Source organism: Xenopus laevis, chromosome 2S (genome assembly GCF_017654675.1).
Source record: "Xenopus laevis strain J_2021 chromosome 2S, Xenopus_laevis_v10.1, whole genome shotgun sequence".
Lineage (NCBI taxonomy): Eukaryota > Metazoa > Chordata > Amphibia > Anura > Pipidae > Xenopus > Xenopus laevis.
In genome coordinates, this window is record NC_054374.1 from 149,000,725 (window position 1) to 149,289,082 (window position 288,358).

The window sequence follows — 288,358 nt, forward strand, 5'->3', positions numbered from 1 at the left end:
ATTTACAAAATTATTGTATCTTCTGCGCATCCCCAGTGTTTTTGAACCAATGTGGTTGTGGTTGGCAGCAGGTACAGGGGCCCTTCCCAAAACTTTTAGGGACTTTCTCATGGAGGGAGGTCTTTTGTCTTCTACTTTTTATCATGGAACAATGGTCAGTAGCTGCAATATACACAATTACCAGAAAGTGATCAGCAAGCTGAAAATAACATTCTAATTTTTAATTCTACGACCACAAGTACTTTACTGTCTTCTTGGAAGAAAACTGAAATCTTAACATTATAGAAACCAGTAGAAACCCAAGGGGTTAAAGCTCAAGCCCAGACAATTTTTAAATTCAGAAAATAACACATCAAAGTATATGCACGGAGCAACACCAACTGCCTGTAATCTGAGTAATGATCACTTGCTCAACATCAAACAATGTAATCTGAGCACAAAATGATGTTTCTTCTAACTACTACAGTAGCATTTCAGGTTGCTTGCGGCTATTTATTTATGCACGGATCCTATGTACTAAACAATTTCCATCTCCCTTTTTTTTAATGAGAAAATATTTCAAATGACAAAAGTGCCCTTTCCCAACCAGTGGTATCTGAGGTCCTTAAGCCGCACTGGGGATTATGTTCTGGAAACCTGCCTAATGCCAGCGGGTTCCTCTTAATCCTTTTCATCTCATGGAGAGACAGATCCCATGACATCATTTAATGCTACAGGACTGGTGAGAGATATTCCTGCAGCTTGTGGGCCCATTTCCCATAGCTCATTCTGTCTCTGTGCAACCTGCAGGCCCCTGACAAATGAACCCCTCGGGATGCGGGATCCTCCTGCAATGCTTTGGTAATCTCTGAGGAATGTAAAAGGGCGAACAAGAAAAAAAAAAAAAGAATTTCAATTTGTTCTAAGAAAACTCGTTTCGTGGAACTTAGCTCGCATTCTCCACAGTCGCATGGAAACTTAGCTGCACCCAGAAAAAAATATTCAGTATTCTGTTTCCCTGAATAAAACTAAGTATGCTCACAGTTTGCCTCTGTAATTTAGCCCTTTACCTAATCAGAGAATGTCTGCACAGTAGGAATGGTTATTTTATCTGCCAGTCACCTCAGTGCACGACAGAACTAGAATTACTGCTTAAAGGGATACTGTCAAAACATAATCAACCCTTTACTTATAATCCTATTTTATTTTATAAACAAGCTTTAATAGCACGGTGCTATTTTCTGTCACATTAGATGCGATTATAGGTACAAATATGATATCTTTATATTTCTATTTACTCTGCCTAGGATAAGCCTTTTTTATCTCCAACCAGAATCGTTGCCATAAAGCAAGACAGGGAGGCTGCTTTTTGCCAGGAAGGAAATAGAAATTGTCACATACCAGGAAATGGACTCTCCCAAGTAAACAGAAAAAAGGGAAATTATTTTCCCACATTTTCCCAAGAAGGTAAGCCTATATACATATTGCACATTGTTTTGAAGCACTTTTTAGTTTGAAAAACACAGTATCAGTTTGAAATAATATGGTATACTGTTTTTCCGGCCTTTCCTGTCTAAGGGAGCCCTGTATTAACACTAGGTCAAATAGGGAGTTGTACACAGGGATTTTCTGCACCCAAGCATTTTCTGAAATTAAACTTTCATTAAGGGTAAGTCCACATAGGGTGTCACAGGACGCCTTCCCTGAATCTGCGGCAGCTAAGATGAAAAAATGACACGCAGCGATTCGTTTTTCGAAATCGCCCGAAGTTTCCTTGTGAGGCAACTTCAGGCGATTTCAGAAAACGAACCGCCGCATGTGATTAGCGCCGGCGTTTTTTTACGCAGAGTCAGGGAAGGCATTTGGGGAGATTGGTCGCAGCAAAAACGTGCCGATTAGTCGCCAGGCGACCAAATCTCCCCAAAACGCCCTGTGTGGCCTGACCCTAAGAAATGTGTGCATCTGGGTGGTATATGGCCTGTATGGATAAGCAGCATGAAAACAAGCGATGCTCTCCTTACTGCTTAGCTGTATCACATAACCCCTCTGGCACACAATCCAAAGGACCCTCCACTCCCATTTCTCAACTTTTATGAATACAGAATTTAAAAAAAAGGATTAGATACCATAAAATGGCAAAAACTTCTGATGTGCATCACCTGATGCATTTCATGCCTCTCTTTGACACTTCATCAGAGGTGGTGTCCAGTACCGTAACTAGAGGGGGGCGGGCCCTGGTGCATGACGCACAGCCGGGCCCCCGCCCCCCTCCGTACTGCCCACATTTTAGTGGCGCATGGGCTGCCAGGTGGCCCTGAGGGGGTGCACAGCATATGTTTTCAACATAACATCACTCAAAAGAAACAAGAGGCTTCCTAATCACTATTGGACCATTTGGAATGTGTGTATTCAAACTATAAATCTAAAAATAAATCTAAAATACCTCCCGTGGGGCCAGAAGTCTATGAAAGTCCCAACCTCACAAACTCTATACTCTGAAGTTTCCCCTATTTGTAAAAGGGTAACCCTGTTGAATGTTGTTACTATCTGCAGACCATGGAGATAAGTACTTTTTAGCAGAGCACACCTTGCACTGACCATCAGATACAGTAGGTGTAAGTGATATGTGAATAGTGCTTGAAGAGGCCCCTTAACGCTCCATCACTTGTGTCTATCCATCTATCGCAGCCCTTTCTCTGGAACATTGCACTTCACAGGCTATGCTACAGTGGGCATGCAAAAAATGAATTTTCCATTATGAAGGACATGCGTGTTGAGCTCTCACCCACCTTCACTGGTAGGGCACTTATGTTAGCTAGCTACAGAGAGAGCTTTACATGCCTATAATAACGTTATCTAAAAAATGCATACTTTTAGCTCTGTACCCAGTTTGAGACATTCAGATCCCATCTGTGCACCATTCCGCCATTCCGCAAACGTCTTGTTTTTGATTTCAGCCACTGATAAATGTGTTGCACAGAAGAAATCTCTGACTGTGGTGGAAGGGTTGTGTTATTGCAGCGATTATACATCTTTATTATTTGGAATAAACTATGAATGTTCCCTGATTGATTTAACTCAGCTAATGCGTGTTTCTTTTGTCATTGTGCATGGCAATATCCAGGAATGATTTACCGGTAACATGATTTAAAGGCAACCAAAAGCCTGTTATAATACCTTGCCCCACTTTAAAGGTGTCCCAATTCAGGACCCTCTAAACTGGCCCTTTAGGGCTAGTCCACACGGGGAGATAGCGACGCGTTTGCGGTCGCGGCGACAAAGCGCCGCGACAGTCGCCGCGACCGGCGCAGGCGACAGTTTTGTATGGGCGCCTATGTAAAAACGCCTGTGCTAACCACACGAGGCGATGCGCTTTTCAACAGTCGCCTGAAAAAGCCTGGCGAGGCATTTTCAGGCGACTGTTGAAAAGCGCATCGCCTCGTGTGGTTAGCACAGGCGTTTTTACATAGGCGCCCATACAAAACTGTCGCCTGCGCCGGTCGCGGCGCTTTGTCGCCGTGACCGCAAACGCATCGCTATCTCCCCGTGTGGAATAGCCCTTAGATGGAGCCCACCAAGTCTAATCTGCCATGCACATCAAATAAGGCAGTTTAAGGGGGGCAGTTTAGTTTGGGGGGGAGTCCTTTGGACAGGTCCACAGTATAACAGGCTTTATTCTCCTTCAGTATCTTTTTTTAAGCAGGCCATACGTGGCCTTATTCTGGAACAATTCAAAAGTCAAACAATTTACCCAAAGGCCTCCGAGGAAGTCGGGTCTCCGACAAAACGCGCCAGGCAGAACGAGGAGTGAGCATCCAACGTCATTACCAGGCACCTGGAAGAGAAACACGCGGCACGCTGGTTGGGGCACTGCAATTGCAGGTGGATATTGGACCTAATTTGATGGGCACAGATTATTAATAAACGCTTGTGAGTACCCACCAAAACCATAGTTGGTGATTTAATACTACCACATATGCGAGCCACATGAACGTGCTGTGTATGTGAACTCTGTGTAACTGAGAGTTTGGAAAGCGGGCTGAATAAGACCAAAAAAGAAATACAAATATACTACACTATATACTACTATTTGCTGTACTGCTTATTCTCCTTAAAGGGATACTGTCATGGGAAAAAAACATTTTTTCAAAATGAATCAGTTAATAGTTCTGCTCCAGCAGAATTCTGCATTGAAATCCATTTCTCAAAAGAGCAAACAGATTTTTTTATATTCAATTTTGAAATCTGACATGGGGCTAGACATTTTGTCAATTTCCCAGCTGCCCCATGTCATGTGACTTGTGCCTGCACTTCAGGAGAGAAATGGTTTTTGGCAGGCTGCTGTTTTTCCTTCTCAATGTAACTGAATGTGTCCCAGTGGGACATGGGTTTTTACTATTGAATGTTGTTCTTAGATCTACCAGGGAGCTGTTATCTTGTGTTAGAGAGCTGTTATCTGGTTACCTTCCCATTGTTCTGTTATTAAGCTGCTGGGGGGGAAAAGGGAGGGGATGATATCACTCCAACTTGCAGTACAGCAGTAAAGAGTGATTGAAGTTTATCAGAGCACAAGTCACATGACATGGGGCAGCTGGGAAATTGACAAAATGTCTAGCCCCATGTCAGATTTCAAAATTGAATATAAAAAAATCTGTTTGCTCTTTTGAGAAATGGATTTCAGTGCAGAATTCTGCTGGAGCAGCACTATTAACTGATTCATTTTGAAAAAAATTTTTTTTCCCATGACAGTATCCCTTTAAGCTATTTTTAGCACTGACTCAGCTTTAATTGAAGGAAGCTTATTGTGGAACAGACAGTTTGACTGATTAGCCAACTCTCACCTTTCATTTCTGATACCAATTGTGTAGAACTCAGGACTGGTTTCATACCATAATACTTCTACATAATAGTGATGGTGAAGGAGGAACAGAAATCTGCATCTTATAGTATATTTATATCATCTGTAAAAACCATAAAATGTTCGACATCAGATATTGGTGGGCTTGATGACCCAAGCTAGTGAAACCTCGATTTTAAGTACCCTGATTTTAAGTTTTCCCGCATTTTACATTTTTTATTTGTGGTCCCACCAATTTATAATGTATTTGAATGGGTGCATTTTCCTTGATTTTACATCAAAAATTTATCCCGATGTTCCTAAAAACAGCTTTTTTCCCTCTATCAATGTTATTATTTGTGAAATAAAGAGGTTTCAAATACTAACCAGATGTATATTTTGCCATGGTTCTGCCTGTAAATGATCAATTCCAATGAGTCTGCCCCTTATACAGTCCTGCACCAATCACTTATTGCTTTAGGTTGTGTATGTGACTGACAGAGAGACTTGCACATACCCCCCCATAGTGTAACATTAACACTGCAATGTTTAACCCTTGTTAGTAAATATTGTATCTCAAAGTAAAACAGACTCCTGTGCTTATCCATCTATGTAAATATATATATATATATATATATATATATATATATATATATATCAAATACTGTACAAAAACCGCACTCACAGGGCTTCTTAAAGGTGCAAAAAAGAATTCTGTTTATTTCGACGTTTCGGCTTCTGTACTGAGGCTCCAGTACAGAAGCCGAAACGTCGAAATAAACAGAATTCTTTTTTGCACCTTTAAGAAGCCCTGTGAGTGCGGTTTTTGTACAGTATTTGGTTTACTTAAGTTTGGAATACTGCACCCAGGCAGCTGCTCTTTGAATACATGAGTGCTCCAGTCTCGTAGAAAAAAAAAAAAAAAAAAAAAAAAAAATATATATATATATATATATATATATATACACATACAGGTATGGGATTTTTGATCCAGAAAGGTTGTCTCCCATAGACTCCATTATAATTAAATAATCCAAATTTTAAAAAATAATTTACTTTTTCTCTGTAATAATAAAAACAGTAGCTTGTACTTGATCAAAACTAACATATAATCAATCCTTATTGGAAGCAGAACCAACCTATTGGGTTTATTTAATGTTTACATGATTTTCTAGTAGACTTTCGGTATGAAGATCTGTTATCCAGGAAACCCAAGTTTGGAGCATCAGTGTGTACAAGGTGCTAAGTAGCTCTGTACCTACTGCCTGTCCCTCTAGCAACCAGGAGCACTTTGCTCTTCACCATTCCAATGCAGAATGCACCACTGATACCAGTGCTCTGGGAAAGGATATGTCAAAGAGTTAGTAGAACACAACAAATCCAGTATTACAGCTACAGCAACGTATACACTGATATTGCTTGCAATTATGACTCCATGGTGTGGAGACCCCTTTTTGTCATTTAATAAATAGGTACATATAAATAGAAAATATATTCACCTGGCAAATTTTTTTGGTAAACTTAATATGTACTGGTTGCCTGCTAGTTATTAATTCAAGCAACCTCAATGCCAAAGATAATCTTAAACAAAAACCTAAGATGTTATTACGCTCACAGGTGAAGTGCTGTTCCTAAAGCTGCTTAAGCTGTACACACATACATCATTGTGAGTTGGCTCTTCAAACAATTCTCGTACATATAAAGTCTGAACGACGTGTAAATGTAAATACACATATTTATTCACAGGAGTGCAGACAATGCTCTGTTCCACACACAACATTCTTTTAGCTGAAAGCATTTTAGTATGATGTAGAGAGTGATATTCTGAGACAATTTGCAATTGGTTTTATTTTTTATTATTTGTGGTTTTTGAGTTATTTAGCTTTTTATTCAGCAGCTCTCCAGTTTGCAATTTCAGCCATCTGGTTGCTAGGGTCCAAATTACCCCAGTTACCCTGCACTGATTTGAATAAGAGACTGTAAAATGAATAGGAGAGGCCTGAATAGAAAGAACAGTAAAAAAATGTGGCAATAGCAATAAATATGTAGCCTTACAGAATCTTTATTTTTAGGTGGGGTCAGTGACCCCCAATTGAAAGCTACAAAGAGTCAGAAGAAGAAAGGAACTAAGTGAGAGACACTCCATGTTGAAGGCAAGGAGAAATCTCAAGTTAGAATTACAATTAGTAAAAAAAGGGGAAGTTCCATAACAAGAACACAATGATACTACTTCCTTTTCTCTGTAATAACAAAACAGTACTTTGTACTTGATCCCACCTGAGATATAATTATTACTCATAGGTTGGGAAACAGCCCCGTACTCGTACTGTTATCATTGTTAATGAATAGGCAAGAATAAAGGTATTATGCACAAAAAAAACCTGTTGTGCCTTTAAATTGTATGGGGCAGATTCACTAACGGGTAAATTTGCACCAGCGTCAGCTTCACACCCGTCGCACCACTTTGCATTAGAATACGCTAATTCACTAAAATGCAAAGTTTCGTCCCGGGCGTTGCACGCTGGTGACTTTCTTCTAGCGTTAGTTCAGCTGTGTGAGCATTTCATGCTTAGGTAAATTTGCATATGGCGAGTCATTTAAAGTTGTATGAAGGTCTTTATTATAAATGTTGGTGTAAATGCTTGAAGTTACCACTTTTTCTTATACATGTCCAGAGAACCTTAATAAAGACAAGAGAGTTAATATAATGCCCTACACATGAGCCCACTGTAAAATTAATGTTCCATATGTTATGTAATGTCTGGAGAAAACTAGGGATGCACCGAATCCAGGATTCGGTTCGGGATTTTGGTCTGTAAACCACTAATTCTTCGGATTATTACACGAAACCCAGAGCAGATCATGATATCTTCCAATTGTAAACAGGACATCTGCCATCGACTTCTTCATGACCTCGGCAGGTTTGAGATGGAGTTCTTTTTTATTCAGACTTTTAGCAGCCTCAGGGTTTAATAAATCTTGAAAAATTTGAGATTTTTTTTCTTAAAAAATGGTGTTTTCCCCTTTAAAACTCCAACCAGAAAAAACTGGACTTTAATAAATAACCCCCTATGTGTACAACATAGAAAAAGCAAAACTTCTTTTATGTGAAGGATTAACTGAAAGCACATCAAGGGCCCACAACAGTTTTTGCAATATTTTTATATGTGAGGGGTTTTCAGACAATCATTAATAATCCCACGTTCCTGAAAATATTCCATTTAACACATAAGAGATTTATGTTATTTGTGTGGTTTTCCACATTAAAGGACACTCACGCTTCAATGCAACTTAAATGTGAGGAGAGAATTTTGCACAATTGCCAGGCCACACAGAGCAATGTCACCACAAGCCACAGGGCAACATGATATTCAGGAAATTAAATCCAAGATTACTTGGCCACGTAAATGCCAGTTCTCAGAGATTCCAAATTTAAGACAATATAGCTATTTTAAGAATGTAACTGCTGTAGTCTCCATTAAGGCCTCGAAGGATTTGATAATTATTAATATAACACTGCAAGCCTATTCCATGGCATCCTTCAGATACTTAAAGGGTTTGTTTACCTTTAAATTAACTTTTAGGGGCAGATTTACGTAAGGGCGAAGTGACTAACGCTGGCTAAGATTCGCCAGTGTTACCGTTTTCAGGGGCTTCCCTGATTTACTAACGGGTGCAGGCATCAATTCACTAACGAAAAAGATTGACGCTAGCGGTGATTCGCACTCTAATGTCAGGTGAATTTTCACTCTTTCGAATGGACGTTACTCCGCAAATTCACTAGGATGCGGATTTTACTGAACGTAACCTCTTTTGCCAGACTTGCCTTTGCCACCTCAGACCAGGCGAAGTGCATTGATCTTCCTCAATCTTCTGTTACTTACATCATATTTTTTAGTGGAAAAAATGTCCTTTTTTCAGAGTGATAGGCTGCAAAAGTCCTTAAATTTTTTTTTGGGTAACCGGGTTCCCCCATACATTTCCTAACATATGGAACATAAACTATACACTGGGCTCATGTGTAGGGCATTATAACAACTCTATTTTCTTTACTAAGGTTCCCTGGACTTGTGTAATGTAATGTATTTGCTGCCGTATGCAAATTAGCCTGAGCGAAGACCTCTAACGAAGTTGCGCTAGGCAGAATTGAACGGTAGCGCATCTTCACTTTGATTTGCTCGCATTGCCGATGTAACGCTAGCTAAAATTTGCCAGTGTTCGGCGCCTAGTAAATTAACGTTATCTGATCGAATTTTCACCTGGCGAAGTGTTGCGATGGGTGCGAAGCCATCACTGGCAAATTTTCGCCGCTTAGTAAATTTACCCCTTAGTATGATGTAGAGAGTGATATCCTGAGACAATTTGCAATTAGTTTTCATTATTTATTATATATGGTTTTGAGTTATTTAGCTTTTATTCAGCAGCTCTCCAGTTTGCAATTTCTGTAATCTGGTTGCTAGGGTCCGAATTACCATAGCAATAGAAAGATGACTATTAAAAAAATACATGTTCCTATAAAAATCATAGGAACTTGTCAGTATCAAGTAGTTGCTGCACCTTGAATAGTTCCCCTCATAGCCGCCCCCATCTCTGCGAACTAGTGATGTGCAGGCCGTCCCGACATCCGCGGGTCGGGCGGGTTCAGGCCGACCTCTTACTTCACTTTGCCACGTTGCAGTACTGGCTTCCTACTTCTGGGTTCTTCTTTTATAGATGCTGTGCCTGCTTGCCCCGCCCCTTTTGTGATGTCATCGGCAGGGTGGGTCGACATGGGTCTATAAAAGGAAGCCGGTAGGCGGGTAAAGGGAGGGTGGCTTCAGGAGAGTGCGGTTCGGTAAAAACCTGACCCGCACATCACTACCGCGGACCTATGTGCAGCCGACCTGCTGACAGTATTAACGGATCTTCTTTATTGCTTCAGTGACGCTGGGGGCGGAGTGATCCTTCCATAGAAGTTCTGTTTTCGTTCGTAATCAGCCTATGGAAGGATCACGCCTTACATTTGTAGCCTTACAGAGCATTTGTTTCTTAGATGGGGCTCAGTGCCCCCATTGGAAAGCTGGAAAGAGTCTGAAGAAGAAGAAAAATAATTAAAAGAAAAAATTAAGGCCAATCAAAAAGTTGCTTAGAATTTGTCATTCTATAACATACTAAAATTTAACTTAAAGGTGAACAATCCTTTAAATTGGTGGTCTAAGCAACTTTTTAATTGGTCTTCATTATTGTTTATTTATATGCCTTCCTCTGACTGTTCCTAGCAAAAAAACAAATGCTCTGTAAAGTTACAAATGTAACGGTATTGCTACTTTCTATTATTCATCTTTCTATTCATATTCCAGTCACTTATTCAAATCAATGCATGGTTGCTAGGGTAATTTGGACCCTAGCAACCAAAAGCACAGTTTACACATTCTGTGCGGCTTTAGAAAATCTGTGCGAGTTCCAATCAGATCTTACTGCAGTGATGCCAAGCTCAGACTTACTTTGCTTAATGCTCTTATATTCCTTTACTCCCAGAGCATCAAAATAATGTTTATTAGTTGGGATGGGTTGGTATATGTGTATCTAATCAGAACAGATCTTTTTCTGCTTTCTGCAGGGAAACAATCAGATATTTCGGGACGGGTTCCATTTCTTGGTCACATGGTCTGGGTGACCTATTATTCCGGTGAGAATAAACACCAGTTGGCCTTGGCTGAGTAAACATACTAGTAGAGCGTGAGATGAGGTGATAATCTCTCTTTCTATCTAAAAGGAAGTTTCAAGGCATGAATGATTCCACTGATCCTGGTTGGGTTCACATTGTTCATTCCTCTTTATACTTCACAGCTTAGGTTTATCAGGCAGTGAGACAGAAATAACTCTTTCATTCTTACGGGTTAGCTGTACAAATCTGACAAAGAGTTTGCAGAGGGGCAGCTTTTGTTGTTTTTACCCCACCATCCAACACCCATAAGATCCCAAAAGTGTCTATTTTAACAACTCCAATATCACTGTGTCTCCCCCTATGCCGAGTGCTTTGGACTTATCCTCAGGGTCGAACTGGGCCGACGGGACACTGGAAAAAAACCCGGTGGGCCCTGGCCCTTATGGCCCTCATCTGCCTGGACCTGGCCCCCTGTTGCTGGCCTGCTTTTGCGCTTTTATGTGCATGGGCATCTTTTGGCATTTTCTGTGCATGCGGTTTTCGTGTTTGTGTATTGGCGTGTTTATTTGCACATGCCGGTAATTTAGCGTTCAGAGGGGACCCCCAGGAATTTCCACAAAGACCCTTAGCTGTGCAGCCCCGGTGGGCCCTGAAGGCACCAGTCCGACCTTGCTTATCCTTCATTCTGCCCTGTCCTTCACTCCTCATATCCAACCAATAAATAAATTATGTCACTTTCACCTATATCCTTATGTGGTCTCTTATCATTACACTTATTGAACTCTCTATTCATTGGCCTTCCCCTTCAGAGACTGTGACCTCTCTTAAAGGGGTTGTTAACCTTTCAGTGCCGGAACTACCGGGGGAGCAGGGGGTGCGATTGGGTCAGGGCCCGCACCCCCTCAGGGCCCCCCCCCGGCAGCTCGCGCGCCAACGATTTCCGGGTGCGCACCGCCGATCCGGGTGTGCACTGCCGCATTTCCGGGCGGAAACTCACGTACGGAGGGGGTGGGGGCCCCGGCTGCACTTCCCGCACCAGGGCCCGGGTGCGTTACTGTAACCTTTGACTTAACGTTTGATATAATGCAGAGAGGGATATTCTGAGACCATTTGCAATTGGTTTTATTTATTTTTTTTATATTTGTGGTTTTTGACGTGTTTAGCTTTTTATTCAACAGCTCTCCAGTTTGAAATTTCAGCAATCTGGTCGCTAGGGTCCGAATTAACCTAGCAACCATGCATTAATTTGAAAAGAAGACTGGAGTATGAGCAGGAGAGGGCCTGAATAGAAAGAGGAGTAATAAAAAGTAGCAATAACAATAAGGGGCAAATTTATCAAGGGTCAAATTGAAAATTTGAATTTGAAATTTGAAGTTTTTTTACGGTCAAAACTGTCAAATTCGACTAGGGAGTTTTTCAAATTAGATTCGAGTTTTTTTTAAAAAATTTGAATTAGATTTTTGAGATTTATTATACTCTTTAAGAACTCAAATTCGACTGTTCGCCACCTAAAACCTGCCGAATTGCTGTTTAAGTCAATGGGAGACGCAGCCTTCCTAACGAGTTTTTAAGATTCAAATAGATTCGATTTAAATTTTCGGGTCAATTCTATTCATCCGAGTTTAAAAAATTTCATTTTTAAATACATTTCGATTGGTCGAATTTCGAATTTATGGGAGTTTAGGGGAGTTTTTAAAAACTCACATGAATTTTGAAATTCGACATTTGACAAATGTGCCTCTAGATGTGTAGCCTTACAGAAAATTTGTTTTTTAGATGGGGTCAGTGACCCTCATTTGAAAGCTGGAAAGAGTCAGAAGAAGAAGGCAAATTATTCAAAAACTGTAAAAATAAAAAATATAGGCCAATTGAAAAGTTGCTTAATTCTAAAACATACTAAAAGTTAATGTAAAGGTGAAATACCCCTTTGAGCCCACAATAAATGCTGCCAGCCTTATTGTGGCACACTCTTAGCAGCTGTCCCTACATTGGCATTGCCACTTTGCCAGTTCCTCGCTGACTTCTTCTACTCTTCAGGAAAAGTTCAAATGTATAACCCTGACATTCAAAGGACTGCCCAACTCTGCCCCACCTTTCATATCTGAATTTATCTCTAAGAAGTCAACAAAACATGTTAGGCTATGGGCACACAGGCTGAAGGCTCGGGTTTTTGTCAGCCTGAGTATTTTTGCAGACTGAGAGAAGCAGATCTGCTCAGTGTGTTCTAGGGATGCACCAAATTTGGATTTGGCCAAACCCCAGAATAATTCGCGAAAGATTCGGCCGAATACCGAACCGAAGCCTAATTTACATATACAAATTAGTGGTGGGAAGGAAAAAAATGTTTTACTTCTTTGTTTTGTGACAAAAAGTCACACGATTTACCTCCCCGCCCCTAATTTGCATATGCAATCAACCTGTGCCCCTTTCGCAGTTATAGATCTGCACCTGCGCCGTCACCATTCAACGGGAGAACAGGGAATCATCTTTAACCCCAGAATCCAGGGGAACAGTTGGTAAAATTGGGTAACTTGGGAGAGTTGACAGCTCTGATATGATTATACAAATATATACATATTAAAGAACAAAGACAAGAGTTCCTCATGGTAGAGTCCTGCGTGGAACCAGTTTGTTAAACCCAAACCCGACCTGCAACCTGGACCCGCAACCTGCATACTTATACGATTGGACCCGCTACCCGACCCGCAAGTACTTTATTTGCAACCTGATCTGCGACCCGCTGACCATCAAGAAACAGGAAGTGCTGTCATTGTAACCAGAAGTGACATCATTAGAAGTAGGCGTGATCAGAAAAAAGGCAGTAAAACTCGCTATTGAGAAGACCGCGACCCGACCCAAGACCTGCAAACCAGGAGAACCGCCGACCCACGTCTATACCCACTCCCGAAACGTCATCCTGCAACCCGCAGGGTACCGCAGGTTTTTGCGGGTAACCCATGAGTACCTGACCCGCTGCAGGACTCTAACTCAGGGGATTTAAATGGGAGAGAATTTTTAGTAGCTTAAAGGGGTTGTTCACCTATAGATTAACTTTTAGTATGATGTAGAGGGTGATATTCTGAAACAATTTGCAATTACTTTTCATTTTTTATAAATCGTGCATTTTAAGTTATTTAGCTTTTTATTCAGCAGCTCTCCGGTTTGCCATTTCTGCAATCTGGTTTCTAGGGTCCAAATTACCCAAACAACCATGCATGGATTTGAATAAGAAACTGCAATATGAATATGAAAGAGGCTTAATAGAAAGTCAAGTAATAACAAGTAGCAATAACAACAAAAAATAATAATTTGTAGCATTTCAGAGCATCTGGTTTTTAGATGAGGTCAGTGACCCCCATTCAAAAGTTGTAGAATAAGAGTCTGAATAAAAAAGCAAATAATTCAAAAACTGTAAAAAATAAATAATGAAGACCTACTGAAAAGTTGCTTAGAACTAGCCATTCAATAACATACCAACATTAAGGGGCAGATTTACTAAGGGTCAAATATCGAGGGTTAATTAACCCTCGATATTCGACTAGGAACTAAAATCGTTCGACTTCGAATATCGAAGTCGAACGATTTAGCGCTAATCCTACGATCGTACGATCGAAGGATTATTCGTTCGATCGAACGATTAAATTCTTCGAATCGAACGATTCGAAGGATTTTAATACAATGATCGAAGGAATATCCTTCGATCAAAAAAACGCAGGCAAGCCTATGGGGACCTTCCCCATAGGCTAAAAACTGACTTCGGTAGCTTTTAGCTGCCGAAGTAGGGGGTCGAAGTTTTTCTTAAAGAGACAGTACTTCGATTATCGAATGGTCGAATAGTCGAACGATTTTTAGTTCGAAACGTTCGATTCGAAGTCGAAGTAGTAGCCGACGGTCGAAGTAGCCCATTCGATGGTCGAAGTAGCCAAAAAAACACTTCGAAATTCAAAGTTTTTTTAATTCAAATCCTTCACTCGAGCTTTGTAAATGTGCCCCCTAATTTAAAGGCTTTTATGCTTAGGGGTTATTGCCAAAAATACCAAAAATTCAAGTTTTTTCTTACTATGAATCCCGAATTTTTAGTGGGAAAAAAAAAACTAGAATTTTTGAAAATGTATTAAACCCAAGGTTGTTAAAAATCAGAATAAAAAAGTCCTCCAACTCAGACCTGCAATGTTCATGCAGAAGTCAATAGGAAAAGTCCCAAAGATATTCTGATCTGCACTGGGTTTCATGCAATAATCCGAAGATTTTATGGTTTTCAGGCAAAAATCTGAAAAAATTGTATGATTCGAATTTTTTACAATTTTATTGATTTTTTTTCTCGCACAGGAATTTTTTTTTTGCGCACAAGAAAAATGTATTGATAAATTAGGGGTAAAAAATCGGTGCGGATTTGTTCAGACTATTTAACCGAAAATTATTTTAAATTTTGATAAATAATCCCCTTTATGTCCAATATATATTAATAATGGGTGAGTGCAGAGGACCCTTTGTCTGTATGAATTTTGTGGTCACCGCCTCATTGCGCCACACCTGAAATTTAAAATTTTGGTTTAAAACTTAAAAGCGAGCACAACCATACCTTTTTTTATGTATTAAAGAATATATTCTGGTTATATTTCTATATATTATGAGAAATAACTTCTTTATTCCATTTTACGACTCAGGGCAATATATCGGGGCCGATTCACTAACTTCGAGTGTAGGATTTGAAGTAAAAAAACTTTGAATTTCAAAGTATTTTTTGGGCTACTTCGACCATCGAATGGGCTACTACGACCTTCGACTACGACTTCGAATCAAAGGATTCGAACTTAAAATCGTTCGACTATTCGACCATTCGAAGTACTGTCTCTTTGAGAAAAAACTTCGACCCCCTAGTTCACCATCTAAAAGCTACCGAACTCAATTTTAGCCTATGGGGAAGAAAAGAATAATTAAAAATAAATGACGACCAATTGAAAAGTTGCTTAGAATGGGCCATTCAATAACATACTAAGGGGCAGATTTACAAGGGTTGAATTCGAATATCGAATTCAAAGTTTTTTCAACAAATTTTGCAATCCTGCGGACGAATAAAAATCATTCGATTGAACGATTAAATCGTTCGAATCGAGCAATTCGAACGATTTTAGCGATTGATCTAAGGATTTTCTGTCGACCTCTAAAGACTTAGAAAATGGTTGTAGAAGGTCCCCATAGGTTAACATAGCACTTCGGCAGGTTTAATTTGGCGAAGTATTGAAGGCAAAGTTTTTTTAAAGAGACAGTACTTCGATTATCGAATGGTCGAACATTCGAACGATTTTTACTTCGAATCGAAGTCGAAGTAAATTTTTACTTCGAAAATTCCCTCGAATTCACTTCGACCATTGGTAAATCTGCTCCTAAATGTTAACTGGAAGGCGAACCACCCCGTTAAGAATATATGGAACTGTAGTGCCGCCTAGTGGCAGAATAATATGCATCACTAACATTCTAACTTTCTCCCAACAATATTTCTGACCTATAGCAAAGTCTAAGCTCATCAATTAAGTGAAATTAGTAGTAGAAATGTACTTAGTGGTGCATGTACTCATTGAATATTGGAACAAATTATTACCCATTATTTTGGCCAGTGCAATAAGGCCAAGAAAAATGAATTCAGCTGAGCTAAAATGTCTTTCCAGCAGAGTTTTTTTGTTTATATTATTGTGGATGTAAGTGGAGTATTTTTAAGGCATAATTTGTAGTATTTTTATGACTTAGTGTGATTTCAATGAATTGTTATTTTTAAAAAAGATGATATCTGCTAATGAATTGCTTTTTTTAATAAAAGCAATAAAATATTACAGAATGTGTTAGCCAAAATGACTGTGAGTTTTTAAGGCACAATTTTTAAATTCCCATGAATAGTGATAGGCGAATTTGGCGCACTTCGGGAATTTCGCGAAACGCCGCCGGCGTCTAGTTTTTGACACCAGCGTCCATTTTTTTTAAGTCTGTGAATTTTTACTGCGGTTTCGCAAATTTATTAGCCTGCGGCATATTCGCCGCAAATTTGCGCCTGGCGAATAAATTCGCCCATCACTTCCCATGAAATGAGAAATGTATTCCCATGAATATATGGTGATGGTGCAAGGGGTACAGATACATAAAATACAGATAGCAGTGCCCATGCATTAGATACACTCACTGCATAAAAGTGTGATATACTCTAACACCATAAAAACATGAATATTAGGAGTAGGAAAGCTACCAACAAATCAAACAGACATGGGATGCATTATCAGAAAACCCATTATCCAGAAAGCTCCAAATTACATGAAGGCCATTTCCCATAGACTCCATTTTATCCAAAAAAATCCAAATTTTTAAAAGTGATTTCCTTTTTCTCTGTAATAATAAAACAGTAACTTGTACTTGATCCAGACTAAGATATAATTAATCCTTATTGTATGTGATTCAATACTAGAGGGCCCCCTAACCTAGTCAGGGTAAATGTAAAAAAAAATAAATGATATAATCGTATACATCTTAAATACAGTGATACATTTCACCGAGGCATCATTGCCCATTGGGTTTGTAGATTCTAATATTTTCTGCAACTTATGTCACTGCTGATATCAGTGTGTTGGTAAATTCTTTCCTCTTTGGTACAATCAAAGAACTTCTCTAACCAGGAGCCAACACTAGTGATGGGCGAATTTGTCCCATTTCGCCGAAAAATTTGTGAATTTGACGGTGAAAGATTTGCAAAACGCATTGAAGTCAATGGGTGTCAAAAGAATTTTGACGTGCGTCAATTTAGACGCCCGCGACAATTTTTATACGCGCGCCTATTTTGTCCAAATGCTTTAAAGTCAATGGGCATCCGAATAATTTTGATGCCCGACTATTCTGAAGCACGCACAAATGTTTTCTACAGTTTTGCAAATTTATTCGCTGGTGGTGAAATGGAGATATCCGTCGTGAATTCGCGCCTGCCAAATTTATTTGTCCATCACTAGCCAACACGAAAGAAATGAAAAGCGCTGAATAATTAAAATGAAATGAAAATTGCAGAAAAAAAGCTAAATAACTCAAAAACCACAAAGAATAAAAAATGAAAACCAATTGCAAATTATCTCAGAATATCACTCTCTATGTTATACTAAAAGTTAACTTGGTGAACAACCCCTTTAACCCATTGGGATTGTTTTTCCAGCCTAGCTGCCATCAAGTACTCCGATGCCCTGAATCTGCACCGAGGGGTTAGCTTAGGGGTCGTTGCAAATTATCAAGCAGAAAATTAGTTTGGTCTGTGATATAAACTAATGCTACAAAGCTGATTATTAAATGCTGATGCTAATTGCACTGGTTTCATGTAGTAATTATCTGTATTACTTACTTGTAATATCAGCGTTAAATTGTGACATTTCTATTCTATGTGTACTGTATATTGTGAGTGGGTCCCTAAGCTCAGTAAGTGACAGCAGCACAGAGCATGTGCAGTGAATCAGCAGAAAAGAAGATGGGGAGCTACTGGGGCATCTTTGGAGACACAGATCTTTACTGCTGAAGGGTTGTGGTTGCCTTGGGCTGGTACAGAGGCACAAAAATACATTTCTAACCTACTTCTTTAGTTAAGCGTTAGTTCTCCTTTAAGTTATAGTATATTTGTGTATGGGATGAAAGGAGTGTAACTATCCCAACTGTAAGGAAGTGTAAGCCTGAATCTATAAAAGGGGAGGAAGCAAATGGTTGTGTCTCTTTGGACTCCACCTTGTGTTAGGAATGGATGCTGCTGAAAAGACTGAGACCTCAGTAAGATGATTATGCCCTAAGGTAACTTATAATAAAGTGGGCGATAAGAGACCCCACAAATGAGGTGGTGCTAATAATTGCAGCTTTGTGCTATGGGAGACTCCCAGTAGCTCCATTATAATCAAATAATCCAATTTTTAAAAAATGATTTCCTTTTTCTCTGTAATAATAAAACAGTAGCTTGTACTTAATCCCAACTAAGATATAATTAATCCTTATTGGAAGCAAAATTAGCCTATTAGGTTTATTTAATGTTTACATGATTTTCTAGTAGACTCCAGGTATGAAGATCCAAATTACAGAAAAATCTGTTATCTGGAAAAATCTGTTATCTGGAAAAATCTGGGCATTCCGACTTTAATAAGTAATCTCCAAAACGTCACTATTGGTATTGACAATACACCTAACTGGTGGAGTAAATTCTTCTTTCACCAGGTGTCCCCTGTACTGGGAACATCTCAACAAGACAATGTTTGTGTAAAGTGCAGCTCCCATTACCTTAGTTACGACATCGACATGGACTAGATATGGTGATGCCGACGGATGAGACACAGGCTTCCCACCATAATAAGTGCCCTGTGTTTGCATTTCCTTTATAGTAAGTGAGGTTTAGTTGAATGGTAGTGAAGCTGTCAATTGGGTGTTTATGTTTTTCTGGAGTGGAACGAATGTGTGACCTGGCTGTGGTACAGCTTATGAGGTCCTGAAGGAAAATAATCAGGGATATTTCTGTAAAACATACTGTAGGCCGTGTAGTCATTAGCAGCAGTCCACAAGCTGAGTCTTGCCAGACTGCAGATTGCTTTGTTCTCTTTAGGTTTCTTAATGACTAATACATGAAATAACTGTAGCAAGTACAGAGGCATAAGATATGGAGAAACCACAGTTAATTCTGATAGTATTTTTGCCATCTGCTATCTAACTTCTGTGGTACAGAGAGCCAGAGTTGTTCTGGCCTACATGGTGGAGGGCCAATAATGGAATCCAGAGTTGACCACTCCCCCTTTTAAACTACACCCATTTAAACCACACCCATGTTATCTCAAGAACTTTTAAGACCATGTCCAGATTAATGGTGGTAATACACCAAAAAAAACCACTAAATGTTTTGTGCTCACTGCAGGGATATTACTCATCACGCATATGTGAAAAATGTAAGTCATACCCTTAAATATACCATAAACATACCCTTTAAATCATTTGCCACCTCCTCTCCTGAGGCTAACACTACACACCCCCAGCACATAATTAAGCACCTTAGGGCCCCCCTAACAACTATTTCCAAAAGCTGACAAACCCCAGAACAAACCCTGTCAGGCTCACGTCCCGCAGGGTACAGAGTATGGCAGGCAGAGTATGGCACACACAGGGAGCATAGGAAAGGCAGAGTATGGCACACACAGGGAGCATAGGAAAGGCAGAGTATGGCACACACAGGGAGCATATCACAGGCAGAGTATGGCACACAGGGAGCATAGGGCAGGCAGAGTATGGCACACACAGGGAGCATAGGAAAGGCAGAGCATGGCACACACAGGGAGCATATCACAGGCAGAGTATGGCACACAGGGAGCATAGGGCAGGCAGAGTATGGCACACACAGAGCATAGGGATGGCAGAGTATGGCACACACGGAGAGCATAGCACAGGCAGCGTATGGCACACACAGGGAGCATAGGGCAGGCAGAGTATGGCACACACAGGGAGCATAGGACAGGCAGAGTATGGCACACACACAGGGAGCATAAGACAGGCAGAATATGGCACACACAGGGAGCATAGGGCAGGCAGAGTATGGCACACACAGGGAGCATAGGGCAGGCAGAGTATGGCACACACAGAGAGCATAGGACAGGCAGAGTAGGCACACACAGGGAGCATAGGACAGGCAGAGTATGGCACACACAGGGAGCATAGGGCAGGCAGAGTATGGCACACACAGGGAGCATAGGGCAGGCAGAGTATGGCACACACATTCTTTCCTGTGGGAAATCCTTTACAGGACATTAGTCACCTGCAGAAACAGAGATTTATCACTGGCGATTAATCTCTTGGTGTGCCATTGCCCTAAGTACAGTGACTAAATGCAAGCACGGCTCTTACAGTCTGTCTGAGACATGAACAGTGCAGAGGTTTACAGTCTGGGGCTGAGGTGTGAACAATGCAGGGGTTTACAACTTGAATCTCAGGTGTTGTAAGTACTAGCTATATTGGGTATGCCATTTATTTACTGTAAGTTATATAATGAATGAATTCTGTAACCAGTGAATGTTACCGAAACCTACTGAAAAAAACCACATATTTTTAGTTCTTGATAAACTGGAACCTCCACTGTGACTCCAATACAGACCTGCAGTATTTTGGAAATATTAAGTTGTGTTTATATTGTAATGAGCAGAGCTGGGTTGGTTTACAGAAGCACCTGCAGTGGGCACAGGGAAAGAGAGAGGGGAAAGGCACGTCATTTCATCTTTATTTAGATTTATTACAATTGTTTTGCCCAGACCTTCATAAAACATCTACTACTGCACACATGGTCTTGAAATGTTTACCAAAGAAACAAACTGGTTTCACAACTGAAATGAAGATGCCGTTAACTGACATTTGATTGAATGATCTGTAGGTGGCAGCAAACGCATAGCAATCCTCAGACTGCACCTTGTGAAAGGCTACAGAATATTAAGATATTTGTGTAGAGTTATAATTACCACTGCACAGTATATTAAACCTATAAGATAACTCATTTAAGAATGGTGTCTATTTATCTGTCTATATGAGGTTTTTCTAGTGAGATCTGATCTCTCAGTTCAGCCATTTTGTTTAATAAAGTCCGAATGCTAAAACTCAAGTTTTTTTACTATGAAAAATTAATTTGATAAAAAACGCAATTTTTTTATGATTTATTATACCCTGGGGCTGCAAAAAGTCAGAATCCAAAAAAAATCCCTCCAACTCAGACCTGCGGAAGTTGTACATAAGTAAATGGGAGAGGTCCCTATCCTATTTGTAATTTTCTGTGGTCTGCGCAGGAATTAGCCTGAAAATTTGACTTTTTTGGGCAAAAATTTGTGCTTTTCGGAAAAAAAACCCATAAAAAAATCAAGCTATTTGGAAAAAAGCTATCTGGAAAAATCGTGCGATTCCGGTTTTCGAACGATTTTATCTAGTTTTTCCCCGATGGGATTAAATCGTGTTTTTTAATAATAAATAAGGTCAAATCGTGGATGGACTTTTTTAAATTAAATAATCAGAAAAATTTGGATTTTTATAAATAACCCCCTCAATATACAGTTGTGGCCAGTATTTGATACAAAGTATTGTAACACTACTGAGTGGGTACCAAGATTAGAGGTGGGGAAGGCATCTCTATGATCTTTTATTTTCTATAATGTATGCTTTTTGAAGTCCATTTTCTTTAAAAAGAATCCTATCAAGCTACCCAGAACAGAATTGTGGGCTGATACTGCCACACTCAGGTTTTAGGTGCTTGCACTTCAGGATCAGTCACTAATTGTAGCACCTAGTGCAGTCCAGTGACAGGCATGTGTTGCTTAAAATCACCCTTTGTGCCATTCATAAATGAGAAACCATGGACAGAGTAGAACAGAAAAACTGGGGTACAAGGGAAAATCCTGTGGACCCTGGGATTGTCTGTCCACCCGACATCATGGAGTAGAGCAAGGACAACCTTCTGGTTAAGATGGTCTATTAGAACCTACAATAGTAGATGAATTCTGTAATGAGTGAAAGTTTTTTAAACCTACATAAAAAAACACAAAACATGGAAATATGCTACCAAAAGCCCCTAATAAACTGCTTCAGGTGCACCCCCAGACTGAGAGCATTGGAGTGAAAGGCAGTGGAGATGGCTTATGGTGGCCTTGGGAGGAGAAGGCTCAGCATTATATCTGATGTATGTCAGATAAGGAGCAACAAAAGGACTCCTGCATATAGAGGTGCAGTTGTGCAACAGGGCGAATCCTCCTTCTCTACCTGGATTCTCAAATCTACCTTCATGCAACGCTGGGGAAAAGCCCCAATTTAAGTGAGGAGCCTGTATGAAGCTGATAATTCTTTCCTATTCTGCTCCCTCTGCCTATTCAACCTTTCTAGCATTCAGAGGATGCTGGGGGTTGCTGCTGAACTTTATCTATAGATCTACTGGTGGGCCTATAATGCTGGGTTCTGATGTGGATCCTGATAGGAGCTCTGCTGCCTGTTTAGCTTGCTCCTTACATGTTCCCTCTAATTCCTTTTCAGCTATGTGTGTGAATAAATTCTATTAAGCGCACATTTTAAACTTATGCGTGCTCAGGTCAAAATGTATAAAAAATGTTATGTTTTCACACAAAATTCTTTGTTTGCACCACAATTTGTTGTGTGTACTGACCTCAAAATTTGTGTGCGTGTGCATGAGAGCACACCTTAGAGGTTATATTGGTCCCATGCCCCAGTGGGCCCTTTCTCATTTCCACCATAAGCTTATGTAGGGACCCTGAGGCATAAGTTCCCCTTTTCATTTGGAGCCTCGTGGTGTATACAGTTTCCTGATTGGTGCAGCATGGCTGATCCCAAAAGCAGCCACAAGGTGTCACTGCTGTGCTATATAAAAGGAGATTGCCATGTGCTTGCAGCCATTACTGCTGGAGGATTCCTACTTTCACTTTCATGTAGGAAGGTGAACAGAACTCATGAAAAGATGTAAGGGGCTAAAAGGGAGTTCGATAGCCCTGATGCAGAGTATTCAAAAAGCCTGGAAAGCTCAACTATGCCGGTTTGGTGTTTGCTGGACATCTTTTGTGCTCGCGCTATGGATAGTGCTGGGAGCTGTAGTTCTGCAGAGAAAGATATTTGAGGGCTCGCGCTATAGACAGTACTGAGAGCTGTGTTACGAGAAATAAAGAGGGTTATCGTGCTCGCGCTATAGACAGTGCTAGGAGCTAAACCCTGAAGATAAAGCAAGCTGCTGTCCTTGGATAAAAGGATTTATCACTGTGGATGCCTGTTCCAGCTCTAGGTGACCCTGCCAGCTCTGTGTGTGAGTTGTGCCTTAGGGAGGGTAGAAGAGAATAAGGATCCAGCATATCTTCTGTTTGTGAAACAGGCTGTTTGTGTGCCTGCCACGTGGGAGCCAATATCTTGTCCAGTGGGAAAGGTATTTGGGGCAGGTAGCGCTAACTGGGGACAAATGTGCTCTTTGGGGAAAAGGGACTGAGACTATTTGTCTGCCAAAGGAGTTGCGGGACTTTGCCTGGCATGGAGGGTCAGGAAATGGGCTGCCACAGGTTCCCAGGGGAGTGAGTTATATTTTGATAGAGTCTTTCCTCATAGCTAAGATTTTCCATACCTTTTACCAGCTTAGTTGCCCTTCTCTGGACCCTCTCTAATACAATAATGTCCCATTTGAGCACTGGAGACCAAAACTGTATGGCATATTCTAGATGAGAAATTTTCAGCTTTCTGTAAAATGGAAGAATGTCCTCTCCAACCAGATAATCTATGCCCCTTTTAATACAGCTCAAAACCTTGTTTGCCCAGCTTGCTACACTGATTGGTCTTGTTTTCCATTTTATGAAATAATAACCTGATTCATCTATGGAATGATTGTTCGGTGTCAATGCTACTGGTGGCAAAAGATCAGACTTCCTTTAGGAATAATGCAATTCAAGGATCTGCTGCCTACTTGATTCATATCATAGCTGGTATCTGTTGTCTTATTGGATTTTGTAATATGACACTTAATAACCCCCATATGTAATAAAAGTCACTGAGGCTTATTTATCAACACTAGGCAAATTTGCCCATGGGCAGTTACCTATAGCAACCAATCAGTGATTAGCTTTTTAAAGCCAACTGCAAGAAGAACAATGTATGCAACAATCTGGTTGGTTGCCATGGGTTACTGCCCATGGGCAAATTTTTCCAGTGTTGATAAATGACCCAGACTAAGTTTGCCCAGGAGCAGTAACCCATAGCAACCAATAAGATGATTGCTTTTAAACAGGAAGACCAGGAAATGCTTTTTGCTTATTGGTTGGCTATGGGTTACTGCTCCTGAGCACACTTTGTGCCTTTTATTACATAACCCCCAAGGGGTCATATACTTACGGCAAAGTGCAATTCCAGATAGAACTGCAGTCTAAAGGGGAGGTGCCTTGGGCTATTACTTGGTTCAGAGGTTGCAGTAGCCCCAGGGCTCTGTCTCATCACTTTTTGTAATAGTGCTAAATTCAGGACAGAAAGAAGGCAACGACAAGAATGTAACATTATGGAAGTGGAAGGAGCGTTTATTAACAATAACATTACCTAACGAGCAAATGGGAATTTTTGTGCAGTTGACTATGGGCAAGGTAAGCACTTGCAGTATTGATTGACCCCCTCTAAATTTTCCCAGGTGCTGTAACCCAGAAAAACCAATTGCCTGGTAGCATTCACTGGTCAACTCTAATTGGTTGCTATGGGTTACTGCACCTAGTCAAACGTATTGCCTTTTATTACATAAGAGTAAGTCCTAGATCCATGTTAAGATTAGCAAGAAACCTAACACTAGTAGTTAAGGTGAAATCTGCTTTTGTTCAGCCTGGTCTAAAAGCATTTTCAAAATCATATAATAAATCAACAGTAATGAGCAAATCTGACCTGTTTCTCATTGCCGAAAATTTGCCAAAAAGCATTAAAGTCTATAGGCGACAAAGTTTTTTTTGATTTTTTTTTCACCCATTGAAGTCATTTTTGCGGCAAAACTTTGCAAAAAAATTCGTTCATCGCTATAAATCAATAAACAAAACTAATATGACTCTGTCCTATAACTGAAAGTAAAGGAAAAAATATAGGGTTCAGCCTGAGGATACTTTAGTACGACATTCTGGGTGAAATCACCCTGCGGATATGTTAGTACTAAATTGGGGGTGAATATAGCCTGCGGATATGTTAGTATGATATTTGGGGGGGAATTCAGCCTGAGGATTTGTTAGTACTAAATTGGGGGTGAATTCAGCCTGATGATATGTTCGTATGATATTTGGGGTGACTTCAGCCTGAGGGTATGTTAGTACGATATTCGGAGGGAAAAAAGCCTGAGACTATGCGAGTACGATATTTAGGGTGAATTCAGCCTGAGGATATGTTAGTACATTATTCAGGGTGAATTCAGCCTGAGGATATGTTAGTACGATATTCGGAGTGAATTCAGCCTGAGGATATGTTAGTCATGAGATAAGACACAGGCTTGAACCCAATACATCTGCAAACTCCAGGCCCGGATTTCTGGAAAGGCCACCAAGGCTTGGGCCTAGGGCGGCAGGATTTTAAGGGGGAGGCATGCTACTCAACCACACCCTCATTGATTCAGAAACACTGGGAATGCGCAGGAAATTGTTTTATACTTTTCTTGTGTGCCAATCCCCATTGGCAACCTCTGGTCTAGAGTGAGGAGATTGGATGTGGTAAATACAAAGTAAAAGAGAGAGAGAAGTTGTGGATAATATTTTATTATTGCACAAAAAGCACATTTTAAAAATACATTGTAATTGTGAAACAGGATTCATATGGTGGGAAGAATCTATAAACACAACTTGTATACATGACTGTCCTAGTGCACTTTCCCTCTGTCCTGTATTCTCCATCTGTGTCATACATTCTTCCCTCCTGTGAAATGATCAGTCTATACACTGTATACCCTGCAGGCCTATATGCTTTAAACTGTTATACACTGAGGAACAGACACCCAACACACGACAGGGTATAGCCTGGGGAGTTGCATAGAGTAGGGTCGGTAAAAACCAAGCAGGCTGGTCCCCAACCAGTGGCTCGTGAGCAACATGTTACTCACCAACCCCTTGGATGTTGCTCCCAGTAGAAATAAAGCAGGTGATTATTTTTGAATTTCTGACTTGGATGCAAGTTTTAGTTGCATTAAAACAATACTGCCAAACTGAGCCTCCTGTAGGCTGCCTGTGCACATAAGGACAACCAATAAGCCAATCACAGCCCATATTTGGCACCCCCAATGTCATGCTTGTGTTGCTCCCCAACTCTTTTTACATTTGAATGGGGCTCACAAGTATAAAAGGTTGGGGACGCCTGCATTAGAATAATGGGACCATTGGATGAAATTACAAGAATTGTAGAATCAAAATTAGGAAACCATGTTAAAGGCTCAGTAACACCAGGACAGCTAAATGTTTTAAATGCATTCATACGAGTTAATTCTGATCAGTTTGCCAATAGCAAAAGGATAGCCCCATAATGTTCATGGAGAAGCCGACTGATCAGTTTTCAAGTACATTTTATTTTCCAAAACTGATTATAGAAAAAACCCCACACAATTAAGCATGAATTTTTTGTTCACGTTTTTTTTAATTTTTTTTTTACATCCCTAGCATATTTCAGGGGGAAAAAAACCTCAGATTGGAAAAAACTTGGAGTAAATCAGTGGAACGTAGCGCAATCGCAGATTTACTAAAGAGAGAAGTGGCCATCGCTAACGAAAATTCGCCAGAAATCCCATCCGCAGGGAGATGGCCAATTTCCTAACAGACGTAGAGGACAATTCGCTAGTGAAAAAGGCTATCGCTGGCGAATTTTCGCTCAGGCGAACAATCGTTACTCCGCAAATTCACTAAAGTGTGACTTTTACAGAACGTTACCTCTTTCGACCAGTGTTTCCTTCTCCAGCTTAGACCAGGCAAACATGTTTTAGGATGGGCTCATGTCTAGAGCATCAGAGGATCTCTTTTGTCTTTATTTTGCTTCCTTGGACATGTGTAATAATAAGTGGCCACTTCAAGCATTTGCACCAACATCTCTAATAAAGACATATATATGACCTTTACGTACCCGCCCTATTCAATGTACTAATGAAGTTTCTCTAGCCAGAAACGAATACGAAAGTTTGCTATGAAATTCTCGCACAGATGAACTAACGCTAGCGAAACGTCACCAGTGTTTGGCTGCCAAGATGCAACTTCACATTTTAGTGAATTAGCTTAGTGGTAGCGAATTTGCACCTAGAGAAGTTGACGAGAAGTGTGTGTGCAAAAATTCACCCTTTAGTGAACTTGCCCCAATGAGTCTGGGAAAATAAAATAGCTTAAATGTTGAAAATATACTGTACCTCCCACTGACAGTTTTTTCTTCAAGATTTTTTTTGGATTGATAAATCCATATCTTAAAATCCATAAATATTCAAAGTAATATTGAGTTAGAGCTTACGGGAGGCCAGTGCTATGTATGATTTAAGGTCTTGTTGGACACAGTGAACTGGTGGAACTTGGAATAAAATCTGGATGAACACAGCAGAGCAAACACTAGGCAATAATATACATGACTTCCACTTCAAACAAAATATTTGAACATGCTCACAAATGAAATAACTGGTATGACTTGTCCAACGAATAAGTTTCATTTGGTGTTACTGGTTCTTTAAGACTGTTGTTTCCACTGTGTAGGGTTATCAATAGCGTTGAGCCAACTGGCTTCTATCTTCTTTTGGAGCTGAGTCTTCAATCAGAGAAACTGACCTGAATTCTGAACTAATTATCAAATCATTTGACCTACATTATTTTTCATTGTTACTATTCTTGAATGAAGTCATGGAAATAACAGCTGGTGGTGGTCACCATATCAATTATGTTGCTTGTCTGCACCCTATTCATTTCGGCACACATTCTGCAAAGGTGCCTGGAATTTCAAACCCAGATTGTTGGTTACCAATACCTATTGCTATTAATCAGGCACAGTGGGCTTTTTACATATACACAAGATAGTGGAGTGCTTTCCTATGGGCACATGGTGACTATAATTAAGCAGCCTTCGTATGAAATGCACTTCTATAAGATAAATATTCTACACTCAACCTGATTCGTTGGCTTTATTTTTTATTTATTTATTTTTATATTTACTGCTGGACTTCAGGCTAAAGTTCTTTCCATTTGCTTCAGCAGAGACAATATCAGTGGTAACACATTTTCAAGTCAGGATTAGCTTGTGCTATATTACATAGGCTACAAAAATATTAAGATTGCTGTTTCTCTTGAAAAGTCAGCGGTTTTAAAAATACAAATATACAACCCATGTGTTGCCTCTTGCGTCTGAAAATCCTCAGCTGGTGGCGGGACTTCTTCAGACTCTATAAAATGTATAGCGGGGTCGGCATCCTGGCAGGGTCAGTTCTTATTGGCAGTGGCGACTGTACTCTTGGCATGTCGATCCATAACCGGCTACTGACAAGTAGAGTTTCCCGTCCGGGCAAACGCAAATCTCATAAAGTTCCTGAGAGCTGCCGGAATTACGACGCGAGTCAGAAGGAGGAGTCGGCAGGCTTAGCTTGGGCAGTCGCACCGTTTCGGCATCAAGTACCAGCTGGAACACAACAACGACAGAAACGAAGGAGAACAGTTATATGTAGTAAAAAAGTCACCAATAAAATATATCCTGGGCGAAAATGAAAATTTAATATAAGCTTCAGCATACGGAAATAAGAATACAATCAATTAAATATTCTCCATAGTTTCTGAAATAATCAAGTTTATCTTCACTAATCCTCTCTCAGCATCTGTTGAGATCCAATAGAACTTATAGAGGGGCACTTTTCCTAGCAGTATTAGAGTATGTATTAGAGATCACTCATATAACTGATTCCAGTAAAAACAAAATCTAACAAAATAACTGCCTTTGGCACAAATCCTACATGTAGAGAGACATGGGGGCACATTCACCAAGCTTGGGTGAATGAATAGAGGGAAAAAAGCTCGAATTTCGAGTAGTTTTTTGTGCTCCTCGACTATCGAATTGGCGTAAATTCGCCTGAGTAGAATGATTCGAATAGATTGAGCGCAAAAACGATGTGACTATTCGCCCATTCGATAGTCGAAGTACTGTCTCTTTTAAAAATACTTCGACTGCCTCCTTCGCCACCCATAGGCTTGTTTTCTAAGTTTTTGATCGAATAAAAAGGCATTCAAGCGAATGAAAATCCTTCGATCGAATATTCGATCATGCGCCTATTCGCCGGGCGAATATTCGCCCATTCGACTATTCACCAGCACGTAAATCCGCCCGAATTGCCTATTCGATTCTATTCCACAGTCGGATTTCGAGGGATTTAACCCCTCGAAATTCGACCCTTGATACATCTGCCCCATGATGTCTGGTGATTTTAATAGAGTGAGCTCTAATACATCTTCTAGGCAAAAGGAGCCCCCCTATAAGATATATTGGATCTAACTGTCAATGAATATCTGACACCCAATTCTTGCCTGAAGACAGAATGAAGAGAAACAGATGCTGAGAGAGGGAATAGAAGATAAACTTGATTATTTCAGAAACGGTACAGAATTTCTAATTGATTGTATTTAGAAAACTCTTATCTCAGTATGGTGAAGCTTACATTTTAATTTTCATTTCTGCGATAGTTCCCCTTTAATGCTACTTTCATCATATTCCCTAATAGACCAAGCCCCATTATACAAAATAGAAAGTGCATAGAATGGATACATTTCATTCTGCTGGCATAACATTTTGTAAAACAAAAAAAGGTTTTCAAAAAGTACAAACCATTCCATCGCTGCTTTGTAACTTGATGTCCTGTTGAGAAAGAACCTCAATGTTTCCGGCTTGAGCCTTTATGTGAACTCCTTTTGGTGCATCGATGCTCAGAGAGCGAGTAGGTGATTCTAGTCTGGACGGAATAGAAAACATGTTAATATTAAAATTCACATTTAAGACCTTCATTGAACACCTGCTGTAAAACATAAATAGACTTGTGAGGGCACCAAAAGAGCCATAAATAGGCACTCTGATGCATTGAGAAACTCTAGCGGAGCTGTATATGCACAAAAGGGAAGCACATAGCGTATTGCTGTGATTAATTAAAAGTACATGCTCCTCGCACTTCTGTATAGTTGAGCTCAGCACTGCTGGTGAATCAAGGGAACCTATTGATGCTGTGGGTGCCTGGAGCTCTCACCTCCATGAGAAGGCCTTAATAAAAAGACGAGTAATAAAAAGTAGTAATAACAATAAATGTTTAGTCTTACGAAGCATTTGTTTTTTTAGAAGGGGTCAGTGACCCCCATTTCAAAGCTGGAGAGAGTCAGCAGACAAATAATTCAAAAACTATAAAGAAGAAGCAATGGAGGCCAATCAAAAAGTTGCTTAGAATTGGTCATTCTATAACATACTAAAATAAAGGTTAACTCAAAGCTGAACCACCCCTTTAAATGTCAATACAGGTATAGGAAAGTTCAGAGTTCCCATAGGCTACATTTTTATTACAAATAATCCAAATTTTTAACAAATGATTTCTTTTTTCTTTGTAATAATAAAACAGGACCTTGTACTTGATCTCAACTAAGATATAATTAATCCTTATTGGAAGCAAAACCAGCCTACTGGGTTTATTTAATGTTAACACGTTTTTTTAGTAGACTTAAGGTATGAAGATCCATATCACGGATTATGCAGTTATCTGGAAAACCCGTTATCCAGAAAGTTTTGAATTACAGAACAACTGTCTCCCATAGGCTCCATTTTATCCAAATGTTTAAAAAATATTTCCTTTTTCTCTGTAATAATAAAACAGTACCTTGTACTTGATCCCAACTAAGATATAAATTAATCCATATTGGAAGCAAAACCAGCCTATTGAGTTTATTTAATGTTTGCATGATATTTTAAGGTATGAAGATCCAAATTAAGGAAAGATCTGTTATCCAGAAAGCCCCAGGTCCTGAGCATTCTGGATAACAGGTCCCATACCTGTATATTTACCCTTCTGCAAATTTGGCTATTTTGTTTTTAACTTTGGTTTAGTTGAAAAGAATTTCTTTTGTACTGACCTTAAGATATTTACTCACAGGTCTCCCATGCATTTAAAACATTCCTTTTCCCATCAGAACAAATTACATTTTGACTCAATTTTTTTTTTTTTAAAAAAAAAAAAAAGAGGTTCAGTTGCCTGTCCAACACTTTTTCCCTTCAATATATAAATAAATAAATTTTTTTGAAATGTTGCCCAAAGACAGCTCTGCATAATGAATAGGATGCCTGACCAAAGATTTATATGAAAGAATAGGAGGCCTTCTTCAAGTCAAGGCTAAATCCCAAACCACTAAAATATGGACCTGGCATCAATATCTCTCTCATGTATTTCTGCTTGGAAATAAAACAACATTTCAATGAATTATCGTAGCCCTAAATATCCATCTTATCCAAAAGAGGTTACCCAATTCTTCTCCAGAGGAGTTAAAGCAAGCTGCCAATACAGTGTTCTCTGGCAGAGACTCCCATCAGTTTACTGCTCTATAAACCCCTTTCTTGCCGATAGTTAACAGCATTTCTCTCACCACAAAATTATTATTAAACATAAAAATCACCAGCTCCGTTCAGCATCATAATACCCAAAAGTCATGCTATTGGTTATACTCCGTATACAGTGATGTCATTCAGTGATGTCATTCATGTCTCACATGAAGGTCCTTTTTTAATGGCCAAACTGTAAATGATCTCCTTATAAACAGTGTTACATGATTCACTGAAACGTGTGTAAAATAATAGTGTACCCCACTACTGTAAAATTTGAGGATATTAGAAGTCATCTTAAAGTTCCACGATTTGTATAAATACCATGGAATGTCTCGGTGGCTACTATTGTCCTTATATTTTACAATAGACGATAGATTATTCACTATATACAGTAAATGGTGGATTCTGATGTCAGAACGTGTCTTTTATAACTTAAAGACACAGACACAGTGATCAGGGCTGCTCACATTTTCAAGGTCACAGTGTTACAGTCACTGTTACATTTTCTGCATGTCACTTACTTGCTCACTCACTCCCACCCTGTTGCCCCTTTCCCTCTCTATATTCCCTACTCCTCTGCGCTCTCTCACCTTCCACTGCACCAAATACGATGGCACTACTGATGGTAGGCAGGATCGCAGGGAGGGAATGAGAGCAAAACAAATAAACATGAACTGAAGGTACTCGGCAGAAATGGGGAAGGGCAAATGGAGAGACACCAAATGAAAAAAAAGAGGCATAGAGCAGAGGTGAATGGACACCAGGGAAATATCAAAGCAGAACATAATGCAAGGAGATAGTAGTGGAAAAGAGGAAAGGAGACTGTGGGGAACAGAGTGGAGGGTGGAAAAGAGCTTCCTACATATATACATATATATAGTGAATAAACCCCCTATAGTAAAATATAAGGATATTATAAGACACCGAGGAGTTCCATGACCAAATAAAAGTACGTGGCCAAAGGGGTACTTTATTTAGTATAATACACAAGTTTTAGAAGTTTTAGTGAGTCATGTGACAAAAATGACATCACTAAGCTCTGTTTATCACAGATCACATCAATAAGAACCATTTATATAGTAGAGTACCCACCATTTTAAATTATAATGATATTATCAGGCACAGAGGAGTCCCATGACCATATAAAAGCACTAGGCCGAATGTAGGGGATAGTATGCCCTGCCTACATTTAAAAGTGAGAATATCTTTGAGTCTGATGCTACAAACTAATTCAGTCCCTATTATAAGTCCTCTATACCAGGGGTCCCCAACCTTTTTTTACCCAACAGCCACATTCATAATTAAACAGAGTTGTGGAGCAACACAAGCATGAAAAACATTCCAGGGTGGTACCAAATAGGGCTGTTTGGACTGGCAGCCTACCGGAGGGTCTGTTTGGCAGTACACCTGGTTTTTATACAACCAAAACTTGCCTCCAAGCCTGGAATTCAAACATAAGGACCTGCTTTGAGACCACTGGGAGCAACATCCAAGGGGTTGGAGAGCAACATGTTACTCACGAGCCACTGGTCTATACAATCACATTGAGTGGGGTATTTAGTAGCCCAGTAAGAGAGCTAAATACTGTCCTAGAGGGGCATAAAATGAATGTGCGTGAAACCTCTATCCCCACATAACAAGATCCCTCTAAACTACAACCAGTGACTCACAAGCAACAACCCTCTTTGATGTTGCGCAAAGCTCGTTTTTACGTGTAGACATAAAGACACAAGGGTTTTGGAGGTTTCACAAGCAGTATATACATTGTATATTTTTGAAGAAGTGACCCCGGTAGGGTTTTATTTTCCATGGAGCTACCATATCAGCAACCATAGTCTTTATTTGGCAATTTGCATGGTTGTGTGGATCTTCAACACTCTTTACATTTGCATATTATTCAAGGGTCAAGGGGACGCATTTTCTAGGGGATAGGGTATTAAGGGTTGCCTAATTAAGGAACTGGATTAGATACTATACTCTTACCTGCCCCTGCTGCAGATGTTTAGTTCAGGAAAATAAATACAGAATATTGGCATAAGCAAACATTGTTAGTTTGTTCACATTAATGCTATTCCTACAGAAACCCAGGGAGATGAATGCAAAGGAAAACAACTGCCCTAAGTTAGTGAATGGAGGAAAGTATAAATATAATTCTTCTATATAGGGTGATCATAATCTTTCATAATATAGATGTAGAATCCTAATTTGCATATTCAAATTAGGGACGGGAAAGGAACAAGTGGAATTTTTTTTACTTCCTTGTTTTGTGACGAAAAGTCACGTGATTTCCCTTTCCACTCCTACTAAACTGACAATATGTCTAGCCCCATGTCAGATTTCAAAATTGAATATAAAAAAATCTGTTTGCTCTTTTGAAAAATGGATTTCAGTTCAGAATTCTGCTAAAGCAGCACTATTAACTGATGCGTTTTGAAAAAAAACATGTTTTCCCATGACAGTATCCCTTTAAAGGGGTGGTCCACCTTTAAGTTACATTTTAGTATGTTAAAGAATAGCCAAGAATGCTACCTTTTATTACTCTTCTTTCTATTCAGGCCTCTCCTATTCATATTCCAGTCTCTTATTCAAATCAATGCATGGTTGCTAGGGTACTTTGGACCCTAGCAACAAGATGGCTGAATGAAAAGCTAAATAACTTAAAATCACAAATAATAAAAAATGAAAAGAGCAAATTGTATCAGAATATCCCTCTCTGCATCATACTAATAGTTCATTGAAAGGTGAACAACCCATTTAACATAAAGTGGCTCCATGCCTTGTATCCACAAGACTGAATCATATAGCAATTTTGTTTGTTACAGTGAATTAGAACCCTGCGGGGACCTCGGTACACGAGAAAAAGTGAACCTGTCCATTTGCTGAACTTCAGTGTGTTCTTTAGGTTTAAAGCTGGTGCAAATTCATGTAGAGATATCAACAATCAATGCTCTTAGGTTCCACATTTGAGCACTCTGCTCCTGACCCTTTAAAGTTAAAAGGCTGGATATTTCATTGCTCTATAAAAAGCAGCAAGGCATAATGGAAACAAAAGATTGATCCGTAATGTACATCACCGAAAGAACCTCTTGATGTACTTACTTTATATTTCATTTATGCTGCGCTGCTGCTTCAAATAACATGGTATCCTGCCTATAAACTATAACTATATATAATAGAAGATCTATCTAATATCTATCTATCTATCTATCTATCTTAATATCTATCTTAATATTTATCTATCTTAATATCTATCTATCTTAATATCTATCTTAATATCTATCTTAATATCTATCTATCTATCTAATATCTATCGAGCCTACTATCTATCTATCTATCTATCTATCTAATATCTATCGATCCTAATATCTATCTATCTATCTATCTAATATTTATCGATCCTAATATCTATCTATCTAATATCTATCTATCCTAATATCTATCTATCTATCTATCTATCTATCTATCTATCTATCTATCTATCTATCTATCTAATATCTATCTATCTTATATCTATCTATGTAATATCTATCTATCTAATATCTATCTATCTATCTATCTAATATCTATCTAATATCTATCTAATATCTATCTATCCTAATGTCTATCTATCTATCTATCTATCTATCTATCTTTCTATCTAATATCTATCTAATATCTATGTAATATCTATGTAATATCTATCTATCTAATATCTATCTATCTAATATCTATCTATCTAATATCTATCTATCTATCTATCTATCTATCTATCTATCTATCTATCTATCTATCTATCTATCTATCTATTATCTATCTATCAATCATCTATCTATCTATCATCTATCTATCTATCATCTATCTATATATCATGGTGTTGCTGCAGAATAGGTAAACAGTCTGTTTGCTTCTTTTAAAAGTTAGCATTGCCTCCTGTCTCAGGTAAGTGTAGTAGGATAAATTCTAAAATAATGTAAAATAATATATTTAATTCTAAAATAGTTTTAGGGACCCCACAGGCTGTAGCATGTGACTCACTCAGGAGTATTGTAACCAAGTAATTGAATAAGGCCTGTGCTGTTATCGATATCTTGCAGGAGCTTGAGATGGAGAGGATAGTGAGCTGTTTGTAGACCCACTGGCTCACTGCTTGCCACTAGTGATGGGCGAATAAAATGTGCCAGGCATAGATTTGCGAAAAATATGCCTTGTCAAAAAAAAATTGTTGCGCATACCAATTGACGGACGTCAAAATTATTCGGATGCCCTTTGACTTTAATGCATTTGGACAAAATAGTTGCGCATATAAAAATTGCCACTCGCATCAAGTAATTTTGACGTCCATTGACGGGAATTTTTTTGCCGTTTCACTAATTTTTCAGGCAAAAATTCGGGCCAGATTTGCACATCACTACTTTCCACACGGAAGGGCCCCATTGTGACACTTCCTTCCCTCCTGATAGGCTGAACATTACAGAATAGCTAGTTTCAATTATCTTAAATTATTGTAAATTGCAAAAGTGCTCAGAAGAGTTTGTTTGTTTAAAGGGCTTTTACCAAAGCTGGCCATACACCCGAAGATCCACCAAACAAGGGGCAATCTTTGTCTTATATAGCCACCTATTGCAGAGCCAATTCAGTATTGATGTGTGGCTTGTGTAAAGCCAACCCACACCTGACCCACTGCATACCTCCCAATTTCCCGTTTTCTGTGGACAATCCCGATTTTGACAGCTCAGTCCTCAGTCTCGGGTTTGTTACTGAAATATCCCGAGTTTCTCTTTGATCTGCTGCACTGATGCCAGAAAAGATACAAAGTTTCTGAAATGTAATTAAAATAAGAGGCTATTTGAGCAGCCGCACTTCGATACATTTGTAACAATTTCGAGGCCCGTTTAAGGTGAAGTTTCAAGTTCATGTGAATTGTTTTTAATTCGAACATACTCACAATTTCGACTGGGAGGTTAAGAAAAAATTTTTGAATGGCTAATTTTCAAGCGAATGGTTCTGACCCGAAAATTCTAATCGTATTCAATTCATATGAATCGAGTTTTTCTCCCAAAAAAAGCCTTGAATGTCAGGAAGGCTATTAACATCTCAAAATGAATCGAGTTTTTCTCCCAAAAAAAACCTTGAATGTCAGGAAGGCTATTAACATCTCAAAAGGGCTCAACGGACCTCTGTCATTGACTTCTACGTGAACCCAGCAGGTTTTAGGTGTAGAATATTCGAATTAGGACTTTTTCCATGGTCTCGCATTCAAATTTACAAGTAAATATGGGGGATTAACATTTGAATGTGTGAATTTTGACACCGAAAAAAAATTGCCCCTTAAAATAAGCCAAGAAACAATTGTAACAATTTAAGATAAGCAGGTCTCTTGGGGAAACTGCATCTCACAGCTTAAAAGGGCAATTTCAGCTTCATTAACAAAACTGTTAACACATAAAACATGGCCCTAAAACGCCCAAAAATGTGTTCAAACTTTTATAACCTGCCAAATGTAAAATGAGGAGAAAGATTCACATGGAGTCGACTGGATAAATTGTGACACTTTGATATACGTGACTGATCGGAGCACTCATGGGCCAATAAAGCTTTCCATTTAACAGATTAGATACCCCATAAAAGTGTCCCTACTATATTTTCTCATTAAACCTATAAAGAGGAAACCAAGGGAAAAAAAACAAAATAGAATAAGATAAACGGCAATGATGCCTGAAGTCACTAATAAATATTAGGGATGCACCGAATCCACTATTTTGGATTCGGCTGAATCCCTGAATCCATCTTGGAAGATTCGGCCGAATATCGAACCAAATCTGAATCCTAATTTGCATATGCAAATTAGGGGTGGTAAGGGAATAAGTCGAAAAAATTTATTTTGCTTCCTTGTTTTGAAACAAAAAGTCACGTGAAATCCTGCCCTCCCCACAATTTGCATATGCAAATTAGGATTCGGTTCAGCCAGGCACAAGGATTTGACCGAATCTAAATCCTGCTGAAAAAGGCCGAAACTTGGCTGAATCCCGAACCGAATCCTGGATTTGGTGCATCCCTATTAAATATCCATTTAGACAGACTGTACAAGCTGGCAGCGCCACAGAAGAGAGTGAATATAACCTTTATTATTATTATTTTCCTTTAGATAATAGTCAGGATGATCTTTAGCGAGGCAACAAGGTCAGTCTGAGAGAATTGGGGAAATGCTGTTGGACACGCAGCGAGCTGTAAATGAAACAGAATGAAGATGGGAAGGATCTACGTAAGGATACAACAATGCCGTGTTAAGTAAAGAGAGCAAGTGACATGGGTTGTTTTCATTGATATTCTTACTCTGCACTTATGGAATCAGCAGGAACATATATTTCTTTGCTGTGTACGTTTTCTTTATGAATTTATAGTTAAACTGCAGCTGGCAAGTGCTATAACCATGATTACATACATGCCACTGAGCTCTCCCCCCCCCCCAAAAAAAACATATTTAATCTCTGGGGTCTGGAACAAGGGGTATAATGGAACGTATCCAAGGTCATTATAGGCTGATGATACAAGCATGGTCGTATCTACCATAAAATAACCTGTGGGCCTGTGCCTGGGGCGGCAGTTTTAGGGGATACCTATATGTAGGTAATATATAATGTATGTATGTATAATGTATATATTATATTCAGGAAGCTAAGACCATAACCATGGCACAGATTCCGCATAGAAATGGAGCCTGACACCACTACCAACAAAAAATGTAAACCCTTCTAGAGCATTTGTTTTTAGATGGGGTCAGTGACCCCCTATTAGAAAGCTGGAAACAGCCAGAAGAAGAAGGCAAATAACTTATAGTAAAAAAAAACTGTAGTAAATAAATAATGAATACCAATTAAAAAGTTGCTTTGAAATAGTCATTCTACAACATACTAAAAGTTAACTTAAAGGTGAACCACCCCTTTAACATAGTATTTATTTTTACCCTTCTGTGCTCCGCAGTAGACAACACACACCAGAGGGGATAGGGGCAGGTGGTTTATTAAAGTGGACCTGTCACCCAGACACAAAAATCTGTATAGTAAAAGTCCTTTTCAAATTAAACATGAAATCCAATTTCTATTTTTTATTAAAGCATTCATAGCTGTTGTAAGCACATTTAAATATCTCAGCTGTCAATCAAATATTGTCTGCCCCTCCTCTATGCCCTGGGCATAGAGGCGGGGCAGACAATTACTTTCACTTTCCATTCAGCACTTCCTAGATGTCACTGCTCTCCACATATTCCCTTGTTCTCTTCACCATTTAATTGTGTAGCCAGGACATGGGGATGGACATCGGGTCCCCCATTCTGGTGCACAAACAAGATTCTGAGATGATACAAGGCTTTTTTTTAATAACAGTGTCCACAAAATGGCTCCTGCCTGCTTGCTATAATTATGAATTCCCAGACTGAAGGAAACAAGATTCAAATAATTTTTATAGTATAATTAAAGTTCATTTTGCTTGACTAATGTGATAAAATAGGATTTTGAATATTTTTTTTGGGTGACAGGTCCCCTTTAAAGCTAAATGCTAATAAAAGTCAAGCAAACCATATTTGTTACTGTTATTGCCTCTGTATGTAAGTGTGAGTATTAAGTATGGGTGTATGTAACTCCAGGACTCCCTGTACCTAATAATATTAGTTATAAAACAATAATAATTTGCATGTAATTTATTTTTAGCAAATATTTCTCCTGGCCGAGCAGTTCCCTAGAAGGCTAGGAGTCCAGATCAAAGCCAAGCCAAAAACCTTCTCTATTCATTTAATAGAGAATATGAGAGCGTTCTGCATTACTTAAGGCCCATCCAGGTAATATTAGGAATACTTTCTCCTACCAGTTCTCCTCCTCCTACGTCTAAGTTTGGACTAAGTATGAATTATGTGCATAACAATAGCCGCCAGCACTACCAGCACAATAACAACCTGTAACAGTTATTAAGACCTTATAAAAACCATACAGAATGCATTAGCATAGAACAGCAAGTACAGACAGAAGGCAGACGTGAGTAAAATAGAAGCTCCATTTATACAGTACATGATGGGCAGCTTGGAGAGAGAATGATAAGCCGTTTTGAAAGCAGAGAGAGCACATTGACCTCAATTTTGTGATGTGCTGACTCTTTGGGTAATTAAACAAATGATAAAGGTTCTACTGAGAGTAATTGAATTTGTCAGGTCACAGATGCTGTTATTATAAACCATGATGGCATCAATCTTATGTTTGTGTAACACAAGACAGGGACCTTTTTTTCATTTTTGGAAATAGTTTCTTTAAACAAGTTAAAGGCACACTTTGTTTTATTCCATATACCACCATCATATGATAATGCCATTTGTGCCATACTTAAAGGAAAACTACACCCCCAAAATGAACACTTACGCAACAGATAGTTCATATCATATTAAGTGGCATATTAAAGAATCTTACCAAACTGGAATATATATTTAAGTAAATATTGCCCTTTTACATCTCTTGCCTTGAACCACCATTTCGTGATGGTCTGTGTGTTGCCTCAGAGATCACCTGACCAGAAATACTTCAACTCTAACTGTAACAGGAAGAAGTGTGGAAGCAAAAGACAGAACTCTGTCTGTTAATTGGCTCATGTGACCTAACATGTATGATTTGTTGGTATGTTTGTGAGTACAGGGAATCGTATGATCCCAGGGGGCGGTCCTTATTTTTTAAAATGGCAATTTTCTATTTATGATTACCCAATGGCACATACTACTAGAAAAGTATATTATTATGAAAATGGTTTATTTACATGAAGCAGGATTTTACATATGAGCTGTTTTATGCAACATCTTTTTATAGAGACCAACATTGTTTGGGGGGTATAGTTTTTTCTTTAAGTAAACTTTCACTGGTGAAGGTATATTAAATGGACAAATATACTCTGCATGTATTCTGCCTTGTTTGTTAAACTTTTGGAAAGTCAGGACATCTAAGGCAGAGGCGCCCAAAAGTTAGATCAGGATCTACCAGTAGACCTTTACACAGGCAGGGTAGGACAGGCAGAGTATGGCACACACAGGGAGCATAGGGCAGGCAGAGTATGGCACACACAGAGAACATAGGGCAGGCAGAGTATGGCACACACAGAGAACATAGGGCAGGCAGAGTATGGCACACACAGGGAGCATGGGGCAGGCAGAGTATGGCACACACAGAGAGCATGGGGCAGGCAGAGTATGGCACACACAGGGAGCATAGGGCAGGCAGAGTATGGCACACACAGGGAGCATAGGGCAGGCAGAGTATGGCACACACAGAGAGCATAGGGCAAGCAGAGTATGGCACACACAGGGAGCATAGGGCAGGCAGAGTATGGCACACACAGGGAGCATAGGGCAGGCAGAGTATGGCACACACAGAGAGCATAGGGCAGGCAGAGTATGGCACACACAGGGAGCATAGGGCAGGCAGAGTATGGCACACACAGGGAGCATAGGGCAGGCAGAGTATGGCACACACAGGGAGCATAGGGCAGGCAGAGTATGGCAAACACAGGGAGCATAGGGCAGGCAGAGTATGGCACACACAGAGAGCATAGGGCAGGCAGAGTATGGCACACAAAGGCTGCATAGGACAGGAACACAGGCAGAGTAATCTCAGTACTTACAAATATTTAATGCAGACAGACTTTCATGTGGGGGCCACACAAGGGAAGCCACTGGCCTGATGCGGCACACAGGCTGCAGTTGGGCAGCACTACTATAAATCTATTGGTTACATATTCTTTCTGAGGATATAGTTTTGCTTTAACAATGGCCCATTTGCTCCATCTGCATTAAGAAAAAGGTAGGGCAATGCTGTAAGTAGGTCTCTAGTCATTACCTCAGTTGCTTAGAAGAATCAGCTCTGACCAACGGTGTTTCCACTGAGTGTTCAAATAAAGCCCCTTGAGGTCCTGTAAAAAGGAAGAAGAAAACAATGAATTATATTTCCTGGAAGACTGTAAATAAACATGTAACACGATTTTGGGCTATATTAGACCAATAAAGGTTAATGACCATATCGAAATTGAGCAGGCACTCAAGTGCAAATCATCCACACAGACCTAGTAAAAATATTTTTGATTTATTCAGTTCTTATGGCACAGCCTTACGCGTTTCAAATCTCTAAGGACCCTTAGTCAAAGGTTAATGACCAGCTAATCGGTAGAGGAAGGGTTACTCTTGACTCTTAACACACAAGGCAGGGCCTTTGCTATGTGGAAGGTAGGAAGGAAAGGTGTAATTGAACTACAACTCACATAGGCTACTGTGCAAAAAATAAAAACAAAGGACGCCAGAACGTTCTTTCAGAAAACAAACAAAAAAACTTTTATTGTCCAAGAAAATAGACCCACAGCATTTATACCCACAGAGGCAATGGCAGACAAGGTGTTAAAATGCCAGGAAAGAGAGAGCAAAATGTGGCACCATGTGGAAGCAGTTTGGATAATTGAAGGTGCACCTGTAGGATCGAATGCCCAGGCGTGGTCTGGATCCCATACAGTGGAATAATCAGGGAGAATAAATCTAAGCCTAAATCAATATCCAGCTGCAGTCCCTTCACTTTAGGCAAACTCAGAGCCTAGGGGAGAGCTACTCCCTACTACTATCCTGGTTTGAGCACAGGCTGCTCATGCTAATTAATTTCTCTACTTTACTGTCCTAGACAGTGCTATTAAAGCTTTGACTTGTCCCTGGCTTAGCCTCCTTCATGGGGTCCCTGCTCCCCAACTTTCACTAGAGGTGCAGGTCCCTCTAGGGCAGAACAGCTTTACCGGGGCCTTGTTGAACCCAGGCTGCCTGGAATGGATCCAGTTGGATCAGCAACCAGAAGCCAAAGAGAAAGAGCCGCCCCTAACCAGACACTGTGTTACAGTGTAGCAGAAAGTGGCCATAGGCCAGTAACCCAATAACAGAACTATGTAAATGAAGTAACTAGCTACATGGGCATCTGCCCAGCAACTAGGGAGATTAGGAAGTGTAGGGATTTAAAGCCATAGGGACTTAATAAACCTCTTTGTCCCTACAAACATATACAGGTATGGGGTTATCTAGAATGCACAGGACCTGGGTTTTTTTTGTGGATCTCTCTGCCTTGAGACAACAAAAAATAAATTTAAAAATAGAAAACAAATGACCCCCATCTGCAGAAATGCACTCACCTTGGGTAACAGTGGGTTCAGATGAACACGCCCCAGACCTTCAGCTAAGAGGAGTAATCACACCACCATGTAGAGTAAAGGCTGGCACAATCCAGACCTCAGTTTGCAATACAAAGTATTACGTCTTATTTGTGTAAAAAGTTTAACGTGTTTTGTGCTCCTCCTGGTTCCTTAATTATAGGTTAATTATAGGTTAAAAAAAACAAAAGTCCATAACACACACTATTTAAGGGAAACATGGCCAATCACAATGAGTCTAACAAAACATCCAATCACATTACACAAAACTAAGGGGGTTATTTATTAAAGTCTGAATTTAAAAAACTCTAGTTTTTTTTAACTAGAAAGCTAAGCTTGAATTTTTCGAGATTTATTATACCCCGAGGCTACAAAAAGTCTGAATCTGAAAAAACTCCATCTTCAACCTGTCGAGGTCCTGTAGAATTCCGTGGCAGAGGTCCTATTTGAAATTTGAAGATATTATTGACTGCGCTGGGTTTCGAACGATAATCGACCATTTCAGGCTTTTCTACCTATTTCAGGGAAAATTCTGACTTTTCGGGTGTCAAAGCAGCATTTTTTGGATTGAGGCCCAGTTTGTGCCAGTCTTTACTTTACATGGCTGTGTATTTAATCATTTAAACATTAAATAAACCCAATAGGCTTGTTATGCCTCCAATTAATAGCTGGGATCAAGTACAAGGTTCTGTTTTATTATTAAAAAAAGAAAAAAGAAATCATTTTTAAAAAATGTGATTAAAATAGGGTAGATACACTATGGGAGATGAGCCTTCTGGATATCATGTTTCTGGATAACGAATCCCATACTTGTAATAATTTCTAAGTGTTAGTTAACACATACAAATAAAACGTATATAATAAACTTCTGAAGAATAACAACACTTACTTTAGACTCTTTATACAATAAATAGAAAATGAAATAAAAAATGGGTAATGTTGCTTTGTGCCCATCATAGTTTACATTTGACTGTTTTTATAACTATATTTTCCTCTAGAAGCTTGGCATTATTTTCATGTCTTGATTTGCATGGCATTTACTGTAATGCATATTTAATGTTCCTAAAAATGCTTAATCTGTCAATATTAAAAGCCATTTACAAACGGTGAGCGTTCGACTACAGGAAATTTAGCTCGGCCACCAATAACACTACACTGGGGTGGCTTTAATCACAGGAAATACTCTTTGTGAAGCAAATATACGATTATTATGGTAATAGCCCAATAATTAAATTTTAAATGCAGATCAGATCAGCAGAGGGAGGAAATCTTAGAGGCTAATTACATTTCACTCCCATTGAGCTGCTCTACATCAGTGGAAAATCCAACTGATTTGGAATTGATATGTAATTATCAAAAGAATAAAGAAGCAGAGACCATATGTGATCTAAGAGGAATAAGGTTAATAAAAGATACATCTATTAATGAGAACTTACGCAGAATTGGCAATAGGGAAAAGGGGCCTGAAGGCAGTGACGTAAGGCTGGGGATTTTCTGGGTGACCATTGACAAGGCCATTGTGCAACAGCAGCTATAGAATGGAGACATACTGATTGGAAAACTCTTCATATAAGTGTTAGCACATTTTAGAGACTTGCAGCCTTTGTCTAGGTGCTGGCAGAATTTTTGTTTTTGCTGCCCATGGCAAGTGGGATGTCAAAGTGACTTAGTGACCATCATAAGGCCGTATTTATTGACAGGCACTCGAGGGTCTGTGCCTAGAGCGGCAGACGCGGGAGACTTTCCCCATAAATAGTGATGAGCAAAATATTTCAACGAGTTTCACCGCAAAAATGACGGCCATAGACTCCAATTGGTGAAATAAATTGTTGTGCGATAAAAAAAATTTGGTTTGCCACATCGTGCGATGCCCATAGACTTCAATGCATTTTTGTGATTTTTTGCAGAAATTTTGGCGAAGCGAAACAGGTCAGATTTGCCCATTACTACCCATAAATCCAGCAGCAGAGGGGCATAGGGACTGCTGTGCACCGAATGTGACATATGCCAGGAGTGATGTGTGGCCCAACACTGGGGAGGTGCTGCTAGGTCTGAAGCCTAAGGAGCACCAGACCTAAATACATCACTGATCCTCATAGCAACATATTGGCTGAAACCAGCAACTCAACCTGCAATTGGAATCATACTGACACACTCTACAAATTTGCCAAGTAGGTAGGGTAGCCAAGTTTTCTGCAAAAAAAGAAATGAATGGTTTTTCTATCTCCTTAATTTGCGTTCTTTGCATATAACATTGGCATGAAGGATCTTCTAAACAAGTTGGAAACCTTACATCTGGCCATTTGCTACTGGTGACTTCCTTGTACTCAAATGGTACCAGTGTGACATAGTATCTACTATAGGCAGAGAGTTCAAATCTGAATAGGCAGCAGCTGTGGGCAAAGACAGGTGAATAGGTCTCAGCAGTTCTCATTCAGAGGACCTCTGATATCACAAACACCTTTGAGCCATGGATTTCAGTCCACTCAAGTGATACAATCCTGCACTTTTCTCATATGCTGTGTATATGTTTTTATTATAAAATAAGAGCGGCCTAACCTCAATCCTGGAAAATGATTTATCACCATTTTCCATTACCTATAGATTGTTTTTTTAATAGAAATATGACTGATTTGTTACTCCGTACTAGTGAATCTAAAAGTTAAGATGAGTTATATGAGGCTCATTTAAAATTGACAAATGTTCTTGAGTTCCTCAAGTTTCATGTTTTAAGAAACCCTATGCATCAATGCCTTTCAAATCTGTAGCCAACCGGCCTTGTCCTAGAGACTCCCCAATCCCTACTCTGACCCAGTGCCAAAGTTTGGGAATCTATACTCTAGGGCTAGAGTTTGATTTGTTGACAATTCTTATGTGGACCCAAGATGGGAGTCTAGCTAGTCCCTATAACCTGTCTCTGGTTCCCTGACTAGGCCAAGATGCCCCTGGGAACCTAATCCCTTCTATTCTACTCAGTGGAGCCCAGAGCTGCTCAATATAGGTAGCCCTATATATAGCTGACGCTCTCAGAGAGACTATAACAGGATCAAGCTACCCTTAATTATTCCTATGCTCACATGGGGTTCCTCTCCTTCCTCTTTTCCCTTCGGGAGCTGCTGGCAAAAAGTCCCTATAGCCGCATGACTTCCCCTTTTATATTAAAGCCTATTGGCTAAATCAGGGATATCTGGGGGTCATGCTGTGACCCAGGAAGAGGGGGATTACTCCCTTCCATAGGCTACGGGTCCCCTTTGTGACCAATATTAGGGGATTGCAATATAAGTGGAGGATGCATATATCAGTCCCCTACAAACATATCACAGAATATTTAAAATAAGCCTGTATTTATAAGATATGAATATCTTTCAGGATAATAAGGCAGGACTCCCTCTACAAAGAGGAGGGCAGAATAACCCATTAAATAGATCCTTATAATTCACAAGAAACATGATTAAATTATAAAATGTACTTCTACTTGGTGTTTAGTGATGTCATCTGTTTTATCCACTGCTTAGTGATGTCACTTGTGTCACAACTCACTGTAATGCTAGTATTAGAACAAATGTACACCCTACATTAAATATGAGGATATGAAAAGTCAACTAATGAGTTCCAGGCAAGAGAAGTATCAAGGGAGGCCAGGAAGGACCAGGGGTTGGACAACAGAGAAAGGGGGTGTGTTTGGTTCAGAAGGAGCAGGGTTTTATGATGCAAGTGCAAACATTGAGGGGTCCATAAATCAGGTAAAGTATATAGAAGAATATCTATTATAAGCAAGAAACAAACCTGTCACTCTTAGTTTATCTGTTCCCACCAACACCTCATGTTCATCAACAGAAAACAGCATCTTGCCGTTGGCCGAGTTGATCTGAAACTGCTGTCCATGGGTCTCTATTGCGTTAGGACCTAGAAAGAGAAGCGACAGACAGTGGATATTAATTTGGGTTCAGGCATGAGCCCCGAGAGGACAAGTAAAGGATTTCATAATAAGAGATTCCCAGTTCCAATGTATTAAATATCAATTTAAAATAGATAACAACCCTGTCGGATACTCATAAACATTGAAATAACTATTAACACCAAAACTCCACATGAATATTAATGTCTTAATAAAGTGAAGCACATGTGCAGCTTCTACTCTCTGCTTCATACTATTTCTGCCATATGAATCCCCCCTTTCTCCGCAATGCTGCCATCATAAGGTTATAACCTGATATATTACCTGAGGGCTATGTCATTAAGAAATCCATTTTAAAGCAGTGGAATAAAATATTTTACATTTCATACACATAGGTATTGTGTATTGCTTTGATATTAATATTCACTCCAAATTCCTTATGGTGCAGTATGATTTGTCTCCATTTAAACATACGGCTCACTCTTCCACCAGGGTGCGATTGTATGTGTATAATATAAATGTCTTTCAGTTTCAGAATATATTAAAATGGCTGTAGGTTCAGCTATACCATCTTGTTCTTTTACATATGCTCCTCCCATACAGTATATCCCCAATCCACACTCCCTTCCCAGAGACTATTCCCACTGTTACTATAGGCACCATCTCTCCCTACTATACCTGCTATCCCACAGTCACACTCCCTTCCCAGAGACTATTATCCCACTGTTACTATAGGCACCATCTCTCCCTACTATACCTGCTATCCCACAGTCACACTCCCTTCCCAGAGACTATTATCCCACTGTTACTATAGGCACCATCTCTCCCTACTAAACCTGCTATCTCACAGTCACACTCCCTTCCCAGAGACTATTATCCACTGTTACTATAGGCACCATCTCTCCCTACTATACCTGCTATCCCACAGTCACACTCCTTTCCCAGAGACTTTTATCCCACTGTTACTATAGGCACCATCTCTCCCTACTATACCTGCTATCCCACAGTCACACTCCCTTCCCAGAGACTTTTATCCCACTGTTACTATAGACACCATCTCTCCCTATTATACCTGCTATCCCACAGTCACACTCCCTTCCCAGAGACTATTATCCCACTGTTACTATAGGCACCATCTCTCCCTACTATACCTGCTATCCCACAGTCACACTCCCTTCCCAGAGACTATTATCCACTGTTACTATAGACACAATCTCTCCCTACTATACCTGCTATCCCACAGTCACACTCCCTTCCCAGAGACTATTATCCCACTGTTACTATAGGCGCCATCTCTCCCTACTATACCTGCTATCCCACAGCCACAGTCCCTTCCCAGAGACTATTATCCCACTGTTACTATAGACACCATCTCTCCCTACTATACCTGCTATCCCACAGTCACACTCCCTTCCCAGAGACTATTATCCCACTGTTACTATAGGCACCATCTCTCCCTACTATACCTGCTATCCCACAGTCACACTCCCTTCCCAGAAACTATTATCCCACTGTTACTATAGGCACCATCTCTCCCTACTAAACCTGCTATCCCACAGTCACACTCCCTTCCCAGAGACTATTATCCCACTGTTACTATAGACACCATCTCTCCCTACTATACCTGCTATCCCACAGTCACACTCCCTTCCCAGAGACTATTATCCACTGTTACTATAGGCACCATCTCTCCCTACTATACCTGCTATCCCACAGTCACACTCCTTTCCCAGAGACTTTTATCCCACTGTTACTATAGGCACCATCTCTCCCTACATTACCTGCTATCCCACAGTCACACTCCCTTCCCAGAGACTTTTATCCCACTGTTACTATAGGCACCATCTCTCCCTACTATACCTGCTATCCCACAGTCACACTCCCTTCCCAGAGACTATTATCCCACTGTTACTATAGGCACCATCTCTCCCTACTATACCTGCTATCCCACAGTCACACTCCCTTCCCAGAAACTATTATCCCACTGTTACTATAGGCACCATCTCTCCCTACTAAACCTGCTATCTCACAGTCACACTCCCTTCCCAGAGACTATTATCCACTGTTACTATAGGCACCATCTCTCCCTACTATACCTGCTATCCCACAGTCACACTCCTTTCCCAGAGACTTTTATCCCACTGTTACTATAGGCACCATCTCTCCCTACTATACCTGCTATCCCACAGTCACACTCCCTTCCCAGAGACTTTTATCCCACTGTTACTATAGACACCATCTCTCCCTATTATACCTGCTATCCCACAGTCACACTCCCTTCCCAGAGACTATTATCCCACTGTTACTATAGGCACCATCTCTCCCTACTATACCTGCTATCCCACAGTCACACTCCCTTCCCAGAGACTATTATCCACTGTTACTATAGACACAATCTCTCCCTACTATACCTGCTATCCCACAGTCACACTCCCTTCCCAGAGACTATTATCCCACTGTTACTATAGGCGCCATCTCTCCCTACTATACCTGCTATCCCACAGCCACAGTCCCTTCCCAGAGACTATTATCCCACTGTTACTATAGACACCATCTCTCCCTACTATACCTGCTATCCCACAGTCACACTCCCTTCCCAGAGACTATTATCCCACTGTTACTATAGGCACCATCTCTCCCTACTATACCTGCTATCCCACAGTCACACTCCCTTCCCAGAAACTATTATCCCACTGTTACTATAGGCACCATCTCTCCCTACTAAACCTGCTATCCACAGTCACACTCCCTTCCCAGAGACTATTATCCCACTGTTACTATAGACACCATCTCTCCCTACTATACCTGCTATCCCACAGTCACACTCCCTTCCCAGAGACTATTATCCACTGTTACTATAGGCACCATCTCTCCCTACTATACCTGCTATCCCACAGTCACACTCCTTTCCCAGAGACTTTTATCCCACTGTTACTATAGGCACCATCTCTCCCTACTATACCTGCTATCCCACAGTCACACTCCCTTCCCAGAGACTTTTATCCCACTGTTACTATAGACACCATCTCTCCCTACTATACCTGCTATCCCACAGTCACACTCCCTTCCCAGAGACTATTATCCCACTGTTACTATAGGCACCATCTCTCCCTACTATACCTGCTATCCCACAGTCACACTCCCTTCCCAGAGACTATTATCCACTGTTACTATAGACACAATCTCTCCCTACTATACCTGCTATCCCACAGTCACACTCCCTTCCCAGAGACTATTATCCACTGTTACTATAGGCGCCATCTCTCCCTACTATACCTGCTATCCCACAGCCACAGTCCCTTCCCAGAGACTATTATCCCACTGTTACTATAGACACCATCTCTCCCTACTATACCTGCTATCCCACAGTCACACTCCCTTCCCAGAGACTATTATCCACTGTTACTATAGGCACCATCTCTCCCTACTATACCTGCTATCCCACAGTCACACTCCCTTCCCAGAGACTATTATCCCACTGTTACTATAGGCACCATCTCTCCCTACTATACTGCTATCCACAGTCACACTCCCTTCCCAGAGACTTTTATCCCACTGTTACTATAGGCACCATCTCTCCCTACTATACCTGCTATCCTACAGTCACACTCCCTTCCCAGAGACTATTATCCCACTGTTACTATAGGCACCATCTCTCCCTACTATACCTGCTATCCCACAGTCACACTCCCTTCCCAGAGACTATTATGCCACTGTTACTATAGGCACCATCTCTCCCTACTATACCTGCTATCCCACAGTCACACTCCCTTCCCAGAGACTATTATCCACTGTTACTATAGGCACCATCTCTCCCTACTATACCTGCTATCCCACAGTCACACTCCCTTCCCAGAGACTATTATCCCACTGTTACTATAGGCACCATCTCTCCCTACTATACCTGCTATCCCACAGTCACACTCCCTTCCCAGAGACTATTATCCCACTGTTACTATAGGCACCATCTCTCCCTACTATACCTGCTATCCCACAGCCACCATCTCACCCTGCCAGGGCCAGAACTAGGGGCAGGCAGAAGAGGCACATGTCTAAGGCACAATGGTAAAGGGGTGTCGGTGCCTCTTCTCACTGTCTTCCCCTAGTTCCTGAATACAGCCGTACGACACTCCTGCCCCCTCTCCTGGCACATGTTATTGTGAGAGGAAGCATGCACTGACTTGGATACACAAGGGAAAGGCGGTTAATGAAATTGCTCTGTCTTGGGCGTGCCAGTGACATGACCCATCCCTTCTCCATAATATTCCTGCTATTCCACAGGCACTCCGCATGAATAACTCACGCTATACACATTTGGTCACTTCCAACCCTACTGGGCAGTTCTGCCTTAGAAAGACCCAGAGCCCAGAACAATTTTGGGGAGGAAGAAGTGTAATACAGTTTGCAGAGGAGATGACAAGACATATACACAGACACACATCATATCTTATCAGGCAACATGTACTGCATCTTCTTTCTGACATTAAAAAGCAAAATATTTCCAGGCACATCCAATGGTTACATGAAATCTGCATCCTTTTCACTTTCATTAAATGCTCATTAGGAACTTTTCATAACTCAAGCTCTTAATAACTTTTTTTTTTTTAATAATTCAATAAACTTTGTGATGTATCTTTTCTAATCACCCCTTTATTAAATCACCACCTTAATGGCCCAGCCACGTATTAATTAAACAGCACAGAAGTCCTTATTCTGTCTTGTAGATGATCTCAAACTAAGCCATTTGTTCCCTCACGATAAATAAAAAGGAGCTGCTTCTCAAGATGAATTCCAAACGATGTTCATTTGGGATTCATAAAGGGAAGAAACCTAATGAGATTATGATGTTCATCATTAAGTCAACTTTTCAAACCTCACTTAAGGGCATTGTGTTAAAAATACTCGCTCTATGCTTCATTAACGCCCCTTAATATATTGCTCTGCTGTTATAAAGAACAAACACACACTTACAATATATGTTTAGTGAAAGGCAAATATCCATACTTGCACATTGCTGATCTGCTCCCTGTATTCTCTGCATATGTTTAAAGAATACTTTCATCTTTCATTTCTTGTGATATGTCCCCCTAGTTAGTGCTGGGCACTTTTCTGGTGCCAATATATCCAATTTTCATAAAGTTGGATATATTAAAACTGCTATTTCCTTTGTCTCGTTAGGCTTTCATATGTCCATTCCAATAATTAATCCTGGATCACCTTTAAATTATCCCTTAGTATGTGGCTTTTGAAAGATTTAGCTTTTTGGTTCAGCAGCTCTCCAGTTTGGAATTTCAGCAACCCTAGAAACCATTCAGTGGTTTGAATTTAAAACGAAAAGTATAGAGCTGACATAGGAAATAATATTAAGTAACAATAACCGATTTGTAGCCTCACAGAGCGAGGGTTTTTTTTTTGGCTGCTGGGTCGAAACTTTAAAGCTGGACCTTCCCAAAGTCAACCTGCTGTTTAAAGGTTCCATAGATAGCAACTGGATAGTTGGAGCCACTCTAGAAAAGAAGTTGCCTCCTCCTCCACTCCCTCTAGCCACGGGAGCTTTCCTCAACCACAAGAAAAACAAATTCCAGTGTGGCTTCGGCCTGACTATAGGTTAACATCTTCCTCATCTAAGCTAGTGGCCTCCCCTGCACACCCTGACTAGTGAGCCTCTCTTTGCTTACTAACTTCTCTTACTTGTTCTTCCTCCCCTACTCCTGCCAGGCTTCATTTTAATGTTTATTTTAATCTAAGGGGTAGGAAGGCAGTGATAGATGAAGAAAAGAAATATTTAAACTATGCCTTTAGTGTCAAGGGGGGGGGGCATCATCCTCTAGTCTCTGATTAGTGGGCGTAGTCTTTTCTCTACAGCGTTTTGTCCTGTTCATTAGGGGGCTGTCTCATCTTGTGTCTCTGTTTATTAGGGGCTGCTCCGTGTTTAACCCTCCCACCCCTGCTCTCTCTCTCTCGGGTCCTTGCCGGATTCAGGGCTTTATTTTCCTTCTTTAATTTGAAGGTTTTCCTATGCTTCTCCGGCCCTCCGGTCTTGTATCTGCTAGGTGAGGATGGAGGTGAGACAGCTGGTCTATCAAACTGGCTGCTTCCTCTCTGACTGGTGGATCTCTGCCATTAGATGATTATGATATACACAAGAGCAGGTTTTATATGGGGTCTGTGCAAACACAATACTTATGCTGCTGTCTGGGGGTGAGGGGGGCTTGGTGGTAGAGGGTAAAGTCCTGCTGCTGCCTGTGCCCCCTCAATAGTAGTGTGAATGTAAATCATGTTTATAAGTTATACAAACACAGATCTTTTATACAAAGTCCAAAGCGGAGTCATTGCTGGGCATGTTTGGCACAAATAAAGTGACTTCTGCATAGGGAAAAAAAACTAAAAAAAACTTTAAAGCAGAAAGGAAAGCTAAAATTGCTGGTGGGTGTGGCACCAAATTGTTTTGCTTCCCCTAAACTGGGGGCAACTAAACTCGTAAATGGGATAAAGGATTTAAATTAGGAGGGTTAAACTGTCACGGCAGAGGTTGTGGAGGAGCCTCAGTTGGCAGCAGCCCAGATGCCGCCCATTTAAAACTTTAGCGACAGAGCGGGTTAAAGGGGGGGGTGCATCACTAGTGTAATGAGTGCTATAGTGCTCTCATGCACTAGCCGAGCTGGTCGGAAAGGGGTCGGGAGGGGGTTAATTGATCGCTAGGCTCTGCGGCCCAGTTCAGGGCTGTCCGTGGGCCGGTTCTGGGCCGCAGCCCGGTGCTGGGGACCCCTGGATTAGAGGAGCGCTAGTACCAGAAGCCACTCTTTCTCAATTGTGGATCAGAAATTTCATTTGAAGCAACGTAGGGGGTTCTTCACAGTCAGGACAGTGAGGTTGTGGAATGCACTGCCGGGTGATGTTGTGATGCTGATTCAGTTAATGACTATAAGAATGGCTTGGATGATTTCTTGGACAGACATAATATCAAAGGCTATTGTGATACTAAAATCCACAATTAATACAGATGTTGGTATATATAGTTTATATACAGTATGTGAGTGTACAGATAGATTAGTATAAGTTTGTGTCTATAAGTGCATTGGGTTTCATTTGGAGGGGTTGAACTTGATGGACTTTTGTATTTTTTTCAACGAAACGTAACTATGTAAGAGATACGCTACTAGAATCACTAGGGAATGCTTAGGCACAACTAGTCTCTTCTCCTTTAAAGAGCATCATCGAAAAGAAATTCCCCCCACTGGAGGTGGGGGCTAATAAAGCTTGCATTCCAGTTGGGGGAAACAATAGTTTAAATAAACAAAATGCCCCCTGCTATTGTTAAGTCATCTGCTCCAGTAGGGGATCAGCCATGTTCACTTTGCTACATGACTGAATGTATTGGGAGCTCTCCTCTGGTGCAGAAAGCTCTAATAACTTGCACCTCCGGTGGGGGAAACATTCCTGTTGATGATAAGTGCCCTTTCCTGCGGTAGCCCCATGAATGGGTTAAAAAAATGATTTATCTAATAGTGATTCAATGCAAGGGAAGCAGTAGACCAGTCAGACCAGCGCTTTTTATGATTTTGGGCAGAAATGCTTTGTATATTTTTATGAATGTCACAAATAAATGATGCCTTCTTAGAGCACTTATGCTAAATATTACCTTTATACACACGGTGTCCAAATGGAATGTCACACAAGGTAAAAAAACTACTTTAAAAAGTCTTTGATGTCAGTAAGAATGCACTTCCCCCCCTCAATGCTTTTGATATTTAACAGGGAAATGCTAGAAATCCAGGAATAACTCTGCTGCAAATACTCTCTACAAATACTCATTAAAATTACTTTAAGGCAGGTTCCTTCCTTTATTAGGAGATGAAGAGTCAGCAATGGAAAGTGTAGCTTCCAGTTAAAGAATAGAAAGTTCCTTTTTACGGTTTAGAAAAGGATATTTTTATATTTCAGCCTACGTGTCATGACACACAACTTGGCACAACATTCATTGTAATGCAAAGAAAAAGTCTGTTCATCTAGTGAGTGTGACATGCACAGTAAGTTGTGGCTATCGACATAAACCCACTAAAGGAAACCCTGGAATTATCACCAGATCCAGGCTAACACTTATTTAAAGAGGTGGTTCACCTTTAAGGTTACTTTTAGTATGTCATAGAATGGCCAATTCTAAGCAAGATTTCAAATGGGTATTGCTGACCCCTGGGCAAGCTCTTTGCAGCTCTCAAATGGGTGCCCCCTTCTAAAAAACAAATGTTCTGTAAGGCTAGTGATGGGCGAATTTGTGCCGTCTCCCTTTGCCATGAAGTTTGCGAATTTCCTGCGAAATTCGTGAAACTGGCGAAAAATGTGATGTGATTTTGACACCGGAGCCATAATGGGCACCGGCATCAAAGTTCGACGGCACCCATTACAGTCAATTACAGCGGCAAAATTGGCGCCAGCGGCAAAAAAACTTTCAACACCGCCAAATTATCGCCAGAGAATTTTCACGGCAAATTTGCGAAATGCACAAATTCGCTGTGAATTTGCGCCTGCCGAATAAATTCGCTCATCACTACACATTAAGGGGCTGATTCACTAACTTCGAGTGAAGGATTCGAAGTAAAAAACTTCGAATTCCGAAGTTTTTTTTGGGCTACTTCGACCATCGAAAGGGCTACTTCGACCATCGAAAGGGCTTCTTCGACCTTCGACTACAACTACGAATCGAAGGATTCGTAGTAAAAATCGTTCGACTATTCGACCATTCGATAGTCGAAGTACTGTCTCTTTAAAAAAACCTTCGACCCCCTAGTTCGCCATCTAAAAGCTACCGAAGTCAATGTTAGCCTATGGGGAAGGTCCCCATAGGCTTGCCTAACTTTTTTTGATCGAAGGATATTCCTTCGATCGTTGGGTTAAAATCCTTCGAATCGTTCGATTCGAAGGATTTAATCGTTCGATCGAAGGAATTATCCTTTGATCATTCGATCGAACTATCTGCGCTAAATGCTTCGACTTCGATATTCGAAGTCAAAGGATTTTAATTCCTAGTCGAATATAGAGGGTTAATTAACCCTCGATATTCGACCTTTAGTGAATCGGCCCCTAATTGTTATTGCCACTTTTTATTGCTCATCTGTCAGTCTATTCAAGCCTCTCCTATACATATTCCAGTCTCTGCTGAATAAAAAGCCAAATAACTCAAAAACCTTAAATAATAAAAAATGAAAACCAACTGCAAATTGTCACTAAATACCACTCTCTACATCATACTAAAAGTTACCTGAAAGCTGAACCACCCCCTTTTAGGAGGTTTTTCACTTTTACTTGATTTAATCCTTGGTGGGTCGAATTATTGCTTTGGCTAATGAGGATGGTGACAGACTTGCTTTTTAATTAATCCGTCTTCAGTGCTAGTCACTGCATTGCTTCAGAATTTTTTTTTAAAAAAAATAAAGAATAAAAAAATGTCCATATAACAAAGCCTTTTCTACATTTGTAGATTTAGAATCGTGTAACTCTTGTATATACCCTCCCTCTTGGATAAACCTATTTTGTAGAGGCACATAAAAGCATCGATCAACCCTTGTTGTTGTACAGGTATAGATCTGTTATCCAGAAACCCGTTATACAGAAAGCTCTGAATTACAGAAAGGCCATCTCCCATAGACTCCATTATAATCAAATAATCCACATTTTTAAAAATGATTTCCTTTTTTTCTGCAATAATAAAACAGTAGATTGTACTTGATCCCAACTAAGATATAATTAATCCTTATTGGAAGCAAAACCAGCCTATTGGGTGTAACTATGAGTTTAAGATTTAAATTATTTTTTAATGGACTTATAGTATGGAGATCCAAATTATGGAAAGATCCCTTATCCCAGGTCCCGAGTATTCTGGATAACAGGTCCCACACCTGTATTATTGATTGAGAAAACACTGGTATATCAGTAGTAAAGAAGGGGAATGTTGGGACTTACCCACTGTGAGCCTGCCCGTTATATGACCGTCTGAGTTGCGAGCATTTACAGTGATATTCTGGGATGAATGTAAAAGCAGGGAATCGTCCTGAACAAGAAAGCAGAGTCATTATTACAAGGAATTTATTATACCATTACAAACAAGCAGATTGTAATTAGCCATAAACTGACCATGTTGCAAGTTCAAACAAGAAAGACTAGTAAATTACAAAATATTTTTAACTTTAATATATACAAATATATGAGCCCCTGAATCAGGACTCCCTGAGGCCAATTCCCGCCCCCTTAGGCTCACAGTGTAATGCAACCGACCCCTCATCTTGTTCCATTGTAAAGTGATGGATTCTGGGATTTGAAGTCTCTGCTTTGCATAGTGGCAGGTGCTCAGATTCTCTGGAAAGCAGAAGGACTTCAAGTCCCATAATCAGTTACTTGTTAGGACCTAGAAGCTCACAATAAAAAAAAAACTGTAAATTAGATAAAATGTTGACAAGTAGTCAACAGAATTTTCAAGGGGTGGTTCACCTTTAGGGTTAGTTCACACAAGGAGATTCGGGGAGATTTTGTCGACTGGCGACTAATCGCCTTGTCTTCTTAGGCAACTTTGGATGATTAAGGAAAACGCATCGCCGTGTTTGCTTTAGCGCAGGCGACTTTTTATTATAGCCTACGGGAAAATACCCTGAGGCAGTTCGGGGAGATTGTCGCTCGGAAGACGAGGCGATTAGTCGCCAGGAGACAAAATCTCCCCGAATCTCCTCGTGTGAACTAACCCTTATGGCTAATCCTAAACAATTTATCATATGGCCTCATGTTTTCTTTTTCATTGTTTTTGAATTATTTGACATCTTCTTCAAGCTCTTTTCAGCATTGAAATGGGGGTCACTGACCCTATGAAAAAACAAATACTCTGTAAGGCTACAAATGTATTATTATTATTATTATTGACACTTTTTATTACTCAACTTTCTATTCAGACCTCACCTATTCCAGTCTCTTATTCAAATCAGTGCATGGTTGCTAGGGGAATTGGGACCCTAACAATTGCAAATTGTCTCAGAATATCACTCTGTACATCATACTAAAAGTGAATTTAAAGGATAACAACCCCTTTAATTATGTTGTTTGGATCTTCTTGATCTAAAAAGGAACATTTCATAGTTCATCTCCATTAAAGGGGTGGTTCGCCTTTAGGTTAACTTTTAGTATGTTGAATGGCTAATTCTTGGCAACTTTTCAATTGGCCTTCATTTTTTATTTTGTAGAGCTTTTTGAATTATTTCCCTTTTTCTTTTAGCTTTCAAGTGGGGCTTTCAAGTTTTTTTTAAATTTTTTAAAAAACAATTGCTCTGTAAGACTACATACGTATTGTTATTGGTACTTTTATTACTCATTCTTTTATTTAGATCACCCCCTATTCATATTCCAGTCTCTTATTTAAATCAATGCATGATTGCTAGGGTAATCTGGACCCTAGCAACCAGATTGCTGAAATTGCAAACTGGTGAGCTAAATAACTCAAAATCCACAAATAATAAAAAATGAAAACCAATTGCTCTTTGTCTCAGAATATCACTCTCTTCATCATACTAAAAGTTAATTCAAAGGTGAACAACCCCTTGAATACCAATGGAATATTCATGAGATGAACCACAAGATTAGTCAAATTAAACTAAGATTAAACCAAAAGTCCCAAATGATTTATAATGAATAGAAATCTGCATTGGTCTGAGATGCCATTATATATACACCTGTATAATACACAAAAGCCATGAATATCTTGTAAATTATATCCTGATAAACAGTGAGTTCTGATGTCATCAGTTATAAACGGTGAGTTCTGATATAATTTCTGTCACATGACTCACTGGAATTTGTGTATTATAATAAATAAAGTACCCCCAGTTGTAAAATATGAGGATATTAGAAGTTACCTCGGAGCTCGGCCTTGTGTTTTTATATGGTCATGAAACTCCTCTGTAATTTATAATATCCTTATAATTTACAAGAGGGGGTACTTTATATACTATATATTGGACATAGATTTTTAGAATCCCCTCTCCTCTCTCATTATGTACAATATGACTTTATATTGGACCTATATATGGTAGAATCCTCTATCCTCTCTCTTTATGTATACCTTTAAATTGGCCATAGATTCCATAGAATCCCCTACCCCTCTCAATACATTTACCCCTACATTCTGTAGTATCCACTATCCCCTCTCATTATAAACACCTTTATATCGACCCAGGATTCTGTGAAATCCCATATCTCCTCTTATTATATAGGTATGGGATCTCTTATCCAGAACGCTCAGGACCTGGGCTTTTCTGAATATGAAGTCTTTTTGTCATTTGGGTCTCCATTATTAATAAGTATGGAGTATTTTTATACCATATTATAAAAAATTATTTAAACATTAATTAAACCCAATAGTAGGATTGATCTATTAAAAGATAATATAACCCTTAAACCCATAGTTACACCCAATAGGCTGGGTTTGCTTCCAATAAGGATTAATTATATTTTAATTGGGATTAAGTACAAGCTACTCTTTTATTACAGATAAAAAGGAAATCATTTTTTAAAATTTGGATTATTTGGATAAAATGGAGTCTATGGGAGATGACCTTTCTGTAATTTGGAGCTTTCTGTATAACGGGTTTCCAGATACCTGCATATACATTTATATTACCCCATGATTTTGTAGAATCCCCTGTGCATATGTTTGAATTGACCATAGATTCTATTCACTATCATTTCTCACTATGTATGACTTTGCATTGGACCTACACTATCCCCTCTTACTATGCATGCCTGCACATACCAGTCTTTTAACAGATGGGTTTACAAACCCTTTGCTCAACTTCCGTTAGTGAGAATTGTTTCCCTTCATATTAATCCTAACCTTTTTTTTTTTTGCTGTTGGTGTGATGTCTGTAAACATAAAGAAGAAATACTCATTGTCAAGTCAACCTGCGTTCACTCAACACCTTCTTGCTCCCCTTTCCAAAATGAATATCAGTACATTATTTGCTACAATGGATTAAATGTCAAAGAGAAGTATAGAAAATAAAAATCAGATTGGATTTACTTAGCAGCTAGTGGTCTATTAAAACTGCAGGTCTTTAATGCTGACATTTAATCTATTCGCAGAAATGACTTTGAAACCTTTTATTCCCCAATTAGAGAAGATAAAACTGTTATCTAACAAGTACCAGAAGCCGGCAAACTTTTAAAAGCATGTTCAGAATAGATAATTCCTATAGGAGGTAAAAGATTGGTCTGGATGTTCCATGCAAGACCCGAGGAATCCGCATATCACGGGTGCTCTTCTTCTTTCACATACTGTCTCTGTTGCCCGTGTATATGAATCATATGATACATGTGCTTTTTAGTCTGCAAATGCTCTAGTGAGTATATTTGGGGTAAAAATGCTGTTGACCGTTTTCCTTTCAAGTAAATGAGGCAAATTCACCAAAGTGCGAATTTTTGCCTGCGAAGGATTCAACACACTTAACGCTACTTCGCCAAATTCCCTAAAATGCAAAGTGGCGTCTCAGCAGCCGAACACTGGCGAAGCTTCGCTAGCATTAATTCGTCAGCGTGAGAATTTCATAGCAAACTTTGGCTAGCGTTAATTTCTGCCTATCGAAACTTCGTTAGTACTATTGACTATTAGGTCAATTTGAATAGGGCAGGTACATATAGGTCATATATATATACATGTCTTTATTAGAGATGTTGGTGCAAATGCTTGAAGTGGCCATTTATTATTGCAAATCTAATCCACTGATCCATGCCCTTATCTTATCCCATTTAGACTATTGCAATCTCCTCCTAACAGGTCTCCCTGACTACCATCTCTCTCCCCTCCAATCAATTTTAAACTCTGCTACAGGATCCTTCTGCTCTCTCCTAAAAGGGAACCTGCTCAACCCCAACTAAAATCCTTAGCATGGCTGCCTGTTAAGCAAAGGATAGCATATAAAACCCTTCTACTAACATTCAAAGCCCTTCACTGCTCTGCTCCCAGTGGCGGAACTACCGGGGGAGCAGGGGGTGCGAGCAGGCCAGGGCCCGCACCCCCTCAGGGCCCCCCGGCAGCTCGCGCACCACTCAGTTTCTGCGGCCGTTTCCGGCTGTTCGGAGGGGGGCGGGGCCCGGCTGCACGTCCCGCACCAGGGCCCGCCCCCACTAGTTACGCCGCTGTCTGCTCCTCACTACATTACTTCTCTTGTCTCATTGTACATTCCTTGTCATCTTCTTTGCTCATCTCAGAGTCACCTTCTCTTCATACCATCCACATCCACTGCCACCTCTCGTCTCAAACCCTTCTATCTTGCTGCTCCTTACCTCTGGAATTCCATCTCTGAATTCCTCTGTAAGGAATCCTCTCTCAATCTCTTCAAGAAAAAACTAAGGGGCACATTTACTATTGGTCGAATATCGAGGGTTAATTAACCCTCGATATTCGACTATCGAAGTTAAGTCCTTCGACTTCGAATATCGAAGTCGAAGGATTTAGCGCTATTCGTTCGATCAAATCCATCGATCAAACGATTTTCCTTCGATCAGAAATTGGCTAGAAAGCCTATGGGGACCTTCCCCATAGGCTAACATTGATGCTCGGTAGGTTTTAGGTGGCGAAGTAGGAGGCTGAAGTTTTTTTTAAAGAGACAGTACTTTGATATATTGAATGGTCGAATGGTCGAATAGTCGAACGATTTTTAGTTTGAATAGTTCGATTCGAAGTCGAAGTCGAAGGTCGAAGTAGCCAATTCGATGGTCGAAGTAGCCAAAAAAATACTTCGAAATTTAGAATTTTTTTTTCTATTCCTTCACTTGAGCTAAGTAAATGTGCCCCTAAGAGTCTACCTTGTGGACCCATAGAACATTAGCCTAGTCATGTGCCTACTAACTATGCCTTACCTTGTTCACTTTTTCATCTCCAATTTGTACCTGTATGTTAGCCTCCTATCTACTTAGACTGTAAGCCCTACGGGGCAGGAACCTCCTTCCCACTGTGTCTCTTACCACATAGCTCCTGATATGATTCTGTATATATTTATTATGTGATTTGTCCTCCCTGTGTATACTTTTATATATATATATATATGTTGTACTTTTATGCACTGTACAGCGCTGTGGCTCTTTAACAGCGCTTTACAAATAAATTTATACATACATACATACAAATGTCCAAGGAAGCAAAATAAAGACGAAAGAGATCCTCTAATGTCCTAGACATGAGCCTACCCTAAAACAAATGTTGCATGCCTTTCAAATTGGTCAAAAAAAAATGTTAAAACAAAAATGTTTAATAGTTGGAACTTTTGAAGGAAATCCCTCTTTAAAATATGAAAACGCCAGCGTTTTTTAATAATTTTTATGACTTTTCGGCATACAGGATATGATGTGACTGATGTAAGATTGAGGAGGATGTAGCTTCATCTTATCAGATAGCCAGGTCTAAGGTGGAGAAGGAAACTCTAGCGAAAGAAGTAACATTCTCTAAAACTCACACACAAGTGAATTTGTGTAGTAATGATTGTTGGCCTGAGCGAAAATTCGTCTGGCGATAGGGGGCATGCGGATGGGATTTCGGCAAATTTTCGCTAGTGACAGTCATGTCACCCTTTAGTAAATCTGCCCCAATTTGTGGCACCAGCATACAACATACTGCCATAGTGAGATGGTTAAACATATTTTCTACTAGTGAACTGAAATAGGTCTATACAAATCTACATAATGCATTTCTAAGCACATATAAAGACCATGCTGTATGCTGAGTTGGATTAAATATCAAATACTTACCACTCTGGAGTGAATTTCTTTGGCATACAAGGGGTAAAGGAACTCTGATTCCCCCTCAAGGCGCAGCCCTTCACTCGTAACACGTAAGTGTCCCATTCCGCTCTGTGGACATATTAACACATAAATTATTCTGCTCCAAAGGATAAACAGTTCTCAAATAAATCACGTGATCAAAAAGCACTTTTTCAATATATTAGCCCATTCCAAATTACTCTATGATCCCCACAAGGGTTCAGCCAAGAAAGCTTGTCACGTGAATGTGTCTTTTTAGCTGGAAAATTCTATTTGATTTTGCAGCATAAATCGTTTACTTTTTTGCTCATAGTCTTGTTGTGAATGTGAACAATGTTTTTTTGGTAGGAATTTTTTGGGTAGGATCTTGTTGTTTGAAAGCTCTGAAATAAAGACTGATAAAATCAAGCCCAGAAAGAGTAGTTTAGGGGAAAAATAGACTGACTTGAGTTTCCAGAAAGATAGGTTTATGGCACATGGGGCAGTTTCTCAGTTTGTGTAGCTCAGAAGAATAAGTAGTGCCTGAAACTGCCACTGAACTGCAGTGAACTTCAATTGGAACCAAATGATATGATATTAGTACAGGTGTTTCGTTTGAAAATAATTTGTTTAGGCCAAGAACGGACTATATTATCATTGTCAAGTTGTTCCCATTATATACAACAGGATGTGGCAAATGTGGTTTTCCGCATTTTTATGCCAACTAAGATCCTATGTGCCATAACCCTTATAGTTCATTTTTGCTTGTACATTAAGTCGATTGCTGACCCATTACACATCTCTAGAAAGAATATGATTTTTTTATCACATTAAATCAGTTTTTTTACCCAAGTCTGCCACAAAGAAAAATTTAAATTGGGTTGTAATTTCAGCAACAATAATCATTTTGAAAAAAAACATGATATGGTTCATTTGACTTATTCAATTGCCCAAAATTTACACCAATAGACAAACTTCTATACAATTTTGAACAGGAAGCATTAGGGGAGCAGGGGCGCTGGAATGCACGGAGTGGTTTAGACACAAGTACAGGTATGGGGTCCATTATCCAGAAACCCGTTATCCAGAAAGCTCCAAATTACAGAAAGTTTGTCTCCCATAGACTCCAAATTATCCAAATAATTCAAATTTTTTAAAAATTATTTATTTTTTCTCTGAATAATAAAACAGTACCTTGTACTTGATCCAAACTAAGATATAATGAATCATTAGAATCAGAACCCACCTATTGGGTTTATTTCATATTTACATGATTTTCTAGTAGACTTAAGGTATAAAAAGCCAATTTAAGGAAAGATCTGTTGTCTGAAGAGCACCAGGTCCTAGATACCAGGTCATACCTGTATCTTTAATGAATGGGGCAGATTGCAACTGTCTTATAGGGTAACATTAGCTAGCAAATGGCATCTAATTCTTCAGTAAAAAGTGTATTCTTAGTGGGTCAAGAGCTGTTCAAGATAAGCACATTTTTCACAGCTTGTTCTTTGGAACCCAAGTCTTCACCATGGCAGTAAAAAGGTATAAACAATTCATAGTATCATATCGCTCACCACATGTTGAAAGAGAATCAATAATGCTCATATATCCCATGACAATCGTATTTTCCAAACATCAAGCCTTTTCATGTGCATAGCCAGGTAAACAATACACATCCTCCTTCAAAAACATTGATTCCCAAAAGAATGTGCTGTAACATATATAAATGTTTCCTTCCTTACAAATCTGAGATGCCCGCTTTGTTCAGTTTGGTAAACCATTGCTAAACTTTTATTCCTTGATTTCTCTTTTTTGTTATTTGGAGATGCCTGTATCTAAGGTTCCATAAGCAAATTGTGGCCAGCCAAGGACTTCTGAAAGGATCAAAAGATCCTCTGTTTCAGCCCATCAATAGTTCTCGTTCCGCAAGCTTAAAAGGTGGTCAATCTCTGCAGCAATACCTTGATGTTTATAACTTCTGCTTAGTTTGTTAGTGTCAATGACATGTCCCTTTCAACTAAGGATTACTTTTATCTTGATGTATTTTTGAAGGACTTTGTGCCGGTTCCCGTTCAATGTACTTATTTTTATGCTCAGAATAATATGCAGAAAATGTGATGGTCATATTTCTGCACTGACGTTTCTCCAATCTCCCTTTCCTATATCACACAGTGCAGAATACAATAAATCACAATTTTAATTGTCATTACGCTACTCCAGTAAAAAAAATTTCAAGCGTTTAAAGGACACAACGGTATACATTCTAAATCAGTAATTTCCCACTTTACCCTTGCTGGTATTGTGGACAAAGAGGAGGAAACCGACAGTGCAGACAGCCCACTCCTCGGAAATTCTAAAGGCTTTTGCTTTTACGTTCACAGTTAGAGATACTTTGTTCTCTATGGGGGTCTTACTAAATACCTTAAAGTAGGAATGAAATGGGATTTTACCTACAGATCAATACAGTGGTATTGATACAAATGGAAGATTTTTCCGTGAAGATTTAGGACTTCAGGACTCTTAGAATGTATTTTGGAAACATTTATATTAATAAGCTTTATTTATACATGGTTGGTATATAGGTATAGAGTAAGTGGCATGAATGATTCAATTATTTCATTATAAGACTTGTGGGTATAAGCAATTTTGTGTAGGGGGGGGGGTAAAGGTTTTGCCAACTATTATTTCATGTAGTCCCCTAGGAGGGTTTTGATTTACAGCTGGGAGGAATGTCAGGGTTCTTTAGTCTATAAAAATGGAAGCCACCACATATTCTTTTTCTTTAGTCTCCATTTGCTGAAGAGCTTGAGGTGAAGGTAGGGCTCAGTAGGAGTAGTAATGTTAGGAAAGTGTTGTAATAGCTTGCTCAAGGAGTGAGAGGGAAGGTGTGGTTAGTAGAGCAGCCAGGGGCTCCAAAGAGGAGACCAAGAAGAGTTTCTACCAGAACTCTGTGATGTCACCCGCAAGTGTAGGGACTGAAATGGCCAGGTTTAAGAATAGGAGATTCCTGAAGTAATACACTGTGATCACCTTGCGATGGAGACTCGTTCAATGATTACTGCCTCTGTGATATTATAAACACTATTGTTTTTTCAGTTGGAGTGAGAGGGAAGGGGGTAGTTAGTAGAGCAGGCAGGGGCTCCAACGAGGAGACCAAGAAGATTTTCTACCAGAAATCTGTGATGTCAAGTGTAGGGACTGAAACGGAAAGGTTTAAGAACAGGAGATTCCTGGAGTAATACACTCTGATCACCTAGCGCTGGAGCCTAGTTCAATGATCTATGATTACTGCCTCTGGGATGTTATAACCCCTATGGTTTTTTCAGTTGTAAGCTCTTTAGGGTCATCATGAATACTCATGATCATAATTACACATTCCCAGAAACAACCACTTGATCACTTAATCTGGCTGATCCAAGCATTCAGCTGGCGTCCTAGGTATTGAGGTCAGCTTTCAGAGGGTTTCCAGCCAACCCCAAATATGCCAAAAGTACAGATGAAGCCATCAGGATTTTACATTTTGTTGCACACATTTTTTTAGTGCTAAATCCTGCCTCTAGATGGTACTACAGTGCAATTGGCCTTAGTCCATCAGAAGCAATGTACTGAAAAGATAGCACTCTAGCATCCTCTAGAGGCAGAATTTAGCACTAAAAAATGGTGTCTGAACACAGTGCGACAAAATGTGAAATACCGATGGCTTTCATCTGTACATATGCTGTATGCTCTTCCATCGAGCTGGTGTATAAGATTAACCCTGTATAACTGTAACCTAGGGTTGCCACCCTTTGTCACATGCAAGTCCAGACATATGAAATCCAGGTGGTGAGGCATAGGATGATGTTTGGGGTGGGAATGGTGACCTTTGAAAGCTGAATTATGACATCAAAGGCAGGACAATGACACAGCTAGCAAAGATTAGCCAAAATGGCAAGTGCCACAGGAAGACCTAAAAAATAAATTAAAAATTATAAAATAAATTATTCTGAAACCCCAGCAGGTTGAACCGTGCGGCCTGTGTAAAAACCAGACAGGTGACAACCCAACATTAACCATTCACTCAAACCTCCGCTCTAAAGCCTATGAACCCTTACCCAAAAGGCAGCCAATACAAATGCTTCAATTGAGATCAAACGGAGAGTTGGTACTGAAACAAAATGCACATTTCTGTTCACATCACAATTAAGACTCTCAAAGATCTATACAGGGCCTCTATATTTATATCTTGTTTCTTTACTGGCACTGCTTTTTGTTTAGAAGATACAAGAAAGGAAAATGGTCAGTTTGTTTTGTGCTGCGTTTTTTCACCCATTTTAAAAAGCATGTTATACATTATAAATATTTCATCATTTTTATTGCTGGTGCCCACTGCAAATCAGGATATTGAACTATGTGAGACGTAACCAGCTTCATATATACAACAACATTTGAGTGAAGCAGAGAAACTCTGGCGCGCCAGTTCATAGCAGCAGCTTTGCTCTTGGAACGATTGTAGGGTAACTGAATGGAGCTCATTTATGAGCTTTGTCTTCTCTAAGGTATAAACCTAAATATTAAAGCACTGTGCGCAAATTCTGACAATTCAATTGACTCAGCCTCTGAGCTGAGCAAGACTAATGGCTTTCTGAATTTCTGCAATGTACTCAAATCGTTTTATTTATTAGACTGTCAGTTGGATAAATGTTATTATATAGACTTTTGGCTTCCATGATGCAGTTTTCTTTATGCATTTAAACATTTTAGACAGTTTGTTTCTGAACTCAAGAAATACAAGTCATTTGCTTATAATAATGCGCCTGGGAAGATTTCATTTGTATCTGTCTAAAGAAAAAAAACAGGGGTTCTGGTACCCTTAGATGCAAAGCTACCCCAGGATACCAACGACGGCTTAACTAAAAGTTTGTAACATAGTAAGTTAGGTTGAAAAAAGACACACGTCCAGAGTTTTTTGACGCATGCGCGGTTGGGACCATTCTGGTATTCAACCCTACTGCGCATGTGTGGAGATCTCCGAAGATTGCAGAAGGAAAAGAAGAGTGTCTTAATTATGCCAAGGTACATGACAGGGATACTTTTTCCACTGAGTTACTAAGGAGAGAGAAAGCATTGAGGGGGGCCAATGGACTGAAGGGGATGGGGATTTTTGATTAACGGGGGGTTAGTTCTCCTTTAAGCACCTCACCTATATACAGTCTTGTATGCTGCACCACTAGGACCTGCAGGTACTGCCTGCTCTACATAGATCGGGGACAATCTGTGTGCTTCATTCTTAGAGTCGAGCCAATGAGTGAAAGGCACAATTTGGAAGCAGAAAGGTGCAATGAGGACAAAAACACCCCTCTATCCATCAATGTCCTTTCCACTTGCATGTGAACTACATCTTTTTCTCCTTCTTTAGTAAAACTTCGAAACAGTGCCTTTGAAACCACCTTACGCCCCATGTCCTGGGCCTTTCAACTCCTCACTATGACCCCCAAATGTTTGCTTTGCTCTGAAAACCTCTATTAGAACTGGCTAAATCAAGCACCCTACTCTACTAGCAGCAGAACCTACAAACCTTGTATTAACCTTATGCACATGGATCATATAACTGGAGAATGCAATGGTACAAGCTATGGGCTTTTAGTTTTAGTCCAGTTTTGTCTATTATTACATAGATTATAGAACATAGATTAGAGCAGCAGTTCAAGATAAAATAACAGTACTTTATTTGGTTCAAGCAATGCCTAAAGATTTTGGCTGCTGTGCCCTTAATGATAGGTGGAGTCTATGATGAAGGACATGGTGCCTGAAATGAGTTAGGCCCTCTCTTTTGAGCTTGATAGCAGAAATAAGTACAATTCTTTTATCTTGAAGTGTTTCTCTAATCTACGTTTTGATTAGGAAGGGAATGTCATGAGAGGTGCACCCAAGAAGGCATGGGTTTCTGCAGAATGGAAAGGAGAGACTACATGGCCAAGATTGAGTACTTCCCAACAGAGTCCATATGATGTTCACAGAGGTGTGTGAGGCATTTGCTATATGGAGGAGAAGGAAGGTGAGTCTACAGAGGCTAACTTTTCTGTTCTTTCCATTAATAGCAAGGCTGTATTGCTTAACGATGCCAACGCACATCCTTTCAATTGAGTTAATATGGCTGAACATTGAACAACTGGAGACACAGCATAGGGCCTGGGCAGGAGAAGCATTATCTCTTAACTCTCTGTCTTACTCTTCTATAGAGTCTATAACAATTATATTCCTGCCACTCACTAGCCTTGTTCACGGGGTCCCTGTTCCCTTACTTCCACACTAGAGGTTCAGGTCCCTCTACGGCAAACTGGCTTTACTGGGCCTTGTTGTACCCAGGCTCCCTGGAAACATCCAGCTGGGTCAGCAACCAGAAGCCAAAGAGGAAGATCCACCCCTTCTCACTCACTATACCAGAGTGTGACAGGAAGTGGTCCCAAAACATCTTGGCCAATAACTGGGATATACAAATTACAACTAGCTACATCGGCATCTGCACAGCAACTAGGGCGATCAGGAAGTGTAGGGATTTAAAGCCATAGGGGCACATTAACCTATGGGTCCCTACAGTATGGATATATAAACTTCCATTATCCAGAAAACCCCAGGTCCTGAGCATTCTGGATAACAGGTCACATACCTGTAATATATTTTTTTGTACTGAGATAAACCAGCACCTGCAAAAATGCCATTCAGAGAGAGCACAGGTTGGAATCAAACTCAAGACCCCCAGCTCTGTGAGGCACCAATGCTAAGAATGGTGTAGCCTGCAAACCTGGAATGGCATTATTTAGGCACCGGATTCATTTTAACCCATTTCAACTTCACAGCCTTTAGCTTACACACAATTATCCAGTGTCAGACTGTAGACCTTTGGGCCAACTAGAGGGTGTTCCTGCCTAATGTCCAACCACCACTAATCACCCCTTTCCCTCACCACTAACCCCCACTAGGGCCGGGGCCCACTGAGACTTCTCATGGCACTCTGGTGGGCTAGTCTGACGCTGCACTGATCCGGAGTGTTTATCAATAATTAATTTGCCATTAAGCAAGACAGTACATGATGTTTACAGGTAAATAAGTTATCATTTTAGAACTGATGGCTCTTCCGTGCTTTTCATCGTAGTGTGATTGGACTTTTCTCACTGGATCATTAAGGTAAAATAACCCCAAGAACACAAAGCGCTTAATTCTGACTTTACTTACCGGAGCATTCAGCCAGGCTTTGTAATTACTAATTTACTAGTAAACAATAAACAATCATACATTGTTGTGCTGAGATAATGAGGTTGAGCAAAGATTGTTTATAAGCAATTAGCAGAAGCAAAGCTGGTAATGAATTAGATGGAACGATACTGTTATTTCACCATCCATTTCAAGCTCTGTACGTGCGCAGACTGTCAGCTAAAATCCCTAACAGCCTGGTGGGTCTTGGCACCATCCGGGCTTTCTGTCCGACGGCACTAAAGGCATTCTGCCCAATAACACTAACAAATCTGCTAAAGGGATTCTGTCTTATACTTTAAAGGAGGCACATAGGATAAATGAAAAAAAACCCTAATGTTGTAGGCAATTACAAGTAATATATGGTGTTGCTTTTACATGGTGCTAAAAATTAACATTATCTTAAAAAATAGCCACTTTATTGGCGCTCCCTATAGATGTTCTCTGGTCCCTGTCTGTGTTTCAAATGAGGGGTGGGCGTGTCCTAACGGTCCCTGCCAGAAGCACAGTGGGGGGGGGGGGCAGCCAATCACAGCCCTGCAGTTTCACCAGCACAGACAGGCTTCAGTTCCCTGTCAGGTCCGGCCTGATAGGGAACTGCAGCTGATTGGTTCCTGTCCTACAGAGCAGTGAGCTGAGAGGCTCACTGCCAGTGGCTCCTCTGCACAGCCTGGGAATTCAGGGAGCAGGAAGTGGAAGGGAAGGGAGGGATTATTAGGGTTTTTGCAGAAATATTCAATAAACCAGCCTGAAACACTACTTTTTAAATCACAATTCTTTTATATCTAAATGAGTATAATGCACTGGTACATTCTTATTTTTTACTCAAAATGTCTCTTTTAAAAGAAAGAGAAATATTGAGTAAAGTTGTTTTGGATGGGGGATTCTATTTCTTCCCACTCACCTGACTATTTCCATTGCATTTCTGGCAGATAACAGAAGCCTATCTTGCTTTACGGAAGGGACATACAGTACTCCCAGGATCAGAGCCCATATCCCAATGGCAAAGCAGGATCAAAAGTTTTTCATATGGATGGCGCTATGAAAAACACGGCCATCTTTAATTTTTAGGCTAGACCCTAGATCATCCTTGCATCTTTGAGGTTAATGTGTTTATTGGCCTTTTTCTGCAGTGCTCTTACAAACATGTTTGGGGATAATAAGCCTATGATCCATTTCTTACATGTCTACCGTTAAATATTCATTGTCCATTTCTGCAGCAATCTAACTGGTATGGCGTGGGGCTAATATGTTAGTTATCCATTTTCTGCAGTCCTCTAACTGGCATATCTAGAATTAAAGTGCTCATAATTCATTGTTGCAGTGATCATATTGGCATGGCTGGGGATAATGTGCTTATAATCAATATCTGCAGCAATATAACTGGAATGTCTGCGGTTAATATGCTCGCTGTCCATTTCTCCAATTATCTTACTGGCATTTCTAGGATAAATGTGTTCATAGTTCATTTTCTGCTGTAATCTTGTATGTAAATTACTGGTTAATTATGGCTAAAGGATGTGGCATAGGACCTAAAAAGGATGGGGAAAACTCAGTGCATTTTTGGGGCCCTTAAATCTCACCTTCACCTAATCTTGAGGGAGCCATGCTTTTCTGTATACGTAGTGGAGGTGGTTACAATGGCAGGTATGTTTGGTGGGCCCCAGTTACCCCAGTCCTACACTGGTCCTTTCTATCCTACACCAGAAGGTTCTTCTTCTTTTTTTTTTTAAAGCCAAGTATCTTTTTTCCTTAACTGACAAATTTTCTGTCTTTTAGAAGTTCTTTGCCCATTAAACAAACAAAATTAACAATTATAAGACACACCCAAGCAGAAATTCCAATGAATGTAAATGGCATCACGGCACATTTACAGGCTGATATCTGAAATAATTAACATCAATTGGAAAATGATTAATTACAATATTTCTTCTGTATAACTTGCTAGAAGGCCTTCATAAACAGAGAGAAGAACCTCGCGCAACGTGATTAATTGCGTAGCCGTAGGAGAATAAAGAGGATTAACAAAACAATAAAGGAACTTGCACGGCAAATACGAGAAATTTCATTTCCGAAACAGAAGTAAATGAAGTAGTAATACGGGAAATTAACACTCGCACTTAGCAGCCCTATAGCAATTGAGGAATTGAATTAAATGTGTATAGAGGCATCAAATTACTTTTTTATTGCGGTTTTAGAGTGCCTTAAATGATCATAAAGCCAAAAATTGCGAATAATACATGAAAAATATTTTGTGTTAAAACCTTACGCTTACTCTAACAATATAAACTACACGTTTTAAAGTACCTTGAATGGATACCAACACAATACTCAAAGTAAACACAGTACTACTAATGTCCTGGAAAGGGCACTTTTTTGTTTAGAGCTACAACAGCCCAAACCTCTAGGCCCTTGCCACTAATAAGCACTGGAAGCCAGCCTGTCCACTTTTACAGAAGCATGTAGTAGCTGGCCTCCTAAAGCTCTCCTATAAATTGGACATACACTGGCCAACCATCTGGGATCCGATATCTGGAAAGCTGTTATCCAGGAAGCTCCGGATTACGAAAGGTTGTCTAACATCAACTAAATTTTATCCAAATAATACAAGTTTTTAAAAAAGATTCGCTTTTTCTCTGTAATAATAAAACAGTAGCTTGTACTTGATCCCAACTAAGATATAATTAATCCTTATTGGAAGCAAAACCAGCCTATTGGGTTTATTTCATGTTTACATGATTTTTTAGTAGACGTAAGGTATGAAGATCCAAATTATGGAAAGATTAGTTTTCTGCAAAACCCTAGGTCCCGAGCATTCTGGATAATAGGTCCAATAACTGTACTGTGAATGAAAAGTATTGCAGATTGGTATACCGAAACCAACCTCCTAGAACAAATACATGCCCATATGTCCAGTAAGTTTAGCTGAAGTAGTCAAACTACCCAGCCAAACCTGAGCACGTAGGGAACTGAATCCAGCAAAAAGTGCTAGAAAATACAGCAGCCGAAACCTGAGCTGAATCCTGGATTTGATGCATCCGTAATGTAAATGTTGGGGGTGAGAACAGTAGGTCGCAAGATGTATGTGAGGTGGAGAGCAGATTGTTACTGGCCCTCCTTAGCTGTAGTGTCTATAGTTACAACACTAGAATGATGCCTAAAACATTATAGGCACTTCATTATGCATTATGCTTCACTGTGCCAAGAACAAAACCACTTTAACAACGGTTGTAAGACTTATTTCCCTATAGAACAACCTTATATAATATGTATGCCACAATTTACACTTAAGTACTACCAACTATTAGCTCTATTCTGCCTACTGCAGATAAGGTAAAGCAAATCAGATCTCGGATTAGTTTCTATGGCAAATTTGCCTAGTTCAAGTAAACAAGCCAAGGTAAGGTAAAATATATACATAATAACGTGCAAGTAACATACATAGTAAGTTAGGTTGACAAAAGACACACGTCCATCACGTTCAATGTCTATCAAGTTCAAACTATGAAGTCTATATATAACCTGCCCAACTGCTAGTTGATCCAGAGGAAGGTAAAAAAAAACCCCAATTTGAAACCTCTCCTATTTGCCTCCGAGGGGGAAAAAATTCCTTCCTGACTGCAAGATGGTAGTCGGACCAGTCCCTGGATCAACTTGTACTATGAGCTATCTCCCATAACCCTGTATTCCCTCACTTGCTAAAAAGTCATCCAACCCCTTCTTATATCTATCCAATGTATCAGCCAGTACGGTTACTACAGACCTACAGAAAATAAAACAAATAGTAACATACATAGTATGTTAGGTTGACAAAAGACACACGTCCATCAAGTTCAATGTCCATCAAGTTCAACCTATGAAGTCTATATATAACCTGCACAACTGCCAGTTGACCCAGAGGAAGGTAAAAAAAAACCCCCAATTTGGAGCCTCTCCTATTTGCCTCAGAGGGGGAAAAAAATCCTTCCTGACTCCAAGATGGTAGTCGGACCAGTCCCTGGATCAACTTGTACTATGAGCTATCTCCCATAACCCTGTATTCCCTCACTTGCTAAAAAGCCATCCAACCCCTTCTTATATCTATCTAATGTATCAGCCAGTACGGTTAATACAGAACTAAAACAAACTCTTAAGCCACATGGCATTTTCATTACATGGTAATTGAGTAAAGGGGAAAATCACTTACTGGTGAGAACCACATTACTTTGAGAATCCATATGGTCAGAGCAAAGTTCACAACTAAGATGATGAGGAGAAGGAGGACGAATAGGTAGAGGCAACGTTTTCTCCATCCGTAAATGCCAATATTGTAGACATATTGTTTCTCCGGCCTCTCGATGTTTGTTCCTTGTGTTGCTTTTGTATATTGTTCTCGGACCATCTGCTGTAAGACATAGAAACAATGCATGACAAAACATTTCATAATCCATCGTTTAGCAGCCACCTGTGCCTTTCGTATGAACACTTATTCTCCGGGACAGCCTAGAGCCTCCACCTTATAGCACTGCTGGCTTTTATTAATTCAGAAAGCTCATTCACAATGCAGCAATATTCCCATTTATTCTCTTTTCTTTTACTTAGCCTGCTCCCCCAGCACCACTCCAATCTATATGAATGTTGCAGCCAGGAACTATCTATCTAACACCACCTTCAGGCATAGCAAATCAAGTTTTAATTTTGTTGTGAATCATAGATAAGCCCATGCCTTTTACACTTCCTCAGCAGACATCAGTATAAGCAGAAGACCCCTTAGAAAAAGTTTCCTCGTGTTCCAGTGTTCAACAAAACTTGTCGGGATGGTCTGTTTTGCAAACGTACTGAAATTACAGAACTGTAAGGACTACTAATGGAGCATCTATGCTCCTTGGCCTTCTAGCAGTCTTTAGGTGCAGTGTCTCTATCCTTAGACCAATGCAGAGTCGGCGTGTCTCTACTATACACTGACTCCAGTGTAAAATAATGTAGAAAAAAGTGTTAAGAGTGTAGAAATTTTAACAAACCAGTATTTACATGATTGTGTTCTTTAATAATGGGTTAATACTGTGTTGCGTTCACACATTGGGCAATTAGACTTATGAGATACATTTTCCTTATTAAATTGAATCTGGCCCATTGTGTTTTTGTTTGATTTGTTACCTTTTTTAACTTTTTGAAGTTCTGACTGGCAACTCTATGTTCTTATGTTTTGAAAATTCCATTGGTAGGTTACTTTGCAAAAACATGGCAAAACAATCTTATAGCCCAAGAAATCACTGACAATGAGTGTGCATAATCCCATCTACCTCCAGTGATATTTGGATCATTGATAATCCCCCGGGTCTTCTTTACAATCCCTGACAATGCATGTGTTTAGTTGCGTTCCTGTTAGACAATGCAAAGACGTTTCGATTCAGTGCTATCTGAAGGTGGCCACACATGCACTAATATGGTTGGGTGGTGTAGGGACCCGAAGGGTTAATTTCCCCTTCGGCCAGAGCTGAGAGTGGGGTTTCCTAGAATTTCCAGGGGCAAAACTCTTGGATTGGTGCAGCATGGCTGATCCCAAAGGAAGCCAACAGGTGTCGCTGTGCACCAATATAAAAGGAGATTGCCATGTGCTCACACATCCATCTTGTTTTGGATGCAGGATGGAGTGATCGTCGGCTGGGGTGCTACAGTGGCAGACCTCAGGCTACGGAGACACACCATATGGCTGATATGCCCTGTGTGGGCTCAGGGATAACTGGACCCTGATGTTCCGGAAGATTGATGCCAGACACTGGACTTTAAAGGCTTGTGCTATAGACAGTACTGGGAGCTACAGTTCAGCAAATGGATCAAGCAAGTGATGTGCTTGACTGGGAGAGTCTGGAGCCTATAAAGAATCTTCATCGCTGTGGATGCCTGTCAGCTCTGTGTGAGACTACCCGTCTGTGTGACTCCCTTGGGGTGAGTGTTACCTGAGGGAAGGGGTAGGAAAGAATGATGATCCAGTGATCTCCTGTTTGGAGAAACAGGCTGTAAGTGTGCCTGCCATGTGGGAGCAAGTACTTTCCAGCAGGAAAGGTATTTGGGCAGGTAGCGCTACCTAGGACTGGTACTCTTTTGGGGACAAGGGATTGAGACTCTTGGGCAGCCAAAATGGAGTAGTGCGGGACTTTTCCTGGCAGGGAATTACCAGGACTGAACTGCTACAGGTTCCTAGGGTAGTGGGCATTTGTATTAATATCTATGTAAAGTTTTACTTCCCCTTTAAATTTGCGTAAAAGTTATATTTGTTATATAATAAAGTGCGTGATTGATTTGTTGTCCTAATGGGGCCACCGCAGGTGTATTCCCGGATCCCATTAGGTGGAGGCTCTGCCAGAGAAGCATTCCCAGTACCCTTTCATCTTGCAAAGGACACTCAGGACTCGAGTTGGTAAGAAGGTACGACCTTGGTACCAGGGGGGTTAACCAAGTGGGCGTTACAGTGGTTTGATCTGGCCATTTTATTTCACCATCAATGCATGTATTTTTTTTGCAGTTAGATGGCCAAACAAATCATCCAGCCCATCAGTGCCCATTCTTGGTATATGTACTAGATATTGGCAGATCTGGACGTGAAATTGGCTGCAGTTTACACCCACTAAGTTCTATTTGATATTTATATATCATAATTTTCAAGAAAATGTTGGTTTTTGGATGTCTTTCTCTACAAGTAAACTGTTTCTGGTAAGAAGATTCTGTCCTCATTTGCATGCAGAGCAGAAGGAATTCTGGGAAGGTAAAACAGTTTCTTTTTTCAAAGAATACCCTTGGGGCAGATTTATCAAGGGTCTAATTTTGAAGTAACGGGAGTTTTTTTGGAACTCCCATAACTTTGAAATTCGAATAAAAAAAGACCAACTGAAATTTATTTAAAAAAAAAATTTAAGTTTTTTGCTGCGCGTGAATAGGCTGTATTTAAATCGTTCGAATAGATTTGAAGTATTTAAAAAAAAAAAAACAAGAAGGTTCTAGGAGGTCCCCCATAGTCTAAAACAGCAATTCGGCAGGTTTTAGATGGTGACTATTCCCTAGTCAAGGTATACAAAAATAGATCGAAATTCCATTAAGCAATGTAGTTGCTGATCAGATATCAGTATCCATCAGTATAGTGCAGGATTTATTTAATTACCAACTACAGAAAAACATTTTGGGAATTAAAATTATTCTTTTTGGGCCATGTTCTCTCCTACCTTTTCTAGTTGTACAAAAAAAATGAAACATAAACAACAAAAGCGATTTTAAATCACACTAAATAAACCCTATCCTCGCAGGATTTCTTAATCTGCGCAAATGGCTTTGGTAATCAATGTAGATGAGCCTGACTAAAAAGAGTATAAATGGTGGAAGAGCATGAAGCTTCTCTGTGAAACTATGGAACAGTAATGTGACTTAATTGCACATTACACTAATGTTTAGGAACATGACCGTGTAGAAAAAAATTGAATTACTTTAGGGTGCACCTCCGAAGAGTACTTAATATTATAGTTCTTGTTAAAAATAGAAATAAGTGGCGGAATGCAATTGTAAAAACTGCGGCTGAATTGCTCCACTGAGAAATAATTGCATGCCTAAAACGTCCTCATTTACTGCTAGATTAAGTGGCATTTTTGCATGCAAATCAAGTCAGGCCTATAATCACTGTTCATTTTCTCAATGTACCATAAGCAATTATTCCAGTACTTAAGACAATTTAAGGTGTTTTTAGTAGTTTGCACATAAATGGACTTTATTCAGGGATAATAACCTACCACTGTGCGCTGGCATTTGCCACAACTGTCAGCCATGTTGGACTTGGAGTATATGGGACACACAGAAGCATGAATCATTCATAACTGCCGTCAGTTTGGGAAGACAGACCCCACTAAGAAACTGGAAAACAGGGGTAACTCACTAATATTCAATATGTCCCCTGCTCCTCAGCTTCTCTCTTCCCTTTTATCAAGGATGGGACATGAGACTTTTAGCAATAGTGAAAGCAAGTCATTTTGGAGAGCTTCAATGCAATTAGTTTAATGGAATCTGCAGGCCTGGATTTGTGGAAAGGCCACGGATTATTAAAACGTAAAAGCAGAGAGTTGCACTGGGAACAAAGTGGGTTATTCAAACAGCTGTCAAATCTTCTTCCCACCTGGTCCCCATTGCTGTTCCCATCTTTCCACTGAGTGGGCAGTGAAGTACGAGCAGGGTCGGTGGGGTAGGGGAGAGGGAGAAGAATAGAAATCTGCCACTGACAATCTATTTTCATTGTATATGATATTTTCCAAAATAAGAAACCTATATCACCATTAGTTTTGTCTTGAAACATGTCTGGACACAGGGACAGTGGAACACGGACATCGGAACACGCCTGCAGTTCATAAGGCAAGGGGAGCAGATTCTCTGCATTGTCTGGCCCTAGACTTATTCCTTTGCTGAAAAAAATCCCTGTGTGTGTTAATTGAAGTATTTCTCCAGCCAGCAGTCCATATAAAGATAAAGGTCTTCCTATGTGTTGTTCCTAGTAGGAACAAAACTGGACTTGCTGCCTAAGACCTGCCCTACATTAACTTCTTTTATTTCATGTCATCTTAGTACTGGACATTGACAGCCAGCTGCCTCAATGTCTGCATTTAATACCAAAACGTTACTTGATCCTAAATCAGACTTGTGTCGGATGCCAAAGGGCTGAACACTCACCGAGTTTGTTGCGTTGAATTGGAAATTTGGAAGTGAGCCTGCAGACCCACATTTAGCATGTGCCCATATAACCTACAATCAATTTCTATTCTCGCAGCTGCTGAATTTTTTATATATGTTCTTCCCTGAGTCCTGACCGCCCCCAACCTCTCCCTCTTGCCTACTGCCCTTTGCTTTCCAATTTCACTCAAACTCTACACACTTCTCCATTCATCTGGAAAAGTGCTCAGCCCGGTGGTACCCAAAAGGCTTTAACTAGAAATGATATTTCATTTCAGTTTAATCATTTCAAAGCAGCAATTCTAATGACTGGTACATGAAGCCAGGAGCATCAACAGTGTTTTACGGTTCTACATTACTAGCGTATGGTGGGAGAGCAGGGAGTTCGTTGGCCGTGAGACATTTTATGCCCTCCGCTTCCCAAGAAAATATGTTAACCATTGATAGATCGCATGTTGTAACGACTTTGACCATGCACTTTTGTTATATCCCCACTAATGAAACGATTGTGTCTCCTACTATCACTGATTAGTAACTTGCATTACTCCTCACTTTCACTGAACCTCTAGAGATGACGGAATTGCTGCACTTTGTTTTGTTCCAATTGTTAGAAGTCGCCAATGATAAACAATGATGTTGTTTCCATACTTAAGGTGCAATTTACCGACACTCAACAAACTGCATTTTAGGTTCTGGTTTATGGTTAAAGTCTTTGCTGCATTATGAACGTTCAATTCTACAAATCATTCTTTTTAGTGCCATAAACAAATTTTTCATATAGTTACTTCATCCACAATTTTTTCGGAATTTATCGTACAGGTGGAAACACTAAAATCTACGAATGCAAAATAACGGCAAGTAAAACCTGACAAGGTCATGTCGAAATCAATGGACAGTCCCTTTCTTTTCTTGCAAAGATCCACCTTTCGTTCGTGGTTTTAAAGCTTTTCAGATCTCAAAAGCTTCATAGTTGTACAAATTTTTTGTTCGTTCACAAAATATTTTCGTATTTTTTCTTTTGGATTTTTTGTATTCGGATCTTTTAATAACTTTCAGGACATTTGGGGGGTTATTTATTAAGCACTAAATACACAAAATTTGAAAAATTCTGATTTTTCAGACCATAAAAAAAAATCTGAATTTCTCGAGAAAAGTCCGATGGTATGAAAACTCAGAATCCAAAAACCCGACATCTCAAAGCTCTTGGGGTCCTGTATTAGTCAATGGGGAAGGTGCCAGTGTCTGTGCTGTTGTCAGTAACGATATCCGATGATTTCAGGGATTTTGGCCCAAAAAGTCCAAATACTCAGAGAAATTTGTGTTTTCTGACTTTTGGGGCAAAGGTCCAAAGTTTGCCCGAACCTTTTTTTTTGAATGATAAATAAGGTCCATTCAGGAATTTGGAGTTTCTCTGATTTTTATCTTAGAAATACTGAGATTAACTCAGAGCTTAATAAATAGAGTTTAATCGTGGTTTCAAAAAGCTCTAAAACAACTAAAATTTGACCTTTAATATAGGGTCCTCTTAATGTCTGTGTTAGGCTTCGAAGAGTCAAATGCCAAACTCTGAAATACACACCATAATATTATATATTACTGAAAGTCTGAAAGCACCAGAACAAGAGTCAACATTTGCCAATAAAAATGGTGGACAACCTCATTCTACAAAGAGTGCCATATTTAAATGAGTGGTCACTACACGTTGTCACTGGAGCTTCCCATCTTAGAATCTGTTAGCAGTGTCTGTGACACTCACATGCTCAGTGGGCTCTGAGCAGCTGTTGAGAAGCTAAACTTAGGGGTTGTCACTAATTATCCAGCAGAAAATGAGGTTGGTCTGTAATATAAGCTGATGCTACAGGGCTGATTATTAAATTCTAATGTTAATTATGCTGGTTTCAGGAGCTGCCATTTACCAATAATTATTTGCTAATCAGCCTCAGCCTTATATTGTGACATTTATATTCTGTATTTTGTGAGTCGGTCCCTAAACTCAGTAAGTGACAGCAGCACAGAGCATGTGCAGTGAATCAGCAGAAAAGAAGATGGGGAGCTACTGGGGCATCTTTGGAGACACAGATCTTTAATGCTAAAGGGCTGTGTTGCCTTGGGCTTGTACAGAAGCACAAAACATAATGTACAACATTTCTAGCTACTTTAGTTAAGCTTTAGTTTTTAGCCTTTGTGGAGAGGCCACCAAGGCCCGGGCCTAGAGTGGCAGGATTTTAGCGGGCGGCATGCTGCCCAACCACATCCACATTGGTTCAGAATCACTGGGGATGTGCAGGAGATAAAATCGTTTTTACATTTCCCTTGCGGCAATCCTCATTGCTCCAGTCCCGATGATGAAAATTTGCACAAATAAAATGGAGGGGATGGGGTAACTTCAGCAGGCCTAGGGGTGCCGCTATGTAAATCCAGCCCTGTTCTCAGCGCATGGCAACCATAGCCCTTTAGCAGTAAAGATCTGTGTCTCGAAAGATGCCCCAGTAGCTCCCCATCTCCTTTTCTGATGATTCACTGCACATGCTCTGTGCTGCCCAAACTGTAAGTAGAGCTGCCTAAATCATAATATGACTTCCTTGAAGAATGGCAGTTGCTCCGTTGTAGTGACACTTTTGGGGTATAAATCTATATTCACATCAGTTCTTCAGTAATAGTTGCTCCTTAAAGGGGTTGTTCTTTTTTATATTAGCATGTAGTATGATGTGGAGACAATGGTCTTATTTTTTTATTTTTTGTGTTTTTTAACTTAGCTGTACCTTTTATTCTGTAGTTCTCCAGTTTGTAGTTTTGTAGCAATCTTGTTGCTGGGGTCCAAATTACCAGAAAAGAAAGCAAATAATAATACAACTATAAAAAATAAATAACAAATACCCAGGGCCGGAACTAGGGGTAGGCAGAGTAGGCACGTGCCTAGGGCGCAAAGCTGGGGGGGGCGCCAGGCACACGCCTCCTCTGTTGCCTACCCCCAGTCCAGTGCCCGACTCTTTGCGATTTTTACGGATACTTGCGCTCCTGCGCATGCGCACGATTACATTTCTCTCCACATGCGCACATTCGTACTAATTCGCGCATGCGCAGAAGAGCAAAAAAAGAAAAACCACCGCTTCTTGCGCATGCAATCGCCACCTTGCGCATGCGCACTTGTGCTAAACCGGCGCCGCGTCCGCCGGCTTGCCTTGGGCGCCTGTTCGGCGCGGCACGGCTCTGCAAATACCAATTGATAAGTTGCTTAGAATGGATAATTCTATGACATACTAAAAGTTAACTTAGAGGTGAACCACCCCTTTAATTTCATTAGGAATCTGAGGCAGATATAATTGATTCATATGAACTCTGTTAACCAGTTAATGTTAATTAAGGGTTAGCTGGTTAACTATTAGTACAGGTATAAGACCTGTTATCCAGAATGCTCAGGACTTGGGGTTTTCTGGATAACGGATCTGGAAATCATTTTCGAAAATTTGGACTGCTTGGATAAAACGGAGTCTATGGGAGCCATTCCTGGATATCGGGTTTCTGGATAAGAGATCCTATGCCTGTACTAACAAAGTTGGAAAATCTGGGAAAAACAAGAGATAAAGGAAGGAAATCACAAATCTAATGTCACGGTTTCCTGGAGCTTTAACCTATACTATTCAATTAGTGGTTACGATATGTCAATTACAGTAAGAAATATTAAAGCAAAAATATCATTGGTCACGGTGGGGGCTCATTTATAAAAACTGGGCAAATTTGCACTTAGGCATTAACCCACTGCAACCAATCAGTAATTAGATTTTTTTTTTCAGCCGGCTGCAAGGAGAACAATGGAAGCAATCATATGATTGGTTGCTATGGGTAACATAATTATTTTATATTTGACTCAGTATATTATCTGCAGAGATGTGGGACAGCGATGGGGGCAAAATTTGCCCCCTCCTACGCCAACCTGTATATGGGCTGGTGGGAGGAGACCCTCATCTCTGCAGATATAAGGAAGTCCCTAAAACTATACACACGTTATATAGATGATCTACTATGTATTTGGAGGGGAGACAAAGTGAGCTTTTGTGCAGGAGTTAAATCAGAATAAACTAAACTTAAGATTTACAAGTGAATTTATGTAAAAAATAATTGAATTTCTGGAGGTGAAATTGATGGTGGCAGATAAAGAAATACACACAACTATCTATAGGAAGTCTTGCAGTGGTAACACACTTCTGCATGCTTCCTCTTGCCACCCAAAGAATCTGTTGGCTGGGATACCTGGGGGGCAGTTCCTCAGGCTCCGGAGGAACTGCTCCACAGATATGGCATTCCAGGAGTAAGCAGAGGATATGAAGGAGAGATTTTTGGACCGAGGCTATGGACATAAAACTGTAGACAGGACCTATCAGAGAGCGAAAAAAACAGAAAGAAGGAATCTACTAGATGTGAATTCACATGGTGATAAAAAGAAAAAACAGGGGATATCAGAAAAGGTTCCATTTGTAACTAGATATAGTAAGCAATTTTATACAATATTGGATATAGTTGAAAAATATATTCCTATCCTATATGCAGATGATGACTTTCACAAACTATTGAAAAAAGGAGTTAATAGCATACCGAGGCGATCTCACACACTGAGGGACCATTTATCACCAAGTATGTACAGGGATATGAATAGGGGAGATAGAACAGGAAATATGGGCTTTCTGAAAATAGAAAGTAGCCTTAAGTGTGGTAGTCGTAGATGTAGAACTTGCCAACAACTAAAAATCTCAAAAGAATTTAAGTCTACGGTGACCAATACCAGCTTCAAAATAAGAGATTATATTAATTGTAATACAACTACAGTGGTTTATTTAATAACATGTTTAAAGTGTCAATATGTGGGCTGTACAGGCAGAACATTAAAAGAGCGAATACGTGAACACCTGAGTCAAATAAAAAATCCAAAAGCAGTTGAAAAAAGCAATATAACAAGACATTTTTCACAATGTAATGGACTGATTTGTCATATTTCTCTGTACAGGGAATAGAAAAAGTAAGATTGGGGAGTAGAGGAGGTGATTTGGTAGGGCTTTTTAGCAAAAAGAGAACTATTTTGGATTTTTTATTTACGCACTCGGTTGCCACTTGGTTTAAACTACGAATTTGATGTAACATGCTTTACCTAATTTATAATGTGAACTGATATACTTACGATGAGGTGGAACCAGGGTGATACGGGGCAAGTAAGACTGAAACAATGTGAGATATACAAATTATAGTATTATGAAATAAAACCTGACGTAGACCACATGGTAGTGACTGCTAGGTAAAATTTGTCTGAATTGGGTATCCTGATATATTTACTGTAAAAATGTTGAGTTGTAATAGAGTATAGGCAGAAAAACAATGCTAATATGACCAAATTGAGGAAAATGTGTATGTTGCTTTAAAAGTAGATGTGGGGTGGCAACATGTGATTGGTTTTAATGTTTGAGGAGGGATCTCCTGGGGTATAAATTTTGTGACCAAATGGAACAACAGTAATGCCTATGAATAAGTGCCTGTGGGCACGAAACGCGTAAGGCGGAGCATCAATTGGTCTGTATGCCTACTTTTTAAATATTTATGCTGAATAAAAAGAGTAAAATTTTTAACTTTGAGAGAATGTTTTGGAATATATTTTTATGGATTTGACTTATGTGCCCTTTTGAGCTGGGGGCTAAATTCCCGTTTATATGGCCCTTTTTTGAAAGGCCAGTTGACTAATAATTTTGGGTTGCTATGGGTAACTATCCAGGTGCAAATTTGCCCAGCGTTTATAAATGACTCCTCACTATTGTATTTCATACTCCGGTTTTGTACATTTTTCCAGAAGGGAAGAAGAATACCTGCAGCAGCTCAAACCTCTGATAAATACAAAAAAAATCTCAGTAATTAATTGTTTGCACCATCCAGAGAAATAAAACCATTCTTAGAAAGCAACAGAATGACAATGATTATTTTCTCTTTACATAATAAGTGTTCCATTGCACACTGACACATGAGATCTCTGTCTCTGACTGCAGTTTTATTGTTTATTGCCCACCATAAAATAGGCAAGCTGTTAATAAAATGTCCCCGAGTTCGTTAGTCACTGCCTATAATTAGAAGGAGCAGCTGTTTCCAAAGCTAATGTATTAAGGGCTTGTTGTGTTTGTCCATTTGCTTCTACTCCTTGGAGGCTCGGGGCAACTCCTTTCTCTTCTGAGCAAAAGTTCCTCAATCCCAGAGTCATTCTATTGAGCCTCTGGCATCTGGGGCTGAAAGCAAAGCAATACTGTATATAAAGTGTGATCACTTAAAGGGAAAATAAACCCCCTTTTTAACCTAAACTAATTGAGCTGGACTTTTATAAAACAATCATAATAGTAATGTGTTTTTAATGCTAGCAGTAATAATGTCCATATAATACATATATTATACACAAACAATAGAACAGAAATAAATAGTTATATATTGATTGTATATCCTTCTATTTGCCACTATAACCAAGGACTATAACTGACGCGTTTCACCGTTGCATAGTGACAGAAATACTACATACTGAGTACTATATACAGTGTACCTCACCAGTCTTAAAATCTACAAACGTTCTGTAAAATGTCAACAGAGCTGACATTCTTAGTATTGCATTACCTAGTCCCCTTTCTCATTACCCATGGGTGGTTAGTAGTGATTAGCTCAGCCATGTCAGGAATGAGTTGTTTAAAGCGCTCATAAACTAGAGCTTTTCAGATAGATTTAAGCACACTCCTGTTTTGTAGAATTCCAAGCAGGATGGTCAGGCGGAGGACAAATAACCTATGCAGCATCATCCTATAAGATCTGATAGTCCATAGCGGAGCTGCCATGCTATACAAATTGGCTGTCATGTGACAGGAACTGGTTTAACATTCACATGCCTTGACTGCAGAGGTTCTGTAGAAAAGTAGAGGGACCTTCCAAAATCCATAAATTCTACATGGAACTATTTGAGGGTGGGGTTAAGTGATCATGCCAGCCTAAGGGGAGGGGCAAAGTAGACCATCATGTTTTCCTCTCAATCTTAAGTATCATGCTTGTCTAAGGCAGTCTGGTTGAAAACCATGTGTCAACCCTATGTTTTTCTTTGTAAATAATGCTAAATGACTAAACGCCTAGGGGGTTATTTATCAAAATCTGATTTTTTCAGATTTTTTAAATAAAAAAAAGTCTGACCGAACTAGAATCCACGATTTACCATTATTCATCAATAAAAAAACCTCAACAAAAAACGCAACTTTTTCGGATTGTCGAAGAAAAAAAATCTAAAATTTTCATATTTGGCATCCAAAAAGTCTGAATTTTTCGTGAAAAGCCTGAAATGTTCGGATTATCATACAAAACCCAGCACAGACAATGGGGTAAATTTACTTAGCGGCGGAAATTCGCCAGTGACAGCTTCGCACCCATTGTTACACTTCGCCAGGCGAAAATTCGCTCAGACAACCCTAATTTACTAAAATGCGAAGTTGCGCCCAGGTTGCCAAACGCTGGTGAATTTTCGCTAGCGTTTCTTCGGCAATCAAAGTGAGCGTTCAATTCTGCCTAGCCCAACTTCATTAGAGGTCTTCGTACAGACTAATTTGCATACGATGGGAAAATATAAAGTTGAATTGACGTTTTTGTTGCCACAAATACATTACACAAGTCCAGGGAAACTGAATAAAGACAATAGAGTTGTTATATTGCCTTACACATGAGCTCACTGTATAGTTTATGTTCCATATGTTATAATGTATGGGGGAACCCCGGTTACCCCAAGAAAATTTTAATAACTTTTGCAGGCTATCACTCTGAAAAAAAGGAAAAGACAAAAAAAAGCATTTTTTGGGACTTTTTCCAATAAAAATATGATGCAGTGTCAGACTGGGACACCAGGGGCCCACCCAAGAACTTTAGACCAGAGGCCCACTCTCAGTACTGTTATTTTTCCTCTCCCACTAAACCTGGTCTGAGCTGGCGAAGGCAAGTCTGGCGAAAGAGGTAACTTTCAGTAAAATCCGCATCTTACTGAATTTGCGGACTAACGTCCATTCGCCAGAGCGAAAATTTCATCTGCCGATAGAGTGCGAATAAGCGCTAGCATCTGTCTCTTTCACTAGCGAAGTTACGCCTGCACCCATTAGTAAATCGGAAAAGTACCTGAAAGTGGTAAAGCTGGCGATTCGTCTTTAGTAAATCTGCCCCAATATCTTCAAATTGCAAATAGGACCTCTGCCATTGACTTCTACAGGACCTCGACAGGTTGAAGATGGAGTATTTTCAGATTCTGACATTTTGCAGCCTTGGGGTATAATAAATCTCAAAATTTTTTTGTTTTTTTCCCACAAAAAAATCTGTACTTTATAGTAAAAAAACTAAATTTTTTAGATTTTTAGCATTCGGACTTTAAAAAAATAACCCCCTTAATATCTACAGTTTTAATGACCCATAGCAATAAAAATTACAGCTTTCAAGCAGGCGACCAGCTGATTGGCTGCTTTGGGTTACATGACCTGTTCAACCTTTGAGACTTTCATGATGAATTACCAAGAAAATAACTGAGGTTTGGGGTCAGCCTAGAAAGAGCCTGCAGGGAATGCCACTTCTAAAAACAGAGACAAATGCGTGACCTCTGCAAAGATAAAAAATAAATAAAAAAAAGACTCTCTATTAAACAGTATATAAGAAAGATTGATCTATAACAGTCTTGCCAATTACTATTGAAAAGTGCTAGTGCCAATATCACATGCAACCAGAGTTTCAAATAATCCAACTGATGCTGTATCAGCAGGTGAATAAACCAATTATTGTTCAAATTCATGGAGGCATTTCATCAAATTCACGGACTAATGTATCACACAATTGTCTACATGACAATAAGGAGGTTTCAGAGAGAGCAACATAATGGTTACCCAGAATGCCTTTCTTCAAGCATCAAGGAGACTGGATATGTAGAAAAAACACCTGTGCCCCCAGTAGTGCCAATACTCAGAGTTCCTTTGTTCCCGGCAGTGCCAATGTTTAGAGTTCCTTTGTTCCTGACATCACCAATACCCAGAGTACCATCACACAAGAACAGATGGCTCCGTGCCTAAGCCTAATACCTGTTAGTAATTATTTTTATGCTAATTTCTTTGAGCACTTTGCACAAATAATTTCTGATTTGAAGACATACAAAAGAAAACACAGCTTACAGTATTTGTTGATCTAGATCTGCAATGGATTTATGTCATCAAGGAATCTTTTGGTGACTTCCATTATCCTTATATTATACAAAAGGAGTTACCTTAATCTGTACATTAGTCTTCAAATAGCAATATCATATTACTCTACTCACTGCTTAAAGAGTATGTAAACTCTAAAATAGAATAAGGCTAGAAATGCTGTATTTTGTATACTAAACATAAACATGAACTTACTGCACCACAAGCCTAATCAAACAAATAATTTATGCTTTCAAAGTTGGCTACAGGGGGTCACCATCTTGTAACTTTGTTAAACATCTTTGCAAGACTAAGACTGTGCACATGCTCAGTGTGGTCTGGGCTGCTTAGGGATCGTCATAAACAAAGCTGCTCGAGTTCTGCATGGCTGGAAAGTAAGGTGGGGGCTCCCCCTGCTGTTCATAAGTATGATTGTTTCCCTGCTCAGCAGTTAGGGACCGTCTGACAATTCCTATCCACAGCAGTAAATGAAGGGAGAATTTCACTGCATACAGTCGGGTTTCTTATAAGAACGGTACAAATTTTTTAATTAAAGTATATCAGAGATAGGTTTCTTTTTCATTACAGAAAGTAAAAATGGGATTTTATTTTTTTGCCTTTACATGCCCTTTAACAGAACATGTTTACTCACTATCATAATTCCTTCTCTAGTGGAAGCTACAAACTAATATCTTATCTCATTCCCATAACATAAACACTAGGGTCAAAGTCAATAACAAGCCAGTTACTCAACCAGTAGATTTTTGGGTTTGTAAAAGGACAATGGAGCACCCAGAAACCCAAACAAACAGCAGCAGAATATACAATATCTATTTTCGAGGCTAGAATTATGTTTTAAGGTGCCTTTATTTACATTATGTTTGAAATGCCTTTTGTGCAACCGTTGGGATCATCAAGGCATTTTTTATTGTATTAGTCTACAAAACTGGCTGCCCGGTTTTCTGAATTAGGAAAACTGGGCAGGATTTCCTGAGATTGACTCGGTGATCGGCCAATTGCGGATGACCATGTCATAGCCACGCTCCCAATGTCACAGTCCCGCCCCCACCACGTCACGGCCCCACCCTATTTCATGGCTCCACCCCCTGCTATGTCACAGCCCCGCCTCCCCCCTGCATCAACAGGAAAGGTGGCAACCCTAATACACAAACATAATAAAATAAGTGGGGGGGAAATTAGAACCTTCTCTGCCAGCAATTTAACACCAGTAGAGAAAATATGTGACAATAGCTTTTCACGACTTTCACGATTTTTTCGTATTTTTCATCCAATTTTCATGATTTTTTTGGATTTTTCACCCGAAAACTTCAGGGTATTGCATGAAACTCAGCGCAAAAAATAATTGTGACTTTTCCCATTGACTTATATGCAACCTCGACAGGTCTGAGATGCCGGATTTTCTGATTCTGACTTTTCCATCCTCAGGGTTTAATAAACTCTGAAAAATTTGTGATTTTTTAAAAGACCGATTTTATATAAAATAAAAATCACACATTTTTCGTGATTTTTGAATTCAGAGTTTAGTAAATAACCCCCTAAGTATATCTATTCCAAAGAATCCTAGAGGAACCTCGATCATCAGTAGAAGGCATTGCTGTATCTCTAAGAGGCAAGTAATACCTTGGACAGAAGTGTTTTTCGGGCGGGCGCAGAACTAGGGGTAGGCAGAAGAAACATATGCCTAGGGAAAAGTGTTGGTTGGGGAGCTAGGACTCTAGGCATGTACCTTTGTTGCCTCTAACCCTGCCCTGAGTTGCTGAGCGGGGATCACGGTGGCTTAGGGAAGGTTGCAGAGGGAGGTTGAAAAGTTGATAGTTATCGTGCTGAGGATGGAGGGAAGAGATGGAGATGCAGAGCAGGAGTAGTTGGCTAATTAGGGGAGGACGATGCTGTGTGGGCTTTGGGCGACCCTTCCTCATTGACATGGCTCTGATTTTGTTTGGTGCTATCCTAGACCAACAGCTGCCCCAACTTGCCAAACAGTAGGGATGTAGCGAACAGTTCGCCTGCGAACTTGTTCGCGCGAACTTCGACCGTTCGCGTCCGCCTAATGTTCGCGAACGTTTGGGAACGTTCGCAATTTGAGTTCGCGACCATTCGACCGCTAAAATCGAACGATTTCCATTCGTTCGAACGATTAAAATCCCTCGACCGTTCGATTCGAATGAAAATCCTTCGATCGAACGATGAAAATCCTTCAAACGTTCGAATCGAACGAAAAATCCTTCGAACGTTCGAATCGAACGATTTTGCGGGTGTTCGAAGCTCGCGAACAGTTCACGAACCGTTCACATTTTTTGCCGGTGTTCGCGAACGGCGTTCGCGAACACCAAAACGGCGGTTCGCTACATCCCTACCAAACAGTACATGTGCTAATAATATAATGATACCCCCTCTGTCACTGTATTTAACTGCAAGTATCCAACTGCAGGCTGGGAGGCTGCCCCCCTACACAAAGCTGCTGCCCTAGGCATTGGCTCTTGAGTGCCTAAAATAAATTTGGCTGTGAGCACCTTAGCATGTGAACTGCTTCTCAAAAGAAAGTCCTGGAACATGTTGCAAAGTATAGGGTAGGCCAAACCACTCAACCCACATAATTCAATTCATGTTTAAAGGCATTCTAGAGGTAATTCATTAAAGAGATCACTTGAGGACTCCAGTAGCAGCCTTGTATTTATGTTATGCAGCATCGTATGAAATAAAATTAGGATTCCAACTTTCAAAGTCATTTTCCGATTGATGATGTTTCAGGTATTAAAAGCGTCATTTTCATAGCCTTATGCAGTCAATAAGTGTTCTCTGCAAATGAAAAGCTAAACATTGCTTGGAAATAGCATAATATTATTCATTATTAAAAAAAAAGGGACAAGAAAAACACATCGAACCGATGTTCTGCTTTGACCTCAAATATAATAAAAAAGCATCCAAAAGCTGTTTCCCATTCCTGACAAGTGTGCACGATGCATAATTACATTACAAAGCCTATCAGCTTAATATTTTAGAGGAACGCAAGGTCACAGCTGCATCTGAAAACTATCATTCTACAATAACTTTCTAATGTCATCTTGGCATGTTTATTAATCAATTTATTTTTCTGTTTCACAGCCAATAACTGAAGAAATCCACCTAACAGTGGCCTGTGAATTCAGCAGTTTGCTTTTAATTAGACTGCCCTCTATAAACCTCATGAGCTTGCCCACCCCCACCAGCAACGAGGAAGGGGACGTCAGCTTGGGGTGACTGTGCAAAACATATTTCCTGCCAGGGCCGGATTTAAGTAGTGGGCACCCCTAGGCCCACCGCTGTTCGTCGCCCCTGTCCCCTTCCCTTTATTCATGGAAATTTTCATCATCTGGACCGGAGCAATGGGGATTGGTGCATGGAAATTTAAAGAATAATTGTATCTCCAGCGTATCCCCAGTTTTTTTGAACCAATGTGGGTGTGGTTGGGCAGCATACCGACCCCCTAAAATCCTGCCGCCCTAGGCCCGGGCCTAGGTGGCCTTTCCACAAATCTGGGCCTGTTTCCTGCAAGACAGGCTGCTGCTTTCTCTTAGTAATCCATTGAATGTGTGATTTAGTGATGAGCAAATCTGTTCCGTTTCGCTTTGCTGAAAAATCTGCGAAATTTCATGAAATGCATTGAAGTCAATGATCGTTTTTACCCGTGACCATTTTTTTCGCTCTAAATGCATTAAAGTCAATGGGATTTTTTTCTTATGGTGACTTTTTTCTCTAAATGCATTAAAGTCAATGGGCGTTTTTTCTTACAGGTGTTTTTTTGTAGCCGATTTTCCATGAAAAAGTTGACAATTGGCCATTCTGTAGGTACATTATAAATTGCCAAGACAAGTGTTGTCCTGTACATGATTGGGGACCAGATTATAATATTATATATTGGACCTGTTATCCTGAATGCTCGGGATCTGGTATTTTCCGGATAATGGATCTTTCAGTAATTTTCATCTTCATACCATAGCCTACTAGAAACCTTATATAAACCCAATAGGTGGGTTCTGCTTCCAATAGGGATTAATTTTATCTTAGTTTAGATAATGTACAAGGTACTGTTTTATTACTACAGAGAAAAAGGACCAAATTTTTGGTTAAAATGGAAGGCAGCCTTTCCGTCTCAGAGCTTTCTGGCTATCGGGTTTCAGGATGACGGATTCCATACCTGTAGAAAAAATTCCAAAATAGTAGAAAGTTCCTGTTGTAGTTAGGTGCAGAAAAAAAAGAAACGTGTTTTACATGAACTATTCCTTCATTGTCTGTCACCTCTCCTCTATTTTAGAAGCACCACAAATGCAATAGATTAAAATTTATATTTTGTCGTCATTATTTTCTAACATACACTCAAACACAAACTGGGCCATCAAGACAAAGTGATGCAGTAAAAATAGTGTATATTTATTTTAGTAGAAAAACAAGCAAAAATAGCCTTACGCATTTCGTGCCAAAGAAGAGGCATTAATCATAGGTTCATATCATACACTCATATCTGGCATTCTCAGCATCACAATGACTTCTTTATACTGACCCAGAGGGATGAGGGGAAACCTCTGTGGGACAATATCCAAGTTCATAAGATTCCCAGGAGATCATTATATTTTATAGTTTCACATCAAAGAAATTGAGGGAGATGAAAAACTTGAATTTTGATTACAAAACTGCATCAAAGTCCTATGTTTCTCTTTTTTCGATTTTTGTTTTGCTTCGGTGTAAAGGAGATAATGAGAAATGAATAATAATGATAATAATTCTGTCACAGGGCTTCCCTAGCGTCTATAAAAGTGTTAGACTGTTTGCATATTGTGCCTTGTTGAAAAATAGAGTTGTTAGCAACTATTAACTATACTCAAATGCACGAGGAGGACTGGTGTTTAAACACCTCTGTCTGGTGTAGTATTCAGAGCCTATCTAACATTATTTAAATATGTACATTTTAGAGGTTTTATTAATTCGAATAAACAATCTTTTTATTTTTTTCAAACTTGAATGTTTGCTTATTTATTTAAAAATTAGAATGTAAAAAACTTGATTGAATGAAACCATGATAAAAACACTTGGGTGAATTGAATTTGTATTCTACTCTACAATGTTAATGGGTCTACAAGCTCTCTAAAAAAAATTGTCAATTTTGAAAAATCACTACATTTTGCATAGGTTTTTTATTAACCTGCAAGCTTTTTAATGCCAAAGTTTTTTTTTAAATCTTTTGGACTAAGGAGACATAAGATAAGATAAATGAGAAAACCCTAATTTTGTAGGCAATTATAATTAATATATGGTGTTGCTTTTAAATGGTGCTAAAAAGTAATATCTTTAAAAATAGCCCCTTTATCGGAGCTCCCCATAGATGTTCAATGGTCCCTGTTTCAGATGAGGAGTGGGCGCGTCCTAACGGTCCCTGCCAGAAGCAAAGTAGGAGGGGGACAGCCAATCACAGCCCTGCAGTCACACAAGCACAGACAGGCTTCAGTTCCCTATCAGGTCCTGCTAGCTGCTGATTGGTTCCTGTCCTACAGTGCAGTGAGCTGAGAGCCACCGGCTCCCCTGCACAGCCTGGGAATTCAGGGAGCAGGAAGTGGAAGAGAAGGGAGGGATTATTAGGGTTTTAGCAAAAATTTACAATAAACCAGCCTGAAACACTACTTTTTTGCACAATTTATCTATATCTAAATGAGTATAACACACTGGTACATTTTTTTTTTTTTTTTACACAAAATGTCTCCTCTAATAAATATTAAACAATTTTTGAAACCATAATTCAAGAAACCGTAATTCAAACTTGATCATTTATTTGCAAAAGTTTTGAATTGCGGCAAATATTTCAATCTGAGCATTGATAAATCACCCCCTTAGTATAGACATACTCTATGTAAAATATGAGAGCATTATAAGTCACTTTATGCCTTGCATCTTTATATGGTCATGGAACGTCTCTGTGACTTATAATATATTTATAAATTGCAGTAGGGGCTACATTATTGACTATATAATATCCACCTGTGTTAACATGAGCCCAATAAACTTGGAAATGTATACTGATAGCTGTTTCTATTAAAAATCTTTAGTTTTTGTTCTAGTAGTATATTGTAAAGAGCACTACAATTGCTTTAGTTCTTCAGCACAATTCAGGAAGGACACTATATTTATCTTTGCCATTTAATAAAGAGTTTCTCCTTTAAGGGATCCTGCCATCAGAAAACATGTTTTTTTCAAAACGCATCAGTTAATAGTGCTACTCCAGCAGAATTCTGCACTGAAATCCATTTCTCAAAGGAGCAAACAGATTTTTTTTATATTCAATTTTGAAATCTGACATGAGGCTAGACATTTTGTCAATTTCCCAGCTGCCCCAAGTCATGTGACTTGTGCCTGCATTTTAGGAGAGAAATGCTTTCTGGCAGGCTGCTGTTTTTCCTTCCCAATGTAACTGAATGCGTCTCAGTGGGACATGGGTTTTTACTATTGAGTGCTGTTTTTCTATCTACCAGGCAGCTGTTATCTTGAGCTGCTATCTGGTTACATTCCCATTGTTCTTTTGTTTGGCTGCTGGGGGGGAAAGGGAGGGGGTGATATCACTTCAACTTGGAGTACAGCAGTAAAGAGTGATTGAAGTTTATCAGAGCACAAGTCACATGACTTGGGGCAGCTGGGAAATTGACAATATGTCTAGCCCCATGTCAGATTTCAAAATTGAATATAAAAAAATCTGTTTGCTCTTTTGAGAAATGGATTTCAGTGCCAAATTCTGCTGGAGCAGCACTATTAACTGATGCATTTTGAAATTTTTTATTAAAATATTAGCTTGAAGACAAAGTTAACACTAAAATAAAAGTATGAACCAACACTGAAGCTATTAACTGAGACCATACACAGACAGACCAGAAGATTACAGATGCCCTTTTTGATAAAACCCATCATCATTGCTTTATTAAATAGATTCCTACGAGAGGACATTGTGCTCATCATCTGAATTACAGCTAATGATATGATTATGACAAATAACTTTAATGGCCAGTTACCATGGAAAATGTTACCTTTGACAGTGGTTTCCGGAAACGCATGTCTTGGAAACTGTACTAACTCGTATATCAGTTGACATATCAGTCCGTAATTAATTATTCCATCAGGCAAGATTAACGGAAAAGCCATTTTTAATAATCAAATGCTTTGCCAACGTTCTGCTTTTTATTTTTTTGAAATCATATTGGAACAAAATCGCACCTCCTTTCAGCGACATCCCTGACCTATTCCAGACCACTGGAGACACAACAGAAATTAAACCAGGAATGTAGGATAAAGAACCAGATTGTAATTTAGTTCTCAATAAAAGTAGATACCGTATTAAGAAATAAAATACCAGGAAATAGCAGAGTGACATCCAGGACACAGAACAATGATCCGTTGACCATAAACGATTGTCTTTATAAGCTCATGCTGAAGCCTTCGAAAAATAATTTTAGAAAGGTATATAAATGTCTATATAAATCTGCCATCAAAATTAAAATTTGTGAATCTGCCTAGTGTTTTTATTTAAAAAAACCTCAAAAACAACTCAAATGTGCGCATATTTATTACATCTCGAAGACTCAACCAATTAAAAACATGAAAAAAATGGAATGTAATGGAAAGTCGCAAAGAGCAAAACAATTTGCATTTCACAGTGTAATTGTTCTTTAAACTGTTGCACTTCGAGTTTGCTTGAGAAATCATAAATAGTCCTCTATATGTGTCCCTGTATTACATCTCCCACCATACAGTACATGCATTCAGTTAATGCAATTTGTACAAGAAAAGGCACTAAGTTTAACTCACGGCAACAAATAAGACATTTTGCTTTTAAGCAGGTGACCAGTAAATGCCCAATGGCTTGCTTTGTTTTTCATTGTCAGTATTCTTGTTTAAAATATAGAAAGGTGCTCAGAGGCTCCACTCTGTTTCTTCTAATGTTGTTGGGATTGGATCTTCCATAATTGATGGGGCCCCACACAACCAATGAGTTGCTACCTTAACTGGTCATAGACGCAAAGATAAAGTCGTACAAATCAAAGTTTCAAATGATTTTTGGACCATGTGTGAATTGTCCTGACATTTTTCGTGCCATTAAGTCGCTTAGAAAGATTAGAAAATTTATGTTGGTTAATGATAATTTCTCTGCATGTATTGCCATCTGATGATATCAATGTGTGACTGTCACTACTATTTGCCAGGCATTACTTTTATATGATTGCAGTCACAGCCAGAACATCGTCTGATTTGTTCTTTTACTACTTTATTTAATCTGAATGGTTAGTGGCAGGTCTGAAGTTGGGACGTCCGATCATTCGTCTGCACATCTATGGCCAGCTTTAGGGAGGTACAAGGTTGCAACAATATATTTTGTCCATATTCATTCTTCTCTCCTGGTCTCCACCTTGTAATTCCATCTATCTTCTTCTCACTTTTTGTCCATCTTTATCATCTATTCCCACAGTCACTCCTAATTTCTGTTCTTCTCTTGCCTTCTCTTTGTCCTCAGCCTACAGAGACCTCCACCAACGCTTCCCCCTGCACAGGTTCCTCAAGATAAGATCTTGCTGACACCGTGATTGTTAGGAGCGTCCGATGGCACTCCTGTCTCCAGCGGCGTCACATCCAAGATGGCGGCGCCCATAACCCACATGGGATAATGCTGGAGCTTTGACGCAAAAATTTTAAATAAGAGGACGCCGAGGTCATGGGTTCAATGCCCGATTATAGGAATTGCTAACTTGTGTTCCTGGGTGTGCCTACATTGCTGATCCCTGGATTCCTAAACCTCTGCTAAGACCCTGACTCTGATCCTTGCTTCCTGCCTATTGAACTCTTGCCAGAACTTGACTAGACTTACGCCTGACCCCGTGGATACCGCGAGCATGGAATTAAACCCTAAGCTTCCTCATTGGTCCAGACTTCTCTAGGAGCCGATAGGCCCCTGACAGTGATGGAGGGACAGCTTTGACATTTGCACCAGGTCCAAATTCACAATTTTTGTGGAATTAAATTCACATTTAAATGTGGAAAGGTGACTAACTGGAGCACAAACAGACAATCAAAACTAACCCTGACCATACTGGAGATTTAACTGATATTGTCCCGCCAGGAGACATTCTTGTGTACACAATGGAACTCTTAGTATGTCAATAAAAATGTAAAAAGACATATGAATTTATGATTCTCTATGCGATTTGAGGAAAGTTTATTTTTCAATGGGTAACTGCAAAGTCTCATTTATTTCAGTTTAATTTATAAAAAGACACAGTGCATTTCATTTTATTTAATAAGCAATGTAATACCATCAACAGCATTTTAGGGATCCAGATAGACCTACCATATATTCCATGAGATCTCAGCATGACTTTTTTTTATACTTTAGCAATAAAAAATGCTAAAAATCAGCATAATGTTCCATTTTTTAGACAAAAAAGTGAACTGCAACCATCTATAAAATTGAATTAATTTTTGAAAAGGGTAAGCAATACAGATATTGCAGAGAAGTGTAATTATGTTAAATCATCAGGGAGCCTTGATGACTTTTTTAACTTTCTTCTCAAAGAATAGTGTCTCATCTACGCTATCTGCTTGGCAATATATGGCTGAAGATGAAAACCTGCTATTTTTTGTTTCTTTAAAGGAGGGGAAAAACCATTAGCCTACATACAGTTTAATTACACGGAGTTTACCTATAATCAGGTTTACATCTTAGAAATAGAAGTTTGAGTTTGTTGGTTCCTGTTTGATGGAGCATAAAGATGTTTCTCTGTAACACGCTCCGTATTTAGAAATCCCATGTTAAGCAGAAAAAATTAGGTGGCTTCCATAATATCTCCTCCAACTAGAAATCTCTGCAGAAGAACAATGAGAGATGGTGGCTAATGGCACACATAGGGCCTTTTGATAGATAATGTCCTCTCAGAGATTAGAAAGGTATTAAAAAAACACCCTTCCCCAAAGTCTGCTGCTTTCCACTCATTCCATAACTAGGGATGTAGCGAACTGTTCGCCGGCGAACTAGTTCGCGCGAACTTCGACTGTTCGCGTCCGCCGCAAGTTCGCGAACGTCGCGCGACGTTCGCCAATAGGCGTTCGCGTCAAAATCGGTCGCCCATTCGACCATTCGATCGCTAAAATCGAACGATTTTCGTTCGATTCGAACGAAAATCGTTCGATCGAACGATTAAAATCCTTCGATCGTTCGAATCGAACGATTTTCGGATGATCGAAGTTCGCGAACAGTTCGCGAACAGTTCGCAAATTTTGCCGGTGTTCGCGAACGGCGTTCGCGAACACATCGGCGGCGGTTCGCTACATCCCTATCCATAACTGGCACAAACTCAATTAAGCAGGTGGGTATTGCTTGGAACCACGGAATTCAACAAACAGTGTTTGCTATTCTAATGATAACTGAAGAAAAGGACATTTTAATTGTAGCAGACCTTACTTAAAAGGAAACTAAAGTCTAAAATAGAATAAGGCTAGAAATGCTGTATTTTGTATACTTTTGTATACTTACTGCACCAGAAGCCTAATTAAACAAATGATTTATGCTTTCAAAGTTGACCGCAGGGGGCTGTCACCTTGTAACTTTGTTAAATATCTCTGCAAGACCAAGACTGTGCACATGCTCAGTGTGGTCTGGGCTTTAGTTGGGAGGTTGTCAAATAATTTCTGCCATAGAATCCTCTACAGCAAGACTCATTAATAATCAGAATATGCAGACTGCACTGGGTCTGTGGATATGAATCTGTGCACAGTCGACGGCTGCTCTACAGGGAAACAAACAAAATTGCTTGAGTTCTGGGAAATAAGGTGGGGGGCTCTCCCCTGTCGTTTGAAAATAGGATAGTTTCCCTGCAGAGCAGTTAGGGAATGTCTGAAGTTTCTATTTGCTGTTGTCAGAGCAAGTAAAACGAAGGGGGAATTTCACTGCATACAGTCAGGTTTCCTATAAAAACGGCAGACATTTTTTAATTAAAGTATATTGGAGATAGATTTATTTTTCATTAAAGAAAGTAAAAATGGGATTTTATTTTTTTGCCTTTACATCTTCCCAAAGGCTGATTAAATAGAAGAGTGTATAAGAGTGCTAGGTGAAGGGTTTCTACCCAGCTAGGATTTGACTGGCCTAGGTACAGTAGCTCATGTTAACCAACCAAACATGCACTGATTTGAATAGGAGAGGCCTCAATAGAAAGATGAGTAATACAAATTTGCAATAACAATACATTTGTAGCCACAGTGCTACTCAATATGTTGGCGCTATATAAATACATGTTAATAATAATAATAATAGCCTTACAGAGCGTTTGCTTTTTAGAAGGGGTCAGTGACGCCTTAAGCAGAGAAACATCAGAAGAATTTCCTCTTCACTTTTTCTGATATTTTTCCCTGACTGTCAGGCTGGTCGGAAGAACTGACCAACAGATGGCGCTGGTGTTTCCATGTAAAGGAAAACTATGAATACTTGAGCAACAGATAATTTATATCAAATTAAGTGGTATATTAAAGAATCTTATCAAACTGGAATATATATTTAAGTAAATATTGCCCTTTTACATCCCTTTCCTTGAGTCACCATTTGGCATACCTCCCAACTGTCCCTTTTTCGGAGGGACAGTCCCTCTTTTGACAGCTCAACCTGCAGTCCCTCATTTGTACTGGAAAGTCCCTATTTTCTCTGCACTGAACAGCCAGAAAAAGAAACAAAGTTTCTCACTTAATTGGCTTTTAGTAGAGAGCACAGAACAGTTAACAGGTGCAAATAAGATACGTTGTAACAATTTTGAGACACAAAAAACTGTTTAGATAAGGAGAAATATTTTGAAACTTTCATAACCTGCCAAATTTTGTAAAATGAACATGTTAATTAGGGGGTGTGACCACAGAAACGGCGTGGTCAAAAAATTTCACTGCGCTACGTGCGAATAAAAAATTCTCCCTCTTTTTACTTACAAAATGCTGGGAGGTATGCATTTGGTGATGGTCTGTGTGCTGCCTCAGAGATCACCTGACAGAAATACTACAACTCTAACTGTAACAGGAAGAAGTGTCTTTTAATTGGCTCATGTGACCTAACATGTATGATTTGTTTGTTATGTTTGTGTGCACCGTGAATCCTACGATCCCTGGGGGCGGTCCTTATTTTTTAAAATGGAAGTTTTCTATTTATGGTTACCCAATGGCACATACTGCAGGAAAAGTATATTATTATGAAAATGGTTTATTTACATGATGCAGGTTTTACATATGGGCTGCTTTATGTAATATCTTTTTATAGAGACCTACATTGTTTGAGGGGTATAGTGTTCCTTTATTTATACCAGCAACGTGCCCTGACAAGCAATTTTGCCATTCATTTGCTATAAGGGTTCACATTTCTTTGGAAGTACAAATAATCATTCTCCAGCTGCTTTTAACCACTACCGTATATACTCGAGTATAAGCTGAGTTTTTCAGCATCCAAAATGTGCTGAAAAAGTCTACCTCAGCTTATACTCGAGTCAGCGGGCAGTAGCTGAGATTGCAGTCACTTTTAATCATTCCTATACCAACAGTTCACTTGGGGAGAGACTGCAATATCACACAGCGCCCTCTGTTGGTTATATGAAAGAAAAACAGTGCGTCCTCTGTTGGTTATATGAAAGAATAACAGTGACTGCAATATCACACAGCGCCCTTTGTTGGTTATATGAAAGAATAACAGTGCCCTCTGTTGGTTATATGAAAGAATAACAGTGACTGCAATATCACACAGCGCCCTCTGTTGGTTATATGAAAGAAAAACAGTGCGTCCTCTGTTGGTTATATGAAAGAATAACAGTGACTGCAATATCACACAGCGCCCTCTGTTGGTTATATGAAAGAATAACAGTGACAGCAATATCACACAGCGCCCTCTGTTGTTTATATGAAAGAATAACAGTGACTGCAATATCACACAGTGCCCTCTGTTGGTTATATGAAGGATTAACAGTGATGGCAATATCACACAGCGCCCTCTGTTGGTTATATGAAAGAATAACAGTGACTGCAATATCACACAGCGCCCTCTGTTGGTTATATGAAAGAAGAACAGTGCGCCCTCTGTTGGTTATATGAAAGATTAACAGTGACTGCAATATCACACAGCGCCCTCTGTTGGTTATATGAAAGAATAACAGTGACAGCAATATCACACAGCGCCCTCTGTTGGTTATATGAAAGAATAACAGTGACTGCAATATCACACAGTGCCCTCTGTTGGTTATATGAAGGATTAACAGTGATGGCAATATCACACAGCGCCCTCTGTTGGTTATTTGAAAGATTAACAGTGACTGCAATATCACACAGCGCCCTCTGTTGGTTATATGAAAGAATAACAGTGACTGCAATATCACACAGCGCCCTCTGTTGGTTGTATGAAGGATTAACAGTGATGGCAATATCACACAGCGCCCTCTGTTGGTTATACGAAAGATTAACAGTGATGGCAATATCACACAGCACCCTCTGCCCATGGTAGTGGGACAGTGGGACAATGCACACAGTAATCCGTTTAGCAATTCTCTGTCACCATCAACTTTGCAAAGAAGTCTGGTTGATCGCTGGGGGGGTTGCTTTGAATGTGCGCTGCTGGGAGACAGGGCTGTAGTTGTGGCTAGGCTTATACTCGAGTCAATAAGTTTTCCCAGTTTTCGTTGGTAAAATTAGGTGCCTCGGCTTATACTCGGGTCGGCTTATACTCGAGTATATACGGTACTAATCTCAGCTGTTTAAGGAAAACAAAGTAGTAGTGTCTATAAAGATATATTGCATATGTAAAAGCATGCTTCATGTAAATAACCTATTTTCAAAATAATATGCTTTTTTTAGTAGTATGTGCCATTGGGTAATCCTAAATCCAAAATTTCCATTTTAAGAAAAAAGGGCACACAACGGCACACACAAACAAACCAATCAACCCCTACATGTTAGGTTCCCAATGAATGGACAAAGTTGTTTCTTTTCATTCCACACTTGTTCCTGTTCCAGTTAGAGTTGTAGTATCCAAAAATTCTGCATTTCAGACCTGCCAAGGTTGTATATAAGTCAATGGGAGAGGTCCCTATCCTATTTGGAAGTTTCGGTGATCTCCGCTGGAATTGGCCTGACTATCTGATTATCTAATTAATCTGACTATTTTTGGGCGAAACTGAAAAAAATCAAAAAAAATCATATGATTTATCAAGTTTCTCCCCGATCCGATGAAACCATGCTTTTTTAATAATAAATAAGGTCACATTGTGGATTCTAGTTTGCTCTAGCTTTTTTATTTAAACAAATCAGAAAAAAAATCAGATTCTGATAAATAACCCCCTAAATATGAAAAAACTTAAAATGTAGGTATTGTCACATTCTCTCTTTTCCATAGGAGTTTTTGACAGTAAAAAAAAAAAAAAAAGGACAATGCGAATGTAAAAATATACACAGGAAAGTTATTTGCAATTCATCAACAGCATTGGGCTTTACTAGTGACAAGAGTCTCAGAAAATGCTCATAAACAATAAAAGGTTTTAGGCTCCCGTGTGTAAGGCCAAAGGCCTCAGGAGTAGTGAGGACCAAGGGAGGAAAATAACAATGTCCAAGTTCGCAGTACAGTTGAGGATGAGACAGAAGAATGGTCGGAAACAGGCAACAAGATCAGTCCAGGCAGAAGAGGTTCAAAGGTCGAGAATTCCAGGCAAGGGTCGGTACACAATAGACGAGAAGTTAGCAATGAATCACACCCAGGAGTAGTAAACTAAACCTATAATCGGGCATTGAGGAAATCCCGGAGTTGCCTTAAATAGGCCAGTTTTGGCGCCAAATTTGGACGCGCTGACGTCATGACGCCGACGCTGACGCACTGACGCCAGCGTCTTGACGTTGACGCACGTTCTGACGCCGGCGTCCGTTCCGACGCCGGCGACCAATCCGGGGCCTGGAAGACGCTGACGTCATCGTGCTGCGACCAGCAGGATCCAGGGGGCTGCCATCTTGGACGCCATTTTGGGAAGGAACTACGGTTTTCCTTACAGTACCCCCCTCCTCAGGGGGGGCCTCAGGACCACCTGGGCTGGACGGGAATCTCCGATGGAATCTCTGGACCAAGAGAGGAGCATGGACATCGGAGCTTTTTACCCAGGAGCACTCTTCCGGACCGAATCCCTTCCATTCAATAAGGTACTGCAGGGTGCCTCTAGAAATTCGAGAATCCAAAATCTCCTTAACCTCGAACTCTTGATGTCCATCCACAACGACAGGAGCTGGGGAAGAAGGAGAAGAAGAAGACGAAACTGCAGGTTTAAGTAAAGAAACATGGAAGGCATTGGGGATCCGCATCTCAGGAGGGAGTTGTAGGCGTACAGCCACTGGGTTGATGATCTCGGTGATAGGAAAGGGACCAATAAACTTGGGACCAAGTTTAGGTGAGGGAACTTTGAGGCGGATATTGCGGGTAGACAACCAGACCTTGTCACCAGGAACATACAGAGGGGAAGAAACTCTTCTCTTGTCAGCGAACTTCTTCTGTGCAAGTGAGCTCTTCTCCAGGTTGACAGTGGTAGCCTGCCAGATGGCCAGCATGTGGGCAGCCTGATCGTTGGCGGCAGGGACATTCGTGAGCAGTAGATCTTGAGGAAAGGCCAGGGGGTTAAGACCATAAACACAAAAAAAAGGAGACTTTTCAGAGGAAGAGTGTATGGCATTATTATGTGCAAATTCGGCCCAAGGGAGGAGGTCAGCCCAATCATCCTGACACAGGGACACATGACACCGAAGGAATTGTTCAAGAGCCTGGTTAACTCTTTCTGCCGCTCCATTAGACTGGGGATGATAAGAAGAAGAAAATTGGAGAGAAATGTCCAGGGCCTTACAAAGGGACCTCCAAAACTTTGAAACAAATTGGGACCCCCGGTCAGAGACAATCTCAGCAGGAAAACCATGAAGACGGAAAATATGTTTAATAAATAATGAAGAAAGTTCTGGAGCTGAAGGGAGTTTCCGGAGAGGGATAAAGTGTGCCATCTTACTAAACCTGTCAATCACCACCCAGATAACGGTGTAGCCAGAGGAAGCAGGAAGATCCACGATGAAATCCATTGCCAAATGGGTCCAAGGGCGGGATGGAACAGGCAAAGGTAAAAGTAGGCCTTTAGGGGGAGAATGTCCTGATTTGGATACAGCACAAGTGGAGCAGGAAGAAACAAATCTTTAACATCCTTTCTTAAGGAAGGCCACCAGACGAGACGAGATAACAGTTCAGTCGTCTTTTTAATTCCCGGATGACCGGCCTGCTTTGAGCTGTGAGACTGGATCAAAATGGACTGACGAAGCTCAGGAGGAACAAAGGCTACGCCTACAGGAGTTTCCACAGGAGCAGAGGATTGAATGGACAGAAGATGCGAGGCAAGGGAAGGGGAACAGGGCAGCAATGATCTTTGTAGGAGGCACAATGGATTCTGGGTCTTCGGAGATGGGATCTTCAGGGATAAAACTTCTGGAAAGAGCATCTGCTTTCTTGTTTCTTGAACCAGGACGAAAAGTTAAGATGAAGTTAAAACGTGAGAAGAACAATGCCCATCTGGCCTGTCGGGGATTGAGGCGCTTAAGGGTCTGGATATATTCTAGGTTTTTGTGGTCGGTGAAGATGGTCACAGGGACCAATGACCCTTCAAGAAAGTGTCTCCATTCGTCTAGAGCAAGCTTGACGGCCAGTAACTCACGGTTCCCAACGTCATAATTCCTTTCGGAGGAGGAAAACTTTTTGGAAAAGAAGGCACACGGATGTAGTTTACCGTCAGAAGAGGATCTTTGGGATAATATTGCTCCTGCTCCGATGTCCGAGGCATCTACTTCGATGAAGAAAGGTTGGAGAGGTTCAGGGTGTCTGAGGATTGGGGCAGATGAAAAGGATTCTTTAAGAGTCTTGAAGGCTTCCAAGGCTAGAGGAGGCCAATGCTGTGGTTTACCCCCTTTTTGTATAAGAGCAAGAATTGGAGCAATTTTAGATGAAAAACCTTTAATAAACTGTCTATAATAGTTAGCAAAGCCGATGAATCTTTGAACAGCCTTGACACTGGTGGGGAGAGGCCAATCTTGAATTGCGGAAACCTTGGCTGGATCCATCCTGAAGCCTTGTTGGGAAATGATGTATCCTAGGAAAGAGATGGATGATACTTCAAAGGAACATTTCTCCAATTTGGCAAACAGGTTGTTCTTTCGAAGACGAGAAAGTACTTCTTTAACTTGAAGACGATGCTCTACAAGATTTTTGGAAAAAATAAGGATATCGTCCAGGTACACCACCACATACTGGCCCAGTAAATCCCTGAAAATGTCATTCACAAACTCTTGGAAGACCGCGGGGGCGTTACAGAGACCAAAAGGCATGACAAGGTACTCATAATGCCCATCCCGGGTGTTGAAAGCGGTCTTCCATTCATCTCCTTCTCTGACCCGGATTAAATTATAAGCCCCACGAAGATCCAACTTGGTGAAAAGACAAGCCCCTTTGAGTTGGTCGAATAGTTCGGAGATGAGAGGAAGGGGATAACGGTTTTTAATTGTGATTTTATTTAAACCTCTATAATCAATGCAGGGCCGCAAACCTCCATCTTTCTTCTCAACAAAGAAGAAGCCAGCTCCAGCCGGTGAAGAGGAAGGACGAATAAACCCTCTTTGCAGGTTTTCTTGAATGTACTCCTTCATGGCACAGGTTTCAGAAGGAGAAAGTGGATAGGTGCGACCCCTGGGAGGCATGGTTCCAGGAAGAAGTTCGATGGGGCAATCATAGGGACGATGGGGAGGCAGGATTTCAGCAGACTTTTTATTGAAGACGTCAGAGAAAGCTTGATAAACAAGGGGCAAAGAAGAATTGGAAGACACAGATGAAACTTTAATGATGGATTTGGTGGGTAAACAGTTCTGTTGGCAGAAGGAACTCCAGCGGGAGATCTGAGAAGAAGCCCAATCGATTACTGGGTTATGGATATTCAACCAGGGCAGACCAAGTACAATGGGAGTAGAGGGACAATCAATTAGAAGGAAGGACAATCTTTCTAGGTGCATGGATCCCACAATAACGGATAGTTCATCGGTGGAGTGGGAAATTGTAGCGGAGGATAGTGGACGATCGTCAATCGCCAGTGCACGAAGAGGAACAGCCAGGGAACGTAGGGGAATGGAATGGCTTTCAGCGAAGACTTTATCGATGAAGTTCCCAGCTGCACCGGAGTCAAGGAAAGCCTCAGAGGAAATCGTCTGGGTTCCAAAACGAATCTGCACAGGAAGGAGGAAGCGTTGAGCAGAAGAATGGGGAGAGGGACCAATTCCACCCAGGTAAGTCTCCCCAGTCTTACCTAGGTGTTGGCGTTTCCCGGCTTCACTGGACACTCGTAGGCAAAGTGGGATTTTCCACCACAATAAAGGCAAAGTCCAGCAGCCCTTCTCCGAAGCTTTTCCTGTTCGGTCAGACGAGCCCGTCCGATCTGCATTGGTTCTTCCGAAGGCAGGGAAGAAGAAGCAGGAACCGCAGGATTAGGAGAAGACAGGGTAGAAGCCGGATTGGGAAGGAAGGGTCTTTGAAAACGAGGAGCCAGAGTAGGTTGGAACCTGTGGAATCTTTTGGTTGGGGAGCGCTCTCTGTCGAGTTCAGCTTGAAACTCCCTCTGCCGAGTATCCACCTTTACGGCCAGGGCGACTAGATCTTCCCAACGGGATGGAATTTCCCTGGACACCAGATCAGTCTTTATACGTATCGCCAGGCCGTTGTAAAAGGCTGCGTGATACCCGTCGTTGTTCCACGAGGTCTCTGCAACCAGGGTGCGGAACTCAATGGCGTACTCCGAGACTGAGCGAGTTCCCTGTTGAAGATGGAACAGGCGTGCGGAGGCAGCAGTGGCACGACCCGGAGCATCAAAGACCACTCGAAGTTCCCGGACGAAGGCTCTGGCATTATCAATAATGGGATCCTCCTTCTCCCAGAGAGGCGAAGCCCACTCCAATGCCTTCCCTTGCAGACGGGAAAATATGAAGCCCACCTTGGCTCGTTCAGAAATGAACTGGCTGGGTGCGAGTGCAAAGTGGACCTCGCACTGGTTGATAAACCCACGGCAGGCTGTAGGATCACCACTATAGAGTGGGGGAGCCGGAATGCGGGGTTCGGAGACGTGAAGCGGAGCCACAGGTACAGGTGCAGGAATAGGGTCAGCGGGTGTTAGCTCCGATAGCTTTGCAAGAATTGTTTCTAAGGCCTGGCCAAAGTGAGATTGCTGTACCTCATAGGACTGCATCCGGGATGCCAGACCACGAAGCGCTCCACCGACATCAGGCGGCGCAGGATTCTCCTCCGACGGGTCCATGGCCCGATTATAATGTAAGGCCAAAGGCCTCAGGAGTAGTGAGGACCAAGGGAGGAAAATAACAATGTCCAAGTTCGCAGTACAGTTGAGGATGAGACAGAAGAATGGTCGGAAACAGGCAACAAGATCAGTCCAGGCAGAAGAGGTTCAAAGGTCGAGAATTCCAGGCAAGGGTCGGTACACAATAGACGAGAAGTTAGCAATGAATCACACCCAGGAGTAGTAAACTAAACCTATAATCGGGCATTGAGGAAATCCCGGAGTTGCCTTAAATAGGCCAGTTTTGGCGCCAAATTTGGACGCGCTGACGTCATGACGCTGACGCACTGACGCCAGCGTCTTGACGTTGACGCACGTTCTGACGCCGGCGTCCGTTCCGACGCCGGCGACCTATCCGGGGCCTGGAAGACGCTGACGTCATCGTGCTGCGACCAGCAGGATCCAGGGGGCTGCCATCTTGGACGCCATTTTGGGAAGGAACTACGGTTTTCCTTACACCGTGGTAAATACAATTACTGGGTCTTATCAAATATGGCTTATATGCAATATCCCCTCTGCTGTGACAACGCATTAATAACAATCTCCCACTGTTCCACCAACACAGGGGATGCAATTCTCTTTATCAGCACTTTTTCCCCTTGGCTACAGTTTGATTACACAATGCCGGCAAGAACATTTTATTTTAGGTTTTTTTTTTAATAAATAAATAGATGCATGTAATTTGAACGCTAAGGAAAACACGGCAGGTAATTGGCTTGTCTTTTAAAACGAACGGGCATTTTTTAAGAGAAGATCAGAGCAGTTCCATTAAATACAGTGAAACTGAGCAAGGTAACGTGGGAACCATTCATTTGTAAAATAGAGATATATGCAGAGAATCTCCGGTACATTGGGTGAATTCCATCTCAGAGTAAAAAGAAATCATGAAATTTGTGTTGCTCCCACAGAGCGTGAGTAAAAAGATTTATTGAGGCGGCAGGTTACCTGCTGAGCCCCGGCACTCGGTGAACTCTCAGGATAGAACAGACGTCTTTTAAGAACAAACTTTTCTCTGGCGCTCTCTCCGGAATATTAAAATTATAGATTAGGGGCTGGCTATTGTGTGCCAATGACATATGGTTATGTACGAAGCAAAACGTGTTCCTTATACTTTCCAAAGGTTTTTTTGGTCCTCCAGCCGCCTGAGAAAACAGACCGGATTCGGCATATTCACCAACCCTTCTGCGCTTAAAGGGAATGTCATCCCAAAAAAATTGATAGTTTAAGCAAATTTGAAATATGCAATCATTACAATTGTTCTATGGCTTTTAAAGAGGAAGTAAAGTCTAAAATAGAATAAGGATAGAAATGCTGTATAGTGTATAATAAACATGAACTTACTGCACCACAAGCCTAATCAAACAAATGATTTATGCTTTCAAAGTTGGCTACAGGGGGTCACCATCTTGTAACTTTGTTAAACATCTTTGCAAGACCAAGACTGTGCACATGCTCAGTGTGGTCTGGGCTGATTAGGGATCGTCATAAATTATCAAAACAGCACAAGTCAAATAATATCTGCCGACGCAACAAGACTGAATAATACTCAGAATATGCAGACTGCACTGGGTCCTGTGTTGTCATGCAATCTAATGTGGATTTTATAGTTTTTGTATTGTTTAATACAAACTGCAGAACCAGTGACTGCAGCAAAATAATCCTCTAAATAAAATCCCAGTTTATCTGTTTAAATCTGACTCCATGATCTTTGCCCCTGCAGCTGGAGTTGGAAACAGTAAAGGGGATTTAAAGGCAAAAATAAAATCCAATACAAATCTCTACACAGTCGCCGACTGCTCTACAGGGAAACAAACAAAGCTGCTTGAGTTCTGCATGGCTGGGAAGAAAGGCGGGGGCTCCCTCTGTTCATAAGTATGATTGTTTCCCTGCAGAGCAGTTAGGGACTGTCTGACAATTCCTATCCACAGCAGTAAATGAAGGGAGAATGTCACTGCATACAGTCAGGTTTCTTATAAAAACAGAACACATTTTTTAATTAAAGTATATTGGAGACCGGTTTCTTTTTCATTAAAGAAAGTAAAAAATTGATTAATTTTTTTGCCTTTACACGCCCTTTCAGTTACTGTATTTGTATATGTATTGCTATTGAAAGCAGTGTCTGTCTGTCCTGTCTATTCTCTGCCCTGGTGGCTCAGACTGTTGAAACAATGTAAGACAAGGCAGCAGATTAACAGACCTGTCTTTGCTGGGGAACCAAGGCTTTTACAACATTGTTTAAAAAGTAACAACTGGGAGTTAAGCAAATGCTGCTTTCAATAGCAATTGTTTTTACAAATAACTTTACAAGCACTGAACATTTGTAATAAATGTATATTGTCAGATTGCTTAGAATTATATTTTCTTTTATTAGGCACATTTTTATTTTGGGACTGACTTGCCCTTTGAACTAGGAAAAAGGGGTGGGATCCTTAAGATTATTCTGGAACATGAGCTTTCTTTGGTTTATACAATATCACTACAAGTAGCTTCATCCTTTTTTACAGGTAGCAACAGCTGACTGCAGGGCGAGTTACCTGCACTATATGTTTTTGGAGTGTGGGAGGAAAACCACACATTATTTACTAGTCGGGAGTCCACCTGGCTGATTTCTGTCAATCACTATCCAAGCCAGAGAGACATGCCCCAGTTCCAAAGGCAGTCACAATGCATAAGTTATATCAACTACGTATTTATATGTCCCAAGGCTTTTTTGTAGTAAAAATTAGGGATGCACCGAATCCAGGATTCAGTTCGGGATTCGGCCAGGATTCAGCCTTTTTCAGCAGGATTCGGATTCAGCCGAATCCTTCTGCCCAGCCGAAACGAAATCATAATTTGCATATGCAAATTAGGGGTGGGGAGGGAAATCGTGTGACTTTTTGTCAGAAAACAAGGAAGTAAAAAATGTTTTCCCCTTCAGATTCAGTTCGGTATTAGGCCGAATCTTTCAGGATTCGGGGGTTCGGCCAAATCCAAAATAGTGGATTCGGTGCATCCCTAGTAAAAATAAATTATTTATTAATAATCACTTTAAAAAGTTTTTGGTACATACTGACCCCACATGGCCCACCTTACGCGTTCCGTACCCTCGGCACTTAGTCATAAGTCTCTATGGTACGAAACGCGTCAGATGGGCCATGTGGGGTCAGTATGTACCAAAAACTTTTTAATGTGATTATTAATACATAATTTATTTGTACTACAAAAAAGCCTTGGGACATATATCTTTTTGCTATAACTTATGCATAAGGAAAATTACACAGATATGGGGGGGGGGCACAATGATAGCAGATAATGCCAAAGTTGGAATTAAGAAATGCTACCGACTGAACCACAGTGCTGCCCTATCAGTAGTGGACTGGGGTGTCCAAGGCCCACCACCTAAAAGGCCCTTTACCCCAGCCATGAGGGCCTCCTACACAGGAGACTCCCTCTACTGCACCCACCTCCAAGCAGCACCACTCCCTCCTCCCTAACTCATAACTCCAAGTGACCTCTGTAATAAATTCTATCTGGGTTGGCAGGGCCCACCAGGTTTTCTCCCGGTGCCCTGGCAGCCAGTCTGACTCCCCAATTTCTACTTTTCCAACGTGCACCTACCACAAGCATGTATCAACCTGCCCATGACCAACTCCTTAAGTGGTTTGTTGGCTGCCCCAAACACTTCCACCAGTGAGTAACCCAAATTCCTGCAGGTTTCTGACAGTTACACCACTAAAGTGTAGCACTCTATATTAGCAAACCCATATCCATGGGAGAAGAAGAGGAGGTAAGCAATGAAGCAGGGGTTGAAGACCAATTTCAGAAGGCAGATAGAACATAGAAAACATAGAAAATAAAATTGCAAACATGAGTAGGTGCTAATAACTCAAAAACAAAAAATGCACATTGACTTACTTCAGGCATTTACTGTATTTGTGCAAATTCACCAAAGTCTTCTGATGAAGCACCCAATAGTGCGAAATGCATCAGGATGGTGTGGCTTGCAGGAGGTATGGAGACAAAGATGAGATGCTGCCATGTGGTATGTAACAAATGAATTTATTTAACACAATTTTGTAATGACTTTGGCAAATTTGCACAAATAAATGAGTTAACGTACATTTTTTGTTCTTGAATTATTGCTTAGTGCCAGGCCCGGACTGGCAATCTGTGGGTTCTGGCAAATGCCAGAGGGGCTGCCATAATATGCCATAGAAAGTCACTATTTAGTGGGCTGGTGGGCAGGGCCGGGCCAAGGTAGTTTGGCACCCTAGGCAAGAGCTTCAATTAGCCCCCCCCCCCCCTCAAGCATTACCATTTCCCACCTTACCATGACAATGTTTAAATAAAGAAAGCAAGAAAGTGTACAACACATTAATGAATGAAACTTTTCATTTACATAAATATGTAATGTTAACAAAATTAAGGTAAATGTCAGAAAGCCAAAACAGTAGGATAATTTGATCCTGTTAAACAAAGTGCAAATGAAGGGTTCACTTAACACCAATACTGGAATGTCCACAACATTTTACTTTTAACACAAATCCTATGAAATAAAAACCTTCTCAGTGATGCCCTCCTATTTTTGAGGTAGCGTAATATGTAGCTGCAGAGTTTTCAACCAATCCCTCTGCCACACCCATCATACTGCCCCCCCTGTACCTGTGCTAGCAGCCATCCATCATACTGTCCCCCTGTACTTGTACCTGCAGCCATCCATCATACTGTCCCCCTGTACTTGTACCTGCAGCCATCCATCATACTGTCCCCCTGTACCTGTTCCAGCAGCCATCCATCATACTGCCCCCTGTGCCAGCAGCCAACCATCATACTGCCCCCCCTGTACCTGTGCCAGCAGCCAACCACAAGCCCTAAAAAAACACTGAATGATATAAGGAAAACATGGTAGATTAGAACCATAGTATCAGTGGAGTAAATCTGAATTTGACACTGAATTTGACACTGTTGCAGCACTTCCAACCATTCCAAGGAATAAAGTAGATCAGTACCTGTACTGGGAGAAGCAGGACATATTCTCCCCATGTATATTCTCCCCATGTTTTACCGAGAAAACTATCTGCTGCATGATCGCATCGGCGTCAGTGACGTCATTGACATGCGCACACCACGCAAGACGCGCTGCGCCACCGGAATCCGGACAGCTCTTAAGCTGTAGTGCCAAGTTGCTGGCAAGAGGGAGAGGGTGGGCGGAAGTGAGGGGGCGGCTATGCCCGTGGCCAGAGTGCCGTGAATACCATAAATAAAATAAATAATTAAATAATGAAAAGAATAATGGAAAAAAAACCAAACAAATCTTTTTTAAAGTGCGCCCCTCACTGAAGGCGCCCTAGGCAGTCGCCTACTCTGCCTACCCCTAGTTCCGGCCCTGCTGGTGGGGAGCTGATTGGACCTCTGTTTACTTGGAATGCCAGGGCCTATTTTGAATCCCAGTCCAGACCTGCTTAGTGCTTATGGACCTAAGCACGATGCTCACTCTAAGATATCATATAACCATATCATTTATATTGTAGGTGCTAATAACAGAGTAATCACAGTACAAAGATACAGCTATAATTCAAGCAAATATCACAGGTGTAACAGCAAATATTCCATCCAAATCATATCCCACATTTAATCACTTGAGGATCACTCTAGATCCAGACTAACATTAATGCCAACTTTCAAAATGGTAAAAAGTGCAAAGGCCATCAAAGTGTTAATCGCGGCAAGTCCATCCTGCATAATCAGTGGTATTCCTGTTTCTATATTAAGATCAGAGACTGACAATGCCCATGAAATACCAAGAGCATCAATGTTCCGCAGAAGCCAGTTCAAAAAGATTTCTAAATCGACTTGGATATTAAGAGTATAATTATTGGTTCTCACAGGCTTGAACATTTGGAAAAACTCATACTGCTAGTTCTTCATACTTTACACATGAGGAGTTGTGTATTTCCATTCAGAAGGACATTTTGCTAAATCTAAATAATGTAATTAACTATGTTATTATACTATTAATATAGTGACCTGTTAGACCCAACACAATTTAACCTCTATAAAGGGAAAGCTAACATGAATAATTGTTATTCTCAAATACCTTCTCCCTCCATTAGCAAGTGACTGGCAGCACAATCACACTGCTTTCTGTGTCTATAAAACTGATCGTACAGTACATGTGCCCCACATAACAGAAAAAAATAAAATTTTTGCACAAGTTTCATAGGTATATGCCAAAAAGCCACGCCCTGACTCTGACCGTGGTTAGTGTATGGTACCAGACATCAGGGTCATACTGGGCTGGTGGGACACAGGGGGAAGAACCCAGTGGGCCCAGATCCGATCCTGCCCTCCCCTGTCATTCCCCTGCTGCCCTCCCCTAATCCAGACTTGGTACTGCCCTCCCCAATCTCATTAAAAGTAAGTATAAGGATGGTGCACGAGGGGGAAGGGGCTGGCGGTGGTTGATAAGATGGCCAACAGGAGCCCTAGAAGGGGTTATATATAAATATATAAGGGGATCATATAATAATCTCTCTAATGCTTTATTTACCAGTAGGTCTTTCCAGTTGACACAAGGTCACCCATTGCGATTAGAAGAAAAGAGGTTCTGCCTAAATATTCTGAAGATGTGGAATTGTCTCCCTGAATCAGTGGTACAGGCTGATACATTAGATAGCTTTAAGAAGGGGTTGGATGGTGTTTAGCAAGTGAGGGAATACAGGGTTATGGGAGATAGCTCATAGTACAAGTTGATCCAGGGACTAGTTCGATTGCCATTTTGGAGTCAGGAAGTAATTTTTTCCTCCTCTGAGGCAAATTGGAGAGGCTTCAGATGGGTTTTTTTGCCTTCCTCTGGCTCAACTGGCAGTTAGGCAGGTTAAAAAAAGTGAAATGGTTGAACTTGATGGACGTGTGTCTTTTTTCAGCCTAACTTACTATGTTACAGCCATGTGGGCCTCACACAACCCAGTCCAACACTGGACAGGCCTGCACAACTGACCAAATATCATCCAGATATTGTTTGGACAGGTTTGATTTTTCCCTTTAGATTGAGGGCCACATCTGCACATTGATGCGATACTCGTCCCAACTAGTGATGGGCGAATTTGTCCCATTTTGTTTACTGCGAAATTCGCAAAATGGTGAAAAATTCAAGAATTTTGATGCCTGCATCAATTTTGACGCTGGCATTAAAGTCAACCAGCGTCCAAATAATGTTGACACATGCCACTTTTAACGCAATCGACTTTTCCGACGCGCGTCCAAAATTTTTTGACCGCGGTGAATTTTCGCTGCAGTTTTGTGAATTTATTCGCCGGCGGCAAAACGCCGAGATTTGCGCCTGGCGAATTTATTCGCCTATCACTAGTCCCAACGACCTACATGAGCATATTAGTGAACGTTCCGCTCATTCAGTGACCAGGGCCGCTCCTGCCATGAGCAAGGTGAGAACTTTGCCTAAGGTGCCAGTTATCGGCCAGTTACAAGAGGTGGCAAACAGCAGCCTCTAGTTACTTTCAGAGTCGAATTTCCGGGTTTTTTGTAAAATGAACATGGTAATTAGGGGGTGTGGCCACAAAAATGGGATTGGTCAAAAAAAAATTTGCTGCGGTACACGCGCAAATTTTTTGTCCCTCTTTTTATTTCCAAAACATTGAGAGGTATTTCATTATTATGTTATTGTCTACTGGGAAAGAAGGATTTTTTTTGCAGGGGATGGGGAGAAGAGAGTTTCTAACAAGACTGACTAATTCCTACCATATACATCTTGGGGGGAAGGGTTCAGGAAAAGACCAACAGTCGAAAGAAAGGGTTGTATCGTTATGGGTGCCAGAATGCTCGGGATCTGACATTTTTTCTGGCTAACAGATCTTTCCGTAATTTGGATCTTCATACCATAAGGATTAATTATATTTCATTATGGATTAAGTACAAGGTACTGTTTTATTATTAGAGAGAAAAAGGAAATCATTTTTAATCATTTGAATTATTTGGATAAAGTGGAGTCTATAGGTGACATCCTTCCAATAATTCAGAGCTTTCTAGATAACGGGTTTCCATATAATGGATCTCATACCTCATTTACTTAAAAGTCAACATTTTCACGAGCTACATTTTTGGAGGAAAAATGATTTTACTATAGGTATTGGGATCTATTATTTGCCAAACATCAGGTCTGAGAACAATAGGACTGTGCTGCTCTCCACATGGATTTAAGGTGAAGAATAAGGCTGCGGCTGGAGTAAAACTCTCTATACATGTGCCAATGTCAATCCCAACTAATCTCCATGTGCTATGGACATGGAATGGTTTAAGATTGTGTAGATCTGATAATTTCGTCTGCCAATACACCATGTCGGGCAGTACATCAGAATATAATGATGTGAAGACTAGGGGTCCATAGTATGTACGGAACCTCATACACAATAACTGCCTAAGATTAAAAATAGGTCCTGGTAGTTTTATTGTATTGTATTTCTGGATAGTTGCACGGCTGCTTTATTTCTGCTTCTCTATGCACTGACTGTACGGATCTGCTCGGGATCTTTCATGATGATACGTTACAATTGCCCAAAAATCAAAGAGGACGGCAGTCATTTCAGTTGAAGTACACATTTATTACAGTTTTGTATTTCACCAAATCTTATTTAACTATGTGCTGAGAAATAACTAAAGAAACAATCATAAAGTACTTCAAAGCCATATCTAAGAGGCAAAGCGATTATTTGCATAGACAGCGGGTGCATGGGGAATACAGCATGAATACAGAATGATGCAACACATACAGCTCCTAGGAATAAACACTCTGGGCAACGTTTATTTTGTGAAATGTCTCTTATATGGATCGTAAGGGTAATGGTGCACAAGATACTGAGAGTGTATTAAAGTAAAAATGTGGTGCCAAAGTGACCCCCATTGACTTACACTGTAATTGTCTGAAAGGCCTTCTGCAAACCTTTGTCAAGTGATAATATTTGGAGTTCCCATGTTACTATGACCAGAAAACTGCTTGCAGAAGGGCTGTCACTGTGCCATAGCCCTAAATGTTCATAGCCTTTGTTAAAAACAACGTAGCATTGGTTGTTTTGATGAGATCGTTTGGTGCATGCTCCAAGCCCAAACTGGGAGCAATGAGGAAGATGGCAGCTGTATGACCTGACCTAAACTACCCTAAAGAAGAAAACATTTGGTTTGTCCTTTTCTTCAATAAAGCACAGATTTTGGCCTTCTGATGCCACATTTCAGGAGGTGCCATAGCTCTAAATGTTCATAGTCTTTGTTCAAAACAAAGTAGCCTTGGTTGTTTACGAAATTAAAGGACAAGGAAAGGTAAAGTCAATTTGTTAGATTCTTTAAAAATTGTAATGGCCTAGGTAGTTTTAGCAGGGTGACCGCCGTCTTCTTTGCTTTCAACAATCCTCCGAGGCAGGTCAGGATTAACACAGGCTCAGTCATGTGCTGTATTTCTGATGAGATTGTTTGATGCATGCTCCAAGCCCAAACTGGGAGCAATGAGGAAGATGGCAGCTGCATGCCCTGCCCTAAACTACGCAAATGGTGTGATTTCTAAAGAAGTGGACCTTTGGCTTGTCCTTTTCTTAAATAAACAGTCTCAGATTTGTGGGAATGCCACAAAGGCCCAGGCCTCGAGGCAGCATGCTACCAAGCCACTTCTACATTTTGTACAATATAGGAGATTTCTCTTTAAGGGGTGGATGCACGATTCAAGGGGGACTTGTCCTTGGGGTGCCCAGCTGGCAAATCCGGGCTTGTTGATAAATAGACAAGGCCACTTATACTTCTAGAAGATTGAATAGAAGGTATTCTTTCATAATAAATGGGAAATATATTGTTATGTTTTGGTAGCCGAGAAGGAGTATAGTTTAGCAGTGCTTTATTAGCAGGTTCATGCAGCCATTAGACTTCAACAGGAACTTCAAATCTAACACTTTAAGCACAGGGATAAAAAGTACTATGCACAGTCATAGGCCATTCGTATAAACACCACATATTCCCCCTACAGTAGAAAAGCATTTGGGCAGTTGAAATAAACAGCAATAATGAAACCGTATGCATCTTAAAGCAATATTATAGAGGATGGGATGGTATAACAGTGCTTTATTAGCAGGTTCATGCAGACATTACGCTTCAATAGGAACTTCAACTCTAACACTTTAAGCAGTATAGAAAGTGCTGTATATGCACAGTGTAAAGGTGGCCATACACGGATAGATCCGCTCGTTTGGCGATGTCGCCAAACGAGCGGATCTCCCTCCGATATGCCCACCTTGAGGTGGGCAATATCGGGCTGATCCGATCGTGGGTCCTAGGGCCCAACGATCGGATCCTAGCGTTCGCCAAACGGGCGGTCGGATCGCGGGACCGCATCAACGAACAGATGCGGCCGCGATCCGACGGGATTTTTAACCCCATCCGATCGAGATCTGGCCGACTTTCGGCCAGATCTCGATCGGGGAAGCCCGTCGGGGGCCCCCATACACGGGCCAATAAGCTGCCGACTTGGTCTGTCGGCAGCTTTTATCGGCCCGTGTATGGCCACCTTAACTCTTGTGCGCAGTGACACCTACTGGCCATTTGTATAAACACCACATACGTATAGATCAATTAGACATCTATGTCTTCAGATCGCTCACCTTGTCACTCCACTAAATAAAGGCTGTCACCAAGGGGCACATTTACCTAGGGTCGAATATCGAGGGTTAATTAACCCTCGATATTGGACCGTCTAAGTAAAATCCTTCGACTTCGAATATCGAAGTCAAAGCATTTACAGATATTCCTACGATCGAAGGAATAATTGTTCTATGGAACGATTAAATCTTGCGAATCTAAGATTCGAAGGATTTTAATCCATCGATCAAAGGATATTCCTTCGATCAGGAAATTGTTAGGAAGCCTATGGGGACCTTCCCCATAGGCTAACATTGGCCTCGGTAGGTTTTAGGTGGCGAACTAGGGGGTCGAAGAATTTTTGAAAGAGACAGTACTTCGACTATCGAATGGTCGAATAGTCGAACGATTTTTAGTTCGAATCGTTCGATTTGAAGGTCGTAGTCGAATATAAGCACAATGTGGAGACAATCTGCTTGATACTCAAACATGGAAACCTCAAGAGCTTGCATAGTCCTGGGACCCAACAGCTCATATGGGGGATCCCCAGAAAATGAATTAGAGAACCAGAAGGTCACAAACTAGAGCAACAATTAATTGTACCTTTAGCCATAATTCAACTCATGCACCCATGTGTAAAATATAGAACTAGGTTTGAACACATTTAAAGCTTTACACAATACATGAAACATAATTGCCCCCCTCCCTAAAGTACCCATGGGCAGTTTTGACACTAACGTAAGACTATGCTTTATTTAACAGTCGACAAAATGACATTATTTAACCCCACTTATATCACTTATTGAAGCTTGTAGTAAAAAATCCCTGTGCAACAATTCACTGCCAGAAACTCCACCAGGTCAAAGAATTCGAAATGAAACGACAACTGAAAAGATTTCATTCCCCCGAGGAAAAGACAGACTTTAAACAAAAAAAAAAAAAAAAAGGGCATGACAAAGTTTTCTGAAAGTCTCAATGACAACCAACACAAAGAAAATCTTACCTCTGTTTCCCAGCAGGGATGATTTTGCTTTTCGTGTAGTAAAAAAAAAGAAAAGAAAAAATTCTGATGGTTACGGACACACGGGTTTGTCAGCCCTGCACTTCAGCGCAACTCCTCGGATGGGTAGTGAGAGATATTTTAGGCCCAGGCAAATATCACAGAAGGAAAATGCACTCATATGTTTGGCTGCCTCTTGCATTCCATCCCTCTGAAACCACACACCCAGCTAATTTTACTCTCTGGCATTGTAGCCTGCTCCTGAATTTAAGGAGGGAGGAAATATTCTCTGTATGCTGAGCAGAAAAGGAGGAGAGAGAAAACAAACTGTTTAAAAATTTGTTTGAAAACTTCTGGGCACATTTTCTGCTGGAATAAAAAAATGATGGCTCATGAAGAGTTAACACATACCTCCCGACATTTTGGAAGTAAAAAGAGGGACAAACGTAGCGCTGCAATTTTTTTGACCACACCCCTTTCTGTGGCCACACCCCTAATTACCATGTTCATTTTACAAAATTTGGCAGGTTATGAAAGTTTGAAAATAATTCTCCTTTGTTCTCCATTGTTACAAAGTATGTTATTTGCACCCGTTAGCTGTTCTGTTGTCTCTGCTAAAAGCCAATTAAGTGAGAAACTTTGTTTCTTTTTCTGGCTGTTCAGTGCAGAGAAAAGAGGGACTTTCCAGTACAAATGAGGGACTGCAGGTTGAGCTGTCAAAAGAGGGACTGTCCCTCCGAAAAAGGGACAGTTGGGAGGTATGTTAACAGAGGCAACAGAACGAGAGGCATCACATCAAGATGATAATGAGATGTTGTGAGTGGAGTCTGCAGCCTGTTAATCACCATGAAAAATAATGATGATTAGTAGCTCACTGGTGGCGCTCCCCAATATAATCTGTCTTCAATCTGCTTTACCTCTGCCAGGACTGAGGGTCTCAAAGGCTAATTTCAGGTGCCATCTGTCTATTGAACTTGTATTTTAGAGCATTTAGAATTTGGAGAGCCCATTTATCATAGGGCCACAGTCAATACAGCAGGTAGTAATCACATGATTCCATGCACACTGCAGCTGCCATAGCTCTTCTATAGACCAAGCAGGCTAGCTATATATGATCCACAAACAAAATACCCCTATAAGCCGCCTCTTGTAATTTAAGAGCACTATTGCTCTAGTTGCACTAGCAATGCGGCCCCCCTTTGACCTGCTCCGACGCTGATGTTTTAAGCACGGAGCAAGAGGGGGGGCGGCGTAAGGCAGCAGCCCTGGGATTGCACCTGTGAATATGATTTAAATTTCTTGTGTGATGTGCAGTGATACAGTCAGCAGCTACAGGGACACAAATGCTACACTTCTGTTATATACAAGGTAAATTAAAGGGGTTGTTCACCTTAAAGGCAATGACATGAGATTATTTGCCTGCAACATGCATGCACACTTGTCAAGGGTTACCTACATTGTACAATTGCCACAGAGTTATTACTAAAGATGCCCCAATTCAGTTAAATACTGAATCTTCCATATAGGATTCAGCAGAATTCTGAACCAAAAATGAATCCTGCTTTGCATACTGTATGTGCATTGGAATAATTCAGGGGCAAAAAAATCTGCACACACACAAAAATCAGCAATTTTTGTAAACTGCGATTTTAAGTCACATGATTTAAGGGTTTGGATTAAGTTCAGTCACTTGAAATGCCAAGCTGAATCCAAGATTTGACGTATCCCTAGTTGTTATCATGGACCACTAAAGGAAAGCACTGTCTAGTTTAGTTCTGGTGAAAAAGGGGTACAAGCAGGGTCGAACTGGGCTGGCAGGACACAGGGAAAAAACCCGTTGGGACCCCGGCTCTTGTTGGCCCCGCCGGCCCAGATCCGCACATTTTGTTTCTTCTTCCTGCCACGACCACGTGGTGCAGCAGGGGGCCCCTGAGAAAGCAGCCCCAGTCCGACCCTGGGTACATATAAAATGGGGTTGAACCAAATTCTTATAAATGTAATTATTATAAATGTAACAAATATGTGAACTATACCTGGACAATGGAAAGAAAGAAAGAAAGAAAGAAAGAAAGAAAGAAAGAAAGAAAGAAAGAAAGAAAGAAAGAAAGAAAGAAAGAAAGAAAGAAAGAAAGAAAGAAAGAAAGAAAGAAAGAAAGAAAGAAAGAAAGAAAGAAAGAAAGAAAGAAAGAAAGAGGTTAAATCCAGGTTGTGACCATAGGAGGTCTGATTATAGGAGCCCTGATACAGCTGGTTGCCTGTTCTGAGGTCTGACCCGAAGGAGGATTACAAAAACAGCTGACCTGGCCTATCTGAAGAAGAAGTTGAGAGCGAATCTCTCAACTGCTACAGTTCCCCTGCCCTAATACTGTTGTCCACCCCGCTGGCCTATGGGAAGGAGGAATTCAGGAGACTACACTGCATCACAGCGCTGCCCTGACTATTTGCTGATCAGGAGTAATTAATTGGCATCCAAGGAGCCAAGAAAGGAGCATCCTGAGAATACAGAGTTGAGTCAATGTTCCCTCTAAGGTGAGCGGTTGTTCATGCACACAACTTTTAAGGCCAGTGCACACACAACAAATTCTGGTGTGCACAAAGAATTTTGTGTGAAAACACAATTTTGACCTGAGTGCAGAGTTTTAAAAAATTACGCACACAAGTTTAAAATGTGCACACAAAAAATGTTTTTGCACAAATAGCTCAGAAGGAATTACAGGGAACATTGAGTGGAGTTCTTGCAAAACCCTAATGCTGAACAAGCTACATTAGTTACAGATTAGCCCATAAGAGAACTATAACTACAGTACATCCCCAAAAACCTTTCCTTTTTTCCTGCATTGTTTCAAACATAATCTCAAAGGAAGGTCAATAGATTTTCCAGCAACTCTTGCCCCCCTAATTTGCCATTATCTGAGGGTGGATTTGGACAAGTCTACCTTACTGGATACCTTCTGCTCCTTAATTATTGGTTCTTACAACTTAATAACCAGATTTCTTCTTCAGCCTCAACTGCCCTGTTTATCTACAACCAGAGTAAACTGAGCAACATATCTGAACCACAGTTTCTATTTGTTGGTGCATTGTCTTTCTTATCATCCATTTCCATGTGGTTACTTTTATGGTAATTGTAACATTGAATACAAGGTGTAACAGTGTATGATGAAAAGGCATTAGTCAGTGGCAAGGTTGGTCAAATGACGTACTTTAAGTAACATCATGTATAATCCATGTTGTTTATAAATTCAAAGAGTGTCGGAATAAACAACATATTCAAGAGTTTCACTTGAAGAATCCTCCAGTCTACACACAGACTATGGAGGGGACAGTAGTCTAAAGTGTTTCTGTCTATGTGCAGGTAAGGTTGTTGTACTGTGTTAGCCAGTATACAGGGCAACCCTTTTGAAATCAAAAATATATGTTTGACACTTGTACAAAAACACTTTTGTTATTTTTTATTTCAAAAGGGTTGTCCTGTAACATCTATGTACGTATATGATATATTGATGTAAAGAGAACCAAAAGCAGCATAAATACATGGTATTCCAATAGGGTGGGTGAAAAAAATAGACTAGAAAATAAGCAAAGTCCCAGCCCTGAAGAGTTTCCAGTGTAAAGGACTGGGATGGCTGAACTCATTTTATTCCCTTTGCCAACGGGCCTTTCTGTGCACACAAAATTTGACCCTATTTCAAACCATGGAAACTCCTCTACGAGAAAGAACACAAGACAACTGAAGGAGTGAAAGGAGATAAAACAAAAATTGGAGAAGAAACAGTTGTAGAGTAGAGGAGAATAAAGTCAAGAGGAAAAAGAAAAAATGTGATGATAGGAGTTTAGAAAGAAGATGGGGTTGAAAACGGAGAAAATATTTTGGTAAGTGGGTCTAGGTTCCCAAGCTGTGGGAAGTGTCTCTAATAGGGATATTCAGACCCTGTGGAAATCCTGCCTGAAGGCCAATAAAAATAAAGTTTGAGGAGAGTGCTTCTATACTTAAATATTACTTGAACTAAACAAGAGTTTGAGCAAATATTTGACCACAAAAGGGGTGTCTGAACGAAAAGAAGTGAAGATCATCTATGGTCTCCTGGTGTGACCCCTGAGCAGCTAGATGGACTTCGTTTGGAATACCAACTATTTTCAGGCCATGGTAGCATTAGTGAACATGTTAAAGTGGACCTGTCACCTACACATAAAAACCTGTATAATCAAAGCCCATTGCAAATTAAACATGAAACACAAATCATTTTTCTCATTAAAACATCCATACATGTTATAATGTTGTTTAAATATCTGAGCTGTCAATCATATATCGTCTGCCCCGCCTCTATGAGGTGAGGTATAGAGGTGGGGCAGTCAATTACTTTCACTTTCCATTCAGCAATTCCTACATGTCACTGTTCTTACTTTGCCCATTTCCTCCTCAGGCTCTAGAATTGTGTAGGGCAATTAGGTCCCCCATTCTGGTGCAAACACAAGATTTTGGGGTGCTACACAATTTATCTTAATAACAGTGTGTGTGATATGATTGTGTAATTCAAAGACTGAAGGAAACAAAATGTAAATAATAAATATAGTGTAAGTAGAGTTTATTTTTCTCAACTAACATGATAGAAAAGAATTTGGAATTATTTCTTAGGTTGACAGGTTCCTTTTAAGGTAATAAATTTGTGTCCTTTTCATTAAAGGAGAAGGAAACCCTTTTGTTAAAAAAAAAAAACAAAAAAAACCCATACCCAACTGCGCATGCGGAGAAATACCGATCTCCCAGTCAGCATACACAGGACGCAGAAGATGGATGCGTGGAACTCCGCTGGAAGAATCTGCGACGCGGGGTATGTATTTAGAATCGGGCATTTCCCCGGGGGGGGGATAGTTAGTCTGGGGGGGAGGAGGGAGAGTGGTCTACGCAATTTTCTGCTTCACGACAACTGCACAAGTGCCAAAGCGCCGGTCTCATTCGGAAGATTACTGAAGCGGTTGAAGATGTCGTCTGAAGATGCCGATGCCTGAATCTGCACTGAGGGGTAAGTAAAAAGTTTGTAAAAAGTTAGGGGAGGAGGGAGGGGGGTCTATGTAGGGGTAGGAGTTTTTTAACTTTAGGGCTTGCTTCACCTTTAAGGAAAAAGGGATAGGATGAAGGTAACACAAGGATATTTGTTGACACTGAAGGTTTTATCATCATCATCATCTCAGAAAGGGAATTTTACTATCAAGACAGTTTGGTAACTACAACAGTGCCTTAGATAGCCCAATACAAAACAAAGTTGTATGCATAGATCTACTGCCAACCATAAATGCTGGTTTATGATATCAGACAAGCAAATAATGAACGAACAGAGAGCAAAAGCCCAGTAAAAATGAGCAACAATCAGATCAGCCGAAACTAATCTACTACATGGGTGGAAAAATCCACCTTGATTTGTCCAAACAAGTAAATCTTGATGTGTATAGCCAGCTTAAGACCAACAAATGTATGAAACGTGTATAAAATCAGTTTCCCTTTACATTTCAATCTCTGGTGTTTTGAGGTGCATAACATAGCTTTTCCCCCACCATCTACATCTGCAATACTCATGAATAACTCCGTTTTTTTATGCTTTGATAGTCTGCTTCTGTGCCAGCTATCATCATTTTCAGCGTATAGTTGCTGGGTGACAGGCTAAGGTTTGTGCAAGTCTTGCAGAGAATTAAGCGGCAGGGGGTCTAGAATCTAGATTCTGGAGAAGCAGGTACACTTCCTCACTAAAGTATAGGCTTATGCTGAAGACCTGTCAGACATGACACAACTGATTATAAAAACCAGTCATGGAGTAACACTAATGCCTCTTAGTTATAAAAAAATTATTTTTGTTCCTTTATTTATTTAACTAATTGGCCAAACCATAAAAAAAATACACGTACACTGATTTCCGGTAGTGATGGGCGAATTTATTCGCCAGGCACAAATTTGTGGCGAATTCCCACAATTCACTGTCGGCGAATAAATTAACGAAAATTCGCCGGCTTCAATAAAAATGGACGCCGGCGTCCGTCCAAAAAACAGACGCCGTCGTCAAAAACGAGATTCGCCCATCACTAATTTCTGGGGAATATTTATATACATTGGCAATAAAGTTACTTGAAGCTGGACACATACATAGTTATAGTTTTTCAACAGACTCAGATTCCAATGCATTTGCATCTTGAGAAATGTTAGCTCCTGCCAAGCTGCTGCGCCTGTCTTAATTGAAAAAGTTATCAAACAATCCACAAGCAATTAAGAATAAGCCTAAATATGGAATGTAAAAATGTAAATGTGGGCTTCTAAAAATAATAAAAAAGGAACATTCTTCATGTAAATGTAGTAAATCGTAGTTTATCACTAGGGTTCTTTGAGAATGTCACCCTATTTTAAAACAGAGTGACCCTGAACTGGCCACCCTTCCTGACGCATAAAAGTGCCCCTGATCCCCCTTGTCAAGGATTAGGTAGGGGGCGCTGTAGAGACTGAAGGGAAAGGGCGAGTCCTTGAGGCAGGAGCTGTATGTGCCTAGGGAACACTTGAAGGGAAAGCAGGAACAGGTTGATGAGGGCGAAGAGTCAGTCTGGATCAGGTGCAGAACAGGACGGAGAGGGCGAAGATCAGGAGTGGACTAGGCAGGAAGAAGAGGGCGACGACTCAACAGGAACAGACTGGACGGGGCAGGAGTGGAACAGCTTGGATGGGACAGGACGGTGCGGGCGTAGATCAAACTGGGGAATAGAGTGCAGAGGGAGACAGGAGCGGATAGCAAGACAGTATCAGAAGGAGACTGGAGCGGATAGCAAGAGAGGACTGGAGCAAGAGAGGACTGGAGCAAGATAGCAAGAGAGGACTGGAGCAAGATAGCAAGAGAGGACTGGAGCAAGAGAGGGCTGGAGCAAGATAGCAAGAGAGGGAGACTGGAGCAAGATAGCAAGAGAGGACTGGAGCAAGAGAGGGCTGGAGCAAGATAGCAAGAGAGGGAGACTGGAGCAGGATAGCAAGAGAGGGAGACTGGAGCAGGATAGCAAGAGAGGGAGACTGGAGCAGGATAGCAAGAGAGGGAGACTGGAGCAGAATAGCAAGGGAGGGACTGGAGCAAGATAGGTACAAGGTACAAGGCAGGGTCGGATCAAGGTCAAGGCTGGGAAGGTACAAGATGAGATAAAGCAAGACAAGGACAGGCAGAAAGACAAGGCAAGGCGGAATAACAAGGGAAAAGGGGCAAGAGCTAGAACTACCTAGTTAGGGGCGCTGCCGCAGTACTAGGAAACCAAACAATGCTCTGGCAAGGAGTGGTCTAAGAGCTACCCTTAAATAGGGAAGAGTCAGCCCTGATTGGCTGATTAACTAGGTAGCAGCTGGGTTGAGGCTGTAGATGTCAAACAGGCTGCAGCTGAGCTGGGGCTGGAGAGGCCAATCAGGCGGAAGCTGGGCTGGGACTGCAGAGGCCAGGTTATACCTAGCAAGCAACCCTACAGGCTGCTCACCTGGCCAAATGGTCAAGGCATCGAGCCAGAAACCCAAAGGTCCCCGGCTCGAACCCCAGCAATACCTGACACCCCTATACCTCAATCTGAAATGCAGAATTGCACCCAAAAACCGTAACCACAAAAGTGTAGAATTAGGGTTAGGGTAGATGATGCTGATCAGAGGATGAAGAAGACCTGAACATGAATGTAGGACGCATGAGCCTATACTAGGAAGTAGAATATGCCTGTGGTTCAAATAATGTAGTTAACTGTAGTTTATTTCTAGGGTTCTTTGAGAACTTTGCCCTATTTTACAACAGAGTGACCCCACAGAAGCCACCCTTCCTGACACATAAAAGTGTCCCTGTTCCCCTGTACCTCAACCTTAAATGCAGAGTTTCACCCACACATCCTAAACCCGAATGTCTAACTTTAGGCTTAGAATTAGGGTATAGGATGTTAGATGATGCTGGATGCTTGGGTTCTTAGAGAACTTCACCCTATTTTACAAAATAATTGTAAGGGCCCGAAGGCTCAAACTGGAGTAGCGGACCAAAGAGGAAGCTGAAGTTCAGCACAGTTTGTGGTACAATAGGATTAGGCAAAAGAATGGTCAAAGTCCAGGCAAATAGATCAGTTCAGGCGGCAAGAGTTCAATAACAATAAACAGGCAATGGGTCAAGATCAGGAAGAGGAATCAATATACACTAGCACACCCAGGAACACACGAAGTAGAACCTATAATTGGGCAATGTTTGCAGACCTCTAGGCTCCTTAAATAGGCCTCCATTGGCGCCAAAAGATAAACGTGATGACGTCACTGCGCTGGCGTAATTGCGCAGGCATTCTGACGCTGGCGTCCATCCAGGCGCCGGCATCCGTTCTGACGCCGGCGTCCATCCAGGTGCCGGCGTCCATTCTGATGCTGGCGAAAACGCGCTGGCGTCACAGTGCCGCGCCTGCGAAGAACCTCGTGGAAGGACTGGGCGCCGCCATCTTGGACAACAGAGCAGCGTCGGTGTGGAGGCAGGAGGTAATTCTCCCTTACAATAATGACCTTGCACTGACCACCCTTCCTGATGTTTAAAAGTGACCCTGCTCCCCTGAACTTCAACCTGAAATGCAGAATAGCACCCAAACCACAAAAGTGTTCAATTATGGTTAGGGTGGATGATAAATCATGGAGAAGACCTAAGCAGTGTTGTAGGACTCATGAGCCCCTTGTCAGGACCAGCCTGGACTCAAACTCTTGTGTGTGCGGTTCTGGGACACTTGCACTTTACCTTGTGAGCCACTGGAGGCACTTGGGGCTGGTTCTGAACTCTTCATCTATGTTCCTGACTCTGCCTATTACCAGTATGTCTCCTCCCATCTCGTTACCCTCATGTGTTTTCCATTTCCTAGCCCTGACCCTTGCCCGGCGCTTGGTCATTGCGTTTTCCTGCAAGACTTGCCGTCCTCGTTCAAGGTTCCTGTATTCCAAGCTCCCGTGTTCCTAGTTCCTTGTTCCTGATTCCTGTGTTCTGATCCTGTGTCCTGATCCTGTGTCCTGATCCCTACCTTCGCTGATTTCCTGGTATTAACCTTTGCCTGTGCAATGACTATTCTTTGGATCCTGCTTTTGTACTGCATTCTGGTGAGTTTGAACTCGGCCTGTGACCTCAATTCTATCGCCTCTTGATTTTGTACTGCTGCAGATTCCCCAGTTCTGACCTTGGCCTGTTTCTGACTTCAATTCCTGTTACTGTTTCCCTCATCACTGCCTGTATTCTTGTGCACTATTCTGTAAGTTTAATCTTTATTAAACTGTGTTTATCATGGCTTCAAACTACGGATGTACCCCAGGCTTCCCACCATACCTAAAACCTTGAGTACCTCTCTGCAGTGTCAGAGCATTACACCCCTACTAGGATGCAGAATATGTGAATATCATTCAAATAAAGTGATACATTGTAGTTTATCTCTAGGGTTCTTTGAGAACTTCACCCCTATTTTACAACAACGTGACCCCACACTGAATACCCTTCCTGACACATAAAAGTGCCCCTACTCCCAAGTACCTCAACCTGAAATGCAGAGTTGCACCCACACATCCTAATCCAAAAAGTGTAACCTTAGATTTAGAATTAGGGTTAGGGTGGAGGATGCTGGATGCTAGGGTTCATTAAGAACTTCACTCTATTTTACGAGAGTGACCCTGCACTGACCACCCTTCCTGGTGCATAAAAATGCCCCTGCTCCCCTGTGCTTTAACCTGAAATAAAGAATTGCACCAAAACACCTTAACCCCAAAAGTGTAGAATTAAGGTTAGGGCGGATGGTGCTGGACAGAAGACAGTAGAGCATGAAGAAGAACTGAGCATCAATGTAGGACTCATAGACCCAGACTACTGCTCCAGATTACAGATAGAAAGCATAATATATGCATATGATTCAAATAAAGATATTCTGATAATTGACCTAAAAAAACTGCAAGTGGGACAGCATATTTACCCAACATTATACTAATATGCTGTACAAGTCTATTTGTCTGGCTGTACAATAACAGCACACAGAAAAACTTTTTAGCAATTCATTTCTGGAACTGCATAGGCACAAACAATGAAACATCTAATGATAATGGAACCAGATATAATCTATTTTATAAAGCTCCTGACTTAACTATAGGTAAAAATAAGTATTTTTCCCAATTATAAGGATCACCAGAACATTGTGCAGTCCCTGGGAATGTATAACAACACTGCACTACATACCAGACAACTATATTAAGATAGCCACATGCAGATTTCCCAGCCAACACAGCCTGGAATCTCTTGATTAATCATACCGGTAACACAAAAGGCAAAGGGAGATCGTATAGAGAACATTTTAATGATTCTAAAATAATATACCACAATAAATAGATACAATGAAATGCAGTATATTTGGAGAAAGGACAACAGGTGCATAAATAAAATAAATATAAATGCAGAGAGCTTGGGATGAGCGGAATGCATAAAGGAAGTACATTAACCTGATGTTTCCCACTTTTCCTCTTTATAAAAACAGCAATGGAGAAATTCCCAGTGACTCCCCTAGATGCAGACTGGTACAGGTATGGGACCTGTTATCCAGAATGAACGGAACCTGGGGCTTTCTGGATAACTAATCTTTCTGTAATTTGGATCTTCATACTTTCTACTCCACCAGTTAGGTGGATTGTCAATACCAATAGTAACGATTTGGGGATTATTTATTAAAGTCGGAATGCCCAGATTTTTCCATATAACAGATTTTTCCGTAATTTGGATCTTCATACCTTGAGTCTACTAGAAAATCTTGTAAACATTAAATAAACCCAATAGGCTTTGCTTCCAATAAGGATTAATTATATCTTAGTTGGGACCAAGTACAAGGTACGGTTTTATTATTACAGATAAAAAGGAAATAATTTCGAAAAATTTGGATTATTTTGATAAAATAGAGTCTATGGATCTTTCTGGATAACAGATTTACGGATAAAGGATCCCATACCTGTATAAAGAATTGAGAACTACCAAGTCTACAGGCCTGGATTAAATGGATACTCTCTCCAAATAAGATTCCCCAACAACCCCCTACTGGCCAAACTCTCACTCTTCATAGAGGAATTGATAAATATACCTTAAACGGATTCTGTCATGATTCGATGGTATCGTTTTTATTACTAAATTATACTCTGTACATTGCAAATAATTAATTCTATCATTTAAATTTTTATTCTTGAACCAATAGATGTATTTTTTTGTAACTTTGTGCCTAATCCTGTGCTTTCAAAAAGAGCTATAATTTCACAATCCAACTGCTTTTAGATAAGCTATCATTTCTCCTACTCAATCTTATTGGAGGAGTCATGGCCAGACTTGGGTGCTATTCTTGTTGTTCTGTTGATAGGATTATGGAGGGCAAGCGAGGGGGTGATATCACTTCAACTTGCAGCTCAGCAGTAAAGAGTGAGTGAAGTTTATCAGAGCACATGGCTGAGGGCACCTGAAAAACTAAGAACATGTCTTGCCCCATGTGAAACTGCAAAATTAAATATAAATAACTCTGATTGTTCTTTCGCTCAGGATTTTGCTGGATGATGTATTTTGCAAAAAAAAATGTTTTCCCATGAAAGAATACTATTAATATTGTGGAAATAATTAGATTTCTGTCATCTGATCCATAAACGGTTCCATTGCTAAATGGCATCAACATCTACAGATTTTTTATGACCATGTTTTCTGTTACTCTGTATTCTCCCCACTGGAACATTGGAATGTTCCCTCTATAAATCCTGAGACTGCCCCAGCTGATATAAACTTGTACCGTATTACCATAGAAAGTCCCATTTGTTACTCAAAGATGCTCAGTAAGGGATTTATACAATTTTTTCAACTCTAAGAATATTTAATTTTAATGAATTATTACTCCATTGTTTCACACAGAATGTGAGCACTGGCTGCATTTATATATGCGCCACACTACAATAATTCCATTTCTCCGCAATGTCACGGCAAATATAATTCATCAATTCAACATGCCAGCAATTATACAAGCCATCATTTGTCATGAACATTTTAATCAAGAGCTGAGCTAGGATTCCATTTTTATTAGCCACGAATTAATGTCACGGAAAGATGCACAATTGCCCTTATTCCAAATCATTTGCATCAGAGTCAGACGGACTTTCCTGAACCGCTCACATGTGTTCCTCACTGTATCTCTGAATCCCATGAATTCCATATTAAAGCAGGCCATTCATCATGGAGAAAAAACAAGTGAAACAGTAACGGTATCTTCAAGCTTAGTTTTGAGTTACACATAGTGATGGGCGAATTTGCGCAGTTTCGCTTCGAGAAAAATGAGCGAATTTCCTGCAAAAAAATTGCATCTTGTTTTTGGATGCCGGCATCCGTTTTTTGAACGCTGGCGTCCGTATTTTTCTTAACACCGGCGAATTTTCGCCAGTGAATTTAATTACATATTAAAAAGGGGTCTTACTCCATAAAGAAAGGGTCCAATCTAGCAAAATTCGAGTTTGCATTTTTTGACAATTTAAGAAAATTTTGGAACCTTGAATATTCTACGTTTATTAAAGAAAGAAAAAACCATAGGTAGGTATTTGTGAATAAGAGAGGGGACTGGCCCATAAATCCAAAGAATATCTAATAATGGGCATTAATAATAGAATCATGAATTCTGTCATTGATGGCACTCAGTTAAGCTCCTGTCTATTATTGATTAATAGTCTCATTTATGTAGTCTTTATGACATAACTACTAAAGAAGGCTGTGCCATATGAATATGTAAAAGCCTTCCCGTCGGCTAGAATTGAAATCGCCGGCAGGATGGCACTCAGAGCGCCTCGTTTTCCGAAGTAGCCTGAAGTTTCCTCGTGAGGCTCTAGAATGTAAATCATTGGTGGGAAGGGGGTTTGAGGAGATTAGTTGCTCGAAGAAGAGGGGATTTGTCACCAAGCGACTAATCTCCCTGAATCTTCGCGTGTGTCTCTGCCCTTAAAGGGCATGTAAACCCCCCACCAAGAAATGTAATCTTTAAACAGCCTCTTTAAAATCTTCAAATACCTCCAACTCCAGTGGTTTACGGGTTGGGGCAGATGGGCAAATTCTAGGAGATTTAGTCGCCTGGCAACTAATCGCCTCTTCTGTGGGGCGACAATCTCCCGGAACTGCCTTCCGCCTGCTTGAATGAAGAATCGCCTTCGCTAATGCACTCACGGCGCTTCAATTTCCAAAGTCGCCTGAAGTTGCCTCACGGGGATAGTAAGGTTAGTAAGGCTGCAGGAGACCCTTAATCACCGTGATTCCCTCTCTGTTGCTCAGGAACTCAACCCTCTCTCCCTTCGGATTTGCTTTTACTTTTGCGAGGAGTACACGTGCACTTCAAAGCTTTACCTTGCTAAACACACTTGCTCAAGTTTAGCCACCGATGATAAGATAGCATTAGGGTTAGCATAGAAACTCGCTGTGCGGAAGCTGTTTGCTCGCTAAAATAACATATTCTCCTGACTTCTGTGAGAGAGTGAGCAGCATAACAATTACTGCTCGGATAAACCTTCATTTAATACTGCGACAAATCAACACTGAATAACATATATTCCAACAAACTCATAGGTCAGACAGGAGGGGCAATGCGCACATGCTTATTCTGCAGAGAAGTCACTGCGGACGTTGTAGCGGCAAAATGCCCTGCCGAAGGGATGAGATTTACATAGTAACATATTAAATTAGATTCAAAAAAGACACATGTATATAAAGTTATTTTTTAAATATATATATAACCTGCCTAACTGCTAGTTGATCCAGAGGAAGACAAACAACCCTATTTGAAGTCTCTTCAATTTGCCTCAGAGCAGGAAAAATTCCTTTCTGACTCCAAGATGGTAGTCGAACTAGTCCCTGGCTCAACTTCTACTATGAGCTATCTTCCATAACCCTTTATTCCCTCACTTGCTAAACACCATCCAACCCCTTCTTAAAGCTATCTAATGTAACAGCCTGTACCACTGATTCAGGGAGAGAATTCCACAACTTCACAGCTCTCACTGTAAAAAACCCCTTCCGAATATTTAGGCGGAACCTCCTTTCTTCTATTTGGAATGGGTGACCTTGATCATACTATATGATCCCTATATATATATATATATATATATATATATATATATATATATATATATATATATATATATATATATATATATATATATATATATATGTATGTATAGTTATCATAACACCCCTTAAGCGCCTCTGCTCCAGCATCAACAACCCCAATTTAGCCAGTCTTTCCTCATAGATTTATGAGCTGAAAATGATGCAGTTCAGGAGGAACTCTGCCCATATGAAGTGGAATTTAATTTATACTTTACATGTCCTTTAAAAGAGAACTAAACCCTAAAGTTAAAAAACCCCTACCCCTCTACCCTACATAGACCCGACTCCCTCCTTTTTGGAGGTGACCCTCATGCAGAACAGTTGTCTGGGTTATGACTATGAAGATTTTCATTCATCCAGGTCATGGTATATCTAGTATAGGTAAATCTAAAAAATAACTGGACTTGCTGAGTAATCAATGAAGACGTTTCACTACTCATCCGAGCAGCTTCTTCAGTTCAACTGACTGGCAACACACTGAGACAAAAACTGGTACACCCAAAGGATCAAACACCAAAAGAAAAACAAAGCAATGTGGTATATGGAGTCCAGTGTAGCGAGAAGTGCACAGATCTATACATCGGGGAGACAAAACAACTGCTCTCCAAGCGAATGGCTCAGCACAGGAGGGAGAACTCTACAGGGCAAAACTCAGCTGTCTTTCTACACTTAAAAGACAAGGGACACTCCTTTGAAGACAGCAAGGTCCAAATCTTGGATAAAGAAGACCGCTGGTTTGAACGAGGCGTGAAAGAGGCGATTCATGTCAAGGTGGAGAGACCATCTCTGAACAGAGGTGGGGGCCTTCGACACCACCTGTCTGCTACATACAATGCTGTTCTAACATCTGTACCCCGGCGGATTCAGAACACTTCACACATCCATTCATGCAACTCTCACAACTAACACCTGTATCTAGGAGTTGCATGACACATTGGATAATCCTATCACAACTACACAGAATCAGCACCTCTGTGAGTTTCTTCAGATGTCACCTCTTTGAAGAGTTACAATGTGCCATTGTAAATGGATTAGTGGAAGAGTTTATATGCCAAGAACTTCCCACACCAGTCAGTTGAACTGAAGAAGCTGCTCGGATGAGTAGTGAAACGTCTTCATTGATTACTCAGCAAGTCCAGTTGTTTTTAGATTGACCTATACTAGATAGTTGTCTGGGTTGTGGAATGGTTTGTTGCTTTTGAACATGGCAGCACGTTGTTTGCTGTGAGCAGTTGGTTTTGTTTGACAGAAATGCATACAAGCTGGGCAGATCTACCGAGTTATTATCAGGCTTCCAGACTTTGTGCTTGCAACAAGAAATGTCCAATATTAAAAAAATGTTGTAGTTGCTAGCTAAAAGTCTATCGAGGGCTTTAATATTGGCTTTCCTTTAGCAAGGTTGAATTATATTAACTTTCAGATAACCCAAGCGCTGTATAAACAGGACATGGTTGTTAAAAAGAGACAGAAAGTCTGTCTTCAACCCCAGACATGAGTAACTTTTGGCATGGGTCTTGGATCCTGGAACTACTCATCACTAGGCAATGTACAGTTGCCAAAGAACAAAGACACTCCCAGAAATGTACAATCTATGGTTTTGGTCAATCAAGAATTTGACAGCCAGTGCAGCAGCTTCTATGAATTATAGATGGCAAGTAGTTGGGAATGACCAGATATCATCTGGGAGGTACAATTATTCTGCATTAGTCAGTTGATGTGGTCCTCTCCTGACATGTCAACATGTGACCCTGTTATAATCTGACTTTTGCCACGAAGTCAGCTCAACTGGCCCAAAGTGGTCAAACTAACCTTCCTCCAAAAATGTTTTACCTTGCAACATGTCCAAAGGCTGTGTATACATTTCTGTTGAGCCAGGAGGAGCAAGACCCTAAAACTAGGCGGGCCCTAGGCAACTGCCTAGGGTGCCTAGTGGCTAATCCGGGATTGCTTATAGACATAGAAATTATTTTATTAGACTGACTGTCCATGCAAATATGGGTTTGGAGCAGGCTAATTTCCCTGAACACCATTTATTGAACATGGCATCTTCATACCAACATAAAATGTGGCTGCGAATGTAGTAGTTGTAGCTGGTTCTGTAGGATCTGCTAAAAATAACCTGAAAAGTCCCTTTATTGGCTGGATTATTTTAAATGTGTAGCCAAAATGAGCAGTGTCCAGAAGAGATAACTCAGACTCATCTCCATGTTCTATTAAAGGGCATGTAAAATCTAAAATAGAATAAGGCTAGAAATGTTGTATTTTGTATACTAAATATAAACATGAACTTACTGCACCACAAGCCCAATCAAACAAATAATTTATGCTTTCAAAGTTGGCTACAGGGGTTCACCATCTTGTAACTTTGTTAAACATCTTTGCAAGACTAAGACTGTGCACATGCTCAGTGTGGTCTGGGCTGCTTAGGAAATTGTCATAAACAAAGCTGCTTGAGTTCTGCAGGGCTAGAAAGTAAGGCGGGGTCTCCCCCTGCTGTTCATAAGTATGATTGTTTCCCTGCTCAGCAGTTAGGGACCATCTGACAATTCCTATCCACAGCAGTAAATGAAGGGAGAATTTCACCGCATACAGTCAGGTTTTTATAAAAACGGTACACATTTTTTAATTAAAGTATATTGGAGATAGGTTTCTTTTTCATTAAAGAAAGTAAAACTGGGATTTTATTTTTTTACCTTTACATGCCCTTTAATACTGCCATACGCAAGTATTAAATATGGTGGGAGCAGTGGTTAAACAGGTGTGCAAAGCAACTAGTGTACATAATATGCCAAAAAAAAAACCAACAATCAGCAAGATAGTGTGTGTTGGGCTATAAAGGGACAGCCATATGTTCAATTTAGCCTGGGGCCAGTCAGTCAGGTGACCCAAACACTAGCTCATGTATGATCTTATTAAAATAACAGAACTGATACCTTCTGTTTCACTGAAACATTTAAAGGATAAACGTGCAAATCCCTCAGTACAATCAGAGCAAAACATTTCAAATAAAAGCTAATTATAATGGGTTTCTCTCCATACATACGAATAAAAATGTATTTCAAGGTGAACAGCCCCTTTACATTTTTAGACAGATTTCTAATTACTAAAAGGTACCCCTTTCCGGCATTCTCATTGTCAAAGTGTATATGAACTGGAAGAGCTGTTAGATGACCCCCCCCCCCCAAACGTATAAAGACTGGATGGCTGATCTATAGGCTCATGACACGCAGCTTTGCTCTCCCTCCTGCTGCAACTCACCTGGAACCTGCAGAGCTGTACAATCTCCTTAAAATGATGGCTGATCAATTGGCGCTCATGCCACAGGCTGTCAGTCAACTGCTATGGCTGAATGCCACCCCATCCATTAATGCCAGGGAATTACAAACCTAAATCATAAAAGATTATGGATGCAGCTCAGATGAAATGAAACTGGACTGAGGTTGATTCAGGAATCCATGAAGCTCTAATACCCTTTTGGAGCCCATAAATAATTTTGGAGTCCATAAATAATTTCAACATAAAACATTAAACACATTGTTATGTCACTCCATTCCACCTTTCCTGGTGGTAACATTCGTTACCACCAGGCATAAAGATATATGATTAACTGAAGGGCGAACGCTTTGGAAACTGTGGTCCTAGATATCAGAATATAATAAACAATCATCTCCTCCTAAAATAAGATCAAAGTCATCTAACGTTACAAATAACAGAATATACTTTCTCACTTATAGTAAAACAGCATTGGGAAGAAGACAAACATGAAGAATAAACCACTTCCATATTAATTAGAAAGGTAATTAACGCCAGGTGCTGGTAATCAGGTGAGTGCTATTATCTAATTATCAGGAAGTTCTAACCCATCTACTCAAGACTGAACAAATATTGTTGCAATATTCCAAGGAAATACCCACAAAACTCTGGGAATAATGCCCAAAAGATGCTTGGTTGGCCCTAAAGCACAATGGAATATCTGGCAAAACACACTGAAACATCACATTACTACAAAAAACAAAACATTCATAATCAAGTGTGGTGTCAGGGTGTTGTTTAGGGGTTGTTTGCAGCCACAGGACCTGAAAGCTTCACAGCTTAACCTGTATTGAGTATTCTAGAGAAAAGTAAGAGGCTATCTGTATGAAAACAATGACCAAAAATTGATTATGTGATAAGAAAATAAGCAGTAGCAGATCTATTAGTAACATTTCCATTTTGAATGTACAAGAATCCAGACCTCAACCCCACGCAGATACAGTGGTTGAACCTTAAAGGGGAAGGAAACCTAGTCGGCGCAAACCCCCCACCCGTTTGTTGCCCACCCTCCCTCCTCCCCCCTGGCCTACCTGTCCCGCTGGGCAAATGCCCCTAACTTGTTACTTACCCTTCTGCGCAGGTCCAGTCCAGGGAGTTCACAGACGACATCTTCTTCCACGCGATCTTCTTCCTGCTTTGAACGGCGCATGCGCAGTAGGATCATTTCGCCGGTACGATCTACTGCGCATGCGCGTGACTTTTGGTGCATGCGCAGTAGATCCGTACCGGCGAAATGATCCTACTGCGCATGTGCCAAAACGCCGTTCACAGCAGGAAGAAGATCGCCCAGCGGGACAGGTAGGCCAGGGGGGAGGAGGGAGGGTGGGCAACAAACGGGAGGGGGGGTGGGGGTTTGCGCCGACTAGGTTTCCTTCCCCTTTAAAGAGGACCTAGGGATTTTTTCTGGTCAGACTTTTAAAGGGGAAACCACCATTTTTTTTGTAGAAAAAAGAAAAACTAGAATTTATCGAGATTTATTAAACACCGATGGTGTTAAAAGTCAGAATAAAAAAGTACTCCATCTCAGGCCTGCTGAGTTCATATAGAAGTCAACGGCAGATGGCCTGTTGATATCCTGATCTGCGCTGGGTTTTGTTTAATAATACTGAAGATTTCATGGTTTCGGGCATCAAATCCAAAAATGTCGGAGGTTTCGGGCATCAAATTCGAAAAAGTTGCAGTGTTCGGCAACAAATCCAAAAAAATTTGTAGGATTCTGATTTTTTTTTCACAATTTTATGGAGTTTTATCCTGCACAAGAAATTTTCGGAAAAATCTCTTGATAAATGGGAGGGGGGGGGGAGTCTGTGCGGATTTGGTCAGAGTAGTTTTCAGAAAATAGTGAGAATTTTTCCGATTTTGATAAATAACCCCCTTGGTATAATCAATAAAAAATCCGTACCATTTATAAAATAATTAATTTACTCTTCAATATCTCACTGCCAACAAACTCTCAGTGCTCTCTTCATGCTAGGTCTGGGTCAGATTTTGATCAACAGGTAGGTCCAATACGTGTTTTAGGGGGGCTGATGTTTTAGAGCTCACTCAAATAACCAACTCCAGCACAAACAAACATTAACAAAATAACTGCATGCAGCAAAACAGGGATTTCCATTAGAGCCAATTCTTTTAAAATAATGAGTTATAATACATCTTCTAGGCAAAGAGTGCAACCCCCTCAATGTTGTGTTAGACCTAATTGTCAATCAAAATCTGACTCCATCTACTGCATGGAGAGAAAAGAAAGAGAAACAGGTTCCTGAGTGTGGGACAGTGAAGAGTAACTTGGTTATTTCATAACAGTACAGAATGTTGAATTGATTATATTTAGTAAGTTTCTTATTGTCAGGAGCCCTCCGCTCTACAGCCAAGATGGCAGCCACCAGCGCGGACTTCCAGGTCATGGGTTTAATGCCCGATGATAGAAATTGCTTATAGTATTCCTGGGTGTTCCTAAATTCATATTAACCTTATTCCTGGACTTTTGACCTTGCCTGAACCTGTGACTTTACTCCTATTCTGCTTGCCTATTGAACTATTGCCTGAAAATTGACTACGATTACTCCTGATCCCTTTTGGTTACCGCAAACTTGGACTTTATCCTGAAGCTTCCTCCTTGGTCTGGACTTTTCCTCGAGGAGCCTATAAGCCCCTGACACTGATTTTGGTTAGATGAACGTATATAAAATTTTCATGATAGATCCCCTTTAATACAACTGCAGATAATTAAAGGATAACCAGTGGTCCCCAACTGGTGGCTAAGGAGCAACCACTTGGATGTTCCCAGTGGCCTCAAAGCACATGCCTATTTTTTCATTTCTGGTTTGAGGCAAGTTGCATAAAAACCTGATGCACTGCCAAAAAAGATCATTCTGAAGACTGACAGTTTGCATAGGGGCTAATATATAGCCAATCCCATGTTTTATATACTGTTGGTGGTGCATAAAGCTTTCCAATATCTACCTCTTATCTGGAGAACAGGGTCACCTGTTAAGGTCAAGGCACACAGGCAGATTCAGGGAGATTAGTTGCCTGGAGACAAATCTCCTCTTCTTTGGGGCAACTACCTCCCCTGCCTTCTCGCCGGCTAAAATGTAAATAGCCGGCGGGATGGCACTCAGCGCAATTTGTTTTCCAGAGTCGCTTGAAGTTTCTTTGTCAGGCAACTTCAGCCGACTTCCGAAATCGAATTGCGCAAAGTGCCATCCTGCAGGCGATTTACATTTAAGCTGGCGGGAAGGTAGGAGAGGCAGTTTGGGGAGATTAGTTGCCCCGAAGAAGAGGAGATTTGTCTACATGCGACTAAACTCCCTGAATCTGCCCGTGTCCCCTGACCCTTACAGTGGGGGTGGTCCCTTTTTACATCTAGACTGCCCTATTTCCTTCTCCATTTTAAATCATGGATCTCAAATTGATTTACAAAATGGCCTTAGAACTATAGGATGGGATGGAGCAGGTGGACTCCCTATTATTGGCAGCTTTCAAATCTGTGAATCTTGCAACTGCGCCTACTTTTCTTTGAAGGAAAAAACTTAGGAGAGGTGCCGTCAATCTCCCCAGCCCAGACGGTTACAAACTTTTATTACTGCTTCAGGGGAGCTTACCCGACTTATTTTCACCAATGCACAATCAATGTTTCAATGGGTTTTGGCATTACCTACATGGGGTAGGTTCCGCTTTAGCAGGTAGAAAGTGTGTGATTCCTATTTCATCTTCCACACAGCTTTTAAATCCAGCCACAATGAAGTCTCATTTTTATACACATTGGTTGTCCAACAATAGTTACATAGTTACATAGTTAAATCGGGTTGAAAAAAGACAAAGTCCTTCAAGTCCAACCCCTCCAAATGAAAACCCAGCATCCACACACACACCCCTCCACACAAACCATATACACCCATATCTATACTAACTATAGAGTTTAGTATCACAATAGCCTTTGATATTATGTCTGTCCAAAAAATCATCCAAGCCATTCTTATAGTCATTAACTGAATCAGCATCACAACATCACCCGGCAGTGCATTCCACAACCTCACTGTCCTGACTGTGAAGATGGTGTGCAATTATAATTGCTTTTGTTCCATATTCACTGCTGTCAGTGTAACCTTTATGCCACATGTAAACAATTTCTCCCTGCAATTTAGTGATCTCACACAGCGCAGGAAAAAAAACACTTCTTGTGATAAACAAGTGCAAAGTATCTGCTTCGCACAACAAACCAAACAATGTTATAATGGACTGTATGATGCTCATTCTTGCCTCAATGTTTAGTTTTCCCCTAGATAAAAAGGAAGTTCCACCTTTAGTCCCAAAAAAAATCTATTTTTTACTGTAAATTACTTTCCATTAGCATAATTGCCATTTTAAGCATCTGTGGGATGACAGTTGAGTGAAAAGATTTCAGCATCATTTTTGTAAAGAGTTTTAATTAAAAATTACGAGCTATTCTCTTCCCAATCATATATTCTCAGCAGCTCCCCACGAGTCCTTGACTTTCCAAGCTCTGCCTTTCCTTTACACTGCAGGATATTGATAAGCAGCACGGGCACGTTAAATCCAGCAGACATAATCACTCTGAAGTGCCAGATTTTGGAGACCATGATGCAAACGTATTAAAAAATTGTTTCTCCAGATCTCCAGAAATATCCAGCATAAAGTCAGAAAATAATAGAATTATAGTCTTTTACTCTCCCTGATTGCCCTTGTATTAAAAAATACATTCCCCTCTACTCAATTCAAAACACAAAAAGTTCTTGATTATTCCCTGGAAGCTCTGTTTATTTGCCTGGACTGACTTCAAGCATTTATTAGCAAACTATCTGGCCAAAAGTATGCACCTGCCTGTCCAACATCTCCAAATCCAGGGGATTGATATTATTATCTCTTGTGATGTCACACAGCGGACAGATTTAACCAATGAATTGCTAATGAACTTGCATGATTTTTTTTACTAATTTAACCCTACATGAATTCAACATAAATTTGCACTACAGATGAATTAATACACTGTGATGAGAATGCGACAATTTGCACTTTATAACTTATTATCTATTTATTGATCAGCTGATTAAGGATGTTAAGTTGATTGATACATTTTTGGTACAGATGTATTCATTCATGTTTAAGTAATTGACTGATGAACTGGATGATCTCAAATGAAATGAATTAAATTATTCATATGAAGTAACATTACCGTGTGCAGATTGAGAGATACTTTTTGTTAATTGTTTTAATTCAAATCTTGTTGATCTCCTGCACCACCCAATATTGAGTGTAGTGTAAATCTTCGGAAAATACATTCGTTGAGTGCTCCGCCAATAAACCAAATTTGAATCTCAGATTTACAAATCCATTTTCTATGGACCGAACTTTGTGCATGGGATTATTATCCTGCTGATACAGGTAAAGCCTTCCACAAACTGTGACTACAAAGTAGCATACTTGTCAACTCGCTGATTTTCCTGAACAATACCTGCTTTTGGACTCGCTCCCCAAGGGGCAAATTCACTAAGCGCCGAACGCTAGCGTTACTTCGCTAGCGTTTGTCATTTTCGTTACTGCGCAAATTCACTAACGAACGCTGGCGTAGTTTCGCTAGTGTTACTTCGCACCCTTACGCCTGGCGAAGTTTCGCTAGCGACGTAACTACGCAAATTCACTAACGCGCGCAGTGTACTGAACGCTACCTTTTACGCTAGACTTCCTTCGCCGCCTCAGACCTGGCGAAGCGCAATAGAGTAGATAGGGATTGTTTAAAAAAAAGTCAAAAATTTTAGTCCCAAAAAACGCTGGCGTGTTTTCTACATTATGGGTGATAGGCTGAAAAAGATCGAAAACATTTTTGGGGCTCCCCTCCTTCCCCCCTACATTTCCTAACTCATGGCAACTTACCTATACAGTGGGCACATGTGTAGGGCAAAATAAAAATTTTATTTGATGATTTGAAGGTTTTCTTGGCATTTGTAGTGCTGATACGTATTCCTCCATTGAAATTTGGATTTTGCACCGTATGCAAATTAGCCTTCGCTAGCGTAACTTCGCTTTACTTAGCAAATCAACGCTAGCGCAACTTCGCAACCTTACGCTACCCCTGAGCGCAACTTCGGATTTTAGTGAATTTGCGAAGCGCTGGCGAAACTACGCCTGGCGAAGTGTGGCGAAGTGCGGCAAAGTTACGCCTGGCGCAACTACAAATCTTAGTGAATTTGCCCCCTAGTCTCCCATGACCATATGTTATTTAGTGCTTGTGTGAACGTGAGTAATGTCAATTCTCGTGCAAGTATATGCTGGGTGGGCAAGAAAAAGCAGCTATGAATGTTGTGTTGAAATGTACAAGTGTCTCTCACCCATTTATCGGGATGCTGTAAGAAACTTCTGAGGAGTCAACCATATTTATACCCAGGTGGTGGTGGAGCAAGAGGCATTGTCAAAGAATAATGGGGTATGGTATTGGTATGGCATTGGTGTGGCATCTTTTGGCAGATGCTGTGCAAAACACCAAATACTCAGGGGAACAGATAACACCCCAAATATGGTGCCCCTTTAGGACACCAAACTAGATTCAACTAGCAGCTGAGAATCTAAGAGATACAACGTATATTTGAAGCAACCACACAGTAGGGGGAATCATTTTTCTATAAGGCTTTTCTCCCATGGGACTTTTTACAGCAAGCAAGGCAGCCATTATAGGTGTACTAAGTAGCTGGAACACCAAGAGATTAAGGGGGTTATTTATCAAAATCCGAAAATCTCTCATTTATTTCTGAAATATACTCCGACCAAATTCGCACAGGTTATTTCCCCTTATTTATCAATAAATTTTCCCGAAAATTTACAGTGTGGAGAAAAACTCTAAAAAAGTCGTAAAATTTTTTCAGATTTTTGCCCGAGATTATTGCACGAAACCCAGCGCAGATCAGGATATTTTTGGAACTTCTCCTATTGACTTTTATACAACCTTGGCAGGTCTGATGATGTCGGATTTTTGGATTCAGACTTTTTCATCCTTGGTGTATAATATATCATGAAAAAATCTAGGTTTTTTTCACTAAAAAATTTGATTTTATAGTAAAAAAACCCAGAATTTTACGCATTCAGACTTTAATTAATAGCCCCCTAAGTGACTTGTCATGGGTCACATGGAGTTGAACCAGGATCTCTAGAATGAGATCCCATATCAAAGGCTGATCACTTCACCTCTAGGCCAGCTCCTCCTCCTAATGTAACTCATAGCAGCTGTGCCCAACACTATAATCCTTTTTATAAAAGAAACATTTAGAAAAAACATATACTAACCCCTCCAGAATCTTAAGTTTCCCTGCACCCACAGACTTAACTTTCGCTTGATTTATGAGGTTTCTGAGAAAGTCAGAAATGAAAAGAGGAGCCGTAGCACAATATTTCTTCCACAATGGCTGGTGTTGGTTGTCATTTGGTAGGAACAGCGATAGAGCGACAAACACTTCTTAAAGGGATACTGTCATGGGAAAAAAAAAAAAATTCAAAATGAATTAGTGCTGCTCCAGCAGAATTCTGCACTGAATCCATTTCTCAAAAGAGCAAACAGATTTTTTTTATATTCAATTTTGAAATCTGACATGGGGCTAGACATATTGTCAATTTCCCAGCTGCCCCAAGTCATGTGACTTGTGCTCTGATAAACTTCAATCACTCTTTACTGCTGTACTGCAAGTTGGAATGATATCACCCCCTCCCTTTTCCCCCCAGCAGCCAAACAAAAGAACAATGGGAAGGTAACCAGATAGCAGCTCCCTAACACAAGATAACAGCTGCCTGGTAGATCTAAGAACAACACTCAATAGTAAAAACCCATGTCCCACTGAGACACATTCAGTTACATTGAGAAGGAAAAACAGCAGCCTGCCAGAAAGCATTTCTCTCCTAAAGTGCAGGCACAAGTCACATGACCAGGGGCAGCTGGGAAATTGACAAAATGTCTAGCCCCATGTCAGATTTCAAAATTGAATATAAAAAAATCTGTTTGCTCTTTTGAGAAATGGATTTCAGTGCAGAATTCTGCTGGAGTAGCACTATTAACTGATGCGTTTTGAAAAAAAACATGTTTCCCGATGACAGGATCCCTTTAACTTGTTTTTGTTCACAGATGAACATGATGATGCTGGCACGGATAGCTAACGAAAGGACACCATTCTGCTATAGTGCCTATGAGTAAGGCACAAAACGCGTTAGGCCGCTGTCTACTATGTCCTAATAAATAATTTGTACTTTTTAATACCTTTGACTGATTTTTGAAGGGACTCACAATTGATGTGGTTTTTCTGGCTATGCACCTGTGGATTGGGGTGAACTGTGAGTATATCCTCCCCTTTTACTTATTTTTGCTTTATTGCAACTCTATTTATTGTTGAAGTGCCCATATTGGCTTTTAGTACCTGCTTTTTTTTTTTCATTTTTACTACACTGCTACAGCCAACAATTAACATTCACAATGGCTCAGTTGTTCCAACATGGAAGGCAAAACTGAGGAACAGCTCTGAAATACTTGCCTGCAAATATCTGTCTAATAGTGATTCTTATGTTTGGCTCTTTAACTGTTCCTGACCTACATCAGTCAGCATGTTTTATTATATTGCTACAAGATGCTGGAAATTGTAACATTGAACAGCCAGGGGCCCAGAGTTAATAAGCAGAGATTTATGACAGAAGCAGATAGTGTTGTTGCTATATCTCTGTTATACCAACCAACAAGTCCATGAACCAAATCCTATTAAATTATGTCATTAAAGAAATAAAACAAAAACTCTCAGGTTTCATATCTTGCCCCCAGGCCTCAATCTGGACTGCCCCTGGTTTAAGAAACAGTAGAAGTTCATCTTTGCAGATAATGTCAGTAAGAGAATATACAGTACATTGCAATGGATCATTACAGCCTTTCTTGTCCTGAGCTGCTCCCCAGTGCTGGAAGTGATAACTACAGCAGAAAATTTGTACAAAATATTTATCAGAATAAACTACAAAACCTTGGCTTACATGACTCATGATTGATACACCGTATATATGTTGTACTATATCCTAGCACATTCTAGCTACCATTATACAGACAGCTCGGTTTAAGGCAGCAGTTTGATTTCACTTTTCTTGAGGTACAGTATATAATACAGGATTCTGTATCAATCATTAAATCTGGCAAAAGCAATGATCCATCTGAATTGTGCTCAGTTGTTGCTGCAGAACCTTCAGTTATATGGACACAGGTCGTTCGGAACACACATCAGATGATAAAGGCATTGGGTTCAGACACACAACTTTGTCCTGAACCCAAGAACTCATCTGTATAGAGGGGTTAGAGTTTCCTAATACTTGGTCATTACAGGGGCCCCCAAAAGGTAGATTGGGATCTACCAGTAGACCTTTAGCTGTTGATCAGTAGATTTCAAGACTGCCAACAAACAGCTTGTCTAAATCACCCACCTGTTTCATTCTTACCTTTCAAATATTTATTATGTTAAGGTTACACAAGAAATAGTTGTTTGCTAAATATAGAAATATAAATTCTCTACTAAAGCAATGTAATATTTTCCATGGATATAGATCATAATGGGACAACATCAATAAAAGTAGACCCTGCATTAATAAAGTATGGACACTCTTGTTCTACAACCTACTCCAGGGCATCTTCAGAAACGTATGCCATGGTCGTTAAGAATACATCCCCAGACTTATTCATGCAGACTTACTTCTTACAGATATTAAAGGATTTGATGGAGGTAGTGTCACTAGAACAGGGGCCGTGAGACAAGCTGAAGGGAGAAGACCAGGAAGGTAAGTGGGAAGATCAAGGCAAATGTTCTACAAATCAAACCTTAGGAGAGCTGCTGCTGCCAGAAACTCAGTGCAGTGGCCACCTTTCTGAGGCTCAGGATCCGGGGAAGGGGTGGGGCTGTGATGTCACAGGGGCGGGTCAGTCATGTAACGGGGCGGGTCAGTGATGTAACGCGATGGGTCAGGGAAATCACAGGGTGGGTCTAGATACTTTATGGTGCATTGCTATGACATGGTGATCAGTCACTGTCTTGACCCGGGCAGCCATTCTGAAACCCGGGCTGTCCATGTCAAAACCGGACAGATGGCAACCCTAAGCCCTAGAGCAAATACAAAAACAGCACCCAGATAGTCCCACTATCCCCAAAACAACCTTATGACTTAAAGGAGGTGTTCACCTTTAAATTAACGTTTAGTATGATGTGGGATTTGCAATTGGTTTTAATTTTTTATTATTTGTGGTTTTTGAGTTATTTAGCTTTTTATTCAGTAGCTGCCCAGTTTGCAATTTCTGCAATCTGGTCGCTGAATAGGAGAGAGGCTGAATAAAAGGATGAGTAATAAACATTAGCAACAGCAATAAATGTGTATCCTTACAGAGATGGGGTCAGTGACCCTCCTTTGAAAGATGGAAAGAGTCATAAGAAGAAGGCAAATCATTAAAAAAAAATTACAGAAAATACAGCAAATAACAAAGACCAGTTAAGAAGTTGCTGTAGAATTGGCCATTCCATAACATACTAAAAGTTTTGTCCCCACAATGCAGCATGTTTTCCCAGAATACTGACATAATTGTGCTTGCAAAGGGGTGCTGAGGAAACCCCTGAATGAACTGCCTAGTATGGCGATGGTGGTATCTTCTGGTTCCCCTGTGTCAGTGGGTGCAGCAGCGCTCATACATTTCCTAAAATATGGCACAGAAACTATACACTGGGCTCACGTGTAGGGCATTATAACAACTTTATTTTCTTTTATTAAGGTTCCCTGGGCTTGTGTAGTGTAATGTATTTGCTGCAACATATACTTCCATTGAAGTTTAACTTCCTGCCGTATGCAAATTAGCCAACGCTATCGCAACCTCGCTTCGCTTAGCGCAGTAACGCTAGCGCAACTTCGCCAGGATTCGGTGCCCTGGACGCAACTTCGGATTTTAGTGAATTAGCATTGTCCTGGCAAATCTACACCTGGCTGTGAGCAAAGCAGTCACTGGTGAATTTTCGGCGGTTAGTGAATTTGCCCCTTTCATGGTTATGTAAGTTTACTTCTTAAGTTTATAAAACCAATAAATTATTTGATTGTTAAAAAAAAAAAAAAAAAAAAAAAAGGGAGAAGGAAAGGCATATTTACTTGGGGGTGCCAAAAGTTAGACCCCCCAAGTGATTGTATATACTTACCTGTTCAAAACAATCCCTGTAATGGTAAGGCATTTTTAGTAGTTTAAGGCACTAATCTGTGTGCTCTCATACAGATCCCAAAGTAATATGGTACTGACACAGTGTCATGTAAGATGATCTTTGTCTGCTAATGCAGAAATGTTAATAACGTTTTTTGTCTTCTTGAAGCAAGAGAAAGATGGTGTCTGTGTGCAGTTTCTCCTCTGTCTAAAAGAAATCTGCAGGCTCACGCGAGATTGAGCTACCAGTTAACCCATCTCTTGAGCAGAACGACAATGTCCTTAATATATTGATAATGGGTTGAGCGCAGGCCCGGATTTGTGGAAAGGCCACCTGCCTAGGGCAGCAGGATTTTAGGAGGCGGCATGCTACCCAACCACACCCACATTGGTTCAATAACACTGGGGATGCGCTGGAGATACAATAATTTTTTACATTTCCTGTGCACCAATCCCCATTGCGCCAGTCGAGATGATGAAAATTTGCACGAATAAAGAGCAGGCGACAGGGGCAACGAACGGCAGTGGGCCTAGGGGAGCCCACTATGTAAATCCGGCCCTGGTTGAGTGCAGAGGATCTCTTGTATTTGTCTGTATTTTGCTACCAGGCACGGGCACAATATGTGCACCCGGGTTCCCCTCCCCCTCTAGATGCGTGTTTTTATTACCTCCGGTGCTGCAATTCGATCTCCGGCGGTCATCGAGGGGGAGAAGGGGGGAGCAGGCCCTGGTGCAATTTTACCCCCTGCTCCCCCAGTAGTTACGCCACTGTTTATACAGGAGCAGTGGCCAGCTCCGTGTTGTAGCCCCCACCCTTCCCAGCTATAGTCAGGTGATCCCACTGGTGGCTAATAAAAGGGCAACCAAGCTTGGGAGTTTAACTTTAAAAGCAGCAATTAAGTTGTAGGTAAAACTTAGTCCCTTTATAAAATGTATAAAAAGCAATAGAATCCTTAATTAATCTGATGAAAATTGAGCATAGGACTGGCCAGATAATATATTGCAATATATGGACAAACAATTCCTGTTTTGTTTAAAGGGTGAGGTATTTTTAGTAGCTTAAAGCACAAAATGTTTTAATGCCCTAAATATATTGATAATGGGTTGAGTGCCTCATTGCACCCCCACTTAATGTTTTTAAAAATTAGTGGTGAGCACGACTTTCTCTTGTTTGTTTATATATACTTACAGGACACCCTGGGCCAGTGCTGATATCAGAAGAAAACTGTACCGGACCCAGGGTCGGACTGGGGGGCCCGGGGCCCACCGGGACTACTGTCCAGGGCCCCTTCCGACCCGCCCCCCAACCCCTACTGCGACGCGCTGAGCGCGCGCACACATAGGCGCCGCTTGGCGCACCAGCGTGAAGGCACCTGGCGCATGCGCAGAAGGCGCTGCGCTGATCGGCGCTGCGGGAGGGAAACTTTTTTAAAGATATCTGGAGAGGTGTCTGGCCCGGGCCCATTAAGGGTCGGGGCCCACCGGGTATTTTCCCGGTGTCCCGCCGGGCCAGTCCGACACTGACCGGACCAGTATTCTTCCAGTGATCACCACAGAGCGATCCACTTTCTGGCTTTACATGATACATGAAGAAGAAGGTAGCCAATCACTCTGCGGTGCTCGCTGGAAGAACCCCCGGACTGGTGCAGGTTTCTGCTGATAGGAGCACTGGACCAGGGTGTGTCACGTAAGTAAATACAATCACTTGGAGGTGCCTAACTTTTGGCACCCCCAAGTAAATACCTACTTTCCTTCTCCTTTAATGACTGACATGGCCCTGCACAGCAGTACAGTAACTGAAGCCTGCGAGATCCCAGTCTCTTGTCTCCAACGAGGGTTACTATGATTAACCAGCATGCTTGACTTCATATACTTCATTAAAAAATGTAATTTTCAGAAATGTTAAAGGCACATTCAAGAGATACCTTTCAGGGCCAATTTTAAAGAGTGCAGCTGAATTTTGTTGAATGCACAGCCACACATGAAGAAGTCTAGATAAGTGGGGTTTCACATGAAGGTGTCTTCACACATTTTGGTGATGTTCCTCATTGACAACCGACTCTGTTACCATCTTAGTGGGGTTTAACTACACAGGCTGGCCTAGCCCTACTCCCTGCATTACGAGCAAAAGCAATAAAGTACAATTAGACTGGGTACTCACATCCCAATGGAAGCACCTTGAGTCCCACTGAAATATTTTTACTATAATATGCTGATGTATATGACATACATTGTATCCTTACATACATTATCTATAATTGAGGTGGTACTGAAGGGTACTGGCTAGCGATGATCGAATTTGTCGCCGAACATAGTCACAAAACGGTGAAAGATTAGCTTAATCCATTAAAGTCAATGAGTGTCAAAAAAAAAATCCACACAACAATTTGTTTCACTCCAAGTGCATTAAAGTCAATGGGTTTTTTTTTTTACTTAAGGCGACTTTTTTGTCCAAATGCATTAAAGTCAATAGGTGTTTTTTTTTGTCGAGTGGCTTTTTTTGTCGCAGATAATTTTACGCTGCAAATTTCTGCCGCAGTTTCACTGAAAGGTTTGCAGAGGGCAAAATGCAGAATTTCGCTGAGAAACGATGGCTGGCAAAAAAAATTGTCCATCACTAGTTCTGGCCACAATAAGTGCAAATGAAAGTAATTTTGAACCGTATTCTACTATAAACCATCTTCTTCCCTAACTCCCATTGTCATTTAGGAGTATAAACAGTATATACAGCACTCCATACTATCTGCAGTGCTGCCATCAGAAATGTCTGGGCCTCGAACAACAATTTTTTGGGCCCCCTGGGCTCCACCCACTCCAGGCCAGCCACTTGGCTCCACCCACCCCAGGTCAGCCCAAGGCTCCACCCCAGAACCCTCCCACCCCACAGTAAAAAGGCCACACAAGAGCTAAAACAGTAAAAACACTTTTGGCAAAAGGATTATAAAGCCAGCCACCATATCAAGGTAGACTCGTTAAGCAGGTACCTACTCCAACCTAAATTGCATTTCATTTTAGAATTTGCCCGCATTTCTAATGTACAAATAAGAGTCATTTGGTTTAATCAATTGGTCAAAAAAAATCCACTAGTGGCCAGGGCACCCAACACTAAGTAAAATAATAATTGGTGGCCAGCTCTCCTTCCTAAGTTACAAATAAATCATTGGTGGTCAGGCCCCAACCCTACAAGCTACAAAAAAAATTGGTGGCCAGTGATCCCCGTCTTAAATATTAAAAACAAAAAAATAATGGTTGCCAGGGTTCCCCCATACTTTACTTACTTGATTAACATTAACAGGCGTAGTGATGTGTTGGTCAGGCTTTTCCCAACCCACAGGGCCCGGGACAACTGTACCTCCCTGATGGCGGCCATGACTATATGTAGAGGTATAGGGTCTGTTATCCAGAATGCTCAGAAACCTGGGGTTTTCCAGATAAGGGGTCTTTCTTTATTTGGATCTGCATAGCTCAAGTCTACTAAAAGAAAATCACTCAAACATTAATTCAACCCAATATGATTGTTTTGGCTCCAATAAGGATTCATTATATTGGGATAAAGTACAAGATACTGTTTTATTATTACACAGAAAAAAGCTAATTATTTTTAAAATGTTGAATTATTTGATAAAAATGGATTCGATGGTAGATGGCTTTCCTGTAACCCAGAGCTTTCTGGAGAATGGGTTGGATCCCATACCTGTATGTGAACATGAAACAATCTCATGCTCTGATTGGTTGGATTATATTATTCAATGGATGGTTTCTAGTATGTATCTGTAATCTGCCAGTGAACTCCTTGAAGTAATTAAAGAGAAACAGTTCCTTGACTGCTGGCTGCCAATAAGAAACAGTTGTGTAGCTGTAAATCCTATAGAATGATAAAAGCTCTGTTCTCCACGGTGGCTCCGAGTGCCTGGGAACATCTCCTGCATACATATCAGAGTAAATAATCAGAGAAATGGACGAGGGGTACTTAACAAAACATTAAAATAAAATGACTGCATCTTGCTAATGTCACCTTCCAAGCCACGTATGATGCAGTTGGCAATAGTTGCTGGCCAAGGGAAGGAAAGCCGCAATAATATACATTCGCTGCCGTCTGCATAACAAGTCAGATCTCTGTGTGCAGCCTCGTGCGCTTGGCTCTGCCTTGAACTGCTCAGTGTCAGTCACAGCTTTTCAGCCAAGAATAGAAGCTCCACCTGTGTGACCGCAGCAAACACCAAGCGATAAATATTAATCACTTTATATACCATATCTAACAAGGTTTGGTGAAAATTGTATATACTTATTATGCAATAAATAGTTGTTTCTAGAGGAGAAGGAAAGGTTAAAACTAAGTAAGCTGTATCAGAAAGGTCTATATAAATACACCAGTAAACCCTCAAAGCAATGATGCTTCCTTCTATTATGTACACGGGCTTCTGTATCAGACTCCCTTATTTCAGCTTTAACCTCCAATGCACAGGTTTGAGCATGCTCAGTTTGCTCCCTTCTCCCTCCTCCCCTCCCTGCTGTAATCTGAGCCCAGAGCTATGAGTGAACAGGAAGAGACTCAGGCAGGAAACAATGTCATACCAAGCTAATATGGAAGCTGCTATCCTAAACAAAGAGAACTTCTAGAGCTTTTTACTCAGGTACGGTAAAGCATTTTGCAGAACATTCTAGCTTGCGCTATTGTGGCTAATCCATTGGCAATAAACTGTCTCAGTAGCTTTCCTTCTCCTTTAAGGATATTTAAAGAGTAAGAAAAGCTTACTCATCATATTATAGTCTATGATGGGGCACCACCCCATTCCCCAAAATCCCTTCCAAAATTTTGCGCTGACTTATTAATTTTCTTTCCTCCGAATCTCTGCCACCACCTTGCATAAGAAACTTCGCATGCAGCAGGTCTGGACTGGGAGTGAAAACAGGCCCTGGTATCTCAAGTACACAGAGGCCCAACCAGTCCCCCACCAGCCCAATCCACAGTGACTTTCTATGGCATCTAACAGCAGCCCCTCTGGCATTTGCCAGAACTCACAGATTGCCAGTCTGGGCCTGCGTACAGACCACTCGCATCATTACTGAAGCTGGACAGCTGTTTTTTCTGTTTTCAGTGAAGCAAAATGGGACCGATTCAGATATATTTCCGAAATACAACGGAGCTTCCTGGTATAACTAAGCATAACTAAGGCAGCCATTCATACAGAGATCCTCTCATTTGTCTCGCCAAACGAGCGTATCTCTCCTCGATATACCCACCTTGAGGTGGGCGTTATCAGCTGATCCGTAGGGTCCAATGATCGGATCACAACGAGGAGAATACGGTAGTCAGATCGAGGACCGCATCAACAAACAGATGAGGTACTGTATCCAAAAGGACTTTTAAACCTGCAGGATACCAGTGTCTACTGATGCAATCCACTGTGGGAACTCTGAAATTTTCAGGAATGGGATCCATTATCCGGAAACCCATTATCCAGAAAGCTCTGAATTACAGGAAGGCTGTCTCCCATAGACTTCATTTTAACCAAATAATTCAAAATGTTAAAAATGGTTTCTTTTTTTCTCTGTAATTTATAAAACAGTACCTTGTACTTGATCCCAGCTAAGATATAATTAATTCTTGCTTGAGGCAAAACAAACCAATTGGGTTTAATTCATGTTATAATTATTCTTAAGGTATAGAGATCCAGTTTCAAACATCCTGTATTCTGATAACCTCTCCCACCATTGACAAACCCCCTCCTTGTCACACGGGTCAATTAGAGGGGAGGGGGATTTGAACACTACAGACGACGCTGGCCCCCTTGTTACTTGGGTCCCCCCATGGTGTCTGCTTCCTTGATAGTTAAACCACTGATCTAATAAACCAGCATCTTACACTCGATGGCAACAATGTTGCATGAATCTATTTTCTTTTGGGATTTCTTTTTAATGTACAAAAGTTTTTTTAGTATATGTTAGGAACAGGCATCCACATTACAGAAAGACCCATTATCTGGATGTACAGTAGCACTATTTTTTTTTTGCAGACATCTTTGTTTGTTTTTAAACGGTTAAAGGACCAGTAACATTAATTTTATTTTTAAATTTATTTTTAAATACCATAAAACTATGTCAGAGCATTCTCCAACTCCTAACAAGCCAGGGATGCTGGGAGATGTAGTTCAATTACAGGCTGGGGCACCATACGTTAGATAACCCTGCTTATAGAGTCACATTGTGCTCTGCTATTAAATGCAGTTCTTTGAAGTAAGATCATTGCTGAATTGAGTTGTGTGCAGGAACAATCTAGCTCCATCTTCCCTATAATTAAATAATACAGGTATTGGACCTTTTATCCAGAATGCTCAGGATCTGGGGTTTTCCGGATAATGGATCTGTCTGTAATTTAGATCTTTATACCTAAATTCTACTAGAAAAATCATTAAAGGAGACATATTGTGTAAAAAATAAGAATCTACCAGTGCATTATATATTAAATATAGAAAATTGTGCTTTAAAACGTAGTGTTTCAGGCTGATTTATTGAATATTTCTCAAAAACCCTAATAATCCCTCCCTTCCCTTCCACTTCCTGCTCCCTGAATTCCCAGGCTGTGCAGGGGTGCCGGCAGCTCTCAGCTCACTGCACTGTAGGACAGGAACCAATCAGCAGCCAGCAGGACCTGATAGGGAACTGAAGCCTGTCTTTGCTTGTGTGACTGCAGGGCTGTGATTGGCTGTCCCCCTCCTAATGTGCTTCTGGCAGGGACCGTTAGGACACGCCCATCCTCATTTCAAACACAGACAGGGACCAAAGAACATCTATAGGGAGCTCCAATATAGGGGCGATTTTTAAAGATATTAATTTTAATGTAAAAGCAACACCATATATTACTTATAATTGCCTACAAAATTAGGGTTTTTTCATTTATCCTATATATCTCCTTTAAAACATTAACAACCCCCAATAGGATTCTTTTGCCTCCAATAAGGATTAATTAAATCTTAGTTGGGTTCAAGTTCAAGCTACTGATTTATTACTACAGAGAAAAAGGGAAATGATTTTTAAAAATTTGGATTATTTGCATAAAACGTAGTTTATAGGAGACAGCCATTCCAAAGTTCAGAGCTTTCTGGATAAGGGGTTTTCGGATAACGAATCCCATACCTGTACTCCTCATAAGGAGAGTATCAGTCACTCAGGGGTTATTACTGGTGGAGCAGCAGAAAGCTGGGGAGAAAAGTCATAGGGAACCCCCAAGAGCACAGTACTGGATATGGAATGTTCAGGGAAGGGAATACTGAGAGCCAATGAGCAAACATTAAAGCTTTAATTGCCGTAGACTGTTGAGTCTGTGGTTATAACACTCCAGTGCCAAATTGTGCAGGTTTTAGGTCTTGTTTTTTTAATAGGGAAAAAGACGCTGGCTAGAAATGCTTGAGGCTCCGCTCATGGCTGACACTTAAAGGGAAAGTTTGCCTCATTATTAATTATTCTGAGACAGGTTCTAATTGTGGGGACCCTAGGGACTAGATAAAGAGACAGAATTCCAAATAGTAGCACAACCAGCTAAAGAACTAAAAAGATAATTGACAAAATCTCAGTTTTTTTTTTTTTTTTTTAGTATCGTCTGGAAGAAGAGTCTCTATCCGAGAGCAGTGATTTCAGCAGGAGACAGAGAACGGCAGTAGGAAACGTTCCCTATGAGAGAAACACCGATTTGTGTTCTGTTACCTGTGGCTGAACTGCAACGCCCAGGAACAACAGCAGACAAATATTGGCAGAAGATGCAGAGGGTTGTAGTTCACACTGGTGGGAAGGGGAGAGTGACAGCTTGGCACATGCACTATATAAATGTGGGGGTGACAGGTTGGCATTTCTGACTGTATGAATGAGGGGGCTCAGATCTATGGGTCTATCTCTATAGCAGTGATCCCCAACCAGTAGCTCGTGAGTAACATGTTACTCACCAACCCCTTGGATGTTGCTCCCAGTGGCCTCAAAGCAGGAGCTTATTTTGAATTCCAGGCTTGGAGGCAAGTTTTGGTTGTATAAAAACCAGGTGTACTGCCAAACAGAGACTCCTGGAGGCTGCCAGTCTATATAGGGGCTACCAAATAGCCAATCACAGCCCTTATTTGGCACATCCAGGAACATTTTTAAAGCTTGTGTTGCTCCCCAACTTTTTATACAATCTGCATGTTGCTCGTGGGTGAAAAGGGTTGGAGACCTCTGCTCTATAGTGAAGTTACTTTCTGATGAAATCAGTACAGGATTCATTATAACAGCTCTACATACAAAGTTGGGGCAGCAATGATCCCCTCTCAATATAACCTCACTCCATGTGGCCCCCAATATAATCTCACTCCCAGGGGGCCAGTATAACCTCACTCCATTTGGCCCCCAGTATAACTTCAATCCATTTGGCCCCCAGTATAACCTCACTCCCAGGGGCCCCCAGTATAACCTCACTCCCAGGGGCCCCCAGTATAACCTCACTCCATGTGGCCCCCAATATAACCTCAGTCCCAGGGGCCCCAGTATAACTCCACTCCCAGGGCCCCCCCAATATAACCTCACTCCCAGGGGCCCCCAATATAACCTCACTCCCAGGGGCACCCAATATAACCTCAGTCCCATGGGCCCCCAGTATAACCGCACTCCGTGTGGCCCCCAGTATAACCTCATTCCCAGGGGCCCCCAGTATAACCTCACTCCCAGGGGCCCCAGTATAACCTCACTCCATGTGGCCCCCAATATAAACTCAGTCCCATGGGCCCCAGAATAACCTCAGTCCCAGGGGCCCCCCAGTATAACCTCAGTCCCAGGGGTCCCCCAGTATAACCTCACTCCCAGGGCAGGGGGCCCCCAGTATAACCTCACTCCCAGGGGCCCCCAGTATAACCTCAGTCCCAGGGGTCCCCAGTAAACCCTCACTCCCAGGGCCCCCCAGTATAACCTCACTCCCAGGGGCCCCCAGTATAACCTCACTCCCAGGGGCCCCGAGTATAACCTCAGTCCCAGGGGCCCCCAGTATAACCTCAGTCCATGTGTCTGTGGACTCACCCAGTGTCCGGATCCGGCTACAGCAATAGAGTCGGGCTGTAAATTCATTCCCAGCGGAACGCAGATCCCGGGATCGAATCGCCCTCATTCAGGCAACTTTTCCCTCTCCGGGTCAGGCTGTCGCTCCATGTGTCAGACACAGTCTCAGCGCTGCGACCAGATGCATCAAAGCCCGAGAGGGACAGGGGCTAAAAGCAGCTGAGAGGAGAGTCCGGTGCGCACTGACCAGGCTTCATTGACACACGGCGCACGCACAGGCGACTGCCTCTCTCTCACCTCCCCAGCGCAGCCCCGACCTGTCCTCCCGCAGCTCAAGCGCCGCTCACCTGTGTCTCCCCCGCCCCGGGATCTGCCCCTCTGCTCACGTGACTCCCTCCTGCCCGGGGTATTGGCCGCTCCCGGGAATCGCGCTTCTTTATATTGGCAGAAGCCCCGCAAGGAACGACTGAGTCTGAGACCCCTGCGGCACCGGGTTACAACAGTCTGTCTCAGGACTCCGGAACAGCTCCCTTAGCAGCTCTTGTGTTTAATTGGCTATTTCTTTAATTGGGGGTCTCCTCTACACCACAAATACAGTGTTTTCCCCATAATGAAATATTGTCGAAATTCTACACATTCATTACATATTTCCAAAGGTTTTAGAAGCTTCTTATATTGGCATTGAAAGCAGTAGCTGCCTGGCTGGTTAGTCCCTGCACTGCTGGTTCTGACTCCTGCTGATCCTGAAAACTTTTTGGCTAAAGCCAGCGGATTAACGGACATAGAGGAGAACTGACTTCTGATACATGGATTCAATTCAACAGCAGGAGGTAGTGATGGGCGAAATTTTGTATGAGCAAGAGTTTGCCAAACTAGAGCCATGTAGATCTCTTAGACTAATATGGCAATTACCTGTACAAATAACTATAAAACCATTGACAGTACAACCAGTGACGTAACTAGAGGGGGGCGGGCCCGAGGGGGGCGGGCCCTGGCGCTGCTCACCCGGTAGTTACACCGCTAAGTACAACCTTGATTTTATGTCCCCCAAATGCACAGTTACTCTGATTATTTGAGGTGGTAAAAAAAATTAGCCAGTGAAAAACTTTCACGAGTCAACGTTGGCGCGCGCATAAAAATTGGCGAACATCAAAATGATTCGGACGCCCCTTGACTTTAATGCATTTGGCCAAAATAGTCACGTGTATAAAAATTGTCACTCGTGTAAAAATTGTCACGCGTCGAAATAGTTTTGACGCCCATTGACTTTAATGTGCTTCGCAAATTTTTTTGTCGTTTTGCGAATTTTTCTGTGAAATGGGACAGATTCGCCCATCACAAGGTGTGAGCCTTAAATTCAGGGCCAGCATTTTCCATATGATTGAAATGCCCACATCTCTATTGCCAGTACCTGCCTCTGAAAACCAGAAATTCGGCTCTTAGAGTTACCAGTAGCGTTATTTTTGCCACCCCTGATAACTAGTAGGATGCTGCTGCGTAAGGCGAGGTTCTCAACTCCCTCATTGGCACAGCGCCCCTGGGTGTAAGACAACAGGCAATGTTTGATTGTAGGAGGGTCAACGACCCCAAGTCTGCTGGCAGAGAACAATTAAACAGCATCAGGTAACCCAGTTACAGATCCAATGTAAATAGCCCAGTCACTCCCAGACTACCGCACGAGCCTACGGATGGAGCAAACTTTATGTAGCTCTGTGGCTCAGTTTACTCATTTTCACGTCTTTTTCATTGAAATGAACGTTGTGCCATAGATTTATGTGTGTGCCCTATAAATTATGGGATGTAAATGTTCCATCTGTGTAGGAAGTTGCTCTAATATTTTCTGGTTAATGGGGTGGTTCACCTTTAAGATAACTTTTTATTATGTTATAGAATGGACAATTCTAAGCAACTTTGCAATTGGTTTTCATTTTTTTTATAGTTATTTGCATTTTTCTTCTGGCACTTTGCAGCTTTCAAATGGGCGTCGCTGACTCCCTTCTAAAAAAAACAATTTCAATGTAAGACTTCAAATGTATTGTTACTTTTTATTACTGATCCTTCTATTCAGGCCTCTCCTATTCATATTCGAGTCTCTTATTCAAATCAATGCATGGCTTTTAGGGGAATTTGGACCCTCGTTACAGCTTGAGAGGCAAACTGGAGATCAGATGAATAAAAAGCTAAATCAAAAACCATAAATTATAAATAATGGAAACAAATTGCAAATTGTCTCAGAATATCTCTACTTCATAGTTAAAGTTATCTCAACGGTGAACAGCCCCTTTAGTTTACTTTTAGTATGTTATAGAATGGCTTATTCTAAGCAACTTTTCAATTGGTCTTCATTTTTTTTCTGGCTCTTCTCAGCTTTCAATGGGGGTCACTGATCCCATCTAAAAAACAAATGCTCTAAAGGTGGCCATGCACGAAAGAGATCAGCTTGTTTGGCGATGTCGGGCTTATCCGATCGTGGGCGCTAGGGCACAATGATCGGATCCTAACGAATGGAACCGCATCAACGAACAGATGCGGCCGCGATCCGACGGGATTTTTAGTCCCATCCGATCGAGATCTGGCCGACTTTCGGCCAGATCTCGATCGGGGAAGCCCATCGGGGGGCCCCATACAGGGGCCAATAAGATGCCGACTCGGTCATCAGCTTTTATCGGCCCGTGAATGGCCACCTTTAGGCTACAAACATATTGTTATTGATACTTTTTATTACTCATCTTTCTATTCAGGCCCTCTCCTATTCATATTTTATTCCCTTATTCAAATCAATGCACGGTTGCTAGGGTAATTTGGACCCTAGCAACCAGATTTCTGAATTTGCAAACGGGAGAGCTGCTGAATAAAAAGCTAAATAACTCAAAAACTACAAATAATAAAAACTGGCTGGACAAGAATACCAGAACTATCTTGGTAACTGTGGATTAGAAGTGGGTGTTGTGCCAAGCCATGCATCGACAATGTTGCAGGAATCACAGGAGAAAGGATCAGATACTGGTTGTCGTCATTCGAATGGAAGAAGACCATTAAATATTAACCAAATTATTTTTGATTGGATCCTATGGATTACTTCCTATATTGTAACCTACCTCCAGTGGAGTATTAAGTCAATCGCTTCATTTTATCCAGATCTGCAGGTGCGGTTGTACCAGTTTAAGATTTGGGCAAAGATGTAGAGTTTACTAATACTATTTTTCTTGCAATGAAATATTCATATGTTAAAAGAAAAAAGCTAAAGCCTATATTAAAGTAAATGGCTCAGAAAAGATAACTCTGCACAAACTTCATCTACAAATAACACAGATGTAAAGAAAAGTATAAAATACTTAAATATATATACTATAAATAATATATAAATACCTTGTCTTGTGAGACACCAACTGTATTCCTGAATATACATTTATATAGAATCCCTTCTATAATGCATGATGCTACTGTATTTCATTTTTTTTTGGTTTCAAGAAACAATAGGGCTCACGTATGAGGGGGGTGACTGCTCAAAGAGTAAAAACTGGTTTAAATCACCATGTTTTAATTTCCCCCCATAATGCACCTTGCCTCCACTTTTGCATCACCGGTTATTTAATCATTTAAAGGGACATTTCACCATTCGATGAACTTATAGTATGTTGTAGACAGAGATATTCTGAGACAATTGATCTTCACTCTCTATTTTTTATGGGTTTCTTTTCCGGTTATTTAGATTTTTGTTTAGCAGCTCTCCAAATTGGTATTTTTAGCAGCAGTTGAGTTGCTAGGCTTTGATTTTTCCTAGCAATCAGGCAGTGATTTGCGAGAGAGACTGGAATAGGTATAGGACAGGGACAGAATAGGAAGATAAGAAATAAAAATAGTATAATAATAATAGTAACTACTAAATTATAGCATCTCAGAACAAAAGTTTTATTTGTCTGCTCGGGTCAGTGACCCCCCCCCCATTTAAAAGGTTGAAAGAGGTAGAGGAGGAAGGCAAATAAGTTAAAGACTACAAAGAATAAATAATGAAGACCTATTACAAAGTTGCTTGGAATAGGATATTCTATAACATACTAAAAGTTAACTTAAAAGAGAAACACCTCCTTAAGGGGAGTGCATGTGGGTGAATGTTATGTGTTAAATTAGTGGTGCCACCTGCCTAAACAAGGCTGGGACCGGTATTGCAAATGTAATACCAATGAACTTGCTGGTAAATTTGTTATCCCTAAGGGCAGGACTCGATGATGCGTTTTGACCAGAAACATTGCATGCGTTTAGTCGCATTGCGACGTGCCGGGTCAAGACGCATCATCGAGTCCTGCCCTAAATCTCCATCCTAGGCATGCCTCTGATCTGCCTCAAATACCCACTCAATCTACCCCAATACCTTCTCCAAGCTCCTCACTCAACTCATGGACCCGCCCTCTTCTATAATGTTTTGGCCAAATGTTGGCAGCCCTAGTGCCCATTAGCTCATAATATTTTATTGCCCTGTGCTCATAATCTCATATTTTAAAACTTTAAATATTATGACTTTTCTGACCTAAGCACAAGTAAGTACTTCTTTACAGCGTCCCTTTAATATTAACTTGGCCAGCGCTGCATCCTTTATTTGCTTACAACTGTACTTCAGCATTATAAAAAGAACAATAAATGTTGGGCACCTGATGGGAAACATCTGATTTATCCCAACAACGAGACAGCCAGGCAGGCAGAAAAACTTGCAAGAAGTGGAAGGGTATTTCAGCTAGAAGCATGTTAAAATGGCTGAAAATTCTATTTCTTTTCCATTTTCATCTTTTCATTATTTGTATCAACTGGGGTGGGTAATAGAGTGTTCAAACTCCTAAAGAGTGCAGTGGGTCTAGTAACCCATAGTAACCAACCAGATCATTGTTTGTGTCCCAGGAAATCCTGTGTTCTGCTCCTCTAGCTGGAATAAAAATACATTCTTTAGTTAAACCTTCCTTGCTGCTCCCACTTAAAGGAGAACTAAAGAATATGGTTAAATACAGTATGTTGTATTTTACATACTGAACTTAAAGTTTCAGCTTGTCAATAGCAGCAATGATCCAGGACTTCAAACTTGTCACAGGGGGTCACCATCTTGGAAAGTGTCTGTGACACTCACATGCTCAGTGGGCTCTGAGCAGCTGTTGAGAAGCTAATGTAGGGACCCATAGTTTTAATGTGCCCCTATGGCTTTAAATCCCTGCCCTTCCTCATATGTTGCAGCAAATACATTACACTACACAAGCCCAGGAAACCTTAATAAAAGAGTTGTTATATTGCCCTACACATGAGCCCAGTGTATAGTTTAGGTGCCATATGTTAGGAAATGTAGGGGGGAAGGTGGGTACCCAAAAAATAATTTATGATATTTTTCGGCCAATCACCCTGTTAAAATTAAAAGTTGCCAGCGTTTTTTGGGACTAAGAAAAAATTTCAACTTTTTTTGGACCAAGTCCTATCTACTCTATTGCACTTCGCCTGGTCTGAGGTGGCGAAGGCAAGTCTGGCGATAGAGGTAACGGTCAGTACAATGAAAAACGTAGTGAATTTGCATAGTAACGCTCTTTTGCCAGAGCGAAAAATTCATCTGGCGAGTGCGAAGTTGCGAGTCTATCTCCTTCGCTATCGAAGTGCCAAAATGATTCGAATTTTCGCCAGCGTTAGCCACTTCGCCCTTTAGTAAGTTTGTCCCTGACCACTCCACTGGGTGGGATCTGAACCATTTCAAGGTACATCTGGAGGTCTGCCCTATTACTTGACTTCATCCTCAGTGGAGCCACATTCTCAGCTGTCTCATCCACCTGCCCTAGTCTGCTGATATTATATTCTGCATATGCCTCATTATTGTAAGTAACCCAGTGGGTCATTTATCTTGGACAAATAAACTGTTACTCTTTTGTTTTCACTGCAAGAACCTCTTGGTGTCCATTCTTTTCTATTTTTATTGCACAGTAACCAGTGGGAGTTGTAGTTACACTACACCACGCCTTTATTCTTCCACTTAGCGAAGGCCTTGCCTTAAGTGTTAAAGTCACATGTAACCCATGCTCTAAGCACTAGCTGGACATTAAACCTGTTTGGCCTGTATAGTCCAAAATAGTGTTACACTAAGCTTAGGGGTCGTCACTAATTATCCAGCAGAAAATGAGGTTGGTCTGTAATATAAACTGATGCTGCAGGGCTGATTATTAAATTCTGATGCTAATTGCACTGGTTTCTGTGCTGCCATGTAGTAATTATCTGTATTAATTACTAATCAGCCTTATACTGTGACATTTCTATTCTATGTGTACTGTATATTGTGAGTGGGTCCCTAAGCTCAGTAAGTGACAGCAGCACAGAGCATGTGCGGTGAATGAGCAGAAAAGAAGATGGGGAGCTACTGGGGCATCTTTGGAGACACAGATATTCCCTGCTAAAGGGCTGCGGTTGCCTTGGGCTGGTACAGAAGTCCAAAACATAATGTACAACATTTCTAGCTACTTCTTTAGTTAAGCTTTAGTTCTCCTTTAAAAGTGGGGCATTGCCTACATGCCTGTCCCTGCCTGGCTAAAAAACACTGGCAGTGCTGTACTCACGGGGCAAGTTGCAGGTCTCTTTGTTCCAAAACAGAGAACAGTGACCTACCTCCATTCTTCAAGAGTACGAGGCAGTGTGTAGATATGCTACACAATTATAAGTCCATGTGAAAAAGACAAAGTCCAATATCTTCATTCCATATGTGCAATGATGTAGTGATTCATTATCCCAAGATCCCTGGGTTCCAAATGTCTGAGCTATACAAGTCAGTAACACGTCCATTAAACACTTTAACCCCTGCACTGCCCTCCTTGGGCCTGCTTGAGCCAAATTTAGCTGAAACTGTTATACCATATTTATCAAATAGGCAAAAAAGCAACACTTAATTCATTATGTTGCATTAAAGGCAAAATAGTTACAGAGACTATCGCTTTCCTGCCAACAATATATATAACAAATTATGTTGCTAAATGTATCTTACCCTACTGACGGTTTCAAAGTTCAATGGCAGCGCTATCATGTTAAAGAAAGAAACAACATTAGTATCTGATTCTACAGAAAACTAGCCGCACTCCATTGGTCAATTAAACCTAGTGGTTCCAAAGCACATAACTTTTTTATCCATAGGGCCTCTTTTTGTAAAAGTATTCTCTTTTTATCACCACCTCTTTGTTTATTCATTTCCTCCCTACGTATCCAGACAGCTTGTGTCCCATATGGCTATCCGCTGCCTTCCACCCTCAGAACCACAGAATCCGAATCCTTTTCATTTGAGACATGAACATTGGAAAGTCCTTTTTTCTTTCTTGGCGCAGCACTCTAGTGCCTTTCAGAAAAAGTAAAAGAACTATATTCTTTTTTACCTTTTTTTTTTATCCGTTTTTACCTTTTAGCCCCAAGTAGGGCGCCAAAATGTGACCATTTTCCTGTACCAGAACTAGCTTTCAACTTAACTGGTAATCAATATGCGGAGGAAGGGTGCCATTGTTGAACTACATCCCTCTTCTGCACAAACAGGATTTTTGACATCCAAGTTTCCAACTATGAACTTAGGGGCAAATTTACTAAAGGGCGAAGTGGCTAACGGTAACAAAAATTCGCCAGCGTGACGTCATTTCATTACTTTGCCAATTTGCTAACGGGCGCTGGCGTAAATTCTCTAGCGAAGTGGACCTACTCTAGCGCTACTTAGCACCCTTACGTCAGGTGAATTTGTGCTATGGCGAAGAGACGTAATTACGCTAATTCACTAACTTGCGCATTTTACTGAACGTTACCTCTTGCACCAGACTTGCCTTCGTCACCTCAGACCAGGTGAAGTGTAATAGAGTAGATAGGGATTGCTTCAAAAAAAGTTGAAATTTTTTCTAAGTCCCAGAAAACGCTAGCGTCTTTTACTTTTTTAAGGGTGACTTTTTTTGGGGTACCCTCCTTCCCCCCTACATTTCCTAACATATGGCACATAAACTATACAGTGGGCACATGTATAGGGCAATATAACAACTCTATTTTATTTTATGAAGCTTTCCCAGGCTTGTGTAGTGTAATGTATTTGCTGCTACATATATGCCCATTGTACTTTAACTTGGCGACGTATGCAAATTAGGCATCGCTAGTGTAACTTCACTTTGCTTGACAAATTAACGCTAGCGCAACTTCACTACCTTTCGTCTCCCTGAGCGCAACTCTGGATTTTATTGAATTAGTGGCGCCCTGGCAAAACTTTGCCTGGCGAAGTGCGGCGAGGGCGTCGCTAGCGCATTTTCGTTGCTTAGTGAAGTGGCACTTCCTTGGTCCTACATCTTATTCATAGTTTACGGATACCTGTTAATGGACTGAATTTATTAGAAGTGGAAAATTAAGAAGTGGGATGATGTGCGGTAGTCTCCAGTAACAACTACTTTTAGTTCCGCAAACAGAAAAACCCAGTCTTTTGTTGTGTTTTTAATCATTGAAGGACAGGCATTGAGAGAGATGTCTGAAAAGCTTTTCGCTTTGTCATTTTTACAATAAAGGATTCATGTTGCTCCATTAAATGTAATCACAGCCTAATGCAAATCAAATAACCTGTAAAACCATCAATCGCTGGTTCTAAAACGGAGCTCCAATAATTTGTTTTCTTTACAAACATCCCTTCAGCTCTGATAGCAGAACCTTTGTTATTCATAATCTGATCCGGCTAGAAGTGCCGGCACTGCGCAGAGCAAGAACATTTATATTTTGGGTGCGCTATTATTCTCACCAAGGGAACATTCACTTTATTCACAAAACGCTTTTTGTATTATCTTGTTTACAAGAGATTTGAAGTCATTTTCCCTTTTCACCTTTCAAAATGTTATATAATTTGATTTATCCTGTTTTTATTCTTTTAAATGCATTCATTTTGTTACTAATCTAGCCTTTTCTGTTTAGCAAAGGGGTTCAATATACTGTATGTCTTTTCCTCCATCACTCAATCACTAAAAAAGATTTCCTGTGGGTTTTTTTGTAAAGATCTGTTGATTCTTATGTGAAAAACCAAGGATTTAAGTGCTGCTGCTTGCTGACAAGATAATTTTTCTGGAGGAAGGTGGGTGGTGGTTCTCGCCATACTGAAAACTTTACTTGCGTCCATCCCATATAAATATTAAGAAGGGGGGGGGAACATTCTGAACCCCGGCCCTTGGGGAAAACCTATGTTACAGTTTTATATTTGTTGAGATCAGGGTCGGCCTGGAGCCTCTATAAGGGGGCTGCCATATTTGTGCAGCAGTAGTTTGTTAGCATTAGAAACTCTAACAGGTTAAGGTTGGCAAAACAGTCAGGTTTAGGAACTTCATATAATAATTACTTACAAAAGCAGAACTGTCAGCGAAAAACGATCAACATGACCTATAGGTAACTTTTAGGGGGGTTGTTTACTAAACTTCGAAAGCAAAAATCATGAATTTTTTTTTCTACAATTGGAAAAGTCCGAATCTGAAAATCCGGCATCTCAGACCTGTCGAGGTTGCATGTAAGTCAATGGGAGAAGTCCCAATTATTTTTTGATGTGCGCTGGGTTTCCTGCAATACCCTGAAGTTTTTGGGTGAAAATTTCCGAAAAATCTTGAAAATCGGATGGATATATCCGCAAAAATTGTGAAAATCTGATTTTTTTCCCGCAATGGAAATTTTCGGGAAAATGTAATAATAAATAAGCATAAAAAACCCGAGCGGATTTGATCGGAGTTTGTAGCTGAAAATATTGACAACTGTAGATCAACATTTTCAAAAGAAATTTTTTTGTGTCAGTATCACTTTAATGGCACACTCAGGGCAGAGGGAGCAGGTCTGGGCCAGAGGGGGGGGGCCATGAGGGCCGGGGCCCACCGGGTATTTTCCCGGTTTCTCTTAGACAAATATGGCAATTACCTGTACAAATAACAATAAAACCATTGACAGTACAACCCTTATTTTATGTCCCCCCAAATGTACAGTTTCCCAAGTTATTTGAGGTTGTATGCAATGTTCATGTTTTTCCTGGATTTTACAATTTCACAAATTTTACGTTCATTTCACCCCATCCCTTACCTTTGAGATAACTTTTAGTATGATGTAGAGCAGGGGTCTGCAACCTTTTTCACCCGTGAGCAACATTCAGATGTAAAAAGAGTTGTGGAGCAACACAAGCAGGAAAAATATTCCTGGGGTGCCTAATAAAGGCTGTGTTTGGCTATGTGGTAGCCCCTATGTGGAGTGGCAGCCTACAGGAGGCTCTGTTTGGCAGTACATCTGGTTTTTATGAAACCAAAACTTGCCTCCAAGCCTGGAATTCAAAAATAATCACCTGCTTTGAGGCCACTGGGAGCAACATCCAAGGGGTTGGAGAGTAACATGTTGCTCACAAGCTACTTGTTGGGGGTCACGCACGTAGAGAGTGATATTCTGAGATAATTTGCGATTGGTTTTCATTTTATGGAAATTTAAGGTTTTTGAGTTATTTAGCTTTTTATTCAGCAGATCTTCGATTTGAATTTTAAGCAATCTGGTAGCTAGGGTCCCAATTAGCCTAGCAACCATGCACTGATTTGAATAAGAGACTGGAATATGAATAGGAGAGGATTAAGAATTGTGATAGCCCTGAATAAAGACTGTTGCTATTTGTTTTGTTCAAGAACCTTCTTGCAGTGCCGGGCCAGACTGGTCGGGCGCCCTAGGCAACCTGACCGGTCACGAAGGAACTCAATTATGACAGAAGTCATTCCCATTGGATAAATGTAACATCAGTCAAGTGGGAATCGGAGGAAATGACATCATACAAGGAGAGATTAGGAGTTTGTTTTACTTTACCCATAAATCCCAAATGCTGGATTCCACACAATACACATGTAGGGATGTGAAAACCTTAGACATCCTTACACATTACAGACAGGCACACCCCTAGTAATATGGACACCTCAGTGGGTCCTTATGGGGACCTTGTGCTCATGTCATCCCTGCAGTTCTCACAGTGGATGCTAGATGGCACTGTGGTATAATATAAAAGGGCTTGAAAGCCATGCGGTAGGGGCCATTGCTGCTTGAACCTTTCCTCTGTTAGGCCACAGAGGTTAGGGGTGGTGGAACTCAGCCTGAGTATAGTGAAGTGATAGTTATACCCTTTAATAGATCACTCTAGGAGTGATAGGGTATGTAGTTGAGCAGCTCAAAGCTCCAACGAGGATATTAGAGGGATTAAGATCCCGGGTATTACTGACCCCATAGTAGGGCCTAAGTGTTAAGCTCAGGGAAGTATGAGTTTCTGAGTTCCACTTAAGGTATTCCTGAAGATAGGGGAAATACCTACCAACAAGCTGCATTGTTTTCTACATGTACTCTTTACTCTTCAGAGAATTGTTCTATATTAATACAGTGAGTATGCCTTGTTACCTTGATTATTCTCTATGTTACTCTATGTTCCATGCTCCATGGTGAACTCTAGTTTTGGTTAATAAACTCCGTTCATTGTTTAAGCAAATAAAACTACTGGTGCCCAATCTCTTGTGCATCGCACACAGTTACAGTTAAACTACACCCTGCCTCCACCCCACTGCAAGGGCTTACCCCTGAGAAAGCGAGCTCATCTGTGGTCTCAGCCCACAAAGGAAAGTAGCATAAACTGCCCTCTCATAAAGCAGTTTACTATAGCGCTACACACACAATAATACAAATGAGTTCTGTAACGTATTCCATATAATCTTTGGTGGAGGATGCACACATATAACTTTCATATTGCAGCACAACTCTACCATGAGCATTATTTCTAATATTATCTTTGCTTATTATATGCAGCCAGAAAGTTCTTGGTGAATACCAAGAGTCTCTAGCCCAGAGAGCTTGCAATCTTAGTTTGGTTCATGATTCAGTTAGTTGCCCTGACCCAGGAATCATCACATGATGGATCTCAGTCCAGTGATTTAACTGACTGCTATGTAAAAATTAGGGAAGCAACAAACCCTTCTTTTCAGGGAAATCAGCTATATATGATTCAGATTCGGTTCCTTCAGGCTCTTGGATTCGGCCAAACCCTGCTAAAAAAGAACTCTGATTCGGCCGAATCCTAAACAAATCGGAACCCTTCTTCTGCACCAGAAAATCAGTTGTATAGGGTTCACATTTGGTTCCTCCAGGCTCTTGGATTCGGCCAAACCCTGCTAAAAAATTGCTCTGATTCGGCTGAATCCTATACAAATCTGAACACTTCTTCTGCACCGAAAAATTAGTTGTGTAGGGTTCACATTCGTTTCTACCAGACTCTTGGATTTGGCTGAATCCTGCTAAAAATAGCTCTTTTTTGGCCGATTCCCTTTTCTGAAAATTGTTGGCTTAGGAAAATGAAACATAAATGTGTTTATTCCATCAAGCACCGTTGTTATGCCTTCACTGCAGTTTAATCTTATTGTTTCCTAGTGAGCTTGGAACTGGTCTCTATCTACTATATCTGTTTAACACTTATTCATGCATGAATACATCACATAGGCACAATAATTATGGCACAAAGGAAAGATGATTGCCTTTGCCAGCCCAGTAAAGGCATTAGCCTTGTTAGAGCAAAACACATGTTCCATGCATTATTCCAAAATTATTACCCAATCAATTTTTAAATACTGTGTTATTGCTGCAAATATTGCTAAATTGGAATTATATCTGCCAGCATAAAACAAAAAAAGACACACAATTCCCTGAACTTGGCTCTGCTTCAGTAACCCTATTCTTATCAGTATACAGAGTGTATTCTTATCAGTATACAGAGTAGAATAATGAACCAGTACAAATTGCTCCATATGCTGTGCCCTTAATTATCAATCTGGCCTGTCAATGGTGTATGGCAGATGTCAGTGGTAAATATATCTTATGGCTTACTGCTTCATCAACTTTCAATCTGTTGGAGCATATTCTCTGTTTCAAGCTGGTGAAAACACTGAAAGTGAAGACTTGCGTATGAACGAACACAAATTTTCTTTGAACTGCAAGAAAGCCCTGCCTCGACAGTAAAAATAAAATAGACTTTAATCCACATTACAGAAGATTTGGCACATATTGGAAGAGATTAGTGCACAAAACTGCCTCGACCTGGGATGCTACTGTAGGAGCTACACGCACAGTGTTGGATTGTCCCATAGCGATGCCAAGAAAACTCCCAGTGGGCACAGATATCAGTGAGCCCTCCTGCTTCTAATCGTTTGTATCTATTTCATGGTCATTCCCTATTTCAGACTCAATAATCATGGTCACTGCAGCACAATGGAGAAGTTGTAAAAGTGCTCAAAAAGTGATTTATTGGCTGCAAATAGACAATACAAAAATTGGCAAAGTACACCACCCCTTGTGAGTGCCTAAAATGTGTTCCCATTAAGGGAGGGAGATGAAAGGAAGGTAAGATTGAGGGGAAGGGGAGGGGAAATCTACAGAATATCAGTTCATTAGTGGAGAAAAAAATATATTCTTATTGTATAGCGTTATCATTTTGGCTTCTGTTTAATGTCCATCAAAATATTGCAGTCCCATAAATCTCAAGTGTGCTTAGTACGGATTAGTTAGGTTAGATAGAAGTAGGGGAGATATGTTGGAGCTCACAGTAGGTGGTGAGAGTCAGCAGAAGGCAAGATAGTTGAGCATTTGAGGCTCCAACTTGAACCAGTGCCCTGGCGATACCTTACCCCAGTTTGGGACCCAGTGGAAGAGGGACTGGGTGAAATAGGCCTAGTGCAAGGCTAACGCCCAGTTAATTTACATCTAAAGTGAGTATCACAAGTTCTCTAAACTGTGATTGTGGTGTCCTACTTGGCCTAGTATCCCAAAAGATCAGGGGCTACCACATTACACAGTGGTTGGGTGAGTAGCATATCTGCCTCGCAGCACTGGGGTCCTGCATTTGATTCTGGTATGTGCACTGTCTGCAATGAGTGTGCATGAGCTCCCAGTGTCTGAGTTGGTTTCAACCAGGCTGTCTGTCAGTAGTGCCCTGCTGCATTGCTCATGTTGGAATCAGTCAGTTAAAGCAGCTACAATGTATCAGAGACTCTCAGCAGCAGGGGGTTGTGTGCAGATGCAAAAAATGTTAGATTGACTATACATGCAACAAGTGAAAGTAATATATTTAATTTATTAGTTAATTATAATAAATAATATACATTATATAAGCAATTTATTAAACACTGACTACTGTTTAATGCATGTCTCTTTGATAGCAGTGAAAGTTTCCCTTTAAAAAGGGTATCCCACACTTTTACTGTATGTGGTACTGTAAGTTCATTATTAGTCAATCAAAAGCAAACCCTATGCATCTCCAGCACTTCAGTGTACATGTCCATTAGCTTTTTCCTGGCAAGGCCTAGTACCCGGGGAAATAACGTCTGGTTCTGGTCCTTCATTTACCTTCAGATTATCTGTACTGTGTTCATGTTCTCGAATCAGACAGACATATATTATAGTCGCTATAGATGGCCTACTGAATCCTTGTTTTATATACCTTACATGGTTTGTCCACTTTATATGTTTGGGGTGAACTTTACCTTTAACATTTCTTTATACTTGTAAATCTTAAGACTTGTATATTATGTAACCACTGTATATTAAAAATGTAAGCTTCTGGAATTCAGATTGTTGCTATTCCTATGACTAAATATGAGTGGGCACAGCCAGGGGGGTATATTGAACTGAAGGAAATGTTGTATTTAAGGGGAGCCAACCCTTTTTTTACCCCCAGTAACTAATTGTAATATTAGATAGATAGATAGATAGCATCATCAAATCAACAATATATATATATATATATATATATATATATATATATATATATATATATATATATATATATATATATATATATATATATATATATATATATATATATATATATATATAATAGACAGACAGGCAGCTAGCAAGAGAGATATATATATATATAATAGATAGATAGATAGATAGATAGATAGATAGATGATAGATAGATAGGTAGATGATAGATAGATAGATGATAGATAGATAGATAGATAGATGATAGATAGATAGATAGATAGATAGATAGATAGATAGATAGATAGATAGATAGACCGTAATATCTTCATTGATAGATGAAGACAGACTCTAATATCTTGATTTATCGATAGATGATAGGTAGATAGATAAATGATAGATGATAGATAGATAGATAGATAGATGATAAATCGATGATGGATAGATAATAGATAGATGAATAGATAAATGGATGGATAGATTAATAAATCAAAATACCTGTATCTCTATTAACTCATTTTTGAGATCTACATTAATTATTTTTCCAGTAGAGAAGAGAGGAAAGTTTATTTATATGATCTTTTCCAGACTGGGGTGGTATTTAACACTTTGGGAATTTAAGCAATTTGTTCACTCTGGGCATTTTCATTCACCTGCTAGCACATCTCCTCGATCCCTTTCAGATAGAAAAAGCTCAGCTAAATGCCACTAATATTAGTAATAAGTACACACACCAATCGTTGTGGCAGCGCACTCCGGGACCCTTTCAGAAGAATCGATTGCTCTCAAATTGTATGTAAAAAAAATTCTTTATTAACACATCTTGATACTCTGATAAAACAGCGTCTGAGGTCTATGAGTGTATCAAGATGTGTTAATAAAGAATTTTTTTTACATACAATTTGAGAGCAAGCGATTTTTCCGAAAGGGTCCCGGAGTGTGCCGCCACAACGATTGGTGTGTGTGGTGAATACGTTCCTCTTAGTGACGGACTCAGGGTGGCAGCACCTGGGTCACAACGTCGACTGGGTAAGATCTTTACAGTATATACTGAGGGGAGATTTAACCGCTCCAAAGTGGAAGTGTTAGGTCCGGGGCGTGATGCACCCGGGCCACAGAATATGAATGGTGAGTGGGATTACAAAGGCAATGATAAGATACCGGGAGCAGGCGTTACGGATATGGGATTAGCAAGGGAACCCATAGTCTAGTGCTGGATACATGTATGTGTATATCTCCAGTGTGTTATTAGTAATAAGCACAGTCTCCTGTTTCCTTAAAGTGGAACTAATAATGGCTTATGATATAAGACAGACTTCCCTGTTGCACATGAATCAGATGCTAGTGGTGCAGTATAACTCACTCAGTTCGATATGTAGAACTCCATGGAAAAGGGAGTCACATTGAGCCTTACTGAGCTGGATATGCCAATAAAACTTGGTCTGTCTGTATAATAAACTGGAGCCCAGGCTGGCATAGTAACTAGCCCTTTAATCAGTAATTTTCTATATAAGAAACTCTGTACAAGATTATTTCAGTATAACAGAAAATAGACACCAGCATGAATCTATCTGCTGCCTTCACTTATAAAATAAAGGATAACAATAGTATTCAGCAAACACCCATATGTAAGTTAGTATAGAAGTAATAATTTGTATTTTGGCTCATTTTCTTTTATATAGCAACGGCAATAATGACCAAAACTGCACAGTTATTAGCAAGAATATGAACTAAAAGCTAAACTTATGTTTGTATCATCAAGAAATTGAGTTGCATTATGTGCCATATGGGGAAGATAATAACATCTGTTAGAATATTTAAAGAACTGCAGGAAGAAGGAATCCAAGCTTGTCTTCTGAGTTTTCCATCTTCATGGAATACCCTTTAGGGTGAAGCTCTTGCATCGGGTTTTAAAGCACAGCCAGGATCGCCACTAGGGTTGTCACTAGTAATGGGCAAATTTGCGTTGAATTGCGTTGAATAAAAAACGAGATGCCGTTTTGCGAATTTTTCGCGGGAAATTCACAAATTTTCCCATCACTAGTTGTCACTGGTCTGTTTTTCCCCCTTCAGCTCGATTTTTGGAAGGACTCAGCATCATAATCCCATCCCCTGACATCATAGTCACACCCCTGAAACATCACACACCCCACCCCTGACATCATCTTCTCCCCAGGTCATCTGCCCCCCACCACCCACCTGCACAACCACAAAAGTAAGATCGTAAGTTCATACTGGTTGCAAAATGATTGGGACTCTTCAGTCCAGTGCAAGTTTAATATATGTGAGGCTGGGGAATTGGTTCCACGTGCATCATATTGGTAATAGTACTGCCATTGTTCTGCTTTTGGATCGTATTAAAAGGATACTGATAGTATTTCAAAAAGTGTAACTTTATTATCCTAGGGACTCAATATCCTGGGGATGACACTTTTTTAACTAAATGTTTTAATAAAAATTCTTGGTTGACAAGGTGACCAAACTTCCAGGCCTTCCAGGAAGTACGATTCCTGCTTTCCTTCCTAAACAAAGTTGCAGCAACTAATTATTCAGGCCTTGAATTTTAGGTGGCTGTGATAAGTGTCATCCCCAGGATATTAGATTCTGGAGATGTCATGGGTGTAAGCATTACTTATAATAATTACTGTGCATGTTACGTTAAAGACCTGCATGGCTCACCAGCAAGAAGAACAATGTTTTTCTGCCGCCATTGTACTCACTTGCAAGCTTTGTAACAGGGCTGTTTAGGGTTTCTGAAATCTCTAACCTCTTTAAATTGGATTCGAAAGGAATCCAGGGTCGAGGTAGGATCAATCTCAAATTCAAATTTACCACTCAAACCTTAATAAATCTGCCCCTTAATATCAGTATTTCCCAACTGTCTACAGATGGAGCACTCTTTTTGTTTTTTTAACTTGAAAGGCACAAACACATCAGCATAAGCTGTCAAAACCTTTATTTCAATACAGAAAGCTGTGATCATGTTCTATATAAATGGAGTGACATAGTTGGAATTTGATGAGCCCTCTGATTATTGTTTGCTCCATCCGTATTATACTCAGGGTATAGTCTCAGGTTATACCGGCACTTACCATATACCAAGTTAAGTCCCGGGTGCTCCTCTTAGTTGTGAATAATAGGGAGTATTTTTATATATATATATATATATATATATATATATATATATATATATATATATATATATATATATATATATATATATATATATATACAGGGATGGGACCATTATCCAGAATACCTTAAGTCTACTAGAATATCATGTAAACATTAAATAAACCCAATAGGCTGGTTTTGCTTACAATAAGGATTCATTATATCCTAGGTTGGTTCAAGAACAAGGTCCTGTTTTATTATTACAGAGAAAAAGGAAATAATTTTTAAAAATGTGGATTATTTGATTATAATGGAGTCTATGGGAGACGGCCTTTCCGTAATTCGTAACTTTCTGGATAATGGGTTTCCAGATAACGGATCCCATAATTTAATGTTTGTTTTTTTGTAGAAAGCACTGGTTCTAAGTATACCTTATTTGCACCTAAGGCTCTGCTTTTGTCCATAAAGGGCTGAAGCATCAAAGTAGAAAGTAGTAGAGCCAGGCACTAGCATTGGATTAACTGCAAAACATTTAGGGTAGGACTACATCGACGTTTTCGTCGCAATCCAACGCGCTGTGACAAAACGCATGCGACAGAAATAAGGTAAGAGACAGAAATGTCGGATGAAGTCGCAGCGTTGATCCAACGTGACACGAGTGTCGGATGCAGACGCAGCGTGCAGACACAGCATTTTGTCGCAGCATGTAGGATCTCGCCGAAAACTTCCATGTAGTCCTACCCTTATTGACACAATATTTTTCGGACAAAGCCCTTTTTCAAGTCAGTGGCGTAACGACCGGGGGAGCAGGGGGTGCGAATGGTCAGGGCCCGTACCCCATCAGGGCCCCCCGGCAGCTCGCGCGCCACTGCACACTCACAGAAAATAGCGTACGGAGTTATGTTATGTTACTGTTTCAAGTGTTATCCACAGAGACAGAGTATCCCACCTTACAATTAAATAGACATAGTCACACCCACCATGTGCAATGATTGGAATGAGCCACTGCTGTAGGGAGTATACTTAATTAGCCTCGCCCATGGTTAAACACATAACATACCAAATTATGTGAAGGTCAAATAGTAATCACAGTAAAAAGTTCATAGGTTCCAAATTCATAAGTTCCAGTTCATAATTCCATTAGTCCGTTTGTCCCAGGTACTGCTAAAAAAGCCTACCAAAAAAAGCCAATTGCAGGATAATCCATCAACAAGCACAATTTATGCATCAGTGTATAAAATCAATTTATAACTGCCCATAATTGATTTTAATTTTAACTTTAATCTCACCACTCATAGTACAAAAGGACAGCGGATTTGTTCTGTTTCACTTTATCTGTAAAGAAGGGGATCAATATCCGTCACAAAATTCAAAAAAGGTTCACAAAAAAGGTACAAAGCTCCAGTACTCATTTAACCCCATTGGAACCAAGCTGCTCAGCTTCTTTATCCGCATTCCCTCCCTTTGCAGAAGCAATTTCTTAAAGTCCCCACCTCTCTGGGGTTTACACAGAACTTCAAGGATGAACCATGTCAGTTTGGACTGATTATGTTTGTTACTCCAAAAATGCCTTGACACTGAAGTGTCAACGTATCACGTTTTGCTTGTCCCAACATTGCAGCTCTTAAAAAAGCCAGCCGAAAGATGATCAAAATAATGACAATTATTTTGCTTTATTTTCCCTCCTCCTGATTATTTTCATTTCTGTTCTCTTTCCCAAAGTTATTTATCTGCTGCCATCTGTTCACTGGGGCTAAAAGTGAGGTTAGAGGAAAAATAATTGAAGGTCTTGTTTACACTGAGGGTTTCCTTGGTCTCCTGTTGCTAGTTGGCAAAACAGGAAGGTTTGACCTCCATTATGTCCTGCCTAGAAGCTATGGCAGGAAAAAAATGTATCAGATCATTTTATAACAAATTCCACCCATTCCAACAAATTTGAGACATCTTAGTAGATTCCGCAGGACCCCATGGTTCAGTGGAACTGATATTTCGTAAGGCACCAGTGAAAACTTCCATTTTTGAGTACACCTATAGAAAACGAAATCCTATAGGAAAACAGATTCAAGGAAAACAGAATTTTGATTTGAAATCGGTCTCTTTTGTCTTTATATTGCGCAGATTTGGACCCAAGAGGAATATTGATGTAAACAAGATCTAAATATCTAGCTCATAATACACCTTGATATATTCTACAGAAACAATGATTTATTATACATATAAATTTAAAATACATGTATAAGGCATTTTTTTAAAATGAAAAAGCCTGCAATTATTTTGCTCTTGAATTAAGTGCTGTATGACATTTTGTGCTGTGTATTCCATAGGTACAAATGAATATTCTTAGAGCCATTTCATGAAGCCCAAACTTGAATTTCAGCTTAGATGGTTTATAAGTGATAGCCCCCATTATTGTGCATATTAATATGCACTTTGGAAAATCTGCCACAGATAATGAGTATCACATGACTTGGGTCAGCTGGGAAATTGACAATATGTCTAGCCCCATGTCAGATTTCAAAATTGAATATAAAAAAATCTGTTTGCTCTTTTGAGAAATGGATTTCAGTGCAGAATTCTGCTGGAGCAGCACTATTAACTGATTCATTTTGAAAAAAAAAATTTCCCATGACACGTATCCCTTTAAACTAAATTAATTCTTTTTTTTCCGTGATCGCTGAAATATTTATGATGTGGATTGAATCAGAAATGACTGATTGCGTTAAGTCATGGAAAAAACTTAATCACTAATGATAATCTTTCAGTGAGTCAGTAGGTAAGATAAATGTAAGGTAAATGTTTTAAAAATCTCAAAAATGTAACTAGTTGGAAGGTTAAAAAATACACGGTATTGATTTCTGTAGAATCTCAACAGGAGTTAGTGGCAATTAATTATTTTTTCATAGAAATTAAAATTTCAAGATGTTTTTCCTTTGATAAATTTCAGAAATTCGAGTTTGAAAACCATTCATTTAAATACATTTTATATAATTTGAGATGGCTTTTTATCTCTTTAATTTAATAAATATGTCCCCGTAGTGACATCGTTCTTGCAGTTTTACGGGCATATTTATCAATGGTCGAATTTTGAATTGAAAAAACTTCAAAATTCAAATTAAAAAAGACCAACCCAAATTAAGTTGAAGTTTTTTTTGGTCGAAAAGGTCAGTTTTCGATGGAATAGGTCCGTATTCGGCCGAATTAGAATCGAAGGAATAGCTCATTCGATCGAATTTGATTCAAAGTTTTTCCCAAAAAAACCTTTGATTTTTCAAAGTCCACCAATTGACTCCAAATAGGTTCTAGGAGGTCCCCCATAGGCTAAAACAGCAATTTGGCAGGTTTCAGATGGCGAATGGTCAATGTCGGAATTTTAAAGAGACAGTACAAGATAAATTTCAATATTCGAATTTTCATATTTTTTTCAAATTCTAATCAAATTTGGACTATTCCCTAGTCAAATACACAATAAATAGCTTGAAATTCGAAAATTCTCCTCGACCTTTGATAAATCTGCCCCTTATAGTTAAAAAACATAATAGTCAAAAAAGCTGATTTATAATTCAGTTTGATTATCTGATAGTGAGTAAAAAGCACATTTATCTTTATTTATCTTTTTGGTTACATTTATTCCAGGAAAAATAATGCTTAGCTATTAATAAACATCATCTTTATAAAAACATCTCTCAGGTTATAGAGTATTTTTTTTCCTGAAAACTGGAGGGACCAACATTTCAGAATCTTACATTATGGTCAAATTTAAGAGAAATTTCTACAAGCGAAAACAGTAACAATTTGTCCTAAATGCTCTCAACATAATATTGATATCTTTCATTACTCATGGTCTTGTCCAAAAGTATAAGCTGTGCAGGTGAATCTTGAATTATTTTATTAAAAAAAAAGTAACATTAAACCCCATGGGGCAGATTTACTAAGGTTTGAATGCTAAATTCGAATTCAAATTTTTTTTTGGACAAAACTCAAAACTCACAGATTTGAATTTAAAACCACCAACTCGAACTTGAATTCGAATGTGAGATTTATCACACCTCGACCCTGGATACAGTTCTGATAAAAATATTCTCCACCTAAAACCTGCCGAGTTCATGTACAAATAAATGGCAGAGCTTGAACTATTTGAAGATGTTAGTAGCGATGAGCCAAGTTTTTGGCAAGTTTCGCTTTGAAAATGATGCCCCATAGACTCCAATATATAAAAAAAATGTTGCGCGTCAAAAAAAATTTGACATAAAACTTGAGGTTTTTTTCAGAGGAAAACTCAATTCTAATTCAATTCAAATTTTCGAGTCGAGACTATTTGATCGAATTTTAGTCGTTGAAAGTTTTTCATGAAAAACATACCAGTCAAATTGTGAATAAGATCGAATTTATTAAAAAAATTCACACACATTACCGTTGATAAATAACCCTCAAAATGTGCAATTTTAAGATTTTTCTCCAAAATAGGAAATAAGGAATTTATTAAAAAAAAGTTCCCAGAGCTTATGGATATTCTCTTCATTTAGTAATGGCTGCCACCCATAAAACTCTTTATTTACAATGGATTAAAGATAAAGTTCCCTCATTAGATGGCATGTTGTCACAACTGAGATATCTTTGTTTATAAGAGTCAATCAAATACAGATATGGAAGTAAAAATATCAGACATTTTTGTAAAATTGGTTTTATTATTTAGATTCTGTTTCTGATTAGTGATGGGCAAATAAATTCGCCTAGCATGAATTTGCGGTAAATTCCCACGTTTCGCCGGCGGAAAAAAATTTTGCGAATATTCGCCAGTGAAAATTCGTTTTTTCTTGGAAACGTTCAATTTGCTCGATTTTTTTGTGAAAAGGTTCGGATTGCTCGATTTTTTCCGTGAAAACGTTTGAAGTGCTCAATTTTTTGTGAAAACATTCGAATTGCTCTATTTTTTTGTGAAAACGGTAGAATTTCATGTTTTTTTCGGGAACTTTCTGATTTCACAAATTTTCGCTAATTTTTCGCCGATTCACGAATTTCGCAGGAAATTCGCAAATTTTTTGAAGAAGCGAAATGGGAGAGATTCGCCCATCACTATTTCTGATTTGTAAAAAGCAACAATTCGCAAATTTATGGGCAAAGCAAATGGTCATTAGAGAAATACATTTATATTTAGTTTATTCACATTCCATTTCATTTATCTTCTTGTTTGATCTCACGAGCAAAGAGAATGAAAATGAACAAACTGATTTACTGGTTTTAGTTGTTTGTTTGTTTTTTTAATTACAAATGGCTTTTCTACCACTGATATTTTTCCTTCATGTTTTTAATAATACATTTGTTATTCCGGCATACAATATGCAATTTAATGTTATAGTAATAATTTAATATTATTCCAACATATTTATAATCCTTTGTTCACTCAGATAAATTGTTGTTTATTATGAAAATGAACCAAAAACAATAGGAAAAAAAAATAAAGATAATTCAGTTTGACCAGGCACTCAGATTCGTCTGAAGTTATACCCTGCAAATGGCTCAGATTCATCTGTATTCTAAACGTAATGTAGGATTCAACGCATCCCTAGGGGCAGATTTATCAAGGGTCGAATTTCGAAGTATTTACACTTCGAAATTCGACCCTTGATAAATCTGCCCCTAGGGATGCGATGAATGGAATTGAATACTACGAAAATCGAAGTCGAATTCGTAGGATTTTTTGCATCGTACGATTGTATTCTGATCGTAGTACGATCGTACTCTGAGCGTACTTCGAATCGTACGATTCAAACGATTTTATTGTACGGTCGTATGATTTTCCTTTGGATACAAAAAACTTGCTCTGGAAGGTCCCCATAGCACTTATATAGCACTTCGGCGGGTTTAAGTTGGCGAAGTATTGAAGTCGAAGTTTTTTTAAAGAGACAGTACTTAGATTATCAAATGGTCAAATAGTCGAACGATTTTACTTCGAACCGAAGGTCGAAGTCGAAGTCGTAGTAGCCTATTCGATGGTCGAAGTATCAAAAACTTACTTCGAATTTTTTTAACTTAGAAAATTCCCTTGATTTCACTTCGACCCTTGATAAATCTGCCCCCTAGTGTTTTAACTAGAGTTGAGGTCGACACCTTTATTAATAAAACTTACTGGCCTGTAGTGGATGGTGATGGCCTGTGACATCACAGAGAAAGGGCAGTGACATCACTGAGGCATCATAACAGCCATGTGGCAACTCTGTCTAAAGTCTAATGGGATAGCAAGTTCAAAATATACTGTATATACTGTATATATATAAATATATGAGTGAAAAATATATTTTAATAGTGAACATATTTTGGTCATTTGTATTTGAGTAATACAGAATATTTGAGTGTGTCTGCCGTGGTATATCAGTTCTACAAACAAATGTGTTCCCTTTCTGCATCTCATCGGATACAAATTTCAATGAAGAAGAAAAATTACAAAAGCTCAGAGTTGCAATTAAGAGCTGTTAGGCTCACCCATAATCAAACACTGGAATATATAATGTACTCTGTCACTTCTCTTTACTCAAACTCTCCGTATCTGCTCTTTGTATGAACAGGGCCCGAATAATTGACGTATGGAAATCTTCTAATTGCCTTTAGAAGGGGAAGCTCTATAGAGTTGAAAACTTTTGAAAACTGCGCATGAATATTTAGCATTACTGTTTAGCATGTGCATAAATACCCAGAGGATCTGTTGCCTAGAAATAAACATATTCTAATGAAAGTGTGACTTACTGTTTCTCAAAACATATATTCAAAAATATGCGGGCCCGAAATAGAATAAATTGGAGTATGCAGATCTTGTATTGTGACTGTGAGATGTATTTTGTAATCCCAATTCTATTAATATGATGTTGGGAAAAGGTTTTGTGTAATCATTCCTTTAATTTAACTGACACCTTTAATTTAACTGACTCATGTAAAACAGGGGTAGGTGCACCTAAAGTGCAGAAATCTGATTATCTTTCATATTGTTCATTCAGCTAAGGAAAAACTGAGTTTGCCAACAAGTTGTCAATAACTGGGCATTTTGGAGGGTCTAAGGTTCGAAAAATTCGAAATGTCGCTGATGCCCATTAAAGTCTATGGGCATCAAATAATTTTTTTTTTAACGCACGACGCCATATATTCGCCCATCCCTACACTGTACTGTACACACATTTGAATTATTGCAGAGAGAGTAGGGACCTGACATAAAAGGGCTCATAATGAATGCACATGCAATTGTAACGCACTAAAGTGTGCCATAAAAGGTACTCACACCCAGGGTCAGATTTACAAAGCAGGCACCCCTAGGCCCGCTGTTGTTCATCGCCCCCCGTCCCCTCCCTTTTATTTGCTCAATCATCATTCATTTTTTTCATCAGAGCAATGGTGATTGGTGCACAGGAAATTTAAAAAACTATCTCATGAGCATCCTCAGTGTTTCTGAACCAATGTGGGTGTGGTTGGGCAGCATGCCGCCCCTTAAAATCCTGCTGCCCTAGGCCCGGACCTTGGTGGCCTCTCCACAAATCCGGGCCCGCTCATACCCTAACGTGCTCCTTGCTCTTGCAGGTATTTGCAGGGAAAGCCACAATACTTACCTTGCTTGCCAGTGTTGGACTGACCCACCGGGATACCGTGAAAACTCCAAGTAGGCCAAGGTGTCGGTGGGCCCTCCTGCTCCTAACTATTTGGTTTATTCCTGGATATTCCAGGTTCCGTATCAAAATAAAGAGGCAAAATAGATAGAAAGATACATTAAAGTATGTAAAGAAAAGAGACCAGGAGCATAAAGAAGGCAAGTGCCAAAAGAAAAAAAAAAAGAAGGCAAGTGAGAAGAGGATTAAAAGTAGGTTGGAAAGTGGTAGGTTGGAGAGTGGGCCTCTGGTCTAAGGTTTTCTGGGAATCACCAGGCATCCCAGTCAACCCGCCCAGACGAAACCCATAAATGACTATAAAATCTGACCAGCCATGCTGTCATCACCATCATACCTGTGCTTAGCCTGTCCATCACTAAAGGCATGGGTTCATGGAGGATAACTGCATTTCTCCATCTGCAATTTTTTTTTTTTGCAAAACTGCGGCAAAAATCCGCTGCAAAAATGTTCACACCTACAAGAAAGTTGCCAAGACATAATTGTCACAGAGCCAAAAAAGTTGCCATAAGAATAACACCTATTGACTTTAATGCATTTGGACAAAAAAGTCCCTGAAACAAAAAAAATCAATACAAGAAAAATGCCCATTGACTTTAATGCATTTGGAGTAGGATAAAATTGTTGCTTGTGTAAAAATTTGTTGCGCCAGGACAGATTCACTCATCACTACCCATCACTTATGTCATTGGATGGGACAGGGCAAGGTGAAACGAATAGAGTACAAGCACAAGGGTTTTCATCAGCATAAAGTAACCCTGGAATTACCACCAGCCTGGAGCCTCTGTACCTTTGACACAATGTGTTAATAACTGGAATTAACTTGTGCTCAATTAATTAGACATTGCTGTTTAAATCAAGTGATGTAGCTTGGGGTGGAAAGGGTACCTAGCCTGTTGTAGTGCATTGGGGGTAGAAGTGAAATGCACATGTCCTGTTCGTGAGCTGGGGAGGCCTCCCTTAGTTCCGGTGCTGGGGGGGCCTCTCTTAGTTCCGGTGCCTAGGATATTTGACCTAAATGCAGTACTGACGGTAGGGTATGGTGAGACTTCTGAACTCTGGCTGAAGTTTTTTCCACCTGTGGTAGAACTTTTAGTTGTTAGGAAACTTTAGCAGTTAAAATGTATATAAATAATTTTTTAACGTTAACGGTTGTAATTTTAAATGGCTGAATTAACTCTTTTCCCACCCGAGATTGCTCAGTTTTTATAGTCAAGACCAAAATATTTCTCTTTGCTCTATAGATAACTCCATATTTTTCAACATATCCCAAAGGTTAAAGGGGTACAGGAATGCCATGGCCAACGAATACATTCATTTTGGATACACTTTTGGGATGAGACATGTTTCATAAAGGCCCCTTCAAACTTTTCCTAAAATGTCCTTTTTCCCCTGATTAATAATCGACTGCCTACCTTTTCTTTCCTCTTCATTTCATCTGCAGATTTTCAACTTTTTTGGTTTTTGGCTTTGCTTTTCTATTAGTATTCCCAATGTCATTTTTTTGAATAATTCCACTAAACCCTTTGGAAACAGCAGCTACTTAGTTTTGATTAATGATTTCAGGGACATTACACAGCCTGCATGAGGGTGTAGTTGTCAGTGATAAGGACTTTTTGTACTGAGGATCACAGAACACAAGCCGGGAATGTTCTCTGCCGCTGTGTAATGTTTATAGACTCAAAGACGATGTATGAGATAGATGACTTTGCACAGAAGCTGCATTCTATGACTGCTGAACTTTGTATACCTGGGGGAGTAAAATATATACGTGAATGTTGTGCACTGGAAGGTCTGAATTGGTCTGGAACTGGAATGCTTTGCAAAACCAGCAAATATATTTGGCAGTACCATTGATTCAATTTATTTCCATCCAGTAATATAAACTGAAGATTAAAAGCCTTGTTTTACAACATCGCTTCTAATCATGATTCCACCATGTATGAACATTTTGGATGAAGAAGATTAAACATTAATCTTTTCAGTGTATTGTCTAGAACCTATAGGCAATATTGGGTTTAGGCTATTGAAAAGATGACAGGAGTAGTGATGGGCGTATCTGTGCAGTTTCGCAGAAAAATTTACAAATTTATCACGGAATTCGCAAAACGGCGAAAAATTATTTTGATGTAAGTAACAATTTTGATACACTCGACTATTTGGTCCAAATGCATTAAAGTCAATGGGCGTCCGAATGATTTTGATGCGCGACAATTTTTATGCATGCGCCAACTTTGACAAGCGTCAATTTCTTTGACATGGCGGATTTTTTGCCGGAGAATTTATTTGCTTATTGCGAAAGACGGAAATTCACTGCGAATTTGTGTCTGCCGAATTTATTCGCCAATCACTAGACAGGAGCACTGAATCTTTGTTTCTGTCCTCAGTAAAAGATTCACATTTAGCCCAAATCAAACTTCCCTTCATGGTACAGGTATGGGACCTGTTATCAAGAATGTTCGGGATTTAGGGTTCTCTGGATAACGGATCTTTCTGTAATTCGGATCTTCATACCTTAAGGTTACTCGAAAATCGTTTAAACATTAAATAACCCCAATAGACTGGTTTTGCTTCCAATATGGATTGATTATATTTTAGTTTGGATCAAGTACAAGCTACTGTTTTATTATTACAGAGAAAAAGGAAATTATTTTGAAATATTTGGATTATTTGAATAAAATGGAGTCTATGGCAGACGGCTTTTCCGTAATTTGGAGCTTTTTGGATAGCGTGTTTTCCGATAACGGATTCTATACCTGTACAACATTTGCACTTCTCCCACCCTCTTAATTCTCAACAAAGGTAGGGATATTGTCAAAAGATATAGATGGTAACAAATAGGAACTCAACTTCAGTTAATGAACAATATGCTACTCTGCAACCTGTATTTGTCATTAAGCAGCCCCACAGTTTGGAAACAGGGTAACTATTATATGAAGAGTGAACAGCAGCAGCTACTTTATTTCTGGCTGATGTGATTCACTCTCTCTTTGTATTGCTTCATGAGCTTTACAACATCTCTAGTCTCTTCAGCCTGATATCCAATTAGAAATCCTGTTAGTCTAACTGTCGCTGGACTGGAGTGGTTGTCCTCCCCAACTTTAACCTTGCTCTTAGCCTTACGTATGGATGGAGAAACCTTTCAGAGCAAGCTAACACCTTCCTAACAAGCGCACACTAAATGCAGAACAGCCTTTTGGTCCTGATAACACTACTTTTTGTTGCACATAGAGTAGTGAGCCTTAGTATAACCAACACACAAGTAAACTGCAGCAACTCACTTGGAAGGTGAATAAAGTGCCTTTATTAATGGTTATAAGTCATCATTTCACATTCTCTGCAGTGTTTATTCATGTCTACCTGGTTACAAATAAGTAGCAGTTAAGAAATATCCTATACAGGTGGAACAGAGAGAGGGCAATACAGAGACACCACAAATATCTACTGAGAAGAATTAAAAAACAAAGAAGCCCTCATATCACACGTCTATTTATTTGTTAGAAGTCCACAGGTCTAGTTCCACATATACAATCCATTCATATGAGTCCATGCATCCAGTTGTGTGGGGGGTAGATCTTTGCAGCTTTGTCAATGCAGACCAATTTCAAAGCACTAAAATTCAGAGATAATGGAAACCTTAAAAAAAGATGGAAATGATTAGTATACAGGGGAAAATCAATTTCAACAACACATTGACGATACCGTGACCAACCGTGTACTGTACAGCACTAGTCTATGACTTCAAATAAATAAAAAAGAGGTATATTCTCCGTTCAGCCCACCTTGTATTTAATTTGTTCATCCCAAACAATCGAATCCCTTAATTTCAAGCATTATAGTCTATTATTTAATCTGCATGTCGATCAGTGTTGGACTGGGACACCAGGGGCCCACCCAAAAACCTTTGACCAGAGGCCCACCAATTAATCTTAGACCAGGGGCCCACTCTTAGTACTATTTTTCTTCCTCTCCTCACTCATCTATTTTCCTTTCTTTACATACTATAATCTATTTTTTACATACTATAATCTATTTTTCTTTGTTCTCATAGAAATAGGGAATGGCCATGAAATAGGCCAAATGTTTAGCAGCATGAGGGTCCACTGACACCTTGGCCCACTGGAAGTTTTCCTGGTATCCCTGTGGGCTGGTCCGACACTGGTGTCGATAACCAGAAGATTTAATTGCTTTTTATGATGAGATAAGTAAAATGCTGGACAGAGGGGGAACAGTAGATTTATTTGGATTTTTCCAAAGTGTTTGATACAGTGCCCCACAAACAACTGCTTTCTAAATTAAGGGCTGTTGGTCTTAGGGCAGAGACACGCTGCTATTTTGGGAGATTAGTCGCCCAGTGACAAATCTCTTCTTCTTCAGGCGACTAATCTCCCCAAACTGCCTTCCCGCTGGCTAGAATGTAAATCGACTGCAGGATGGCACTCAGATCACTTCGGCTTTACGAAGTTGCCCAAAGTTTCCTTGTGAGGCAACTTCGGATGACTTCTCTGGGCGACTTATCTCCCAAAATAGCAACGTGTGTCTCTGCCCTTAATGAAGTCGGTATGGGTGGGAAACTGGCTACAGGATCAGGTACAGAGGGTGGTTCTTAATGGTACATTCTCTACTTGGAGTAAGTGGTTTCCCTCAGAGCTTGGTAATGGGTCCACTTTTATTTATTTAGCTATCTTTCCTCAGCTACGAGGAAAGACTGGCCAAGTTGGGGGTTGTTCATGCTGGAGAGTGTACATGTTCAATGTGCTCTGTGCATTGGTTGAGAAACTAAGCTTAGGAAGCACAAAATGAGGTTCATGTGCCATATAAGGTGATGCTACAGGGCTGAATTTTAATTCTGAGGCAAATTACACTGGTTTCAGTAAAGTAGTGATGTGTGGGTCAGGAAAAAAGAACCAGCACCCTCTAACCTAAGCCCTCCCAGCCCAAACCCAATCCTGGCACGGCCACTCTATTTATAGACCTGCACTGGACCCATCCATCTCTGATGTTACGAAAGGAGGCAGGGTAGGTGTGCGCCTGTAAATAGAGGTGGAAGCCGGCACAGTAAGGTAACAAGCGAGGAGAGTGGAAGGAAGGGCTCAATCTGAACCTGCCTGGGACCCGACAATCTTGTGCATAAGTTGGCCTGAACCTGCCTAAATTGTGAGTGGGTCCCTAAGCTCAGTAAGTGACAGCAGCACAGAGCATGTGCAGCGAATCAGCAGAAAAGAAGATGGGGAGCTACTGGGGCATCTTTGGAGACACAGATCTTTACTGCTAAAGGGCTGTGGTTGCCTTGGGCTGGTACAGAAGCCTAAGACATAATGTAAAACATTTCTTCCCTACTCCTTTGTTAAGATTTAATTCTTGTTTAAACCCACTAGAAGTCACTCTAGTGGCCACTTATACAATACACACACATAAAGTGAACATGGCCTGCAAGTTTAGTGGTTATTGAGCCTAAATCCTCCCATACAGAAATGTAGTGCTGGAGATGACACAGAAATGTCAATTAATGTGAGAACAAAATCTCAGTTTTTCCCAATAAGCATTCAGAGACTGTTTTGGTTATGCAAATTTTACCCCAAGTAATGTTAGTTTGTAAAATAAAATACGACAAGTGAGATAAACAGTTTCAGAGCTTTCTGTGATAACGCAGGATTAATACAGGGAACGCGGCAGCAACAAGACGTGTTGGTTTCAAGGTTATCCAGATACAATTCAGCAATCAGTTCAGAATGTTAGCGGCTGTTTATTCTGGTCTCTTTGTCTCTGAAATATCACAGCTTAAAGGGAAAAGATAAGCAGTTTACAAATAATAAAGTCGATTTTCCTTGTATTTCCTCTGAAATAAACATCACTGAATATTCTTGCAGGTTGGCATTGCTTTGTACTGAGTGACATCTTTGCCATGAAGATGAATTGTCTTAGTGTTAATGCAATGGCCCTTGGAAAAAAAGAAGTTGTGCCATTTTGTATGTAATGATTGCTGTATATACCCCATCTGAACTTGGAATATGTTGCCTTCTTGTAAGGGATAATAAATGGAACATAAATGCTACTCATTTCCTGCACTAGGCACTAGGTATTTTAACTAAGTGCATTGAGTTTATCTTGGCATGAGTTGGCTAAATGTGTAATGTTACTTTGGTATGAATGCGCCTGGATTTGTGGTGGGGCCACAAAGGCATGGGCCTAATGAAAAATAAACCCATCTCCAATATACTTTAATTAAAAAATGTGTTCTGTTTTTTATGAGAAACCTGACTGTATGCAGTGAAATCCTCCCTTCATTTACTGCTGTGGATAGGAATTGTCAGACGGTCCCTAACTGCTGAGCAGGGAAACAATCATACTTATGAACAGCAGGGGGAGCCCCCGCCTTACTTCCCAGCCATGCAGAACTCAAGCAGCTTTGTTTATTTCCCTGTAGAGCAGTCGGCGACTGTTACTGTTTCCAACTCCAGCTGCAGGGACATAGATCATAGAGCCAGATTTAAACAGATAAACTGGAATTCTATTTGGAGGATTATTTTGCTGCAGCCACTGGTTCTGCAGGGATGGAAAAAGTTTGTATTAAACAATACAAAAACTATAAAACCCACATTAGATTACATGACAACACAGGACTCAGTGCAGTCTGCATATTCTGATTATTAATCAGTCTTGCTGTATCGGCCTCTGGCAGATATTATTTGACTTGTGCTGTTTTGATAATTTATGACGATCCCTAAGCAGCCGAGACCACACTGAGCATGTGCACAGTCTTGGTCTTGCAAATAGATAAAGTTACAAGATGGTGACCCCCTGTGGCAAACTTTGAAAGCATAAATCATTAGTTTGATTAGGCTTGTGGTGCAGTTCATGTTTATGTTTAGTATACAAAATACAGCATTTCTAGCCTTATTCTGTTTTAGACTTTACTTCCCCTTTAATAATGTTGGCAAAGCGCACAGTGCACAAATCTGGAGAAATTTCCACTGTAGAAGGGCATGCGTTGCCTTGTGGGACAGTGGCTCTGACTCTTGGAATTTGTCTAAAACCCCTGCTCTAAAATAAGAATAATGCACAAAAGACTGCAGAAAGAAAGAAATTACATATTCCAATCATCATCCCACTTGTATACCCCACAAGGGAGCACTTATTGGGGAATGGAATATGTTTCGTTAGCACAAAAAATGTTCTCAAAAACACCTTTGCCAAAATTAGTGACCAAGATTTTCACTGTTGCCATCCTTTATGACCAATTTGAGACCTCAACGACTTCCTCTCGAAGTTTGTAGACAAACAGCTTTTGCAAACGTGCAGTGTAGATAATAAAATTTCACGTTCGCAAAGTGTTTTTTTTTCTGCTACTAAATATTTAACGAAACTTAGCAAAAATTGCTTTGCGATAATGAGCAATGTAATATTCGCCATCAAATGATTTTACATTGCGAGCAGCGCTAAACATTCACAAAACCGCCTGCTATTTTAATTACATTCCCCTTTAGTCAAGTCAAGTGGATTTTATTGTCATTTCAGCCATATATAGTAAATACAGTACATAGTAGTGCTATACAACAACTCTAGTACACGGTCATGCTGGGCAAAGTGGACATTTCAGTTCCTTATGAATATATTCAGTTCAGTCCTTGGGAGTTGAGATGCCTGATGGCTTGTGGAAATAGACTGTTTCGCATTATCCATAATGGCAGGAAGCGAGACCCCAATGATCTTTTCCGCTGTCCTCATCACCCGCTGCAGGATCTGATACAGAGCAGATTCCATACCAGGTAGTGATGCAGCTGCATAAAATGCTTTCAATAGACCCTCTGTAGAAGATAGTGAGAAGTGGTGGAAGGTGGGCTTTCGCAGAAAGTAGAGACGCTGCTGTGCTTTCTTCACTATAGAGCTGGTGTTAAAGGGGAAGGAAACCTACTGTAGTTGGCGCAAACCCCCCACCCCCCCTCCCGTTTGTTGCCCACCCTCCCCCCTGGCCTACCCGTCCCGCTGGGCAAATGCCCCTAACTTGTTACTTACCCTTCTGCGCAGGTCCAGTCCAGGGAGTTCACCGACAACATCTTCTTCCAAGCGATCTTCTTCCTGCTTTGACCGGCGCATGCGCAGTAGGATCATGTTGCTGGTACGATCTACTGCGCATGCGTGTGACTTTTGGTGCATGCGCAGTAGATCCGTACCGGCGAAATGATCCTACTGCGCATGCGCCAAAACGCCATTCACAGCAGGAAGAAGACCGCGTGGGGGGAGGATGGAGGGTGGGCAACAAACGGGAGGGGGGGTGGGGGGTTTGCGCCGACTAGGTTTCCTTCCCCTTTAAGGGACCAGGGAGCAAATTCACTAAGCAGCGAAAGTGCTAATTCACTAAAATCCGAAGTTGCGCTCAGGGAGGCGAACGGTAGCAAATTTGCGCAATCGTTTATTCGTCAAGCAAAGCGAGGTTACGCTAGCGATGCCTAATTTGCATACGGCGCCAATTTAAACTTGAATGGACTTATATGTAGCAGCAAATACATTACATTACACAAGCCTGGGAAACCTTCATAAAATAAAATAGAGTTGTTATTTTGCCCTATACATGTGCCCACTGTATAGTTTAGGTGCCATATGTTAGGAAATTTAGGCGGGAAGGAGGGTACCCCAAAAAAAATTACGATCTTTTTCAGCTTATCACCCTTAAAAAAGGAAAAAAGCCAGCGTTTTTTTGGGACTTTGGGACTCTATTGCACTTCACCTGGTCTGAGGTGGCGAAGGCAAGTCTGGCGCAAGAGGTAACGTTCAGTAAAATGCGCAAGTTAGTGAATTAGCGTAGTTACATTGACCCTTCGCCAATGCGCAACTTCGCCTGGCGTAAAGGTGCGATGTAGCGCTAGAGTAGGTCCACTTTGCTAGCGAATTTACGACAGCGCCCATTAATCGGCGAATTAACAAAATGACATGACGCTGGCGAATTTGCGCTAACGTTAGGCGCTTCGTCGCGCTTTAGTAAATTTGCCCCAAGGAGAGGTTCTCCGCCAGATGTACCCCAAGGAATTTGGTGCTCTTGACAATTTCCACCGGAGATCCGTGAATGTACAGTGGAGAATGATCCCCACGTGTTCTCCTGAAGTCAACAACTACTGTATTTCCTTTGTTTTGTTTGGATTCATAGACAGATGTTGTCTTTGCACCAGTCCGTTAGTCATATCTCCTCTTGTCTATATGCTGACTCGTTGTTCTTGCTGATGAGACCTACTATGGTCTACGTATCTAAAGCTTCACTTTTATTCTAAAAAAAATGTTAGTATTACCAAGGCAGGAATGATGTCAGGAGTAGGTTTGAGCTCAGTGTAGTTATGCAGGCACGACAGCCAGAACATAAATAACATCAGAAAAAAATCACCAAAAATGAGAATATGCACCTGTATTGAAAGCACCATGATTGTTGGAAAGTTTATGGTAGAACAAAAGAGTAGATACACCCAACCCCAGTGTCTGCATGTAAAATGCGACTACCACCACACATCCTCACATACAATAGCCCTTGCACCCTGACTTTATTAAAAGGGTGGTTCACCTTTAAGTTAACTATTAAGGGCAGATTTATCAAGGGTCGAAGTGAAAATTCGAAGCAAAAAAATCCAAATTTCAAGCTATTTTTTGGGTATTTTGACTAGGGAATAGATTTGAAAAAAATTGAATATCGATATTTATCATGTAATGTCTCTTTAAAACTTCGTCTTCGACTGTTCGCCATCTAAAACCTGCCGAATTGCTGTTTTAGCCTATGGGGGACCTCCTAGAACCTATTTTGAGTCAATAAGTGGAGTTTGAAAAAATGTTTTTTTTGAAAACACTTTGTCTGAATGCAGAAAAATGGAACGCAGGGGAGTGCAGGTAAAAACGCTCGTCAGTAAGAGCCCTAAAAAGTTAATTTGAAGGTGAACAACCCCTTTTAGGGTAAGGCCACACTGTGCGTTTTGGAGAGATTTGGTCGGCTGGTGACTAATCGCCTCATCTTTGTGGCGACCAATCTCCCCAAACGCCTTCCCTGACTCTGTGCCGGCTAAAATTAAAAAAACTCTAGCGCTAATCACATGCAGCGATTCGTTTTCCGAAGTCGCCCGAAGTTGCCTCACGAGGAAACTTCGGGCGACTTCGGAAAATTACCAAATCTCGCCAAAACGCCCAGTGTGGCCTAACCCTAAGGGCTGGGACACACTGGGCGATTTGGGGAGATTTAGTCGCCTGGCGACTAATCGCCGCGACTTTTCTCCCCGAATGCCTCCCCTCGCTCTGCGCCTGGCTAAAATGAAAAATCTCCTGCGCTAATCACACGTGGCGATTCGTTTTCCGAAATCGCCCGAAGTTGCCTCACGAGGAAACTTCGGGCGACTTCGGAAAACGAATCGCCGCGTGTGATTAGTGCAGGCGATTGTTCATTTTAGCCAGGCGCAGAGCGAGGGGAGGCATTCGGGGAAGATTGGTCGTGGAAAGTCGCGGCGATTAGTTGCCAGGCGACTAAATCTCCCCAAATCGCCCAGTGTGTCCCTACCCTAAGAACTATAATAATTGCTGTATGCACATAGCATGTTATTGCCTATATGTATAGGTTTGTTTGCCATTGTCATTAGTTATCACCAGGCTCCCCCGGAAATGTCTTATTGTGTTGCATCAAAACCATGCACTACTCTTTAAAGGCTAATTGTTTCCTAGCATCTGATCCTATGGGTTAATTAAAAAGTAGTGCTGGGCGAATTTGCGCCGTTTCGCTTCGCCGGAAAATTCGCGTATTTCGCGCGAAATTCGCGAAACAATTTTTGACGGCGGCGCCCGTTTTTGACGCAAATTTTCGCGGGCGTTTCACGAATTTATTCACTGGCGGCGAATCGCGCAAATTCACCGCAAATTCGCGCCTGGCGAATAAATTCGCCCATCACTATTAAAAAGCATTAATTTTTTTTATTTTTGTGAAAATACTTGTCTTTTGTTAATTAATATGTCATTTCCAATTAATTTGTGGTACACAAGGAGAGAAGCTACTATTTATTCCCATGGCTGTCTGCCCAGTAATAAAAAAAGGAGAACTTTTTTTTTTCCAATAAACTTTCATTTCGTCTTGAAGACGATGACATTGAATGGATACATTTTTTTTGGTCAAAAAGACAAACATTCCTCCAACAATCCCACTATAACAATTTCATCAATGTGACCTTTGCTTATGGGAACAACAGCTAAATCTGCTTCTATTTAGTTTTATTAGCCGCCTGATCAATCATACCACTTCATAGCTTTAGGCTCTCGTAAATGTCCTTGGGTCTGCACGAAAACAGCCCAAAGTTAATTGAAGTACTCACTTATGTTTAAAAAAATTAGTACTGTCTTGGGATTACCTTGGTGCTGCATTCACATGTGCTAATAAAGGTGTTAAATGTGCCGGGAGGGGATCCAACTCCACTTAGGAGTTATTTTTCTAATTTTCCCTTAACTTTTCTATGGGGTTCTCCAGTTTGCTGAGTATCAGAACTTAAATTGTGTTTTACTTTGTTCTAAAAACTGGAAAACGAAACGCTCCGAGTACCATCCCGTCGGCAATTTAAATTCTAGCCGGGGGGGAAGGCAGTTTGGGGAGATTAGTCACCCTGAAGAAGAGGAGATTTGTCGCCGGGCGACTAATCTCCCCGTGTCTCTGCCTTTAAGGTTATTGTATCTGCATTTTTTTCAACTTACCCCATTGGCACGTCTCCCCTGGGGAGTGGACTACTATCCTGACCAATGGAGAGAACTGCCGCCTTTCCCTGGTTGGCAAGATAGCCCTGTGCCATGTCTGTTGATTGGCAAATGTCGCCTAATTTCTGACATCATGCACATGTTCACGTATGACGTCAGATGCAAAGGACACACTTGGGCAGGTGGTGGATTTTAGTTATTTGTATGTAAATTGATTGGGGACTTAATTGTGTACTAAACCATTGATGAAAAGGATGGGAAGCCCTTGAAACTTTGCACTCCGCAAATAAACACTTGGAGGTACTTTTGGTACACTGTTATATGTGTCCATCTTTTTTTACGTCTTTCTTCTCATTCCAACTCAACCGTTGCCCTAGGCAGCCATCTCACCCCATTCCTGGTGCGCACCTTGAAGGTGTACACACTGTGACAATGTGCAGATAGGGGGGCCAGCTCAGAAGCAAGTTAAAGGTGAGTTGTGGCAGGGGAACCAAGGGTTCAAAACCAGGGGTAACAAAAGAAGAGGTATGTGATTGGTGCCCGACTTTGTTGCGCCCTAGGCACGTGCCTCTTTTGCCTACCCCTAGTTCTGGCTCTGCCTGGTTCAATGGGTTAACTAGACCCTAGCGACCAGAAAGCTGCTGAAATACCAAACTGGAGAGCTGCTGAATAGAAAGAAAAATAAACAAAGAAAACCAACTGCAAATTGTCCCCAACTAAACAACACCAAATGCTAAACATTTAATTACTCCTGCTGAATCGTTGGCACAGGGTAATAACTGCACTAGATACAAGGGGATTTACACAAATAAGGATGCATACCTCCCAACATTTTGGAAATAAAAAAACGGACAAAAAAGTTGGTGCACGTAGTGCGTCAAAATTTTCTTTGACCACGTCCATTTTTGTGGCCAAACCCCCTAATTACCATGTTCATTTTACAAAAATTGACAAATTATGAAAGTTTTAACATATTTCTGTGTTTTTATTTTCCAGTCATTACAGTTTTGCTAATGAAGGTGAATTGCCCTTTAAACTGTGAGTCTAACATTTCTCAAGGGACCTGTTATCTTATATTGTTACAATTACTTATTTGCTTATCTTGAAATTGTTACAAAAGTATCTTATCTGCAGCTGTGGCTGTTCTGGTCTCTCTGCCAAAAGCCAATTAAGTTTTCTGGCTGTTCAGTGCAGAGAAAAACGAGACTTTCCAGTAAAAACGAGGGACTGCGGGTTGAGTTAATTGAAACAATTAATGATGTCACTTCCCGACTTGTGATTTAAAAAGCCGTTAGAAGTTTGTGTGAATTATGCCTATGACTACGTATCTTTGGATATGAAATGCGTCAGGATTAGATGTTTTTAATCTGCTGAAATAAAGTTGTCTTTTACCTCATGAGTGACGTTCGGAGTGCTTGCAGATTCTTCTTCACAATTTGCACAGACACCTCTTGCTACAGGTTCAGGGCGACGCACGCGGGCCACTCGATACGTTGGGTGAGTGCTTTTCCCTTCAAAGTTTCAGCTTGTCAAAGAGTTGTTTTATACTAAAGTGTCGGACCTGGGGTATACACACCCAGGTCACAGCAATTACAGGGTAAGCACTTTCATTTTTGAGGCTCAATAACTACAATAAATTTGATTGATTAAGTAGCAGCCTGTTTGAGTAAGGGAGTTCGGGACAGAGCAGCTTTTATTCACAATTTATACTGTATGTCTAGCTGTCAAAAGAGGGACTGTCCCACTGAAAACGGGACAGTTGGGAGGTATGCGCAGTGTTAAAAAAAGCCACAGTCAGACTTTTCTTGCCCATTGCACACTGTTTTCTGCATTGCGTGAATTTCCACAGGCAGGGCTGGATTTACATAGGGGGCACCCCTAGGCCCGATGCTGTTCGTCTTCCCAGTCACCTCCACTTCATTCAAGCAGATGCTCAAATTTTCATCATCGGATCCAGAGCACTGGGGATTGATGCACAGGAAATTTTAAAAACAACATCATATCTCTTGTGCATGCTCCCAAATTCTGCCACCCTAGCCTCGGGCCTTTGTGGCCTTTCTAGAAATCCAGGCCTGTCCACAGGCCTTTACACTCAGAAGACACAAAGTGGGAAATTCACTAAGATTCGTAGTTGCGCCAGCGGCCTCTTTGCAGCACTTCGCCAGGCATATTTTTGCCAGCGCTATGCAAATTCACTAAAATCCGATTTTGCGCTCAGGGGAAGCGTAAGGCTGTGAAGTTGCGCTAGCGTTAATTCGCCAAGCAAAGCAAAGTTACGCTAGCGATGGTTAATTTGCATACGGCGCCAAATTGAAGTTACAATGGAGGTATATGTAGCAGCACTACACAAGCCTGGGAAACCTTCAAAACAGCAAATAAAATTTTTATTTTGCCCTACACATGTGCCCACTGTATAGTTAAGTTGACATGAGTTAGGAAATGTAGGGGGGAAGGAGGGTTTTCGATCTTTTTCAGCCTATCACCCATAAAAAAAGAAAAAACACCAGCGTTTTTTAGGACTTAGAAAATTTTTTAACTTTTTTTGAAGCAATCCCTATCTACTCTATTGCGCTTCGCCTGGTCTGAGGTGGCGAAGGAAGTCTGGCGTAAAAGGTAGCGTTCAGAATAATTTGCGCATCAGTGAATTTGCGTAGTTATGTCTGTTACACAATTTCGCCAGGCGTAAGGGTGCGAAGTAACACTAGCGAATTTACGCCAGCGTCCGTTAGTGAATCGGCGAATTAACGAAAATGCGCAACGCTAGTGCATTCATGCTAGCGTTAGGTGCTTCGTCGTTTAGTGAATTTGCCCCAGAGTGCACAGAGACCCGCAGCTGCCCCCTTGAAAAGAGCGCTGCCCACGTTAAAGGGGTTAGCAAGGAGAAGCATGCAGGTAAGAGGAGGAGCATTTGGACTCCAATCGTGAACCCCACCCCTTAGTGCACAGCGTTCCTTTTAATTCCTCCTTGTGGGGGGAGACAAGGGCCCTATCATCAATGCGTTCCCTTCTGCACAACTGATCAGACGGTTCAAGTGCAAGAAGTGTGTATGGTGCAAGTACTTAAATGAAAGTAATTCATAATTTATGACTTTTAAGGGCTTGCAATTGCCGTTATATTAAAAAAAAAAAAAAAAAGACTTTGTGAGGCTGTTACAGGAGCAAATAAATGCGACGGGACAAAGGCATGGAAGAAGCAGTCTGATATGGAGTTATTCTAAAGGTAGAAGTGAGTTAGGAATGCTACGCATTATTATAATATACAACACCCAGCCATGATAGAACCAAAGGCACACAAACATTTTCTATCATTATTGTTGTCATTACTTTTGTAATTCCGTTTCAATCAAAATGCCAATGGCAAAATGAAAATATTTCACAGAATGTGCTTCTTTGGGAACATAAAATTGCCAGTGTATAAAAATATGAACGCCTAGCTAATCTCTCCGCCATGTAATTGCAGTTGGCACTCTATCGCCTGTCAGATTTGTCTCACTAAACATTTCCATTCCTTTGAGATGCACAGAATATAGAAGTTAAGCTCGCTGCTGTATCTCCAGACATTTCCTCTCGGAAGGCTGAACATCAATCATTCTCCTTGGGCACAAATATAATTACAGCGGAGGGATTAACAAATACGCCCAAGGGGACACACAATCAAAGAGGGCAATGGGTGTTTAAAATACTTCATAGAGTGCCAATTTAAATATCTCAATTACTGAACTTAAATACCTTACTCTTGCAGATAGTTGGTGTTAAGCATTGCATAGGGGGGTATTTATCACAAAGATGCTAATTAAGCTACAATGAATGGACCGAGTACAATATACAATTCTCACTGTTATTCAGAAACCCAATATCCAGAGAGTTCTGAATTTCAGGAGACTAATCCCCCATACACTCCATTTTAATAAAATAATTCAAAATTTAAAAAATGATTTCCCCTTTTCTTTGTAATAATAAAACAGTACCTTGTACTTAATCCCAACTAAGGGGCAAATTCACTAAGATTCGAAGTTGCGCCAGGCGCAACTTCGCCGCACTTCGCCGCACTTCGCCGCACTTCGCCAGGCGTAGTTTCACCAGCGCTCCGCAAATTCACTAAAATCCGAAGTTGCGCTCAGGGGTAGCGTAAGGTTGCGAAGTTGCGCTAGCATTGATTCGCTATGTAAAGCGAAGTTACGCTAGCGAAGGCTAATTTGCATTCAGCGCCAAATTCAAATTTCAATGGAGGAATACGTTTCAGCACTACAAATTCCAAGAAAACCTTCAAATCATCAAATAAAAATTTTATTTTGCCCTACACATGTGCCCACTGTATAGGTAAGTTGCCATGAGTCAGGAAATGTAGGGGGGAAGGAGGGGAGCCCCAAAAAATTTTTCGATCTTTTTCAGCCTATCAGCCATCATGTAGAAAACACGCCAGCGTTTTGTGGGACTTAGAAAAAAATTTGACTTTTTTTGAAACAATCCCTATCTACTCTATTGCGCTTCGCCAGGTCTGAGGTGGCGAAGGAAGTCTAGCGTAAAAGGTAGCGTTCAGTACACTGCGCAAGTTAGTGAATTTGCATAATTACATCGCTAGCGAAAATTCGCCTGACGTAAGGGTGCGAAGTAACACTAGCGAAACTACGCCAACGTTCGTTAGTGAATTTGCGCAGTAACGAAAATGCCAAACGCTAGCGAATTAACGCTAGCGTTCGGCGCTTCGGCGCTTAGTGAATTTGCCCCTAAGACATAATTAATCCTTATTGGAAGCAAAACAATCCTATTGGGTTTATTTCATGTTTAAATGATTGTTTTGTAGACAAAGCCTGGAGATCTAAATAACAGAAATATCACTTGTCTGGAAAACCTGGCCAAGTGCCGGCATTGTCTTATTATGTCCAAGTTCCGGAGTCACGGTATATAATTTAAGATGGCATTTAGCACTGTCAAACCTAAAGTGCTGTAGCTTTTTATCCTCTTTTACTATGACCTCCTACTCATAGGAGGAGAAAACACCTTCTACATCCCAAAAGCATACTACTTATACATTATTTTCATGCCTCATAATACAACAACTATAATAATACAGCCAAGTTAGTAATCAAGAAATGTCAGATAAATTCAACAATTCAAAAATTGGCACTACCTCTCTAGACCTCTTCATTGATTACAGGTTTGTTTTCTCTATGTAGTTTTTAGACAGTAGGGCTCATTTACGTCAGCAAACACAGTGAGCAACTTGTGTATAAAACCACATAAAAAAGTTCTTGTGTCAAAGTGCACTCCTTCAGTTTCCATATAGTTGTACTCAGTGCAGCCCAGCACACTTGCACCGAGCGGATCATCCTGTTGTGCCCCCAATGTCCCTAGAATTCTGGGAAAAAAAAAATGTGTTAAAGGAGAAGGAAAGCTACAATAGTGCAAGCTAGAACACTTTACCATACCTGAGTAAACAGCTCTAGACTCTGTCTCTGTTTGTTTAGGATAGAAGCTGCCATATAAGCTTGGTGTGACATCACTTCCTGCCTGAGTCTCTCCCTGCTCACTTACAGCTCTGAGCTCAGATTACAGCAGGGATGGGAGGAGGGAGGGGGAGAGGAGCAAACTGAGAATGCTCAAGCCCTAGCCCTGGAAGTTTATACTGAAAACAGGAAGTCTGATACAGAAGCCCATGAGTACACAATAGAGGGAAAGAAATGCTGTGTTTCTTTTGACAGAGAATTCAGAGCAGAATTACTTTGAGGTTGAGGTTTACTGGTGTATTTATATAGACCTTTCTGATAAAGCTTACTTAATTTTAGCCTTTCCTTCTCCTTTAAAAATTACACTTTGCTCACTGTGTCATGACAAGAGAATGTGTCCTAGTATCTTGTACTTTTGAGTCTCTGCACTATCATAAGTGTTTGTATTTTTATACTTATTTTATTTGTAAATATCATTTCAAGTAAAAACAGTCAGAACCAACAGAGCAGAGACTAGAATAGAACAGAAATATGTAATAGATACAGACAGTATCTATACAGTGGTATGTGAAAAATACTGGGAATTTCTCTGAAAAGATGCAGTGCCTCCACCTGCTGTAGTTGGATCAGGGAATGCATCTACGGTGGCCCCACTAGGAAACAGTTATACAGGTATGGGATCCGTTATCCAGAAACCCATTATCCAGAAAGTTCAGAATTACGGAAAGGCCGTCTCCCATAGACTCCATTATAATCAAATAACCCAAATTTTAAAAAATTATTTCCTTTTTCTCTGTAATAATAATAAAACAGTAGCTTGTACTTGATCCCAACTAAGATATAATTAATCCTTATTGGAGGCAAAACCAGCCTATTGGGTTTATTTAATGTTTACATGATTTTCTAGTAGACTTAAGGTATAAAGATCCAAATTACGGAAACACCCGTTAACCCGGAAAGCTCCACGTCCTTTCTGGATAACAGGTCCCATACCTGTAATAAAATACACAAGTGCAGCAACAAATATAACTTGCAGAAATGTGCGGTAAGTCCTTTCTCAGGCACATCTTGAATATTATAGGTGGAATTGGCCATGGGATACTATAAAGGTATCTGTGCAGGAAATGTCTTTAATTAACCCCCCCAAACACAAAATCACTGTCTGCCTATGGCCCTGCCATCATTCTCCTGTGCAAGAAAAGAAAGATGTAGAAAAGAAAAAGGAGAATTTGTTGTCTCTACAGAAAAATCTGTTCCGTCATTGGTATTTCACATGTTCCGTGCATCCAACCTAGATCGATGTTTCCCATGGAAATTATTGCATTTACATTGCACTGGAATGTAAAGGAAACAAAAGTGTCCCCATTCTAAAAATGAAATCCCTTATAATGCTATTAGCAATATGCAAATTAATTTTCAGCAGAATACTATAAACACAAAGCCCTGTAAATGGAGTTACTGAAGCAGCAACAAAGTATTTAATTAGCTGAATCCCATTATCTCCAACCCATGGAAAAATACACTTCCACTTAAGCTGCTTTCAAACAGCTTTTGTTGTAATTATTTTTTAATGGTGAAGGCAGCCTTGGCGGAAAGCTGTTTATTTCCGCAGAAATAGAGTTCAAATTGATAACATGATTTCTTTCTGGGAAATCTAAAAAATTGGTTTTGGGAACAGATAATAATACAGGTTCTGTAAATATTATCCAGAATGCTCAGAACTTGGGGTTCACCAATAAGGAATCTTTCCGTAATCGGGATCACCATATATAATATATACTTTAAGTTAATTTACATTTAATAAACCTAATAGGAGTGTTTTCTAATAAGGATTACTTATAGCTTAGTTTGGATCAAGTACAAGGTGCTGTTTTATTATTGCAGAGAAGAAGAAAATCAATTTTAAAAATGTGAATTATTTGATTACAATGGAGTCTATGGAAGACAGTCTTCCTGTAATTTGGAGCTTTCTGGGTAACGGGTTTTCAGATAATGGATCCCATACATTTCCAGGTATATATATATATATATATATATATATATATATATATATATATATATATATATATATATATATATAATATATATATATATATAAAAAGCAGCAAATATGGGCCGCACACCCTGATCAGAGATAATACCTGGGTGCTCATGCAAGTAAATACATAACAGGTAGGAGGTGATGGCACTCTCAAGGAGACCAAGGGAGAAAGGTCCTTGTGTGGGACCGAAACGTTGGATCAATAAACTTTTTTATTTTTATCCTCAAGTTGTTTTTTCTGCAAATACTGCGGTTTTTATATATATATATATATATATATATATATATATATATATATATATATATATATATATATATATAGTCAACTACAAGAGGTCCTCTGCACTCAACCCATTATCAATATATTTAAGACAGAGACATTTTGTGCATACTGCTACTAAAAAATGCCTTACCCTTTAAACAACACAGGGATTGTTTGTCCATATATTGCAATATATTTAAGCTGGCCAACTACGTCAAAGTCATCCCATATCTGGCCAGTCCTACGCTTAATTTTCATCTGATTCATTAAGAATTCAATTGCTTCATTATACATTTTACAAAGGGACTAAGTTTTACCTGCAACTTACTAGCTGCTTTCAAAGTAAAACTCCCAAACTTGGCTGCCCTTTTATTAGACACCAGTGGGATCACCTGACTATAGCTGGGAAGGGTGGGAGCTACAACATGGAGCTGGTCACTGCTCCTGTATAACTATAACAAACAAGGGAAAGTTGTGCTCACCACTATTTTTTAAAACCATTAGGCGGGGGTGCAATGAGGCTGTGACCACAAAATACATATATATATATATATACATTCCATAATACAATGGATTGTGGCCCCACCAACCTGTACTGTACTGGTTCACATGTGCAATACAGAAATCGGCAAGGAATTTCTACTTCATCAATGCACTTACCCAAGATTGTGTAGAAGATGCTGGGGCACCAACGATAGGATCATAATGGATCCAATACGGACGGTCGGATCGCATAGACGCATAGATGCGGCCACAATCCAACAGGATTTTTTAACCTGCCCGATCGTCATCTGCCTGACTTTTGGCCAGATAACGATTGGGGAGGCCCGTTGGATGGCCCCACACACGGGCTAATAAGCTGCTGACCCGGTCTTTTGACAGCTTTTATCGGCCCGTGTATGGGAGCCTTACGGAATAAAGTGGGACAGAAACCTTTGAATAAAGGAGTGTGAGATAAAAAGATAGGTTAGTACAAAGTAAAAAATAGAAAATGATGGGGAAAAAGTGAATAAAAATAAATGAACAAAGTGGAGTACGTGAGGAAGGGTGGTTGTTTGCAGTGATGGGCAGCCATTCCACTAAAGGAAACAACCTGGAGTCAGTTATTCTCCATGTCACATTCTGAAGGTACAAAGATTTGACAATAACAGCAGTTGGTGTAAATAGCAGGGGACAAGGTGCATTTTAGGATTCTTCTACAGAGGCAGCAGCGCACGTAATGCGCAATTGCGCATCCAGTCATACGCCTGCAGTCTGCGGCAAGAGGAGCGCCGGCGGGCGCGGTTGTGCGCGACAGTGCGCCTGTGTGGTCATGGTGACCAGGTTAGGTGACCTGGCCTGGCGCGTCGTGCGGGTGGTACAGACTTCAGGAGGGCAATATTTTGGTGCTGCTGGCTGGCACAGGTACACATTGGGGGCAATATTTTGGGTGCTGCTAGCTGGCACAGGCACAGATTGGGGTCAATATTTTGGGTGATGCTGGCTGGCACAAGTACAGATTGGGGGCAATATTGTAGGTGCTGCTGGCTGGCACAGGTACACATTGGGGGCAATATTGTGGGTGCTGCTGGATGGCACAGGTACAGCTTGGGGGCAATATTTTGGGTGCTGCTGGCTGGCAGGTACAGTAAAGTAGAGTGTACTTTATTTTTGTTTTTTAACATTACATATTTATAAAAAGGAAAATTTTAATTAATGTGTTGTAAGGTTTCTTTATTAAAAAAAACTGTAAGTGATTAGGTGGGAAATGGTCCTACAGAACGAGGGGGCACTGATTGAAGTCCTTGCCTAGGGTACCAAACTACCTTGGCACGGCTCTGTCTCTGGGGGATCATTCTGCAGCTGATCCATCAAACCTTCAGTGGGACCATCAAACCTTGAGTTAGTGTTTGCTAGGGGGTTCTAGAATCTATAAGCCTTTGCCATATTAAATTAGTTAAATTCCAAGCTGTGTCTACCTCTAAGGGAAAACATAACTTTTACTGTTGCCATTTCCACTAAATTATAGCTGACTTTTAATGGATAAGAGGCAGTAGAAATGCTCATACACAGTAACAAAAAATGTATAAAGCAAACAGAATACAGATCAAAGCAGACCTTGCAAACATATGTAAATTGTGCGCCGCTGTTGTGATTTTTCCGAACTTTCTGTTGCCATGGTTTATCTGAAAAGCACTTCATGTGGTTCTTCCGAAAAGTTCCTCAAATCACAGTAAGTATAAGAAAGGAATAAATAGCTCTGGAACTCTTTACATATTCATTTTCAGCAATTTAATGGCAGGCGGCCAAAGGGCACTTGTATTAAAATAATATTTAAAATAATATTTAGAATGGGTTTTGTTTACTTCAAAGCACAAAACAGTCAAAACATGTGATTTAATGAAGCACTCTATTGTACGGAGCAACAAAGGTTCATAAAGCACTTACACCAAATGTTACATCAAATGTAATAATTCTGGCCTACGTTGCTTGACTGCTTATGGTTCTACGTGGCCCTCAAACTGTTTTTTTATGCCCCCATTCTGCTCAAGGGCTCCACAGACTGCTTTGTAAACTATTTTAATATAAACCAACCCTTGTTACAACAAAAAATCAGCCCACTACGTTACCAGGGACGTTCTCTTTGGGACATTAACAGGGTCAGATTAATGAATAGACTACCATAGGCTATGGCCTAGGGGCCCAGAGTGATTAGGGACGTGCCTAGCTTTTCAATTATTATTTTTATTTCATTTATATATATTTTTATCTGAGCTGCTGGACCTGGGTCCGATTGGGACGGGTTCATGGTACCTGCTGGGGGAAGATTAGGCAGCCAGACAAGGCCTGTGTGTGCACATTGTACGCTTGAGCTCTCTAACATGTCTTTGAAAATGTAGGCACACACCAGGCATACAGCTCGCCTTTTCCGGCTGTCTGTTCTTCCCCCAGCAGGTACCAGCCCAGCAGTGCAGATCAAAATATATATAAAAGAAATAATAATTGAAAAAAAGTAGATCATGGGCCCCTTGTGTTTTTAGGTGCACCAGTGACCCTGATTAATTCTTGTATATTTCTGAACTTTTGGGAGTGAGAAAAGCCAAATGGCCTCATATCTAATTAATCCACCACTGGCTATTAATATGGGTACATTGTATTATCCAGTCTTCTGCCAGAGCAGGGCGCTATCAAGTTTGTATATAATGTGGTTACACTCAGAGGATAATTGATACTTTACAAAGGCCTCATGGTAAAAACACTAGGATTGACCCCTAAATCATGTCCTGGATATTAGCTTTAGGGCTCTTACTGACGAGCGGTTGAAGCTGCGCTCCCCTGCGTTCCGTTTTTCTGCATTCAGCCGCAGGGGAGCGCAGGAATAGACGCATTTAGCTTTTTTCAATGGGTCTGTACTCACACAGGCGCGTGTAGGCGCCGAACGCAGGAAAAATGCAGCATGTTGCGTCTCAACCTGCGTTCAGCGCCTACACGCGCCTGTGTGAGTACAGCCCAATTGAAAAAAGCTAAATGCGTCTATTCCTGCGCTCCCCTGTGGCTGAATGCAGAAAAACGGAACGCAGGGGAGCGCAGCTTCAACCGCTCGTCAGTAAGAGCCCTTAAGTTTCTTAACCATTTGAGTACCACATATTGGACTATTCCAGCCTGTCTATACTTCTGCTTCCACCTTGGTCCAGGCTAAAACCTGGGTTAGAGCCATTGGACTTTTGTTTCTAATATAGTTAGTTAGCCAAAAATGTAATGTACAAAGGCTGAAGAGACTGGATGTCTTTTCAGCTCTCTTGACTGATTGGTTACCAGGCAGTAACCAATCAGTGACTTGAAGGGGGGCTATATGGGTCATAACTGTTGCTTTTGAATCTGAGCTGAATGCTGAGGATCAATTGCAAACTCACTGAATAGTTACAGTATGTCCCTTGTGGTCCCCCTTATAGTCGCTGACTAACTCAGAGAGCTGAAAAGCAGGAAGTAGTGTTCTGGCTATTATGTTAGACATCCAGTCACTCCAGCCTTTATACATTACATTTTTGGCTAACTAACTATATTAGAAACATTTTTTATTTTGCACAGCCTATCTATTTACCCAGTTTTTATTTTTACACCGAACTGTTCCTTTAAAAAGTTAACTAAGTGGATTGCCGTGAACAGGAAAGAACGTCTGGATGAATTTCAAATGTTTTCTGAATTATGGAGAAGATTTGTTTTGGTTTTGGCTGGTTACCAACTAAATTGCAAATGCTTGTTTGCAGCAATTTCATTTGAATTAGCAGAATTGCAAGTGGTGTCTGTGGTGCCTGTACCAGGTTGATACATTTTTTTAGAGAATGATGTTGCCGAAGACCAAGACAAAAGAAAATTGATTAATTGCAACATTCATTTAAAAGATGAACGGAACACTAAGTGCGACCCTTCTGCTTGATAAGTATGGATTATACTGTAGCTACTTCACTGCACTTACTGCACCACAAGCCTAATCAAACAAATAATTTATGCTTTCAAAGTTGGCTACAGGGGGTCACCATCTTGTAACTTTGTTAAACATCTTTGCAAGACTAAGACTGTGCACATGCTCAGTGTGGTCTGGGCTGCTTAGGGATTGTCATAAACAAAGCTGCTTGAGTTCTGCATGGCTGGGAAGTAAGGCAGGGGCTCCCCCTGCTGTTCATAAGTATGACTGTTTCTCTGCTCAGCAGTTAGGGACCGTCTGACAATTCCTATCCACAGCAGTAAATGAAGGGAAAATTTCACTGCATACAGCCAGGTTTCTTATAAAAATGGTACACATTTTTTAATTAAAGTATATTGGAGATAGGTTTCTTTTTCATTAAAGAAAGTAAAAATGGGATTTTATTTTTTTGCCTTTACATGCCCTTTAAGAGGGATATAAATGAGCTGCAGAGAGTGCAGAGACTAAGTGCAGCTAAACTTATAAAGGTGATACAAGAATTAAACTATGAAGAAAGACTGTCATGGTTGGGGTTGTTTTCTCTGGAGAAAATGTGCATATCAGGGGACATGATTACTCTTTACATGTACATGAGAGGGCATTATAGACAGATAGTGGGGAATGTCTAAAACACAAATTAACATTACCAACCTGAAAACTCAAATCGAATTTGAATCACATTCAACTTTAATCAAATTTTTTTCTCAGAAAAAAACTTGAATGTCAGGAAGGTTATTAACATCTTCAAAAGGGGTCACTGGACCTCTGCCATTGACTTCTACATGAACTCTTTAGCTGGTGTACTAATTTGAATTCAAGTGGCTCCCAGGGTCAAGGTATAATAAATCTCGAATTCGAGTTTGGATTATTCCCAAATTGAATTTGTTAGTTTTGACCAAAAATCCAACTCGAAAATTCAAATTTGAATTTACAATTCGACCCTTAATAGATAGATAAATAAAACTTTATTAATTCCGATGGAAATTATTATGCTAGCGTTTACTTATTTAACATACAATCACACAAAAACACACATATTATACAGAATTACATTATAATGCATTACACATAATAAAAAACTAAAACAAACACAATTACTTGCTTGAAAGAGAAGAATTTATAAAATAATAAATCTGCCCCAAACTGTGTGGGTAAATTGTGAAACTCAGCGCTGATAAGATTATTCAGGTATAAATTGATTTGAATATATTCCCTGTTTGTGTTTGTCTTAAAGGGCAAAATGCAAAAGTTCCTTACTTTCCAGCTCCATCCATATTACAGCAGAGAACTGAAAAGGTTAACAAAACATCGCTTTCTGACAAGTAATTCTATTACAGGTATAGGATCCCTTATCTGGAAATCCGATATCAAGAAAGCTCCGAATTACGGAATGGCTGTCTCCCATAGAATCCATTTTATGCAAATTCTTAAAAATGATTTCTCTGTAATAATAAAACAGTAGCTTGTACTTGATCCCAACTAAGATATAATTAATCCTTATTGGAAGCAAAACCAGCCTATTGGGTTTATTTAATGTTTAAATGAATTTCTAGTAGACATAAGGCATGAAGACCCAAATTACGGAAAGATCCGTTAGCCGGAAAACCCCAGGTCCCGAGCATTCTCGATAACAGGTCCCATACCTATATTTGCGTTTCCACATATTCATATAGGGAACAAACTCAATTTGGAGAATGATAAACCTTTAAGGTGAGTAATTGTAGATCTGAATATATTCAAGTTCTTATATATGTACTTATATACTGTATATAAATATAGGCAGAACACTGGAAAGCGGAGCTGATTGGCACTCAAAGGGATCCACAGGACCAGAGGTATTCAGTTAAAAAATTATTTTATTGGTAGAAAAATTAAAAATATATCTGTATCTCTATCCACCCTATGCGTTTCGCACCCCTCAGGGTGCTTAGTCATGGGCTCAAATGACAATAGCAGGATATGAGCATTTACACACATTACAACCAATCAGAAAATTGAGAGAAAAAAAACAGAACAAGAAAACATTAAAGAGACCTCTATATTTCTTCCAGAGGTTAAGTAATAGAGCAAAGTGTTTAAAATCATTTTTGGTTGAAGTAAAGTTTATATAGAAAATAGTTATGGTTAGAAAAAATAGTAGAAAAATATATATATATATATATTTATATATATATAAAAAATAATAGAAAAGTATAAAAATGAAAAAGTATATTGACATCCATTAAATTCTCAAAGGCTTTGCCAGACAGGGAGATATGTATATACATATATACACACACACACACATATACATATATATATATATATATACACATACATATACATACACACATATATATATATATATATTTCTCTCCTGTTGATTGAATGATTATTAGGCTAAATGGAGACTTCATAGACAGTTTCTCATGAGTAGTAACAAGTTACATCAAATTCAGAATTCATACCAAAGGGTATTCTAGTTTTTAAATAAAAGATCCAGTATACTTCTCTTCTAGACAGAATTTTGGATAAATCTCTTCCCCGCCAGTTAAGATGTACCTTTTCTATACCTTTGATACTGAAGAAATTCAGATCTCCGGAATTGCATGAATGAAAATGTTTAGAGACATTGGTTTCTTTTTTAGTTCTAATATCAGACATGTGTTCTCTAATTCTCTCTTTAAAGGGGACCCGTCACCAAAAAAAATATTAAAAATCCTATTTTATCAGATTAGTCAAGGAAAATGAACTTTAATTATACTATATAAATTATTTTAATCTTGTTTCCTTCCGTCTGGGATTTCAAAATTATAGCAAGCAGGCAGGAGCCATTTTGTGGACACTGTTATTAAGACAAGCCTTGTATCATCTCAGAATCTTGTTTGTGCACCAGAATGGGGGACCCGGTGTCCATCCCCATGTACTGGTTATACAATTAAATGGTAAAGAGAACTGAGGGAATGTGTGGGGAGCAGTGACATCTAAGAAGTGCTGAATTGAAAGTGAAAGTAATTGTCTGCCCCGCCTCTATGCCACAGGCATAGAGGAGGGGCAGACTATTTGATTGACAGCTGAGATTTTTAAATGAGTTTACGACAGCTATGAATGCTTAAATAAAAAATAGAAATTGGATTTCATGTTTAATTTGAAAAGGACTTTTATTATACAGATTTTTGTGTCTGGGTGACAGGTCCACTTTAAGTTTGCGTGAAGTTTTTCCTACGTATTGACTTTGACATTTCGAACATGTAATCAAATAAATCACATTTCTTGTGTTACAATTAATATACTGTTTGATTTCATCAGAGAAGGTATCACTTGTTTCATGTATGGGCATACTACACACCTCTTTTCTCCACATATGAAATTGCCATTTATCATTAACCAAAGGGGATGTGATTCTTTTTCAGTATTTATCATACTTGGAGATCGCATATTACTTAAAGTGAGTTTTTTTCTGGTTATGAACTTACAGCCAGAATTTAGAATGTTATTAAGCTTCTCATCTGTCTTCAAAATGGGGATGTTTTTTTCAATTATGCGTTTTATTATAGGGTATTGTCGGCTATACGTAAATATACATAAATGTTTGTCCAAATTCAAAGGTGTTTTTGAGTTCTTTTTGAAATCTGAATGTTTCTTTGTGAAAGAGAAAATTTCTTGGAGTCATGAGTGCTTTTTTGAAGGCTTCTATCAGCAGACTAAGATGGTACCCCCTTTTTTATAGTCTGATATAAGGCAGGCTTATATCTAAAAAAAAGTAATCTTAGGGGCAAATGCACCAAGGGTTGAATATCGAGGGTTAATTAACCCTCGATATTCGACTGGGGAATGAAAATCCTTCGACTTTGAATATCGAAGTCGAAGGATTTTGCGCAAATATGATCCTTCGAATCAAACGATTCAAAGAATTTTAATCCAACGATCGAAGGATTATCCTTCGACCAAAAAAAGTTAGCCAAGCCTATGGGGACCTTACCCATAGGCTAACATTGACTTCGGTAGCTTTTAGGTGGCGAACTAGGGGATCAAAGTTTTTTCTTAAAGAGACCGTACTTCGACTATCGAATGGTAGAATAGTCGAACGATTTTTAGTTCGAATCGTTCGATTCGAAGTCGTAGTGTTAGGTCGAAGTAGCCCATTCGATGGTCGAAGTAGCCAAAAAAACGCTTCGAAATTCGAAGCATTTTTTCTTCTATTCCTTCACTCAAACTTAATGAATGGGCCCCTTAGTGTCTTGCTATTCATGTGTAAAGCTTAGATTTAAGTCATTGGAATTGATGAGCAAATCGTCAATATAGCGTCCATAAAACTGAATAGATTTTTTTGAATGGATTGTAGTCACCATATATACACATATATTCCCACCATCCCATGTATAAATTAGCATAGGATGGGGCAAATTTTGCTCCCATCGCGGGGCCTTGTTTCTGTAAGTAGTATTGCTTATCAAAAAGAAAAAAATTATGAGTTAATAGAAATCCAATTGCTTCCAGTCTAAAATCTTTTAAAGATGTTTCATAATTGATATATTGATCTAAATGAAAGGACATAGCTTTTAGTCCTTGAGTGTGTGGGATGCAGGAATATAAGGAGAATACATCAGTTGTTGCCCATTTGAAGTCTTAACACCAGGTTATTTCACTCATAGTGGAAAGTACTTGTCCACTATCTTTTATGTAGCCTGGCAAGTGAAGTACACGCGGTTGAAGATAATGATCGATAAGTTCAGAAAGGGAAAAAAACGAACGACCTGGGACTCAGTACCCAGGTCCTAAACTATTGGGGTCAGTTTCCTTCAATAGAAATGTATTTTTATTTATTTATTATTCATTTTTTTTTCTTCTTCCTTCTTCTACCACCCACGGGATACCTATTAATTAACCCTTGATTAACTCACACATGAATTAAACTTTCACTTGATCACAATAATTCAATTAATTATTATTAGATTATAATAATTCAATTAATTTAATTCACGTAATTAATTAATTAATTCCGTATAGACATTTGACCTTATTAATTGAACTGTTTATGCCTATTCAATTAATTACACTTGTCTATTCACTCTAATTAATTTCACTTAGCTAATCAATTACTTATAGATAGACATTTCATTAATATTATTTATTTTACCTATTTAATTCATTATAAGTATTTATTCACTCCAATTCATTTTCACAATTGATTTTTTTGTTTAAATTAACTTTGCCACACTCTTTAAATATTTATATATTTAAACATTTAATATTATAACATCTTCCTAATGAACCATATTTAATTGCGGTAAATCCTTCGACTTCGATATTCAAAGTCGAAGGATTTAACTTCGATGGTCGAATATCGAGGGTTAATTAACCCTCGATATTCGACCCATAGTAAGTGTGCCCCTTAAAGAACTACGTACATGGTGGGAACTATCAAGCTTTGCGAAATATATTAACATCAAAATGATCCCTAGGGGTTTACGCATTAAAAAATTCTCCACCTCTTTGAATGATAATAGCTCTATTATGACACGATGGAATCAAACCCTGACTGACTGCTCGTTAAAACTAATGGAACTGATAGTTGAAAAACGTCTTATATATTGAGCCATTAAAGAAGACTTAACCTCCACAAAAATATTCTTGAGATTTTTATTCAGTCAGATTTTGAGCAATTCCATAAGTCCTTATCTAACAAAGTAAAAAAATTGGAGTCAGACATCATGGACAGTAAAGTGAGAAAATTTAATTGAGACAAAAAAGACTATGAAACAGACAGAGTATATAATGTATCCAGATTTTCAAGGCTACACAAATTCCATGTATAAGTCGAGTACACCCAACCGTTCTATTTTAAAAAATAAAAATAAATCCAAACATGTGAGTTTCTCAAGTGGAGACTATGACTCCACCGATGACTTTGGTTTTGCTGCTGGCTTGCCGTCTTCTCCTCTTTCTTCACAGAATACGAGTGAATCCAGAGCTATGGAAGTCTTTTCTCGTGGACCTGAAGGCGGTAATACTTACCATCAATCGTCTAAAAACTTCAAAACACCTGAAAAACAACAGATGGGCTTTTCAACCGCCAAGACGAACTCCAGAAGAGAGACCACCAGAAGAGGAAGTCGACAAAGAATGAGACACACAAAAGTGCCAAGTACGGAATGTGAAAAACAAACGAATTTATCTACAAGGACTTTGAATAGAACGGAACTGGACTTATTGGAAAAGGGACTATCATTTTGCCCCATCAAGAGGTTTGATTTGTTTGACACGATAGTTGATGTTAATAGATTTGTTCGTAATATTCTCATTAAGAAACATTTTTACAAAGATAACAAGCCGGACCAACTCCCTCAGACAACAGATATAAGCCCCCCCCCAAAAGAAAGATTTTCCACAATTGACAATAAGGCATTAGATTTTAAAGATGTATGTTCCATACTAACTTTGGAAGATTTACAACATGAAAATAATATGATAGAAACTAAGGTAGGGGTCGAAACTGATAACGAGGGTTGTAACTTCCGTAACAAGTCCAACTTCTACCCCACTTATCTTAGAACTCCCACCATTAATCTATTTCAAAAACAATACTGCTCCCTCCTACGGCCATAATCTTACATCTGCTGAGACAAAGGCACTTAAAGATTTAAAAGAAGATATCTCTATAGTTATCAGACGAGCTGATAAAGGGAGCTCAATTGTAGTGATGGCTCAGGCTATGTATGTGTCAGAGTCAATCAGACAGTTAACAGACTCTGACACTTACATAGCTCTAAATTCCAATAAAGTTAAAACATACCAATCTGCACTTTTTGAATTAGTTGATAAATACCATGGTCTAGGTGTTATAAATACAAATACTATAGAATTTCTTAAAGTTGAGAATCCAATCCAATCTTTCATCACCTCCCTAAAATTCCCGAAAGACCCCCTAAAGGTAGACCAATGGTAGCCGGAATAGGATCTTTAGGTGAACCCCTTTCTGAACTCATTGATCATTATCTTCAACCGCGTGTACTTCACTTGCCAGGCTACATAAAAGATAGTGGACAAGTACTTTCCACTATGAAATGGGCAACACTTCAAATGGGCAACAACTGATGTATTCTCCTTATATTCCTGCATCCCACACACTCAAGGACTAAAAGCTATGTCCTTTCATTTAGATCAATATATCAATTATGGAACATCTTTAAAAGATTTTAGACTGGAAGCAATTGAATTTCTATTAAGTCATAATTTTTTTCTTTTTGATAAGCAATACTACTTACAGAAACAAGGCACGAAGATGGGAGCAAAATTTGCCCCATCCTATGCTAATTTATACATGGGATGGTGGGAATAAATCTATTCAGTTTTACGGACGCTATATAGACGATTTGCTCATCATATGGAAAAGTGATATAACAACCTTTAAAGAATTAATTGAGTACATCAATTCCAATGACTTATATCTAAGCTTTACATATGAATACCAAGACACTAAGATTACTTTTTTTTAGATATAAGCCTGGCAAGTGAAAGAAATAAAGCCACAACTTCTTTATATCGAAAAGAATGCGCAGCCAACACTTTGTTACGAGCTACGTCCTCACACCCTAAACATCTAATAAGAAATATACCAATAGACCAATTCCTGCGTCTTAGAAGACTATGCTCCAATTCTGACACTTTTGTGAAGGAAGCATGTCAACTAAGAGACAGACTATTACAAAGGGGGTACCATCTTAGTCTGCTGATAGAAGCCTTCAAAAAAGCACTCATGACAAGAAATTCTCTCTTTCACAAAGAAACATTCAGATTTCGAAAGAACTCAAAAACACCTTTGAATTTGGACAAACCTTTATGTATATTTACGTATAGCCCACAATACCCTATGATAAAACGCATAATTGAAAAAAAGATCCCCATTTTGAAGACAGATGAGAAGCTTAATAACATTCTAAATTCTGGCTGTAAGTTCATAACCAGAAAAAACCTCACTTTAAGTAATATGCGATCTCCAAGTATGATAAATACTGAAAAAGAATCACATCCCCTTCGGTTAATGATAAATGGCAATTTCATATGTGGAGAAAAGAGGTGTGCAGTATGCCCATACATGAAAAAAAGTGATACCTTCTCTGATGAAATCAAACAGTATATTAATTGTAACACAAGAAATTTATTTGATTACATGTTCGAAATGTCAAAGTCAATACGTAGGAAAAACTTCACGCAAACTTAAAGAGAGAATTAGAGAACACATGTCTGATATTAGAACTAAAAAAGAAACCAATGTCTCTAAACATTTTCATTCATGCAATTCCAGAGATCTGAATTTCTTCAGTATCCAGGGTACAGAAAAGGTACATCTTAACTGTCGGGGAAGAGATTTATCCAAAATTCTGTCTAGAAGAGAAGTATACTGGATCTTTTATTTAAAAACTAGAATACCCTTTGGTATGAATTCAGATTTTGATGTAACTTGTTACTACTCATGAGAATCTGTCTATGAAGTCTCCATTTAGCCTAATAATCATTCAAACAGGAGAGAAATATATATATATATAATTTATTTATTTTTCTACTATTTTTTCTAACCATAACTATTTTCTATATAACTTTACTTCAGCCAAAATGATTTTTAACACTTTGCTCTATTATTTAACCTCTGGAAGAAATATAGAGGTACTGTCTCTTTAATGGTTTTTTGTTCTGTTTTTTCTCTCTCAATTTTCTGATTGGTTGTAATGTGTATAAATGCTCATATCCTGCTATTGTCATTTGAGCCCATGATTAAGCACCCTGATGGAGATACAGCTATATTTTTAATTTTTCTACCAATAAAATATTTTTTTAACTGAATACCTCTGGTCCTATGGATCCGTTTGAGTGCCGGTCAGCTCCGCTTTCCAATGTTCTGTTGTACCGCTCCCTAAAGCTGGGGACCACTTTTACTATTTAGTGAGTGATTATATATCTAAGGGGCAGATTTATATAGGGTCGAATATCGAGGGTTAATTAACCTTTGATATTCGACTGTATTTGTACCGCAAAATGGTTCGATCATGGCACCTCGGTAGGTTTTCGGTGGCAAAGTAGGGGGTCGAAGTTTTTTTAAAAGAGACAGTACTTCGACTACAGAATGGTAGAATAGTCGAATGATTTTAGTCCAAATTGTTAGATTCTAAGTCATAGTTGAAGGTTGAAGTAGCCAATTCGATGGTCAAAGTAGCCAAAAAAATCATTCAAAATTTGAAGTTTTTTTTCTTCTATTCCTTCACTCGAGCTAAGTAAATGGGCCCCTGTTTCTGGAGCACCTTGTCCTTTTTCTAACCATTTAAAATAAATATTTTTAACAGATAAGCAAAGAAGATGAATCAAAAGACTTTGGAGAAGAGATAACAACGTTGTTTTGGCTGTACATATAAAGAGGCATTTATTTATCAGATGCAATGTGCAGCTTTTGGGTTCAATTTCCCCACAATGCAGTATTTGACTACAATTCAGTATTTTCCCCAATCAAATTGCAGCTGTGCGCTAGGCTGTTCTTTCCGTAATTGCACCTGATGCGTCAAAACAAACTCAACTTGGCCCTAAGTTTATAGATTTACAAACCCAGGGGCACAAATGCTTTTGAGGATGTGGCTTTGACCACAAAACGCGTCAAGCATGTAACTTTCTGCGGTCCATGTTTTTAAATATTTTTCAATAAAGCGATGATTTTAGTGCTGCTGGTGCTTCGTGTTTATGAATTTGGCCAGGCGGCACAGTTGCTAGTGGGAAAGTACTCATATAAGGATCACTCGCTTCCCCCCAATCAATCAGTCAATGACTTATTGCACACACATGTTCAGTTAATTAATAATGTTGATTATGATGCATGATGGCAAATCTATACAGCCATTTAGGATCCCAGGGTATCAGATAGGGTGCCTGGCCCAGCACTGTCTGCCCATCTCCCTTGGATCCTGTGTGGACTAACGCAGTCAGCAGTGGAGCCAAAAGCTGTGCTGCAGATATCTGTGTTCTGAAACGTAGTGCAGAGGCCTGCGGCAATTTGCACAGAACTGAACCCAGCGTGCAAAATGCAAAATGGCCTATTCTACAAATGAGGCTTTTTCTGGAACAGGCGTTTCGAAACAAGTACATTTCAAGAATAGCATCAATACGCAGACACATTTTAAGGCAACACTTGCTGCTTTGCAAATGACCCTTAGGGCTCAACTATACAAATGTTTCCATCGGATTGTGTCGGAGCGGCAAAACGAAGGCGAAAAATTGGATGTAGTGGCACACGTCAAAATATAATGGGACAGAAGGAAAAATCGCAGGTATAAACTACATTCCATCCAATACATCACGAGTGTCGACAGTCTTATCGTGTGTAGTTTATACCTGAGATTTTTCGTTCAGTCCCACTACATCTGATATGTCGCACGTACCACTACATCCGATTTGTCTCCAACGTTTTGTCATTCCGACACGAACCGACAGAAAACATTCATATAGTTCAGCCCTTACAGTGAGGACCAGCAGTGCAGAGAATTGTATTACTCTGAAGTGCCCAGTTTTATGGCATGAAGCGCGCTAGAATTGTACACCCTCCGATGTAATCCTCACATGCGTCTGAATAAAGCCGAAGATTGATGTTAACAGTGTCAGACTCCTGATTTATTCTTGATCAGCGCTCCACAGCGGTTTGAGAGTTTGGTGCAGGAGCCGGCAAGGAGTGACCGGCGTATCGCAAGAGCTGCGATCAAGCAGGACGATACACAACTCTGGGTGAGCTCCGCCATTACCGCATCGGTAGTTGATGCCAGAGAATTGCAAAGGACACTTTTTAAAGGGCATGTAAAGGCAAAAAAATAAAATCCCATTTTTACTTTCTTTAATGAAAAAGAAACCTATCTCCAATATACTTCAATTAAAAAATGTGTACCGTTTTTATAAGAAACCTGACTGTATGCAGTGAGATTCTCCCTTCATTTACTGCTCTGGATAAGAATTGTCAGACGGTCCCTAACTACTGAGCAGGGAAACAATCATACTTATGAACAGCAGGGAGAGCCCCCACCTTACTTTCCAGCCATGCAGAACTAAAGCAGCTTTGTTTATGATGATCCCTAAGCAGCCCAGACCACACTGAGCATGTGCACAGTCTTAGTCTTGCAAAGATGTATAACAAAGTTACACAATGGTGACCCCCTGTAGCCAACTTTGAAAGCATAAATTATTTGTTTGATTAGGCTTGTGGTGCAGTAAGTTCATGTTTATATTTAGTATACAAAATACAGCATTTCTAGCCTTATTTTACATTCCCTTTAATGGCATTCTAGCTGTCTGTCTGTAACCAGCAGGTGTTCCATGTGCAATTCCCATGCATGTGTATAGAGTGCTGTAACAGGCAGCATTGCTGAAGCTCTCACCTTTTAGAAATATTTTTTTATTCTTTTATTCATTTCTGCTATTTGTAACAGTAGCAACTTTGCCTTATTTAATGTGTAAATCCTTTGCTTTATTGGTATTATCAGTTACCGCTGTGCAGCTTACTATATATAAATTGAGATATACTGTATTACACCTTTCTGCACTTTTGTTTTTGTTGACGGTGTATTTTTAACTTTATAAAGAAAGAATTGTTCAGTGTACCTTCCTAAAAAAGCAATACGTTTTCCGAACGAAAGAGGTGTGATTACCAAAATAATGTGTTATAGAAATGAAAAGAAGTAAAACCCCTCTCTATTCAATTGACCACCAATTAAAGAAAATTCAAATATTAGTGCAGCAGTGTCAGAGTTTATTAACAGTTTCGTTAACGGTTACTAACCCAGTGTTGCTTCAATTATTGGGCAGCCATTGCTGGGTTACCCAATAAAGTGCTATGTTCTAGGTGCTAATAATTCATTAGCAATTAAAAATCATGTAACAGGATTAATTAATATTGTGCTATAAAGTGCTAGTGCTTCAAATGAAATTAAGAAGTTAACTTAAATAACCAGGATTAAATTGACCCAGGTGAGATTAAAGTTAATTCATTATTATATATCACACATTCAAATCCATTCATTATAGAAGATTGTAAATAACTGATTAACTGTTAAAAAGTAAACTTTACTAAATTCATTAAAATTGCTGCAAATCAATTAAGGTAATCTTTGAAGACTGCATAAAAATTGGTGAGTAATAATTAATCCATACACCCCCGTTAAAGTTATAGGGTGTTAAAAAACGTTTGCATAAAATTATTCAAAGGAGACCAGCATTGAAAGAGAAAGGAGGAATAGGAAAATTGTTAGAGGTGGAGAAGTCCCAAGTTCTAGCTGCCTGTATTTTTCTAAGTCTGGGACCCCACACGGAGGAGAAAGTAGGTCACTGGGGACTGTAGTCTCAATTTTACCTTGCTATCTTATAATTCGGAGAGCTAATCTTCCCTATAAAACTACAAATCCCACAGTGCCATTGGATAACAGGTAAGATTATAAAAGAAGAATCAATGCGGTCAACAGCAAAAAAATTCACAAAATAATTTTGTTTGTCATTGGTTCTTTTTTTCATCCAAAATAAATTCAAGTTATTGGGCAGTTGTACTCTACTCTAGTGTTTTTTTTCACTCATATTGCTCTGAAGTCATTTTTTTTATTGTGTCAGTTTACTCAATGTGGCGATTGCAAAACACAGAATTTTGCTGCAAATCCATGCCTGGTGCCTGGTGAAAAAACTTACTCAACGCTAGTTAACACCATAACATTATTGGGTTCAGCAACTCTCTGAACTGGTGCATTATTTGAAAAAAAGGTTTAAATATTTTTGGTTAAAAGGCACAAAAGATCATTTCTTTAGAGGAAGCTGAGACATCCAGTTTCCTCCATTTACAGGCAGTTTATTATAGACAGCTCCCAAATATCTACAGTGTCTTCACTTAATCCTTGATGTTTAGAAAAAAAACAAACCAGAAATACTGAGATCAAAGTACAAAAATGTAAAGATCCCTAGTGGCTGGCAGGAATGTGATTAACATACATATTTATAATTCATTCGGAATATTCACTTTTTTGCCATTTATAACAGCGCAGCAGCAAACGTAGTCCATTATAACAGCAGCACTGCCCCCTGGTGGAGCAGAACTATCACTACTGCAATTCAAATTTGGGGGGGGGGCAAATGCTGTATGTATCGCTGCCTGTATATGCATCTGGATGCAGTTTAAAACTATTAGTTTTTAATGTGCAGTCGCGTAACATGTACAGTCTTTGGACGTAAAAAAGGGTGAGTGACGGGAAATTTGGAGAGGAGAAGAAGGACTAGATGAAGATTATTTTTCCTTTTTCAGTCCCACCCTCTCTTTTTTTCTGAGATGCATTATAGGCCTTTATGAAGTTTCTCACAGAACAGGAGCAAAGGGGACTGAGACTTGAATTTCAAGAACCCCATATTTTCCATATCTTTTTTAAGTTGGGGTGCAATGGCAATGTGACTCCATAATTCATATTCAGCCCAGTTGGGTCAGAACTAGGGGGTAAATAGAAACGATACGTCTTGGGTGCAATAGTGGGGGGCGCTAGGCAAACATCTCTTTTGTTTGCCTATCCCTAGTTCAGGGTCCTGGGTGTCCTGAAGTATTACTGGATGCTCGCATAACAAGTATAAAGGTGGCCAAAGACAGAGATTAGTGATGGGCGAAACTGTGTAGTTTCACTTCACCGAAAAATTAGCGAATTTATCGTGAAATTCACAAAACACCGAAAAATGGGCATCAAAATAATTTTGACGTGCGTCAATTTTTTTGATTCAGGGGATTTTTAGCCGGCAAATTGTTACTGCAGGTTCGTGAATTATTTCGCTTGCGGCAAAACGTGGAAATTCACCACGAATTTGTGTCTGCCGAATTTATTTGCTCATCACTAACACTGATAATATCGTACAAAGGTGCATGTGTGGTGGGAGACTAGGCAACCGATATCGGTAATAAGCCTTAGCTATCAGACGTCTCGTCAATCAGGCAGGACTGAAAATTTTGATCGGGCACCTTTGAAGGTGCCCCAACATCATAACGTTAATGCTGAATCATCAGATAGAGCTAAACAGTTATTTTTGTTTTTACCTGCATATCTTAACGTTATTAGAGTGGACAAAACATTGTTCATAGGACTAATGGTCATGGGAAAGATGATCGTAAATCTAGCGTGTATGGTCACCTTAAAAGGTCTTGGGGGGGTGAACCTCTCCAGTTCAATGAGCAACCGGCACACTGGAGCAATTTCAAGCGTAGAAGAGCACCCGGATGTATTGAGTCAAGTTACAAGTTTTTGGGGAGACATTTTTTTCATAATATGTACTAACTCTGCCTTTAAAGGACATGTAAAGTCTAAAACAGAATAAGGCAAGAAATGCTGTATTTTGTATACTAAATATAAACATGAACTTACTGCACCACAAGCCTAATCAAACAAATAATTTATGCTTTCAAAGTTGGCTACAGGGGGTCACCATCTTGTAACTTTGTTAAACATCTTTGCAAGACTAAGACTGTGCACATGCTCAGTGTGGTCTGGGCTGCTTAGGGATCGTCATAAACAAAGCTGCTTGAGTTCTGCATGGCTGGAAAGTAAGGCGGGGGCTCCCCCTGCTGTTCATAAGTATGATTGTTTCCCTGCTCAGCAGTTAGGATCCGTCTGCAGTAAATAAAGGGAAAATTTCACTGCATACAGTCAGGTTTCTTATAAAAACGGTACACATTTTTTAATTAAAGTATATTGGAGATATGTTTCTTTTTCATTAAAGAAAGTAAAAATGGGATTTTATTTTTTTGCCTTTACATGCCCTTTAAGGAGCAGTGGCCAGTTTCATGTTGTAGCTCCCAGTATTTATATAGCATGGCACATTCCCATCAGCCCCTGTCCCAGTGGAGCCAATTAACCTGCCTGTAAGTTTTTTTTGAGTGCGTGTGTGTGAGGAAACCTACACAAACAGGGGAACAGTGGGAGCAGTCGCAGCATACCTCCCAACATTTTAGAAATAAAAAGAGGAACAAAAAAGTTGCCATGCACAGTGACCACGCCCATTTTTGTGGCCACACCCCCTAATTACCATGTTCATTTTGCAAAATTTTGCAGGTTATGAAAGTTTGAACATATTTCTGTGTTTTTTTTCTACCAGTTATTACAGTTTTGCTAATGAAGGTGAATTGCCCTTTAAGCTGTGAGTCTTCTCAAGAGACCTGTTTTCTTATTTGCTTATCTCAAAATTGTTACAAAAGTATCTTATCTGCACCTGTGGCTGGTCTGGGCTCTCTGCCAAAAGCCAATTAAGTTAGAAACATTGTTTATTTTTTCTGACTGTGCAGAGAGAAAATCTGGACTTTCCAGAACAAACGAGGGACTGCGGGTTGAGTTGTCAAAAGAGGGACTGTCCTTCTAAAAACTGGACAGTTGGGAGATATGGCAGGGAGCCTGGACTGTGGGGTCTGCTTCCTCTATAGCTGATAAAAAAAAAAGCCCTCCTCCCCAGCCACTCTCTTACCTGCAGCGAGGAAGGGAGAAGCACAGGGTCGCCATTAGGTATCACGGGGCCCCGTACAACAAAATTATTGGGGCCCCCAGCCCAAGCCCAAGCCCAGCCCCACCCCAGATCCCACCCACTCCACACAACAGTTAAAAGACCACACAGACATCAGTGCTAAAAAAGGAAACCCCCCCACACAAACAAGTTATAAAATGATGGTCAGGGCCCCCTTATAACTGTGGTGCCAGGGCCCCCCTTTAAAAATTGGTGGTCAGACCCCCCCTACAAGTTAAAAAAAATAATTGGTGACCAGGGCCCCCCTATAATTTAAAAAAAAACATTGGCGCCAGGGCCCCCCTAACAAGTCAAAAAAATTGTGTGTATAAATATGTTGTTAGCAGGGGGCGATTTTGGCTTCTGATGAAGTGACCGTTATAGTCACAAAATGCGTGGCAGGGGCCTTTAGAGTATTAAAATAATAAATTGGAATTCAGTAGAATTGAACTCGTGGCTTCAGGACTTCAACTTCGCCTCCTTTCGTGACTTTGGTTTTTTTCGTCGCTTCAGGACTTCAATCTTGGCTGTTTTCATGACTTCAGGTCTTTTCGCCGCTTCAGGAGTCAAGGGGGGCCTGGCTCTTTGGAAAGTGCAGCACTGCCGGGCCCGGGACACCTGTACCCCCTGTCCCCCCTGATGGCGGCCCTGGGGATGCAAGTCGGGCAGAGAGTGGGCGGAGTTAAGATGGGGAGTGGGGCAGGAGGATGGGGATCAGAGTGCACCGGGCCCCTCAGCAGAGAGACTGAACCTGGAAATTTGGCTCTTCTAGTGCTGGGAGTGCTACTTTACGCTGGTGTCCTGCCCCCCCTGGACCTCCTTTAATGCCAAAAAGGAGTGGCAAAGGGGCCAGGATTGCCCCTGCAAGAATATGTCAAATAGAACATTCAAGGATCAAATAGAATGCAAGGTGATTGGTAAAAAGAAAAAAGGAACATCACCTTTCTATTAAACAGAAACCACATTGGTATCAAAGCAGTTCTCTTTTACTGTCACTAGATGTCAGGCAGGTTCCATCATATGTAAACCCTGGGCAGCAGTGCAAATTCAGATTGGAAGCTATTGGATCATTATGTGGATGTAGCAGGGTTCCTATATACTTTGTGGGTATTTCAAAACAATTTACTATTAGTCAGCTAAAAAAAAAATTAGAGAATATATGTGATGACAGAATATTATTCAATATACAGTATTTGATATACGGAATAAATGTACCCACATTTGTAAAATCTAAGGATATTAGTGGTCAATGAGGCCTTCCATGTTGCATCTACAACACTTTTATACAGGGGATGGAGCCCCAAGGTGACTTCTAAATGTCCTTACACTGTAAAAGCCCTTTACTGCTAAAGGGCTGTGGTTGCCTTGGACTTGTACAGAAGCCCAAAACATAATGTACAACATTTCTAGCTACTTCTGTAGTTTAACTTTCCTTGTCCTTTAATATAAAAAGGACAAACAGGGAAAATTAAGATGCTCCATGTTTGTCCCTTGTGAGGCAGCACATTCGAATCCCAGTTTGCAGATAATCCCTCTGCTCATCTGTTTATCTGTAAGACAAAATAGTTACAAGAAAGACAAAAGAGAGGAGCTTGTATTCTAGGAATGACATGAACTAAATTTGCAAGAACTAACATGGAGTAGCTTCAGTTTGTCTGTTTAGTTCAAGAAATATCAAAAGCAGTAGAATTTTTTGGTGATTAAAACATGAAGAACATAAAATATCAAGGCTGGGTTTCATAGAAACATTGTCGTAATATTTCTAACAGACACATACTGTATAGAGGAAGAATGCATAAAAAAGTGGGTCATAAAATCCCTTCAGTAATAAACAAAGCCTATACGGTAATCCCTATACTCAACTGGTCGGACCAGAGCATTGGGGGCCCACCGGGTCTGAAACACGAAGGTCCCTCCTTGCAGTCACCAGGGGCCCCCTCCTGACTTTCAAACCCCCATGCGTAACAATGGCATGCCGCATGCATGCTCAGGTGCTATGGACACGGCACAAGATATTCCAATCGTCAGGGCCCACCTGTTTTTTTGCTGGTGTCCCACCGGCCCAGTCCGACCCTGAATGCCACATATTAGAGGGATACTGTCATGGTAAAAAATGCTTTTTTCAAAACACATCAGTTAATAGTGCTGCTCCAGAAGACTTCTGCACTGAAATCCTTTTCTCAAAAGAGCTAATAGATTTTTTACATTTAATTTTGTAATCTGACATGGGGCTAGACATATTGTCAGTTTCCCAGCTGCCTCCAGTCATGTTACTTGTGCTCAGTCACTTGTGCTCATCAGTCACTCTATACTGCTGTACCGCAAGTTGGAGTGATATCTCCCCCCTCCCTTCCCCCCCCAGCAGCCTAACAACAGAACAATGGGAAGGTAACCAGATAGCAGCTCCCTAACACAAGATAACAGCTGCCTGGTAGATCTAAGAACATCACTCAATAGTAAAATCCAGGTCCCACTGCGTCACATTCAGTTACATTGAGTAGGAGAAACAACAGCCTGTCAGAAAGCAGTTCCATCCTAAAGTGCTGGCACTTTCACATCTGTTTCCTGAGGCTTAGGGTATTTTGTGCAAGGCTGAACTGAGGATTTGGCATAACAGTAGAGCACTGAAATATATTTTCATTCAAAGTATTATATAATGCAGTATGCAAAAAACAGACGTCGCGGCCCATACAGATAAGACTGGCAAATACTTTTTGCCCTGTTTTTTTGGACAATAGTCCAATAATGTGGTCACTCTGTAGTCAAATAGTTACAGTTTCCCTTTAATTGTAGAAAATATAAATAATACTGAAGGGATATCTATCTATCTATCTATCTATCTATCTATCTATCTATATGTATATATATATATATATATATATATATATATATATATATATCTATATATAATATATATATATATATATATATATATATATATATATATATATATATATATATATAATAAAATTATATGTGATATGTGGCTGCTTGTACAAGCATGGGACCTGTTTTCCAGAATGCTCGGGACCTAGGGTTTTCCCGATAACAGATCTTTTTTCTGCATTTTCATACCTTAAGTCTACTAGAAAATCATGTAAACATTAAATAAACCCAATAGGCTGGTTCTACTTCCCATAAGGATTAATTATATCTTAGTTTGGATTAAGTACAAGGTACTGTTTTATTATTACAGAGAAAAAGGAAACTGTTTTAAAAAAAATTGGATTATTTGATTATAATGGGGTCTATGGGAGACAGCCTTTCTGTAATTTAGAGCTTTCTAGATAACGGGGTTTCCATACAAAATGCAAAAAAGGGGGGGTTGTGGGAGCACTCCAAGGCTAATTAAAAATATACAATGCAAGTACAATGGAAGTGCTACTGATCTGGCCAAATTAACTACAATCATAGTGAAAGAGAAGGGGGATTGATCAATGCACATTCTCTGGTCCCGTTTCATAAGTATTCTATCTATACTATACTATACTATACATAAAAGTGCATGTATTTACAAAAATAGGGGTTTTTAGTTACATAATTATGATCATAAAGCCACCATACCACGTCAAGCTAACCCCCATATGTCGGTCCACAATTATTTAACTCTGGTCATAATATTCAAAAGCCGGCACCTCCCTGCATGGTAGCATTTCTTAGGATCTATATAATGGCAAAAAGAAATGAGAAAGAGCTGACCCATCAAACTGCACCCTCCCAGCCATAAGCTCCGAAGCTCAAAATTAAAACTTAACCTTTATTATATCATTAAAACAATGTCTAGTATGCAACATTAAAATAAGAGGTTAACTGCAGGAAAATGACTGAAAATGACTGACCAGGTAATTGGTGGGTTAAGGAGACAATGTGCTCTTGTACTTATATATATAGGAAGCAACTGCTAACCATTGATAATTAAGTAGCACATTCAAATTACCACCATAGTAAATGTGAACACTGGTGGGGTCCCCCAAAGATTGTCCTTCACAGTGCCAACCCCTTCACCCACTTCGAGATCCCTCCCATATAGTGTGAGGTTGAACACATTTAAACCCATAGGTATCAATGACCCAGAGCCTTAGGGCTCTTACACACGGCCGTTCCGACCTGCGCTCCCCTGCGTTCCGTTTGTTGGCGTTCAGCCGCAGGGGAGCGCAGGAATAGACGCAAGTAATAATTTGAAATGGGGCTGTACTCACTCAGGCGCGTGTAGGCGCCGAACGCAGGTTCAGACGCAACATGCTGCATTTTTCCTGCGTTCGGCGCCTACACGCGCCTGAGTGAGTACAGCCCCATTTCAAATCATTACTTGCGTCTATTCCTGCGCTCCCCTGCGGCTGAACGCCAACAAACGGAACGCAGGGGAGCGCAGGTCGGAACGGCCGTGTGTAAGAGCCCTTAGTTAAACAACGCACATTCGGTGGAGTGGAGTGTGCCTCAGGCACATCCAACCGGAGAGAAATAGATCCCTTGCCTTTGACAAAGCCCACAACTGGTGGTGAAACGCGCATCAGGCACATTTTAGTTTATTGGTTAGGCAGGTCATCTGATAGGGACTTGGAAAGGGCAATTCTAAAAATCGGATTGGGAGGGGACTCATGGTGGGTGAAGGGGTTAATCCTTATTTGAAGCAAAACCAGCCTATTGGGTTTATAACATGTTTTTAATAGACTTAAGATATGAAGATCCAAATTACAGAAAGACCCTTTATACAGAAATCCCCAGGTCCTGAGTATTCTGGGTAACAGGTCCCATACCTGTATATATGAAAAATGAATAATGTTGAGTATACACAGAAGAGAAGATGAATTATTTTTAAATAGGTTTTATTATGGACTACCAAAACTTGGAGGGGGGGGGGGCAAATATATCAAAGGTCAAATTGCCCTTCCAGATAAAATGTAACATGTATTCCTCATGTCACATTTTTTCATATTTTTGAAAGGTATTCCAGATATTCTCAACAACTTTTCTGAAGATCTTACTGATCTGACTCTTTTATCAAAACATACAAATGGGAAAATCTGCTCACAGCTCTTTTTCGCTGGTGATAAAATGGACAAATAAAGGTTTTTTTTTTTTACCTTTGATAAATCTGTCCCTTAGTTACAAACTCTTTTCATTCTATGCTAACTTACATACATACTCCCAAATACACATACACTTTCCCTTATCACTACCATACACACCTTCACATTTCACTTACACATGTATACACACTATTGTGCAACTGCACATATCACTCTACTTTGTTTTTAATTACAACACCTGACTTCTACTTTTCTAAAATGGGCGTTGGTTAAGGCAGTCTCTCCCTCTTAAAAGCCGCTTAGCAGTTGGCGGGGGAGGATTTAGCACAGAGTTTGAAACCAAAGCACAGGAGATGTTTACATAAAGAATTGTTACTACACAGAGAGGTAATATTCCTTTTTTACTATGACTAAAGATAAATAAGTTAGGGACCACCATGTGGGGTTTTACCTTGACGTGGTATGGTGGCTTATCAATATTATGATCATAACTTTGTGATAAAAAAACCCTGTTTCAAAATTACATGCACTTGCATATTTACTTGAATTAGGGCTCTTACACACGGCCGTTCCGACCTGCGCTCCCCTGCGTTCCGTTTGTTGGCGTTCAGCTGCAGGGGAGCGCAGGAATAGACGCAAGTAATGATTTGAAATGGGGCTGTACTCACTCAGGCGCGTGTAGGCGCCGAACGCAGGTTCAGACGCAACATGCTGCATTTTTCCTGCGTTCGGCGCCTACACGCGCCTGAGTGAGTACAGCCCCATTTCAAATCATTACTTGCGTCTATTCCTGCGCTCCCCTGCGGCTGAACGCCAACAAACGGAACGCAGGGGAGCGCAGGTCGGAACGGCCGTGTGTAAGAGCCCTAACTTAGACAGGGCTTTAAACTTTTTGAAATTGGCCTCAGGTGTGCATCCACAACCCCCCTATAGTTACCTTAGTTACAATTATTTTGCTTCCCTGATTTAACACTAGAGGAAGCAGCTCTTTGCAGTGAATGAGGAGACATAGCACAGTTTGTTAGAGCTGGCCAACAGTTTGCAATTAAATCCACTGGAGCAGAAACAGGACTGCGAGATCACGACACATTCCACAATTATTACTTATGGCTCTGAAATTGCTCAGGCTGGCTACAATCTCTTTTCCATGCTGCTTTTGTCAATACTTTGAAATTCTTCATTTTACTCCATCTCTGCCCTGCATCACACCCTTCTTTTACTCCATTAGAAATAACAATATAATATTGTCATAATAATATAATATATTTAATAATAAATTGGAATAAAGGAGTGCATTGTATAATAAAGAAGAGTTGGCAGGCTAATCATAAAATATATGAGACCTGTCATGCAGAATGCTCTGAGAATTTCCATATAAGGGGTCTTTCTGTTATTTGGATCTCCATACCTTAAAGGCGAAATAAACCCTAAAAATGAATAGACCTAAAAATGCCATATTTTATATACTGAACTTATTGCACCATCCTAAAGTTTCAGCTTGTCAATAGCAGCAATGATCCAGGACTTCAAACTTGTCACAGGGGGTCACCATCTTGGAAAGTGTCTGTGACACTCACATGCTCAGTGGGCTCTGAGCAGCTGTTGAGAAGCTAAGCTTAGGGCTCGTCACTAATTATCAAGCAGAAAATGAGGTTTGTCTACAGGTCTGATTATTAAATTCTGATGCTAATTGCACTGGTTTCTGTGCTGCCATGTAGTAATTATCTGTATTAATTACTAATCAGCCTTATATTGTGACATTTCTATTCTATGTGTACTGTATATTGTGAGTGGGTCCCTAAGCTCAGTAAGTGACAGCAGCACAGAGCATGTGCAGTGAATCAGCAGAAAAGAAGATGGGGAGCTACTGGGGCATCTTTGGAGACACAGATCTTTACTGCTAAAGGGCTATGGTTGCCTTGGGCTGGTACAGAAGCACAAAACATAATGTACAACATTTCTAGCTACTTCTTTAGATTAACTTTGCTTGTCCTTCAAGTCTTCTTAAAGAACTTTTAAACATATAATAAACACAATAGGCTGGTTTTACCTCCAATGAGGATTAATTATATTTTAGTTGTGAACCACTACAGGCTTTTGTTTAATTAATACAGAGAAAAAGGAAATATGTTTAAAAATTCTGCATTATTTGCTTAAAGTGGAGTCGATGCGAGATGACCTTTCCGCAAGTCAGAGCTTTCAGGATAAAGGTTTTCCTGATAATGGATCCCATATCTGTATAGGAAAAAATGGATTGGACCCGTGACTCTTTCAAAATAAGTAATGATATTATTTAAAGATTTATGAAGACCCTATAAATATATATATGAAAATATTATAGGGGATGTTCTTTCAGTTAACTTATAGTATAATTTAGAGAGTGATATTCTCAGTCAACTTGCAATTATATCTGTAGAAATAAGTCAAATTAACAGGACTTGCTGTGTTTTTTTCTTGAAGACGTTTCAATTTGGAATGGCCAAATTGAGAAAGCCAATTGGATGACTGGTGAAACATCTTCAAAAAAAGCCACAGCAAGTCCATGTGATTTATTTCTACAGATATACAATGACCTGGATGAATGAGAATCTTCACAAACAACTTGCAATTGGTTTTAATTGTTTCATTATTTGTGGCTTTTGAGATATTTGGCTTTTTATTCAGCAGCTCTCCAGTTTGTAATTTCAGCAAGGATCCAAATTCCCCTAGCAACCATGCACTGATTTGAATAAGAGACTGGAATATGAATAGGAGAGAGGTCTGAATAGAAAGATGAGTAATAAAAAGTAGTAATAACAATACATTTGTAGCCTTACAGAGCATTTGTTTTTTAGATGGGTCAAGTGAACCCCATTTGAAAGCCGGTGAAAGTATTTATTATTGCTAAAAAGCCATCCAACACTCTATTAAAGCTATCTAATGTATCAGCCAGTGCAATTGATTCATGGAGAGAATTCCACAATTTCACAGCTCTCATTGTAGTTAACCCTTAAAACAGAACCTCTTTTCTTCTAATCTAATTAAAGGGCATGTAAAGGCAAAAAAATAAAATCCCATTTTTACTTTCTTTAATGAAAAAGAAACCTATCTCCAATATACTTTAATTAAAAAATGTGTACCGTTTTTATAAGAAACCTGAATGTATGCAGTGAAATTCCCCCTTCATTTACTGCTGTGGATAGGAATTGTCAGACGGTCCCTAACTGCTGAGCAGGGAAACAATCATACTTATGAACAGCAGGGGAGCCCCCACCTTATTTCCAGCCATGCAGAACTCAAGCAGCTTTGTTTATGACGATCCCTAAGCAGCCCAGACCACACTGAGCATGTGCACAGTCTTAGTCTTGCAAAGATGTTTAACAAAGTTACAAGATGGTGACTCCCTGTAGCCAACTTTGAAAGCATAAAGTATTTGTTTGATTAGGCTTGTGGTGCAGTAAGTTCATGTTTATATTTAGTATACAAAATACAGAATTTCTAACCTTATTCTATTTTAGACTTTACATGCCCTTTAAAGTTTGGCTCCTTACTTGCTTGCGCAGAAAGAGAAAAAAGAAGAAGCTGGAAGAGGATTGTTCCGTGGTGCTCGATGGAAGAACCCCGAGCCGGTGCAGTTTTCTCCTAATAGGAGCACTGGCCCAGGGTGGTACCCCCATGTGTAAATTGCCTTTCTTTCTCCTTTAAGTGGCCTTTGTCCAGTAAACAACCCAAACTTGACCAACTTATGCCAGTAAAGAAATACATTTTCACAAGTCAGTTGAACTGGGTTGACAATCAAACACAAAAGCTGCTTGAGGTATGACTAGCTCATAGGAGACTGGGAGAACCTGGGAGTCAAATTTACAGTCTCAGAAAGATTATCCTTTAAATTAAATTTCTAAAAAATGAATGACACAAGAGGCATTATCAAGGATAACACACACTGTACTTTAACCGCATTAACTAATCTTTTATTTCTGTTCAATGGATTCACTGGGAAATTACTGGCAGGAGCTCATATTTTATCATCTTTAAAGTTGTGGGTTAGCTCTTTAATCACGGAACTGCAAAAAAAAAAAAAAAATAAAAATGTACAACTACTCATTATAGGGGATTCAGCTGGGTCGTGACAACTTAAAAAGTGGGGATTTCACTTTGTTATCGAGGAGAATACTTCTGCTTCCTCTTTTGACAGCTGAATGAGAAAATAATTACAGTAATTTGATTCTTCAGTTATTCGGAAATCGATCTCACAAGATGTGTCGTTACTGAAAGTAAAGAACACCAGCGACAATTTCGCTTGTACCTACAAGTTTTTATCTGGCAAAGAAATCAAGGGAATTAGGTAACTAACATTTAATCTGCTGTTATTGGGAAACATCCTATAGGTGGATTTTTTTTTACTTTTTTACTCCCTCTGCCTTTCTTTTTCCATTGCTGTAATATGGTGATATTAGCCCTACAAGTATCTTGGAAGCAGGAAGTTTTTTTTGCCTTACTCAATTATATGGACAGGAGATACAGCTGTGAAACTTGCAGAGATTTCTTCAATTGTACTATAAGGAAAGTCACTTGCCTGTAGCTCTGGCATCATTGAGAGGTCAGCCACTGAATGTTTTGAGGATCCTTAAAGGGGAACTATCGCAAAAATGAAAATGTAATATTAGCTTCAGCATACTGAAATCATAAACTTTCTAAATACAATCAATTGAAAATTTGGTACCGTTTCTGAAATAATCAAGTCCATCTTCACTATTTCTCAGAATCTGTTTCTCCTTCTTTCAGGAGTTATGTGTCATTTGAATGATCCAATATATCTAATGGAGGGCTCCTTTTGCCTAGAAGATGTATTAGAGCTCTATTAAAATTGCCAGAAATTCTGTCTCTCTACATGCAGAATTTGTGCAAAAGGCAGTTATTTTGTTAGATTTTGTTATATTATATTAAAGGAATACTGTCGTGGGAAAACATGTTTTTTTTTAAAAAAAAAACACATCAGTTAATAGCGTGCTCCAGCAGAATTCTGCACCGAAATCCGTTTCTCAAAAGATAAAACTGTTTTTTTCCAGCTTCCCCGAGTCATGTGACTTGTGCAGTCACTCTTTACTGCTGTACTGCAAGTAGGAGTGATATCGACCCTCTCCCTTTCCCCCCAGCAGCCTAACAACAGAACAATGTGAAGGAAACCAGATAACACAAGATAACAGCTGCCTGGTAGATCTAAGAACAGCACTCAATAGTAAAATCCAGTTCCCACTTTGACACATTCAGTTACATTGAGTAAGAAAAAACAACAGCCTGCCAGAAAGCATTTCCAGCCTAAAGTGCTGGATCTTTCTGAAAGCACATGACCAGGCAAAATGACCTGAGATGCACCTACACACCAATATTACAACTAAAAAAATACACTTGCTGGTTCAGGAAATACATTATATATGGTAGAGTGAATTATTTTCAGTGTCAACAGTGTTATTTAGAAATAATAACTACATCATAAAAATCATGACAGAATCCCTTTAAGGAGAGTAAACAGATTTTCACCCTTGCGGTTCAGACCCTCCCAGAGTTTTCAAACCAAAAGTTTGGGAAAAATTTATATTAATAATAATAATATTTGTGTTGGTGCCAAAAAGTCTATAAAGGTACTACTACAAAATTAATTAGTAATTCATAATCAAATATTATTAAAGTTAATCATGGGGAACATACTCACAATTCACCCCAGTCCTAGGGTGTAAGTCCAAGTCAACATTTCAAAAGAGAAAAATGTGAGTGTCCCCCAAAATAATGAATCAATCAATTAAAAAAAAATTTCATTTTTTTGGGGGACACTCACATTTTTCTTTTTTGAAATTTTGACTTAAAAATTAATATTAGGCAACAGAAGACCAAATAAATCTATCTCAACTGACCAACTCTATCTCAACAAAGACAACACTTAACAGAATCCCTGTAAATTCTCTACTTATTCGGCACTTCGGATTGTGTGTAGAGGATAAATAGGAAGGTCACGGCTCAATTCATTTCTTATTGAGAAAGAATGCAAGACCATAAAATTATAAGAGTTTACCTTGGCACAGAATTCCAGTTTGTTGCCAAACCCTGTCATTTTGTTTTTGATTCAAAGTGAAACATCTTCATAAAAGAAGTAACATCATAAAGTATCCCTGATTAATCTGGAGAGAAATGAGCCTGGATCCAAATACTTCACAGAATATCATGGCAAGTATCTGTACAACATTCAGTGCTCAGCCCCAGTTAATGACTTTAATCATTTTTCAGTAGTGATAGGCGAATTTGCACCGTTTCGCTTCGCCTAAAAATGTGCGAATTTCGCGAAACGCCCAAAAATTCACAAAACGGCGCCGGTGAATTTTTGACGCGAATTTTCACGGGTGTTTCGTGAATTTATTCGCTTGCGGCGAATCACGCAAATTTGCCGTGAATTCGCGCCTGGCGAATAAATTCGCCCATCACTATTTTTCAGTGATGCTCACTCTCAGCTATTCCGTTATGTTGAATGCAGGCTGAAAATGAATATTTTGAATGTTCCTGCTGGACATTGTAATGGAACATGATAAGTATTCTTAAAAAGTCTTTATTCCAGTAAAAATACAATTTAGTCTTTTTTTTTGGAAATATGTGAAAAAAGTGTTATATCCCAGTGTGCATATTGTGTGTTGGGTTTGCTCACCTTTGAACTAACCATAAAGGGCCGTATTCATTTTACATTATTATTTTGAAAAAAAAAAAATATAAAGAGCTGCAATGTTGTGTTTTGATGATCAAGGTATAGTTCATGCATGGATATGTCCTTGTGTAGGTTTTACATTTTACAGACTTTATTTCTGCAGCAACGTCTCCTGAACTTATACGGTGGAAATGTTCCTACTTCTTCAGGCAAAATTATTTATTTTTCTTATTTGCAGATTTTTTCAGGGATATGGAGTTATGGGCTCCATTTATAAAAACGTCATATAAGTAGTAGTGATTCCTACTTTGAATCATATTTTATCACGTAATTATAAAGGATAAAAAGGTTCTATCACAATTGTACAGGTATGGGTTCTTTATCCAGAATGCTCAGAACCTGGGGTTTACGGATAACGGATCTTTCTGTAATTTGGGTCTTCATATCTTAAGTCTACTAGAAAATCATTTAAAAATTAAAGAAACGAATTAGGCTGATTTTGCCTTCATAAGGATTAATTATATCTTAGTTTGGATCAAGTACAAGATACTGTTTTATTATTACAGAGAAAAAGGGAAAAATTTTGATTATTTGGAAAAAACGGACACTATGGGAGACAACCTTCCCATAATTAGGAGCTTTCTAAATAACATGTTTCCAGCTGTTTATTCATTAAAGGAACAGTAACACCAAAAAAAATGCCTCAGAAACACAACAATAGTTTTTATTTAAAAAAAAAAAAGCTGCTGTGTAGCCATGGGGGCAGCCATTCAAGCACAAGATACACAGTTGATAACAGAGAAGCTCTGAAGAATCTCATTGTATAATACAGAGCTTATCTGTATTATCTATTGTGTATCCTGTACCTTTTCTCCTTTCAGCTTTGAATGGCTGCCCCCATGTCTACACAGCAGCTTGTTTATATACAGTAAACTATTATAGAGTTTGTGAAGCAAACACTCCTGCTTTATCAGTGCTGGCAACAGTATATTATATTGCCATTACTTTTAAACAATTAAATATTTTGGTGTTACTGTCCTTTTAAGTAGGATGCACCTCTCACCCTGTCACGCAGTGATTCAGGATCATATTATGGATATTATCCGTATTATATAAGGGATAATGTTCAAAGGGATGTGCAAGCCAAAGTGTCTGTTGTAGGATACAGTAAAATACACAAAAATGGAGTCCATACATCACAAAATAGCTTACGACTATAAACCAATGTATTTGAATAGTGCAAGAAGTGCAGTTACTGGAATTCAAGGAGCAAAAGCTGCTTTTTTTGGGGGGGGTGATTTGTTCCAATTTGTTGCACTTTGGCTCTTTACTAATGGAAGTCCATCCAAAATGAGACAATAAATGGTGATGACATTAACACATTTCCTACATTTAAATTTCTAAATACAGGTTATCCAGAAAACCATTATCCAGAAGGCTCCAAATTATGGGAAGGTTTTTGTAATATTATAATTTTAAATTTTAAAACATATTTCCTTTTTCTCTGTAATAATAAAACAGTAGCTTGTACTTGATACAAACTAAGATATAATTAATCCTTATTGGAAGCAGAACAATCCTATCGGGTTTCTTTAACGTCTTAATGATTTTTAAGTAGAATTAACGTATGGTGATCCAAATTACGGAATAATACCGTATCCAGAATACCCCAGGTCAAGTGCATTCTGGATAACAGGACCCATGCCTGTACATATATCTAAGGGGGTTATTTATTAAAGTCAGAATGCCAAAAACGTCAAAAATGTTAGGTTTTTTACTATAAAATCAGAATTTTTAGTGGGAAAAAAACTAACATTTTTCGAGATTTATTATACCTCGAAGATGGAAAAAGTTAGAATCCAAAAATCTGGCATCTCAGACCTACTGGGGTTGTATATTAGTCAATGGGAGAAAGTAACTATCCTATTTGGAAGTTTCTGTGGTCTGTGCTGGAATTAGCCCGAAAATCCGACTATTTCTGATTTTTGGACAAAAATCCGAAAAATTCTAGCTTTTCTGGAAAAATCGTATGATTTGGGAAAAAACTCGGGTTTGTCCCCGATTCGATTAAATTGTGTTTTTTTTTAATAATAAATAAGCTCCAATTGTGGATTCTAGCTTGGTTGGACTTTTTTCATAAAAAATGCGGATTTTGAAAAATAAGGCCCTAAGTGTAAAGGAAATGTATGTATATTTCGATCATTCACATATTTATGATTTATCCATATTAATATTTTATATTCTGCCTCAAACAGTCATGAATTAGACCTCTCACTGCATTTTTGTTGGATATGTAACACAAGTGAATGCCTCCTTGGCCACAGGAGGGAGATCACCTTCCAGACTTGATAAGTAGATACACGAATTGGAACCTCGTAAGGCTGAAACCTTGAGGTCTCTGTGATATTTCAGCAACTTCAATACAGAGAAGCAAACAATCTAGTTATTTAGGGAAGTTATACATGCAGTTTTACATGCATTAAAATGAAAATCGTTATTACATAAATAGCAAGAGTTGGCGTTATACCATTTCTAATGAAATGCTAAAGAAAATAAAAAGGGTGGTGACTGTGCTAGAAGAGTGATTTGCTTTTACTCTAGTGATGAGTGCATTTTTTTGGACAGGCATGGATTTCTGGCGAAATGACAAAAAAGTTGCAGAGACAAAAAACGCAATTGACTTTAATGCATTTGGAGTGAGAAAAAAAGTTGCATGTGTAAAATATTGTTGCACATAACAAAATGTTGTTGCCAATTGCCTTCAATGCATTTTGCTAATTTTTGTTGCAGTTTTGCAAATTTTCTGGTGAAACAAAACAGGACAGATTTGCTCATCATTACTCTTGCATTGATTGTCTAGAAATGAGTTCACATTCGTGCAAAAAAAAATATAAAAATGAGCAGCAACACCGAGATATTTCGTGAATAATCAAAAGTGTATTGAAAAAATCACATGTAAAGCCGACGTGACGTTTCGGTCCACAAAGGGCAACCATGTCAAACCCCCAAACAAGTTTATATACCCATGATCCCATTGAGCCCATCAACAGGAAGTGACACAACATCTGACCGCTGTCAAATCGGTTCTCCGTGTCAATCGCTTTGACAGCGGTCGTGTCTTACACTGAACTCATATAGGCATGGCACTTTAAGCTTAAGCTACAAACAATGCAGGAGTACGGAGATCCGGTGGACATCATACAAATTATACATTTTACAAAGGGTCTAATAAAAGGGCAGCCAAGTTTGGGAGTTTTACTTTGAAAGCAGCAAGTAAGTTGCAGGTAAAACTTAGTCCCTTTGTAAAATGTATAATGAAGCAATAGAATTCTTAATGAATCAGATGAAAATTAAGCGTAGGACTGGCCAGATATGGGATGACTTTGACGTAGTTGGCCAGCTTAAATATATTGCAATATATGGACAAACAATCCCTGTGTTGTTTAAAGGGTAAGGCATTTTTCAGTAGCAGTATGCACAAAATGTCGCTGTCTTAAATATATTGATAATGGGTTGAGTGCAGAGGACTCTTGTATTTGTCTATATATATATATATATGTTTGGTTATATATGTTTTTCTGTAGCTTTTCTGGCACAGCTTTTGGGGCAGTTTGTGAATGTGCATTATCTAAGGAAGCCATGTTTGGACAAGAGTAAAAGGCAGCTGAACACAGCAGATCAAACATATACAGGATAGAAATAATCTGTATGTTAGCACCCTTATTTTCCAAATAAAAATACACTTATACAGAAGGAATCGAAAGCAAGTTAGCCTCCCCCTCTCCTTGTGGATTTAAGACAGGTCGGCCACTTATACATCCTGAACAAGAATAAAAAATGTTCCATTTCCTTTACAAAGTGTAAGACATATAAAGTTATTCATAGTATTAAAGAATTGTTCAGTAGCTTTGGAACATTCACATGAGGTCAGCACATTGAGGCCAGCTGCTGACTTTATGATACATCCATTTAAATGTCCTTTTTAAAGAAGACCAACAGCAGAGCAGCATGCCGAGTCAGCTCCCTTCAGCCAATCAATCAGAGCTGATTTATCAGTTTTCTTGACCAAATCTTGACAAATGTGCAATGCATGAAGGTTTCACAGTCAAATTGCTTCTTCCAAGAGCTTTCAAAAGATCTCAGCCAAACCTGCTGAAACATTTCTATTGCTTTTTTTTTTTTTTTTTATAAAATTGTGAGAGCTCACTGTTATTTTCAATTAATTATTTTGTTAGGAAAAAATTGTAGTTAAATTTACAAATGTTTAGCAAAATAAATATTTAACTCTATATTTAGCTTTGGTTATTTTTAGCCCTTTCATTGAACATTGAACAATGTTTGGCTCATATGTAAAATCTTCCTGCTGAAATCTGCCTCAGAGAAAGTCCTGATTCCAAAGAGCTGCTAACGAGAAACAAAAGTCCCCAAACTACAATTGCTCTAGGTACTGTTTGATCCTGCGGCCACATCTACCATATAGGCACCCATGCAGTGATGTAACTACAGAGGAAGCAGACCCTGAGGCTGTGGGGGGCAACTCTGCACATGAAATCAGGGGTCACACCATGCTATGGAGGGGCCCATAATTTTTGGTGCATTGAAGTTCACCTATCCACCCGCTTGGGTGTCTTGTCTTTAAAATGGGAATCACCATGTAGAGTTGCCCTTATGGACACTACTTAAAGGAGAATGAAACACTAAAAATGACTGTGGCTAAAAATGCCATCTTTTATATACTGAACTCATTGCACCAGCCTAACGTTTCAGCTTGTCAATAGCAGCAATGATCCAGGACTTCAAACTTGTCACAGGGGGTCACCATCTTGGAAAGTGTCTGTGACACTCACATGCTCAGTGGGCTCTGAGCAGCTGTTGAGAAGCTAAACTTAGGGGTCGTCACTAATTATCTGTCATGTCCTGTCCAAGGTCCTGATCTCGGCTCACTCTTCTGCCTCTAGCTATTGCCTTTTGCTTCAGGAGGAGCCCTCCCCTTCACAGATACCCACAGGTCTAAAAGTGAGAGGACCACGGTTGAAGTTCTAGGCAGGCAAGGGAACTGTAACATATATGGGAAGGATGGGAAACAGAGAGTAAAGACGTGGAACAGGCAGGGGCAGTACTAATCAAACAGGGCAGTACATAATCAGGAACCAGGAGAGTAGTCAGGAGAAACAGGCCAGAGTCAAAACCAATTAGTCACACAGTACAAAGTCAGGATCCAGAAGAGTGGTCAAACAGGCGAGGGTCGGTTCAAGAAGCGATACAGCATGGTCAAAAACAGGCAAAGGTCTGGAACAGAAAATCAGAAAAGAATCACACCCAGGAAATAGACCTACTCTGGGCAATGAGTCAGTGCAGTGTATTGGGTTTTATAGGCAGCTTAATGACTTACACAGATCACCTGTGGTCAGATTGACAATAGGTGAAACAAGCCAAGCCTACTTGCAATTACCTGGAAAGCAATAGGAGTGAGCCAGGGCTTTAGTGGTCTACTTACATAGAGTAGAGGCAATGCAGACAGCACAAAAACACCAGGTCCCTGGTTCATCTCCAAGCAGGTTGTTACATTATCAAGCAGTATATTCAGTTGGCCTGTAATATAAGATGATGCTACAAGGCAGATTATTAAATTCTGATACTAGTTGCACTGATTTCTATGTTGCCATGTAGTTATTATCTGTATTAATTACTAGTCAACCTTATATTGTCTTATGTTTTGACACCACATATTGTGACATTTCTATTCTGTAAATACTATATATTGTGAGTGGGTTCCTCAGCTCAGTAAGCAACAGCAGCACAGAGCATCAGCAGAAAAGAAGATGGGGAGCTACTGGGGCATCTTTGGAGACACAGATCTTTACTACTAAAGGGCTGTAGTTGCCTTGGGCTGGTACAGAAGTCCAAAACATAATGTACAACATTTCTTTCCTACTTTTAGTTTATTTGTTTGATTCGGCTTGTGGTGCAGTAAGTTCATGTTTATATTTAGTATACAAAATACAGCATTTCTAGCATTATTCTATGAACAGAAAAAGGACGGAGCACCGTGAGAATTCAGTAAAATGTTAAAAAATAAAGATTTTTATTCAGTAGACATATAAAAACAGGTTACAGCAGCAGTGAACCCTTGGCTGCCCGCTTGACGCGTTTCGTGGCATCCTGCACTTCATCAGAAGTGGCAGGATGAAGTGGCAGGATGCCACGAAACGCATCAAGCGGGCAGCCAAGGGTTCACTGCTGCTGTAACCTGTTTTTATATGTCTACTGAATAAAAATCTTTATTTTTTAACATTTTACTGAATTCTCACGGTGCTCCGTCCTTTTTCTGTTCCTGGAATTCTTTTTGACCGCGTGGGATGGCGGCTAGCAGTGCAGCACGTTTGAATTCAGCGTCCGGTAAGTGCTCCCACTAAAATACATTTTTTCTGGACTAGCATTATTCTATTTTAGACTTTACATGCCCTTTAAAGTAAAGGTGGAAAAAACACTTACCCTCTATGGAACATGGGGCGAATTTATTCGCCAGGTGCGAATTCTCGGCGAATTCCCGTGATTCACCACCGGCGAATAAATTCACAAAACGGAGTGAAAATTCGCCGACGACCATTGGCGAATGTGTGCCGGCGTCCAAAAAAATGGACACCGGTGTCAAAAACAAGACGCCGGCACCGTTTCGTGAATTTTTCGAAAATTTTGTGGGAAATTCGCAAATTTTTCGGCGAACCGAAACAGCCCAAATTCGCCCATCACTAGACATGGTAACCACAGTCGACCTGAAGACGCTTCTCAACTTAATTCAAATGAAAGTTTATATTGTATATATACTCTACTCAACATATTTAGAAGACAAGTGATTAGTCCTATGAATAAAAAGCCTGTAACCTCTGTAACACGGGATTGTTTGGACTTGACACGCAGTAAATGGTCCTACTTATGATACAAATGAATGAACTGCATTACACAGTGTTGCCTGGTAAGGTTAATATTCATCTTTATATATTAATATATCATTTTGGCTGCTTGTATGGCCATAACTTGATTATTTGTTGACGTCTAAACCTGTTCAAACTGCCCAATTTTAAATAAAATTTCATAAAGATTTTGGAATCAAAAAATACATTGTGGTTTCTGCGTAGGCATTTGCGTCAGCTTCCCTCTGATGTTTTATATTACAGTATAAATTGCTAATTATGTTTTGATATTGTGTATTGATATATGATTAGTAATCATCAATGTAATTACATTATAAAAAAACCTAATTCTATGTCATGCCCAGATGAATTACATGTGTGTTAGATCCTATGATTTAGACTTTAGAATATTTTTGTTTGCAGTGATGCAACTAAATGTCAGAGTGTTATTGCCCTTGATTATTACAACGCTGCTCATAATTAATTTTTTCTAGTCAGAAATCTTGTTATGATGTAGGATTGACATCAATACCTACGCCAGTGCCACTAATACTATTTGAATAATGACTTGCAATTGGAGATTATGATTATGAGTAGCTGAAAAATGCATAACACGTACTGTAAAAATCTACACAATACAAATTTCATGCTTACCTATTAGTGCCTTTGCTTTGTTAATAATATAGAAAAAGAGAAACATCATGGAAGTCATTTTTTCCCTCTTTGAGGCAGTGGCATAACTTTGGGGTGACAACCGCACATTTATTTTTCCAGTCCAGGGGAAATTGTGGTTAACCAACGTAACAGGAAAAAAATTACACACGAAAGAAAAACAAGGGTGACCCACAATTTTGCATGCGTTGCATGTCACCTGCAGGCCTCTCTACAAAGCAAATCTCTGGGTCCTCACAGCCGCAGGGTCTGCCTCCTCTTGGGTAATGCCACTCCCCCTAGACAAATTGGAGAGGCTACAGATTGTTTTTGTAGCTTCCAAATAATCAACTATTAGTTAAACTGGTTTCATTTAGACATAAAAACTTTGAGTTTGATGGACGTCGTTTTTCAACCTTCGTAGGCCTATGTACTTGTTTACTTCCCTCATGTCCACACCCACTCAAGGTTTAAACCACAAAGTTCCATTAAATAAAAAATGTTTGCCGAGTAGACCCTTTTATGTAAAAGTATTGGACTAAAATCACACCTAATAAATGGCATACATATACTGATTAAGTATCCATGGATTTAGGCAATGAGAATGTGCTTGAAAAGTGTTATTCTTGCAGCAGTGATGACCAGGGTGGACCCTAACCTTCTACTGTGTGTGTGACAATAATGCTATACTTGGAAGACTCTTCAATTACCAGCTAACTATTCCAACATACCCTGTGTTTATTAAGAAAATGCCTCAATGTAGACTTGTTTTTACCAAAGCAATTTCCAGACTTACCTTGCGTTTCCCCACATTGTCCTTACCAATGCACACAGTGCCCTATTGCATTTCATTCTTCTGTTTTATTTAGACAATGTGATCCTTTAATCTGCCACAAAGATTAGTAAAGAAAACAAAATAAATCTGGTAAATGATGCTTTTTTGGGGGGGGTGCTGGCTTTAAACAAAGATGGAAAGCTAAAGAAAGTGCAATGTTGACACTAGCAGCTGTGAATGAAAAAATTTAATAATTATTCCTTTGTTGGACATTGACCGGGATTCTTGTGTGACCTGAGAAATGTCAAGGACAAGATGAACTCTTGTATGGGAAATTAAGAGATTACCGTATAATCTTGAGTATAAACCGACCCGAGTATAAACCTAGGTACCTTTACTTACAAAAACTAGGGAAACTTATTGATTCGAGTATAAGCCTAGACACAAAAAAGACTATTAGACAAGCAGGTACCACCATCATTTAATGAAAATCAACCCTTTTTTCCACCGAGTTGTTACCTCCAAAAATGTAAAATAAAAAATGATTCCCATTGGCTGCACATCACAAACTGAAGAAATGCTGCCCCCTGTCTCCCAGCAGTGCACATTCCGCCAAAGCTCCAACCGTTGCGCTGTTTGTTTGGGGGGTGCGAGATTGAATGTGCTGCTGCGAGTCTCCGGGTTCTGTCCCATTTATAGTCACAAAGAGAAACCTTCCCAGCGTTTCCCGGCAGGTAAGAAACTTCCCACAGAGGAGGGGAAAGCTTGGTTGGAGCTTTGGTGGAATGTGCACAGCCACTCGTATACTGACTCGAGTATAAGCCGAGGTAGACTTTTTCAGCACATTTTGGGTGCTGAAAAACTCGGCTTATACTCGAGTATATACGGTATTGCCAAAAGCCAGGATCCTTATGATGACACATTAGCAACTGCAATTTCTGGTACAAATATGTTGTTAATGCACTTTTTGGCAAGCGCTTCTTAATTTTACCTACAATATTTCCCTAACTCCCTTTTTATATGTTTGAGGTGGTGTCAGTATTTTCTTTTATAAGATTATTTTTATGTACAGTATGCGATATTTGAACCAACTATTAGAGTATTCATTCAGTATATTATGACAGCAGTAATTAGTCTATTCTCATGCAATGCTCACTGCTTATTCTTATGGCTCATGCACCATCGGCAGCTTCTTCAAGGCAATGTACATAGAGAGTAAATTCAGGGGCAAGTTTGGGTCTTATGCCACTAGAAGAACCAAATGTCAGCTTGCTATGGGCTCAGATCCACTCTTACTATACATCATGTCTAATACAGAAAAGTTTTCTGCCAAGGCCACTCTACTCTAATTTTCTTGCGTATCAAGTATTTTTATCTTTTAATGAAAAATATTTCTTTGATGTAAATACCAATTACCGTCACTGGAGGGAATGTGAGTTTCCAGTAATTATTTATTATCACTAGAAATGGCAGATGGGGCTGGGCAAATTAGAAGGCAAAGAATTAAATCAACCTGTGTCCTTACAAAGTATAATAAAAATCTTTGAAATCTTTGTAATTCACTAGCGCCCAGAAGGTGGACTAATTTTGTTCCACATCATACTTCTGAATTGTTTAGGGATGATTAAAGCATGCAATTTACATACAGAAAATTAGTACTGTTAGAACATTTAGCCAAGTACCATATGGGGCTTCATAGTTTAATATCAAAGAAAGTCACCTGAAATGTAGCCAGTTCCATTATGTGGACAACTTAGTCGCTTTTAAGTCATTCCACAGGCTTTTGGCTGACTCTTCAAGGCAGCACTCTAAGTCACTGCTTGTGTTTATGCAGCACAGAGGTCATAATCATTCTTTAAAGTGCATACATTGCAGTTTACTTTGCAGGATTTAAAAAGTCATCTGGGGTAAAAATGTCATCCAAAGTAATGACTGCTATCAATCACAGCAATGTCCTTGTCAACTAATAGTATCTAGTGATGTATTCGATAGGTGCGAATTCGCTGCGAATTTCCGCGCTTTGCTGCTTGCGAATAAATTTGCAAATTTGCCACGAAAATTCGCCACATCAATTTTTTTTGGACACTGGTGACCCCTTGCTAGAACTTGAAGTTGTGTATGAGGAGTAAGCAGTATAACAATCAGAGTGAAAATCATCGAGCACTCCGGAAGCCTCTTGTGGTAAGTAAAATTCAGCTTTATTTCGAAAAACATTAAAACCATTACATCCTGACGCGTTTCGTATCTGGGCGATACGTAGTCATAGGCATGCCTATGACTACGTATCGCCCAGATACGAAACCCGTCAGGATGGAGTGAATGGCATGCCTATGACTACTTATCGCCCAGATACGAAACCCGTCAGGATGTAATGGTTTTAATGTTTTTCGAAATAAAGCTGAATTTTACTTACCACAAGAGGCTTCCGGAGTGCTCGCTGATTTTCTTCATAGTCAAAGATGAAAAACACCATAAATGATATGTGTTGGCAATGGCTAGATCAACAGCCTCTGACATAATTTCCCATGTTCATAAGCTGTAGCACCTCCTTAAAAAAACATGCCTTATCACGCTGATATCCTCTTGTAGGAAGGATATATAGCAGGTAACAGTACACTTTATTAAAAGATGTCAACATAATAACAACAAAGCTTTATTAACATGTCTAATCTGGTGCTCTACAATGTTAATGGGGTTAAGGGTTTATGGTTGTTAAGGGAGCTAACCTGGAAAGTAGATGGTGTGACCTTCAGGTAGGGAAGACCATAGCCACGGCACAGTTTTCAGCACAGAAATGGAGACTGACACCACCTTTCACACTTAAATGCAGCTTGGCTGACTTTTATTTTAACCAAAATTACATCTTCAACAATCTTCCTTCACATAAGCATTATCAGTCCCGCTTTAACGCCCACACTGGTGTACGCATACAGCTTTCCAGCATTTACAGCCTTCAGCCTACACAAGTCCCAGAAACCTCTCCTGGACTCACTCTTGACACTCAGTCTCCTGGGAGAGGTTTCTCTCTCTCTCTTCAGTCCTTTGGAGCTCTCTCCAACACTTTGCTCAGTGGGGAATCATGGAGGTTTCCATTGGCCACTTACCCTCCTCCATTCAAGGAGATCTCAAGCACTGAGGAGTAGTTTCACTACTCCTTTTAACTACAACTTAATTAGCTAACTACCTTGCAGCTGCAAAACACTTACTGGAGCTAGCAATGGAAACCCACCCTGCTCTCTTCCATTCACTCCAGGAACCAATTATTCAGCTTTTCCTAAGCTGGTACTCAACTACAGCCATGTTTTCTGCAGAAACACACGATTTTCTCTGGAGTTTATATTCACCAGTCTAACACTGGTGAAATATACGCAATATTGCGCCCTTTTCACACAAATATCTTACATAGGATAGGAAAATGTTGAAACTACAATTAACTTTTTAATATACAATATCTCAGATATTGGGTCAGAATCCAAAGTCATATTCATTATCAGTATTGAGCATCAGTGATAAAAAGAAACCCATCTGCAATCAATTTCTTGTTATTTCACAAGACACTGAGTAGAACAACTTGAAATGATGGTCACATGTACAGAACAGCTGTTCATCTCTACTGTGTAGACGTAATTTCCCAATGCTTCACACGCTTCTCGTTCTTTAAAATACATTTTGAGACCACAAAAAGAAAACAGACAAAGTACATTTCTTATAGATGTAATTAAGTAGATTAAGTAGATAAACAAACAAACATAAGTCTAGTAAGTGCCCTCAGGCTACTTGACATGTCCTACAGTAGAAATCTGTTTAGTCATAAGAAATTGTCTAGACCCTCTTTTAGAAGTATGAAAACTTGAGCAATCATTGGTACTGTATTATTACTATTTAGAGCAGAAACCCATAGTAAAGTATCTGTACTTTTAGGGGCATATTTATCAAGGGTCGAGTTTCGAATTGAAAAAACTTCGAAATTCGATTTCAAAAAGACCAACCGAAGTGAAGTCAAAGTTTTTTTTGGGTCGAAGAGGTCCGTATTAGGCCGAATTCTAATCGTACGATCAAAAAAAAAATTTTTCCGAAAAAACGGACGCCGGCGTTATTTAAGAAAAAATCGAATATCTAAAACTCAGACGAATTTTACCGACCTGAAAACTACATTCTAATTCAATTCGACTAAACTCGATTACAGAAGATTACATCTTCAAATTAGTCACTGCACCTCTCCCATTGACTTATACATGAATTTGGCAGGTTTTGGGTGGCGAATAGTCGAATTTGAATTCTTTAAGGGCCAGGGTTTGATAAATCTCGAAAATCAAATTTGAATTTTTAAAAAAAACTCTAATCGAGTTTGGATATTTCCCTGGTCCAATTTTACAGTTTTGACTATAAAAAAAAATGTGAATTCGAATTTTCAATTCGACCCTTAATAAATCTGCTTGTTTGCATCTGCCCTTCCTATGAAAGTAGTACTGTACATTTTAAATTTATTGTTCACACAAACATTTGTTTTGGAAATCGGCTATGCAACTTCTACTGTACATCCCAGAAATCCAACAACAGCTGTGGAGACACTTTAAGTTTGAATTCCCTTTAATTTTGGATGTTTATTTCAGGAATGGCTTAGACCACAGAATTTGTTCCCTAACCTGGAAACCCTCCAAAGATACTTCTGTGTCTCATTTTTTTGAGAGTAGTAGCCCGAAGCAGAAGTCACATCGGCACGGCAGTTGTCTTTGTTATGACTGCACGTACAGCATTCAGAACGTCACACTTACTTGATTGACTCGAATTTCTGCCATACATACATACTTTTCTGCTTTGTTGATTTTGTGATATGTTGTGGTTACTATATTCTTTGCGGGAAGAGCAGCATATTATTAAACAGTCTAGAAAAAATCAAATCCCTTGTATCAAAATGAGATTTTTTTTTTTAAAAACTATGACATTTTTTAAAGATAAATTTAAAATCTATTGTAAACATTTTCCATGGTTTACTGATGACTATTATAGATAAAGCCAAGCAGGAGCTCTGGATGTTGAAGATTAACTTAAGATGGCCATAGATGCAAAGATTTTTAAAAGATCTTGTCGTTATCGTGAGACCACAATTATCTCGAAATGTAAATGTACGATTTGTCAATCAACTAAAAAGACCATTTCAGGAGATATTGGCAGGAAAACTAAAGGGGAGCTGCCTGCTTGGTCCTGCAAACATAGATAGATTGCACTGGGACCGATAACGTTTTTTAACCTGCCCAATCAATTTTCTGACAGATGTCGGACGAGAAATCGTAAGATGCACGATCGTTTGATTCCCACTAACCTCTCGATAATTTGACGGATCGGTCAGATTGCACTGAAATCAATCGTTCACCAACGAAAGATCTTTGCATCTATGGATAACTTTACAATACAAGTCATCTTCAAGATACCCCCCACCGTTTCCCATGGGGAAGAACTTTAAAAGACAATTATACTATTACATGATCATGGACTTTGCACCACTACACAGGATAGATTTAATAGAGTTACAGATAATGAGATCCATTACTCGGAAACCCGTTATCCAGAAAGCTCCAAATTACAGAAAGGCCATCTCCCATAGACTCCTTTTTATCCGAATAATCTTTTTTTTTTTCAAAATGTTTTTATTTCCTTATACATTTAAATTGACCTAATTGTAAGTGAACTAACGAAACGTTAGTAAATTTGAAATGCTTGCGCTGACAACTTAATGCTAGCGAAACTTTGCCAGCATTTGGCTGCCAAGACACAACTTTACATTTTGGTGAAATGGATTGTACATGAATTTCTTCTGGGATACTTCCGGGTTTGCACCACTTGGATATCCTCGACTTTACCCAGCGGGCCGAAAGTGACGCCATCGCTTGGCGCAAAAATTTGAAAATTTAAAGGGCTCTCTGTGTAATGTTCATTGCCCAACGTAAAAGTCTAATTCTTAGTTCATAGGTGCGTTTCTGAGTGTTCCTGATCTGATTGACCCTGCCTGTTCCTGACCTTGTTCTTGCCTGCTGCCTATCCAGACCTTTTGTTCCTGTATTGACTATTCTATTTGGATCCTGTTTTGTACTGCAAACTTGGTGTGTATTGACTCGGCCTGTGACCCTGACTCCTCTCTCGTCTTCCAATTCTGTACTGCTACCCCTGATTGGTGTTGGCCTGGCCTGTTCCAGACCACGCTTATTGTTCTCTGTTCCTATGCCTGCACAGAACTCTCTCTTTGGTCCTCTCACACTAAGACCTGGTGGCACCCATACCTCCCAACATTTTGGAAACAGAAAGAGGGGCAAAAACTTTTGCTTCGCTACGCTAAGCACGGCAAAAAAAAAAAAAAAGTGTTGACCACACCCATTTTTGTGGTCACACCCCCTAATTACCATGTCCATTATACAAAATTTGGCAGGTTATTAAACTTTGAACACATTTCTATGGCTGTTATGTGTTGTCACAGCTTTGCGAATGAAGGTGAATTTCCCTATAAGCTGTAAATCAGCTTCCCCAAGAGACCTCCTTATCTAAAGCTGTCGCAAAAGTATCTTAAGTATCTATTCTGGGCTCTCTGCCAAAAGCCAATTAAGCTAGAAACATTGTATCTTTTTCTGGCTGTTCAGTGCAGCAGATCAAAGAGAAAGTCTGAACATTTCAGTACAACTGCTGTCAAAAGCGGGACTGTCCCGCTCAGAACGGGATTGTTGGGAGGTATGTGACACCTGAGTTGCGGAGGGCTCCTCCCGAAGCCAAAGGTGGCTGTTACAGGCGGAAGAGTGAATTGCGACCGGGATCATGTTATTTCTGGGTTTGGGACTCCGTTCATAACAACTTGTAAACCCTGCCTGGGCTTCAGTACTGTACTGTTTGTCAAAAACCTGTCCTGCCTATTTCACAGCTGAGCCTCCTGTTTGGTCCTCACTAAAAACTAAAGAAGGCCAGGGGACCTCTGGTTGTTTGTAGTGGCCCCTGGTTCTCCATTGGAGATATGGTTCTTTTTTTAATTAATCTACAATAAATATTATATTTTTAACTTTGATTTTGAATTTGTGGAATTTGATGCCCCTTCTTTGTGCGCTGCTGATTGCTATTATGGCCAAATAGAAAGAGACAATAGCAACAGAGGCCTTTATAGCAACCAGAAAAAGAACCTTAGCTAAAACAATCAACAATAATTTGTTTCTTATTCGTTTAACACTTTTTGACACATTTGAAAAAAAGCAAAGGGAAAGTAGAGTATTTAAATGGAAGCTACAAAACAAAACTAAGTATTCCCTGTTTCAGCTCCATCCCCAATAAATGGTGACACACTACAAAGATAGCTATGTGTTTAGAACTAAATTTGTCTCTTGGGTACACCTACAGTAACCTTCTAAATGGAAAACAGCTTAACTTAGAGAGTTAAGATCTTTTTTTTTTTTATTCCGTAAAACTTGGATTGAACTCTGGAATGTCTTAGGTTGAATCATGGTAAGTAGTTTGTATGTAAAGATCAGCCAACAAGATCAAAAGGGTGATTTTGACATTTAACAGCTCCCCCCTTTTTCTTTTAAATACAATTCCTTGTGCCTTTATCAAACCCATCCAAATTTCACAAGTTTAGAGTAACTAACCTGAGCGCCAGCTATTCTGCTGTCTCGCGTACAGAAGCTCTGTGACACTTTATATTACCCTGGTAATTTTACAGACATGATGTAACCTGTGTGTATACCTTTACTAATCACCAGTGACAAACAGGCATTGGCAAGAAGCAACGCAATTCAATATTTTAGCTTTTGTTGCTGTCTAAAGGGGAAGGAGTCAGGCAAAGTATGGGAAGATGATCCAGATATACTGTAGCAAAGAATGAGAGAAAGGCAAAGTTATCAGTATACTGTGCATATTTGGTGTTGGCTGAGGAGCTGTGCCGACAGAAGCATAAAATGTCTGACGTGTTGGGTTTATATGTTTCCCATGAGACCTTTATAAAAAATAAACATGTCCTGCTGTTCTGATCAGATGGTAGCCTTTGCATTCATAAGATATATATATAGTATTTGTAGCAGCAAAGGTAAGAGACTACATTGTTGTGCGCAGTGCAAGGACTTATAGACAGTGTGTGGTTTGGTCTGAGCCAACACTCGTGGGTGGCAAAAATCAATGCCACATGACTTTGCCAGCAGCCCAAATGCATGACACATCTGCACATAATAAATACATCACAATGTGCACACTCACGCAAACATATGCCTTGACAAAATCTGATGTTACTGTGTATCGAGCCTTTTGCTTAAATGCAGCAATGGAAAATTAAGGACAGTTTTCACAAGTCTTGACCTTAATGATTGGATGCATGGTTTTTCTTATTGGGTTCCATTATACAATACATGCCTTTTAATTCAATTTATTTCACATTTGAAATATCTGTACTAGGTCCAGGCGGGTGGGTGCTAGGACCGCGCAGGTTAGTGGCGCCCACCCAGGAAATCCTGCCCTGGGGACAGTGTCGGACTGGGCAGGCGGGACACCAGGTGGGCCCTGGCCCAGCCATGTTCCCCGATCAGTCGCCCCCTTTAAAAAACACTTTAGCTCCTGCACCTCCACACAGGCGCTCTGTGCGGGCCCCACCAGTGTTTGCACAGAGAGAAGTCAAGAGGCGCGCAGAGGGAAGCCAGCAGGGGGCCCTGGTGACTGCCTGGATGGGCCTTCATGTGGCAGTCCCGGTGGGCCCCCATTACTCCAGTCCGACACTGCCTGGGGGTAGGTGGAAGAAGGTACATGCCTAGTGCCCCCCCCTCGCAGCTTTGCGCCCTAGGCACATGCCTCTTCTGCCTACCACTAGTTCTGGCCTTGATCTGTACTGATAAAACATGGTTTAGAGCAGCAAAGAGAGAAAGAGAAAAAAAAGGATTTTTCTTCATTCTACCTTTAGAGTAGGTCAATGCTAGTAACAGCCATAAGTTTTTGTCAACCTGTTTTATTTGCAAATGCAAAACCCCATTACATTGTTACTTGAGTGTACATTGGTAAGAGATTGTTAGCTCTTGGGTACAGGGACCTCATTCCAACTCTATATTGAAACTCATATAACTCTCTGATAAATCTGAAATATTAGGGTCTTCAAATATAGAGTGATAACTCATCAAAAAAAGGAAGAGGCCCAGGTGCACTGCCCTGAGCCCTCAGCACGGGGAACGGACAAACCGAAAAACCTTTTGGAGCAGGCACTCAATGAAGGCAAACTTCCACAGGCAAATAGTTTAAAGTGAATAGAGTTTATTGTGTCCACAGCCTTACGCGTTTCGTGTCATAAACACTTAATCATAGGCTATAATTAAGTGTTTATGACACAAAACGCGTAAGGCTGTGGACACAATAAACTTTACTTTCAACTAATCGCCTGGTTTGCCTTCATGGATTGCCTGCTCCAAAAGCATAACTATAACTCTCGGTCTAATGTATAAATACTAATGCCTTGTAAAACATGACATGCATCCGTGGAGCTATAAAAATAAATAAATGCAATAGAAAACAATACATACTCTGATAATCCAAGTGATTCAATTCTGGCTTGTATCAAAGTGTCAGCTGTGGAGATATGGAAGGGGGGGTTGCTACAAGATGATAACTTTGTATATTGCGTTATATTGGTTAATGTTGTAATGTTAACCAATTGTGTTGTAATGATAGTTATAGTGTTTACATGAGGAATGTCCAGCCTGTGGCTCTCAAACTGTTGAACTTTAATATGATTTTTTTTTGGGGGTGGGGGGGTTCTGGTAGTTGCCATTCAGAGGGTCACAGATTGCATAAGCCTGATTTAAGTTAATTTTTTATTACTTGGGGAACCCAGTCTTCCTTTATTACCCAAAGTAACACACACCTAGTGGGTATATAAAGGGGTTACATGTGTGGCTACATCCTTGTCCTCCTACTTTTTAATTGTTTGGTGGGGTTGGCAGTGGTGGAACTAGCAGGGGTTCACCAGGGCCCACCAGCAGTTTGCATGCATGTAAATCCACTACCACTACCATGCATGTAAATCCACTACCGCGTCCGCGCGGTCCTAGCGCCCACCCGCACTACCACACGCTGGCGCAAAAGTGCCAGCGTGTGAGCGCCGGAGCACTGGGGAGCACAGGCTCCCCACAGAGCGGCTGGGCGGCATGCCGCCCCCAAAAATGTGCCGCCCTAGGCCTGGGCCTATGTGGCCTAGCCACAAATCCGGGCCTGCATATATAGTAGGATCCTAGCACCCACCAACTTTGGCGCAACCCCTTGCTCCCCACAGGAGCTTGCACTTGCATGCGCCGGTGATTAGCGCTTATTAGAATGCAGCTGGAAAGCATGCTGCCCCCACAGTCTTGCCGCCCTAGGCCTGGGCCTTTGTGCCTCGCCACTAGTCCTGTCTGTTCCAGTAGCGGTGATACTAGTTTCCCAAGAGATCTGTGACCGGTAACTAGAGCACAAGAGTGTACCCCCTCAAATGAGCACTTGGGCCCCCCCCCCAGGACGAGGTAAACTGCACCTCCTGACAATTCAAAACGCAAACAAATGGCCAATTGCAAACTTTTTTTGCACTTCACCTACTGCGTCTGTATTCTCAAATGAGTCCTATGGACTTAAATTGGAGTGTCATGGGTAGCCTGCAGTAGGATCCAAGTTAGATCAGTGCAGATGCATTCTGCCCACTTATATTAAGACTATTTAAAGGAAAACTATACCCGCAAACAATGTAGATCTCAATACACAGACTAACTATGCCAAAAACAGGTTTTAAAAGACTGAAGAACACATTCCTGCCAACACCCTATGAGTCACCATTCTAAATTGCATTATGTTAATATTTTACCCTCTTGCCATTATCGGGACCAGATGATTCTTTTATTTGTAAACGTAAAGAAACAGAGTTAAGTATTTGGAGGAATGAGGGATTGAGTTTGGATGTTCAGAAACCTGGACAACAAACTTTGCTGCAGTTTCCCAAGTCGCCATAGTTACAACCCAGAAACATATGGATGGCCAAAACAAATCAAGTCCCAGTTGTCAACTTTATCATGCAATTTTAAAATGTAAAGCAAAAAAAAAAAAAAAAAAAAAGAAACATTTTTGGCTCTGCATTCAGGATGCATATATTGTGCTTTAGCAGAACTGATATCACTTAAAGTGAATGTAACAAAGCACTTCTGCACCACTGGGTGGTTTGGCCTGAATAATGACTGTTAAAAGCAGCAATTGTTTAGTTGCCGTCTCTAGGATTCAACAAACAGAGACAATAACACATAGAGGAATGAATGCACTTCTATGCCGATTCAGTTGAAAATGACTATTATACAATTCTAGCAAAGTCTAGGTGAATTTGCGCTTTTATAGGGTAAAGAGGGGAAACAAATATTTATCCTTTTATTATTATAAAGGAATTTTGTAGGAATAAATTGTACTTTCTCCATCAATTACTTGTTTTCTAGATGAAATACTCTCTTTCTCTATTACATTCTTAATTGCCTCTACATTCACCTATAGGTTTAACTTGTAACTATCTTTGGTGCTCTTTGTCCCTTTATATGACGCTGCACTGCTAAAAACAATTCCCAAAACACCCTTCTTTTGGTCCTTTGCTTTTATTATCCTGTTGTTTGCCTCTTCAATTTTCCATCTCAATTTCCAAATAAGAAAGTTTTCATCCGTGTGCGCTGGCCTCAAAACTCATGTGCGCGAACACCATGGATGGTGACTTTAACAGAGGAATACCCCAGCACTGTTGTATACACTGTCCATCGACACGCAGGGGCACGTTATTAAAATATTGTTTTATGACTTTTTCCATGATTCTCATTTTTTCCCACAATATTTTGGAAATCACAAATGTGTAAATTCATGGGAAAAGTTTTGAATTTCAATTTTCCATGCATTGTGAAAAAAACAATAAGCTTCACCTTGCTTGAATGCTGCAGATATACTTCCCACTGTTGTCTATGGTATCCATACAGGTTTTAGGTGGTGTAATTTACTGTTTTGCTTTCATTTTCATCTCTTTGTAAATAGCCTGGGTCAATCACAGGCTTTGGCCACCCGAGGCAGCAGCTCGATGCCGCCCCTCCTCCACTCTACGATTAAAACATCAACTTCGGAGAGCAGGTCAAATGGGGGCGCATCGCTAGTGCAATGAGCACAATAGCAGCCCATACACTAGCGGAGTTTGGCTCTTAAAGTTACAAGAGGCAGCTTTTTGCCACCCCTTGTAACTGGCTGCTAGCTGCCGCCTGAGGCTCATAGCAGGAACACCCTGTAAATAGCGCAATTTCACTGCAACATCGATTGTGTTAAACCATAATTTTATTATAAATTGGCACTCGAATTTCCAGATTCAGATAGTCATGGCATTACCTGGGACCCCAGACGACATAGTATGCCTAGTATTGCTCTTTAGTTGCTTCCTTGAGCTATAGAGAGAACATTCTCTTCTTTCATTCTTTAGATGAGTGAAATTAAATACAGTACAATGGATTTGGCTATTGAATAGGGTTAGGGTTAATTATCTAATTTTACTATTGCAGGGCTCAGCTTCAAAACAAGATCCAAGTTGTAAGTGTTAAATTTGAAGGCATTAATGTTTCCTAGGATTCCTGTGCCCCAAAAGTAGTGTCCACTGCAATGGCATTAGCATCCATTTCACTTTCCTCTTATCAGTCTTGTCCATTGATGTCCTGGTCCAGGCTTGGGGTCGTTTTTTTAGTTTCATAACAGCAAACTGAAGAGGGCAATTGAAAATCACCATGAGTTGTTAAATATAGAGGGACTTATGCTATAAATGGTGCAAATTTGGCACAGATTAAATCATTCTTAGCAACCAACTAGCATAAAGTATTTACTGGTCACCTGTTTAAAAGTAAACATCTGATTGGTTGCTATTGGCTACTACACCTGGGCAGCCTTTATGCCTTTTATATTACATATGGGGGGCTAGCTTGTGTTTTGATAGCCCTAACCTTAACCCCCAAATCTGGAGGACCAGTAGGTCACTTTTAGTCTTGACTGGCCTTACCAGAAGAATAAGCTCCAACCAACATAGCTCTCTGGGTCAAAGAGACTCATGAGCTCCCCAGCCATTGCAAGATAGTGATCCATTTAAAGGGGTGCTGCCTCAAACACCTGTAGACTGTATTGCAGCTGGCTCCTTTATGAAAAGTGTCACTGTGTGTTTAATTTAGAGATATTCTCGGTTCCTCCTTCTAAATCTTCTACAAATACAATAATTGTACTCATCGATGCATCAATGCAAGTTCTATTATATTCCACACTGTATGAGAGGTCCATCCTGCTATTGCTAATGTACTCATGAACATCCCTTTAAGTAAAGGTATGTATAATAACATCAAATTAAATCTTCAGTACTTTATAAAAATGCCCTTCTAAGACTTTTATGTCCAAATTAAAGACCATGTAAATTAGAGTTTGCTATCTTGCAATGACCTCATCCAGTCTTAGAAGTATGGCGGCGCAAAATGATTGTTTCCTAAACAGACAGTTTGATTTATGACAATTTCCTTTAACGGTAATTTAGTTTCAACAGCTTCCGACTTCAAAGAATCTCTCGTTACAGACTCCCTGACATTAATTCAAAAGGAATCCAAATGTTTTCTCTTGAAACCTTTCTACTCAGATTTGTTTCCCAGTTCTTTTTAATTAGAATTGCAGCTGTATATATCCGATCCTATTAAAGTAAGTGTTGATACTGCTGATGTGCCCTGTCACCTCTCATGTTCAAATAATTCTTTTTTAAATGGAATTGATCCATTTTTCTAGGGAAAATATGAGTATTCCCAAATATGGAACCATATAGAAGAGCTAAAAGTCTTACCATAGTATAGATATGCAGCGCAAAGCTTTCTGAAAACAGAAGGTATTTACGTGCCTTGTGCTTGATTCTCACATAAGGCATTATGGACAGAGACATGCAAATCACTCCTTTATGTCATTGTGGCCAACTATGGGGCAAATTCACTAGACTGCGGAGTTGCGCTAGCGCAGGCTTCACCACACTTCGCCACACTTCGCCGCACTTTGCCAGGGCGCCGCTAATTCACTAAAATCCAAAGTTGCGCTCAGGGAGGCAAAAGGTAGCGAAGTTGCGCTAGCGTTAATTCGTCAAGGAAAGCGCAGTTACGCTAGCGATGCCTAATTTACATACGGCACCAAGTTAAAGTACAATGGACGTATGTTTAGCAGCAAATACATTACACTACACAAGCCTGGGAAACCTTCATAAAATAAAATAGAGTTGTTATATTGCCCTACACATGTGGCCACTGTATAGTTTAGGTGCCATATGTTAGGAAATGTAGGGGGGAAGGAGGGTACCCCAAAAAATGTATGATCTTTTTCAGCCTATCACCCTTAAAAAAGGAAAAGACGCCAGCGTTTTTTGGGACTTAGAAAAAACTTTTTTTGAAGCAATCCTTATCTACTCTATTGCACTTCGCCTGGTCTGAGGTGGTGAAGGCAAGTCTGGCGCAAGAAGTAAAAGTTCAGTAAAATGCGCAAGTTAGTGAATTAGCCTAGTTACGTCCCTTCGCCATAGCGCAACTTCGCCTGGCGTAAGGGTGCGAAATAGCGCTAGAGTAGGTCCACTTCGCTAGAGAATTTACGCCAGCACCCGTTAGTAAATCGGTGAAGTAACGAAATGACGTCACTCTCTGAATTGCCCCTATGGGGCAAATTCACTAAGATTCGTAGTTGCGCCAGGAGCAACTTCGCCGCGCTTTGTCGCACTTCGCCAGGCGTAGTTTTGCCAGCGCTCCGCAAATTCACTAAAATCTGAAGTTGCGCACAGGGGTAGCGTAAGGTTGCGAAGTTGCGCTAGCGTTGATTCGCTAAGTGAAGCGAAGTTACGCTAGCGAAGGTTAATTTGCATACAGCGCCAAATTCAAATTTCAATGGAGGAATACGTAGAATCACTACAAATGCCTGGGAAACCTTCAAAACATCAAATAATTTTTTTTTTTGCCTTACACATGTGCCCACTGTATAGGTAAGTTGCCATGAGTCAGGAAATGTAGGGGGGAAGGAGGGGAGCCCCAAAAAATTTTTCGATCTTTTTCAGCCTATCACCCATAATATAGAAAACACGCCAGCGTTTTTTGGGACTTAGAAAAAATTTGAACTTTTTTTGAAGCAATCCCTATCTACTCTATTGCGCTTCGCCTGGTCTGAGGTGGCGAAGGAAGTCTAGCGTAAAAGGTAGCGTTCAGTATACTGCGCGCGTAGTGAATTTGCGTAGTTACGTCCATAGCGAAAATTCACCAGGCGTAAGGGTGCGAAGTAACACTAGCAAATCTACGCCAGCGTTCGTTAGTGAATTTGCGAAGTAACGAAAATGCCCAACGCTAGCGAATTGACGCTAGCGTTTGGCGCTTCGGTGTTTAGTGAATTTGCCCCTATGTATCCAGAACTGCTGTTTTTTTTGCTTTCTTTTATGAAAGTCCAAGGTCGTGCTTTCTTCAAACACCCTAGAGTGCAAAGTATAAAGTGCAGTATGTCCTGAGTCCTACCTGAAGGTATGGTCTCCAAAATACTCCTGCGCCCCAGGCTAAAGGCACCAAGAGACTGTGGGCCATCTTTGCCGAAGCTAAACTGAGCCCCATCATCCCTGACCCCCCGGCACAAAAGCCACAGGCAAGGGTCTTCAGACTCTCCTTCGCCTCAAGACAATGGAGAGTCCCTTTAACCCCGGGTTCCGCCGAAGCTTCCCCCAGCCCAAAAGGACTAATGCTCCCCTGCAAGAAAAGATATATGTAAAAGACCCATATATAAAAACCATAAAAATATATGTGCTAAAAAATAAGTGCCAATAAATAAGTGCTTAAAACTGCCATAAGGCTCCAGCCGGCAGCCAAATATAAAAATGTTCTCGCTGGCCAAAAGGCCAGAGCGAAGAATAAAAGCGAGGTGCAGAAAGGAGCAAAACCCTGCAAAAATACTGCCGGGTGCTGGTCAAATAAAGTAAATAAAGAAACAGAGTACTGCACTCACTGGGTCTTTATACAACGAAAAAAGTTTTATTACAAAAGTCCAACATTTCGAGCACAAACAGTGCTCTTCCTCAGGGACTAAAGGAGGTACTCAGTTTGTTTCTTTCTACTAAACTGCTGTGTAAATGTGAAAAGGTCCTACCAAAGTCAATTGTCATGTTGCAGGATTTAGATTTGTTTTCTTGCCTTCAACATTTAAAAAACGATATAACTACATAAACGATATAATATAGATATTACTTAATCATTAAATGTTATAGCATATAGTACAAAAACATGGCACCCGGTTGGGAGCTACTATAATTTGGCATCTGGAGATTTAAGTCATTGCAAAAGTAGAAAGTATAAAATTAAACCAGTACAGTATAACTTACAGTAAGCTTGGGTAAAATACTTTGTGAAACAGGTGACCCACTACCTGTGCTCTATTAAAGTCTATATTGCTGTGTTGGAACTGAACTGGCTTGTTCTGCTATAAATCTGGTTTAATATAGTTGCACCTTTCAACTGTTGTAGGTGTTAATATCTGAAGGAAGGAATTACTAAAGCAAACACAAGTCAGTTATGACCTCATTTATCCCATATTAAGGCTGGTGCTCCATGATCTTTGAATCACAAAAGGCCAACTGATTTTTCACATTGGTAGGCAGAGTATACTGTATTATTCAGCTGTGCATGTATCCTGCTATAGGAACATTCATATACAATAAAGGCAGGGTCTCTGACTAGGGACTCTATATGACAATAACATAAGGGGAGGGCAGACATTTTGCATATAGCTTAATCATACCTCTAAACTTTCCCATTTTCTGTGGGACAGTCCCGATTTTGACAGCTCAGACCCAGGTTTCTTACTGAAATGTCCCAATTTTCTGTTTGATCTCCTGCGCTGACGCAAGAAAAAGATACAACATTTTTGAAAATAAGAGGCTTTTTGGCAGAGAGCCTAGAGCACTGTGTAGCTGCGCTTTGATACATTTGTAACAATTTAAGATAAGTCTATATGGGTCTATTGGGAAAAAATTCTAACCAAATTAGAATAGCACCCATATGTTTTCATATAAGGCCTAAAATAACAATTTGTCATTGAATTGAATCTAGCCCATTAGTGATGGGTGAATTTGCGGCGTATTTGCTTCTCATAATGGCGAAAAATTCGCGAAATGGCGCCGGCGTCTCGTTTTTTATGCCAGTGCCCGTTTTTGACGCCGGCGCCATTTTTTTTGGACGAATTTTCGCGGGCAAGTTCGCGAATTCGTGCCTGCCGAATAAATTCGCCCATCACTATTGCCCATAATATGATTACAGTAATGAGGAGATCAAGGTTGAAAACCCAGACGAAAGTCCTCTTGGCCAAAGATGTTCGTTTAAGGTTATGTTACTTTTAGAGTAAGGAAGAGTTATAACAAAGTGAAAGTTTCACCCTATATATTTCTAAAAATTCCAACTGAACAAAAGCAGTTCGTTGTCAGTAGAGTGGGGGAATATCACCAATATAATTCTGAGGTTTAATCCTCTTGGGATCTTCATTAGAGTTAAAGGGGACCTGTCGCCCTAAGAAATACGGTAATTGTAATTTCTATTTTGTCATCTTAATCAAGTGAAATAAACTTTGCTTACACTATATAAATTATTTAAAACATGTTCCCTTCAGCCTGGAAATTGAAAATCACAGCAAACAGGCAGCAACCATTTTGTGAACACTGTTACCATACCTCCCAACATTTTGGAAGTAAAAAGAGGGACAAAAAATTTTTCCCGCATGTAGCGCAGCAATTTTTTGGCCACACCCCTTTCTATGGTCACACCCCCTAATTACCATGTTTGTTTTACAAAATTTGGCAGGTTATGAAAGTTTGAAAATATTTCTCCTTATCTAAACTGTGTATTTGTGTCTCAAAATTGTTACAAAGTATCTTATTTGCACCTGTTAGCTGTTCTGGGCTCTTTGCTAAAAGCCAATTAAGTGAGAAACTTTCCAGTACAAATGAGGGACTGCGGGTTGAGCTGTCAAAAGAGGGACTGTCCCTCTGAAAAAGGGACAGTTGGGAGGTATGTGTTACTCAGGAAATCTTTGTATTATCCCAAAAACAAAATTTATGTTCCAGAATGGGGGGCCTGATGCCCCTGCACTGCTACACAATTAAATGGTAAGGAGGGAGGGGAATGTGAGGAGTGCAGGGATATCTAGGAAGTGCAGAATAGAAAGTATAGAAAGTGAAAGTAATTGCCTGCTGATATAATTGACAGCTGAGATATTTAAATGAGTTTATAACAGGTCTGAATGTTTTAATTAAAGAAAGGAATTTGGGTTTAATGTTTGATTTGAAAATGACTTTTATTATTATTAAAGGGCATGTAAAGTCTAAGATAGAATAAGGCTAGAAATGCTGTATTTTGTATACTAAATATAAACATGAACTTACTGCACCACAAGCCTAATCAAACAAATAATTTATGCTTTCAAAGTTGGCTACAGGGGGTCACCATCTTGTAACTTTGTTAAACATCTTTGCAAGACTAAGACTGTGCACATGCTCAGTGGGGTCTGGGCTGCTTAGGGATCGTTATAAACAAAGCTGCTTGAGTTCTGCATGGCTGGGAAGTAAGGCGGGGGCTCCCCCTGCTGTTCATAAGTATAATTGTTTCCCTGCTCAGCAGTTAGGGACCGTCTGACAATTCCTATCCACAGCAGTAAACGAAGAGAGAATTTCACTGCATACAGTCAGGTTTCTTATAAAAACAGTACACATTTTTTAATTAAAGTATATTGGAGATACGTTTCTTTTTCATTAAAGAAAGTAAAAATGGGATTTTATTTTTTTGCCTTTACATGCCCTTTAAGCTTTTTATATCTGGGTGACAGTTCCCCTTTAAGAGTGAGAAGCACAATACAGTGTAAATAACAGCATGTGTTTTTTTTTAATTTTGGTGATTTATGACTGTTCCCCAGCTGAAGGGTTGTTAAACCTGTTCATCGACTGCATTATTAAGATCATATTAGCATGACCTACCTGGATGTTCATTTCACGCCATTTACAGAAGTCCAAACTGCTCTTCCTATTTCCTGTTATTTAGAGGGGACCTGTCATCCCAAGAAATAATTCCAAATCCTATTTTGTGATGCTGGTCAAGTAAAATAAACTTCATTTGCACTATATAAATGATGTAAATCTTGTTTCTTTTAGTTTTGGACCTTACAATCAAACCAAGCAGGCAGGTACCATTTTGTGGACACTGTTATTAAGGCAAGCTTTGCATCACACCAAAATCTTTATGTGCCAGAATGGGGGACCTGATGCCCTTGGCTACGCACTGCCTACACAATTGGATGGTGAAAAGGGAGGGGGGATGTGGGAAGGGCAGTGGCATCTGGGAAGTGCAGAATGGAAAGTAATTGCCTGCCCTGCCTCTATGCCTAAGAGATAGAGGAGGGACAGGCAATATTTGATTGACAGCTGAGACACTTTATATATACAGCTTTCTATGTCTGCATAACAGGTCACCCTTTAAAGGAACAGTTCAGTGTAAAAATATAAACTGGGTAAATAGATAGGCTGTGCCAAATAAAAAATGTTTCTAATATAGTTAATTAGCCAAAAATGTAATGTATAAAGACTGGAGTGACTGGATGTCTCACATAATAGCCAGAACACTACTTCCTGCTTTTCAGCTCTCTAACTCTGAGTTAAGGTCCCCATAGACACAAAGATTTTTCTTTGATGAACGACCGATTTAAGTGGAATCCAACCAATCCATCAAATTATCGTGAGGTTAGTGGGAATCAAACGATCGTGCATCTAACGACTTTTCGTCCGACATCGATCAGAAAATTGATCAGCCAGGACAGAAAATTTTCATCGGTCACAGTGAAATCTATCTATTGTCCAATTGTTTGCAGGGCCAAGCAGGCAGCTACCCTCAGTTTTCCTGGCTTCAACTAGACAACATCACTTGAAATGGTCTTTTTAGTTGATGGACAAATCATACATTTAAACGATCGTTTCAAGATAAGCTTTGTCTAACGATAACGAAAAGATCTTTTAAAAATCTTTACATCTATGGCCATAGATTGGACATATTTGTTCAGTGAGTTTACAATTGATCCTCAGCATTCAGCTCAGATTCAAAAGCAACAGGTATGATCCATGTGGCCCCCCCTTAAGTCACTGATTGGTTACTGCCTGGTAACCAATCTGTGGAAACCAAGAGATCTGCAAAGCAGGAAGTAGTGTTCTCGTTATTATGTTAGACATCCAGTCACTCCAGTCTTTATACATTACATTTTTGGCTAACTAACTATATTGAAAACATTTTTATTTTGCTATTTTACCCAGTTTTTATTTTTATACTGAACAATTCCTTTAAGCTCAATTTAAAAGTAAACTCATGGGTCAAAATAGATGAGATGAGATTCGTGTTAAAGTGCGCCCGCACTTGATGCATCTTACAACTAAAATCGTTTAGAGGCAGCATTTTTACTAAATTTAATATACACTTTTCACCATCTTTGAGAGCACATCTCCATACATCACATTTATAGCAATTCTACTATTTCTGACATCATGAAAGTCTCCTAAACCTGACATTTTATAGGGGAGAATAGTGTGCGGTCATTTAAATCCAGCTGTGACTATATGGTCCTAACACACTTCCTTAAACAACTCAATGTCAGTAGCAATATGTGGTAATGTGGTTAAATTGTGGCCTTAAAAACTGTATTTTGTAACATTTCCTTAACACTCTATTCATTTTTCTAGTTTTTAAATATAATATCCTCTAACAGGCTTGTACTCTTAACTCTTATTACTCCAAGACTTTGCTAGACATAAGGAATGTGTAAGTGTATCAAAGACTTCCATTAAGCCAATAAGCTGAAAGAACATCTCAAGCGGCTTCTATCCATTTCTCAATTATTATTATCGCATTGAGCCCAAATGGACTGACATTATGAAGTGTTTAAAACATAAAGCAGATAAAGATAGGGATAAGTCTACAAGTCAAACAATTCCAAATGTTAGATCCTGACGGATCAGGTCCTGAGTTTCTAATCATATAAATCCAGGGAAACATCCCCACTGCACAGAAGTGTTACTGGAGCTACCATCGGAACACTGGGGGCTTCGGTAGCAGATTATCCACACAGGTCAAAGCCATCACTTTGATTTGCTATAATTGCAGCAGGTCTTTTAAATTAAACCAACCTTTAATATGACATTCTTAAAGTTAATTAAAGCTGTGCACTTTAATTCTCCAGGGATCTGCTAAGACCTCATAAATAACACAACAACATTAGAGCTACATTCTGTGGAACACAAAAAAGTATAGATGAAAGGGTGAATAATTAGTCAGATGGTGGACAAATATATAGATAAATATACAGAAAGAAATACAGATAGATAATAGATAGATGATAGATGATATATGGAAAGATAGATAAATAGACAGAGGAACAAATGGAAGGATGGATAGATGATATATAAATGATAGATACATAAATAAATAGATGGATGGATAGATGATAGATAGATAGATAGATAGATAGATAGATAGATAATAGATAGATGGATAGATATAAATAGATGATAGATGGATAGATAGATAATAGATAGATAGATAGATAGATAATAGATAGATAGATAGATATAAATGATAGATACATAAATAAATAAATAGATGGATGGATAGATGATAAATAGATAGACAATAGATAGATGGATAGATATAAATAGATGATAGATGGATAGATAGATAGATAGATAATAGATAGATGGATAGATATAAATAGATGATAGATGGATAGATAATAGCTAGATAGACAGACAACTGAATCACAAAAGGGTTAGACAGTGAGATGTATAGGCTGTATACATGCCATGCATTGATAATTCTTTATATCTAGTTGATAGACAGATACAGTGTTGGACTGGGGTTGCCACAATAAGGGCCTACACACACACACCCTGGGCCCTGACTCCCCCTCTGCCATTTCCACTGGGCCACCTCCCTGCATCAGATGCCCTTTGACTTCAATGCATTTTGTAGAATTTTTGCAGTTTTGAGAATTTTTGGCAAAGCAAAAAGGGCCAAATTAGCCCATCACTAATGTTTAGCTATAAGGAGAGAGTAAGGTAGACAGACAAATAAAAACTTAAATGTATAGAACTATAGATAGAGAGACTGATAGATACAGTAGATACTGTAAATTTAGATGACTGAATTGCTAGAGGGAAAGACAGAGAGTGAGATGCTGAGTCATATAGGCAAGCAGACATATAGGTGGACTGAGAGATTGGCAGATATTTTTGATAAACAGGAATATTCAATGAACAATATACATAGACAGACAATAGGAAGCATAAATTGATCATAGCTAACTAGATGATAGGTTTATAGATAGACAAACACTTGGGCATATTGTAGTCATAAAGATGGATAAAACGGCTGCTACGGTAGATAATAAGGCATAAGCATAGATGTTTAAATATAATTGTTGGGTAGACAGTCAAATAGAAAGGTAGATATATGACAGACTGATAGATAGATAGATAGATAGATAGATAGATAGATGATAGATAGATAGATAGATGATAGATAGATAGATGATAGATAGAGAGATAGATAATAGATAGATGATATATTGTAATAGCTACTCACCCTGGTGGTCTATCGGTTCGGCGGGGACGGGAGCCGCACTATCGGCGGGGATGCATCCTCTGTATTTATGGGCACATTCGCGCTGGCGTGACAACGCCAGCACGCAATTGCACGAAATAAAAAATATTTAAAGGGGCTTTTGTATTATTTTTGTTGCCCGTTATAGGTTATTCTCCTGTGAGTTTTCTGGGTGCTATTTTGAATCTTATTTGTATCTGATCCTTATTGTGACCCCTGCCTGCCTGATTATTCTGTCTTCTGAGATCCTGACTCCTGCCTGGTAATCGACTATTCAAAAATCTGTACTCTGACCCGTGCCTGTCTGACTCTTCTTGATTGATGCCCTGGTTTTAACCCTTGCCTGTCTGACTCCGATTGTAACCCGGCCTGGTTTTGACTACGCTTTCTGCCTACTCCTTAAACCATGACCTTCTGCCCAAAGACTTTGCTAACGATTGTGCCCCTCTGCTCGTCCAGAACCCTTAGCTTGGCTCCTCTCTTTTTAAGACCTGGCGGCATCCAATTAAACGAGGGCTCCTCCCGAGGTGAAAGACGGCTGTTAAAGGCAGAAACAAGAGCCGAGACCAGGGAGCCTAGCATTGGTTCTGGATTCTGGGTGCCGATCGTGACATAGATAAATAGATAGATAGATAAGGAGATAGATAGATGATACTCAGAGGCATTTTTTTTCAAAATTCAAATTAGTGTAGGTTTAGAGGTTTGACATTTTTAAAATCATTCTTTACATGCAATAGTTTAAATGCCAAGAAGTTTGATGTTAATAAATTGGCCCCTTTACTCAGTAGGTATTGATAAAGGCAAATGGTTTTGAATAAATAGATGTTACACACAGATAGTAGTATGATAGTAGTACAGTATGACATAAGAATGAGAATAAATGTATGTAATGTCTAGTTTACTTATATAGCGTTACTTGTATACACAACGCTGTACAAAAGAAAAATAAATAAATATAATATAATAATAAATACAAATAATTATAATGCACAGCATTAAAGGGCATGTAAAGTCTAAAATAGAATAAGGCTAGAAATGCTGTATTTTGTATACTAAATATAAACATGAACTTACTGCACCACAAGCCTAATCAAACAAATAATTTATGCTTTCAAAGTTGGCTACAGGGGGTCACCATCTTGTAACTTTGTTAAACAGCTTTGCAAGACTAAGACTGTGCACATGCTCAGTGTGGTCTGGGCTGCTTAGGGATCGTCATAAACAAAGCTGCTTGAGTTCTGCATGGCTGGGAAGTAAGGCGGGGGCTCCCCCTGCTGTTCATAAGTATGATTGTTTCCCTGCTCAGCAGTTAGGGACCGTCTGACAATTCCTATCCACAGCAGTAAGTGAAGGGAGAATTTCACTGCATACAGTCAGGCTTCTTATAAAAACAGTACACATTTTTTAATTAAAGTATTTTGGAGATAGGTTTCTTTTTCATTAAAGAAAGTAAAAATGGGATTTTATTTTTTTGCTTTTACATGCCCTTTAAAGATTAAGTACTAATTTAAGAGACAAGTGGAAGGAGATGCCTGCACTGTAGAATTTACAATCGAAATGTGTGGGTAACTTACAGACACAAATAAGATATACAGTTTTAAATGCATTAAGTTACATTGGCTGTCACTGAATGACAGAAATAGCCCTGTTGCTGCTGCACAAGAAAGAAGGGACATACAGTTTATAAAACAGTGTGAAAGAACAAACTAAAATAGAAAAAAAATACAGTAAAAGAATGTAGGATTTAGCAGACAAACGGTCGCTGAGGAATGAAATGTTCTCTGTTATGTGGTATGTCAGAGAACTTGTCTAAATTGATTTTATTGCCACGCTTCCATATTCTACTTGATAGCAACTGACTAATTATTAATTAAATGAAGCAATTGCAACACTGCCCACTGGGGTAGGGTCATCCTATGGATACTCATCGTTTGAGTATCAATGGCAATGAAGTTATGGAGCAGTTTGGGAAGATGCTACATCTAAAATGTTGCTTAAAGAGATACAGACACCAGAAACACAATCTTTTCTTACATCTATAATAACATTGTCTTTGCATGCTGTTTATAATTTGGCCATAAAAGTATTTGTCTGATGCTTTTACATGACCTATTTTATCCCCATGTTCCCCTATAAGGGGGCTGCCATATTTGTGCAGCAATAGTCTGTTAGCATTAGAAATTCTAACTGACAGGTTAAGATGGGACAGTCAGGTTGGCAAAACAGTCAGGTTTAGCAACGTCAAGGAACAAATACTTACAAAACGTACAAGTCTATCGGAAAAAAACAGTGTCAGTATCACTTTAAGCAGGGAGTGAAAAACTCCTTCCCATCTGCTGAGGTCACTAAAGCCATTAAAGGCTTGATAAAGGGCCATGTATAGACCACTACTTCATGAGCTAATAAAAAATCCATTGCCGGTTCAACTGTACCAGCAGTGACATTAAAGTTTTTGTTTTTTCAAATTATTTGAGACCTGGAGGCACGTGAAACCTGCACTAAACCTGGGACTAAAGCTATCAGAGACATGTCCAATTAATGGGATCTTTTCCTGATTTGGAGGCTTAGCTCACTAGGCCAACTTGTTCTCATGGGATTGTTTGGCCATAATTTAACTACTTGATCATAATGGAGGCCTATGCAGACCCATTGGGAGAAGACTACAGCAACATGCTTATGTGGTCCTTGCCTGATTGGATTTTCTAAACTTCTTGGTCATATATTGATTGGGAAGGCCTTCGACGGCTGCCAATGAGCTGCTAACTCTGCAACTTTTATTGGGCCACATTGATGCAGTAAGAGTAAAAGCAGGTTTAGTCCAAACCAGACAAGCAGGGCATTTGATGTAGGAGAAAAGTCTCTAGCTGACCATGGAATAAGAAGGATTACTTAAATGAAGTGCTTAAACGTTTGTTTCTTGAATTTTAAAGGTTACGTTCTAGAGCACAGTTTGGGCCTGTGTTACACCACAACAATGTTTCGAGTGCCTTTGTGTGAACCTCAGACTGTTGGTTTATTGATGGTGGGTGGGTAGTGAATGTTTGTCTTTCATTATCACCTGGAGGTTTCCAAGTTGGACTTGAAATGTAGTTCCGCCCTTGGAAATCTATTTGACACTACCTGTACAATGTATTTCCCTTTTACAATGTCTGTACCAGAGGCACATTTCATTTATTTGTAATGTCTATAACAAGAATTCATACTGTTTCACTTTTGTAATGTCTGAGTTTACAGACAGATTAGAATCATTTCAGCAGTAATGTTTGGAGAAGAAGTATGCCAGAGATTGGGGTTGGTGTGTTTGCTCCTGTATTCTGCTGAGTCTCTTCAGTTTTCATTTTGAAACACGGAGACACAAGAGGGCAGAATTGATCCAGTTTCTCTGTTCCTTTCTCTGCTTCCTCTCCGCACTGCAAAAGCAAATTTCAGAAATTAAGTAAAGATAGTACTAGGCATTTATATGGAAATGAAGCAGTAGAACCAAATTGAAAGCAAATAGAACCTCTGTTTATGATTGTATTGGAAGGACAAAGAAATGTGTTGACCTGGAAAGGCTGCTCCCCCTCAAGTTTCACAAATTCTGCTGTTAATTCACTCTGCATTAATATTTGTCATTCACAAAATACTATTACGGTATTTATAGTATATGGAAAAAGAGTATATTTTTTTAATAACAGGCATACATTATTACAGTTGTCTTAATTGTTGTAAAAGTGTAGAAATCTAAACTTTGGTGATATACTATAAACTTGAATTAAAAAATGCAAATAGTTATATAGGGTTGTCACCTGGCCAGTAGTTTACCGGCCTAGCAGGTAAAACATCGATCAATGATGGGGCCTTGTGAGATTCTCTTGTTCTGTGACTGAATCTTACCTCTTTTCTGCTTACATCGTGCAGAATCAACCACAAAATCCTCCATTTGGATCACACATTCCCATAAATCATGCCAGAAAAAAGGCCAGTTTTTTCTTAAAAGTTCGGCTTTCCACTCTTCTGCGCATGTGGGTAAAGAAGGAAGAAACAGAAACAGGACACTCCATAATGCTCGCTTAGAAGTACCCTGGCAGGTGCAGTTTTCTGCTAACAGGAGAATGGGACCAGGGTATCAGATAAGTGATTATAATCACTGCTGAATGGCTAACATTTGGCACCCCAGTGATTTAACCTTTCCTTTAGGGGTGTAAGTGTATAATTTTATTCTGAAATGTATAATCCCATCTGCCACTTAGCTACGCAAGTTTCACTGTTCCAAGGATGCCACATCCCATGGCCTAAATAGTTTTGTGTGATCGGCAAACACATACATTACTTACAGATCCACCAAAGTCATTACAGAACAAATTCATGAACAAATTAAATAAAAGTGGTCCAGTACAGAACCCTGGGTTACCCCACTAAGACCTTTACAAGCAGAGAGTGCATCATAGACAACCAACCTTCCTATCTATTTTCAAATGAAGCATTCACATAACACCTGAACTGATACTTATATTGTAGTGTCAACCACTGTAACCTGTAGCACTTAATATCCTCCTATTTGTGTCAGTAAGTCATCCTTCCATCTAGATTGTAAGCTCTATGGGACAGGGACCCCCATCCTTCTGTCTCTTTGATGCTAAGCTCTTAATCTTTATTGTAACTGTATCTTGTATTTATTTGTATTTATTATTCTAAAGACCCCTGTCTTTTCTATTTATTTATTGTTCTACTGTACAGTGCTGAGGATTTCAGTTTGTCTGGCTTATCTATCCTTCATAAAGCGATGCTGATTTCTAATAATGACATTCTCCAAAACATAATCTTGAACATGATCCCTTAAGAAACTTCTGCCCACCACAAATGCCAAACTTATGCTGGCCATAAGTGATCAGATCTGCTCAAACAGATATTTACTACAGTGACATTTTTCACAGAGTTTCGACGGCCACAGAATCCAATGGGTGAAAAAAATAAAAGCGCTGCATCACATGACAAAAACAAATTGACGCCCATAGACTTCAATGCTTTTTGGCAAATTTTTGCAGTTTTGTGAGTTTTTGGAGAAGCGAAATGGGTCCGATTTGCCCATCACTATTTACCAATCTTTATATAACTTGGCCACCAACATGGTGGTTCAAATGAGGATGATCTGATATTTTGGCCCTGGGTCATCAATTGGATCATAACAGAGGTCATCAAAGGATTTTCAAACCTGTCTAATCAATATCTTTCCGATTTACCCATACCCAGTAGATGGACGCATTCGACAGTTTTGCTGACGTCACTCAACTGAGGCTATTTCCAATTAAATAGAACAATGACAGTGGGGTCACCGATATGAATGAGTGCTTTAATGCCTTTTTTTCAGGGTTTTCTTCTCCTTAAAGGGATACTGTCATGAGGAAAAAAAAATTTTCTAAATGAAAAATTCTGCTCCAGCAGAATTGTGCACTGAAATCCGTTTCTCAAAAGAGCAAACAGATTTTTTTACATTCAATTTTGAAATCTGACATGGGGCTAGACATTTTGTCAATTTCCCAGCTGCCCCAAGTCATGTGACTTGTGCTCTGATAAACTTCAATGACTCTTTACTGCTGTACTGCAAGTTGGAGTGATATCAACCCCTCCCTTCCCCCCCCCCAGCAGCCAAACAAAAGAACAATGGGAAGGTAACCAGATAACAGCTCCCTAACACAAGATAACAGCTGCCTGGTAGATCTAAGAACAACACTCAATAGTAAAAACCCATGTCTCACTGAGACACATTCAGTTACATTGAGAAGGGAAAACAGCAGCCTGCCAGAAAGCATTTCTCTCCTAAAGTGCAGGCACAAGTCACATGACCAGGGGCAGCTGGGAAATTGACAAAATGTCTAGCCCCATGTGAGATTTCAAAATTGAATGTAAAAAAATCTGTTTGCTCTTTTGAGAAATGGATTTCAGTGCAGAATTCTGTGAAGAAGCACTATTAACTGATGCGTTTTGAAAAAATGTTTTTTTTCCATGACAGTATCCCTTTAAAGCATGTTTCATTGTAATAATAAAACAGTAGATTGTACTTGATCCCAACTAAGATATAATTAATCCTTATCGGAAGCAAACCCAGTCTATTGGATATATTTAATGATCCAATGATCATTAAGATCCAAGTTGCGGAAAGACTAGTGATGGGCGAATTTGTCCCGTTTCGATTCACTGCAAAATCCGTGAAACACGAATTTTGATGCCGGCGACAATTCCAACGCCATCCACAATTGCTGCGCATTAAAGTCAATGGGCGTCCGTTCAATTGTCGCCGGTGTCAATAAAACTGCGCAGCGAATTCGCGTCTGGCAAATTAATTTGCCTATCACTAGGAAAGACCCATTATTGGGAACACCTCAGGTCCCGAACATTCTGGAATCTGGATAAAAGGTCCCATACCTGTACTGATATACTGTTACTTACAATGTTTTGGTAGGGGGGCATAAAAAAGTGTACTAAGGAGTGGTCACAACAAAATGTTTTAGCAAGACCTGACAAAGACACCCCACTTTTTTGAATACATAGACCAATAGATTGATAACCATGCAGAAAATATCCAGCTGCACTTCTAGTTACTGACCTCCCATGTTCAGCCTGTGTGGGGTAGAAGAGAAAGCTAAGCGCCACTGAGTCATTGGGGAGAAACAATTTCTTTTCCAATAAATCTATTTCTGTCAAACATACAAAGATTATTTTAGAAACTAGATAGCTGTGGGAATAAATTGCATAGGTAATTCAACTGCCATAATAACTAAATCAAACCTTGCAAGAGGAACTAACCAGGACGAGCATGAATAAGAAGCCGAAGAGTAGTCAAATATCAAACTTGAATTTAAAAGGAAATTTGTGTCGGGGCTTGAAAATGTCTGTCAACAAACCGTACTCATCCCGACTGAATAATGGTAGGCATAGATGCGATCCTGATGTGCACGGCTGAAAGAAGATATCCATGCAGCCATACAGTAAATAACGCTGTCAACTACTGGTTCTGGAGCATCTTTAATTAATAGTGAAGAAAATGTATCCTATGGAAGTGAAACCAATGTGGAATTTCAGATTTGCAAATCATTTTTTTGAAATGTGAAACATATGAAGATAAACCGATAGCCTTAAAGCAGATCTCAGTAGCATCAATAGAGAGATGAAATTAACGGCTGCACTATAATTCAGGGAAGTGTTTGATTTAACCGGGGTCACAGTCCATTGGCTTTATTTTATCTTTCATGTGTATTAATCACTTACCTTCCTCTTCACCTGTTTGTGATATTATGTCATTTCTACTTTTATACAATTCTAAAAGTAGTGACTAGTAATGGGCGAATTAATTTGATAAGCACGAATTTGTGGCGAATTTCCGCATTTCGCCACCAACGAATACATTCATGAATCTGTGGCAAAAATTTGCCTGTAAAAAATTTGCTGCGTCAAAAACAATTTTGTGCGTAAGAATAGTTGCGTGCATAAAATTGACGAGTAAAATTATTCGGATGCCCATTGACTTTGATGCATTTGGACAAAATAGTTGCGTAAAATAGTCAAAATTGTCATGCGTAAAAATTATTTTGACGACCATTGACTTCAATGCATTTCGCAAATTTTTCTTTAAATTGGTGATTTTTTTGGCGAAGCAAAGTGCCATAGATTTGTCATTACTATTTGTGACATCTATTTTCTTGCCTCATTATAAGTAGTCAGCTTAGTGGTATAGCAATGCCAGTTTCTGTGTCAGGAATATAGGTCTCTTAATACTTGAAATATTTTATCCTCTGACCTGTAGTACTAACCCTTTTTAGTTATAATATTAAAATCCAGCTGTTCCCCATGGTAGTACACTAGTGATGGGCGAATTTATTCGCACGGCATGGATTTGCGGCGAATTTCTGCATTTCGCCGCCTGCAAATTGTTTTACGAAACTGCTGTAAAAATTCGGCCGGTGAAAAAAATTTGCTGCGACAACAAAGTCACTCACGTAAAAATTGCCTTGCGTCAAAATAATTTTGACGCCCATTGACTTTAATGCATTTGGACAAAAAAGTCGCATATGAAATAATTGTTGTTCGTGTAAAAATTGTTGCTCGTGTAAAAATTGTTGCGCTTCAAAATAATTTTGCCGCCCATTGACTTCAATGCGTTTGTGAGTTTTTCACTGTTTCACAAATTTTTCCGGAGTTTTGTGAATTTTTCAGCGAAGCAAAAAGGGATAGATTTGCCCATCACTATAGAACACCTTTAAATTGTTGCTCCTTGGGGCAAATTTACTTATGGTCGAATACTGAGGGTTAATTAACCCTCGATATTCAACTGCCGAATTGAAATCCTTAGAATATCGAAGTCGAAGGATTTACAAATACTTTGATCGAACGATTAAATCCTTTGAATCGTTCGATTCGAAGGGTTTTAATCCATCGATCGAATGATTTTTCTTCGGCCTAAAAATTGTTCCAAAGCCTATGGGGACCTTCCCCATAGGCTAACGTTGACTTTGGTAGGTTTTAGGTGGCGAAGTAGGGGGTCGAATTTTTTTAAAGAGACAGTACTTGGACTATCGAATGGTCGAATAGTGGAACAATTTTTAGTTCGAATCGTTCGATTCGAAGTCGTAGTCGAAGGTCGAAGTAGCCAATTCGAAGGCGAAGTAGCCAAAAAAAACGTTCGAAATTCATAGTTTTTTTATTCTATTCCTTCACTCAAACTAAGTAAATGGGCCCCCTTACCTGAGCCCTCGCAGAAGTGTTGGAGAAAGGGTCTTCAAGTTGAAACCTAAGTAAAAAAACTTCGAATTTTGAAGTTTTTTTTGGGCTACTTCAACCATCGAATGGGCTACTTCGACCTTCAACTACGACTATGACTTAGAATCGAAGGATTCGAACTAAAAATCGTTCGACTATTCGACCATTCGATAGTCGAAGTACTGTCTCTTTAAAAAAAACTTCGACCCCCTAGTTCGCCATCTAAAAGCTACCGAAGTCAATGTTAGCCTATGGGGAAGGTCCCCATAGGCTTGGCTAACTTTTTTTGATCGAAGGATATTCCTTCGATCATTGGATTTAAATCCTTCGAATCGTTCGATTCAAGGATTTAATCGTTCCATCGAAGGAATAATCCTTTGAACGTACGATCGCACTATTTGCGCTAAATCCTTCGACTTCGATATTCGAAGTCGAAGAATTTCAATTCCCAGTCGAATATCGAGGGTTAATTAACCCTCGATATTCGACCCTTAGTGAATCAGCCCCTAAGTGACAGAAGATTGAGGGCGATCTAGTTATTTTAATGCACTTCGCCTGGTCTGAGGTGGGGAAGTCAACTCTGGCGCAAGAGGTAACGTTCAGTAAAATCCAGAGTAACGACTGTTCGCCAGAGCGAAAAGTCAACTGGTGATAGAGTGCAAATGACTTCTTGCACCAGTCTCTTTCGCCAAAGTTAGCCACTTTGCCCTTTAGTAAATCTGCCCCATAGACTCCATTCTAATCAAATAATTAAAATTTTTAAAAAACAATTTCTGTAATAATAAAACACTAGCTTAATAATCCTTACTAGAGGCAAATCAATTCTATTGGTGATTTTGTTCACAGCACATTACAGGCCCCAGTTAGTTTAAAGGCCCATGATTGCCCCTAAATATTTTCCCCAGATTACACAATGACTTTGAGATATCCCTGGCAGTCAAGCTGTTAAAAGCAAATAATAAGAGTGTCCACGGCAGGTATCATGCAATTAAATATTTGCAGGCAGACGGTTTATTTAAGGCAGACATTGTATAATAAACAGCAGTCAGAACATGCAGCTGGATTAGCCCTTTTTAAAATGTTGCCAAAACTCTCAGACAACTCGGCCGACTGGTACAATGATGTATTCATATATATTCCACAATTGCAATTATGGTGAATACTTCATTTTAGAACCTTTGTCTATGTGAAGACATTACTGCTGCTCATGAATAGTTTCCGATTTAAAAGAAAATTAGGCACTGTTCAGTAAAAAAAAGTCAGAGAGGCTCCGAAAATGACTAAGTCGTCCTGCAACAGGCTGCATTTACATAGACTACCGTCTGAAGTTCGGATGTTCTAGTAAATACTAGTAATTAGCAAGTCCATTGAAAAGCCTGAGAGATATGCTTAGCAAAGGCTAACGTGGAGAGTCACTTTGCAACATCAACAGATGTTTACAGATTATTCACATTAGTCTCTATAGGAAGTCGACGCACAGCTGTCAACCCATCAGGGCAAAATATAGTTTTTAGATTCTCTCAGTATGAATTTATTGAGTCATTATTTGAGTTTTTAATTTAAACGTCTTCAATAACATTCATTGGGAAATTCAATTTCATCCCATTTATAACATTGTAGGAAGTTAAATCATGGGGGAAAAAAAGATAAAAATCTTCTCCATGCTTAAGATGTTTCTTCCTTTGGGTTTCTTGACTATTTTATTTAACGACGCCATGGCATTGCACCTTAGGGATGGCTTAAAGGAGAATTCAACCTGAAGCAGCAAAAAGATGTGAGTTTTCTCCAAAAGTAAAGGCCAGAAATTATAATTAAAAGTTCAAAACATTTATTAGGACATACAGATAACCTCCTAACGCGTTTCGTACCTACTGGGGCACTTACTCAACTAATAAAAACCCCTACCCTCCATAGTCCCCCCTCCCTGCCCCCCCAGCACAGGTGTCAAAACCTGTAAATGTCCTGAAGCCTGTAATTACCTCTTATTGCAGAGTCAGTGCAGTAGAGCTCACGGGCGTCATTTTCCGGTGCTACGGTCTTCTTTGGGTCTTCTTCCGGTGCTTTGGTAATTTTCATCACTTTCGGCCCATGCGCAGTTATCACAAATCTGAAGACTGCTCCAACTGTGCATGCACCGATACGGCGCTTGCTTACCGGAGATTACCGAACTGCTGGAAGGTGGCGCCCATGAGCTTCGCTGCCCTGACTCTGCAACCAGGGGTAATTACAGGCTTATGGGCATTTATAGGTGTTAACACCTGTGCGGGAGGGAGCAGGGAGGGGGGACTATTGAGGGTAGGGGGTAGGGGTTTTTGTTAGTTGGGAGGCTGAATTCCCCTTTAAGGAGAGGGCACAGGTAGCAGAGGGGATGCCCAAGAGCTCATACTGTCAGGAGCGCCCGACGCGTCCTCTTCCTTTGGCACAGAAACCAAGATAGTGGCTCCCATAGCTACCACGTCGGTAGCAGTGGCCAAATTCAAAATAAAATGACGCCCAGGACGCCGGTTCAATGCCGGATTATAGGTCCTAATTCCTAGTGTACCTGGATGAGCTATATCTGTTATCTGATTGATTCCTGGACTATTGACTTCTGTTTTGATCTGGACTTTGTACCTTTTCTGCCTGCCTTGTGAACCTTTGCCTGCATTCCAACCACGTCTCCTGTTTAACCCTTTGGATACAGCGATCTGGACTTTTGGCCAAGTGCTTCCTCCTTGGTCCGGACTTCTCCCGTACCAGCATTGTATAATTGGACACGTGCACCTTTATCCCCACCACTCTGAGAATTGCCAAATGAAGACAGCAGATTGATGTCTACTCCATATGGGTTTCTATGCATGCAGGAAAAATCCTAGTGCACCATTAGCCTAAGAAGCCTTTTTACATATTTTTTAGATTAATAGTTTTTTCCTGCCAACTTTTCACAGGTTTTTCTAAATAAATACCAACTATTCAAGGTTCCAAAGAATATTCTCTTGGGTTTAGTCTTGCTCAGTAGGGTAAAACATTCCAGTTTTATTATCAACACTAGGGGGCAGATTAATCAAGGGTCGAATTTAAAGTTCATGGGAATTTGTAAAAACTGCCACAAACTCCCATGAACTCAAAATTCAAAATAAAAAATGACCAATCAAAATTTTCAAACTCGGTTAAAAGGGATCCACCCACAAACTCTAATCGAATACGAATCGAATTCGATTTGAGTTTTTTCTCCGAAAAAAACAACATTTTTCAGGAAGGCTGCAAACAACTCCAACTTGATCCCAAGATGTCCCCCATAGGCTAAAACAGCAATTCGCAGGTTTAAGCTGGCAAATAGTCGAATTCTTAAAGGGACAGCCTATGATAAATTTCAAAATTCAAATTCTAATTTTTTGAAAAACTCAAATCGAATTTTAACTATTCCCTAGTCTGATTTGACTAAAATAAACTTGGAAATTCAAATTTCTTGATAAATCTGCCCCTAGGAATCCATGGAAAATGTTAAGTGGCAGCATTCTGGGTGCCTGGGGGACTTGGATATACTGCAGGGGGGGTGATCTGAGTGAATACACCTTTTCTTGTCAATTAATGCTGTAAAAAAGTAAACATAGGTATTAAGGTAGGTGGTAATTTGTGATAAACCTTGTTTTGCTTCGTGAAAAATTCTCAAAAAGGCAACATTTTACTAAAATTTCACAGAATGCATTGGAGTCAAAGGACATTTTACCACACCAAATACAATTGACTTTTTTTGGTTTGGTTTTTTGACAAACCATAAGGCATGGCAAAATTTTAGTGCAGATTCATGAAAATGTTCACAAAAGTGAGAATTTCACCATGAAACTGTAGCAGCCAAAATATTTGCTCATCCCTAGTGGTAATCAATAGTGATGAGTGAATTTTTTTGCCTGGCATGGATTCAAGGCGAAATTCTGCATTTCGCTATCTGCAAATTTGTTTGCAGAACTGCTGCAAAAACTAGCTGAAAAAATTAGCTGCGACAAGTCGCCAAGACAAAATTTTCGTTGAGACGAAAAATGAATGACGTATGAAAAATGTCCATTGGCTTTAATGCATTTGGAGTGAGAAAAAAAAGTTGCGCATGATACTGATGGTGATGGTCTGTGTGCTGCCTCAGAGATCACCTGACCAGAAATTCTGCAGCTCTAACTGTAACAGGAAGAAGTGTGGAAGCAAATGACAGAACTCTGTCTGTTAATTGGCTCATGTGACCTAACGTGTGTGGTTTGTTTGTGTGCACTGTGAATTCTAGGATCCCAGGGGGCGGCCCTTATTTTTTAAAGTGGCAATTTTCTATTTATGATTACCCAATGGCACATATTACTAAAAAAGTATTTTATTATGAAAATGGTTTATTTACACAAATCAGGGTTTTACATATGAACTGTTTTATGCAATATCTTTTTATAGTCACCAATATTGTTTGGCGGGTATAGTTTTCCAATACAAAATTTTTGTCGCCTTCAATATGTTTTGCAAATTTTGTCAATCCTCATTAGTAATCAGTTTATCTTCTTATAAATCATTGTTTAATACACTAATGTACTACAAAATGCTGTGTTTCGCTTGCATGTGAATATATACAGTACACTTAGGGGCAGATTTATCAAGGGTCAAATTTCGAGGTGATGGGAGTTTTTTTTAAACTCCCATCAACTTGAAATGCGAAATAAAACAAGACCAACCAAAATTTATTTTAAAAATTGGATTTTTTAACTTCGAGTGTATTCGATCTTTTGAATCGAATTCGGATCGTATTCAATCGAATTTGTGTTGAAGTATTTAAAAAAAAACTTTGATTCTTTAAAGTCCACCAAATGACTCCAAATAGGTTCTAGGAGGTCCCCTATAGGCTAAAACGGCAATTTGGTTTTAGATGGCGAATAGTTCAAGTCAAATTTTTAAAGAGACGGTACATGATAAATTTTGATATCATAATTTTCCAATTTTTCTCAAATTCCAATCGAATTTGGACTATTCTTTAGTTGAAGTACACTGAGGGGCACATTTACTAAGGGTCGAATATCGAGGGTTAATTAACCCTCGATATTCGACCATCGAAGTAAAATCCGCAAATACTATGAGCGATTCAAAGGATTTTAATCCATCGATCGAACGATTTTCCTTCAATCAAAAAAAGCGTAGAAAGCTTATGGGGAAGGTCCCCATAGGCTAACATTGTAGCTCAGTAGGTTTAAAGTGCCGAAGTAGGTAGTCAAAGTTTTTTTTAAAGAGACAGTACTTCGACTATCGAATGGTTGAATAGTTGAACGGTTTTTACTTTGAATCGTTTGATTCGAAGTCGTAGTCGAAGTAGCCTATTAGATGGTCGAAGTACCCAAAAAAAACCTTCGAAATTCGAATTTTTTACTTCCAATCCTTCACTGGAGCTTAGTAAATGTGCCCCTAAAATTAACTTGAAATTCGAATTTAAAAATGCGATTTTTCAATTCGACCCTTGATAAATCTGCCCCTTAGAAAAGTGCAAACGGTGGAACAATGCTTGTTTTCCACTTTTATTTTACACTGTCTTGAAAAATCGGCAAAACCCAGCTAGCAATGAAAAACTGTAATTCTGCTCTAAATTGTTTCTTATCTTTATTAATGTGCCTCCTGGTCTCTATTGCAGAGGGCAGATGACTAACAGAGCTTTAGGTGGCACAATGGCCAGTCCAATATGGCAGTGGCAATTGAAGCAGCGTCTGGCCTGATAGAAGCCCTCTATACAAATATATTATATATACACGGCACCAGTTGTATTTCTTTTGCACAAGACATTCAACAGCTTTTCCTGTAAACCATGGCAACTCAGTGTTTAATTTAGGTCCTATCCATGAAATAATGCATTGTCAAACACTTAGGGGGTTATTTATCAAAGTCCGAATTTATCTCAATATTTTCTGCTACAAACTCCGATCAAACCCGTTCTGTTTTTTTCCACTTATTTATTATTACATTTTCCCAAAAATTTGCTTTGCAGGAAAAAATCAGATTTCCACGATTTTATCGGATATTTTATCCGATTTCCACAAATTTTTGGGATTTTCTCCGATTTTTTAGATTTTTCACCCGAAAACTTCGGGGTATTGCACGAAACCCAGAGCACATCAAGATATCATTGGGACTTCTCCTTTGACTTCTATGCAACCTCGACAGGTTTGAGATGCCTGATTTTCAGATTCTGATTTTTCCATCCTTGAGATTTAATAAATTCCAAAAAATTTGAGATTTTTAAAAATCAGATTTTTTTAAAAAAAAAAATCACAAATTTTTCCTGATTTTTGCATTCGGAGTTTAGTAAATAACCCGCTAACTATTTTCAACTTGGTTAACACTGTGGGGCACATTGACTTAGTTCGAGTGAAGTAATAGAATAAAAAAAACGTTGAATTTCGAATGTTTTTTTTGGCTAATTCGACCATCGAATTGGCTACTTCGACCTTCGACTACGACTTCGAATCAAACGATTCGAACTAAAAATCATTCGAATATTCGACCATTCGATAGTCGAAGTACTGTCTCTTGAAAAAAAAAATCGACCCCCTACTTCGCCACCTAAAACCTACCGAGGTGCAATGTTAGCCTATGGGGAAGGTCCCCATAGGTTTTTTAACAATTTTTCGGTCGAAGAAAAATCGTTTGATCGATGGATTAAAATCCTGCAAATCGTTCGATCGAACTATTTGCGTTAAAAGGACTTACATTCGGCAGTCAAATATCGAGGGTTAATTAACCGTCGATATTCGACCATTTGTAAATCTGCCCCTGTATGCAAAATTATCTAAGTAATGTGTGTTTCAGCCTAGTCCTTCTGTAAATACACTTTTTAAATGTTGGGTCTTTTTTAGCAATCAAGCAACCTGGAATATTTGGTGAAAGTCATAATAAACCTGTTTTTTTTTTCTTCGTGTGATGAAAATACCATAGAGAACTTTTATTTTCTTAATCAGAAATGATAGGTTTGTTCGTAAGGCGTGAAAAAAAACCAGATGATAATTTGATATCACAATACGTCTATTGTGCACCATATTTTAAATATAAAATGACTCTGTCCTTGGCAAGGAAAATGATTTAGCAATGACATATAATACATTATTGTACTTTTTTTAAAAATTCATATCATTCTAGCTTGTGTTTGACTTGTACAACTGGCTCACATTGACATTTCTTATACAAAATAAATGGTAACTGTTTAATGACATATTATGGTCAATTCTTATGTGTCTTAATTGCGTTTATCTTTCTTCCTTTTTGATAACCTTTTTTTTTTGAAAATGTATTATTATCTGGTAGAGAATATATCAAGATCTGAGTCTGTATGGTCAATATGTTAACACAGGAGTGCCCATACTTTACTAATGCGGGGTCTACTTTAACAGGATTATTGATCAAAGGTCAAATTTCAAATTTAAATTGTAGATAGGTTCGACTGGTACCTTTGATCATGGTGCTGTAAACTTATTTCCAAATCCTTGTACGTACCTCCGCCTTTCGAATTTATGTGATTTTTTTTTTTTACTCTAATAAATTTGAATGTACTCACAAATCGAATGGGAGGTTTTTATGAAAAAATTAGAATGTCTAAATTTCGATCTAATGGGAACGATCTAAAAATGTTTTTCGTATTCGAATCGAATAAGAACGAAACTCGAATTGAATTTTCCTCTTACAAAAACTCGAATGTTAGGAAAGTTATTAACATATTCAAATGGGAAAATGGACCGCTGCCATTGACTTGTAAATGAATTCGGCAGTTTTTAGAGCTGTTTCCATGGTTGAGGTGTGATAAATCTCACATTCTCAAATTCTAGGGGCAGATAACTTTGAAATTCGAATAAAAAAAAAAAACAACCAAAATTTATTTTATTTTATAAAATATTACCAATTGACTCCAAATAGGTTCTAGGAGGTCCCCCATAGGTTAAAACAGCAATTCAGCAGGTATTAGATGGCGAATGGTCGAAGTTTAATTTTTAAAGAGACAGTACATGATAAATTTCGATATTCAAATTTTAGAATTTTTATCAAATTCTAATCAAACTATTCCCTAGTCGAAGTACACAAAAAATAGCTCTAAATTTGAATTTTTTTACTTCGAAAATTCACCTCGACCTTGATAAATCTTCCCCCAAAGTGTGAATTTTGACACCAAAAAAAAATTTACTATTCAACCATTAATACCTCTGCCCCCTAGTGTACATCCATAAAAGCATTGAAAATATTACTTAAATATTGATTTATGAGAACATATATATTTAACAACTATTTCTTATGTACAAACTAACACAAATATCTGTATGAAAAGCATGAAACAGGGGGAGTTAGACAAGCTATTTGTTGACATCATCTTGAGATCTACTGATCACCAGCTAAAGGTCTACTGGTAGATCCTGGTCTACATTTTGAGCACCCCTGTGTTAACATAATCATGTGAAACATACAGCTATAACATTTTAAAAATAAAAAAGGGGTCAATTTATTTAAATTAAAAAAAAGTCTGACCAAACTAGAATCCAAGATTTGACCTTATTTATTATTAAAAAGCTTGATTTAATCGGATCAGGGGAAAACTCCCCCTAAAATCGAGCGAAAACCGCAATCTTGTGAGTTTTTCCTGGATTGCCCGAGTTTTCAGAGCTTTATCTAGAAAAGCCAGAATTTTTCCTATTTTTGCCCGAAAAACCCAAAATAGTCAGATTTCCAGGCTAATTCCAGCTCAGACCACAGAAATTCCAAATATGATAGGGACCTTTCCCATTGACTTATATACAACCTCTCAGGTCTGAGATGCCGGATTTTCAGATTTTTTCCATCCTCGGGGTATATTAACTTTTTCGAGTTTTTAGCATTCAGACTTTAATAAATAACCCCCTAAGACATTTTGTGCATTAAGCTACCAAAGAATTGCCCTCTCATTTAAACAAAATAAGGATTGTTATCTAATTTATATGCTAGCTTCAATTCAAGATTGAATGAAATACAATCACACATCTATAAACAGTGTAGCTCCGTTTTAACCAGGATGTTCTTTTAATCTTCTTTTATTCATTCTTGCATGGTATTGCATCAATGTATTGAAAGTACAGTTGCACTTGAAATAATTGTAAAAACGTGTAATTGAATATAAATCTATGTAAGTGCAATCATTGTAGTAATGAACCAGAAATTACCTTTTTTAAAAGAATTGAAAATAGTCTGATTGGTAACAAAATAGTGAAACTATCACGCACCAATATTTTAGCCCATGTGAGAAGGATTGAGCTTTATTTTAAAATATACCTGAATCTGTATATATTGTAAATCCTCCTTCTGTCCAGTGAGTAGACTTTGACTTTGTTTTGAATGGTTACTTCATGTCCTTGACAACCTTTCCACTACCCTCTATGTGGTGCGAGTAGGGGTCAAAAAACATGTTAGCACTAAACCAGGGTCCATGTACTGATCACCACTATTACAGCCTATTACTGATCACTAGCGTTGATGGCCAATGGGGAGATGCATAACTGCAGGTGACAAATCTGCTGAATATGCCTCTCCAGTGGCAATAACTAAAATCGCGGTGGGAAAACCTAGACATTTTGAAGTTGCCCAAAGTTTCCTCCCAAACCAACTTTTGACGACTTTGGAAGAACAAAGTGATGCATTGGTTTGAGAGAATTGTTTCGGAGATTTTCTGTCTGTAGTGGTGCATTTTTATAGTTGGTGGCAAATCTCCTCATCAGCCATAGCCTTAAATACTAGTGCCAGGCGCGAATTCGCAGCGAATTTGCGCGATTCGCCGCCAGTGAACAAATTCGCGAAACACCCGCGAAAATGGCGCCGGCGTCAAAAAAATGGGCGCCGGCGTCAAAAACGAGATTCGCCCATCACTATTAAATACCATGCTCAATAAGTTAAGGCTTTTATGATGGTGCAAATGATGGTGGAAGTCAAAACACATTCTTGTACAAAAACTATATTTTTGTAAGAACTGCTGTGTCAAAAAAAAGGTAACTTAAAATTTACAAAAGGGCCAAACATAACAAGAATAAAAGCAAAAAAAGTCCAATCGGCGCTGTATTTAATGTATAAGGGGCAGATTTATCAAGGGTCGAAATTCGAATTTTTTAAATTTCAATTTTCACTTCGACCTTTGATAAATCTGCCCGTAAGTGTTTGATTGCAGCTCCCACCAAACATGTCCGCCTTGCAGGACTTTAATTAATTCCTCTACGCATTTCACGTGGTACCCAACTCTTTCTCAGTGTCAAGGCCGCCGGGAGCATGGAGAGACGCGTCGGCTCTCGGCGGCGAAGGATCCAAAATGGCGGCGCCCAGTCGGCCCACGTGGACGCTGGGACGCCATGCGCAACCACGCCGGCGCAAGCACGCCAGTGACGTCACTATGGCGCCAAATTCAACTATAAAAGGACGCCCAGGACGCCAGAAGGGCGCCCAAGAATAGGTTCTGCTACCCTGAACCTGGGTTTCTGTTATCCTGTTATCCTGATTCCTGCTCCTGCCTTGGTTTTGATCCCTTGCCTGGACTCTTGTTATTTGATCCTGATCTGCCTGCCATTGAACTCTTGCCTGGACTTTGACCTTATATTTTGCTTAACCCTTTGGATACCGCGACCTTGCACCCTCAAGAGGGCTTCCTCCTTGATCCTGACTACCTCCCTGGAGGGAGCTCCCGGCTCCCTGACATTATTCTTGGGCCATGGATCCCACTGAGGAAGCTCAGCCAGATTTTGGCAGGGCCTTTCGAGGTCTGCATACTCGCATGGAGGCGTACGAAGCTCGGCAAAATTATGTTGGACACACGCTGGAGTCAATTCTAGAAAAATTATCCATGCTGACACCAACTACTGCAACGCCGACAACGCTCACGCCAGTTGCTGCCGACATTGCTACACAGTCCGTCTCTTCTGGTCCACGTATTCCTGCTCCGCCCCTCTACAGTGGCGACCCTCAAGCCTGTCGTGGTTTTGTGAATCAGTGCCAGATTCAGTTCGCCCTGCAACCTGCTGAATTTATCTCTGAGCGAGCTAAGGTTGGTTTCGTGATCACCCGTCTGGCGGGGAAAGCGCTTGAATGGGCATCTCCGCACTGGGAGAAGGAGTCTCTTCTAATTGATGATGCTAAAGCCTTCCTGAAAGAATTCCGGACGGTGTTCGATGCCCCCGGTCGAGTGGCGACCGCTGCTTCTCGTCTGTTCCAGATCCGCCAAGGGAATCGTAGTGTAGCGGAATATGCCATTGAATTCCGTACTCTCGCTGCTGAGACTCGTTGGAACAAAGATGCCTATCAAGCTGCCTTCTATAATGGTCTCTCTCTTCGCCTCAAAGATGACCTGGTCTCTCGTGAATTACCCACGCAGGTTGAAGACCTCATTGCTTTGTCTGTCAAGGTGGACACCCGTCAGAGGGAACATCAAGCTGATAGGGACCGAGTCAAGAAGTTTCAACCCATGCTGGCACCTCGCTTTCAAAGGCCCCTATTACCTCCTACCCCCCAGCAGCCTTCTGTTATTCCTCCGGAGGAACCTATGCAAGTCGGAAGAGCTCGTCTCTCTGAACAGGAGAAACTCCGGAGACGTACGGCTGGACTTTGTCTCTACTGTGGGGGTCAATCTCATTTTGCCAACTCCTGTCCTGTGAAGCCTCAGAGTTCCCCTCTTCAAGGTAACCTTGGAAAGACTCATGTAGGGGGTGTTACTCCCAAGTCACAAGAAAACTCTCACAGGTTTCTTCTGCCTTTACAGATCCGTCTGTCCTCTAAGACCATTGTTGGCTCAGCTTTTATTGACTCTGGAGCTGCCGGAAATTTCATGGACGCTCTCTTTGCCAAGCAAATGAATGTTCCCCTGTTTCCATTGACTCCTCCTCTTCGAGTAACCGCTATTGATGACCGACCCCTTGAATCCGAGTTTATCTCTATGACGACTGGGGCATTGCCTGTGCAGGTTGGGACTTTACATAAAGAAAAGTTATCGTTCCTGATTATTTCCTGTCCTTCTGTTCCAGTCGTCTTGGGGCTTCCTTGGTTACGCCTGCATAGCCCTATTATTGATTGGTCCTCGGGACAGGTTTCCCGTTGGAGTCCATACTGCCAACAGCACTGCCTTCCTGCTGAACCCATCCAGAGGGTGAATATTTCTACATCTGATTTGAAGACGCTTCCCTCCTTTTACAAGGAATTCTCTGATGTCTTCTGTAAAAAGTCTGCAGAATTTCTCCCTCCTCATCGTCTCTACGGTTGTCCAGTTGATCTCCTGCCTGGAACCATGCCTCCTAGAGGTCGCACTTATCCTCTCTCCCCAGGTGAGACCTCTGCCATGAAGGAATATATCCAAGAAAATCTCCAGCGGGGGTTTATTCGCCCTTCTACTTCTCCTGCAGGGGCTGGATTCTTCTTCGTAGAGAAGAAGGATGGAGGCCTACGTCCTTGTATTGACTACCGGGGACTTAATAAAATCACAGTTAAGAACCGGTATCCATTGCCTCTGATTGCAGAACTTTTCGACCAACTGAAGGGGGCTAAAATCTTCACTAAGTTGGATCTCCGTGGGGCGTATAATCTCGTCCGCATCCGTGAGGGTGATGAATGGACGACAGCATACAACACTCGTGATGGGCATTATGAATACCTCGTGATGCCCTTTGGTCTCTGCAATGCCCCCGCTGTCTTCCAAGAATTTGTGAATAACATTTTCCGGGATCTCTTGGGAAAGTTTGTGGTCGTGTACCTTGATGACATCCTGATTTTCTCCAAGGACCTAGCAAGCCATCGCTCCCAGGTGAAGGAAGTACTCTCTCGTTTGAGGAAGAACTCCCTCTTTGCCAAGTTGGAGAAATGCGTGTTTGAAGTGTCCAAGATTCCTTTTCTGGGCTATATCATCTCCCCAGAGGGTTTTTAGATGGATCCTGTGAAAGTGTCTGCAATCCAAGAGTGGCCTCTACCGCTGAGCACCAAGGCAATCCAGAGATTCATTGGTTTTGCCAATTACTACCGGCAATTCATTAAGGGGTTCTCTTCTCGTATTGCACCTATCCTGGCCCTCATCCGAAAAGGGGGTAAACCCAGCTCATGGCCCCCACCTGCTATTGAAGCTTTTCAATCCTTGAAGGATGCCTTCAATTCTGCTTCGGTTCTCCGCCATCCTGATCCGGAGTCACCTTTCTTCATCGAGGTGGATGCTTCTGAAGTTGGAGCTGGAGCTATCTTGTCCCAAAGACATTCCTCTGATGGAAAGTTGCACCCATGTGCGTATTTCTCTAAGAAGTTCTCTCCTGCCGAACAAAATTATGACGTAGGAAATCAAGAACTCTTGGCCGTCAAGCTTGCCTTAGAAGAGTGGCGTCACCTCCTTGAAGGTTCCTTGATTCCAGTCACGATCTACACAGATCATAAGAATCTTGAGTTCATTCAATCTCTCAAGAGGCTGAATCCCAGACAAGCAAGGTGGGCTCTCTTCTTCTCTCGATTCAACTTTGTCTTGACTTATCGCCCAGGCTCCAAGAATCGGAAAGCCGATGCTCTGTCCCGAAGTTTCACTCCGGTGGATCGTTCTCCTGAAAGACAAGAGCCAATTATCCCTCCTGTCAAGATCATCGCTTCTTTGTACCCTCAATTTGCTGATCAAATCCTGGCCGGTCAATCTTCTGCCCCTCCTGATACCCCCATCGGAATGGCGTTTGTACCTCCTGAACTTCGTCTGCCTATCCTGCCACAGACTCATAGCTCCAAGCAAGCTGGACATCCTGGTCCTGCTAAGACTCTTGAACTGTTACGGCGTCTAGTCTGGTGGCCGACTATTCGTAAAGATGTCAAAGACTTTGTTGCTGCTTGTACTGTTTGTGCCACTTCCAAGCCTAGCCATTCTCGCCCTAGCGGGTTACTACAGCCATTGCCTGTCCCCTCTCGTCCATGGACTCATTTGGCAATGGACTTTATAGTCGAACTTCCTCCCTCCAGTGGGAACACTGTCATCTGGGTCGTCATTGATCGCTTTAGCAAGATGGCCCACTTCATCCCGTTACGGAAGCTTCCATCTGCGGTGGAATTGTCTCAATTGTTCATTCAATTCATTTTCCGTTTGCATGGATTCCCAGCGGAGATAGTCTCTGACAGAGGTTCCCAGTTCACAGCTAAGTTTTGGCGTTCCTTATGCAAGGATTTGTTTATTGCTCTCCAGTTCTCTTCTGCCTATCACCCCCAAACTAATGGGGCAGCAGAACGGGTGAATCAAGCCTTAGAACAATTCCTGAGGAATCATATCTCCTTATGCCAAGATGATTGGTCTGACCTTCTCCCGTGGGCGGAATTTGCCCATAACAACGCCTGTCATTCATCCACTGGAAGATCTCCATTCATGTCTGTGTACGGCCAACATCCTCAAGCCTTTCCGCAAGACTTTGTTTTGTCTGATGTCCCAGCCGCTGATGACCATGCGGCCCATATGTCTGCTATTTGGGCTGCAACCAAGTCTAATTTGGAGAAAAGTGCTCTTGTACACAAGACCTTCGCTGATCGAAGACATAGACCCTCTCCTCTCTACAAGGTTGGTGATAAAGTCTGGTTGTCTTCCAGGGACATTCGATTGAAAGTGCCATCTCCTAAGTTGGGTCCAAAGTTTGTGGGTCCTTTCTCCATCTCAGAAGTGATCAATCCTGTAGCTGTCAGACTTCAGCTTCCCCCTGAGATGCGAATTCCCAACGTGTTTCATGTCTCCTTGGTGAAACCCGCTACCTTCAACCGCTTCTCTATGGATCAGTCTCAACCTCCTACTATCTCTGTGGACGGTCAACAAGAATATGAGGTGGAAAGAATCCTTGACTCCAGAATCTCCAGGGGCTCTCTTCAATATCTCATCAAGTGGAAGGGCTTTGGCCCTGAAGAATGCTCCTGGGAAGGACACTCTGATGTTCATGCTCCTCGTCTTGCAAGGGATTTCCATTCCAAGTTTCCCCAGAAGACAAATCCTGGTGGTCCTGAGGCCCCCCGTGAGGGGGGGGGTACTGTCAAGGCCGCCGGGAGCCGTCACTATGGCGCCAAATTCAACTATAAAAGGGCGCCCAGGACGCCAGAAGGGCGCCCAAGAATAGGTTCTGCTACCCTGAACCTGGGTTTCTGTTATCCTGATTCCTGCTCCTGCCTTGGTTTTGATCCCTTGCCTGGACTCTTGTTATTTGATCCTGATCTGCCTGCCATTGAACTCTTGCCTGGACTTTGACCTTGTATTTTGCTTAACCCTTTGGATACCGCGACCTTGCACCCTCAAGAGGGCTTCCTCCTTGATCCTGACTACCTCCCTGGAGGGAGCTCCCGGCTCCCTGACACTCAGGAGGAATTAATATTGTGGACTTGGACTGAACTTTTGTTCAATGCTGTTTTAATTTTGGATCTTGTGAGTATACCCAGTTGGGGGCTCTTTTATCAACAATAAAAAAGCTATACTTCACTATATGAAGTTCTCTATCTCTGCATTATCCAAGGTTGTGTATAGTGATGGGCAAATTCATTCGCCAGGCAAGAATTTGCGGTGAATTTCTGTGTTTCGCCGCAGGTGAAGAAAATCACAAAATTGCAGTGAAAATTTGCTGGCGTCTAAAGTTTTTATTTTTGCACTTTTTACTGAGCACATAAGTATCTGGATATTCTGCACCAGGAGTTTTCTTGCTTGCACTTCCCCACAGAATAAATAAGAATAA

At 40.0% G+C, this 288,358-nt stretch overlaps 1 protein-coding gene and 1 long non-coding RNA gene across 6 annotated transcripts; one reads left to right on the forward strand and one right to left on the reverse strand.

Annotated features, from left to right (window-relative positions):
- Window positions 1–27,087: 27,087 nt before the first annotated feature.
- Window positions 27,088–156,668, reverse strand: sgcg.S (sarcoglycan gamma S homeolog). Of its 5 annotated transcripts, none has more exons than XM_018250284.2 (8): window positions 156,288–156,668; window positions 73,823–74,017; window positions 62,416–62,517; window positions 56,596–56,683; window positions 46,524–46,643; window positions 41,399–41,471; window positions 29,805–29,928; window positions 27,088–28,610 (listed from the first exon to the last, which is right to left on the reverse strand). In XM_018250284.2, the coding sequence occupies exons 1-8, from the start codon at window positions 156,333–156,335 to the stop codon at window positions 28,422–28,424; spliced, it is 939 nt and encodes a 312-aa protein (XP_018105773.1). In that variant the 5' UTR covers window positions 156,336–156,668; the 3' UTR covers window positions 27,088–28,421. The 5 variants fall into 5 exon arrangements, with proteins under 5 accessions (XP_018105773.1, XP_018105772.1, XP_041440452.1 ...); XM_018250283.2 differs by having other exon boundaries at window positions 73,823–74,020; window positions 156,288–156,667; XM_041584518.1 differs by lacking the exon at window positions 156,288–156,668 and adding an exon at window positions 118,593–118,763.
- Window positions 156,669–226,550: 69,882 nt separating this feature from the next.
- LOC121400365 lies at window positions 226,551–230,617 on the forward strand. Its single transcript, XR_005965695.1, has 2 exons — window positions 226,551–226,610; window positions 229,721–230,617. It is a non-coding gene; the product is annotated as an uncharacterized LOC121400365 (long non-coding RNA).
- Window positions 230,618–288,358: the final 57,741 nt, after the last annotated feature.

What these genes read in the sequence shown, in the direction of transcription:
- sgcg.S (XM_018250283.2), bottom strand. Translation starts at nt 156,335, where the DNA reads ATGAATTTACAGCCCGACTCTATTGCTGTAGCCGGATCCGGACACTGG. An exon ending in AGATAAACTAAGAGTGACAG is followed by an intron (nt 41,472 to 46,523) that starts GTTTGTTTCTTG and finishes TCCTTTTTACAG; the next exon opens with GACCTCAAGGGGCTTTATTT. An exon ending in GATTCTTCTAAGCAACTGAG is followed by an intron (nt 29,929 to 41,398) that starts GTAATGACTAGA and finishes TATTCCGTCCAG; the next exon opens with ACTAGAATCACCTACTCGCT.